The sequence below is a fragment of the Microcaecilia unicolor genome, chromosome 3 (assembly GCF_901765095.1).
Source record: "Microcaecilia unicolor chromosome 3, aMicUni1.1, whole genome shotgun sequence".
In the NCBI taxonomy this organism is placed as follows: domain Eukaryota; kingdom Metazoa; phylum Chordata; class Amphibia; order Gymnophiona; family Siphonopidae; genus Microcaecilia; species Microcaecilia unicolor.
In genome coordinates, this window is record NC_044033.1 from 506,376,335 (window position 1) to 506,629,757 (window position 253,423).

General features: G+C 45.0%; 2 protein-coding genes across 2 annotated transcripts; one reads left to right on the forward strand and one right to left on the reverse strand.

The window, feature by feature from the left end:
* Positions 1 to 36,876: 36,876 nt before the first annotated feature.
* LOC115467283 (akirin-2-like) lies at positions 36,877 to 76,456 on the forward strand. The gene is made up of 5 exons (XM_030199111.1): positions 36,877 to 37,398; positions 53,977 to 54,120; positions 65,045 to 65,215; positions 71,581 to 71,652; positions 75,768 to 76,456. Exons 1-5 carry the CDS (start codon positions 37,206 to 37,208, stop codon positions 75,776 to 75,778), a joined length of 591 nt encoding a protein of 196 aa, XP_030054971.1. The 5' UTR covers positions 36,877 to 37,205; the 3' UTR covers positions 75,779 to 76,456.
* Positions 76,457 to 110,066: 33,610 nt separating this feature from the next.
* ORC3 (origin recognition complex subunit 3) lies at positions 110,067 to 241,530 on the reverse strand. Its single transcript, XM_030195642.1, has 20 exons — positions 241,438 to 241,530; positions 232,390 to 232,444; positions 225,424 to 225,521; positions 221,100 to 221,244; positions 215,148 to 215,252; positions 210,590 to 210,747; positions 201,220 to 201,353; positions 194,226 to 194,385; positions 189,994 to 190,107; positions 184,551 to 184,684; positions 174,555 to 174,618; positions 168,508 to 168,624; positions 156,540 to 156,619; positions 147,171 to 147,304; positions 142,345 to 142,436; positions 136,935 to 137,032; positions 136,090 to 136,231; positions 123,489 to 123,605; positions 112,054 to 112,133; positions 110,067 to 110,487 (listed from the first exon to the last, which is right to left on the reverse strand). The coding sequence occupies exons 1-20, from the start codon at positions 241,474 to 241,476 to the stop codon at positions 110,382 to 110,384; spliced, it is 2,172 nt and encodes a 723-aa protein (XP_030051502.1). The 5' UTR covers positions 241,477 to 241,530; the 3' UTR covers positions 110,067 to 110,381.
* Positions 241,531 to 253,423: the final 11,893 nt, after the last annotated feature.

Consider the following 253,423-nt stretch of genomic DNA (forward strand, 5'->3'; position numbering starts at 1 on the left):
GAAGGAACCACTGGTGTGAGACAGATGGAAAAACATTGGGAACCCCAACTGCCAATATCATTAGTGGTCCAGCTGATATTAGGTGAGTGTTGTCGTAACCAGGGCAGGTCCAAAATAACAGGATGGATGGCCCGGGGAAGAACCAGAAGCTGAATGTCTTCCTTATGTAAAATCCCGACATGCATCTGCAACGGCAGAGTGACATGGGTAATAGAGTAGGGTAGAGTTAGTCCCTGAATGGAGGTCACTTGTAACGTTGGTTTACAGGCAATCATGGGAGTTCCTAGCTGGAATAGGAGACTGGCGTCAATAAAATTTCCTCCGGCCTCAGAATCAATCAAGCCACAGTGTTAATACAGAGTTCCTTCCAGCACAGGGAAATAGGGATGGAGACAAGATTATCCAGAAGAGGTGAAAAACGACCCAGGGCCACTCCCTTCAGTGACCCTGGGTCATGGCATTTCCCAGTTTATTCGGACAATATCTTAGGAAGTGGCCGGCCTGCCCACAGTAGAGGCAAACTTGATTGTCCCGACGGTGAGCCCTCTTCTTCTCAGAGAGGCAATGCCTCCTCGAGGACTCCAGAAGTAGAACTTGCCACACCTTTGGGAGAAGAAGGGTGCGGCGTCCGAGGAGATGGTCTCTGAGAGTGGCGCTGAGTAGAGCGTTCCAGTGACCTTTCTTGAAACCGTACGTCGATACGGATGCAGAGGGTGATCAGAGCATCCAAAGCATTCGGAAGTTCCCAGCCGGCCAGTTCATCTTTAATCCGGTCGCTGAGTCCTTGCCAGAAAATGGCCGTAAGGGCCTCTTGGTTCTGTCTTACCGCTGAAGCTAGGGTTCGAAAGCGAACGGCATAAGCACCAACAGAACAATTTCCTTGTTGAAGTCGTAGAAGTTCTGCAGCTGCAGAGGAGGGCCGTCCTGGCACATCGAAAATGAACCGGAAGCGGCGAAGAAATTCTCCAAGATCAGTGAGTAAAGGGTCCTGTTGCTCCCAAAGAGGAGAGGCCCAAGCCAAGGTGGATCCAGAGAGTAGGGAGATGATTTAGAAATCTGTAGAAAAGGCTGCTGGTTGCATTTCAAACAGCATGACATTGGTTGAGGAACCCTCGGCAAGCAGAAGGGGTGCAGTCGAACCGGGGAGGCTCAGGAAGCCACAACCCTGGAGTAGGTAACACGGATCTGGACGACGCAGCAGGAGGCTGTCGTTGGAATTGTTGACATCTGGGAACACACATCCTGTAGAACTCCAGACAGATGGTTTAGCTGGGCCTGTTGCTGCTGAAGAACCTGGGCCAACTCAGACAGGTCGGTTTTGTCCGGCGAACCCATGGCTTCAGCTTACTGTCAGACTTGTGAGTTCTTGTACAAAGAAGAACGCGGCTGAGCCCAGTACTTGGACCAGGTTCTGCTTGGCAGCCGGACAACCCTGGGTTTCACCTGCACTGACCGCCGTTCCCCAGAGGTTGAGCCCCTAGGTGCGGGCGGCCTGCAGGACTTATGAGACGGAGCTGGAAGCGGGGTGGTGAACGTATCGGCCAGGCGGGGAGCAGGTCAAGAGAGTAATCCAGGTACCATCAAAGCCAGTAAGGCAGGCAGCAGGCAAGAGATTAATCCAGGCACAGGCAAAGTCAAGAGGCAGGCAGCCGGTCAAGAGAGTAATCCAGGTACAGGCAAAGTCAGTAAGCAGGCAGCAGGCAAGAGAGTAATCCAGGCACAGGTAAAGTCAATAGGCAGGCAGCAGGCAAGAGAGTAATCCAGGTACAGGCAAAGTCAGCAACGAGGGACAAAGTAAAGAAGAAGCAAACTACTGAGCAAGTAACACCTACCAAAGTAGAAGCCGAAGCATGGAGTCCAGGAAGAGCTCAGCTGATAAAGTGCTGGCATCTGACATCAGCAGGGACCGACAGCGAGAAGGAGCACAGCCATAGGACAAGAGCAGGTGAAGGAGGAACCAGAAGACCAATAGGAGAGAAGCAAGGGAAGTCAGGCAGAGAGCAGGCCCAGGTGCCTGGAAGCAAAGCAATCAAGGAGCCTGGAAGCCAGGCAGAGAGAGAGCAGACCCAGGTGCATGGAAGCAAAGCAATCAAGGAGCCTGCAACCAGAGAAGAACTACAGACACATATCTCAGGGCTGTGCCAGTCAAGTATGCATGTCGACGGGTCCCCACACAGCCTGAGGACGCCGCTTGCGTTGAGGTAGGGGACATGACAATGACATTTAATGTGAGCAAATGCAAAGTGATGCATGTGGGAAAGATTAACCCAAATTATAGTTATGTAATGCAAGGTTCCATATTAGGAGTCATCGACCGGGAAAGGGATCTAGTTGTCATCATTGATAATACGTTGAAACCCTCTGCTCAGTGTGCGGCGGCCGCTAAGAAAGCAAATAGAATGTTAAGTATTATTAGGAAAGGAATAGAAAACAAAAATGAGGATGTTATAAAGCGTTTGTATTGCTCCATGGTGCAACCGCACCTCAAATATAGTGTGTAACTGGTCACCACATCACAATAAAGATATAGAGGAATTAGAAAAGGTACAGAGAAGGGCGATGAAAATGATAAAGGGGATGAGATGACTTTCCTATGAGGAAAGACTGAAGTGGCTAGGGCTTTTCAGCTTGGAGAAAAGACAGCTGAGGGGAGAAATGATAGAGCTCTACAAAATAATGAGTGGAGTGGAATAGGTAGATGTGAATCGCTTGTTTCCTCTTTCCAAAAATACTATGACTAGGGGGCACGCAATGAAGCTACAAGGTAGTAAATTTAAAACCAATCAGAGAAAATATTTCTTTACTCAATGTATAATTAAACTCTGGAATGCGTTGCCAGAGAATGTAATAAAACTGGTTAGCTTAGCGGAGTTTAAAAAAAGGTTTGCATGGCTTCTTAAATGGAAAGTCCATAGACCATTATTAAAATGGACTTGGGGAAAATCCACTGCTTATTTCTATAATAACAAAAAATGTGCACAGAGTGTATTAATGCAAATATAATAACCCTAAGGGCTATTAACTAAAGTGAGGAAGAGTCTCATATGTAATACACGATAGTATTTCTTTCACTCAACAGGTGAATCGCTTGTTCGTGTTCATATCTTAATCATTGACTCAGCCTCCACCATTCGAAGAGGCTCATTTTCAAAGCACTTAGCCTCCCAAAGTTCCATAGAAACCTATGGAACTTAGCCTCCCAAAGTGCTTTGAAAATATGCCTCTAAGTCTACTAACAAAAAAGGTATATAACTAGTGACTTGTACAAAATTCTTAATAATAGGGTAATGCACACTGCACTTATCTTAGGCAGGTTGGTGCGCTCTTAAACCCCGACAGGTCCCCGTTTCGTATTCACTTTGTCAAGGGGGAGTGCCACCAAATCTGTCAATAAAAGACAGAAAGAAAGTCAAGTCACCTGAAATCTGAAAAGAGCCCTCTTATTTTAACCTCTCTTGGTATTTGCATTTTTTCTCTATATTTGCTGATGGCTTACCCGATTACTGCCCCAGGCATCTGTGTGTGCTAGCTCATGCTGACAAACTAAAATGGCGACAGCATCTTTTTATTAACAGGAAACAGCTGATGAAATCAAGCTGGATCTCAGTGCGTACGAACATTGTAAGACTCTTAAAGGTGCATTAAGGTCCCCCAGATAAAATTCCTTTCTAAACCTGACTTAAGGAAAACATCTACAGCGAACCCTAGGAAAAATCAGAAGAAGCTACCCCATTGGATATATGTATTTAGCCCACCGGGTTCTATTGTGCCCAATGTGAAAATCCAAAACGTTTCACGCTGTAAGACTTTTCTATTGAAATCACCACCCCTCTTAAGGGGGGATACTTGATCACCATGCATTTTAAATCTTCTATAGTATGTTAGTAGACTTAGGATGGTGGAGGCTGAGTCAATGATTAAGATATGAACACGAACAAGCGATTCACCTGTTGAGTGAAAGAAATACTATCGTGTATTACATATGAGACTCTTCCTCACTTTAGTTAATAGCCCTTAGGGTTATTATATTTGCATTCATACACTCTGTGCACATTTCTTGTCATTGAACAGAGTGACAGTCCACAATTGTTTGACAGTATTTCTATAATAAGCAGCATAAAATGTATTGTACTGTTTTGGGATCTTGCCAAGTACTTGTGACCTGGCTGGTGATAAGTTTTCCTCGAATACGGGAAGTCTGCTGAAATCTTTGCTTTGAGCTAATGTTTTTAATGCTAATTTTATAGGTAATAATGATAAAACTAGTTTTAGGTTAAGAGTTCCAACACAGTGTTTGGGTAAATGCCTTTGTTAAGATAAACAGACTGTGTTGGAACTCTTAACTAATGCTAGTTTTATTACTATTACCCACAACACCGACAAGCTCATTGTCTGTAGCCACAGTTGTCTGAGGAAATAAAACCTTAGAAAGTGATCTAAGCATTATGGTTGCTTATGTGAGTAATAAGGCTTACATTTTCACTAGTGTAATTAAATATCAGAACTATATTTCTCATTATATCATCTTTGATTAATACAGTAACATGCAATGCATAATGTTAAAATGTGGTTCTTTCCTCAATTTCCTCGCTACTGATTTCCCTCACATTTGTTGGGGTCGATTGTGTTTTCTTGGTGTGTTCATACATCGCTTTGGCTCTACAGATTAAGGCAATTTTGATAAGCTTAAAAAACAATTAATAGATGTTATTTTGTAGGTTAACATATGTTAAGTTGATTTGGCGTGTACTACATTTAAGGAGCATTTTAAACAAATGAATGGTCACTAATAAATACACATCTCTGGTACACCCCAATCTGTGAACCTATCCAACCAGAAGCCTTGGTTTAATCTGATTGCCTACCATTCCATTATCAGTCTTCAAAGTGGCATACTATGAAATATATATTCCTATTAAAAACAGTACTATAATGATAAACAATTTAAAACAATTGTATTATAACTCAATCATAATAATTGAATCCCAACAAACCCCAAAATAAATAAATTTTTTCCTAATAATCTTACCTTGCCAAACAGGATAAGGTTGGTAAGACTATGAAGATGATGTCAATATTGTTTGTTTGTTTTTTGTAATTAGCATGTTGATGGAAGAATAGTTTCCTTAGACAGCAGAACAAATCATGAATACCAGTTGGTAGCTATAGAATTTTGTTTATTTATATACTAGCCGTTAAGCCCGTAAAAACGGGCGAGTATTGCAGCCCTACTCTCTCCCCTGGCCTCACCCCATCTACCGATCCTCCCCCCCATATTCAGCGACCCTCCTCTTTCCCTTGGCCTCCCCCCCTCCCCCTCCCCCCATGTCCAGCAACCCTCCTCTGTGCCATGCTCTCACCCCAAGTCCAGCAACCATGGCCTCTCCCCCTTGCCCTCCCCCCATGTCCAGCCACCCTCATCGCCGCTGCTCCCTCCCCCCTCCGTGCCGGGCCCCCTGCACTGACCTGACAGCGCCTCTCACCTCCGTGTGAAAGCGCTGCAGGCAGCAGCAGATCGCTCTGCTTCCACATGGAGGTGAGAGGCGCTGTCAGGTCAGTGCAGGGGGCCCAATACGGAGGAGGGAGGAAGCGGCAGCGGGGATGGGAGGGAGGGTGGAGGTTGTTTCGCGCGTTGTTCCTTTCCAGGCGGCAGCGTCAGCGTCCGACAATTCGACTCCGTTTCCCTCTCTGTTCCGCCCTCTGATGTCATGACGTCTTGACGCGAGGGCGGGACAGAGAGGGAAGTCTGTACTGCGCATTTGCAAGTGAGTACGGTCACTTGCCATTTATATGTTTGATGCTTTATACAATGCAATGCTGGTAGGAGCCTTTATCAGTGAAGATTTCACTTGTAGTTTATCATCTTTTTTGTGATGTGTTATTGTTTTCTAGGGGGCTATTTTGTCAAGGGTTATTTTCTGGGAGGGTCCATTTTGTCAAGGACTATTTTGTTAGGTGCTGATTTGTCAAGAGCTATTTTGTTACAAGACTGTTTTGTCTGGGCTTTTTTTGTCGGGGTTATTTTGTCAGGGCGCCCTGCTATTGAGACAGACATGGAGTGCAACTGCTTGCCCTGGGATTGGTAGCACGGAATGTTGTCAAGATTTGGGTTGGCCACTGTAGGAAACAGGATACTGGGCTAGATGGACCATTGGTCTGACCCAGTATGGCTACTCTTATGTTGTTATAAATATTAAGTCTGATTGTTAAGCACCTGATTCTCATAACATGATGTTTGTTTTAGTGGCCCTTTACTGGGTGAAATCATCTCTGCATGAATACAGGGAGTCCCTATAAGCAGCCCCTCCAAATGATATAATTTAGAACTTATTACTGCTCTAACCAATGAAAGCATGACTTCTCTGTGTACATCCAAGCGAGATCAAATAAAAATGCTACCAACAATAAAGAACAACAACGTGGTAGAGCAGCTCATAGGCTTTCTTGCTTTGTTTTAGGTAAGCGGGGATAATGGCTGCGTGGAGAAGAGGGAAGGAGAGATCACCCTAATTGGCTTCAGCTTTTTGACATCATGCCATCCCTTGTTCTCAATCTAACCTCCTTGGTAATGTGAAGTCCAGTCCCCTCACTCATGCCCCGATGATCAGAAGCACATGCAGGCGCTAGAGGCTGTTAGCGCCATTCTAGCGCCTGCGTTTGCTACCGCCCCATGATCAGAGCCCCTGAGCGGGTGAAACAATGCACTTGCAGGCTCTGAACGCAACTAGCATGCCCTAGGTTTTACTTCAGTAACTTGAAAAACAGTTCATAAACTTTTCAACTTGTGTCTGTACTTTTCAGGTCCTTTCAGATGGTCAGCACAGCATCAAACAATCTCCAAATCAGTGGTGTTCCTTGGCTACCACCAGGGGTGGATCGCCGCTGCGCACCCCCCCCTTCCAGGTGCAGTGTCATCTGTCCCATCCTCCCCGGGCGTAGCATGACAACCCCCCCCCCCCCCCGGGTGGAGGAGTGGCCTAGTGGTTAAGGTGGTGGACTTTGGTCCTGGGGAACTGAGGAACTGAGTTGGATTCCCACTTCAGGCACAGGCAGCTCCTTGTGACTCTGGGCAAGTCACTCTCCATTGCCCCATGTAAGCCGCATTGAGCCTGCCATGAGTGGGAAAGCGCGGGGTACAAATGTAACAAAAATAAAATAGATACTATTGGAGATTCTACATGGAATGTTGCTATTCCACTAGCAACATTCCATGGAGAAGGCTGCGCAGGCTTCTGTTTCTGTGAGTCTGACGTCCTGCACGTCAGACTCACAGAAGCAGAAGCCTGCGCGGCCACATTGGTGATCTGCAAGGGCCGACCTCTACATGGAATGTTGCTAGTGGAATAGCAACATTCCATGTAGAATCTCAAATAGTAGCAACAGTGGAGGAGTGGCCTAGTGGTTAGGGTGGTGGACTTTGGTACTGAGGAACTGAGTTCGATTCCCATTTCAGGCAGCTCCTTGTGACTCGGGGCAAGTCACTTCACCCTCCATTGCCCCATGTAAGCCGCATTGAGCCTGCCATGAGTGGGAAAGCGCGGGGTACAAATGTAACAAAAATAAAACAAAAAATAGCACCCCCCCCCCTGCGCATCACATCTAAGCCCTCCTTCTTTAAAAAGGGGTTAGATAGATTCCTAAAGGACAAGTCCATAGACCGCTATTAAATGGACTTGGAAAAATTCCGCATTTTTAGGTATAACTTGTCTGGAATGTTTTTACGTTTGGGGAGCGTGCCAGGTGCCCTTGACCTGGATTGGCCACTGTCGGTGACAGGATGCTGGGCTAGATGGACCTTTGGTCTTTCCCAGTATGGCACTACTTATGTACTTATGTACTTATGTACTTCTTACCCGCTGAGGTGCTGGGAACAGCCGCGCGGCTGTCGGCTCCGCTGGTTCTCTGTCCTGGAACAGGAGGTAACAGCAGAGAAAGCTGCTCCCTGCACCCCTCCTGCAGCGTGCACCCGGGGCAGACCGCCCCACCCTCAGTACGCCATTGCTCCAAATGATATCAGGGCATTCAAAATCACAGTTCAATTCCACCTTTAACCTCCTCTTATTTGCAAACCAGAACAAAGTACTTGGTAATCTTCCCGTAGACCTCTTACAGTTTCTCAGTAAACTCCACATGATTTTCAGTTCTCTCTCTCCCATCCCGGAACAGTGGTCATTCACATGTGCAATGAATGTCCTGCCAGAAGTGAGGCACCCCCGTTCCCAGGGATGTCTCTGTCCCCAAGCCCTTCTATTCTTTCCCAAGTCTGGAACACTCTGCAGGCACCCATTGTCCTGTGGCAGGGGCTCCAATCATTACTACTACTACTACTACTATTTAGCATTTCTATAGCGCTACAAGGCGTACGCAGCGCTGCACAAACATAGAAGAAAGACAGTCCCTGCTCAAAGAGCTTACAATCTAATAGACAAGAAATAAAGTAAGCAAATCAAATCAATTAATGTGTACAGGAAAGAGGAGAGGAGGGTAGGTGGAGGCGAGTGGTTACAAGTCATTACCCACTGTAAAATCCTCCTGCTTTGGTTCCCAGGACTTTAGTGCTCAGAATCTGGGCTGGGGTGGGCTACCAAAGACCAGAATTTTCTCCATTCAATCCCTTTTATTAACTCCTGGCTCTGCCCCCATGGGCTGACCGTTCCAAAACCACCCACCAGGCTGGCAATCCCAGCCCTCGGTTTAGTGAACGCCCTGAAAATCCTTCCTCCCACTACTCCAAGCAGGGGCATTTTCATGGTGGGGGGGTCCACATACATAAGTTCAAAAAGATTCAAGATTGATGACAAACGTTTCCACGTCAGAGTATGACAGTGTATATGAACGTCCCACCCCCACTCTGCCAAATTAAACAAATATATGTATATCATAATATTGTGCATTCCACAGTTCTACTTTCTTCTTATCCGCAAATTAAGCCATGCCAAGTTCAGACTAATGACTGATCTATATTAATTTGTTTACTTTTATATTCCGAGATGATCTGAAATTCCATTCGTCATACTGATTTGTATCAATTTCAGCTTGGGTAACTTGACTAATTTTAATTAATTTGGATGAACCGGCTCCATTGATTTCATTAATTTGGATTAGTATATTACAGAGTAACTATTTGATTTTAGAAGTTACCAGTATATATTTTAATTTTCTGTTTTTGAATCTAATTAGAACAGAGACTTCATGTTCCTTCTATAAATTAAGTTGTTCTGATGAGGAGTAATTACATTTCCTGGTAGAGCAGGATTAGTGATTACTGTCAGTAAGTGTCAGTGTAGAGACACTAGAAGCCTCAGGTTGTTCCTGTTAAAGGGGCCAATAGAAAGAGCTACCGCTTGCTCGGTAGCATGATTCCACAGGGTCTATGTGCATGTTACTGGCCGAGTAATTCAGTAATGGAGTGTGTGTGTGTTTAACTCATGTGGCATACATGGCCGCACGTTGCAGTAAAATGAATGCCTATGAGACCATTAAGTATGCCACAGCAATGCAGGAAAAGAAACAGTGACCTCAAGTGTGCAATTACCACCCAAATGTTTCCACCAGGTCCAGGGAAGTGTGGCCCAACCTGACCTCCCTGCCTCATTAACTTTCTACTATAGCAACCCAACCCAACCACCCTCTCTCCCAAATTAAAAAAAAACTTTTCATGGTGTGTAGTGGCAGCCCCCACCCCCCCCCCCCCCCCCCCCCCCCCCCGCCTTCTGAACTCTCCTGCCCTTCCCCAGCTTAATAACAAATGTAAAAGTTCCCCGATGTGTAGGGCACCTCCCACCCCCTTCCCAACTCAACCTGATTCAACCCGACCCCCTTTCCACTATTAAAAATAATATCCATGATATCTGTGGTACCCCCACCCCACATGACCCCCCTTCTCCCCCAACTAAAACATAAACAGGAGGAGTGGCCTAGTGGTTAGGGTGGTGGACTTTGGTCCTGGGGAACTGAGGAACTGAGTTTGATTCCCGGCACAGGCAACTCCTTGTGACTCTGGGCAAGTCACTTAACCCTCCATTGCCCGCCGCATTGTGCCATGAGTGGGAAAGCGCAGGGTACAAATGTAACAAAAAAATAAAAAAATAAAATAAACCCATTCCTCAGCGACCCTCCAGACCGGTCAAGACACGTGGGTTATGCACTCCTACCAGCAGAGGGAGACTGAGAAAACACTGAGCTTTGGATACTGTATATATAACCTGTGCAGTACACCCACTAGCCAGTATTTTCTCAGTCTCAGCAGAGGTAGAAGGACAGCCTGTGCAGTCTTCACTGGTCTGGTGAGGTAGTTTTCCTCATAGGAAGTAAGAATTGGGTTGGTTGTTCCAATTTGGTTAATTCTGTGTCTCCCTGTACGTGGATAAAAAAAAAAAAAAAGTGTGCTTCGGGGCCCTGGGTCCGGTGGGGCCCAGTGTTTCCCCTGGGGTGTTACACCTGTGTTGCGGGTCCCTCCCCCTAAGCTGCTCTCCATCTTTGAATAAGTGGCAGCTGTGTGCCTCGGCTGCTTTCTCTGTACTGGAGCCTTGAGTGCCTCACAATTTTCAGCTGCCAGCAGTGTTCTGGGCCTTTAAGAGCCTTTTATTATTTATTTAGTGCGGAACGGAAAGGGAGTTCAGTTCCCTGCACTAGACGGGAGAGCAGTGCGAAGTTGCTTAGCTGAGTATTTGGCGCGAAGCGGACTGTGTGTGTGTTTGATTATGACAGGCAAGCTGCTTCGATGCCGCGCCTGTTCGCGGCGGGGGTTAGAGACGGCGGGCGGTCAGTGTCGCCTCTGTGGTGAGCCTAAACAGCTGATTTCGGCTCCCCCCGTGTTGGCCGCGGAAGTTCCGACGGGTTCGCCGGTGTTGGTGACAGCGGGATCGCAGGCAGGCGCGATGTCGGCGGTTGCAGTTTCGGCGGGAACGGCCGCCATTTTGAATCAGGCGCGATCCGCGGATGCGCCGAGTGTGGGGCCAGCTTCCTCCGGTTTAGGGCAGAAAGTGCCCTCGGAGGGCTCAGGAAGTGTCGGTTTTCCTCCAGATTTTGTGTGGACCCTGTTCCAAGCCTGGAAGGCCGGGCCTCCTCAAGTGGAGGAGGGTCATGGCTCTATGCTAACTAAAAGACCAAGGTTGGAATGGTCAGAAGATGGGGACTGTTTGTCTCAGCTGGGTTCTGAAGACCCAATAGGTATTGAGGAGGAGGTAGAGGGGTTTGAAGACTCTCTAAACCTTATTGATGCCTTGCCTGGTGAGGACCCCTCTGTGGTCAGAATCTTCCATAGGGATGAGCTTGCGGAGCTCATAGACCAGGTCACGGTGACACTTAAGTTTGAGCCTGAGGTACCCGTGGGTGAATCGGGACAGGACCCTTTGGTAAAGGGTATTCACAGTAAGGCGCGGTCCTTTCCTATGAACAAGGACCTCCGGGAGATGATTTCCCAGGAGTGGAAGTCACCGGATGCTCCATGCAAAGTCTCTAAGGCAATGGCGCGGCTCTATCCTCTGCCTCAGCAGGATAAAGATTCCTTGAAGGCCCCTACGGTAGATGCAGTGGTTACAGCAGTGACTAGAGCGACGGCGATCCCGGTAGACGGCGGAGCCGCTCTCCGCGACCCCCAGGATAGGAGGGTTGACGCCTTCCTTAAGCGTAGTTTTGATTTGTCGGCGCTCGCGCTCCAGGCCTCGGTATGTGGGGGTCTGGTAGCACGAGCATGTTTTCGCTGGGCCGAGAAACTCCTGGATGAGTCAGTGGAGGTTGGGGCCTCCGGAGTTCAGGAATTAGCCAAGCTCGAGATGGGTTCGTCTTTCTTGTCGGATGCCCTTTATGATTTGTTGAGGGCGTCCGCCAAGAATATGGCTATGATAGTGGGAGCGCGTAGGGCCCTATGGCTGAGAGGCTGGGTCGCGGATGCGGCTTCTAAAGCGAAGTTGTGTTCTCTTCCCTTTAAGGGAACCATGCTCTTTGGAGAGGATTTGGACAATTTGGTGAAGGGCCTTAGTGATGCGAAGATTCCTCGCCTGCCGGATTTACGTCCCAAGTCGGGCACCAGGGGGGTGTCTGCTCGTGGTCGTTTTGCTGAGGCCCGTCGGTATAGGCCGGGACGGACTAGTGGGTCTTTTAGAGGACGGTTTTTTCAGCGCACCCAGTCCTTTCGAGGGAATCGTCGAGGAGGGCGTGACTTTGCCTCGAGAGGACAGTCTTCCGGACGGAATGTGCAATGAAGGTGTGCGGACCCAGGCTCTGGTACGAGTAGGGGCTCGGCTGAGTCGGTTTTACCAGAGCTGGGTCCAAATCACGTCCGATCAGTGGGTTCTCGAGGTGATTCGAGATGGGTATGCGCTGGAATTCGAAGAGTCGCCTCCCGAGAGGTTTCTGGAGTCCCCGTGTCATTCAAGAATCAAGAAAGCAGCAGTTCGGGACACATTGCGTCGCCTTCTTGCCCTGGGAGCAGTGGTTCCTGTTCCTCCCGCGCAGAGATGCTTAGGGTGCTATTCCATCTATTTTGTAGTACCAAAGAAGGAGGATGCCTGGCGTCCGGTATTGGATCTCAAGGTTCTCTCTTTTCGCATGGAGACGTTGCGGTCCGTTATTGTCGCGGTGCGGCAGGGAGAGTTCCTGACGTCGCTGGATTTGACGGAAGCTTATCTTCACATTCCCATTCGGACGGCGCATCAGCGTTTTCTGCGCTTTGCGGTCTTAGGAAAGCATTTTCAGTTTTGTGCTCTTCCCTTCGGGCTAGCAACAGCTCCCCGAACCTTCTCCAAGGTCATGGTAGTAGTGGCGGCGGCTTTGCGGAAACAGGGCGTTTTGGTGCACCCGTATCTGGACGATTGGTTGATTCGGGCCAAGTCTCGGTCGGAGAGCGAAGTGGCTACAGCGCGAGTGGTAGCCTTGCTGGAATCGCTTGGTTGGGTAGTGAACCACAGCAAGAGCCATCTCGTCCCATCCCAATCTCTCGAGTATCTAGGAGTGCGCTTCGAGACGCTCAACGGTCGAGTGGTGTTGCCGGTTCTTCGGATCCGCAAATTACAGGAGCAGATTCGTCACTTCCTGGCGGGGGACAGACCGACAGCGCGTGCTTACCTTCAGGTCTTGGGCATGATGGCAGCGACTATAGAGGTGGTTCCCTGGGCCAGAGCGCACATGCGGCAGTTGCAGTCGGCACTTCTCAGTCGGTGGTCTCCTCAATCGCAGGGGTTGGAGATGCGTTTGCTTCTGACTGCTCTTCCGCGTCTCAGCCTCCGTTGGTGGCTAGACGCTCGAAACCTAGTGAAGGGAATGCCACTGGAAGCTCCAGAATGGGTAATTCTCACCACGGATGCCAGCCTGTCAGGTTGGGGGGCTCATTGTCTCGGACAGGTGGCGCAGGGACGGTGGTCTCAGGAGGAAGCCCAGTGGTCCATCAACCGGTTGGAGACACGGGCCATTCGTGTGGCTCTTCAGTATTTACAGACGCTGCTTCAAGGCAAGGCGGTCAGAGTTCTCTGCGACAATGCCACGGCCGTAGCATACGTCAATCGGCAAGGGGGCACAAAGAGTCGCGCAGTCGCAGAGGAGGCAGCACAGTTGTGCCAGTGGGCGGAACTTCATCTTCAGGCCTTGTCGGCAGCTCATGTGGCCAGGGTGGACAACGTAGACGCCGATTATCTGAGCAGACATACTCTAGACCCCGGGGAATGGGCTCTTCATCGATCGGTTTTCAATCGCATTGTGTCGGTGTGGGGGATTCCGGTGATGGATCTCATGGCAACGGCGTGCAATGCGCAAGTGCGGCGGTTCTTCAGTCGCAGAAGAGACCCGCGGTCGGAAGGAATCGACGCCCTGCTGCTGCCGTGGCCTCAGGAGTTGCTGTACGTGTTCCCTCCGTGGCCGTTAGTGGGGAGAGTAGTTCAACGCATCGAACGGCACCCGGGTCGGGTGATTCTGATAGCTCCAAATTGGCCGCGTCGCCCGTGGTACGGAGATCTGGTGCGTCTGGCGGTGGCGGAGCCCCTGCCGTTGACAGAGACAGTGTTGTTGTGTCAAGGTCCCATCACTCTCCCAGATCCTGCTCAGTTCTCGCTTATGGCTTGGCTCTTGAAAGGAGCAAGTTGAGGAAGAAGGGTTTTTCTTCCAGAGTTGTTGCTACGATGTTGAGTTCCCGGAGGCAGTCCAATTCACTGGCGTACGTTCGAGTCTGGAGGCTTTTTGAGCACTGGTGCCTGGCTCGGGATTTGAGGGCGATACACGCTTCGGTCGCGGATGTGTTAGAATTTTTGCAGGATGGTCTGGACAAGGGGCTGGCCTTGTCTGCTTTGAAGGTTCAGGTGGCAGCCTTGTCTTGTTTTCGTGGCAAGGTTCAAGGTAGGTCACTGGCTTCGTCTCCGGATGTGATTCGATTTTTGAAGGGAGTGAAATTGCTTCGGCCTCCGCAACGCCGGCTGGTTCCTCCGTGGGATTTGAATCTGGTTTTGGAAGCGTTAATTCGGCCTCCGTTTGAGCCGTTGGCTTCGGCTACGGACAAGGATCTATCCTTAAAGACGGTGTTTTTGGTAGCCATTTCATCAGCGCGCAGAGTTTCGGAACTCCAGGCTTTGTCTTGTAGGACGCCCTTCTTGTCTTTTTCCAAGGAAAGGGTTTCTCTGCGACCGGTGCCCTCATTTTTGCCCAAGGTAGTGTCCGACTTTCATGTGAATCAGGTCATTTCTCTGCCAGTCTTGGGGAATCTAGCTGGAGACTCGGAACAGCGTCGACTGGCGAAGTTGGACGTGAAGCGAGTGTTGCGGTGTTATCTATCTAGAACTCGAGAGTTCAGAACATCTGATCGGCTGTTCGTTCTTTTTGGCGGTTCTAAAAAGGGAGCAGCTGCGTCCAAGGCAACGATAGCTCGGTGGTTGAAGGAGGCGATTGCGTCTGCTTACGTCTTGAAGGGTCGTACGGTACCTAAGGGTTTTTCGGCTCATTCCACCAGGGGAGTAGCAGCCTCTTGGGCGGAAAGTAGTATGCTTCCTCCTCTAGAGATTTGTCGGGCGGCAGTCTGGTCCTCTCTGCATTCGTTTGTTAAACATTATCGGATTGATGTTCATGCTAGAGAGGAGGCAGGTTTTGGGGCTGCTGTGTTGACCTCTGGCCTAAGGGGGTCCCACCCGTAGAGATTTACTGCTTTGGTACGTCCCACGCGTCTTGACCGGTCTGGAGGGTCGCTGAGGAAGGTGAAATTAGATCTTACCTGCTAATTTTCTTTCCTCTAGACCCTCCAGACCGGTCAAGGGCCCGCCCGGTGGTTTTCTGTAGGCCAGGAGGTAGACTTTAGTAATTGGATATCTCTTGGCAGCTGATGATTGTAGTTACATAATTCAGACTCTGGTTGTTTTCAGATGATTGTTAGTATGAGTCTGAATCAGGTGTGGTTGGATAGCCCACCGGTGGAAGCACAAGCAGAATTCAGTGAGTAAAACAGATAAAAAGAACATAAAGTTGTTCTGCCATTTGGCAATGTCCACGTACAGGGTTGATAGTTTTGGTTAGGGTTTTAGTTTCTCTGCTTTGTTACGGTTATACTGGCTAGTGGGTGTACTGCACAGGTTATATATATATACAGTATCCAAAGCTCAGTGTTTTCTCAGTCTCCCTCTGCTGGTAGGAGTGCATAACCCACGCGTCTTGACCGGTCTGGAGGGTCTAGAGGAAAGAAAATTAGCAGGTAAGATCTAATTTCACCTTCCCTGGTGTCTAGTGGCACTTCCCACCCACTCAACCCCTTCCTCGAATCCCCTGACTTCTCCTCAGGTTGTACCTTAAGGGATCAGGTTGTACCTTAAGGGAGGCAGGAGCAATGCCCCCTTGCTCTTCTTCAGACTCTGCCATCCTGGAAAGCAGCAGCATCCCAACCCATCTGGAGCATCCTGGGATGCACAAGGTGGAGGTCAATCTGCCATATAAGGAAATATATCTCTTATTTGGTAATTGGGTGGAGACTACCACATAGGGAAAAATTCCATTCTTATACGGCAGACTGGCTTCACCCAGTGCATCCTAGGATGGACCATGTGAGACTGGATGGTGCCATTTTCCAAATTATTGGCGCCGGAGGCAGAAGCAAATGGGCATCGCTTCTGCCTCTGTTAAGGTACAACCTGGGGAGGGGTTGGAAGGACCTGGGGAAGAGGTCAGGTGGGTGAGGAGTGCGCTTGACATCACGGAATGGGTTTTTGTTTTAGTCAGGGGGAGGGAACATAGCATAACATCCATCTGTTATTTTCCATTTATACCAGTTGGAGTTCAAAGTGGATTACATTCAGAGAATAGGGTATAATATCTAGGAAAATGCAATACACAGAATATCATAAAAACATAAATGTTCCATTCTAGCTAAAGGTAGAGAGGGTGGTAGACGCTTGGAATGCCCTCCTGCGGGAGGTGGTGGAGATGAAAACAGTAACGGAGTTCAAACATGCGTGGGATATGCATAGAGGAATCCTGTTGAGAAGGAATGGATCCTCAGAAGCTTAGCTGAAATTGGGTGGCGGAGCAGGTGGGGGGAAGAGGGGGTGGTGGTTGGGAGGCGAGGATAGGGGAGGGCAGACTTATACGGTCTGTACCAGAGCCGGTGATGGGAGGCGGGACTGGTGGTTGGGAGGCAGGAAATACTGCTGGGCAGACTTATATGGTCTGTGCCCTGAAAAGGACAGGTACAAATTCAAGGTAAGGTATACACATATGAGTTTGTCTTGGGCAGACTGGATGGACCATGCAGGTCTTTTTCTGCCGTCATCTACTATGTTACTATATTAGCCTATTATATTTTAGAAATAATATATTCACAAAACACAGCTTTTATAGCTCTTCTAAAGGAAGTGTAGTTAATCTCAGAGGTTATTTTTACTAGTTACAAATTCCATTCTTTAGCTGCCTGGTAAGGAAAGGATGAGGTAAGATGTTTAGTAGACTTAATGCCTCTGAAATCTGGAAAAAATCAGCTTGGATTGATTATGTATTGAATATTTCCTAGATGCATGGGAGGTGTAAACCAAATCATACATATAAGATTTATTTATTTATTTATTTATTTATTGTATTTGTATCCCACATTTTCCCACCTCTTTGCAGGCTCAATGTGGCTTACAATAATCGTGAATAGTGGAAATGTATCAGAAAATACACATTTAGTGTTACAGTAGGATCTTGGACAACATGATAAAGAAGAAACATCATCTATATAAATAATTCCCACCTCTGAAGCTCACTCCATGCAAGACTGAAGCCCCCCTGATTAAGCCTGCCCCTGAAGCCCCCCCCCCCTGTAGTGTTCGTAGAGTGCCCCGCCCTCAGCCCCGCCCACCCCAACATAATTCTCAACACCAACGTTCTGAAGCTCACTCCGTGGCTTCAGTGCAGGGACCAGGGTTCGTGGATTCGTAATGGTGAAGCCTTCCATCTCTGGCCCGCCCTCGCGTCACAACGTAATGACATCGAGGGCTGGCCCCGCCCTTGCGTTTAAATGTTATGACTTGGAGGCGGGTTATCAGACCACAGGACACCTCCTCCAACATTCCGAAGCTCACTGTGGCTTCGCTGAACTTCAAAACAGTCGCAGATAAAAACAAAACCGATTTTTTAAAAAACCACCGTTTTAAAGGTAACTTTTGCTGCTACACAATGCTGGCTCTCAGCGCCCGATGGAGGCAAGGAGGGACGCCCTACAACTGACAGGGAGAGGAGACGGGGCAGGGGGACCCTGGAACTTGGAGGGGGGCTGGAACTCGGAGGGAGGGAGGGAGGGCCTCCCTGGAAATGGGAGGGAGGGAGGTGGCCTGTGTAGAACTGGGAGGCAGGGAGGGAGGAAGGGAGGGAGGAAGGGGGGGCCACCCTGCAATTCTGAAGGAGGGAGCCCCCCTGGAACTGGAAGGGGGGCCACCCTGAAACTGGGGGACGGGGGGGCGGCCACCCTAGAACTGGGAGGGGGGACGGCCAACCTGGAACTGAGAGGGACGGGGGGATAAATACCCTGGGACTGGTAGGGAGGGGGGCCCCCTTGAACTGGAAGGGAGGGGGCCCCCTGGAACTGGAAGGAAGGGGGGCCCCTGGCACACACTGTCATTCTTACACACTCGCACCCAGTCTAACTCTGTCACACACTCAGACATTCACTCTCTCTGTATCACACACTCACTCTTGCACACAGTCTGTAAAATGTACACACTCCAACAAAATCCTTGCTAGCGCCCGTTTCCTTTGTGTCTGAAACGTGACTTTTTTTCCTAGTAGTAGTATAACAAGCAGATTTTGTAAGACCATTCTGAATATATGTGTTTGAGTTATGTATGTTCACATTGGTTGATTTTTGTGGTATGCCTTGTCCCCTGAATGATTTTATAAATCATGCAAAAGAGTTTAACTAAAACTCTAGCTTCCATAGGTAACTAGTGTGAAAGAATGTATAAAGGAGTCACCCTATCATCATACCTACTAAAAGAGTAGATTAATCTTAAAGAAGTATTTTGCACCATTTGTAGTGTTTTGAATTGCACAACCAATCTAAACCTATCTTGTTGCAAATAATTCCGGATTCGCTTTAACTTACGCAGTGTCCAGAACCAGCTTTTTATCAACAGGTTTACCTGGGGTTCTAACATTAAATTGCAATCATTTTATTCCAAGTATTTTCAAAGTTGATTCTAATTTTAAAATTGTATTGTCAACGTCAGTACAATTTTCCTTATTAATCTGCCCCTTTGACCCAATTAATAGGAATTTGGTCTTTTCCATGTTTAGATTTAAATGACTATCAGACATCTAATCATCAATACAGGAATGGAATTATAGTTGATGTAGATAAAAAATTTGAAAGTTGCAGACTCGAGCAGATCACCAAATGAAAACATTAAGACATTAAACAAAATGGGTTACAACAGAGAGCCCTGTGGTATGCTGCAGGTACTATGCCAATTTTCTGAAAACATGCCATTAATTTTTATACTATAAGATCCATTTGTAAAAAAAGCCCTTAAACCAGTGTAATACATTGAGGCATATTTTCAAAGCACTTAGCCTCCCAAAGTTCCATAGAAACCTATGGAACTTAGCCTCCCAAAGTGCTTTGAAAATATGCCTCATTGCCTGTTATTCCGATTCTATGTAAAGGACTAGATTCTATAAAAGTCGCCGAAAAATCCGGAGATAAAAAATAGTTGCAGAGCTTAATTCTATAAAGGCTGTGCACCATTTATAGAATTATGCTTAGCGGCAATTTCCACGCTGTTTACATAACCCACCTAAATTTCCTCGCCATTTACAGAATATGCCTAATCGGTTTCTGTGCTGTTTATAGAATCCACCTAAAATTTCCACGCCATTTATAGAATCACTAAAATATTGGTGCTGATCTTTCAGTGCAGTTCTGACCTGGTTTTACAGCCTGCCTCTCTGACACAGCACTAACAGACTACTCAACAATTACTGTGGATTCTTTTGGATTCGTATTAGGTAAATTAGACTTTTATTAGAGGTTCTAAAATACACAATGATTAAGATATATACAATGATTCAGCCATATAACTGAAAAAAACAATACCTATAAACAATCATTACATCACTGGTCCCTACATCCAAGCAATGCTAGGAATTTCTAGATCAGGAAAAGAAGCAATAATACACTATACATACATCATCACTGGTCCTTAATCTCTACATCCAGGCTCTTTGCATCAGCTGAGAGAAGCCCCTTTTTCAGCGAAGCCAGAGTCTCATGACCAGGAGTCTGGTTCTATGCAATGCGTCCATCCATAGATGGTTTCACTGTAAGAGCCCCCCCCCCCTTTTTATTAGGCTTAGAACTCATGTTCAGAGATAAGGAAAATTACAGAATGCTTGAGAATGTCTCTATTTAGGTAAACAAGCCATACTGTGGGAATGTGGTCACATGTTTCTCAGTCCAGGTGGCCAGTCTAAACGCGAAACAGACTCCACCTCTCCCTTCACATACCAAATTAACTAGAGCTGTGTCTTATCTTCTTCTACGTTCCAAATCATTTTAAACAATCATTTTAATGAGCGAGTGCACTGCCGGTCACTCAGATAGAGTTGAAAAGCAATCTCTAAAATCCTTTTTATTACAGGTGCTGATTTGATGTTGACGTGTAATGATGTCAAGACATCATGCATGCGAGGACAGTGAGTAAAATGGCATCTACGTCAGCAACCAAACTTCAGCTATGCTGACACCTTGCTGTTGGACAGGCTCTTCCTAAAGAAGGAAAAGCAGTACTTCAGCCTTCCAGGCCACAGGAGGAGATCATACCCGAGATACAGGAGGACATGGGAGCATTTGACAATATGGAAGAAAATCCTAGAGAAGGACTGCGGTCTGCTGCTAAGGGAATATCTGGGAATGGCATAGATATTGTGCCGTTCACGGAAGAAAGCATTTATAAACAGATTGAAAATCTGAAAGTGGGCAATGCTATAGGGCTGGATGAGATTTATCCCATGGTACTGAGGTTCCTCAGAGAAGTCCTGGCGGGACCTCTTAAATAGTGGCATACTGAGGGTGGGGCAGTGGGGGCAGTTTGCCCCGGGTGCACACTGCAGGGGGGTGCAGGGAGCAGCTGCATGGCTGTCGGCTCCGATGGTTCCCTGCTCCCTCTGATGTTACTTCCTGTTCCAGGGCAGGGAAACAGCAGAGCCAATACCCACAAGACAGCACCCAACACCCCCAAGAGGTAAGAGCAATGCGCCAGGGGAGTGATGCGCTGGGGGGGGGGGGGGAGTTGATGTGCCAGGGGGTGCGCAGCAGCGATCCGCCTTGGGTGGTAGCTGACCTAGGAACACCACTGCTCTTAAGGATTTATTCAATAGAACCATAACAGCCTTGATCCAGCTATGAAAAGATAGTGTTAAAAATTGTTACTGATTCTTACACAGACACCACAATGAATAAGCATGAGAATGCATGCACTACTTCCATTCTGTGCAAATCTAGTTCATGCATATTCAATGTGGGTATCCTGAAAACCTGACTGGCTAGGACTGAGTTGAGAACCCCTGCACTAGAGGATGAGAGAGGTAAAAATAATATATGGGTGGATGTACTTGCAGAGAAGAGAAAAATTAAAAAAGAAGCATTAAAAAAAAAAAAGATCAGTACCAGGCAGTTACAGAGAAGGAAGGGAAGAAGGGCAAGAAGATAGAGAAGAAATGGAAAGGCAAACCTGGAAAAGAATTTAGGAGAAGACCAACACAAAATGTGGATCAGATTGGGAGAAACCCAGTTAGAAGGTGCAACGTGCTGCAACGTCAGACTCAACTGGATTCAATCAGCTGCGTTACAGCATGGCCACGGAGGAGTCGGACAAAGAAGAAATATGAAGACTTCGGGTCGGCTGGCAGGGGTTGGGGTCCCCCGCTAGCGGAAGAAATATTTTTAAAGGCAGGAGGAAGCGGACCTCGACTGGCAGGGGTTGGGGCCCCCCGCCAGCAAAGGTAAGCAGCGGGGAGTGTTGACGGCGGGAGCGGGATGGAGAGAGTCGGTGGTGGTGGCGGCAGCGGGGGTTGGTGGTGCTGGGGGGGCTAAAATGTGCCCCCTCCCTCTGGCTCTGACACCGCCTACCGCTGGAGTCCAGATACGCCCCTGGTTCTATCACAGGAAAATCATATATTCCACCTGTTTAAACTTCCATCACTGGCTGAAAAACCTTCCACCTTCCAATTTATAGTAATATGAATAACTTCAGTTTTGTAATGTGTTAAAGCATTTCAAATGTATTTTTTACTTTATATAAAAACAACTGTTCTTATGATACTTAGCTTATGAGCGGATCAAATGTTGGCCAGCGTTTCGCAGTGTCAATGCTGCTGCCTCAGGAGGAAACAGACTTTTCTGGTGCGTGCTCCTTGGTTCATTCATGACACTGAGCACAATTGAAAGGTGGAAGGCTTTTCATCCAGGGGGTCTTTTACTAAGGCGCTCTGGCGTTTGTAGCACGCGCTAAAAATAGGTGTGCGCTCAACGCTAAAGACGCCAATGTATTCCTATGGGCATCTTTAATGTTTAGCATCCGCCTATTTTTAATGTACGCTAAAAACATCAGCGCACTTAAGTAAAAGACCCCCCCCAGGGATAGAAGTTTAAACAGGCGGAATATATGATCTTCCTGTGATAGAACTGAGGCTTTTGCTTCCTATCAGAATAGAGGTCTTGAGAACTATTGGCATACAATTTAAAATCATTATTTTAATTTTTAAGTCCCTGAACAATTAAGTTCTCTTAGCATTATCAACTTCTTTCAGAATATACTGTCCCCAGCACTCATTGAAGGGCATAATCGAACTGCGCCGGCTCTGCAAGGGGGCGGAGCCAACTGTATTTTCGAAATACAGTTGGGGCCGGCTAAATCGATCACCGGGTTTAGAGGAGATGGCCGGCTTAGTTTTTCAGCCATAATGGAAACCGGGCCTGGCCATCTCAAACCCGGCAAAATGCAAGGCATTTGGTCGAGGGAGGAGCCAGCATTTGTAATGCACTGGCCCCCCTCACATGCCAGGACACCAACCGGGCACCCTAGGGGGCACTTATAGAAATAAAAAAAAAATAGCTCCCAGGTGCATAGCTCCCTTACCTTGGGTACTGAGACCCCCAAATCCCTGCCAAACCCCACTCCCCACAACTCTACACCATTACCATAGCCCTAAGGGGTGAAGGGGGGCACCTACATGTGGGTACAGTGGGTTTTGGGGGGGTTTGGAGGGCTCAACATTAACCACCACAAGTGGAACAGGTAGGGGGGGATGGGCCTGGGTCCACAAGCCTGAAGTGCACTGCACCCACTAAAAACTGCTCCAAGGACCTGTCAGGGAGCTGGGTATGACATTTCAGGCTAGCATAGAGGCTGGCAAAAAAAAAATTTTTAACTTTTTTTTGGGTGGGAGGGGGTTGGTGACCACTGGGGGAGTAAGTGGAGGTCATCCCCTTTACCCTCCGGTGGTCATCTGGTCAATTGGGGCACTTGACCAAGTGCAGCCGGTGAAATGCTCATCTGAGCCGGCCATCTTTTTTCCATTATGGGGTGAAGCCGGCTATCTTGTAACCATGCCCCCGTTCCACCCCCACCCTGCTCCCACCCCACCTTCTGTACCCTCCCTTGAATGTTGGCCGGCTCCACAACGAAAAGCAGTTGGGGCCGGCTAAAATCGGCTTCAATTATACCGATTTGGCCGGGATCAGGAGATCGCCGGCCATCTCCCGATTTGTGTCGGAAGATGGCCGGCGATCTCTTTCGAAAATAAGCTCAATTGTGCTCAGCAAACACATTTTTACTAGATATTCCATCTTCTTGAATGTTTGCTTGGATTTTTATAGACATAAACCCCGAAATTCTGTAAATGATGCTTATAATTGTGTGTGCAAATTTGGCGTGCACCCAATTTGCATGCTCAATTCAATTGAATAATGAGCCAATTAGTATTGATAATTGGGTGCTTATAATCAATTATCTAATAAACAGACCAAAATTACATAAACATGTGGGGACTGATTGAATAACTAAAATAAGAAATGTCCCAAACGTCAATCTTTCCTCTAATTTTCATTCAATTCTATAATACAACGGAAATGAAAAAATATTTCCGATTATGTCTTTTTTTCTTTTCTTTTGGGGATCATCAGATATAATCGCAGCTCACACCATACAGAACAATAAGTTCATTTCTTAGATAAGTCAAAGGAAATGGTTGTGGTGCAAAATCCTCATTAGATCTCCCTTTAAAGTCTTTTTTGTGTAAATATAAATATAAATCATGTTGCATCGATTCAAAATTTAAGGCTTAATCTTAATAAACATTAACATGAAGTGCAAAATATGCAAATATGCAATGTATAAAACAGCTCAGCTCTTATCTTGAAAAAATAGCAGCAGTAGCAGCAATTCAGTTCACAGTATAATTGATATTTACACACTCATTTTTAGTACATGCAGCTCTGAACAAGGGGCACGGCCATGAGAGGGTCATGGGCGGATCAGGGGCGTTTCTAGAATTAATGCGCACGGTTATAGAATAAGGGGGATCAATGCCTAATTTAGACACCATGGTTTACTTGGTGTAAATCTTCACGTCTAAAGTTAGACGCTAAGCGTATTCTATAAACAGTGCCTAACGTTCGGTGCCATTTATGGAATAATGCTTAGCGCATTATTTTTTCAGCACTATTTGTAGACTTTGGTCCAAATGTTTTATGTCACAGGGGCAGTATTGTGGAATGCACTTCCCGAATATCTACACAGTATGACTAATTTTTCACAGTTTTGGAAATCACTAAAGGCCTTCCTGTTTGGTCAGGATTTAATTGAACACTTCTGAACCAGATTGGCTACTGAATTTATGTCTGTTTTGTGTATTTACATTTGTGATGATATGAGCTTGGTTTTAAAGTTATTTCTGTTTATTTTATGTATTATGTATGTTATGCTTGTACACCGCCTAGTGCGAAGGATAGAACAGTTTATAAATTGTGAAATAAATTAATAAAATTAATAAATAAATAAACCAACAACCACTCATCTATTAACACAATCCCACTCTAGCCTATGTCCCCTAGTCTAGCTACTTGACCTTCTATCTTCTATGCCTATCCACCTTTAATCAACAAACTCCATTGTGCCTATGTTATGTATGTATGTATTCAGTATTCATAAACCACCCTTCATTAGCAAAATAAATTAAACAAAATGGAGGCAGAACAACAATATTATTCAGAGATAACGATAAACCAAATGCAGTCTTAGGAAACCCACTGCTTATCTCTGGATATAACTACTACTACTAATCATTTCTATAGCGCTACTAGTCGTACTCAGCTCTTTACACATTATAGGTTAGATTCTATATATCATGCCTAAACAAATTGACAAAAAAAAAAATACACCTAGGTATATTCTATAAACCACGCCTAAATTTAGGCACAATTTATAGAATATGCCCATTTTCTGTGACTATATTTAGTTGTAGCCATTTACGTCAATGAAAACCTGGTGTAAAAGCTGCCGCCTAAATTACGCACAGAATGGAAAGCTCACAACCCGCCCATGGACACACCCCCTTTTCAGATCCACACAGGGGTGTGCTGGTAAATTTTTAACAACAGGCTCTTTCTCCGGATGTAGCCAGCTCTGCAGTTGGAAGGGCCAGGGGTGGCTGGGGGGGGGGGGGGGGGGGAGCAACACTTGCCTCTCTCTCCTCCCTCCCTTCGTGCAGGCATGCTAGGCATACCTTTGCTGGCAGCCAATAAATGGACTGCCACCACTCCCAACATCTTGCTCTGAGCAGCATGCTGAAACTTCTCACACATGCTGGAGAAGTCCCAGCCTGTTGCTCAGAGCTGGAAACAAGGAGTGGGGAGCAGCAGCAGTCTATTTACTTGGCTGGCAGGGCTCAGCATCCCCACCAGCAAAGTAAAAAAGAATTCAGCAGGGGGCCCAAGCCCACATTTTGGGAGCCAGTTGTTAAAGCAGCCATTGAAGGCCCTACTTTAACAACCGGCTCCCAAAATTCTTAAATTCTTAACAACCGGCTCTTGCGAGCCTGTGAGAGCCTGCTCCAGCACACCACTGGATCCACATCTTAGAATTTATGCACATTACTTCAGAGAACACGCTTTAAACATTTGAGCGTGAAAATTCTAATTAATGCCAATTAAAGTCAATAAAGTTCAATTATTAGTGCTGATTAACTTGTTAAGCTAATTAAGTTGTGCATGCAAATCCAGAATACGACCAGATTTGTGCACACAACTCAAGTCACTCTATATAGAATCCAAGGGTATATGCAGGTACTTTCTCTGTCCCTAGAGGGCTCACAATCTATGTTTTTGTACCTGGGGCAATGGAGGGTTAAGTGATTTGCTCAAGGTCACAAGGAGCTGCAGTGGGAATCAAACCTAGGTCACTAGGATCAAAGCCTGCTGCTTTAACCATGCCAACTGAATTTTTGATGTGTCTTCTTCAAGGAATAGATCTATCTGTTCTTACAGGTACCTGTGACCTGGATTAGCCACTGTTGGATGTTGAGCTTATGGACCTTTGCACATCTTGAGGTTGATATTTATGCTGACAGTGACAGGACTCTGGTATGGGGACTCAGACTCCAACTTCCTGGCTGTAAGTCTAGACCAGAGATCCTCATGCTCCTCTTCCCAAATTCTAGACTACTCACCCACTAAAAGTAGTTACTATGTGCATTAAATCGATAACGCACGTTGCATGATGTTCAGGGCCGTGCCAAGGGTCTGTGGCGCCCCCCTGCAGAAGATCAGTTGGCGCCCCCGCAGACGAACAGTTGGCGCGTGCGCAGCTCCTCCCACCCATGAAAATGATCGCTGCCCTCCCATCCACGCTCCTCTCTCCCCTGCCCTCCCGCTCCCATGTCCCAACTGCCCGCCCTCTTCTCCCCCCCCCCCCAAGATCCCTTTTAAATTTACCTCCGTCCGGCAGCGAAGGCGCAGCATCAGTGAAGGAGGCGGCGCTCCCGACGTCTCTACTAGTCTACCCTTCGCTCAATGTCCCCCCTTCTTCTGACGTAATTTCCTTGACGTCAGAAGAAGGCGGAACACTGAGCGAAAGGAAGACTAGTAGAGACGTCGGGAGCGCCACCTCCTTCACTGACGCTGCGCCTTCGCTGCTGGACGGAGGTAAATTTAAAAGGGATCTTGTTGGGGGGGAGAAGAGGGCGGGCAGTTGGGACATGGGAGCGGGAGGGCAAGGTAAGCATGGTGCGGCGGGGCACCCCCCAGAGGATGGCGCCCTCCTGCCGTGCTTACCTCGCTTACTGGGTTGGCACAGCCCTGATGATGTTTGTCTCTTAACATGCATTGAACAGCTATATCATGCATTTAAATTTCTGGGGTATACCCAATAATGAGATGCAAACCACACAAATGCATGAAAAACTTCATTATTAAGTAAATTAAATATAACAGCTTATACTGAACTTCACAAGCTGTGTTATTCTAGGAAACATAATACCAGCTTCAAATTAATGTGTGACCCAGTTCTCCTGGATGTCATAATTATAGGTGCCTGCATGTGGAGGCCGACTGAATTTAATTTTCAGCTTTGGCTTCGGCGCCAAAACCAACCTGAAATCCGCTCTCAGCCTTGCTTTGGTTTCAGCTGAAAATGCCAGAGCATTTTTGGCTGAAGCCAAAACTTTTTGTGTGCTATATTCTGTAGCTCTTCTCCTCCCGTCGAACCAAAGGAGTTCCCACTTCCTTCCTCCCTCTGTAGGGTGTAAGCAGTAAAGCAGTGTTTTACAGGACCTGACTGAGTGTGCACCTGTCCTCTAAAATCCAAATGCAGTGCCAAAGTTACAAGGAAACAAGAGACTTCTGTTTAAAGCTCCTGGCATGAACTATGTACAGACTTTGCTGTCCTTCCTTACTAATGCTTGCACCTCGGAAAGAAAGCTATGAAACAGCCACAATTGCTGAGGTGCCTTAGTCTCTTAGAAGCCTCAATTCCAAGAAACTCTACATAAAAAAAAAAGTGATAACAAGAGTGGCCTAGCCAATTACCTGTCACTATCTTATCGAGTTATTTGGAACATTACTGATAAAAGAATCCTATAAAAGACAGACATCTCCAGCTGGAAAAGGACCTTCTTCTACCTTTTCCCTATCAGCCAATCTCATCAGCTGCAGCCAATCTCATCAGCTGTCAACACTAATCAGCCTTGGAGCATGGTCAAGCACTGCCAGCTGTCCTGCCTGCATTCTGAGAAGGCTACAGACCCTGATCCCGTCTGCCAGTTGGGCCTTGTACACACTTGTGAAGAAACACCTATTTTTGTCTGTGTCTAGGGAAGAGCTTGTTAGTTCCATTCAATATTCAATTATCTTTCTGTCATTTTTGAAAAGAACTGATACTTTGCTATTCTGTGAGATTCTAGTTTATGTGTTCAGTTTAGTACAAGCATAGATAAAGGAGCTGAACTCAGAATTGCTTACAAGAGACGTGAATACATACATAAATAAATGCAAAGTGCTACCTTAACATAGCATCGCGTGTCTCTCTTCTACCACACCCTGTGGTGAGTATATGTACTACCCCTACACCTCCTCCCAAAACCAAAGAAGTCAGTCTCCCAGACTAGAGAGTTGCACAGGGACACAAATCTAACCTGTCTGTCCCTGCAGGAATCTAACCCATCCCCTCCCATCCCCACAGGAATCTAACGCTTCCCCGCCGCAAGTAATCTCCCTCATTCCCCTCATTCCCACCCCTGGCCCATCCAGGCCTGCCCCGCCCCATCCCTGCCCCTGCTGCACCCCCTCCACACAGCATTGCACCTTGCCGCACAGTCACCTTGACCCTGCCCAAGAAAGCCAAATACTATAAACACTGATAAAAGTAACATAAATGCATTTTCTTCCATACTCTGCTAAATAACTTTTTTTTTAAGATGCACATTTCCAAAAAAAGCAAACATCCATGAGCAACATGTCCCCCTTTCCTTTCCTTTCCCTCCCATCCATGACCAGCATGTTCTCCTCTTCTCTCCATCCCCTTCTATCCCGTGTGCTATTTCCCCTTCCCCATCTCCTTGCCAAAATTTTTTCCAGCTCCCTCCCCTTTTTACAGCCCCATCACTCCCACCCACTAACGCCCCCCCATACATCACTCCATCCATCCACAATCCCTTCCCCTCCCCTCCAGCCCTGGGTGTCCTCCCCAAACATAAAGAAACGCTGGCAGAGAGGATCAGCGGCAGCGGGCAAGAAAGAGTGGGGATCTTTCCTGACCATAAGAGGCTACTAGACCACCAGGATGTACTGAGGTACCTGCAGGGAGGGCACCCAGGGCTGGAGGGGAGGGGAGACTCTACTCGCCTAGCCTACACTTCCGCAGGATCCCTGCAGGACCCGGGTCCAGTCCCGTGGTACCTGCGGGATTCTGCAAACCCCGTTCTCGTGCAGCTCTCTATCCCAGACCCACCCATAGACCTACGTCACCACCCTGGTGGTCTAGTGGCCAGTCAGGGCAGGAGAGATCCCCAGTCTCACTCCTGCTTATGCTGTCTCCACAATCAAAATGGCTGCCATACATAGGCGGTCGGTGGCCCAACTGTTTGGGGAGGCTAAAGGGGGCGGGGTTAGGGGTGGAGCCAAGGGCGGAGCTTATATACATAATTGTCTGATAACACACAGAAAAAATAAATAAATAAAAATAAAATAATCACAATTAATACCTTTTATTACATTTAGATATTAGATATGTATCATATGTATCATATGTATCATATGAGAGCATTTTCCATCTCACAGATAGGCTGCAGAGAATACCTTCTCCTGCTTTAGACTTAGCCTGGCCTCAGAATGACATCCTATAGTATATCTCCTATCAAACTGAGCTCTCTTTTTCATCAAGCACTGCCATTTCCTCCCCTCACCCTCCCCACTGACAGTTTGAACTTCGTGGGTGTGGCTTGGATCTCTTTCAGGGAGAGAAAACTAACAACTTATAGCAGCAGCTTCAGAGAGCATTTTCCATCTCACAGATAGGCTGCAGAGAATACCTTCTCCTGCTTTAGACTTAGCCTGGCCTCAGAATGACATCCTATAGTATATCTCCTATCAAACTGAGCTCTCTTTTTCATCAAGCACTGCCATTTCCTCCCCTCACCCTCCCCTCTGACAGTTTGAACTTCGTGGGTGTGGCTTGGATCTCTTTCAGGGAGAGAAAACTAACAACTTATAGCAGCAGCTTCAGAGAGCATTTTCCATCTCACAGATAGGCTGCAGAGAATACCTTCTCCTGCTTCCACCCACCCTACCCCTCTACCCACCCACCCCTAGAGTGACATGTCTTATATAACCTCCCTATCAACCCACTCATTACTTTACCTCACCCATTTCTATTCTTCTATCACCTTCTCCCACTACTCCAACCAGAGTTACACCTAATCACACTGACCACCCTTCAACATCTTCTGTCCTTCTGTGACTGTTCTCTTGTGCTTGACTGCTTAAATATTTTAAATTTAAATGCTTTACTTTTTGTCTATTAGATTGTAAGCTCTTTGAGCAGGGACTGTCTTTCTTCTGTGTTTGTACAGCGCTGCGTACACTTTGTAGCGCTCTAGAAATGTTAAATAGTAGTAGTAGTAGTAATATGTCAAAGAATAAAGTGGTTGCTCAAAGCATATTCTAAGCACAATCACTGAACTGCAAAACACTATGCACAACTTTGTGCAAAAACACACTCAGAACCTTACTGTACCATAAATATTACACTAGGCAAAACCTAATACACCAATACACCACCCATACGGAAAATGCAGACCGTCAACAATATGAAACAAGGGATCATATCATCACAATTCTCATGTAGAGCCACAAAACACCCTAATTCATGTTTAATGTGGGATAAAATTCTATAAATAAGTAAATAAATATAAACTTTTAATGTTGAGCACCTGATTCTCAAAGTGGACATATTCCAAACACTATAATGAAAATAAAATGATCTTTTCTACCTTTGTTGTCTGGTGAGTTTTTCTGATCATGCTGGCCCAGTATGATTCTGCTGCTATCTGTCCTCAGTGCAGGTCAGGAAGTCATCCTCGTTAAATATATCCCTGGCAACCCAGGACACCTCCAGCCAACCCCCCTCCCCCGCTCTCCCAGCAGTAAGGTAAACAAACCATAAACCAATTTCTACAACTGGACAAGGCTTGAGGGCTTTCACTGCAGCTCCTGCTGTGAAGATGGAGGTAAATCAACAATTTAAACCCCTCAGAGCACAGCAGGGGAGGCTTAGCCTGTCCAAGCCTCTTATACCGGGCGCCTATGCTGCCATAGTAACATAGTAACATACATATATAGTAACATAGTAGATGACGGCAGAAAAAGACCTGCACGGTCCATCCAGTCTGCCCAACAAGATAAATATGTGCTACTTTTTGTGTATACCTTACCTTGATTTGTACCTGTCCTTTTCAGGGCACAGACCGTATAAGTCTGCCCAGCACTATCCCCGCCTCCCAACCACCAGTCCCGCCTCCCACCACCGGCTCTGGCACAGACCATATAAGTCTGCCCAGCACCATCCCCACCTCCCACCACCGGCTCTGGCACAGACCGTATAAGTCTGCCCAGCACCATCCCCGCCTCCCGCTGCCATAACTTTCAGCAGCAGTCTCGCAAGATTGCCACAGGAGGCCACGGCAGACATTTTAGGATTGGAGCTAGCATGGGTAGGAGTGACTGGGGATCACGTCTGCCCTGACTAGCTACTAGACCACCAGGGTAGTAAGGTAGGCTTACAGGTGGGTCTGAAGTGGGGGGCTTCTTTGGTTTCGGGCAGGAGGGAGGAAGGAAGTGTGAGCTCCTTCGATTCAGAAGGGGGATGGAAAAAGGAGGGAGTGGGGGTTGATTCCATTCATGGGCTGGGCTAGTTTCAGCTTTGGTTTCAGCAGTAACTGAGCAGTGAATTTTGGCCGCAGATTTGGTTTTGGTCATTCTGTATCAGCATGGTACAAAAAGAAGAATGGTAAAAGCTACAAAGCAACAAGGCATCCGTTTGGATACAGAAAGTGAAAGTGCCTTGTTGCTTTGTAGCTTTTACTATATGAGATGTGGGGTAAGGAATAATATATTGTAGAGGAATATATTTGAGTTATTCCCCAAGTTTTCCACGTCATCACTGTGACCCCTGACGCAGGTGCTAGTCACCGAAACACGGCCCGTGTCGGGTCTTTTTGTCAAGGCTCATTCATTAAAGAACTGTGTTCCATTTTTAAAGGCCCGTGGTGCTGTTTTCTTATTTGGACTTTAGTTTGTACTTCGTTCCCTCTCTTTTGTACTTTTATTCCCAACAATACTGGACCTGATGGAACTATAACTATGGCTTTGCAAGGACTTACCACCTTAGCCGATGAGCTTGCTGAGAATTCTGGTGTAGATACCACCTGGACAGGGTGGATGGACAATATGTTTGGGAAATGGAAAACTTTCATATTATCTGGTTTGACCACATTGATAATCGTTATTGTTGTATTTGTACTTCTCGGCTGTTGTGTAATACTCTATATAAGAAGCTTGGTGCAACAGCTAATTGAAACTGCTTTAAGTAAAAGAGAACCTATAGGACATGCATATGTACTTTATGAAAGACTACGCATTAATGCAGAAATTGAAAATGTTGGAGATAATGTGTAATTTCTTTGTGATATACTTTATTTTGCATTATTGTCTTCCTCTAGGATCATTTAGATGGTAAGATTTTGTAAGTAACATAAGGCCCGGGAAAGGTTGAAGAGGGGCAACTTACATCTATAACCACCTTTTCTTGTTACCTATAGCCCGATACCTGTAAAAAGGAGTTGACATTATGTGACTTAAACTCACAATCTCCCTAAGTTTAACATGCATTTGAAAAGGAACTTATTGCTCCTCTCTGGAATGGATGGGACTACAGCAAAGGTTCAAGAACAAATGAAGCCTTTACTCTCAAAGGCCTTCAAGGAGGGAAATGTAAATAACGAGCACAGGACATGCACCATGGAACAGGGCCAAAGGGCAAAAACTGATAAGTATGTGAACTAGAAACTCAGGATCTGATAAGACATTGCTGCGTGCAAGCAGGCATGGGAAAAGAGCAATTACAAGAAAATGTGGTTTAGCAACTTGAAGGGAAACAGATGGTGTTGAAAGAAAACAGAATGATCTCTGAGGAAGATAAATTGCTAAACCTATGTGAAGTGTTGTTTAAAATAAAAGTATATAAGCAGTTGAATCAGAACATTACTTTGGAGAGACAGTAACAGAAAATACCTATGTGTAGCAGCGCTGTTCTCCCATGAGAAACTATTGTATTTGTATTTTGGTAAGTAATAAAGATTGCTTTTCTCATACATGGCCTTCTTGGTCTTTTATCACTCCAAATTTAGAGTGGCTGGTACATAATGATTTTGGGGTGGTGGTAAAAAGACAAGCATTAATTTAAAACAACTCTCAAACAGGCTTGGCTGGAACAGGATTCAGGATTCTCAAACAGGATTCAGGATTCTCTAACAGGCTTGGCTGGAACAGGATTCTGGAATGGGCTTGGCTTGGCTGGAACCGGATTCTGGAACGGGTTTGGCTGGAACTGGATTCTGGAACGGGGTTGGCTTGGCTTGGCTGGAACTGGATTCTGGAATGGGCTTGGCTTGACTGGAACCGGATTCTGGAACAGGCTTGGCTTGGCTTGACTGGAAACGAATGTAATGCATGGACCTTCAGTGTTAAAATGTTGAACTATGCAGTTGGAGGCTGGTAAGGCATGTGAATGCTGTTTTGTATGTGGGGATCCAATCATGCGGTATATGTACTGTAGCTCTCACTAAGGGTCAAGAAAGTGTACAGAATGTCAAGATTTGGTTGTCCCTCTCAGAATGCTGTAGTGAGGTTATGCCTGTCTTTGAATCCATGTAACATATTTATGGGTGTCCTGCTATTATCCTATGATTTTAGCCCAAAACGTGAAACACTCTGACATAGGAGGGTTAGGGAAGCTAATCAGTATACTTTGTGTGCTTTAATTAGCAACAGACGGTGCCAGAGACGACTCCTTATTACCTCTTTCTCCTCAGTATTCACCATTTACACCATCCTCTACTGCCAAAACCTCAGGTACAGGAGTGGCAGACACCTTAATGCTCACATAATGCCATTATGACTTGGGTCCATGTGGCACTGTACTGATAAGGGTGTGTTAGAAACCTTAAATTGTGAGGCACTGATCCAGTATATGGGTACTTGCTTTTTGACGAATGGTGGGTGAGAGGTGTGTGTTTTGTAACAAATGTTTCACCTGTGTCCATTTATAGATCTGGCAAGAAGGAAGTTTAATTGCTTAATGAAGAATCAGTGCCATCTGGATGAAGCTAGAAAGATTTGCCACAGGTGGCCTAATCTTCCCAGGCCTAACTGAGGCTTCAAGGCCTACTCAGAATGTCAACTAAAGGCATCTGGGAGATGTTGCAAGCAGCCCTGACCTCCCCCTGGTCTGATCCCTGGTGATGTCACTGTGAGTAGATAGGATGTATCTCTACCTGATGAGATTAATTGACAGGATATCTTTGAGAACTGGGCCTTCAAAGGAACCCACACCTCTCTTGTAATCAGGAGACATCAGATCAAACACACATACCTTTGTGCCCTAAGTGCTGTAAACCTATTTCTAGATAATTTTGTGAGTTGTATTATTGTGCTACAAAATCTACTGCTCCAGAGAAGTGGACCCAAAGAAAGGAACCCAGATACAGATGAAAATCAAAGCTAACATCTGACCACTGGAGACCATAACTGACAAGCATCAGAATCCAGTCATACTATCCCATGCTTAGAACTGTGTGGAGCAGTGCTGGCAGTAGAGATAGCAGAGATGATACTAAGTGAAATGGACGTTCAAGTAGACATCTGTCACCAAAGTGCCATCAGTAATGTGGATTCAGAAATCATCAATAACAACTTATCGCCACCTGGGAATTTCAACATCAGATTCCTACAGACAACAATGGATTGCTTCTTCAGAGTCTTCACTGAACTAGTGATCTACATACCCCATGAAGAGACATAAACTCAGTGGACCTTTGTCCACTCCAGAGACTCAGAGACCTTTTCTATCTTTTATGTTGTCTGTCTCTCATTTCAGCTCCTGCAAGACTGCAAGAGAGAAGTCATCTTAGTGATAGAGACTTTGCAATAATCAAGGAGGAGTCAACCTTCAAGATCCAGCTTTATTGATGGGCTTTGCATGCTTATAATGTTGATTGGGGTTTGGTAAATTAAATAGTGGTATATCCAAGAACAGGCAGGAGTGTTCTCCACCCCCACCCTCCATTTGCATAGAGGCAGATGATAGGATATATAAATAAGACTACAAATCCCCGTAATAGGTTGTTTCAGAACACATGTTCAGTTCCCTATGAGGCATATTTTCAAAGCACTTTGGGAGGCTAAGTGCTTTGAAAATAAGCCTCCCTGTCTTATGGACTCTTTCTGTTGGCTTGCCTGGTTCTTTAAGCTTGCTGGGCAAGTTGCCCCCACTTTTTCTATCTATCTGGTCTGGAGAGTTAGTCTGCAGAATATCTCCTCTGTGGACTGGAACTGCCTATGCTGTATTCTGTTGTATGTTCCTTTCAAGCTATTGTGGCTCTATCAAGATTTCACCAGTGTAAAAGTATAAACAACATTAGTATTCAGTTTGTTGCTGCCATTCTCCCAGTCTCTTTTGCATGGAGAGAGAGCTGGTTGAGAACAGACTCCAGGTTTGTAAGTTTGTAAGGCAGAAGCTCTTGTCCAGCACATCTAAACTGTAAGTTATTTTTCTTTGATTACTGCATTAAAGAAGATTTTGGTTCAAGAGTTTTGAGTCTTCTCACAGTGATGCTCTATACTTTTGTTTAGACTGAATGCCAATCACAAAGTGAGAGGGCAGAACAATAATTAATTTTACGAAAGTGAACCAACCTGTTTATGCAGTAAGTACAGAGTGCACTATTCCTAGCGGACAGGACTGGCCAAACTCAACACAGTAAGCCACAACAGGTCATTATGACCACAAGAGATAGCTGTTCCATTTGACCATTTGGCTGGTTTTCATACTTTTTTCATACTTCTATATCAAGGTGTTTTAGCAGAAATTTAAACACACTTGTGTTAATTTAGTATATAATTTTATTCAACCTCCTATTGATAATGCCAGGGCTTTTTTTGAGGGGGTACTTGGGGGTACTGAGTACCGGCACCTTTTCCATTGTCTGCTAAAATTGACCCATGGACCCCAAGTTTTAATGAAAGAGCTCAGGCTTTACATACCAATTTAATCTTGTCATAGGTTTTGTGACTAGTTGTAGGGGGCCTGGCTATTATGGGGTGGGTCCCTCAGTTTTCACCCCACTCCTGAAGGCTGGCCTAGCTTTTGAGTACCAGCACCTTTTTTGCTAGGAAAAATGCACTGGATAATGCACTCTTTACATTTGAACATTAAAGCATATGTCGCTTTATTAGGAGACGACAATAAAAAGGTTGATTCTGTTTATCTCATCTGTATACAATCACCTTTTATATACATTGGTTTTTTGAGGTTAGATATAGATATCATTAATTTTCACATTTAGGTTATTTTGATCTTTTTTTATTTTAGCTGTACACCAGGTACATCCGCTTTAACGTAATCCCATTTGCTTAGAAGGTATGTTGGCTGTATAAACGATTTTCCATTTATGTATAAATATATATATATATATACATATATATTAATCTCTCTATAGATATGGATAACTCCTCCTTTGTAATTTTATATGCATATGATTTTATGTTTTTTATATTCTGTTCTGTCATTTGTATTATCATACATTTTTAATATATTAATTTTATGCTCACACATATAATTATTTTAAACACGTTATGACTGAATTTTCTGTTTTGTCTAAGAAGCCCTGATGAAGGCTTTGGGTGCTGAAACACGACCATGTAGGGTTCAATCTGTCAGAATTGGGAAATATTCAGTCTGGACTTTGGATGAATAAAATGACTTGGTGATCTACTTGAGAACTGTAGTTTGGCTTCTTCCACTCTTGTGGCTTGCTTGTTTCCTTCTGTGGAAGACATTTTTTTTCCTGGCTGTACAAACTCAACACAGTAACATAAAAAAAAAAAAAACCTTATGGAGGCATCTAGTTTTTCATCACTAGGAAACAGTGGGGATTTAAATTGGATTCCGGAAGTTCACTTGCACTTCGCTGCACCCCGGGACTTGAAGTCCCCGCTCCTACATCAACGATCTGAGGCCAGGTTTGAAGCCCTCGCCGAAGAAACTACAAGTCCCGCCGGGCGTCAGCCTTCAGGCGCATGCGCAACGGCAGCCAACGTCTTCTGAACCGCTACAGCGTTGTTATTGACGCCATATTGAAGAAAGCAGAGTCACAAAGCGACGGACGGAGAGAGAGTGGGTGACGCTTTGGCGTTCAGCCGTGAGGAAATCTCTCTTCATCCGCCGCCCAGGAGACGTCTCGGGCCGGGGCGCACACACCCTGCGAAGCTCCCGAGGGGCCCAGCCGCGTCGCATTCGCCAGGCGGAGCCTGAGTTTCGTCACAGCGCGAGCCGGGCTTTGGGGGGGGAGGCCTCGCTGCGGATTCGTGGATTGGGAGTGAAGCGCCGCCGGCTCCCCCCCTCCTGCTTCACCTTCGCTCACAGGCCGCCGCCATGGCTTGCGGTGCCACCCTGAAAAGGACTCTGGAGTTCGACCCGTTGCTGAGCCAGGCGTCCCCCAAGCGCCGGAGATGCGCGCCCCTGTCCGCACCCAGCGCCGCCGCCGGCCCTGCTTCCTCCCCGCAGCAGAAGAGCCTTCGCCTGGAGCCCTCGCCCTTCGGCGACGTGTCCTCGCGGCTCACAGCCGGTGGGTGGCGGGGGAGGGGGTTCTCCTAAGTTCCTGCTTGCAGGGAAATGTTTGGAGCCCGGTGTTGCGGCTCTCCCTCCTGTCTAGCTGCTTTTCAGCATCATTTTTTTTCTGTCAAGTAGAGGAGTGTGGTAGCCGTGTTAGTCCACTCTTAAGGTTATCAATAGAAATCAAACCAAATAAAACATGGAAAAGAAAATAAGATGATACCTTTTTTATTGGACATAACTTAATACATTTCTTGATTAGCTTTCGAAGGTTGCCCTTCGTCAGATCGGAAATCTGATCTGCCGATCTGACGAAGAAGGGCAACCTTCGAAAGCTAATCAAGAAATGTATTAAGTTATGTCCAATAAAAAAGGTATCATCTTATTTTCTTTTCCGTGTTTTATTTGGTTTGATTTCTATTTTTCTGTCAAGAGAGTGAGGCTGGGAGTGGGTTTGCAGCTTACTTTTAAATCGCCCTGACCATGCAGAGGGAATCCAGAATTCCCCATGTTGGGGGGGGGGGGGGGCCTGTCGCTGCTTCCTAGTTTTAGAGGGGATCTGAAATAAATTACTAAGAAATGTCGGAGTTGTCCAGCAAAACAACAAAACCTAAACCAAACGATGTAATTCTTCCGGGGGGGGGCGGGGGCAGGGGCTACATTTTAAACTAAACGAAAAGAGTAAGTTGGATATGGGTTTAAAATACATCAAAGCTGTTTTGCTATGAATGTCTGTCTTGTAAGTTAATAGCGAGCTTGAGCTTTGAGACAATGCGGAACTGTGCACAAAATGACTGTGGTTGAGGAATTTAAAAGAATGAGAGTGGCAGGGGAGGAGGAGGAGGAGGTGTGACTGAGACAGCTGTTTCCTGATTCAGCTCTAAGCGGCCTGCAAAGGCACCCTAGTTGTTTTGGAGATGTGGTTATTCTTTGTGTCTAGAAAACAAAAAAGATTGTTATAGCCATTTGCAAACTAAATTAGGAACAATCGGGCTGATTTTTATGATGTACGAGCACGGCAAAATTGTTATTTCAAGAATCCAAATAGATGCATTGGTGGGTATGTGTCCATTAGAAGGGTCCTTGCAGTGTGGGTCACTTTGTCACATTGCGCAAGATGTACATATAAGACGACAAATACATCATGGACTGACCTGGTGTTCATTATGATTAAGTTAATTAAATCGCACGGTTTTAAACTATGATCACTCACGTCTATGTTTTTATTAACATTCTTAATAATAATTCCATTTTAGCTAGTATCTTGGCAATAAATTGAACAATCCATACCTTGTAAAACTTGCTTCTAGCCACTTAAGTGTATACGAATCTAAGAACTAACATGAAGGGTCAGAGGTTCCATCAAATACATAATCTAGTTTCAGCAGCTGCCAGTCATATGGACCAAAGTACTTGCAGGCTCCAACAAAATACACAGTACTGCTTATTCTCAAGAATAAGTAGTAGCTTTCTCCAAATCTGCCTTGAATACGTTATGCCCACATGTAGGCAGTATGTTAGTATAATTCTCTAATTAAGGACTTATTATCAAAAAGGTTTTTATTTCACAAGTCCCAATAGTTTTCTCCCCACACTATAGTTTTAAGTCATGGTTTTCACGTATCATTCAAGCTGTTATCTTCATGCCTCAGTAGTGCTAAATTGCCAAACAATGGTTTTTATGGCAATTTAAACCAGCACTAAACTCTTCATCGGCCTTTATCCTTCATATTTGTAATCATTAAAACATTTTTAAATTTATCTTAATTCTGTTCGGACTGGGGGTTCAAAACTGTGCGACATGCATGTTTCGCCTCCCGGCTGTGTCAAGGACCTTTCCCTTACGCCGTACCAGCGCCAGCTCAACCAACTTTATTCAAGGAACTATTCCTTTCAAGAATAATTCCTTGAATAAAGTTGGTTGAGCTGGCGCTAGTAAGGGGGAGGTCCTTGACACAGCCGGGAGGCGAAACATGAATGTCGGACAGTTTTGAACCCCCAGTCCGAACAGAATTAAGATAAAATATGAAGGATAAAGGCTGACAGAGTTTAGTGCTGGTTTAAATTGCCATAAAAACATTGGCAATTTAGCACTACTGAGGCATGAAGATAACAGCTTGAATGATATGTGAAAACCATGACTTAAAACTATAGTGTGGGGAGAAAACTATTTGGACTTGTGGAAATAAAAACCTTTTTGAATAAGTTATGAGCATTTTCTTCCAGAATCCTCTCTGGCAACAAATTCCAGAGATTGATTGTGCACCAAGAGAAAAAAATTTCTCTGATTTTGTTTTAAATGTTCTTAGTTCATGGTGTGTCTCCTGTTCTTTGTACTACTTTAAACAGAATCAAACTTGTTTACCAGTTCAGTAATTTAGCTGTAGCTTTTTGTTTGAGAAATAGTTACCACTATACTCAAGGTGTGGCAAAAAACAAGGGGGCTCATTTTCAAAGCACTTAGACTTACAAAGGTTCTATAGGTTACTATGGAACTTTGTAAGTCTTAAGTGCTTTGAAAATGAGCCCCTATGTAACTTTAAGTCTTAAGTGCTTTGAAAATATTCCTCAAGGTGTTACCTGCTGTTTTTATTCTCTCTTTACTCCTAATAATTGTTTGCTTTTTGGCTGTCGCAGCATAACAGTGCGGTGTTTAAATGTATTTTCCTTGTTGACACTTGGATCCCTATTGTGTAGCTATAGTTTGGTTTATTCTTGGTGTGCATCACTTTGCACTTGTCTACACTAAATTTCATCTGCCAATTTTAATAATTTTGTTTAAATTTGATCACACTTGATTTCCCACATTTCCAGATCCCAGTATAGGTACCTCACCATTTACCTTTCTCTGTTGTCAGGTAGTTCCCCAATTCATTATAGAACATTGCTTCCTGTCACATGATTTTTAATTTCTTTGGGGAATCTCTGGTGGGAGATGATTTGGATTTTCAGAAGACATTCAATAACTGGGGCACCTTTATTCTTATGCCTTTAAAAAAATGTAACAGATTAAGGAGGCAGAACTTCCTTTAGCTAATTACATATTGACTCTTTCATGTTAAAAAAACATGTTTATGCTCAATGATTTTGTTTTCTTATAATAGTGTCTACCAGTGTGTCCACCACTGCCAGGCATCCTGATCGGAAGATACATTGATGTGTAGTACCATATCTCCACTTGTTATGGAGTAAAACCTGTTATGCAGCAAGGCCTACTCCCAGTCACATGTTACATATAGAATATGTAGCAAAACTGCTTCTAAATTACTGCATATATTGATTCCCTGCATTTGTTTTTCGCCCTTAACACTATTAACCTATTGTGCCTGGTCCTGATTTTCTTCTTGGCATCTGCGTTTTTCCTTATCATTGTTCCTTATTAAATTCTGCTCTTCATCCGTTGGACATGGGTCCTGTCTCCCCCCCCCCCCCCCCCCAATTCTCTGCTTTTATCTGTTGTGCTCTAGTTCCCATGATCTATGACTGAAATACACATGCTTAGGTAATGTATCCAAACCTGCTATAATATACTCGGAGCTCTTTTTTAGTTGGAAAAACATGAAATAAGGCTTTAAAAAAAAAAAAATTAACCCTACCCACCAGCAGATGGAGGTAGAGAAAACTGAAGTCAACCAGTGACATCACCAGCGATAATCTGTGGTGCTCTCGAAACAGGGGTTCTCAACCCAGTCTTCAGGACACATTTAGCCAGTCAGGGAAATAGGGGTTTTCAACCCAGTCTTCAGGACACATCTAGCCAGTCAGGTTTTCATGATATCCATAGTGAATATTTATAAGATAGGATTTGCATGCCCTACCTCTATTATATACAAATTTCTCTCATGCATATTCATTGTAGGTATCCTGAAAACATGACTAGCTAGGTGTGTCCCGAGGACTAGGTTGAGAACCCCAATCCCAGCTTTGGAACAATATAATATTTTTCTTTTCCTTTCACCAGGTGGTAAGTTGTACTGTGGTAATCTGTCCCAAGCCTAACTTCCCGCTCTGCTGGCCGTGGCTGCACAGCATGGTTGAGCTTAACAGCTGCTTCCAGGTCACGGTTTCAGGACTGTACCTGGTTGAGCTTAGCTCCACTTCCCCAAGTTGAACTCCTTAGTGCCTCTGGGCGAGGCTTTGACTTGGTCCCGAGGGATCTCAGCTGAGAGGTATAGTCCCCCATCCCCCACCCTGCTTGCTGTCACTCTCTGGGTGTGTCCCCCACGGGTTCTCCATCTCCTAGGTGCTTAAATACCCCCAAATTGCCCTGGGCAGCTCTATCTGTTTTAAGGAATAAGGATGATTTTTTTTTTTTTTTTTGCTGCAACTTCCTCCTTAAAAAAAAAAAAAAAGGCAGGGAAGCCCCGAACAGGGAAATCCCCTACTTTGCAGTTGAGAGAATTCCTTTAATTCCCCAGAGAGCCCAGGATGGAGCAGCATCCAGTTCCCCCAGGTTGAGGCAGGTTTGGGTGGCGTGTCAGGCCCATGCCTGCTGGACACGTGGCTGGAGATGCCTTCTGAGAAGCGCTGCTCTAAATGCAGGAACTGGCAGCGCAGCTGCCGTTTGTCTGCACACAATGTAATGGACTGTTTCTGACTTTGGAAAATGGCCGGGGGGGGGGTCCCCTCTGGAGTTGATGGTTCCTCCCACTGCACTCCCATTTTTGGTGGGAATGTCTACCATTTTGTCTCCCTTGGACCTGTCCCTTCTATATGTGACTCAGGGTAATGGGGAGGGCTACCTCCTTTACCTCCCTGGGTCTATTTAGGGAGGGGGTTCCCTGGAGCTCTTTTGCTACAGAGCTTGCAATCAGATGGGATCCCCTCCCCCCCCCCCCAAGTCGGCCCCAGTTTGGGTTCCAAGTGGCGTAGAAGGCCCTTTCTATGCTGCAAACTTTGGCTGCTATCCCTGTTGAGGGGTATCTGCTTCTGTTATGGCTCGCTGGGTCCCCTAAGCATTTGCTTTTCACAAGACTCTTAACCTGTACGATGATGATGGAATGGGAAAATACTCACCTTAGCGATGCCAGGACTCTAGATCACCTTTATACCTTTGCTCCAGTGGAGGCTGAAAGGTATTGGTCTTTTCCTATGGTTGATGCTGTGGTCAAGGTGGTCGCCAAGGTGATTGCTGTGCGGTCCAGGGCGACTTGGCTCTGAAGGAGCTCCATGACAGGAAAGAGGAACAGCAGCTCCGCCTGACTTTTTCTGTGGTGATGTCCAGTATTCAGGCTGCCATTTGTGGTGATTGTGGCAAGGACTGTGCTGTGATGGTTGCCACAGCTTTCAGTCCCCTAGCTGACTCGCCTGGAGTCAGGAACAGCTGTTTTGGCAGGTGTTCTATATAATCTGGTCTGCTTAGCTTCTTGATCAGTGGCCACTTGAGTGGTCGAATACCGATGGTTGTGGCTTCACCACTGGGTGGTGGATGCAGTGTCCAAAAAGTTGTTGTCAGCTGCCCTTTAGGGGGCGGTTGCTCTTTGTAGAAGACCTGGAGAAGCTGTTGAAGGATATGGGGAAGAAATGGGTTCTCTGTCCTGAGGTGCTGCAGAAAAGACTCTGTGCTCAACTGGTTCCAAGGGGCACGCTAGAGGGTAAAGGTGGTTTTGGTATTCCTGTCACTCTGCTCTGCTGGCATCTCCAGTGGAGCTTTTGGCTCCCTGCTCTACCCAATGAGGCTGCATCGGGCCCCTTGGCGCCAGGGGAGGCAGAGGCTGTCTTTCTTCCGGGTGGGCCCATATCACCTTGGATCAGTGGGTCCTCAAAGTGGTTGGTATGGGGTATTCTCTGGAGTTAATCTGTCCAGTGTCAGACTCCGTCATGGGCTCACCCTGCGGTTCAGCTCTGAAGCAACAGGCTGTCACATCCACTCTGCTGCTTATGTGCATTATCGAGGCAGTGGAGCCTATGCCTCTGGCAGAGCACTGCCAGGGATGGTACTGCATTTATTTTGTCATCCCGAAGAAAAGTGGCTCTTGCCATCCCATCTTGAACCTTAAATGGGCCAACACTTGCCCTGGTGTCAACATTTTAGGATGGGAGACATTGTGCTCAGTTTTAGCCTCAGTGCAGCCGAAGGAGTTCCTGACTTCCCTGGACCTCACGGAGGCTTATCTCCATACCTCTATTTTGGATCATCACAGGGAAATATCTGCGCTTCTGCTTTTTTGGGGCAAGCATTTTCATGTTCAGGTCTTATCTTTTGGCCTAGCTATGGTGCCACACATGTTTTTCTTGGTGGCAGCACATCTTCGGTGCCAGGGGTTTGAGTTCACTCATACATGGACAACTGGCTAATTCGGGCAGACTCAGCAGCAAAGGCCTGTCAGATCATTGATTGGGTCATCTACCTTTTGGTCCTTGTGGTGGGTCATGAATCGTCCTAAGACCTGGAGTACCTGGGAGTTCGCTTTGACATGTGCTGGGGAATGGTGTTTCTCCCAGAGGAGCAGGCAGAGAATCTGTGGGTGCAGATGCGCCGGTTATGAGCTGGTGTGGGACTACTTGCAGGTCTTGGGTTCCATAGTGGTGACTCTGGAGGTGATGCCTTAGATGAATGCTTATGCACCCTGTACAGTGGGCCCTGTTGTTCTGGTGGACTCCAGCCTCTCAGGACATCAGTCCTTCGCTTCTGCCCAGGGCCCTCAGTCTGGCCTGGTGGGACAGTCCAATGAACTTATTGAGGGGGGATGCAAGTCTCCTTAGCTGGGGAGCTCAGTCTGGGTTGAGTAGCACAGGGCACCTTGTCCAGCCAGGAGGCTTCCTGGTCCATCAGCCGCCTGGAGATTCATGCAGTCTGGTTGGCTCTGCTGGAGTTTCAGCTGCTCCTGGAAGGGAAAGTGGTAAGTGATGTCGGATAACACGACGGTGGTGGCAGGGCGGAACCTGGAGTCAGGCAGTGGCCCTGGAGGTGGCAAGCCTCTGCCACTGGGCAGAAGTGCATCTGCAGGCTCTTTTTGCAGTCCATCTTGTAGGCAAGGACAATATGCAAACAGACTTCCTCAGTCGCTGTCTTCTGGATCTGGGAGAGTGGGAGCCGGGGGGGGCAGGCCTCTCAGCTCATAGTGGACTGCTGGAGTCCGCCTCAATTTGACTTTATCGCCTTGTGAAACAATGCAAAGGCGGAGCGCTTCTCATGGGATAAATGCCCTGGTTCAGCCTTGGCTGGTGGTAGTGCTGCTCTGTGTTCTCTCTGTGGCTTCTGGGCTGAATGTTGTGCAGAATTGCACATCATCCTCATTTGGTCTTGCTGGTGGTGCTGGATTGGCTTCATAGGTGACCCTCTTCCTCTGCCCAGGAGTCGGGGGTCCTTTCGGCAGGGGCCAGTAGATATGGAAGATTTGGATCCTGTTTGGCTTATAGTGTGGATAGATTTTCTCTCGCAGGGATTGGTACCCTTCTGTGGTCCAGGAAGACCTCCACATTCATGGCTTATGTCAGAGTCTGGTGCGTTTTTGAGTCTTGGTGCAGGGAACAGGCCCTTCCCCCTTGGAGGGCCCAGGCTCCTGACATTTTGGAGTTCCTGCAGCAGGGCCTGGAGCAGGGGCTAGCCTTGAGTTCCCTGAGGGTCAAAGTGGCGGCGCTTTGCCTGGAATAGACTTCCTGAGCCCCTACGTCTTGCCCCATCCTTGACCATCTTTAAATCTAGATTGAAAGCCCACCTCTTTAACATTGCTTTTGACTCGTAACCACTTGTATCCAGTCGCCTCCACCTACAGTGGGGGAAATAAGTATTTGATCCCTTGCTGATTTTGTAAGTTTGCCCACTGACAAAGACATGAGCAGCCCATAATTGAAGGGTAGGTTATTGGTAACAGTGAGAGATAGCACATCACAAATTAAATCCGGAAAATCACATTGTGGAAAGTATATGAATTTATTTGCATTCTGCAGAGGGAAATAAGTATTTAATCCCTCTGGCAAACAAGACCTAATACTTGGTGGCAAAACCCTTGTTGGCAAGCACAGCGGTCAGACGTCTTCTGTAGTTGATGATGAGGTTTGCACACATGTCAGGAGGAATTTTGGTCCACTCCTCTTTGCAGATCATCTCTAAATCATTAAGAGTTCTGGGCTGTCGCTTGGCAACTCGCAGCTTCAGCTCCCTCCATAAGTTTTCAATGGGATTAAGGTCTGGTGACTGGCTAGGCCACTCCATGACCCTAATGTGCTTCTTCCTGAGCCACTCCTTTGTTGCCTTGGCTGTATGTTTTGGGTCATTGTCGTGCTGGAAGACCCAGCCACGACCCATTTTTAAGGCCCTGGCGGAGGGAAGGAGGTTGTCACTCAGAATTGTACGGTACATGGCCCCATCCATTCTCCCATTGATGCGGTGAAGTAGTCCTGTGCCCTTAGCAGAGAAACACCCCCAAAACATAACATTTCCACCTCCATGCTTGACAGTGGGGACGGTGTTCTTTGGGTCATAGGCAGCATTTCTCTTCCTCCAAACACGGCGAGTTGAGTTCATGCCAAAGAGCTCAATTTTTGTCTCATCTGACCACAGCACCTTCTCCCAATCACTCTCGGCATCATCCAGGTGTTCACTGGCAAACTTCAGACGGGCCGTCACATGTGCCTTCCGGAGCAGGGGGACCTTGCGGGCACTGCAGGATTGCAATCCGTTATGACGTAATGTGTTACCAATGGTTTTCGTGGTGACAGTGGTCCCAGCTGCCTTGAGATCATTGACAAGTTCCCCCCTTGTAGTTGTAGGCTGATTTCTAACCTTCCTCATGATCAAGGATACCCCACGAGGTGAGATTTTGCGTGGAGCCCCAGATCTTTGTCGATTGACAGTCATTTTGTACTTCTTCCATTTTCTTACTATGGCACCAACAGTTGTCTCCTTCTCGCCCAGCGTCTTACTGATGGTTTTGTAGCCCATTCCAGCCTTGTGCAGGTGTATGATCTTGTCCCTGACATCCTTAGACAGCTCCTTGCTCTTGGCCATTTTGTAGAGGTTAGAGTCTGACTGATTCACTGAGTCTGTGGACAGGTGTCTTTCATACAGGTGACCATTGCCGACAGCTGTCTGTCATGCAGGTAACGAGTTGATTTGGAGCATCTACCTGGTCTGTAGGGGCCAGATCTCTTACTGGTTGGTGGGGGATCAAATACTTATTTCCCTCTGCAGAATGCAAATAAATTCATATACTTTCCACAATGTGATTTTCCGGATTTAATTTGTGATGTGCTATCTCTCACTGTTACCAATAACCTACCCTTCAATTATGGGCTGCTCATGTCTTTGTCAGTGGGCAAACTTACAAAATCAGCAAGGGATCAAATACTTATTTCCCCCACTGTACCCTCCTCTCCTCATTTCTCTACACAATTGATTTGTTTGCTTTATTTTTTGTCTACTAGATTGCAAGCTCTTTGAGCAGGGACTATCTTTCTTCTATGTTTGTGCAGCGCTGCGTATGCTTTGTAGCGTTATAGAAATGCTAAATAGTAGTAGTAGCTTTCCAGCTTTCACGGGAAAGTGAAGGGCAGCTCTCTGGCATTGCATAGGGAAGTGGCTCATTTCCTAGCAGGAGTAGTGCCCTTTTCATCCTTCCCTTTATGGGACCTTAATTTGGTTCGCCAGGCATTTGTCGGGGGTGCCGTTCAAGCTTTTGCGCTCTACTTCCACGAAGGACCTCGCACTTAAGATGGTATTTCTGATGATCCTCTGCACAGAGTATCTTGAAAATTCAGGCCCCATCGTTCTGGGACCCTTATGGTGGTCTCTTCATGTGTGTTTGCTCTCCTTCATGGTGGGAGGTGGTGGTTCTCCTGAAGACCGGAGGCTCCATAAACTGGATGTCTGGAGGCTGCTTCTCTGGGTACTTGGAGGAAGCAAATGGATTTAATCTCCGATCACCTATTTGTGCTCTTTAATGGCCCTCAGAAGGGTCGGGGGCTTCCAAGGCGCTTATTGAGCCACCCATATCAGTATGGGTCGTCCGAAGCTTTAAGGAGTGAAGGTCCTTAAGGGCTCAGGTGGCATTTTGGGCGGAGCCCTGGGCTGTTGCATCTGAGGAGATTTGCATGGTGGTGACATGGTCTTTACGAAGCACTACTGGTTGGATGTTCTGGCCAGGGATGTTCACAGAGTGGTTATTTGGCAGGCCTTGTCTTGGTCTGCTTCGCTACATCTCGCTGGTTTAGAACAGTGTAAACTGATGGCTAAGAAAAGAGAAATTGTTTTATCTTGATGATTTCTTTTAAATCACACTGTTCTGAAATCCTGCCCTTGGAAGACCTTGGAATGGTTTTTGGGCATGCTCTGTTTCTTATTGGAAGTAGTTGAAGAGTAAGCTCCAGTTCTAATTGGCAGCCATATGGGGTTCCTGTTATATAGCTATTCCCTGGTATATGCAGGATAGTGAGTGCACTCAGTGTGGTGTTTTGCTTGCTTGCGTATTGCAGCTGCAGCGGTTGATGGGGCTGGGTGTGTTACAAAAAGGGACCTTCTGCTGCTTGGGTGGATGCATTCTGGATTATAGTAGGTGATGTCACTGGTTGAATTCAGTTTTCTCTACCTCCATCTGCTGGGTGGGAAAGAATAACACCCATTGGTTCAGAACAGTGACACTGACTAAAGAAAAAAAATTATCAGGATAGAGAATTTCTCCTTGGGCAAAGGGTCCTTTGTTCTCACATGGCAGAATTTATTTTCCATAGCGTCCCACAGATCAGTCCAGAGACTTGTGGGTTATGTCCCTCTACCAGCTCTGGATTGATTGACTCCTGGCCTGGTCTCCTGGGTCTAGTCAAGCTTCTGGGGTCTGAGGTGTCCTGGGACTTGGGTGCACACCTGGTGGTGCCAGGTCCCTCCCTTCCTCCGCCATTGCCCCCTCCTCCCTGCCTGACCGGGGTTTGTAGTTTTCACTCTCCTGACTTTAAAAAGTGTCTGAGGTTTCTTTTGCTCTGGCGTCCTCTCCGGCCTTTAAAAAAAAGAAGCTGTTTGAGCACTGTTAACTCCTCATACTGATTCTTCCAGCATAGCCAGCTGATGCCGGTTTGCAGTACTGGCTGAGGGGTGTGAGGACCGACTTGGCATGTGACTCCAATGATGGAGTCTCGGTTCACTCCTTGGGTAGGACTTCTCTACGGATTTCAGGAGGAGTGACCAAGGTTGCCTCAGCTCAATGTGTCTTAGTTTTTCTATTGCACGGTTACAACCTGGACTTCACTACAGATTTTTCTTGGAGTTTATGTGCAAGCTCAAACGCTAATATCTGGCATTTCTTGCCACCTTGCCAGCGGTTCTTCCTTTAGGCACAGTCCCCCAGTTGCAATTGGGGGAATGGGACGTTCCCTTTGCTTTGTAGTTCCAACCAGGGAGCTAGTAGTAGTTCAGTTTGGTGGGGAGAGTTTCTAGCTTCCCTGGACCACTAGGAAACGTACTTTCATATTCCCAGTGCTCCTTCCTGCCGAGGGATCTTACCGATTTATGAACATATCATTCAGCCTTTCCACGTTACCAAAGACATTTTTTCAGGGTCATGAGATAGAAATAATATAGACAAAAGTATATTTTCAATTTTTCCTGTAATGTAACTGAATTGTTTTTCATACCATTTTTGCATATCAAGGGTTTCTTGACAAATTGTTAACATTTGATAAAAATAAAATAATAAAAAAAAATCAGCTTTTAAGATAATCTTTCCTAAATATTGATCATTTTAAACTTGGTTTCCATAGCATCCCACAGATCAATCCAGAGACTGGTGGGTTATGTCCCTCTGCCAGCAGGTGGAGCTTGAGAACTTCTGAGGCTCTATATGTGGTCATGTGTCACCAGCCAAACCTCAGTATTCTCTCTATCTAGCAGGTGGGTGGTCATAACTCTGCAGCTCTGGATTTGGGCCTCCTCGCCCGTTCCCTCGGGATGGGTTGAGGGCTCGCTTTGGCTGAGCATGGATACCTGGTGGTGCCAGGTCCCTCCCTTTCTCCCCCCGTCCGCTGGTTCCTTACCCAGGATTTGTGAGTGAATCTCCTGTTTAAAAAAAAAAAAAAAAAGAGGAAATATCTCTTTAAGGGCACTTTGCCAGAATTAGGCACTCGCAGTAATCAGAAGTCTGCTTCCTTGTCATCAGCAGCAGATGAATCCATTACGAATGGGTTGTGTCCACCTACCAGCAGGGGGAAATAGAGAACACTGAAAACCATAGTGCCTCTAGGACGGCTAGCTCCATCTGCCTCTCAGGATTTCTCTATCTCCCAGGAGTCGGAGAGCAGAGCAGAGGGGCGCCTCGGGCTGAGGCTACCAGAGGAGCTCCGTTCCCCGTGGCTCCTAATTTGGAGACGGAAGCGGGAGATCAGGTTGAGTTTTTCTCCCCCGAGTTTGTGCTTATTTTACATAAAGCCTTCATGCTGAAAAGAGCTCTGCCGCAAGTGTCTGACACTGCATTGCTACCTGGTCCCCCTCCGACTGATGATGGCCCGGGGCTGCTGTCAGATGTGGATGCTCCTGAGCGTTGGATGCACGCTAAGCATAGAAGGGTAAATTCCCCGACGGAGAGTGGCGTGCACCCCCCCCCCCCCCCCCCCCCCCCCCCGGTGGTTGGGCTGTGGGGACTCAGGGATCTGGTAGGCCTTCATGGTCGGAAGAGCCAGAGGAAGGTGCCGTTTTGCCACTGGATCCCACTGCGGTTTGGATTTTCCACCGCGATGAACTGCCAGCACTTATCTCTGATGCCTTACAGGCCCTCTCTATTGATGGCCCTGTTCAAAGCGAGGCCTCCTCTGGTAATGCGAGCATGGCGAATACTTGGATGGTGCGGAGTCCCTCGCTGAGGTTGCACCGCGAATGGAGTCGGCCTTGTCATTTTTAGCTGACACCCTCTATGATCTGGTCAGAGCTTCGGCTAAACAGATGTCTGTGGCAGTGTCCGCCCGCCACCTTCTATGGCTATAGCATTGGGCGGCTGACATGGCCTCTAAGCAAAGGCTGGTGAAGTTGCCCTTTCGGGGCCTTCTGTTATTTGGAGAGGAGTTGGCGAAGATTGTTAAAGACCTGGGGGATACTAAACCCCAGTGGTTACCTGAGTATAGGCCGCGGCCTTCTTCCAAGGGTCAAGTGGTTCCCTCCTCCTCCAGACCTCGCTTCCGTGAAGCTAGAAGGTATCGCCCGGGGGGCTCTGCTGGGTTTACTCAACGTGCCCGCTTTCAGCAGAGGAACTCCTTTCGCTCGGACAAAAGCTCCGCAGCGGCAGGCTCAAGGCCAGGAGTTCAAGGCCGTCCTCCACAATGATGGGACGCCGGTCCACTCCTCTTTTACAGCTGTAGGAGGACGCCTTTCCCTCTTTCTCGAGGAGTGGACCAAGATTACCTCAGATCAGTGGGTCCTGGACCTGATCAGAGAAGGTTACCGACTGGAATTCGGTGCCCTGGTGATAGATGTGTTTGTGGAGTCCCGATGCGGCGCTGCCGTCAAACAGGCGGCGGTAGAGGAGACCTTACAAGTCTTGTTGCACCTTGGAGTGGTGATCCCCGTGCCTCCCGCCGAACACGGTTGCGGTCGTTACTCCATTTATTTTGTGGTGCCGCGAAAAGGCGGGTCTTTTCGGCCCATTCTCGACTTAAAGAAAGTGAATGAGTCACTAAGTGTGACATTTTCACATGGAAACCCTGCGCTCCGTCATTGCAGTGGTACAGCCAGGAGAATTCCTCATGTTTCTGGACCTAAAAGAAGCTTACTTGCACATTCCTATATGTCCCCCGCACCAACGGTTCCTCTGGTTTGTGATGTTGGGAAAAAATTTCCAGTTTTGGGCCTTGCCTTTTGGCCTCGCCACAGCTCCCCGAACCTTTTCCAAGGTAATGGTGGTAGTAGCAGCTGCTTTTCTCAGGCGAGAGGGTATCTGGGTTCACCCGTACCTCGACGACTGACTCATCAGAGCGGACTCTGCAGAAGAGAGTCGTCATGTAACAGCCAGAGTGGTCTCAGTACTGCAATCTCTGGGCTGGGTTGTCAATATACCCAAAAGTCACCTGACCCCCGTCTCAATCTCTAGAATATTTGGGAGTCCGGTTCGACACGGTCTCGGGGTTTGTCTTTCTACCCGACCAAAGGCGGTGCAAGCTTCAGAATCAGGGACTGGCTGTCAGAGTTCTGTTGGACAACACGACAGCAGTGGCCTACATAAATCGACAAGGCAGCACTCAGTGTCAAGCACTGGCTGCAGAGGCCGCTCAGATATGCCACTGGGCCAAGCTACATCTGTATCTTCTGTCAGCAGCTCATATAGCAGGTCAGAGCAACGTGCAAGCCGATTTTCTAAGCAGGTATTAAATCGACCCTGCGGAGTGGGAACTGGCAGACGAGTGTTCCTTCAGATCTGTGCCAAATGGGGAACGCTCGTAGCGGATCTTATGGCCTCAAGCACAAATGCCAAAGTCCCGTCCTTTTTCAGCAGACAGATCCTCGCTCGGCGGGGTTGGATGCCTTGGCTCAACCCTGGCCCCCGGGCCTCCTGTATGTGTTCCCTCCTTGGCCCTTAATAGGGCGGCGACTCCTGCGAATTCGGCTGCATCAAGGAGTGGTGATCCTCATTGCCCCGGATTGGCCCAGGCAGCCGTGGTATGCGGATGCTGGTGGAGGCTCCCCTTCCCTTGCCTCTGGTACCGAACCTGTTGACGCAGGGCCCGGTCACCATGGAGGATCCATGCCGCATTAGTCTTACGGCATGGCTGTTGAGAGGGCGCAATTGAGGGACAAGGGCTATTCTAACAAGGTCATCTCCACTTCCATTGCCTATGTTTGGATCTGGCGCCAGTTTGAGGCTTGGTGTGTTTCTAAAGCGATTACGCCCATGCGGACTTCTGTCTCGCCGATTCTTGACTTTTTGCAGGATGGTGTACACAAAGGCTTGGCCTACAATTCCCTGCATGTTCAAGTGGCGGCATGTTTTCGGGGGAAGGTCGCTGGCCCCTCCCTGGCTACGCACCCGGACATTGCACGGTTTCTTAGAGGGGTGCTTTGGCTCCGTCCTCCCGTGCGGGCTCCTTATCCGGCTTGGAACCTGGGGCTAGTATTAAAGGCTCTTCAGTGTTCGCCCTTCGAGCCGCTGAGGTGAGCTTCGGAGAAGGATGTGAGTCTTTTTGGTGGCCGTTACTTCAGCGAGATGGGTGTCTGAGCTCCAGGCGCTGTCCTGTCAAGACCCATTTCTGCAGTTCTCAGAGTCCGGAGTTACGGTACGTACAGTGCCTTCCTTCCTGCCTAAGGTGGTTCTAAACCAGCCTATTTATCTGCCCTCTTTTACTAGGGAGGAGTTTCCGGAATCTTTTCGGCAGTTGCACCTTCTGGATGTGCGCAGGGCTCTGTTGCAGTATCTGCAGATGTCTAATGCTTTCAGGACCTCTGATCACCTTTTTGTATTGTCAGGTCCTCGCAGAGGGTCTCCAGCATCTAAAGCCACTATAGCCCATTGGCTTAAGGAAGCTATTTTTTCTGCATATCTGCTATCTGGCCGGCCTCTGCCTGACGCCTTTAAGGCACATTCCACAAGAGCGATTTCCTCCTCTTGGGCTGAGACGGGAGCACTCTCTCTTCAAGAGTTATGTAGTGCAGCTACTTGGGCTTCTAAGCTCTCTTTTGCCTGTCATTACAGGCTGGATGTGGCTGCCAGGAGGGACACGCTTTTTGGAGCATAAGTGCTTGAGCGTGGTGTGACTTGTTCCCGCCCTATCTAGGGATTGCTTTGATACATCCCATTCGTAATGGATTCATCTGCTGCTGATGACAAGGAAGGGAAAATTAGGTTCTTACCTTGGTAATTTTCTAAGAACCTAATTTTCCCATTTGTTCTTTGTTGTAATTTGCGAGATATATTTCCTCTTCTACCACTGTCCTTAATTTGATCAATTGCAAAACAGTGTATTAAAAGGAATGATATTTCCTGGCAATGTTTAACAAACGTACTTCCAATTTCTCAGTTTTATATTATGTTTATGCTCAATCAATCTGGTTTTCAGCATTCTTTTAGTCTGACCAATATATTGTAACCCAGAGGGGCATTTAATCTTATAAATCACTGCTTTAGATAGACATGATGTAGAACATTTAATGTCAATCCGTTTCTATTGTATTCTCTCTCAAAACTTAAATGTTTCTTGAGTAACTTTGCATATTACATATTACCACATTTGACATGCCCAAAATTAGTATCCTTTTTTCAAAGTGCATATATATGAGTGACACAAGATCTGATAAATTAGTACCCCTAGAATAAGATATTAAACATTCAGACTCAGAAAAAAACCTCATGAGCTGCTGATGTTTTTCAGTGGGTCCTAACAACTTTACCTATTTTGGGAGAAAGTTTAGTGTACTTCAATATGCATGGTATTACCGAATCTTGAGAAACATGTTTAGCACTACCTGCTAAAAGATGTTCTCGATGATTGAAAAATGCACACTTATATGACTGATTAACAATCTTTTTAGGATAACCTCTTGTGTTGTAGAATTTGTATCCATTTAGGAGATTCTTTAATTCTTAAATCTTTGAAGAGGTGCAACATTTTAACATTGTAGTTTTGAGTTACAGAAAGGAAAAGCTTTGCAGACTTATGGATATTTTCATTCCGTTTCTAGAACAAATTCTGTACAGCATAAAGCAAGAACACAAGCGCATGCAGAAGAGGAAACATTTGGAAAGTACCTTCCAGCAGACGGATCCTTGCTGTTTAAGTGATGCACAGCCACATGCTTTTCTCCTTAGTGGACCAGCTGTGCCAAGTAAGAAATTAACAGATTTTCTAGTTAAATGACAGGTACATGTGACTCTATATTCAGTTTGGTATAACTGGGCTAGTTCCATATTTCAGTGGTTAGAGCATGAAGTACTAAAATCTGGAGAGTTCAGTTCTGACATCAGTGGAGAAGGTAAAATTAATATGACACTTCTAAGTAACTCATCTGGGGGCAAAAATTGGAAAGCAATGAGCACAAACACTTGTAGTTTTTTAAGTAGTAAAAGTTCAGGATTTGCAAGTCCGGATGTTTGAGTCAGACTTGGATATTTTGCATATCATGGAGATCTGGTTCAATTATTTCCATGAATGGGATAGTATGTGGAAAAAGAATATTCCAGAGCGTCCCACAGATCAATCCAGAGACTTGTGGGTTATGTCCCTCCGCCAGCAGGTGGAGATAGAGAGAACTGAGGTTTATTTGTTGCATTTGTATCCCACAATTTCCTACCTTTTTGTAGGCTTCAATGTGGCTTACAATACATCATGAATAGTGGAAATGAGAAGAGACTAAACAATTGGTATTACAGAAGGATTTTGGGTTACATGATAATGATAATGCATAGTAGTGAAATAGCAAGAAAGCATTATAAGACAGTTCTGGATACATGTGGGGTTTCACATGTTTTGATCTTTGTGATATGTTCACTATATATGGTCATGCATAGCCACCTAACCTCGGTATTCTCTCTATCTAGCTGCAGCTCTGAACTGATAGGCTCCTGCCCCCTCCCCCCGGGTCGAGTTGAGCTCTCTTTGGGTTGAGGTCTCCCTAGCTGCTGAGAAAAGGGTACACCTGGTGGTGGTGCCAGGTCCCTCCCTATACTCTCCCAAATGCCCCCTTTGGTGCTTGCCTTCTGGGTTTGTTTTCTGCTGTTCTCTCCTGCCTCAACAGCGTGTAAAAAAGCAAAACAAAAAAAGTTTCAACAGCCGGAACAGCTAGGATCTTGCAGTGCAGGAGCACTGGTAACCTTGCCATGGTTAGAGCGGTAAGGTTCTGCTTGGAACATTGTGAAGCGGTGGCGACTGTATTCAGGGGTGCGTTGAGGTGTCATGACAGCGCTGTCCGAGACACTGAAGCGCTGCTCCTGGTGTGGGAGCTGGAGAGCAGCGTTGGGTTCCAGTGCAGTGTGCGCGGAGGCCTCTCTGCCTTCAACCACCGGAGGGTCACGAGGATGCGGGAGAGGGTGTGCCTTTGGAGCCAGGTTTGGCTTTTGCCTCGGAAGTGTTAACTGAGGGGAATCTTCCACAGCCAGTGTTGATGGCTGCCTCCGACTGCTTTTTTGTGCCCTTTTTCAGGCACCATGCTTGCCTCTCCCTCGCGCACTGCAGTTCTGACGCCAGCACAGGCAGAGAGAGCACAGGATTATTTTTCGGGCTTCAGTGCTCAGGGATCACGGGCATGGAGGATACTCCATTCTCCCCTGAGTTGTGTTTAATGCACTAAGCATTCTCACTGAAGCAGCTGGGAGGGTCTCAGGCTCATGTTAGGGAACTCTGACCCTATCACTGCCGCTGTTGCCTAAACGGCCACAGGTGGAGCTCCTGCGGCTTCTGGAAGAGGCCTCTGTGGTCCCTGGGGACAAGGACCTGCTTTCTTGCGGGTCCCGTTGGGTCCTGTCAGACTCCCTGGAAGAGGGGGAGTTGCTGGGGGATGATGTCCCCCATGGCAGCGTGGCTGTTCTGCATGGAGGAGCTCACCTGCTCTCATTAGCCGGGTGCTAGAGGTGTTAAACATTTCCCCTCTGGACTCTTTGGAGGAAGCCGTTCCGCCCCGTCTTTATGTCAGGGTTTAAACAACCACCCAGGAGGACATCATGAGGCTATGAAGATCCTCATTGCGGCTCAGTGGGATACGCCAGATTCTGGGTTGCAGGGGAATCGGAGTCATTACAGTTGCCCACTGTGGACTCCTTAATAATGGCAGTTACTAAAAAGACCACCTTGCCTGTGGAGGGCAGCACGGCCCTGAAGGATCCCCAGGATCTGAAGCTGGAGTCATCCCTTAAAATGTCCTGTGCATGCAGGCTTCTGTATGCTGGTCTTATGCAGCCCGGGCATGCCTTTCTTGGGTTCAGAAGACAGCCTCTCCAGAGAATCTAGTCAACTCTTTACCTTCTCTAAATGCTGGTCTCGCGTATCTAGCGCATCCGTTGTACGATCTTCTTCAGACTTCTTCTGCTAAGAAAGTTTTGTTGGTAGTTATATCCTGCTGTTGGCTTTGGCTGTGGCATTGGGCATCCAACACGACGTCCAAGTGTCATTTGGCACACTTGGTGTTCAGAGGTAAGTTGTTGTTTGAAGACGACCTGCAGAAGATCGTGAAGGATCTTGTGGATGCTAAAGGGTGACGTTTGCCCGAAGATAAGCCTAAGCCTGATTTTCGTGCAGGACCCTCTCTGTTCCGGGAGGCAAGATGTTATTGCCCTGGCCATTCTGGTGCCTTTTTCAAAGCCTTGCTTCCAGGCTAAGCAACAGCCCTTTTGAGGGAATGTTGTTCAGACGACCCATCCAACAGCTTCCGCATGTCCCCAGTGATGGGACCCTGGCCCATCCCTCGCTTGCAGGGGGGGGGGGGGGGGGGCTATTGTCTCACTTCCTGGGAGAATGGGCCAGGTTAACTTCAGACGAATAGGTCTTGGAGGTTGTGCGAGACGGCCACTGGTGGAGTTGTTCCTAGAGTCTCATTGCAAAGCCATGACCAAAGTGGCAGCAGTCAGAGACTCCTGCGACTTTGCTGGACCTCGGAGTGATTGTGCCCTTTCCGGTAGCAGAACGCGGTAATCACTCATGTACTTCGTGGTACCAAAGAAGGGTGGGACATTTCGTCCTGTACTCAATCTAAAGGGCGTAAACAGGGTTCTGCGTGTCTGTCCCTGCGGTCAGTCACTGTGGCAGTGCAACCGGGAAGTTCCTGACATCGCTCGACCTCAAGGGGGCCTATTTGCATAGTTCTATTTGGTATCCTCACTGGCGCTTTCTCCGCTTTGCGGTGCTGGGCCAGCAATTTCAGTTTCGAGCCATGCCTTTTGGCCTGACTACAGCGCCCAAGACCTTCTCCAAGGTAATGGTGGTGGTTGCTCCATTCCACTGGAAGAAGGGAGTGCAGGTGCAACCGTATCTAGACAATTGGTTAATCTGAGTGCCCGCGTCTGAGGAGAGTGTGTGGGTGACGGAGCAGGTAGTCGGACTCCTGTGGTCGCTGGGGTGGATTATCAATCTGGACAAGTCACTTGAAGTTGTCAGTTTTTAGAATACCTGGGAGTGCTCTTCGATACCAGTGTGGGAATAGTCTCTCTCCCAGAGGCTTCACTTCTGAAGTTGCAGACCCAGAAGGAGAGGGTTCTGCACATTCCGGCTCCCAGAGCCAGTTTTGGGGTCTGTGGCGGCCACTTTGGATGTGATACCGTGGGCCAGGAGTCATATGCGGCCTCTCCAGTGGTGACTTCTCAGTCGGTGGCCTTCGTTGTCGGAGGACTACTTGGTATGCCTCCCTTAGTTGCTTCAGGCTCATCTGGCGTTGTTGGTGGTAGTGCCCGGAAGCTCTTTCAGTGGGAATGAACCCCCGATTTGGTGGTGGTGACAGATGCTGGTCTGTTTGGCTTGGGGGAGGGGCACATTACCTTGGCCAGATGGCACAGAGGACTTGGTCCCCGGTGGAAGCCTCTTGGTCAATCAGCCGTTTGGATGAGGGCAATCCGACTGGCACTTTGGGAGGGATGACCAGTATAAACTCTTTCGGACAATGCCGCAGCGGTGGCATATGTCAACAGACAGACACCAGGAGTGCCCCACTGGCCAGGGAAGCAGTGCCATTGTGCCTTTGGGTGGAGCAGTACGTGCCCCTAATCTCGGCAGCGCACATTGTGGGATCTTTGAATGTGGAGGCGGACTTTCTCAGTCGCCAGGCCATGGATCCGGGGAAAAGGGAGCTTTCGAGGCAGGCCTTTGCTCTCGGATAATGGAGCGCTGGGGGACTTCAGTGATCGATCTTATGGCTTGGGTGCCCAACTCAAAGGCGCCCTGTTTCTTCAGCTGGGCAGGGATCCCGGATCACTGGGCATTGATGTGCTTCTGCAGGCCTGGCCTCAGTCTCTATTCCTCCATGGGCCACATGGTGGAATGCATTGCGCGACATCCAGGGTGGGTGATTCTGGTGGCTTCAGACTGGCCCCGGCGCCCTTCGTATGCGGACATTATCCGCTTGTTGATCAACTGCCCCCATGACTTCCAGATTGCATGTGGCAGTACATAAGTAATGCCATACTGGGAAAAGACCAAGGGTCCATCGAGCCCAGCATCCTGTCCACGACAGCGGCCAATCCAGGCCAAGGGCACCTGGCAAGCTTCCCAAACATACAAACATTCTATACGTTATTCCTGGAATTTTGGATTTTTCCAAGTCCGTTTAGTAGCGGTTTATGGACTTGTCCTTTAGGAAACCGTCCAACCCCTTTTTAAACTCTGCTAAGCTAACCGCCTTCACCACTTTCTCCGGCAACGAATTCCAGAGTTTAATTACACGTTGGGTGAAGAAAAATTTTCTCCGATTTGTTTTAAATTTACTACACTGTAGTTTCATCGCGTGCCCCCTAGTCCTAGTATTTTTGGAAAGCGTGAACAGACGCTTCACATCCACCTGTTCCACTCCACTCATTATTTTATATACCTCTATCATGTCTCCCCTCAGCCGTCTCTTCTCCAAGCTGTATAGCCCTAGCCTCCTTAGTCTTTCTTCATAGGGAAGTCGTCCCATCCCTGCTATCATTTTAATCGCCCTTCTCTGCACCTTTTCCAATTCTACTATATCTTTCTTGAGATGCGGCGACCAGAATTGAACACAATACTCAAGGTGCGGTCGCACCATGGAGCGATACAACGGCATTATAACATCCTCACACCTGTTTTCCATACCTTTCCTAATAATACCCAACATTCTATTCGCTTTCTTAGCCGCAGCAGCACACTGAGCAGAAGGTTTCAGTGTGTTATCGACGACGACACCCAGATCCCTTTCTTGGTCCGTAACTCCTAACGTGGAACCTTGCATGACGTAGCTATAATTCGGGTTCTTTTTTCCCACATGCATCACCTTGCACTTGCTCACATTAAACATCATCTGCCATTTAGCCGCCCAGTCTCCCAGTCTCGTAAGGTCCTCTTGTAATTTTTCACAATCCTGTCACGATTTAACGACTTTGAATAACTTTGTGTCATCAGCAAATTTAATTACCTCGCTAGTTACTCCCATCTCTAAATCATTTATAAATATATTAAAAAGCAGCGGTCCTAGCACGGACCCCTGAGGAACCCCACTAACTACCCTTCTCCATTGTGAATACTGCCCATTTAACCCCACTCTCTGTTTCCTATCCTTCAACCAGTTTTTAATCCACAATAGGACATTTCCTCCTATCCCATGACCCTCCAATTTCCTCTGTAGCCTTTCATGAGGTACCTTGTCAAACGCCTTTTGAAAATCCAGATACACAATATCAACCGACTCCCCTTTGTCCACATGTTTGTTCACTCCTTCAAAGAATTGAAGTAAATTGGTCAGGCAAGATTTCCCCACACAAAAGCCATGCTGACTTGGTCTCAGTAATCCATGTCCTCGGATGTGCTCTGTAATTTTGTTTTTAATAATAGCCTCTACCATTTTCCCAGGCACCGACGTCAGACTCACCGGTCTATAATTTCCCGGATCTCCCCTGGAGCCTTTTTTAAAAATGGGCGTTACATTGGCCACCCTCCAATCTTCAGATACCACGCTCGATTTTAAGGATAAGTTGCATATCACTAGCAGTAGCTCCGCAAGCTCGTTTTTCAGTTCTATCAGTACTCTAGGATGAATACCATCCGGTCCAGGAGATTTGCTACTCTTCAGTTTGCCGAACTGCCCCATTACGTCCTCCAGGTTTACCGTGAAGTCAGTAAGTTTCTCCGACTCGTCCGCTTGAAATACCATTTCCGACACCGGTATCCCACCCAAATCTTCCTCGGTGAAGACCGAAGCAAAGAATTCATTCAGTCTCTCCCCTACGTCTTTGTCTTCCTTGATCACCCCTTTTACCCCTCGGTCATCCAGCGGTCCAACCGATTCTTTTGCCCGCTTCCTGCTTTTAATATACCGAAAAAATTTTTTACTATGTTTTTTTGCCTCTAATGCTATCTTTTTTTCATACTCCCTCTTGGCCTTCTTAATCTGCGCCTTGCATTTGTTTTGACACTCCTTATGCTGTTTCTTGTTATTTTCAGACGGTTCCTTCTTCTATTTTCTGAAGGCGTTTCTTTTAGCCCTAATAGCTTCCTTCACCTCACTTTTCAGTGTCCAATAGCTATGGAGGATCCTTCCCCTTTTGGTCTTACGGCTTGGTTCTTGAAAGGGCACGTTTGAGGAAAAAGGGTGATTACCACTGTGCTGCAGGCGCAGAAACGGTACACTTCGGCAGACTATGCTCATGTGTGGCGGACCTTTGAGTCCTGGTGTAAGGCTGTGGGCCTGTCTGCTTTCTCAGCGTCTATGTTGGCTATCCTCGCTTTTCTGCAGGATGGGTTGGATAAGCATTTTGTCTCTGAGTTCGTTGAAGGTACAGATAGAGGTGTTGGCCTGGACGCTTGCAGAGGTCCTCGTTGGCTGGTTCTCAAACTGCTGTGGAAGTGACAATATTAAGGTTTAAGTGGCTGTTCATAATGAACCTCAGAAGTTCTTTCTATCTCCATCTGCTGGCAGGGAGACATAACCCAAAAGTCTCTGGCGTGATCTGTTGGGACTAATCCTTCCTTGTCTGAGGCTGCATTGTTTTGAACATGTGGATGTTATCCCCTTTTATCCTCGGGTGGAGGTAGAGAAAAGGCCAGATTTTTTTTTCTAGTGAACTTGCTGTCCAGTATTTTTTTTTTTCTATCTCTAGCAACTGGTAGCTTGTAAAGGCTGGTTCCTGGCCTAGTTGCCCGCCCTGCTGACTAAGGCTTCAAAATGAGGTCAAGCCTAATGGCCACTCCGTTTACTCAGTCCCCAGATAGGGCCCCCGAGTGTTGGACTGACGCTAAACGTAGACGGGTAAATTCCCTGTCTGAGAGTGGCGTTCCTCCCTCCTCCCCCCCCCCGTGATCTAGCTGTGGGGCATCTACAGGATCTAGCAGGCCCTCATGGATCCAGACAAGGGTGCCTGTTTGCCACAGGACTTGGATGATCCTAAAGCAGTTCGGATTTTCCACCGCGACGAGCTGCCAGTGTTCATTTCTGACGCCTTACAGGCCCTTTCTATTGAAGATCCGGCCGAGGGCGATACCTCCTCTGTTAATCCTAGGATGGCTAGTACTAAGAAGCCTTCTCGGGCTTTTCCTGTGCATGACTATCCAAGAGCTTATTTCTGGTCAATGGTCTGACCCTGATGGGCCTTTGAAAGTGGCCAGGGCTATGGGTCAGCTTTACCTTCTGTGTGAGAATCACTTGGCCTCTTTTGGGATGCCTAAAGTGGATGCGTTGGTCATGGCCGTGACTAAAAAGACCACCCTTCCGGTGGAGGGAGTAGTCGCTTTGAAGGATATGCAGGACCGGCGGCTAGAGTCCGTGCTGAAGTGGTCCTTTGAAATCTCAGGCCTTTCCTTACAGGCTGCTATGTGCCGTTCCTATGCAGCCCGGGCCTGCCTTTCCTGGTTACAGCAGGCGGTGGATCAGCCCGAGGATGGTGCGGGGTCCCTCTCTGAGGTTGGCCAGCAGATGGAGTCTGTCCTGTCCTTTTTGGCTGATGCCCTTTATGATCTGGTCAGAGCTTTGGCTGAACAGATGTCTGTGGCGGTTTCAGCCCGCTTCCTTCTTTGGCTGCAGCATTGGGTGGCTGACATGGCCTCGAAACAAAGGCTGGTGAGGTTACCCTTTCGGGGCCTTCTGCTATTTGGAGAGGAATTGGAAAAGATTGTTAAAGACCTAGGGGACTCTAAATAAGTCCCAGCGGTTACCTGAGGATAGGCCGAGGCCTTCTTCCAAAAGTCCTGTTTTTCCCTCCTCTTCCAGGCCACGTTTCCGCGAAGCTCGCAGGTATCGCCCGAGGCGCTCTGCTGGGTTTTCTCAACGTGCCCATTTTCAGCAAACAAATTCCTTTCGCGTGGACAAATGTTCTGCGGCGGCCGGGCCTCGGCCAGGAGATCAGGCGCGTCCTCCACAATGATGGGACGCCGGTCCACTCGTCGATTCCTACAGTAGGATGGCATATTTCCCTCTTCCTCGAGGAGTGGACCAAGATTTCTTCGGATCAGTGGGTCCTGAACCTGATCAGAGAAGGTTACCGATTGGAATTCGGTGCCCCGGTGAGAGACGCATTTTTGGAGTCCCGATGCGGCGCTGCCATCAAACGGGCAGCGGTAGAGGAGACCTTGCAAGTCTTGCTGCAACTCGGAGCGGTGGTTCCGGTGCCTCCCGCTGAATGCGGCTGCGGTCACTACTCCATCTATTTCGTGGTGCCTCGAAAAGGCGGGTCTTTCAGACCGATCCTCGACTTACGCAGAGTCAACGAGGCCCTAAGAGTGCTACATTTTTGCATGGAAACCCTGTGCTCCGTCATTGCGGCGGTACAGCCAGGAGAGTTTCTTATGTCTCTGGACCTCAAGCGTATTTGCACATTCCTATTTGGCCTCCGCATCAGCCAGTTTCTCCGGTTTGCGGTTTTGGGCCAACATTTCCAGTTTCGGGCCTTGCCTTTCGGCCTAGCCACAGCTCCCCATACCTTTTCCAAGGTGATGGTAGTGGTAGCTGCTTTTCTCAGGCGAGAGGGTATCAGAGTTCACCCTTATCTCAACGACTGGCTTATCAGAGCGGATTCGGCAGACGAAAGCCGCTTTGCCACAACCAGAGTTGTTACAGTTCTGCAGACTCAGGGCTGGGTGGTCAGTATACACAAAAGTCACCTGACCCCCTCTGTCTCTCGAGTATTTGGGGGTCTGGTTCGACACTGCCTCGGGGTTCGTCTTTCTCCCTGACCACAGGCGATGCAAGCTTCAGAATTAGGTCCGTCTGCTCCTGCGGATGCCTCGTCCTCGAGCTTGGGACTTTGTCCAGCTCCTGGGGTTGGTGTCGGCCACCATGGAGGTGGTTCCATGGGCGAGAGCTCATATGAGGCCGCTGCAGATTGCTCTGCTCCAGCAATGGTCTCCGATTTCCCAGGAATACCAACGCAGGCTGACGTGGCTCCCTGCGGCCCGGCACAGTTTGGATTGGTGGCTCTCCGACAGGATCTTGCGACAGGGAATGCCGCTTGCGCTTCCTTCTTGGTGCCTGGTGATCACGGATGCCAGCCTTTCGGGTTGGGGAGCGCATTGCCAGGGAAGCTATGCTCAGGGTCAGTGGACACCCGTGGAAGCGTGGTGGTCCATCAATCGCTTGGAACTGAGAGCGATATTCCAGGCTGTCAGACAATATGATAGCGGTGGCCTACATCAATCGCCAAGGCGGCACTCAGTTGCAGGGCGGAGGCCGCTCAGATTTTCCACTGAGCCGAGCTCCACTTGCACCTGCTGTTGGCAGCGCACATAGCAGGTCAGAGCAACGCGCAGGCTGATTTCCTCAGCAGACATCAAATCGACCCGGCGGAATGGGAACTGGCAGAAGAAGGTTTTGTTCAGATTTGTGCCAAATGGGGGATGCCCGGATTGGATCTAATGGCGTCAAGTTCAAATGCCAAAGTCCCTCGCTTTTTCAGCAGAAGGAGAGATCCTCGCTCAGCGGGGTTGGATGCTGTGGCTCAACCCTGGCCTCCTGTAGGTGTTCCCTCCTTGGCGCTTGACAGGGCGAGTCCTCCTGCGGATTCGACAGCACCGCGGTTTGGTGATTCTCATCGCCCCAGATTGGCCAAGGCGCCCGTGGTACGCGGACCTCCGGCGGATGCTGGTGGAGTCTCCCTTTGCCTCTGGTACCGAACCTGTTGATGCAGGGTCCGGTGACCATGGAGAATCCCTGCGTTTGGTCTTATGGCCTGGCTCTTGAGAGGGCGCAATTGAGAGACAAAGGCTACTCTAGCAAGGTGATCTCTACTCTCTTGCAGGCCCACAAACGGTCTACCTCCGCAGCTTATGCTCGGATCTGGCGCAAGTTTGAGGCGTGGTGTGTTTCAAAGGCCATCACACCCACGCGGGCTACAGTCTTGCCGATACTGGACTTTTTGCAGGACGGCTTACAAAAAGGTCAGGCTTACAATTCCCTGCTGGTTCAAGTGGCAGCATTGACATGCTTTCGAGGGAAAGCCTCTGGCTTGTCCCTTGCTGCGCATCCGGACATTGTCCGATTTCTCAGAGGGGCGCTTCGGCTCCATCCTCCCGTGTGGTCGCCTCCAATATTAGAACGCTCACTGATCCTGTCAGAAAGCTGTAGAAGTTCTATAGTTAATGTTTAGATTAGACTGCATCTGATGTCACCTGTGCTGTGATTTCCATCTGCCTTCTGGGAACACGTGTTAGAAGTTAACAGCTTTTCTTTCTGTTGCAAGATATTTATTTATTTATTGCATTTGTATCCCACATTTTCCCACCTTTTTGCGGGCTCAGTGTGGCTTACAATAAGATATGAATAATGGAAATACATTTGTTACAACTTGGTTATGGATTACGTTGTACAGAGTTATGCGAGACATTCGAATATCATTAGGAATATAACAATGGGACATCAACATAGAAACATTGGAAGAAAACAATGGGAAGCTAAAAGGGCAGTGTTAGACACAAAGACATATGGTGTACATAGTTCCGTGAATAAATGTATGATTGACTGGATTACGGGATGAGGGATCAGAAGTGGATGTATGTTGCATTGATGAACAGTGAGTATGGACTCTGTGTTTTGGCTCTTTCCGTAATAGAACCAAATATATGGAAATATTGACCTGCAAATGAATTTTTATACCATTTGCTTGAAGGTACCTCATCTGCCTCATCACCAACACCGCCATCACCCCCACCCCCACTGAAAAAAGAGCAACCACTGTTTACTCTAAGACAAGTTGGAATGATATGTGAACGTTTGCTTAAAGAATGTGAACAGAGAGTCCGTGAAGAGTATGAAGAAATTCTGAGTACAAAACTTGCGGGTAGGTTCTGCTGTTTTATATCTGATCTACTGTTTTTTTTTTAAATATATCGATAAGAATGAGAGCCTAAAAACTATTCAGGTTGAAGAGAGAAGTGCATTCAAATGGGATGCAGGATTATTTAGGTATATATATTTAGGTATATCTTTGAGCAGGGACTGTCTTTCTTCTATGTTTGTGCAGCGCTGCGTACACCTTGTAGCGCTATAAAAATGCTAAATAGTAATAGTAGTAGTATCTACAGCACATCAAAAACATACTAAGTAAACTCCAGCATCTTAATGTATAATCAGACTCCTATCTTCCCGCAGGCAAAGGCATAGCATCTGTACTCAACCCACCCATATGGAATGCTGAAAGGTCAACAGTTTTAATACCCCCAAACTAGCTATGTAGATAACATCCCACAGCAAAACAGAACATCCACCCTCATAGAAGGCACATGTAAACAAGTACATCACAGTTTGGCCAATGCCACCATCCTGAGAATGCATACCCATGAAACACATCCAGGCAGTACCCTAGTATACCTCACCAGTATTAGCACTGGAGATGGAGGAGCATTGCCATATTTCCCCTTGAAAAAATTCACTTTAAAAGTTTCTAGATTTAATACAGAGAACAGTTTTCATAACCATGAGTGCTGTATCAACTGTTTTTAAAAAGCTAGATATTTAGAAATTAAGTGTAATGATTTCAGTTTGTGGGTGGTTTGTATTTTTTGTTTTAGATTATGTATGTTGAGTTGTTACCCACCTAGGATATAGGCGGGTTATAAATAAAAACACAAACATCATGAGATTCAAACATATGTTTGGAAGATTATGCTGTAAAAGTGGACCTACACCTGATACTGCCTTTGCTCTACAGCAGAGCTTCAGAAAACTGTGGGTTGGTACTCCAAATAAGGTCATAGAAGCCTACATTTGGGGTCATGACCTGGGTGGGCTCCTCCATAGCACACCATTGGCCAATGACACTGCACTGGGGATGGGTGCTTTCTATGACCGTATGAATGGGTTCATGGCCATAGAAAGTTTGGGCACTGTTCTGTAGCCTGCTTTTTTGTATCTGTTGTAGATCAGAAGGTGGTTCTAAGATTGTGCTAAAAGACTTCTAGATTTATCTGTATGATTACTTGATGTGGGCAATTACATCTCGGTGCCCAAAACACTAGAGTAAAGAGCGTAACAGAGCTTGATCAACAATTGGGAACCAGTTCAGGGACTGAAATAAGTGATGCACTGTGTTTATTTTATTGGGTGGTTCTGGATTACTTGTAAACTCAGTCTGAGTCTGACAAGGGAGGTCTGAAGGACTTGTCAGCCACTACTACTGCCAGCAGATTGAGGAGCTTAGAGGCTCCAGAATTCAACATACTTTCCACCAAGCTACTCACTCCATTTGAGCCTATAAACTGGTTCCCAAACTTCCTCTTGCTCAATCCTCCTCACCACCTACCTACCCATCCCTACCCCATTCAGTCACTAATCACTTCCACCATCTCCCCTACCCAGCCTTTCTGTTCCCTCTGGGAGTCAGAAGTTGGTTAGGAAAATGGGGGGAGCATAAAGGCTGGATAGGGGGAGATGGTGGAAGTGATTAGTGACTGCATGGAGTAGGGATGGGCAGGTGGTGAGGGGGGTTGAGCGAGAGGAAGATTGGGAGCCAGAAGTTGGCTGGGAAAACAATCTTCCTCTCTCTCTCTCTCTCAGCCCTCCTCACCACATACCCATCCCTATTCCATGCAGTCACTAATCACTTCCACCATCTCCTCTACCTAGCTTCTCTGCTCCCTGTTTTCCCAGCCAACTTCCTTTGCTAACCAGTTGCCCGTCCGTCTACTTACCAATTGCTTTCTCAGCCTGCCCTCCTGGCTAGCTAACCAGTCACCCCCTTCCTGATGTGAGTTAGCCATTCATTCCCTCCACCTTGCTGGCTTCTGTTGCTGCCCTTGACACTGATGTTCCTGCATGGCAGCCATTATATTAAATTCTTCCTTCCATCAGCCAGCAAGTGGTAGATGGAGATCAATCATTTGCAAGCTTCAGCCTTAATTCAGTAATACTTGTTGCCAGCAGATGGTGGTGGGCATACTGTGCAGTGATCCTGGACTGTTGTGCTCCTTGACAAATTAGAGAACTAGCTGAACAGTTGAATCTGAAGGGCAGGGATGGAATCCAGGTTCTAGAATGAGGGCCACAGGTTTGGGGATACCCAGAAGAGTCTGGGTCCCTCCCTCCTTCCTTGAAGCATCCCAAGGAAGATTTGTTGGTTACGGGGGAGTTTTTGTCACATCCTAGATCTAAGGGTCCTGAACAAAAAGTCAAAAGGTGTTTTCCCTGGGCACCCTTCTCCCCATGGCACTATGGATACAGCCATGGAACTCAGAACCTGCATATTCCTATGGTCAAAGGGCTGCTTTCATCATCTCTTGAATTTGGACCTGGAGCTTCAATACTTGCTGCCTGGGAAGAAAAATGTGCCTTTTTGTGTTGAAATGGACTACCAAATACTTGATACTCTGAGAGGCCATCAGAACTTTTCTGAAAATTCACCACCTAGCAGAGGAATAATAGCTGCCCTAGAAGAGAGGTGACTTGCCTGCTTGCCTCTTCTGGCATGGTTGTTATTAGCCAGTAGTCCAGATAACGAAGTTACACACCTGTTGCAGATGTTTTCTGAGGACATCAGGCCAAGTATTCTTACAGCTGGGTGATGTCATCTGACAGAGCCTGGTGCGGTTGCTGACTAGCAAGGTTAATGTAGATTTTTCTAGCTGCATCCCACTGTTGGTGCCTGCCCGCCTAATGTGCGAGCGCAGATCCCTCAGTCATATAGAATAGCTAAAGAATACAGCTCTAAGGGGAGGTGGTAGGGTATGTGACAATATTTGGCCTGCTGTCCTCAGAACACCTGCTACAGGTAGTAACTTTGCTTTCTCTGAGGACAAACAGGCCAGTTGTTTTCTCACAGCTGGGAAACCCTAGCTACCAGGCTCACTGAAAAACATCAATGCTAGGTTAATAGGGTCTCAAAACATTGAGGCCTCAATCAACTAACCTGAGATTATTTACATAATAGTTGTGAAGGTGCAGTCGAACTGAAGAAAACTGGGTTTGGTGGAGTTGGATTTTAGATACTGAACAAATTCTTTAGGGCTGCTTACCTGAACCAACTATTATGTTGAGGATAGAACTGTACCTTGGTGCTCTTTGGGGCATGGACATGGTCCTACTGAGCTGAGGCAGGTACAAACTGGTGTACCTTCTGATCCCTCCCTACTTTGAGAGATGTAAATATCCACCCGAGTCTTTCACTGGTTTCGTCAAAGAGATGGTTTCTGCCATCCCATTTAAGTTGGAGAAGGATTGCTAAATGTCTCGGGGCCAAAAGCTCTTTTCTTATCCACCAGACCATCCAGACAAATGGGTTATGCCCCTCTACCAGCAGATGGAGACCAATGCAGCAAGCCTCTACAGTTTCTTCCAGCTGATGGAAGATCGGCACAGGAGAAAACCATAGATAATCCGACACGGCAAAGAAATCCCAGTTGGAAAATCGGATACTCGTTTTAAGATAGGGTCCTGGTCTGTCCCTTGGTATTATGGGAAGGAAGGGATAGAAGTAAGTGAGAGGCTATATGGGGGCTTGGAGTTGGTCAGCTACCAGGCAAAGCTGGTCTGGTAAGAGATCAGAGGGGAGCTAGGAGCTGAAAGTCCAAGGGGAGGGGGGGGGGGGGTGGCAGAGCCTTGAGTGCAGGAGTTTGAAAGAGTGGTCTGGTGATCAATCAGCCAGTCATACTGAAAGTGGTGGTAGAAAAGCATCCTTGTAGTATACAATTCCAAGAGAAGCACAGTTCAAACTTTAGCTAGTGATGACATTAGAGCTCCTCCTGCTGTTGTAGCTGCCAGTAACTCCTGACAGAATTTGGCAAAGATCTGTTTGGAGATCAGGTAGAGAATCAAGCCAGGAGAGGCGATCAGCTGGGGAAAATTGCAGGTTCAAGTTGAAGCTGCCCATGCTGACAGTAGCAGTGAAGTGCTGCTCCCCCCCCTGTGGCAGTTGCCAAGACATTGACATCTCGAAGGGTGTTCTGGCAAGCTTTACCAGGGATCCAGGATCGGCACTGGAGGCAACCTGCAGCTGTAATCATTGGGGAGAAGCATGGGCTCAGGTTACAGCAGAAGTGTTGATATAGAAGTGTGCCTCCAGCTGCATCAGTGGCTGAAACAGCTCCTGGAAGAGCAGAGGTGCAGGCAAGAATTTAAGTAAAAGGCTTTCAACCCTGAGCTTGGAATGTTTGAGGGATATGGAGCAGCGGTCTGGGGAACCATATAATTTACCCAGGTTTTTGTGGAATAATGGCCATTTTGCATCCAGTTGAGAGAGCTCTAGCATCACTTGTTATCTGTACTTAACTCTGGTGGTAGTTATGGAGGGGAGGGGCTCTGGTCAGGAGGCCATGCCTCAGAAATAGGCTGGGTCCTTAGGAAATGGGGGAAATTTTTTCTGGGATACAAACTGTGGAGGCATGAGACTGGTGGCTGTCCATGTTGCTGCTTGAACGTTGATGGCAGGAATTCATCTGGATATACAGGATTTGAAAACCCAGTTGCTGGTTTGGTGGGGCTTCAAGTGTTGAAACTTCACCCACCTTGTGGGCCACCAAAGGGGCCTTGTGAGAAGGGAGTTCATTCTCTGTGAGAAGGTAGTGTCGCCATCAGTTGATATCAGATGGACCTTTTTTTTTTTCTGGAGAACTGCTATGCATTAGGTATACTAATGAACATTTCAAACGTGACTTCATGGCTCTGGCACAGAGGGTGAAGCAGTTAGGTGCACAGGTGGTGGTCTCGTCGATCTTTCTTTCCTGCTGAGGGTTAAGGCCAAATGAGGGAAGCTGCGTGGCTGGTGTCAACATCATTCCACAGGCCTCTGCAATCTTATTTAAGAAGCTCTTTGAGCAGGGACTGTCTGTCTTCTATGTTTGTGCAGCGCTGCGTACGCTTTGTAGCGCTATAGAAATGCTAAATAGTAGTAGTAGTAGAAGAAGCTTTTGGTAAGCCGAGGAAGAAGCTGTCCCAGTTATGTAAACTAGAGTTGTCTACAGTATTAGTTGAGAGAGAAGAGGAATGCTGGACAGCTGGAGGAGAGGGGTTGGAGTAGGAGAGATGCCTGCATGCACATGAAAATGACCTATGGATACAATGACCTGTTTTAACAAATCCATTTTAAAGTCTTTTATTTATGTGAGCTAAAACTCCCATTCCCCCTTTTGCATTTATATTGCTCTTTAATCTGTTGAAAAAGGCAAAAATATATTGTTTTAATGCAAAATTAAAGCTCCCTTGCATCATAATCAGGACCGCCACGTTTGGCGTAGCAAGTACCATAGTGGTTGACTGGAATTATTGTCTGTTCTTCTGAGAATCTGTTACCATAGACTCGCTATTGGTTCTGTACAGCTTAAGGCACTAAGGGATCCTTTTACAAAGGGCACACTAAAAATAAGCATGTGTTAAACACTAGATGCGCATATATGGGCGTGCCTAGCATTTAGCGTGTGCTAAAAATGCTACTGCACCTTTGTAAAAGACCCCTAAATAAAGCTGCCTGGGTAGAAAATCTGAACTGAAGGAGAGAGGTATCGCCAAACTGAACCATAATTTCCTGACTTTCTGCAGAATCTACTTCAGAAAGCTGGTGGTAATGGCCGTATTGTAATTTACTGTGCCAAAAGATTGTCTAGTATGTCATGACTGGAAAAAAGTCAAATGTATGTATATAAATTGTAAACTTGATCAAAAATTCATTCTACTTAAATTAGATTTAGCTCAGCCTTTCTAGGAGGTTGACAAGTTAAATTTGGATACAGTAAATATATTCTTGTCTCTGGGAACCTTTACAGTCTCTGAGGTAATAGTTATGTGGATTATTCAAGATCACAAGGAGCATCAATGGGATTTGAACCTGACTTCCATGATTATCAGCCTACTGCTCTAACCACAGTCTGAGAGAAATTGGTGATATAGCAAAATCTTACATGTTCAGGGATGTTTGGACAGAGCTGCCTCCTCATCCACCTTTGGACTTGAGCAGAATTGGAACTAATCCCTTTGTTAGCAATGGTATACGTTAGTTTTTTGGGGAGGTGGTATGTAATATGGCCTTTCTGGCATAATGTAACCCTTTTTTCTTCTAGATGCTGGATTTTGCTGGTGGAGGGGAAGAAATGTAGGAACAGAGGGGTGTCTTGAAATAATTTCATAATTAGGATGTGTCCCTACCAAAGAGTCCTATTTCCCTTATCTTTTTGAAGGAACCAATTTTGAATGAATTATCTTGACAATTTTTGTCCACAGAACAATATGATGCCTTTGTGAAGTTCACACATGATCAGATTATGCGACGATATGGAGAACAGCCTGCTAGCTGTAAGTATTTTAATTACTAGAAGTGCTAACATAAACAGGAATTGATATTTTTTTTACAAAATTAGCAATTCTTCCCTTTCCCTCTGGTAGCTTTATCCTGTTTCCTAATGGGAATGGCTCCTACTTGATATTTCTAAATCTGCTTTCTTTTAGCCCCACCAGACCATACCAGAACTTGTGGATATTGTCTCCATTGACCAGCAGGTGGCAAGAGCACCAAACAATTCCAAATTCTGTATTAAAACTCCAGCAGGTAGATGATGTGAGCTGCAGATTCTGGGCTGGTTGGTCAGGCCTGCTCCAGGTCCAGTTGGTCAACTGGCTCCCAGTAGATCAAGGGACCCTTATCTGTTTGGGGACATACATGAAACTCTCTAGGGTCCTCTGCCTTCTGTTCCTTTCCCTCTCCTCCTGCCTGTGGAGATAAGTAATCTGAAAGGATTGAAAAAATATATTAAAAGGGAAGAAGAGGTTATTACAAGGAGAGCTGGGGATTTTGAGAGAAGCAAATGGAAAGGAAATGTTATGCAGAAAGAGGACCAAGTGGACACATCACCACATCCTGAAAATCCATCCCCCCATTTCCATCTTCAGTTGAACTGAAGAACTGGTTTGTAGCCCTGGAGGTAGAGCTGAAAATATCTCAAGATCAGGATGAAAACAAAGCTCAAAAATGTCAAAGCTGCTAGATCTGTGGTTAATAAGAAGCGAAAGGTAGTGGTGGTTGGTGATTCTCTTCTGAGGGGTAGAGAGGCACCCATCTGTCGAGCAGACATGATGACCAGGGAGGTGTGCTGTCTGCTTGGTGCCAAGATTTGAGATGTATCAGAAAGTTTGCTGAGACTCCTCAAGCCTACTAACCACTATCCTATGCTTCTCAACCATGTTGGCACAAATGATACTGCTAGTTATCCTAATGAATGTTTCAAATGTGACTTCATGGCTCTGGCACAGAGGGTGAAGCAGTTAGTGCACAGGTGGTGGTCTCTTCGATCTTTCCTTCTGAGGGTTAAGGCCAAATGAGGGAAGCTACGTTGTTGGTGCCAACATGAGCATTTCAGGTTCTTAGACCATGGGATGATTTTCCAAGAGCTGCTGAGCAGAGATGGTGTTCATATATCAAGGAAAGGGTGAAGTGTCTTCTGTAACAGACTGGCTAATGTATTAAAGAGGGCTTTAAACTAAATTTGCTGGGGATGGCTGAGAAAAGTCTGTCATTAATAATCTTCAAGAATGTAAGACATCAAATACCTTTATAGAAATGGGGGGGGGGGGGGGGGGGGGGAAGAGGAATATCTGGAGAGCTTTGTGTACAATTGCCTGTAGTATGGGCAACAAATGTCTAGATCCAGAGGCTGAAATCGTAGAAGCCGACATTAGTGGCGGTCACAGAGACATGGTTCATAGAGAACAATGATTGGGATATAGTTATACCTGGCTATAATCTATTCAGGAAATAAAGGGTAGGAAAAAGGGGTGGAGTGGCATTATATGTTGTGACACAATTGCAACACATATGGTGTAAGTAAGAAGCACTGTGGGTTAATCTGAAAAGAGGGAATGGAAAATGTATTTACATCGGTGTGATATACAGGCTTCCTTCACAGTCAGAAAAAATGAAAAGATTTAACTGAAGACATTTCACCACATAGCTAGGAAAGGAATATTTCTATTGATTATGAAGTCTGAGTTGCTAGTACAAACTTTTTTTTTTTTTTTAAATAATTTAAATGTTTATCATATCCCCCATACTTAATCCCCTCCAGGGTATACATGCTTAGGTCCCTATATAGGGGCTCATTTTCAAAGCACTTAGCCTTCCAAAGTTCCATAGAAACCTATGGAACTTGGGCAGGCTAAGTGCTTTGAAAATATGCCTCTTTGTCTAATCTCATTTGTCTTTTGGTGCAGAGCTCGCACCATTTTGACTTTCTCTGAACCACCTCTTAGAGGCTATCCTTTCCCAGATACCATCTCCAAAGCTAAGTACAGTATTCTGAGGCCTCACTAACACTACTATTTTTTTTTGTTGAAAACTTCTTGGAGTTACCATTTATCGGCACCTAACACTTGAGAATCACGTGAAAAACACAACCAAAAAGGTGTTCCACTCAATGTGGAAATTAAAAAGAGTAAGACCATTCTTCCCAAGGACCGTCTTCCGTAATCTGGTACAATCATTAGTACTCAGTCATCTAGACTACTGCAACTCACTCTACGCTGGCTGCAAAGAGCAAATACTAAAAAAAAAAAAACTCCAAACAGCCCAGAACACGGAAAATCAAAATACGAAAGTGCAAAACCCCTACGAGAGAAACTACACTGGCTCCCACTCAAAGAACGCATCACGTTCAAAGTATGTACCCTAGTTCACAAAATCATCCATGGCGATGCCTCAGCCTACATGTCAGACCTGATAGACCCAGGAATGCTAAAAAATCATCTCGCACATTCCTTAATCTTCATTTCCACAATTGCAAAGGTCTAAAATACAAATTAATGCACGTATCAACCTTTTCCTATATGAGCACGCAATTCTGGACCGCGCTGCCATGCAACCTAAAAGCGATCTATGAACTGGCCAACTTCCGCAAACTACTGAAGACCCATCTCTTTGACAAGATATACTACAAAGATCAACACATGTGAAACTCCCCACATATATCCAGAAATGTTTAATATTGCCTTCTGTTATATTACTATCATATACTCCATTACCATGCAACCCCAAATCCTTCTGTAATACCAAATGTCTATTCTCTTCTTATTTCCACTATCCATGATGTATTGTAAGCCACGTTGAGCCTGCAAAGAGGTGGGAAAATGTGGGATACAAATGCAATCAAACATATAAATGGCGAGTGACCGTACTCGCAAATGCGCAGTAGAGACTTCCCTCTGTCCCGCCCCCGCGTCAATATGTGATGACGGGGGTGGGACAGAGAGGGAAACTGCGCGAAGGGGAGGGAGGGAACCGCCGACGTTGCTACCGCTCCCCGAACCCCCCACCGAGGTCGCTGCCACTGCTCCCCCCACCCGGAGTCGCTGCCGCTGCCCCCCCTCCACCCGGCCCGAGCACTGTCTTCGGTATTGAACTTACATCGCCGACACGCAGCACGCAGATCAGCTGAGCTCCCGTCGGCCTTCTTTCCCTGCCCGTGTCCCGCCCTCGCTGACATTACGTCATACGAGGGCGGGACATAGGCAGAGAAGGAAGGCCGACGGTAGCTCTGCTGATCTGCGTGCTGCGTTTTGGTGACGTAAGTTCAATAGCGAAGAGGGCCCTGGAGGGGTGGTGGCGGCGACTCCGGGGGGGGGGGGGGCTTTGGAAAAAACCCATACTAGCCCATTTTAACGGGCTCAATGGCTAGTAAATAAATCAAAGTATACAACATCAGTGCATGGCCTTGAGCTAATTTTTGATTTACCAATACAAAAAATTGGTTTGACCCAATTTGCTTCTGCCAAATGTTGTCTTAGATCCTGCAACACACTAGCTTGTAGACTTCATTATTGTTGTTTAGTATCTCTCTCTCTCTTTTTTTCCCCCCCCCCCCCCCCCCAACCACTGAAATAAGGCTTGCTGACTTGTAGTTCATCTAATGTCATCAATTAAATGGACCATAGCAGCCCTTCTCCAGTCTCATGTAACTACTCCAAAGAATTTTCCAGAAGGTGTTTTCTCTCCTTTTTTTTTTTTTTCATTTGTAATTTGTTGGAGTTAGATTAAAAACATTCAAGGTATATATTAGGACAATTGGGGGAATTTGGCCTTCTGAGTGATTGAAATTGTAGAGGGGGAAAGCTGGATTCTTACACCCTATGAACATAAGTGGTGAGAATAATGGCTAAGAAAAGTCCAGTGCTGTAGGGACCCTCTTTGTCTTATTGTAATGAGCTATTGTAGGGTTAATTTATATAAGAATCCATGACACAAAAACCCCCCACAAAACTTGGGCCTAAAATCACATTTCTGTGTAATTCTATTATGGTATTGGAAATCTCCTGTTGTATAAATATTTTTGTACATAATACATTGCATTGTTTGTCTTGCTTCCTAGGTTTTAGCACTTTCATACACTTTTATTCTAATATTTGTTTTCTTTTCTCCTCAGATGTATCATGAACTGTTATTTCTGCATTAGTGGGCTGCCCTTTCTCCCAGTCAATTGTTGCAAGGTGTCCCACTTAAGACTTGCAACAATACCATATTTCCTCTGCGACCACAGGTTCTTTCAAGCTTTTGTCAGTGGCAACCACTATGCAGCAACTGATTTTGGAGTGCTGTCTGATGTCTTTACCATCTGGATGTGGACCTACTGCTACCTATATTAATATACCAGTGGCCTCATTTGCTCTATCATTGAAATTTGGTTTCTGTTAATGTTTTAAACAAGAAAAGGATTAAACAAAAGGATTAAAGCTGGTGTTGTAGAACTTGCCCTTCACTGATGCCATAAATAAAACTGTAAAATCGCACAGAGTGCATTTCTGACTGAAGTTAGTGTGGTTTCGTAACTCAGCACAACAATGTATGTTACCACAGTAATGTAAGTTAGAATGTTAACTACAGGACGCTTTGAAGCAAATAGCCCAGAGAACTGCCTGTGAAGAGTAAAGGAGGGCAGTTCTGTATTCCAGGACTCTGGCATTAAGAATGGGTTTATGATTTGCAGTTTTTGTAGTTTTTATTTATTCTGTCTTTTAACATGTTTATTGCTTCATTTTTTTCAGTGTATTTTACAATGTTTTACTTCCCTTGTAGTACTGGAATTTAGTTGGAAAAATAAAATCTTTAATTTTAGTTGATGTGAATAGGATGTTCATTGTGTATAGTGTAAGAGATCTGTAAGTACCCTACTTAAACTCTTGAGCTGATATTTGTGCTGATAAAGTGCTGGAGGGAGAGTATACATTTGGAAAGGAAACTTCCATATCATCAAGCTGATCAATCCATAGACTGGTGGGTTGTGTCCATCTACCAGCAGGTGGAGATAGAGAGCAAACTTTTGCCTCCCTATATGTGGTCATGTGCTGCCGGAAACTCCTCAGTATGTTCTCTATCTCAGCAGGTGGTGGTCACACACAGCAGCAGCTCTGGCTAGGCCTCCAAGCCTAATTTTTAGGTTTTGTTGAGTGCCTGGGGTTGAGGGCTCTTTTGAGCAAGTGCAAACCTGGTGGTGCCAGGTCCCTCTTTTTCTCCCCCCTCCCGCTGGCTCCGTTAAAAAAAAAAAAAAAATTTTGAACGTCCTTAAAGGCGTTTATTTCGACGTTTATTTAAGCGTCTATTGCAGCTACTCACTGGGACACCAGGTCGTTACAACTCGGAGCGGACAGCAGGTAATTTTTACCTTTTTATAGCGGGCAGGGGGTTCCCCGATTCTTCTCCTCGTGGCATATGGCGTCGGAGGGCGAGGGCGCAAAGGGTCGCTCCCCGGGTCGCTTGAGCGCTTCTAGAGGGGATGCGGGGGTCTTCAAGCCTGATTCGCCCTTGTTGGGTGACAGTTTCGTGACCGATGAATGTCCCGGTCCTTCCTCCGGCGTGGCGGTTTTTCCCGCCATAAACGCCCATCCCCCGCTCCTCGCCTCCGCCATCTTGGCCGGCCACGCGGCTCGGACGGCTTCTTCTTGGGCCGCCCTTGAGGTTGGAGACATTAATGCCATGAACGCCCTTAATTTGGGCGACGGCACAGAAGCGGCTAAAGTTAAGAGCCGTTCTTCCCGCGCGGCTCCTTCGCGGAGTTTCGCGCCGGACGCCATTTTGGATGCGCAGCATGTCTCTCCCCCCGCTATTGCGAGCGCCGGTTGAGGGTGCGTCTAGGGCTGTTGCCCAGACTGCGGAAGTGCACAGTCTGGGGGGTTTCTCCCCCGAGTTTGTTTTGCTGCTGCATCAGGCCTTCCTCATGCACAACGCTGCCCCTGCTCCCTCGTCTGGTAAAGAGGTTGAGGTTCCCAGAGGTAAACGCCCTCGGGTTGATTCCCAGGCCTTGGAGGAATTTGTCTCCTCCGATGTAGATGAGGGCAGCGTGTCTGAGGTCTCCCAACGGTCCTTTGCGGATTCCTTGGAGGAGACGGATCCCCGCTCGGATGGAGCGGATGACCCCTCTGCAGCGCGGCTTTTTAGCCCAGAGGATTTGCCCAACCTGTTGTTACAGGCCATGGACACTTTGAAGATTTCCTCTCCGGAGGACGTCTCTCCCTCAGCCCCTGTTGGCTCTGCCATTATGCTGGGGACGAAGCGCCCGCCTAGAACCTTCCATGTGCATGATGCCATGCACACCTTAATTTCGGCTCAATGGGATGTCCCAGAAGCGAGCCTTAAAGTGGCTAGGGCTATGTCCCGCCTCTATCCTTTGGCTGTGAGTGAACGTGAGGCCTATCTGTGGCCTACCATGGATTCTTTAATCACTGCGGTGACTAAGAAAACGGCGTTGCCGGTGGAAGGTGGCACGGCCCTAAAGGACGCCCAAGACAGAAGATTGGAGGCGGCCTTAAGGTCGTCCTTTGAGGCGGCTGCTTTAAGTTTGCAGGCCTCAGTTTGCGGCTCCTATGTGGCCAGGGCGTGCCTGACTATGGTGCAGCGGGCTTCCCCCTCGGATCATTCCTTGAGGGCTGATTGGCCGGCCCTGGAATCGGGCTTAGCCTATTTGGCAGACTTGCTGTATGATGTCTTGAGGGCCTCAGCGAAAGGCATGGCTCAGACAATCTCTGCGCGGCGGTGGCTTTGGCTGAAACATTGGTCTGCTGACCACGCCTCTAAATCCCGCCTGGCTAGGTTGCCTTTTAAAGGCAAGCTGCTCTTTGGGGTCGAGCTGGACAAAATCGTGACCGATCTCGGCACGTCTAAGGGCAAGAAATTACCAGAGGTCAGGGCTCGGGCTAGTACTCGTCCCGGTACCTCCAGAGGACGGTTGCAGGAAGCCCGTCGGTACCGCCCGGGCAAGTCGGGCTCTGCCCCCTCTTCCTTCAAGAGGAATTTCTCCCCCAAGCAGCATTCCTTTCGCAGAGACCGCCGTCCCGGAGGTGCTCCCTCCGGTCCTCCCCCAGGGTCTCGTACCCAATGACGGGGTCTTGGTCCACGCCCCAGTGCAGATTGGAGGACGGCTGTCCTCGTTTCTGGGCGAGTGGACCACAATAACTTCAGACGCGTGGGTGCTGGAAGTCATCAGAGACGGCTACAAACTAGAGTTCTGCCGACCCTTAAAAGACGGGTTTGTACTCTCTCCCTGCAAGTCTCCGGTCAAAGCTGTGGCAGTGCAGCAGACCTTGGACAATCTGATCCGCCTGGGCGCGGTCGTTCCGGTGCCAGAAAGTCAGCTTGGCAAGGGACGTTACTCCATTTACTTTGTGGTACCAAAGAAAGGAGGTTCTGTCCGGCCTATCCTCGACCTCAAAGGGGTCAATCGGGCCTTGAAAGTGCGGCACTTTCGCATGGAGACTCTCCGCTCTGTTATAGCGGCAGTGAAGGCAGGAGAGTTCCTGGCATCCTTGGACATCAAGGAAGCGTACCTGCATATTCCCATCTGGCCTCCTCATCAACGCTTTCTGCGTTTTGCAGTCCTGGGACGACACTTCCAGTTCAGAGCCCTCCCTTTCGGGTTGGCTACTGCTCCGCGGACCTTTTCCAAAGTAATGGTGGTCATCGCGACCTTCCTACGAAAGGAAGGGGTACAAGTCCATCCTTATGTGGACGACTGGTTGATCCGAGCCCCCTCTTATGCAGAGTGCGGCAAAGCTGTGGACCGGGTAGTTGCTCTTTTGAGCTCCCTGGGATGGATCATCAACTGGGAGAAGAGCCAGCTGCGCCCGACTCAGTCCCTGGAGTACCTGGGAGTTCGATTCGACACCCAAGTGGGCAGAGTGTTCCTGCCAGACAATCGGATTGTCAAACTTCAGGCTCAGGTGGACCAGTTCCTAGTAGCCTCTCCACTTCGGGCTTGGGACTATGTGCAGCTGTTGGGCTCTATGACGGCCACGATGGAAGTTGTGCCCTGGGCCAGGGCTCATATGAGACCGCTTCATCACTCTTTGCTGCAGCGCTGGACTCCGATGTCGGAGGATTATGCTGTGCGCCTTCCCTTGGACCCAGCAGTGCGCAAGGCGCTGAGCTGGTGGATGCAGACAGACAAGTTGTCTGCGGGAATGCCTCTGGTGACCCCAGAGTGGATTGTCGTCACGACGGACGCCTCGTTGTCGGGCTGGGGAGCCCACTGCTTGGGAAGGACAGCGCAGGGGCTCTGGTCTCCTGCAGAGGCAAAGTGGTCTATCAACCTCCTGGAACTCAGAGCCATTCGGTTGGCGCTTTTGGAGTTCATCCCGGTACTGGTGTTGAAGCCTGTACGGGTCCTGTCGGACAATGCCACGGCTGTGGCCTATGTCAACCGCCAGGGAGGTACCAAGAGCGCCCCTCTAGCCAAGGAGGCTATGAATCTTTGCCAGTGGGCGGAAGTGAACCTGGAGCAGCTTTCAGCGGCCCACATTGCCGGAGTCATGAATGTCAAGGCGGACTTTCTCAGTCGCCATACCTTGGAGCCCGGAGAGTGGCAGCTATCTGCTCAGGCGTTCTTGGACATCACGAAGCGCTGGGGCCAGCCGAGCCTAGATCTGATGGCGTCATCGGCCAATTGCCAAGTGCCGCGCTTTTTCAGCAGAGGACGGGACCCTCGATCCCTGGGAGTAGATGCTCTTCTCCAACAGTGGCCGACACAAGAGCTTCTCTATGTGTTCCCGCCCTGGCCCATGTTGGGCAGGGTGCTAGACCGGGTGGCAAAGCATCCCGGCAGGGTAATCCTGGTGGGTCCGGATTGGCCCAGGCGTCCCTGGTATGCGGACTTGATCAGGCTCTCAGTCGACGATCCTCTGCGGCTGTCAGTGGAGCAGGGCCTGTTACATCAGGGTCCCGTGGTGATGGAGGATCCCTCCCCCTTTGGTCTTACGGCCTGGCTATTGAGCGGCAGCGTCTGAGGAAGAAGGGCTTCTCAGACAAGGTCATCGCCACTATGCTGAGAGCGAGGAAGCGCTCTACTTCTACTGCTTACGCCAGGGTTTGGCGTATCTTTGCAGCGTGGTGTGAAGCAGGCTCACTTTCTCCCTTCACTGCTCCAATTTCTTCAGTGTTGGCGTTCCTGCAAGAAGGTCTGGAGAAAGGCCTGTCGCTCAGTTCCCTTAAAGTCCAGGTAGCGGCTCTGGCTTGCTTCAGGGGCCGCCTGAAGGGTGCTTCCCTGGCTTCGCAGCCAGATGTGGTGCGCTTTCTCAAGGGAGTTAATCACCTGCGCCCTCCTCTGCACTCAGTGGTGCCTGCGTGGAATCTCAACGTGGTACTAAGAGCATTGCAGAAGCCGCCTTTTGAACCCTTGTCGAGGGCATCTCTGAAAGACCTGATGTTGAAAGCAGTCTTTTGGTGGCTATCACTTCAGCCAGAAGAGTTTCCGAGCTCCAGGCGCTCTCATGTCGAGAGCCTTTTCTGCAGTTCACTGAGGCAGGAGTGACTATTCGCACAGTGCCTTCCTTCCTGCCCAAGATTGTTTCTCGCTTCCATGTGAATCAGCAGCTCTGTCTCCCTTCCTTTCGTAGGGAGGACTACCCAGAGGAGTACTCTGCTCTTAAATATCTGGATGTGAGACGAGTCATCATCAGATACTTGGAAGTGACCAATGATTTCCGGAAATCGGATCATCTGTTTGTCCTGTTTGCAGGTCCTCGTAAGGGTCTGCAGGCTGCTAAGCCTACAGTGGCAAGATGGGTCAAGGAAGCCATTGCAGCGGCTTATGTGGCCGCGGGGAAGGTGCCGCCTATCCAGCTGAAGGCTCACTCCACGAGAGCTCAGGCGGCCTCGATGGCAGAGGCCGGATCCGTCTCCTTGGAAGAGATATGCAAGGCGGCAACTTGGGCTTCGGCTCATACATTCTCCAAGCATTACCGTTTGACTGTGGCTGCACGGGCGGAGGCCCGGTTTGGAGCTTCAGTGTTGAGGTCAGGGATTTCAATGTCCCGCCCTGGGTGAGTACTGCTTCGGTACATCCCACCAGTCTATGGATTGATCAGCTTGATGATATGGAAGGTAAAATTATGTATAATCATACCTGATAATTTTCTTTCCATTAATCATAGCTGATCAATCCATAGCCCCTCCCAGATATCTGTACTGTTTTTATTCTGGTTGCATTTCAGGTTCAAGTTTAGTCTTCAGTTACTTCAGAAAGACTTCGTGTTCAAGTTTTTTCACTTGGATTCTTCAAGAGTTAAGATGAGTTTGTGTTACAGTGAGCTGCTGCATTCCTCTCCCCTCCGTTTTACGGGGCTGGATTGAGACTTAAAATTCTGCCGGCACTCCCTCCCGCTTCGTGCGGCTGTAGGGCAGCTTTGTACCCCTCCTGCTTCGGCGGTGTTAGGGTCAGTCAGCTCCTCCCGCGGTTGCGGTTGCAGGATAAGCCAGATCCCCCCGCATCGGCGGGTGTGGTGTCCCTCCCCCGCTCCGCGGGGATGAGCTGGACGGATTCCCCTCCCCCACTTGTGTGGGGATGAGCTGGGTTAATTCCCCTCCCCCGTTTCGGCGGTGGTGAGCTGGGCAGAGTGTCCCTTCGTGGGTGTAATTCTCTAAGTGCTGAGTCCTGCGGATGGAGCTTTGATATCGACATACTGAGGAGTTTCCGGCAGCACATGACCACATATAGGGAGGCAAAAGTTTGCTCTCTATCTCCACCTGCTGGTAGATGGACACAACCCACCAGTCTATGGATTGATCAGCTATGATTAATGGAAAGAAAATTATCAGGTATGATTATACATAATTTTACCTTCTACAGAAGATTTGAGTATTTTATATAAATAGTAGGGAAGTATATCTAGGATACATTTTTGGTTGATGAAGCAAAACGGTCCGTGCAACAGATCTGAAATTTCATGTGGGCAAGTACCCGAGTAACTTTCTAGAATAAAGTCTAAGATGAGAGAAGCAAGCCTGCCTTGTGTATGCAAAAATTAATCTTACACGAGAATGTAAAGCACTTTTTATTTAGATGGGACAGAAGGCAACATCAGTGAGGTAATATCCTGTGTCATACTGTGTACAGAGTTTCTCAACTATTGATCTTTACAGCAGAGAGGGTCTGTTGTGACGTTTTTGCATATCCTGGCCTTTTGCACAAAAAGGGCTTTTCCTTAGCATCCCAGTTATACAAGTTTAAGTGCGACTGCGTTCCTTTTCTTAACCGCAGAATGAGGTAGAGAGCTGAGAGTTCAATGACATTACTAAAATGCAGGCTGCTACTATCCAATATTTTGAACAAAGACCTAGGGCTCTGCAGCCCCCAGCTAGCACATAAAGGTATCCACTGGGTAGTAGTCAGGCTTTGTCCCTACAGGGGCCTTGCCTGCCAGGATGTGGGTCCCTATCCTTGTCTCTACTCCCTTTTCCTCGCCAGGGGCTCTGTGAGATTCTGGGTAGCCTAAACCCTCCAAAAAGAGGGCTTCCTAGCTGATTTACTTCCCTGTTCAAGGAAATAAAACAATCACCTCAGTAGCCTAGGGGGACCTTAGGCAGGTGTGCACGGGCCTAGGTAGGCTGTCTGTGTGGTTGGGCATAGCAGCTGACAGACGCTGCTCTGCCTGCAGGAGCCGGGAGCTCAGCACAGTTGCAGGTTCCCTTTGCCTAGCTTGTGACAGACTGTTTCCTTCAACAGGGGGAGCCGAATTGGGAGCTGCTGGTCCTGCCTCTGACCAGCCGGCAGGTACCACGGTCCCAATAGGCTTGGTGTGAATACAAGCCATTTCCTTTCTGTTCCTGAGATCATGTGCAGCAGTCCCGCGGGGGGTTCCAGTGTGGTGGTCTTGTCAAGGAAACCTCCATGTGGGACAGTGCTGGGCCCTTTGGGGGGGGGGGGGGGCTTATATGGGGAAAAGCAGCTCAGAAGATTTGGGGCTGGGTGGAGCATAATAACTGAGGCAGCGTAGCTGTCTTTCTGCTGGAGCCAGATGTGGGGAACCCATTTCTGGAAGGCCTTACTTCCAAGTTTTATTCAAATTTGATATGCTGCACTCCATCTAGGTTGTTTACATTATAAGACTGAAAACAATAAAATTAATAGGACAGAGAACAGATGGGAAAAAAGGTAGGGGAAAATGGAGGTCATGGGGAGGAGGATAAAGGGACAATTGGGGGTAGATTCATCCACTACTGTGTACCAGTAGTAGCCCAAATTAATGGTGGTCACAGAATGCATCTGAAAAATGGTTTTCAGGCCTATTTTAAATGTAGTAAAGGAAGGAGATAGCAGGGGGCTGCACTTGCTTGTTAGATGGAACTATTATAGAGGGCATTCCATGTATGCACCACCCTCTCTGTGAAAAAAATACTTTCTGACATTACTCCTGCCCCCCCCCCCCCCCCCCCCTTAACCTCAATTCACGTCCCCTAGTTCTACCACCTTCCTGTCTCTGGAAAATGTTTGCTTGTGGATTAATACCTTTCAAATATTTGATCGTCTGTACCATGTCACCCCTGTTTCTCCTTTCCTCCAAGGTATACATGTTCAGGTCGGCAAGTCTCTCCTCGTACAGTTTGCAATATAAATCCCATACCATTTTTGTAGCTTTTCTTTGCACCGCTTCCAGTCTTTTTACATCTTTCGCAAGATACGGCCTCCCAACCTGAACACTGTACTCCAAGTGGAGTACTGTCAAAGACCTTAAACTGAAGTGTGTGGGTTGGATTTTTTTTTTTTTTCCACTGAGGGCAATCACCTCAGTACATAGTTTTAGAACTACACGCTTTATATTGTCAGGATCCATACTTGTTCTTTTCAGACCAGTGTGTCTCCATCTGCATAGTCCCGGCTTTTTTCCAAAGGTGATTTCCATGTTCCTTTTTTTTTTTTTTTCAAATTTATACATCAAACAAACTTGACAAGCTTGTAAAGAAAGTTCGGTTAGTTACAATAAAGCTAGATAGAACATAATTCTAATAGAGATAAAACAAGGAAAAAAGAAATAAAAACTTAACCACAAGTGGAGTCCATTATATTGGAGAAATTAAGAAAATAATTAAACATTATAAATCGGTTTCATCAGATTCACTATCAGTTTTCAATAGTTGTTCTATCTTTTTAGTTTTAGATGTTATAAAAGAAGAGAGTTGAATAGGATCATAATATACATATTTCAGTGACTGATAAGTGACCAAACATTAAATGGATATTTAAGAAAAAACGTAGCTCCAATTTTTTGTCTCTTGCTTCATCTGAAGAAATTTCTGATGTCATTTTTGCGTTTCCCTGGAGAAATCTGGAAAAACTCGAATTTTTAATCCTTTGAAGATTTTATCCTTATTTTTGAAAAACAACTTCAATATCCAAGTCTTGTCTGGAATTAGAGCTACTGTCACCACTAATGTAGTTGGTGTTATTTGATCTAATTCAGAAGTTTCCAGTAAAGCTGTAACATTAAGCTCTTGATTATCTCGATTATTCTGTATCTGCTGTTCCTCACTTTTCTTCACAGGGAGGTAAAAGACCTGGACAAATGGGAATATTCTCTTCCCCCATTTCCAAAATTTCTTTAAAGTATTTTTTTAATATCTCACGGGGATTGTTGAGGGAAATTGATGAAATGTAAATTATTGCTTCTAGAGCTGTTTTCCAGGAACTCTGTCTTTCTCCTGAGATTAACTAAATTGTTAAGCCATAGTCATTTGTAATGTCTGTGTTTGCTTCAATTCTTTCTCCTGTTTAACGATTTGTGCCTTAGCTGATTTCAAGTCATTTTCTATTTCATTTACTCTCCCATTCAATATAAGCATTTCTTCATTGATTTTCTTTATCTGGGGGCAATAACGCCTTCCCTAAGTCAGTGACCACAGACTATCTAGAGTCACAACAGAGGGCTTTTCAAAAAGATTTGTAAATGAAATGTTCAATACCTCAGTTTGTTGTGAAATCTTCACATCTTCAATCATCTCTCCTGTCTCCCCCACCGAAAAGTCTGCCAGTTGTGCAGTTGAAATGGAAGTCTGAGCACTTCTCAATTCCTCCGATAAAGTTGAAACTGCTTCCTCTCTTGCTTCACTTGGCAACACTTCGGTATCCAAGCTTACACACGCTGATATCGAAGAACTGCTTCCACATGGCTGTGGGGGAGGGACTCTATTGTTGGGACTTAATGAAACTTCCAGCCCAGATCTCTGCTGTGGGTCTCCAACTCCCGTTGGCTGAGATAGCAGGCCACTCACTGACGCAAATCTGGAGTTCTCTGTAGATATAGATCCATTGGACCTGAAACAGAGGGGGGTCTAAGCTTCTGGGAAGCTGCAGCCGCAGCTTTTCCCCATCTTTTCGGCATTAGAACCAAAATTTTATGATAAATCACAGGAGCTCTGTTTGCACACCTGATTCATTCGGTGGCCATCTTGGACTTGATTTCCATGTTCCATGTTTGCCTCCCTGCATTTGAGTACCAGGAAACAGGTGCTTACCTCAGAAAACCTCATAAGCTGGATATGCAGCAGCTATTCTGCTTCCAGGAAACAACTGATTTCCAGCTGGTTTCCTGGGCTGTGCAAGGGTCTGGTGGCTTGTAAGGCAACAATCAAATTTCAAGTTTATGAATTACTTAATATCCTGCCCATTGGCCAGACCGCCTGCATGGCTTATGAAATAATTCTAATAAAAGTAAAGATTTATTTATTTACTTATTGCACTTGTATCCCACATTTTCCCACCTATTTGCAGGCTCAATGTGGCTTACAGAGACCTGTTATGGCATTCCAGGGTAAAAGATACAATTGGTGTTACAAAAAGATTAAGGCTGAAAGGAAAGAGCTGAGCATCAGTTATAGAGAGAAGACTTTCCAAGTATGGGTGGGTGTTGAAGTGTTTTAATTAAGCTAGGGATTCTCGTGGTAGGCCTTGTTGAAGAGAGAGGTTTTCAGAGATTTGCGAAAGTTATTTCGTTGATTATTTTCATGTTTGTTGGTAGTGCATTCCACAGCTGTGTGCTCATGTAGGAAAAGCTAGATGCATGTTTTAGTCTGTATTTTAGTCCTTTACAGCTGGGGAAGTGCAGATTAAGAAATGTGCGGGCAGATCTTTTAGCATTTCTGGGAGGTAGGTCCACGAGGTCTAACATGTAGGCGAGGGCATCTCCGTAAATGATTTTATGCACAATTGTGCAGATCTTGAACGCGATCCATTCTTTAAGTGGGAGCCAGTGTAGTTTCTCTCTTAGGGGTTTTGCACTTTCATATTTTGTTTTTCCAAGTATGAGTCTGGCTGCAGTATTCTGGGCTGTTTGAAGTTTCTTGACAAGTTGTTCTTTGCAGCCAGCGTAGTGTGCGTTGCAATAGTCTAGGTGACTTAGTACCATTGACTGTACCAGGTTGTGAAAAATTTGTAGCCTTTCCTACTTAATCATAAAATCAAAGTAATAATATGTATGTATATATATGTATTGATTACATTTATATCCTGCATTTTCCCACCTAATGGTAGGTTCAATGTGGCTTACATGGAACAATGAGGAGGTTACAAGGTATCAAGTGAAGAAAAACAATTCAAAGAGAACGGGAGTTCAGATGCATTTCTCGTGGTGTTGGGCCTGATTAAGACTTTAGGAGTGTCACAGTGGCTTATATGTTGCATTGATTGAGAGTAGGGAAAGGGTCGATTAAGGTCATAATATAGTCAAAGGGATTAAGTCATTGACCAGGCTGGGTTACTGTTCCAGAGGACAGTAGGTACTTAGTTCGAAGGGTAGGTTGGGTTGTAGACTATGGTAGGTGTGTTCAATGTTCTGGTCCTGGTTGGTCTTTGTGAGCTTGTGATGTACTACAGCAATCAACTCCCCTCCAACTCCTGCCCCTTCTATCCTCAGCTGCAATGAAGTTGAAAGTAGGGAATGGGTGCTAAACACAGATACACTTTTTTTTACTTTGCCATATTCAAAATTCTCAAAACCAATTTCTCAATGAAGTTTGTCTAAATTCATAGTGTAAAATTTCTGTGACAAGTGTATAAGGACTTAAAAGGTGTATAAACTGATTTGCTACCCGGTCTTTTTTAAAAACCTTTTTCTGGGGAGTCACGTGATGCAGTTGGAGCGATAGCAACGTCTTGGTGCTGCTCCGCGGACCCCGCTCGCTCCCGGCGTCCTACAAACTGACTGACCTCAAAATATACTAACTTCGTCCCGTTAAAGTGTGGTGGAAGGTGCATGGACCCATTTCTCGTACCCATGCCGCTTGGAAGCACGAGGAAGAGCTCAAAAAACGAAAAAGAAAAGACCTTGGTAATGAGCGGCGAATCCAAGATGGCGGCCGCGTCGCCGCGAGGCGAGGCTGAATTTACCGCCAGACAGCTCTCACAACTAGTAGCGGCGGTGAGCACAGCGCTAGAGCCTCGATTCCTCACACTAGAGGGGAAGCTGGAGAAACTAGACAACCGATTGGGAGAAATCAATAGCAGAACTGCAGAGGTGGAAAGGAGAGTCTCTGAAATCGAAGAAACCTGGCAACAACATGAGCCAGAACTTTCCATCCTAAAAAAACGCCTGACCGCCCAAGAGGAGAAGTTGGATGAACTAGAAAATAGAGCCAGACGATGTAATCTTAGGCTGGTGGGTCTGCCTGAAACAATTCCTGATAAAAACCTAGGCACGCTGCTTGAAAGTTGGATCTCTAAAGAATTTGCTATCTCGGACAGCAGAGGTCCACTATGCATTGAAAGAGCACATAGGCTGGGGAAACCACGCCTAAATGGAGCTAAACCCAGAGTGGTAATTATAAAAATTCACAACTATATTCACAAAGAAGAAATCTTACAGGGATTCTGTCAGAAAAGAGATTCGCTTAACTACGCAGGTGCCCAGATCCGCATATTTCAAGACTACTCAGCCAGCATACAAGAAAGGAGAAGGAGAGGAAAGCCAAGATGGCGACGGTCTGAGGTGCGCGACCAGACGCGATCTGTCTCCTTCCTTGAAACGCGGCGGTTAGCGGTTTCTTACCTGATTCTCGTTATGGGAAAAAGGAGAGGCAAAGTCAGGGAGATTCCCTCTCTCCCTGGCGGGTCCAACCAGCTACGCCAAACGAAAATGGAGGAATTCAACATCGCACTGGGTCCTGGGAGAGTTTCTACTCCTTCCGATGAGGCTGGCGCTTCGACGCTGGTCGTCAGTGAAGACGGGGCTTCTCTGAGCCCTGTCGAACGTGCGGCGCCCCTGCAACCAGGAAGTGAACGTTTTCTTCAGAGCCCAGATGCCTCGGCCCGGAATGGAGATCGATGTGCACAGGGAGGGAGCCAGAAGGAGACGAATGAAGACCAAAGTGCTATTAGCACAGAAGTTCCAGTGATGTTACCATCTTTGACGCTGTCCTCACAGACAGTGAGTATCCTGGAGCTGGTTGCTAATGCACCACTCCCTGAGTTTAGTGCTGGGAAAATGGAAAAGCCAGCCGTAGTGACTTTAGAGTCACTATGGGATTTAACCTTTACTGCATATGCCTCCCTACAATCTTTGGTGGTTAAAAATGCGGGGACTATTAAAACTTTATCAGAGGCTGCATTATTACAAATGAAAAAGACTGACTCTCAAACCGAAGAAGTAAAATGTCTTACTGAAAGAACTTCTAAGATGGAACTTTTGGCTCAATCACTGATTAAAGAAAAGAATTTTACTTCACGACGGTTGGAATATCTTGAGAACCAGTCTAAAAGACTTAATTTAAGGTTAATAAATTTTCCTAGCTCTCCTCTGGTATCTCCAGTACAAATGGTAAAAAAATATCTTGTAGAAATACTGGGTATGTTGGACACTTCTCTTCCACCCATTACTCGTGCATTTTATTTACAAACTGACCCTAGGGTTTCAGAAAAATTTCCTCAAGAGGCTGGAGAGATGAATCTAACAGCCTTTTTGGAATCATCACTGGAGGTCATTACGAGGAGAGCAACGCTAATAGTTACCTTTGCTCTAGAGATTGATAGGGATGCAGTTTTGAGGCTCTCATTAAGACACTTGGATTCAAACTTTTTGGGGTCTAAAATAAGAATTTATCCTGACTTATCAAGAGAAACTCAAAAACGACGTAAAGCCTTTTTGGCTTTGCGTACAAGAATTTTGGCAATAGGAGCTAGTTTCCTGTTGAAATTCCCTTGTGTTTGTAGAATTGTATTTCAATCTAAACAATTTCAATTCTTTGATCCCAAACAGTTGGAGGAATTTGTAATAAGTAGGGAGGAGGTAAATGTCAAGGTGTAATCCTATATGTACACTGATTAACCGGAGCTGGTGGAACTACCCAAGTCGGGCGCACCATTGTAAACTGTGTTATTGATTTATTTCTTTTTAGGTTATTTGAATAATCTTTCCTCTTGGATCATTTCTTTAATTTGTGGTCGATATAAAGTTTGTAACTTGCGTTTAGAAATTATTTCTGTTGGATATTTCTATATAGTGTATTATCATTCATAAATGTGAAATTATGTTTGTTAAAAGTTTAATAAAATAATAAAAAAAAAAAAAAAAAGAAAGGAGAAGGAAATTTCACCCGGTGTGTACAACTTTGATTGAACAAAATACCAGGTTTATGCTGCTTTACCCTGCCACGCTAAAAATTATGGAAAACGGGAAGTGGATAACATTACATCAGAACACTCAGCACGGCAATACATTAACCAAGAGCTGAAAAGCCAGGAAACACCGGCTTGAACCAGTTTTGAGCACAAGGTGGTGAGCACACTCTGCAATTGATTGAAATGTCTTGATGGGACAAACAGCACTGTAAAGCCTTTCACATAGAGGTCATAGTTTATATGTTGTATTATTGCATTGTTGGACCTGGGGGTGAATGGGGAACCGGCATGCTGTGACTCTGCCTAGATGGGATTTTTCATCTCGGGGTCTAACTGGGAGCAAAGGGGGGGGGGATAAGGGGGTTAGACACAGGGAGGGAGGGAGGGAGGGGGTGGGTAAGGATGGGAGGGATGAGACAGGAGTGGAGTCATGTTATAAAATAGCGAAGAAGTTCTTAATAATGTTTATTCTCACAAATGGAGTGCTTGGGATAATAAACAATTTCCCACAAGGTGAACCACATACCCCCCGGGGGAGGCTGGGCTCCCGGAGGAATATTTTGATGTTATCTATAATAGTTTCAATGAAACACAGGGAAACTTAGTCGAACTGGTCTTAAGATATTATCATGGAATGTTTCAGGAGTCACATCACCTGTAAAACGATATAAAATACTAACACAGATAAAGAGACAAGGTATAGATATTGCATGCTTACAGGAAACAAAGTTATCTGACTCAGAACATAAAAAACTATGTCAGCGATGGGTGGGTGAAAGCCACTTCTCCTCTTCGGGTAATAGGAGGAGTGGGGTGGCAATACTTATTCGTAGGGGATTACCTTGCACAACAAAACTAATACATAGAGACACTGAGGGACGACTTGTACTCTTACAAATAAACTACCAAGGACAAAAGTTTTACATCTGTGCAATATATGCCCCAAACACCTATAGTTCAAATTTCTTCCAGTCCCTTATAACATTAGGACTGCAGTACAGTGATGCTCCCTGGATATGGGCGGGAGATTTCAATCAAGTACTAGACCCGAGTCTAGATAGATCCACACCTACAACTATTCCCGGGTCAGGTAAGGGGAAGGGGATACCAATGCTTTGTAAACACCTCCAATTAATTGATCCGTGGCGCACTCTCCACCCCACAACAAAAGACTATACACATCAGTCTAAAGTACATTCCTCCTGGTCCAGAATTGACTACATACTAATATCACAACCCTGGTTCTTTAAAGTCCAGAAAGCCACTATTGGCCCGATGGAAATATCAGACCATAGCATGATATGGGTGGAAATTAATATAGGTGGGGGGAGTGGAGGAAGCAATAACTGGAGATTCCCTACATATTTATACCAAGATAAACAACTGTTAGAACACATGCAAGAAAAATGGCAATTATATGAAGACACAAACTCGATATCATGTGATTCTCCTACAATATATTGGGAAGCCTCTAAGGCAGTTATGAGGGGAGAAATAATAGCATTTCAGTGTGCTAGGAAAAAACGCTTGGCAGCCGGAATACTACAACTAGAAACAACATATATAAAGGCCAAGAGGAAATACTTGGGTAACCCAACAACAATTAACAGAGACTCAATGTCTGCAGCCCTAGTAGCACTGAACTCCCTGATACATGAGCAAACAAAGAAACAGTTAATAGCGCGACGTTTGAATTTTCAAAGATTTGGGAACAAGTCTGGGAAATTATTGACAAGGGTGGCAAAAGCAACTACTACACAGCGATTTATCCCTTCGATTGAAAATGCCAAGGGAGACAAGTTTAATCAACTACAGGACATAGTAAACGCATTCCATGAGCACTTTACACAGATGTACACTTCCCAAAATAGGGTCCAAGGCCCTCTGACTAAAGATTACTTAGAGGATGCAAAAATGCCGCGATTGCCAGAGGAAGCCAGTCAAATACTATCTAAACCCCTACAAACACAAGAAGTATTCAAAGTAATAAAAAATTTGCAAATAGGGTCGGCACCAGGATTGGATGGCTTCTCCAATGAGTATTACAAAATGCTAACGCCACAACTATGTGGAGCGTTAACAGACTATTTAGAAGCTGTGGTTGCCAGGGGCACCTTTTCACCCAGAGAGAATGAGGCGTTGATCACCCTAATACCTAAACCAGGCAAACCTAAAGATCAAGTAGAATCCTATAGGCCCATCTCCCTCATTAACGTTGATGTAAAGATTCTATCCCGAATCTTAGCAAATAGACTGATGCACTACTTGCCAGTATTAATTGGAGAACACCAGGTGGGGTTTGTTAAGGGCCGTCAAGCAGTTCAACAGGTACGGAAAGCCCTATTGGCAGTGGCATATGGGCAAGCTACAGGAGACCCCCTCATATTGGTTAGCCTAGATGCAGCCAAAGCATTCGACAAAGTTAACTGGGACTATATGTTCCAAGTACTTGAATATACGGGCTTAGATGGCTGGTTTTTAAAAGCTACAAAAACACTGTACAAAAATACCACAGCACAACCACTAGTAAATGGTACCAGATCTAAGCCATTTGGAGTAGAGCGTGGTACTAGACAAGGATGTCCACTATCCCCTTTGCTGTTCCTCATATATTTAGAACCGCTATTGCGTACCATGCTTTTAGACCCAGACATACAGGGAGTTACGCTTCATGGGACACTAATTAAAATCCTGGCTTTTGCTGACGATATGCTTCTCACACTTACTCAACCAAAAACTTCAGTCCAACGCCTACTAGAAGTCATAGACGAATTTGGGTTCTACTCAGGATTGCAATTAAACTTGCAAAAATCACTGGCCCTTTCAGTACAAGAAACAGTGCAAGAGGAGTGGGAGGGTCCCTTTCCCTTTCAATGGGCCCGGGGCTCACTTAAATACCTAGGGATCAAGGTACCGAGGGATCTAACAAAGCTGTATAAGGAAAATATGGACCCCCTAATGAGGCATACAAGGGAGGCTCTACAGGGGTGGCAGGGCTTACCTTTGTCTTTGAGGGGAAGAATCACCATGTATAACATGTTTATTTTTCCCAAATGGACATATACCTTCCAGATGATTCCTGCTGTACTGGGATATAAAGAGGAGAGGTGGCTAAAAAAAACCCTCACAACATTTCTATGGCAAGGAAAACGCGCACGCATTGGATTACATAAACTTATGAGACCTTGCCTAAAAGGAGGGCTGGGGCTGCTTGACTTAAAACTTATTTCAATTGCTTGTAACCTGAGACATTTATCAGATTGGTTTCGTTCCAGAGAGTTTTTCTCCTGTACGAAAGTGGAAACCATGCTGATGGCCCCAATGGGATTTGCTTATTGGCTACATGCCCCTCCGGAGGCACTCCCAAACCTAGGCTCATATAGATTTCTATTGAACCCCCTGCGGAAAACATGGAAATGGTTGAGTAAAAAAAACAAATGGAATAATATGGTATCCCCATTACTACCCATTAAGGGTAACTCAGCATTCCCGGAGGGAGGGAATTCTGCGTTGTTTAGGAAATGGGAGATGTGTGGTATCAAATATCTATTCCAAGTAGTGTCGGAGACAGGGATTATTAAAACATTTCAGGCCCTGTGTACAGAATTTGGACTTGAACAAAAAGACTATTTTCAATATTTGCAACTTAAACACTATATACGAACGTTGCCGGCAATGGCTCTTACCCAACAAATATGGGAATCAATGAGTGAGATGCTGGGCCTGGAAGCACAATTAAAAGTGCCACTCAAATACTTTCATCATCATTTAAGAGATTTACAGGAAACACTTGACTACGCGCAGGTGTCACAACAATGGCATCAGGAGCTCCGATGGAAACCGGATCCAGAACAGATAAAACTGAGCTTAAAGGGTGTGTACAGTGTGACGGAGAATGTAACCTGGCAGGAAATGCATTACAAATTTCTCATGAGATTGTATATATCACCACACAGGGCCTACAAAGCGACTTTGAGAGCAACAGATGACTGCCCAAAATGTGGAACGGTGGGGGCATCTCTGGGACATATGTTCTGGTACTGCCCAAGGGTAAAGCCCTTCTGGATAAAACTTGGACAACAAGTATCACAAATGTGGAACATACATTGGCAACCAACACCGGGACAATTATTTGATGTCTATAAAATTTATGGCAAGCCACCAGAGAGACTTAAAGAGTTCTTGAAAAGAGTAATCTTGATGGGCAAACGTACCATATTACAACTATGGTTACAACCAGACCCACCCGAAATACCGCAATGGCGCGGTGCTATGATGCAATGCTGTATGTTGGAAAAAAAAAAAAGTGGGAGACTTAGCTTCAAAGAAGGGAGACCAGTTCTGTAAAACCTGGCTCCTGTTTTGGGATACCCTGACACCCGTTGTGAGAAGCAGGATATTGAATTGTTAAAAGAACTTGTAGCGGAATAGTTGAGGGTGGGAACGGAGAGGGGGGGGGAGGAGGGAGAAAATATATAAACTTGATGACATTTATATATGTATTGTTTGCATTATTTGATATGATATGTTCAGTGTTATCAATAAAATGATATGGAAAAAAAAAAAGCTTTTTCTGTCCTGATAACAGGTTTGCAGTCCTCACTTAGAGGGCTGGATGTCTGGTTTGATGATCTTTTGTCTGTTTTGATTGCTGATTATTATTTAATTACACCATTTTAGAAAAACTGAAGTCACTGAGTTTTTGGTATTCTCTCCCTCTTCCTCCACACCCCCCCCCCCCCCACCAAAAAAAGGCCAGAGCAGTACAGAACTTAAAAAAAAAATGCTGGTCCCAGAGGGTAGGTGAAGGCCCAAGGTTCCCACTTGCCCATTTCCTCTTTCCCTCACCCATGCCTGAGCATCCTCTCATATGTCCTTAATCCTGTGTCCTTGTGGCTGCAGCTTTGAGCCTTGGGCTGGCTTTGTTTAAAAAAAAAAAAAAAAAAAACATTTTGGCAGGAGCAGTAGCCAGAGCAGCACTTGATGGGGACTCTTGCTGTTTCAGAGAAAGGCCAGATGCAAAATGTGCACACCATTGCTGGACACATTGGGGGGGGGGGGGGGGGGATGAAATGTGCAGATGTATGACCTGAAGGCTTCAGCTGGTGGAGATGGTCAAACGTAGGGGGAAGCCTGTGTGTTTTTCCTGCTCACATAAGGCAACCTTCGTCCACCATTTGGTAATGGCAATAGGGAGAGAGAGCAGGTGAACAGGAACACTAGGTTACAGTGGAGCTGGTAGACCAGCAATTCTTACTTTGCTCATGAGGTCGGGGGCAGAGCATTGCCTCGGTGGCCATGGCTCCCTTGGGTACCTGGCTGTAGGAACTATGGCTGTTTTTTTTTTTGTGCTTATGTGTTGCCTTAAGATGAGAGCTAAGGAAAGGGGCGTTGTGGGGTACCTATCGGTTTTCCCTTCCCCCCACACCTTTGAGACCAGCATTCGGTGCTCTGGCTGCCATGGTTTTCTAGGGCCTCCCTGTCTGAGGACTAGAGGGTTAGGGGGCTTTGAGGATAGATTATGGTGGGTTCTGGCTGCTTCTAGGAGAGAGCCTGGCCCAGCTTTGTTTTCCTGGTATAGCTCTGGGGGCAGTCCTGACTGGATGGGTCTTATAGGGTAAAAGGGAAAAAAGGAAGAACTGTCCTGAGGCATGCCCGCAGTTGAGCTCTGGCCCAGGTGAGGTGTAAGGCCATAAGTCCTGATCAGTATTTTGGAATTGGCAGGCCAGCAGCCACTTTATTGCCCCTTGTGCTGTGATGGTTAGTTGAAGCATGTGGATCCCTTATTGCCAAGGAAATAGGGAAGTTTTTGGAGGCTACATATCTTTACTCAAGTCTTTAGCAGGTGCTCTCACCTACAGGTTGGAGGCCACCTTACCCTCCCCCTTTCCATCCTAAATGAAGAATTGGGGGAGGGGGGAACAGCCAGCTGAACCAGCTGTTCTCCCTACTCAAGTGGGACCTTACACTCTCATAAAGGCTAGTTAAATTGATTGTGAAAAATTGTTGCAGCTTAGGAGTACGCTCTGAAGGTTTCCCATAGGGAAACTGCAAGGTTGTAGCAGAATAAAAGAATATATCTTAATATTCTGGGTGCCTTCAGCAGCACCTTCAAATTCCATCAGGAGCCTTTCAATACCTCAAATCTGGCCCCCCTGAATGGAAATAGCTTCAGGTGGACCTTGGTAATGTTTGGGGTGTCAGTGGATTCCATAGTATTGGGCGGAAGAAAAACTGTTCCTTGGCACTTGGAGACAGTAGTACCTCAGCGGGGAGGCTCTTTAGAAGAGTTGGGAACCCTTACTACTAAGGTGTGATGTCTGTGTAGGTCTTGGATGGGCCTTGAAGTTAGTAATATGTAGGTGGCAAAAGAGCTGGGTGGGCTAGCTGGCAGGGTTCACATCAGGCTCTGCAACTTAAATAATATACTTTTATTTACAATCCAAACTTTTACTGACTTCTGCTCAGTCTGGGTTGAGGCACCAGTTCTTAATTTTACTTTGAACGTCATATTTTGGCTGGAGAAAGAAAATTTTATCTTCACATTACAAATAACTCTCATGCCCTGTGATTGGAGAGCTGGAGCTAAATTTACATCTAATCCCCTCTGCATTAAGTCTTCAAAGAAATTCACATAGAAGTGCTAAGTACAGCCATTTGTTTCTCTTGCTGGAAGCCTTTGTGCTCAGAGGCCTGGTCTGAATTTACAACTTTAAAAAGGTCTATTTTAGATTATTTAAAGCCTTAACCCAGCATTGCCAACTAGTAAGATTGCTGATACATAGGGTGAACTGCAGTGCCCTCTAACCAAAGAGAAGGCAAAAATGCAAGAGGTCAAACATCTACATAACAGTACTTAAAGATCACCTCATTGCCACACCAAAGCTACCTCCAGACCACACTAGGACTGGTGATTTCCAGATCAGTTTCAAAGCAATCCTTGGTGATCTATGATGCCATATATGAATAGCATCTTGGCATCCTAAAAATAAGTGAAAACTAGCTAGATGAAAGTGGGGGTTTAGCACTGGCTAAACTATACCCAACTGGTTTGAACATCTAACATCAACCAAGACCAGGAAGATGGGGTGGAGGGGTAACAGTCAATTTGGAATACAACCAAACTGCATGGAATATTCCATAGCATCCCTCTGGACCGGCCCAGAATGTGACTGATGGGTTGTGTACGCCTTCCAGCAGGTGGAGACAGAAAAAAACTGTGACTTTATGAGCCAATAAGAGCCCTTGGCAACCAGAGAAAGATCCAGTAATCTCAGGCTCCAGCAGGTGGAAGGTGGTGAGCCCTTCAGTCTCAGTCTTTTCTATACTTTTTTCTCTTGATTAGTTTTTAAGTGTTGGTATAATTTTCCTCTGTATCTTAATCTGGCTGCTCATGATTTAAAGAGCACCTCGTAACAACACATTATTTGTGCAAGAACTCCTAGACCTGATTACTCAAGTGACCCTGAATTACCCTAGGCTGGTGATCATGGGAGACGTCATTCTACACATCAAAACCCCAGATACCACCACAGCTGCCTTTCTGGAAACGATGACAGCACTAGGATTTACACAGGTGATCAATTCAACCCACAAAAAGGGTCACTTACTAGACCTGGTATTCTACAAAGGGGTGGATATCCCAGAATTCTGGGATAACAGTATTGAAATAACCCCCCCCCCCCCCATCATGCTCAGACCATTTTCTAATTAAATTCTCCCTAAGTGACCACCTGAAACAAATGACACCTCCCAGAGTTTGGAAGGAGATCAGAGACATAAAAAGCTGACCGCTGAGAATTTCCTAGAGGCCTTGGACTATCCGCATGTAGATGAAAAGACAACAGTGGCAGAACAAGTTGACATCTGGAATACACACCTAGCCAAGACCTTAGAGAAAACAGCACCACTAAAAAAAGGTCTTATGCCCCACTCACAAATGCTCACCTTGGTTTTCTCCAGCACTTTGGATTCTTAAACGCGAAGGACAAAAACTGGGAAGGAGATGGCGCAAATCTCACCTGGATGAAGACAGGCTAAACTGCAGGAAGCACATGGCAAAGTACCACCAAGCCTTAACAGCAACCAAAAACAGTATTTCTCGCAATGCATTGCACAGGCTTCCAATTCAACCAAGCAGCTGTTCAGTATATTAAACAGCCTACTGCAACCCCACAACAAAACCAGCCCGCCCAGTCTAAACTGAACTACAATGCCGTTTACTAAGCTGTGCGGCAATGCAGACACAGCCCATTCAAAGTGAATGGGCTGTCAGCATTATTACGTGTCTTAGTAAACAGGGGCATAAATGTTGAGCACCTGATTCTCAGAGCACAATGTCTGCTTTAGTGGCCCTTTACCAGGGGCAAAATATCTCTGCACAAATAAAACAATGCTAGGTTATCCCTATAACCAGCCCCTTCGAATGACACACTGATTACAGTTTATAACAAATTACTGCTCTATGAAAAGTTATTTCGTTATTATACTTCCTCTAAAAAAGGTTCCAGAGGAGATCCGGGAAATGAAAGACCGGTGAGTCTGACGTTGGTGCCAGGCAAAATGGTAGAGACTATTATAAAGAAAATTACAGAGCACATTCAAAAGCATGGACTAATGGGCCAAAGCCAACATGGATTTAGTGAAGGGAAGTCTTGCCTCACCAATCTACTACATTTCTTTGAAGGGGTGAACAAACATGTGGATAAATGTGAGCCGGTTGATATTGTGTATCTGGATTTTCAGAAGGCATTTGACAAAGTACCTCATGAAAGACTCCAGAGGAAATTGGAGAGTCATGGGATAAAAGGTAGGGTTCTATTGTGGATTAAAAATTGGGTAACAGATAGAAAACAGTAGGGTTAAATGGTCAGTATTCTCAATGGAGAAGGGTAGTTAGTGGGGTTCCCCAGGGGTCTGTGCTGGGACCACTGCTTTTTAACATATTTATACATGACCTAGAGATGGGAGTAACTAGTGAGGTAATTAAATTTGCTGATGACACAAAGTTATTCAAAGTTGTTAAATCGCAGGATTGTGAAAAATTACAAGAGGACCTTACGGGACTGGGTGTCTAGATGGCAGATGACGTTTAATGTGAGCAAGTGCAAAGTGATGCATATGGGAAAGTGGAACCCAAACTATAACTACGTCATGCAAGGTTCCACGTTAGGAGTCACGGATCGAGAAAGGGATCTAGGTGTCATCATTGATGTTACATTGAAATCTTCTGCTCAATGTGCTGCTGCGGCTAGGAAAGCAAATACAATGTTAGGTATTATTAGGAAAGGGATGGAAAACAAAAATGAGGATATTATGCTATTGTATTGCTCCATGGTGCGACCGCAGCTCGAGTATTGTGTTCAATTCTGGTTGCCGCACCTCAAAAAAGATATAGTGGAATTGGAAAAGGTGCAGAGAAGGGCGACAAAGATGATTCAGGGGATGGGATGACTTCCCTATGAGGAAAGGCTGAAGAGGCTGGGGTTCTTCAGATACTTGGAATGCCCTCCCACGGGAGGTGGTGGAGATGAAAACGTTAGCGGAATTCAAGCGTGCGTGGGATAAACATAAAGGAATCCTGTGCAGAAGGAATGGATCCTCAGAAGCTTAGCCGAGATTGGGAGGCGGGGCTGGTGTTTGGGTGGTGGGGCTAGTTCTGGGCAAGACTTCTACGGTCTGTGTCCTGAAAATGGCAGATACAACTCAAGGTAAGGTATACACAAGAAGTAGCACATATGAGTTTATCTTGTTGGGCAGACTAGATGGACCGTGCAAGTCTTTTTCTGCCGTCATCTACTATGTTACTATATATGTAAGATGAATGGAATGGGTTGATGTGGAGCGTCTGTTCACGCTTTCCAAAAATACTAGGACAAGGGGGCATGCGATGAAGCTGCAGTGTAGTAAATTTAAAATGAATTGGAGGAAGTTTTTCTTCACTCAACGCATGGTTAGACTCTGGAATTCATTACCTGATAAGGTGGTTGGGACGGTTGGCTTAGCAGAGTTTAAAAAATGGTTACACGGCTTCCTGGAGGAAAAGGACATAGAATGTTATTGAATGGATGTAGGAATAATCCACAATTTCTGGGATGGGCGGGACAAAATGCTTGTTCTTTTGGCCGCTGTCGGAGACAGGGTGCTGGTCTCCATAGACGCTTGGTCTGTCCCAGCATGGCGATGCTTATGTCTTATCCATATGCTGCAGAAGCTGGCATGTTTGAAAATATAAGTGGGATCAAGTAAAAAATGCTACCAGCAATAAAGAAGAACATTGATGCAGCAGCTCATTCCTTTGTTTTGAGTCTATGGGGAGACACTGACCTTATTGGCTTCAACTTTTGATGTTATCCCGTCTCCTGTTTAATTCAGCCTCCTTGCATTGGTGGCTTGGCGCAGCTGCTGGACCAGACCCACCCCCCAGTATCAGTTCCTGTTCTGGGGCAGAGCCGGCAGCCTGCACCAATAGAGAGACTAGCAGCAGCTTGGGTGAAAGCGGGAGGGAGGGAAGCAGCAGCAGCGGTGGCTTGGGGGGGGGGGGGGGGCAGAGAAGCAGCAGCAGCTTTGGCTTGAGTGAGAGCAGGAGGGAGGTTAGGAAGTCTCGATTTCGACAAATCAATGTGAATCGTGAATTGGAGAGCACTAGGTGGCAGTAGTCCACTTGACGTCAGCCTTTGAGGAGATTTGCAAGGCTGCAACGTGGTCTTCAGTCCACACATTCACATCCCACTCTTGTCAGGATCAGGATAGCTGACGCGACAGTCATTTTGGACAGGCAGTTATTCAGCATCTGTTCAGTGTTGAGAATCCAACTCCACCTTCCTAGGCTCTGTTTTATTCTGTACCGGACTGCACCTCCACAGCTACTATGTATGTAGTTTCAGCTTGATTGAAGGTTCATCGCGATGTTTCAAGACTCAATTATCCTAGCTTTCTTGTTTTCTGTGAATTCCCCAATGTGAGAACAGAAAGGCCTGCTTGTCCTCAGAGAAATCAAAGAGACTTATCCATAGTTGGTGTTCTTCATCAACAGCAGGCTGACTATTCTCACATACCCTCCCACTGCCCCTAGGAATATTTAAGCTCTGGAACTCTTTGCCAGAGGGGGTGGTAACAGTTGTTAGCGTATCTGGGTTTAAAAAAGGTTTGGACAAATTCCAGGAGGAAAAGTCCATAGTCTACTATTGAGACAAACATGGGAAGCAAATGCTTGCCCTGGGTGTTGTAGTATAGAGTGTTGCCACAATTTGGGTTTCTGCCAGGTACTTGTGATCTGGCTTGGCCACTGTTTGGAAAACAGGATACTGGGCTAGATGGACCATGTTGTCTTTAGGCTTCTTGCTTTTTCACCTGGCTGGAGGATCTGCGCTTATGTGTCAGAGGGGAAGGTACCAGCGCATGTGCAGTAGGGCACTACTAGAAACTTCTACACTTTAAGCTAGTCAGTATCCACACCAGGCTTTGTCAGGATGATGTCACCCAGATGTCAGAATATCCTCAAAGAATACCAGCTATAGGTATCTTTGCTTTACTTCCCCATGCTCAGTAGGCAGTGCTCCAACCCCCATGGCAGCTCAGAGTTGGTGTTAAAGTTTGTCAGGGCATTGGGAAGGAACAGGGAGACCCTTCAGCATGCATTTCCATGCACCTCCAGGTGCCCCCCTACCCCACATATAAGGGGCTGGAGGTCCAGTGGACCCATCCAGCCAGACACAGGGCCTGGAGTGGATCCCTTCCCACCCACCAAAACTATGCTGGACTAGGGGGACCCTCAGCATGGCCCCCCTCCCCTCATACCTTAAAGGAGGAGGGACTAACACTCCCCCCCTCCTCTCTAGGTGACACCTCAAAATGGCAGCACCCTACCCTACTCGGTGTATCCTGGGACGTGGTGAATGGGGTTTAACTTCCATATAAAGAAGAAACGCCTTTCGGCTTAAGCCCTGCCCACTGCATCCCAGGATGCACCAGGCACGGTGCTGCTATTTTGAGGTGGCCCTCAGAGAGGAGGGAGGGAGTTTTAGTCTCTAGTACTACTACTTTAAGGTATTTGGGGAGGGGGTCATACTGGACCACCAGGCTCTCTTCTAATGGTGGGAGGGGGGCCTGGAGGTCCACCCCACCACTGGGGCTTTAGGTTTGACAGGTTCTGGAGAAAAGCCCACACCTGTCAAACTTCTTCTGCAGGAGGATTGTGGCAGAGCGCATCCCCACTCCTAATCAGCCCACCAAAGTCCCCTATGATCAATGCTAATAATGAGGTGCCTATATTTGCATATTCTTAACTTTGCTTATAAGGTTGTCTTTCCCTGCACTGTTCCAGTAGTAATTTTACAGTGCTGTTCGGGAACAGTGTTGGGAACTAACCATTAGCATCACAAAGTCTTCTCACAATATGTCTTTGGGACTGGGGGGAACTCAGCCCTGCCTTATTTCTGTTTGTGCTTCCTTGGTGATTCACACTGCAATCCCTGTGCCTCTAGGGCCTTTTGAACTTTTTTCTTTAATCAGTTACTGAGGTTTGATTGATAAATACTGTGTTATATCAGCTGTCTGAAAGGAGCACTCTTGTAAAGGCTTCTTTCTCTAGTAAATAATTTTATCTACATATTTAAAGTATGAACCTACCTTTTTTTCCTGTTTGTATTGATAGAGATTCCCAACACTGAAGAAATTATATTATAAGGCACTAAGGAAAGGGCAGGCAGAGGCCAAAGAATTCCCCAATACTGAAAGCTTCCTGGGCAGGGCCTGGCCTAGTCTAGCAGGGTTTAAGGAAAGAAAATTAACATGTATGAATTCATGCTGCTAGACCAGTCCACAGACCAACAAGGTGTACAAAAGCAATACCTCACTGGCCAGAGAAGGCGAAAGCCTGAATCACAGCTCTACAGTTTCTGGCCAAACATCAACCTTGTAGTGTTTGACAAAGAAATGCAAGCAACAACCAAGTCACTGCCCTGCAAATGTCACAAGATGAGCCTAGTACATAGGATGTACTGAAAACCTGACTTGCTGGGGTGCCTCCAAGACCAGCTTTGGGAGCCACTGGCTAAAGCAAACAGGGTAAGAACCAAAGCTGCTGCTATCAAGCCTCAAGGACATAATTTTTTTTTTTAATCCTCTCACATTGTTATACTTTATATTTTTCTTTTTAGAAAAGTAAATTAAAGGTCACTACTACTCAAGTCTATAACGTTACTAGACATACACAGCCTTGTACGTATATGCAGCTAGCTGAACAGAAAATGCAAGATTGAGAAAACTGTATTGGCCTGAGCTCATGTGTCTCAACAACATGTCTCTTGTACATGTCAATACTGGTCTGTCAGTACTGAAACTTCCTTTAATTATTCAAAGCTACACAAGCACTTCTCCTTAAATAATGCCATTTCTTCTTAATACTTCCGTAATTCTAGGCCCAAATAGCCTCTATGTGAGAATTCACCAGATACATCTGTAATTAGCGGAAGCCTCTCCCAGAGTACTAGCATTATAGGACTTATGTTTTGTTTTTTTAATGGTAAATATTTTGGAAGAATGCGTCTTAAATAGGTTTTACTTGGCTTAAACTATTCACAGTATCTCTCCAGTTGCCTTTAAATAGGCCTCTGGTTAGTTACAATATAATTTCCATAAAGTTGACCACTTTTGAACTAGTATTCATAAAATTCCAATGGACTCTTGTCAACTGCTTTAACAGCAGAAAAACACTATTTGCTCAACACTTACTGTTCAAGAAATACCAAAGATAAATTAAAATTTTCAGTCTTTCCTTCTTTTATACTTCCACCATGCATATGTGCAGAATATTAAAAAACAAACTGTTCACTTACCTTCAATATACTAACTGAACTCACAAAACCAAAAGAAAAAAAAATCACACCTTAATCTCCAACCAACCCTGCTTATTCCCCAAAGTCCATAATTATCATGAGGTACCACTGTAATCTCCCACCTCTGGCATAATGTAAAACTTTTACTGCCACAGTAAACATCATGAGTTAAGCTTACAAATTTTCCCATGGGAAATTACAGACAAAAGAAATAATCTCTTTGGTACTTATTCTTACAATGTACTACTACAATTTATTAAATGAGAACAAGTATTTACTTCAGTATGGCAACTACATGCATTAATAGAGGAAAAGACAAAATTGAATATAAACAGCTGTGACCGGGAGACAAAAGAAATAGAAATTTTGCAAAAGGAAGAGCTATAAATATCCAGCATGGTAATACAACACTCTCCTTGCTACACAGGTATAAAATTTTGTACCAAGTTTTAAGTAATAGAGCATGATTGTTTTTGAAGTTTTTACAAAGACCTGCTGAAGACAACTTCCGACATTTAGCTTTCTTACTGCACCTGGCCAGCTGTTTCAGCTAAAAATTCTCCACATTTTGACTAGCTCAGTTTAAGGCAGCATTGCAAATTTTGCCAGCTTGTACTGAAAAATCAGACCCTTTAAATAAAAAGTGATCCATTCCGACTGTACCATCAAAAATGAAAAAGTTCAATGAACACACATAGCAAAGGAGTTTAAGGAATAGTTTTTCTTAGCATATAAAGTCTCTGTTACAGTTGCATAGGCTATTTTTTTCATCCTGATCTGGAATGCAGTACTCAAGCTTGGCGAGCGGCAACTGAGGAGAGAGAGCTTATGTTTATTTATATATAATGCTAATGGTGCATAAGATCATTCAACAGCTGTAGTGGCAAAGGACTCCTGATGCAGGCCAGGTGGCCTAAACACAGGCCCGTGTCATGTTGTGCCTAATTTTGATTAAAGCTGTGACAGCACCGTTACTGATTTTGTGTGGTTTCCGTAGTCTCCTTCACTGTGTTTGATCATCTGTGTTGGTTTGCAAGGATTTCTTCTTGTTTTGCTGTCTACAGTGGCATAGGTTAGCATTTAAGGGGGCTATTTTACAGTTAAAGTATCAGTATAAAGCACAGCTAATAGGCACAAGAAGCCTCAGTTTAGAAGCCAGAAGCTGTAAAAGAATTAATTGAATCGCTAGAGTGGAGGAGTGGCCTAGTGGTTAGGGTGGTGGCCTCTGGTCCTGGGGAACTGAGTTCGATTCCCACTCCAGGCATAGGCAGCTCCTTGTGACTCTGGGCAAGTCACTTAACCCTCCATTGCCCCAGGTACAAATAAGTACCTGTATATGTAAGCCGCATTGAGCCTGCCATGAGTGGGAAAGCGCGGTGCACAAATGTAACAAAAAAAAAAAAAAAACCTGAGGGGTAAAAGGGACACTCAGGGAAGACAAGGCCATAGGGGAGAGATTAAATGAATTCTTTGCTTCACTTATCACCGAGGAAGATGGGGAAGAGATACCAGTGCCAGAAGTGGTATTCCACGCTGATGCGTCAGAGAAACTGAAACAAATCTCTGTAAACCTGGAAGATGTAATGGGACAATTTGACAAATTTGAAGAGTAGAAAATGGCCTGTGTGATAGGAAATGTTATCCTTCGTATAAACTATAGACATATATGACACTATAACTCTTTAGTGCAAGTTAATGTACAGTCGTGAGGGTAATTACATACTCTTTTATCTATAGGTCCGAATCCTAATGTCCTAATACAAAACAGAACTGACACAGCATCCTACAGATATTATAAAAATAGCATATGGTTTATTTACATAGCAGCATAAACAGTGAAAGAAATGCAAGAACAATGATATGGTCTTATCTATAGTCAGACACGCAAACGTGCACACACGGAACCCTAAGAGAAGCTTCTAGTTCAGCCAGTGCTTAACCCAAGAACAATGACAGCACTTATATAACCTGAAGACTGCTCAGATGACCAGTAGGTGGCAAGAGTCTTGGCAGGTAGGAAAGGTGTTCCTCAGATAGGTCAGTTGGCGGAGCAGGGGCAGCACTTCAGATCAGACGGAATGCAGGGAGCCTTTTTCTCAGGTTTACAGCTGGATTGGTGACGTGCCCACAACACTGTCCCACTGGCACCATGTTGAAGGGCTTTTTAACCATGAGATCATTATTCAAGTAAACAAGGTGCTTTTTTTTGGATGTAAAGGAGCCTCGATGTCTGCAACCAGTGGTCTGTGAATTCCCCTTTCAGGTGATGTGATATGGTTGTTATTCTCGTCATCCAACGGCAGTAGAGTTGTTCTGACCCCGAGGTCACTGTTCCAGTTGATGCTCTTATTGCTCTGTTCTGAAGCCTTGGCCATATTTATCTGGGTCCCTCTATGTGCAAGCTAAGGCCTATGAAGCAAGAGGCCTTGGCAGTAAAAGATGAAGTTAGCCAAAGTCTGTATTTTAAGATCAGGTATTAATTCTATATAACTTTGTTATATAGTGGTATGTAGTGCTACATAAACTGCCCTACTGCCTTTTGCTCCTATACTTGGACTGGATGGTAAACCAAGAAGATTTTGAAATATTAAACTTGGAACGCCAAATGTTGCAAACCTACCATATAACACTAGAACTAATTCCTATAATTCAAACGTGAACCCTACCTAAAAATAGGCACAACTACAATTACGTAGGGGGCCTAGAAAGGGGATGGGATTTGATATACTGCCTTTCTGTGGTCACAAAGTGGTTTACATATTATATACAGGTTATTTTGTATCTGGGGCAATGGAGGGTTAAGTAGCTTGTCCAGAGTCACAAGGAGCTGCAGTGGGAATCAAACCCAGTTCCCAGGTACCTACACTAACCACTAGGCTGCTGCTCCTCCAACACCCATACATCTACTACTGGTAAAACACAAGTGGGACTGCTACAGAGTTTTATGTAAAAACTACATGCAAAACCCTCAACAAACACAGAAGAAGGGGTCACAAATTAGAAATAAGGCAAACACTGAATTGGAAACTCCAAGTAGTCAAATTAGGCATGTACCACAACATGGAAGAAATAAAAATAGAAATGCATTTTTGCTTATATTGAATAAAATACAAAGACATCTGTGATGCACATTTCCCAAAGCTCATATATTATTTTTTTCTATCTTTGTTTAGGCGTTTTATTTTTTTCAAGCTTATTGGTCCCAATTTATCTCTTCTGCTCTCTTTCTGGTGGGAGTTGTCGATTCTCTACTTTCCTCCTCTTCCATTCTCTCGCTTTATCCACTGCTGATATATTTTCTGTCTGCCTTACTCCAATTTCACCCTCTCACTTTTCAGTCCTCCATCTACATTTCAATCAGCTTTCCATCTCCTCCTTTCACCACCCATTTCTCTTCTAGTCACCTGTTCCTTTCTCTTTCACTCAGTCCCTATTACTAGACTTCTTCCCTTTGTACTCACCATCCCCTTTTCCTTGACAACCCCCATGGTCTCTCCTACATGGTTCCACTATGCCCAGCAGCTATCTCCCTGTCCCCTCCCACACCTGTAGCCCAACAATTCTCTGCCCCTTCTCCCTCTGCGCAAAAGTGCACCTTCCAGGTTCAATGGCTGGGAGGGAACAGTGGCAGCAGGAGACATGGATACACTAACCCCTAGGCCAGTGTTTCCCAAGTCCAGTCCTGGAGTACCCCATGCCAGTCAAGATTTGCATATAATGGAGGCAGTATATGCAAATCAAGTTTATGCATATTCATTGTGGATATCCTGAAAACCTGCCCCAGGCCAGTGGTTCCCAAACCTGGTCCTGGAGGCACCCCAGCCAGTCAGGTCTTTAGTACATCCACAATAAATATTCATGAGATTTGCATGCAGTGGAGGCAGTGCATGCAAATCTCTCTCATGAATATTCATTTGGGATATCTTGAAAAACCAGACTGGCTGGGGTGCCTGCAGGACCAGGTTTGGGAACCACTGGCCTAGGCAATGCTCCTTACCAGATTGCGAAGGCAACAAACTATACTTAATAGGCTTTCACTTCTGGTGGTTCTGCACACCAGAAGTGAAAGCCTGCTGCAAAGCATGGTTTTTTGCTGGCAACCCGGAGAAGGAGCGTGCTGTCTGGGTTAGTGGAGCTACGGCTGGTCTAGGTTTCCTGCTGCTGCTCTCCCCTCTAACACACCTGGTGTTCAACACAGCAGTTGAGAATCATTGTGCTAAGAGGATGAACAGTGTTAGTCTTATCCGTAGCCATTCAATTGCAGTGGGTGGTTAACAGGCATAGGGAGGAGATAGAGGATCACTGGGAATGAGAGGACTGGAATCAGGTTGCAACTGGTGTACGTAAAAGCTCTACTTCAGTAAATTATAGATCAACAATATTGTTGTTTTTTTTTACAACTTTTTTTTTTTTTTTGGTTACATTTGTACCCCGCGCTTTCCCACTCATGGCAGGCTCAATGCGGCTTACATGGGGCAATGGAGGGTTAAGTGACTTGCCCAGAGTCACAAGGAGCTGCCTGTGCCTGAAGTGGGAATCGAACTCAGTTCCTCAGGACCAAAGTCCACCACCCTAACCACTAGGCCACTCCTCCACTGTTGCTACTATTTGAGATTCTACATGGAATGTTGCTATTCCACTAGAAGTCGGCCCTTGCAGATCACCAATGTGGCCGCGCAGGCTTCTGCTTCTGTGAGTCTGACGTCCTGCAACAGAAGCCTGCGCAGCCTTCTACATGGAATGTTGCTAGTGGAATAGCAACATTCCACGTAGAATCTCCAATAGTAGCAACATTCCCTGTAGAATCTCCAATAGTAGCAACATTCCATGTAGAATCTCCAATAGTATCTATTTTATTTTTGTTACATTTGTACCCTGCGCTTTCCCACTCATGGCAGGCTCAATGCGGCTTACATGGGGCAATGGAGGGTTAAGTGACTTGCCCAGAGTCACAAGGAGCTGCCTGTGCCTGAAGTGGGAATCCAACTCAGTTCCTCAGGACCAAAGTCCACCACCCTAACCACTAGGCCACTCCTCCACTCCTGAGTCTGCTGCAACTGCACGCTGTGCTGGTCTTTGGGTCAGAGTAGTATTGGTGAGGGCGGGGACGGGCATGGTGTTAAACTCAAACAAGGGGTTGCCATGCTAGAGGGCTCTCAGGTCTACATGTTCTCCTTTATACTGGAGGATACGGGGTTAGAAAGGGAGTGATATTTTGTAGGACAGGTGATTCTGCCTAGGTAGAAACATACAGAGCTGCCTTCCATACAGGTGGAACTGTCAGAAGTTGGGTTTGTCTTGGAAATGGAGATGCTGGCAGGTGGGTGAAGATGAGAAGAGGAAGCAAAATGGAGATCAGTATTGGAAAGGAAGTGTGTGTGTGTGGTCAGGTGGGGGGAGCGGGGGGCTTGTTATATTGAAGTTGGTTAGGATGGCATTCTTACTTATAGGGGGGGGGGGGAGCAGGCAGGAGTGGTGCATATTGTTGTTGCAGATGGTACTTTGCTGTGATTTGCAATGCCAATAAAAATATGAATTAGGAAAAAAAAACATACACAATATTCATCAGCCAGGTAGGAGTCCAAACTGGAAAAGTTACAAAATTAATGTACAACAATTTGTGCTCTAACATAAGACCTGGTTTTGACCAGTTATGTTACTCTGCTATTTGAATGTGTGATCCCATGTTATTACAAAAAAATTCTGTTTTTAGATCATCATAAAAAATGCATTTTTTGGAATGTGCTATAAATTAGTTTTAAATAAGCCACATTTCACAGACTTGTTCTATTTTTCTCCCCTATTATGCATATGAATTTCATGCTTTTTTTTTTCCATCTGCATATTTTTATTGTCTTGATGGAACAGCTTCCTCCACAATCTCCATTTCAGTTTTCAGGCTATCCAGACTAAAGACTTTATACACATTCCTTGTTGATATCCTAAAAACCCACATAGCAATTAACCAAACTTTAAAAGCCAGTCAAAAACAAACCACAACACAGAAGCCTTAATTTATTAGAAAAAAATATTTAAGTTTTACAATACAGTATATACATGCTAATTTATCCTACCTTACCCACCTCTTATTTTGGTGGTACCTGATTTATACTTGGTTGCTCTGGAACATTAGTAAACAAATGCAAAGTCAGCTAAGGCAACTGGCTACTTTAAGCTGATGCACCAAAGGTCCAGGTGGGCAACATATTTTGATGCAGTCTAGTCTCAGTGATCCTAATTAGAGATAAAAGAGTGACTAGTGAATGGGCCCATCAGTACACAGTAAAAATTCACAGCAAGTGATATCTTGATTTCTAGGTTGGCCAGTTTAACAGCCTCCCCACGTCAGCCGTGCCACGTGATCTGTCTTCAGCTTGGTAGGTTTTATGAATCCAAGCAGCTCCAGCTCTGACACAGCTCTAATAAAACGAGCACTAGCAGCAATGGTAAAGGAAAAAAAATAAATAAAAGACTTTCCTTTTGTAAGTGATTGATTGATTGGTGAGAGAGGGTAGGTTGTTATTTAATCTTTCAGGCAGTTTCACAGTATCCAAAGAAAGAAAATGTGTTAATCAGCTGAACCTAATCATCATTTAAATGTGGTAACATAGTAAATGACGGCAGAAAAAGACCTGCACGGTCCATCCAGTCTGCCCAACAAGATAAACTCATATGTGCTACTTTTTGTGTATACCTTACCTTGATTTGTACCTGTCCTTTTCCGGGCACAGACCGTGTAAGTCTGCCCAGCACTGTCCCCGCCTCCCACCACCGGCTCTGGCACAGACCGTATAAGTCTGCCCAGCACTAGCCCCGCCTCCCGCTCTGCCACCCAATCTCGGCTAAGCTCCTTAGGATCCATTCCTTCTGAATAGGATTCCTTTATGTCTATCCCACGTGTATTTGAATTCTGTTACCGTTTTCATTTCCACCACCTCCCGCGGGAGGGCATTCCAAGCATCCACCACTCCGTGAAGAAATACTTCCTGACATTTTTCTTGAGTCTGCCCCCCTTCAATCTCGTTCTACCGCCTTCGCACCTCCGGAAAAGGTTCGTTTGCGGATTAATACTTTTCAAATATTTGAACGTCTGTATCATATCACCCCTGTTTCTCCTTTCTTCCAGATTATACATGTTCAGGTCATCAAGTCTCTCCTCATACGTCTTGTAACGCAAATCCCTTACCATTCTCGTAGCTTTTCTTTGCACCGCTTCAATTCTTTTTACATCCTTCGCAAGGTACGGCCTCCAAAACTGAACTGATGACTGAGTAACTAAGGGGGCAGTTACATTTTCACATGGGTGATACGGCTATTGGCTAACTTTGTTCCTTAAATAAATGCATAATAATTTAAAATGTGTTATGTGTTTATTCAAGTTCCCTTTGTCAAATATTACATTTTGTTTAAAGACCAGAAACCATTCAGTATGACAAGTATACAATAACAGGGGAAATCAGAAGAGGCAAGAACTTTTTTACATCACTGTAGAATATTGGCCTTCGTCAGTGACTAATACTTTGGCCAACAAATCGTTTTCATCCCTAAAGATAGGTATGCAGGAAATGAATGATAGATCTGACCTTTGTTACGCAGATTTATACTTTATAGGCAGAAGTGACCTCCTCGGTCATAAAGTTTCTTGAAATTTGTCAATATAGTGTTTTAGTGCACGTTCCATGCACAATGACACGTTAAGGCCACGCGAGTCAGCATTATTTATGTGCATTCATCTATCTAAAAATGTTTTCTTTTTCTCTTTGTTCAAATTTTTCAGTTGAAATTTCACAGGGTTAGTGTACACTGCTTAAGTTTTGACAAAGGTATTTTGCCTCTGGCTAGTATCATAGGTGGTGTTTATGCTGCATAAAAGAATGTGTGGTCACTTGATACTGTGCTTAAGTGTGCTTAATTTTTCTAATTTTATAACAAAAGTATGTTGTACAAGTGAACATATTAAAGTATTTTGTAAAAAAAAAAAAAAAAATCAGAAAGGATACTGAATAACTTCATCCACTTGACCAGAAGCCATTGAATCTGAGTCTGTTCTTTCTGCAGCCGTTATAACAGTTGTAAAAGCCTGAAAAGAGAGAACATGCTAAGTTGCAAACACGCACCACTTAGGAAAAAAAAAAGTGTTGGGTTTTCTGACTATAATGTGCAAATATGCTTTATTGCTAAAAAGGTCAACTTAATATAATACATTGTTGGGGGATGGGGGGGGGAAGAGAGAAAAGAAAACTATAATGCAAGTGCTTCAGGCATATCAGATAGCAGACTCTGCTTATGTTATATTCCTGGCAAAGTGGTATTGATTATGCTGTTTTCCACTTTATTATAGGTATAATTATTGCTAATAAAAATACATAAGTACATAATTATTGCCATACTGGGACAGATCAAAGGTCCATCAAGCCCAGCATCCTGTTTCCAACAGTGGCCAATCCCGGTCACACATACCTGGCAAGATCCCCAAAAAAGTACAAAACATTCTATACTGCTTATCCCAGAAATAGTGTGCTGCAGGTTTTGTGCTGACTTCACGTTATGCAATTAGAGACTGTGGTCCAAATGTTAGTATTACCACAATTCACAGATTCCTGTTCAACAAGCAGTGAAACTTTTCAAAGAAGCTGTTTTGTTTGTTTGCTTTTTTTTTTAATGAACATTTCTGGTAGCAAGTGTTGAAAAAAAGTAGAAAGAAAACGTATTCCAAACAACACATAAGCAAGACCAAATATTTCCACCATGTAAGCTGTGGTGTGGTGAGAAAGTAAAATACAATCAGATTTCAATAAAACTAATTAGAATTATCATTAATAGAGCCTCAGGATACAGAAACCCAGGAGAGTAGTCATGATAAAGGAAAGGAACCTAAGATGAAATGCATGACGGGGAGGAGGTAATACCATTTCCCCTTCCGGGTCTACTGACTTATAAATGCATCTGGAAGGTAGGCTTTTATTGCTGTGCTTTATTCCTTCAGTATAGTGTCTCTAGTATTACCTCCTTCCCATGGTGCTAAGTTAAAACGGTTATACAATCTCCCAATATGGGTCTACTAGGATTTCCAAGTGATCCAACATGGCAACTGACTAACCCAGCTTGGAATGTCCAATATTCTTATATTATATAAATTACTTGTGAAACCTTTTCTGGAATATTATGTCAATTCTGAAGAACGTATTTTGAAAGGACAGTGTACAGCCTAGAGCAAAAGCTACCACTGTGACACTATGAAACAAGAATTAAGGGTTTAAGTGTGTAAGGTAAAGAGAAAGAGGATAAAGACACTGCAACGTCTATAAAACCAGAGGGTTATAATATTTTTCGAGGAAAACATTCTGGAATAAGGGAATCATGACTAGTGGGCAACAGAATGAGGAGCAACTTTCTTCACAGAAAAAGCTGTGAATGCATGAAGAGAAAATTGTATCAGAATGCAAAACAAAACAACAACCACCCAAGAACAGGGAAACCACATTTTCCACTATATAGCTTCCCACTATTCCAGAACCTGTGAAACAGAGAACTGAAAACTGAGCTGAAACAGCTCCTCAGTATTTTCTCTCTCCAGCATTTTTCTGCCTCTGGTTGAGTGATTTCCTCTTGGTCCAGTTGGTCAACTGGTCCCCAAATGAGCTTTGCAGGTGGCTTGAGTCTGCAGAGTCATAACTAGAGGTCTTCAGATCCCTGTCTCTGGTGCCCTGTGAATTTACTTCTTCCCTCCCTCTTGTGGAGATCTCCTTTTCCAGCACAACCAACTTAAAAAAGAAAAAGGAAAGAGGATTACTGGAGAGCCTGGGTCAGAGTATCAGTCCTGATTATTTTTCTTCTGGGGTACGACTTGTGAAGATTGTGAGCTTGGGGGGAGCAGCCAGTAGTGGTAAATCCAACTAAAGTTTGATTCAGGACCACTTGGAGGGCTGCAAGTTCTATTTGGTGCAGGGAAGGGATCCTGACTCACCACTTGGGACTGCGTTGTGCTGCACTTGAGCCAGTTGAGGTGAATGGCAACTCCCACAGAGGCAGTTAAGTGGTTTTCATGCTGTAGGACTCACCAGCCGGCATCTGGGCATTGCAATGTGCAAAAGTCGGGAATCCTGTGGGACATGGGGGACATGGGGGAAATGGTCGGTGGCAGCACGTCTTTAGGCACAGAATCTGAATAAGTAGGGGACTTTGTGCTCTCCAGCAGGGCTGGTGCACAGTATGATTCAGGAAAATGCAGAAGCAGGTACCATTTTGTCAGGGCTGACTGGCAGTGAGGAATAGCCTGTCTGATCATGTGTGGAGCATAGCTGCCATTTTACAACCTCAGGGCCTGACAGAGTATTCAGCTGCATCAGGATCTTTGTTTTCTCTGGAGTTTATCTTACACCAGGCCTATTTACTGAAGCAGGAACACAGATACTGTAAAGTGCTTCAGTCTCTTGCCCCACTGCTCCTCCAGCTCCTAAAAGATCTCGTTTAGCCTAATCTGTCCACTTATGGAGGTCTCTCTGCTTCTCCCTCCTTACCTGATGTGGCCTCGGTCTATTCAGAGAAGCAATCATTGAAGGCAGTTAGAGGAGGGAGAGCTACTCCTAAGGAGGAGGATGATCCAAAAGTACTGAGGTTGTTTCAGAGGTTCTGGAAGCCAAATTCAGGCTCTTAGGTAGAAAGCTCAAAACCAGAACCTCTAGGGTAGCATTCTCCGAAGTGCTCCCCGTTCCACGTGCACGGCCCAAGAGACAGGCAGAGCTCTGGAGTCTCAATGCGTGAATGAGGCAATGGTGCAGGGAGGAGGATTTTTTTAAACTTGCCTTTCTTATGGGGTCAGGATTAATTGTGCTTACCTTTATCCCTTTCTCTCTGCCAGCTGCGTACAAAAACTTTCTCACTAACAGAGGACCGCTATTTTCCTGCCACACATGGCTGGGACCAGCTACCAATCACAGCTGTGATTGGTCACCGGAGCCTGTCTGGCCTCTTAAAAGGGCGATCCTGATTTGGAAACAAAGAGCCTCACTCCTTGCTTCCCAATGAGGATCGCCCTTTTAGGAGCCAGACAGGCTCCATGACCAATCACTGCTGAGCTCTGATTGGTAGCTTGCCCCAGCCATGTAGATTTCCTGGAACTCCATACAACTTTGTTTAAATATGTTGACATTAAGTGATGTCCCGGTGCTTGCCTGTGAACCTCCCATCTGCCCCGCGGCACCCCTGTGAGTTCGCTGCAGTGCACTGCGGTGCCGTGGCACACAGTTTGGGAAACACTGATTTAGGCATTATAGAATTGCCTTTTATGACTTTAAAGTAGCACAACAACAATAAAGGGTATGATACATACCTGTAGCAGTTGTTCTCCGAGGACAGCAGGCTGATTGTTCTCACGACTGGGTTGACGTCCGCGGCAGCCCCCACCAACCGGAAAAAGCTTCGCGGGACGGTCGGCACGCAGGGCACGCCCACCGCGCATGCGCGGCCGTCTTCCCGCCCGTGCGCGACCGCTCCCGCCAGTTGAATGACAAGCAATAAAGTATAAAACACAACTCCAAAGGGGAGGAGGGAGGGTAGGTGAGAACAATCAGCCTGCTGTCCTCGGAGAACAACTGCTACAGGTATGTATCATACCCTTTCTCCGAGGACAAGCAGGCTGCTTGTTCTCACGACTGGGGTATCCCTAGCTCTCAGGCTCACTCAAAACAAGAACCCAGGTCAATGGAACCTCGCAACGGCGAGGAAACAACAGAAATTGACCTACGAAGAACAACTAACTGAGAGTGCAGCCTGACCAGAATAAATTCGGGTCCTGGAGGGTGGAGTTGGATTACACCCCAAACAGATTCTGCAGCACCGACTGCCCGAACCGACTATCGCGTCGGGTATCCTGCTGGAGGCAGTAATGAGATGTGAATGTGTGGACAGATGACCACGTCGCAGCCTTGCAGATCTCTTCAATAGTGGCTGACTTCAAGTGGGCCACCGACGCTGCCATGGCTCTGACACTATGAGCCGTGACATGACCCTCAAGAGTCAGCCCAGCCTGGGCGTAAGTGAAGGAAATGCAATCTGCTAGCCAATTAGAGATGGTGCGTTTCCCGACAGCGACCCCTAGCCTGTTAGGGTCGAAAGAAATAAACAATTGGGCGGACTGTCTGTTGGGCTGTGTCCGCTCCAAGTAGAAGGCCAATGCTCTCTTGCAGTCCAATGTGTGCAACTGACGTTCAGCAGGGCGGGTATGCGGCCTGGGGAAGAATGTTGGCAAGACAATTGACTGGTTAAGATGGAACTCCGACACCACCTTCGGCAGGAACTTTGGGTGAGTGCGGAGCACTACTCTGTTGTGATGAAATTTAGTATATGGAGCATGAGCTACTAGGGCTTGAAGCTCACTGACCCTACGAGCTGAAGTAACTGCCACCAAGAAAATGACCTTCCAGGTCAAGTACTTCAGATGGCAGGTATTCAGTGGCTCAAAAGGAGGTTTCATCAGCTGGGTGAGGACGACGTTGAGATCCCATGACACAGTAGGAGGCTTGATAGGGGGCTTTGACAAAAGCAAGCCTCTCATGAATCGAACGACTAAAGGCTCTCCAGAGATGGCTTTACCTTCCACACGATAATGGTAAGCACTAATCGCACTAAGGTGATTCCTTACTGAGTTGGTCTTGAGGCCAGACTCTGATAAGTGCAGAAGGTATTCAAGCAGGTTCTGTGCAGGGCAAGAACGAGGTTCTAGGGCCATGCTCTCACACCACACGACAAACCTCCTCCACTTGAAAAAGTAACTCTTTTTAGTGGAATCCTTCCTAGAGGCAAGCAAGACCCGGGAGACACCCTCAGACAGACCCAACGCAGTGAAGTCTACGCCCTCAACATCCAGGCCGTGAGAGCCAGAGACTGAAGGTTGGGGTGCAGCAACGCTCCGTCGTTCTGCGAAATGAGAGTCGGAAAACACTCCAATCTCCACGGTTCTTCGGAGGACAACTCCAGAAGAAGAGGGAACCAGATCTGACGGGGCCAAAAGGGCGCTATCAGAATCATGGTGCCGCGGTCTTGCTTGAGCTTCAGTAAGGTCTTCCCCACCAAAGGTATGGGAGGATAAGCATACAGGAGGCCGGTCCCCCAATGAAGGAGAAAGGCATCTGACGCTAGCCTGCCGTGTGCCTGAAGTCTGGAACAGAACAGAGGCAGCTTGTGGTTGGTCTGAGAGGCGAAAAGGTCCACCGAGGGGGTGCCCCACGCTCGGAAGATCTTGCGTACCACTCTGGCATGGAGCGACCACTCGTGCGGTTGCATGACTCTGCTCAGTCTGTCGGCCAGACTGTTGTTTACGCCTGCCAGGTATGTGGCTTGGAGGAGCATGCCGAACCGACACGCCCAACGCCACATCCCGACGGCCTCCTGGCACAGGGGGCGAGATCCGGTGCCCCCCTGCTTGTTGACGTAATACATTGCAACCTGATTGTCTGTCCGAATTTGGATAATTTGACAGGACAGCCGATCTCTGAAAGCCTTCAGTGCGTTCCAGATCGCTCGGAGCTCCAGGAGGTTGATCTGCAGATCCTTTTCCTGGAGGGACCACAGACCCTGAGTGTGGAGCCCATCGACATGGGCTCCCCACCCCAGGCGAGATGCATCCGTCGTCAGCACTTTCGTGGGCTGCGGAATTTGGAATGGACGTCCCAGGGTCAAATTGGTCCGGATGGTCCACCAGAGCAGTGAAGTGCGACAACTGGTGGAGAGGCGGATGACATCTTCTAGATTCCCGGTGGCTTGGAACCACTGGGAAGCTAGGGTCCATTGAGCAGATCTCATGTGAAGACGAGCCATGGGAGTCACATGAACTGTGGAGGCCATATGACCCAGAAGTCTCAACATCTGCCGAGCTGTGATCTGCTGAGACGCTCTGGTCTGCGAAGCCAGGGCCAAGAGATTGGTGGCCCTCGCTTCGGGAAGGTAGGCCTGAGCTGTCTGGGAATTCAGCAGCGCTCCTATGAATTCCAGAGATTGAGCTGGCTGGAGATGGGACTTTGGGTAATTTATCACAAACCCCAGCAGCTCCAGAAGTTGAATAGTGCACTGCATGGACCGGAGGGCTCCTGCCTCCGAGGTGTTCTTGACCAGCCAATCGTCGAGATATGGGAACACGTGCACTCCCAGCTTGCGTAGGTAGGCCGCTACCACCACGAGGCACTTTGTAAACACTCGTGGGGCAGAGGCGAGCCCAAAGGGCAGCACACAATACTGAAAGTGCCGTGCGCCCAGGCGGAATCTGAGATACTGTCTGTGAGCTGGCAGTATCGGGATGTGAGTGTATGCGTCCTTTAAATCCAGGGAACATAGCCAATCGTTTTTCTGAATCATTGGCAGAAGGGTGCCCAAGGAAAGCATCCTGAACTTTTCTTTGACCAGGAATTTGTTCAGGCCTCTCAGGTCTAGGATGGGACGCATCCCCCCTGTTTTCTTTTCCACAAGGAAGTACCTGGAATAGAATCCCTGCCCTTCCTGCCCGGGTGGTACGGGCTCGACCGCATTGGCGCTGAGAAGGGCGGAGAGTTCCTCTGCAAGTACCTGCTTGTGATGGGAGCTGAAAGACTGAGCTCCTGGAGGACAATTTGGAGGCAGGGAGGCCAAATTCAGGGCGTATCCGCACCGCACTATTTGGAGAACCCACTGGTCGGAGGTTATGAGAGGCCACCTTTGGTGAAAAAATTTTAACCTCCCTCCGACCGGCAGATCGTCCGGTACGGACACTTGTAGGGCGGCTATGTTCCCGTGGATCCAGTCAAAAGCCCGTCCCCGGCTTTTGCTGTGGAGGCGCAGGGGGCTGCTTAGGCGCACGCTGTTGACGAGAACGAGCGCGCTGGGGCTGTCCCTGTGCCTGACGAGGCCTTCGGGCCGGCTGGTTGTACCTACGCTTTGCAAAAGAATAGGGTGCAGCCTGCCGTGCCCGGGAAAAACGCCCACCCGTGGGGGCGGGTGCTGAAGGCGCCCGGTGGGAGAGCTTGTCGAGAGCGGTTTCCCGCTGATGCAGTTGGTCCACCATCTGCTCGACCTTCTCACCGAAAATGTTATCCCCCCGGCAAGGGACGTCAGCCAGTCTCTGCTGGGTGCGGTTGTCCAGGTCAGAGGCACGCAGCCATGAGAGCCTGCGCATCACTATACCTTGGGCCGCAGCACGAGATGCCACGTCACAGGTGTCAAAAATCCCCCTGGACAGGAACTTTCTGCACGCCTTCAGCTGCCTGACCACCTCCTGATAAGGCCTGGACTGCTCCGGCGGGAGCTTATCGACCAGGTCCGCCAGCTGTTGCACATTGGTCCGCATGTGGATGCTCATATAGAGCAGGTAAGATTGGATGCGGGTCACGAGCATGGAGGACTGGTAGGCCTTCCTCCCAAATGAGTCCAGAGTGCGAGACTCCCGCCCCGGGGGCGCCGAGGCGGTATCCCTCGAACTCCGTGCCCTCTTGAGAGCAGAATCCACGACCGCTGAGTCATGGGGCAACTGGGGCCGCATGAGCTCTGGGTCAGAGTGGATCCTGTACTGGGACTCTGCTTTCTTGGGAATGGTGGGATTAGTTAATGGTCGCACCCAGTTCCGGAGCAGCGTCTCCTTCAGGACATTGTGCAGCGGTACCGTGGAGGACTCTCTAGGTGGTGATGGATAGTCGAGGACCTCGAGCATCTCGGCCCTCGGCTCTTCCACAGAGACCACGGGAAAGGGAATGCTTATAGACATATCCCGCACAAAGGAGGCAAAGGAGAGACTCTCAGGAGGTGAGAGCTTCCTCTCCGGTGACGGCGTGGGGTCCGAGGGAAGGCCCGTAGACTCCTCTGAGGAGAAATATCTCGGGTCCTCCTCTTCCCCCCACGAGTCCTCATCCTCGGTATCGGACATTAGCTCATGTAGCTGAGTCCGGTACCGGGCCCGGCTCGACGTCGAGGCACCGAGGCCTCGGTGTCGTCGAGCGGTGGACTCCCGCGCCGGCGGGGACGGAGCTCCCTCCATCGACGTCGACGGGGACTCCACCTGCGTGGCTGTCGAGACCGGCACCGCAAGCGGCGGCGGTGTCGACTGCCCCGGCGCCGGGCTAGAGCTCGCCGGCGCCACAGTCATCGGCGCCGAGGGCGCAAGCACCCCCGGCGCCGGCACAGCCTGGCGCATCAGCCCTTCCAGGAGCCCCGGAAGGATGGCTCTGAGGCACTCGTCCAGGCCCGCTGCCGAGAAAGGCGGTGGGGCCGGTAAGGGTGTCGGTGCCAGAAGCTGCTGGGGGCCAGGAGACGGCACCGAGGTGCCGGAACCCCGACGCGTCGGTACCTCCACCACCGACGGAGATCTCTCCTCTCTGTGATGACGCTTCGGCGTCGACTCCTCGTCAGGCACCGAGGGCTCCCGGTGACGGCGCTTCTTGTCCTTCTTCCGGTGCACGTCACCGGTGCCGGAGGGCATGGAGGAGGAGGAGGTCGATCCCCCTCGGTCTCGAGGTACCGGGTCCGACAGGGTTCGGTCCCGTGGCTCACGAGTTGAGGGAGTGACCGGGGCCGACTGCCCACGCGGTCTCTCTACCCCACTCTCGCCGGCGGACCGGCGGGCCGACGGGACCTGTTCTCCTGGGGTCGCTGCCATCGGTGCCGATGTCTCGGGCATCGATACCGGTACCGAAGAACCGGCCTTCGATACCGATGCCGTCGAGGTCGACGTCGAGGGGCCGGCGCAAGTTCCAAAAAGACGGTCCCGCAGAACTTGCCTCGCAACCTGAGTCCGTTTCCGGAGACCGAGACACAAAGCACACGACTTGAGATTGTGCTCCGGCCCGAGGCACTGGAGGCACCAAGCGTGGGTGTCGGTCTGCGAGATCGGCCGGCCGCAGCGACCACACTTTTTAAATCCACTCGGGACCTTCGAGGACATCGACGGAAAAATCGCGTCGGCGAAGTCAAAGTCGGCAATGGTGGCTAAAATCACACCACGAAAATTGAAACCGACCGAGCGGCCACTAGGCCGCAACGAGGCGTCCCCGCTAGAAAGCGAGGGAAAAGGGAGGAGCGCGTGCTCCACACGCGCAAAATTCTTTTTTTTTTTTTTTTTTTTTTTGGATAACAAAACGAAACGAAAGAAGAAGAGGCCGAAAAGGCCAAGAGCGACGACCCGCGTAAACGCGGTCGAAAATTCCGGCGGCTGAAACGAGAGAGTTGCAAAAACACGACTCTCTCAGTCGCGGAAAAAAAGTAACTGGCGGGAGCGGTCGCGCACGGGCGGGAAGACGGCCGCGCATGCGCGGTGGGCGTGCCCTGCGTGCCGACCGTCCCGCGAAGCTTTTTCCGGTTGGTGGGGGCTGCCGCGGACGTCAACCCAGTCGTGAGAACAAGCAGCCTGCTTGTCCTCGGAGAATTCTCATGTTTCTCTTCAGTTCACTACCTTGATGACATTTTGAGCACCTCCTATGCACTTCCCCTCAGATTCTAGGTATCACAAAATACAAAAATGGGATTCAAAGCTTTTATATTAAAAAAAAAAAATCTTGGGACGTAATCAAATCATTCTAGCTCAATTTCCCAAGAATTATAGTAAATTATAAATTAAAATTTTTTTTTTTTTTTGTGAATGTGCTTAGAGAACCCATATGACCTAAAAGTGAACAATTTCTCTTATTTTAAGGTCACTGAATCTATCATCACGCTTCCTCATTATTTAATAGCAGAGCATAAGTGTCCACAATTTACAGTTTTGTAAACACAGTCCAAAAAAAATCTTCTACCCCAAAAAAGGGGAACACTTATCTTTGAAGTTGAAACTGGGAAATCACTCCCATAACCATTCATCTTCTGTGACCAGATAAATACAGTGTCTTATTACGCCAAGTGATTAGATAGCTATTTTACAAAAAGTGCATGCACTGGTTTAAAAGGACAGTCGGCGTCCTAGTTCTCTCATGACGCCATTTTTGAGGCAAGCTTGTTCTTGCTCCCCATGTAAGCCTGTAGATTTTGATGTGAATCTTTTGATTAAGATGTATATATTAAGGGGATCTGAGGGTAGAGAGGGGGGGGGAGGGGGAAGAGATCAATGGGGAACCACAGGGGGATAAAGGAAGTTTGATAATGGAATGTATTTGTTTGATATAACAGAGGATTATTACATAGTTGACTTGTAGTAGTTTATGTAATTTTGTGGGAAAATCTCCTCTGAATTGTCATCAAAAATAATGTTGTAATACAAAGTGTAGGGAAAAGGGGGTAGAAGGGAAGTTAGGAGATAGGGGAGAAAATGTTAAAAAGTGAGGATTGTTGTTCAGTAAAGTGTTGGATTTATACAGCATGATGAGTTTGTGAAAAGTTCAGTGAAATATATTGTTTTGGAGTAACATGCTGAAATATCAATAAAAACTGTTTAAACATAAGATATATATATTAGTTAATGATTTTGGTTTGTTATTTAAGGTACCCCTTGAAGAAGCTATTATAGTGCAACCCAGATCCAAGTCAGGGTTGTATGGAGTAATAAGGCACTGTATTTATCTGGTCACAGAAGATGGTTATGGGAGTGATTTCCAGGTTTCAACTTCAAAGATAAGTGCTCCCCTTTTTTGGGGTAGAAGATTTTGTTTTGGACTGTGATTATAAAACTGTGAATTGTGGACACTTATGCTCTGCTATTAAATAAATGAGGAAGTACCGATGATAGATAACAGTGACCTTAACGTAAGAGAAATTATTCACTTATAGGTCACATGGGTTTTCTGAGCATATTCACAAAAGTTTTTTTTTAAATTTAGAATTTACTATGTTTCTTAGGAAACTTATTCTAGACAGATTTTAGATATGGCGCTGAGATCTTTGCTTTGCATGCAAATTAATTAGCTTACAAGCCAATTGCAATTCATTGATATCAATTATTGCAGTTAATTGGCAATAATTGAAATTTGCCTCTGCTTCTCCCCGCACCCTATTCATAACCTGTGCATATAAATCCTCTAGCACACAACTAAAAGGGGGCATAGCCGGGGAAACGGCAGAGGCGTTCCTAAAAGTTGCGCACGGGGTTATAGAATAACCCCATTTCTGTGCCAAAATTACCAGGATTGGGCGTTGCCATTTTCACGAGGTTTCAGCTGGCATAAATACCAGCGCCCTACTTTTGCCATGGAAATGGGTATTCTATTAATAGAACAGTACTCTGCATTGGAGCCGACTCTGTGGGTGCTTGAGCACCCCCAGTATTAAGAAAGTTCCTTGTATGTGTCCAGGGAGGGATTATTTTCATTGTGTTTAGCACCCCCAATAATTTTGAAAAGTTGGCTCCTATGGTACTCTGTGATTTTTTTCTAGCATCAAAATCTCAGTGCAATTTATAGAATGCCCCCCCTTCTTGGCTAGACAGATTTTCTAGTAAAGTACTGAATGAAGCAGAATTAAACAAATGACTATTTTCCTGCTTACATACCTCTAACCAGTCATAGAGGTTAATCAATCTTCCACATTCCAGATGGAGTTTATATGCAATGCATATATCAGGAGCCAAGTTGGAAATGATTCCACCATTGCTTTTTAGAACTTCATTCTGTTAAGGAAAATAAGTGTGGCGAAATTACAACATGGTATGTACCAGGGTACACATATAATTCATAGTATATGCAGCTGGTATATGTGGAGGGGCATAATTGAACGAAAACGTCTATCTCCATGGGCGTTTATCTCCGAGAACGGGTCCGTGAAGGGGCGGACCGAACCGTATTTTTGAAAAAAAATAGACGTCCATGTTTTATTCGACAATTTGTGAGCTGGGCATTTTTGTTTTTCAGTGATAATGGAAAATGAAAGCGCCCAGCTCAAAAACGAATAAATCCAAGGCATTTGTTCATGGGAGGGGCCAGGATTCGTAGTGCACTGGTCCCCCTCACATGCCAGGACACCAACCGGGCACCCTAGGGGGCACTTTTACAAAAACAAAAAAAAAAGGTAAAAGAGCTCCCAGGTGCATAGCATCCTTCCCTTGTGTGTTGAGCCCCCCAAATCCCCCTCAAAACCCACTGCCCACAAGTCTACACCATTACTATAGCCCTAAGGGGTGAAGGGGAGGCACCTACATGTGGGTACAGTGGGTTTGGGGGGGTTGGACGACTAAGCATTAAGCAGCACAATTGTAACAGGTGGGGGGGGGGGGGGTGGGCCTGGGTCCACCTGCCTGAAGTCCACTGCACCCCCTAACAACTGCTCCAGGGACCTGCATACTGCTGCCAGGGAGGTGGGTATGACATTTGAGGGTGAAAATAAAAAGTTGTGAAACATCATTTTTTGTGGTGGGAGGGGGTTAGTGACCACTGGGGGAGTCAGGGGAGGTCATCCCCGATTCCCTCTGGGGGTAATCTGGTCATTTAGGGCACTTTTTGGGGCCTTATTCGTGAAAAAAACAGGGTCCAGGAAAAGTGCCCTAAATTCTAGCTACAAACGCATACTTTTTTTCCATTATCGGCGAAAGGCGTCCATCTCTCCTCGGCCGATAACCACGCCCAAGTTCCACCTTCGCCACGCCTCCGACGCGCCCTCATCAACTTTGTACGCTTCCGCGATGGAGTGCAGTTGAAAACGTCCAAAATCGGCTTTCCATTATACCGATTTATTCGTTTTTGTGAGATAAATGTCTATCTCCCGATTTGGGTCGAAATCTAGGCGTTTTTCTCTTTCAATTATAAGGTGGATAACCAATACAGGAAAAAAAAGATTATTGCTATCTTTGATCTCCTATTAGGTGTTTCTCTGTGTTCTCAGTAATGATTAGGTCTATGTTGAACTGCTTCTTTAAGTGCTGAAGGTATGGACACTTTCATTGCCACTTGTGCTGTCACTCCCATATAACATCATTCATTTGAATGGAAGGCTCCCTTGCACAAATAAGATTTTCAGGATTGTCAATTATCTTTTTGTGTTTTTCTTCATCATGGTTCCCACGTTGAGGCAGGTTTCTCTGGATTTTGTCTAACCACTATTAGCTGTATGGTCTTCTGTGACTCCAGAGCTATTTGTACTTTTATGACTTCATGATTTAAGAATTTGCTGAAACATGATCAGGTTGGGCTTTGTAAAAGTCTACATTTTTGAAAACAATCTGACATCATCACCATGGACACAAGGATCGATACTGTCACCTATTCTGTTCAATATCTACCTCAAGCCACTAGCTGAGCTGATTCAATCAATGGACACTCAGTTTTACATGTGGAGTAGCCTAATGGTTAGTGCAGTGGCCTGAGAACCAGGTTCGATTCCCACTGCAGCTCCTTGTGGCTCTGGGCAAATCACTTAACCTGCCATTGCCCTAAGTACAAAATAAGTACCTGTATATAATATGTAAACCGCTTTGCTTGTCACCACAGAAATGTGATGTATCAAATCCCATCCCCTTTCAAACTGTATAATTGCATACACATGTAAAAAGTACATGCATGGAAAGTGTGAGCCTACTTTTACACAATCTGTGAATAGACAATCCCAAGGGCAGATGAGAGACAGGGTTGTATAAGAAAAACACGCACAAGTGTAGAGTAACTTTTATACTTTCTTTGGAGCTGGTGTAAATCTGTGCATTGAATTTGTGTGCTGTTGGTGCAGCATATGGGAGCCCTTTTACTTACACAGCCATCTATGTTACTTTTTGGACTTATCACATAGGTGTCCTGTCAAGCCTGGATTCTGCTAAAATAAATTCCAAAGCTTTTTCTCAGTGCTGTATTGGGCATATGAAACTCCTAAATAGTTTCCTCTTCTGTTCTTTCTCATATGGCTTCTATCAATGAGCCTCCCAGAACTTCCTGCATTTTTCCTTTTCTCAATTCCCTCTTAAGAACAGACTGGGCATTACAACTTTATTGTGACCTTACTTCCAGTGCTGCTCTTTAGTCTGCTTCAGAGGCATTTTCGTAAGAACAACACTTGAATCAACCTCTTATTGGGCAGTGCTCCCATCTCAAGAAAGTCAAAACAGCAGGAGCCTGAGCCAGGAACTGAACCCTTATCTGCTTGCCAGTGCAAATCATTAACACAGGAGGCATCTCCTCCATGACACCCTATCCATTGTTTGTGTAAAAACTACTGTCAAAGTTTCTCCTGGGAAAAATCTTGCCTAGTACATTTTAAAAGACTGAGGCCCAGATGCACAAAACCTAACGAGCCCACAACTTAACCAGTTTAAAACGCAAGTAGTTCACCCCGGGCATGCACTAAGGGCATTTTCCCTGCCACGGTATCAGGCAACAAAAACGGAATGCAAATGTTTGAAAAGCTATTATAATGAGCTGCACTACCGCTGCAGCCCGTTATAATGAGATGCACTACCGTTTTTCCGATTCCCTTACCGTAGGAACCCTAACGAGATGTCTGACCTCTTGTTAGGGCTCCTGTGAGGGAATCGGAAAGGAAAAGGGCCCCCCAAAAAAGGTAAAAAAGAAAAAAAAAAAGCAGGGAGCGCATGTGAGGGGCGTCCTTTAAGGACGTACTCTCCCTGCGCTTGTGAGAGACGTTTTTTTTTCGCAGTTTTTTGCTCTGCCGGCGCTCGTGTTTTTTTCCCCCCTTCTTGAGAGTCTTTGCCGCGCCACTTACACCTCCACAGCGAAAGTTTTCTATTTTCCTGGTTGCCGGAGAATCGGGACGTCCCTTTAGATTAGGCTCCTCTTCCTGGTCTCTTCAGCCAATCAGAGCGCGTTTCGCTGACAACAGCCAGCTAAGCCCGCTTTGATTGGCTGAAGAGACCAGGAAGAGGAGCCTAATCTAAAGGGACGTCCCGATTCTCCGACTCAGGTACCGAAGGACTAGAGAATGCAAGTGAGCTACAACGAGTAGCTCATTTGCATTCCCTATCGTTGATGCATTCCCGTTCCCTACCGATTCGCTATGGAATCGGTAGGGAACGGGAATTACCAATGTCTTTCATGCATCTGGGCCTGAGAAACTTTAAGTCAGCAATGTTAAAATGGGTCTACTTTTCAGATAATCAGATTATATTTGTTGCTCTGAACTGAATGCTTTAAGCCTTTTAAGAAAGAAATGTCATATATCATTTTCAATCTCTTTTTTTTAAGTGCAACTTCGCTAATATGCCCAAGTCTATACATACAAAGCAGGGAATTAAATACATGGCTGCTGCAAGGGTATTAGGTACCCTCATCAAACTTTCAGACTTGCCCCCCTCCCCAATCATGATCACTCCAACACTACCTATCCTAGTATAATCTGAGTTAACGAGCAATTTGAAAACTTCCCATTCTCCCTATTGGTAAAAGTACATAGTAACATAGTAACATAGTAGATGACGGCAGATAAAGACCTGCATGGTCCATCCAGTCTGCCCATGACAAACTCATATGTGTATACCTTACCTTGAATTTGTACCTGTCCTTTTCAGGGCACAGACCATATAAGTCTGCCCAGCAGTATTTCCCGCCTCCCAGCCACCAGTCCCGCCTCCCATCACCGGCTCTGGTACAGACCGTATAAGTCTGCCCACCCCTATCCTCGCCTCCCAACCACCACCCCCTCTTCCCCTCAACCTCCTCCTGTACGTAAGAACATAAGAATTGCCATACTGGGGTTGGACCAAAAGGTCCTCTAGCCAAGTATCTTGCTTCTAAAAATGGCCAAGCCAGGTTGCAAAGTACCTGGCAGAATCCCAAAAGTAGTAATATTCCATGCTACCTACCCTCAGGGATAAGCTGTGGCTATTCCCATTACTACCTTAATAACAGTTTTTATGGGCTTTACCTTCAGGAATTTGTCCAAACCTTTTTTAAAAAATCAGCTACTTTATCTGCCTTTACCACATCCTCTGGCAACAAGTTCTAAAGCTTAATTATGTGTTGAGTGAAAAAAAAATATTTTCTCCTATTTGTTGTAAAAGTATTACTGTGTAACTTCATGGTGTGTTCCTTGGTCTTTGTACTTTTTGAAAGAGTAAACAAATGATTCGCATGCACGCCACTCGCAATTTGGCAAATCTGTATCATATCCCCCCCTCCACAGTTGTCTCTTCTCTAAGCTTAAGAGCCCTAACCTCTTTAGTCTTTCCCCATATGAGATTCATTTAATTCCCTTTATCATTTTGGTTACCCTGCTCTGTACCTTTTTCTAATTCTGCTTTATTGTTCATGAGATGCAGCAACCATAATCACACACAATCCTCAAGTGCATCATGGAACAATACAGAGGTATTATGATATTCTTTGTTTCGTTTTCTATTCCTTTCCTAACATTCTGTTTGCTTGTGTGGCCACCACTGCACACTAAGCAGAAGAGACTGTGTAGCTTTCAGGACCTATTGTTTTATTTTGACTGCATGTGCTCTTTGGTGCTCTCCAGAACCTGATGTCCTAGACCAGTGATGGGCAACCTTTTGAGCTTGGTGTGTCAAAATTCGCCAAAAAACCGAGCATAACTCGGGTGGTGTGTCACTTCGAGAAAAATCACTGCTACTAGGACCGCCTCCGGGCCCCCCCCCCCCCACCCGAGATCGCCGGGGCCCCCCTCCACCCGCTACTGGGCCCGGAACTAACCTTAAAGCCTCCTTTCACGTCGCAGCAGCAGGGCAGACCTCTCCTCCTTCATTCTGTGCTCCGCCCTCGCGGACGTTACGTCAGGCGAGGGCAGGACACGGAAGGAAGGAGTGGCCTGCCCTGCTGCTGCGACGTGAAAGGAGGCTTTAAGGTTAGTTTCCGGGAGCGAGGAGGGAGGGCGGACCACACTGCGGCGGCGGCGCCGCATGTCATCGAAAATGGCTACACGTGTCATAGGTTTGCCATCAGGGTCCTAGACGAACTGCCTAATGGTTGAGTGGGTCCTGATTAAACCTGCTTCTGCTCTTTAGAATGAGTCATTGTTCCAACTCAGGTAATGCTCTTAGATTAAGGTAGCAAAGAAAGACTTTATGCCTATGTTATAAAGTTCAGAGAGAGCAAATTTGATTTCTGGTAAAACTAATGACACAGATATCTTGCTATTCAAAGAGTTGCATACCAGAGGCGTAGCCAGAGCTCGACAGGGGTGGGGGGGCACATTTTGGCCTGCCTTCCCATCGTCACCACTTCCGCCCCCCCCCCCCACTATCGTCCTCCTGCCACCACTGTGAAGGTACCATGGCTGGCGGGAGGTCCCCAACCCCCGCCAGCTAAAGTGTTTGTCCCGCACTGGTCTCACATTGTCTGGCACCCTGTCCTCTTTTCAGTCGCTGTGCATGCTCATTTTAATGAAACTGAGCATGTGCGAACATAGGGTATGATACATACCTGTAGCAGGTGTTCTCCGAGGACAGCAGGCTGATTGTTCTCACGACTGGGTGACGTCCGCGGCAGCCCCCACCAACCGGAAAGAAGCTTCGCGGGACGGTCGGCACGCAGGGCACGCCCACCGCGCATGCGCGGCCGTCTTCCCGCCCGTGCGCGACCGCTCCCGCCAGTTGAATGACTAGCAAAAGATGAAACACACAACTCCAAAGGGGAGGAGGGAGGGTAGGTGAGAACAATCAGCCTGCTGTCCTCGGAGAACACCTGCTACAGGTATGTATCATACCCTTTCTCCGAGGACAAGCAGGCTGCTTGTTCTCACGACTGGGGTATCCCTAGCTCTCAGGCTCACTCAAAACAAGAACCCAGGTCAATGGAACCTCGCAACGGCGAGGAAACAACAGAAATTGACCTACGAAGAACAACTAACTGAGAGTGCAGCCTGACCAGAATAAATTCGGGTCCTGGAGGGTGGAGTTGGATTTACACCCCAAACAGATTCTGCAGCACCGACTGCCCGAACCGACTGTCGCGTCGGGTATCCTGCTGGAGGCAGTAATGTGATGTGAATGTGTGGACAGATGACCACGTCGCAGCCTTGCAAATCTCTTCAATAGTGGCTGACTTCAAGTGGGCCACTGACGCTGCCATGGCTCTAACACTATGAGCCGTGACATGACCCTCAAGAGTCAGCCCAGCCTGGGCGTAAGTGAAGGAAATGCAATCTGCTAGCCAATTAGAGATGGTGCGTTTCCCGACAGCGACCCCTAGCCTGTTAGGGTCGAAAGAAACAAACAATTGGGCGGACTGTCTGTGGGGCTGTGTCCGCTCCAAGTAGAAGGCCAATGCTCTCTTGCAGTCCAATGTGTGCAACTGACGTTCAGCAGGGCGGGTATGCGGCCTGGGGAAGAATGTTGGCAAGACAATTGACTGGTTAAGATGGAACTCCGACACCACCTTCGGCAGGAACTTTGGGTGGGTGCGGAGCACTACTCTGTTGTGATGAAATTTGGTATATGGAGCATGAGCTACTAGGGCTTGAAGCTCACTGACCCTACGAGCTGAAGTAACTGCCACCAAGAAAATGACCTTCCAGGTCAAGTACTTCAGATGGCAGGTATTCAGTGGCTCAAAAGGAGGTTTCATCAGCTGGGTGAGGACGACGTTGAGATCCCATGACACAGTAGGAGGCTTGATAGGGGGCTTTGACAAAAGCAAGCCTCTCATGAATCGAACGACTAAAGGCTCTCCAGAGATGGCTTTACCTTCCACACGATAATGGTAAGCACTAATCGCACTAAGGTGATTCCTTACTGAGTTGGTCTTGAGGCCAGACTCTGATAAGTGCAGAAGGTATTCAAGCAGGTTCTGTGCAGGGCAAGAACGAGGTTCTAGGGCTTTGCTCTCACACCACACGACAAACCTCCTCCACTTGAAAAAGTAACTCTTTTTAGTGGAATCCTTCCTAGAGGCAAGTAAGACCCGGGAGACACCCTCAGACAGACCCAACGCAGTGAAGTCTACGCCCTCAACATCCAGGCCGTGAGAGCCAGAGACTGAAGGTTGGGGTGCAGTAACGCTCCGTCGTTCTGCAAAATGAGAGTCGGAAAACACTCCAATCTCCACGGTTCTTCTGAGGACAACTCCAGAAGAAGAGGGAACCAGATCTGACGGGGCCAAAAGGGCGCTATCAGAATCATGGTGCCGTGGTCTTGCTTGATCTTCAGTAAGGTCTTCCCCACCAAAGGTATGGGAGGATAAGCATACAGGAGGTCGGTCCCCCAATGGAGGAGAAAGGCATCCGACGCTAGCCTGCCGTGTGCCTGAAGTCTGGAACAGAACAGAGGCAGCTTGTGGTTGGTCTGAGAGGCGAAAAGGTCCACCGAGGGGGTGCCCCACGCTCGGAAGATCTTGCGTACCACTCTGGCATGGAGCGACCACTCGTGCGGTTGCATGACTCTGCTCAGTCTGTCGGCCAGACTGTTGTTTACGCCTGCCAGGTACGTGGCTTGGAGGAGCATGCCGAACCGACACGCCCAACGCCACATCCCGACGGCCTCCTGGCACAGGGGGCGAGATCCGGTGCCCCCCTGCTTGTTGACGTAATACATTGCAACCTGATTGTCTGTCCGAATTTGGATAATTTGGCAGGACAGCCGATCTCTGAAAGCCTTCAGTGCGTTCCAGATCGCTCGGAGCTCCAGGAGGTTGATCTGCAGATCCTTTTCCTGGAGGGACCACAGACCCTGGGTGTGAAGCCCATCGACATGGGCTCCCCACCCCAGGCGAGATGCATCCGTCGTCAGCACTTTCCCGGGCTGCGGAATTTGGAATGGACGTCCCAGGGTCAAATTGGTCCGGATGGTCCACCAGAGCAGTGAAGTGCGGCAACTGGTGGAGAGGCGGATGACATCTTCTAGATTCCCGGTGGCTTGGAACCACTGGGAAGCTAGGGTCCATTGAGCAGATCTCATGTGAAGACGAGCCATGGGAGTCACATGAACTGTGGAGGCCATATGACCCAGAAGTCTCAACATCTGCCGAGCTGTGATCTGCTGGGACGCTCTGGTCTGCGAAGCCAGGGCCAAGAGGTTGGTGGCCCTCGCTTCGGGAAGGTAGGCCTGAGCCGTCTGGGAATTCAGCAGCGCTCCTATGAATTCCAGAGACTGAGTTGGCTGGAGATGGGACTTTGGGTAATTTATCACAAACCCCAGCAGCTCCAGAAGTTGAATAGTGCACTGCATGGACCGGAGGGCTCCTGCCTCCGAGGTGTTCTTGACCAGCCAATCGTCGAGATATGGGAACACGTGCACTCCCAGCTTGCGTAGGTAGGCCGCTACCACCACGAGGCACTTGGTAAACACTCGTGGGGCAGAGGCGAGCCCAAAGGGCAGCACACAATACTGAAAGTGCCGTGCGCCCAGGCGGAATCTGAGATACTGTCTGTGAGCTGGCAGTATCGGTATGTGAGTATATGCGTCCTTTAAATCCAGGGAACATAGCCAATCGTTTTTCTGAATCATTGGCAGAAGGGTGCCCAAGGAAAGCATCCTGAACTTTTCTTTGACCAGGAATTTGTTCAGGCCTCTCAGGTCTAGGATGGGACGCATCCCCCCTGTTTTCTTTTCCACAAGGAAGTACCTGGAATAGAATCCCTGCCCTTCCTGCCCGGGTGGTACGGGCTCGACCGCATTGGCGCTGAGAAGGGCGGAGAGTTCCTCTGCAAGTACCTGCTTGTGATGGGAGCTGAAAGACTGAGCTCCCGGGGGACAATTTGGAGGCAGGGAGGCCAAATTCAGGGCGTATCCGCACCGCACTATTTGGAGAACCCACTGGTCGGAGGTTATGAGAGGCCACCTTTGGTGAAAGAATTTTAACCTCCCTCCGACCGGCAGATCGTCCGGTACGGACACTTGTAGGGCGGCTATGTTCCCGTGGATCCAGTCAAAAGCCCGTCCCCGGCTTTTGCTGTGGAGGCGCAGGGGGCTGCTTAGGCGCACGCTGTTGACGAGAACGAGCGCGCTGGGGCTGTCCCTGTGCCTGACGAGGCCTTCGGGCCGGCTGGTTGTACCTACGCTTCGCAAAAGAATAGGGTGCAGCCTGCCGGGCCCGGGAAAAACGTCCACCTGTAGAGGTGGATGCTGAAGACGCCCGGTGGGAGAGCTTGTCGAGAGCGGTTTCCCGCTGATGCAGTTGGTCCACCATCTGCTCGACCTTCTCACCGAAAATGTTATCCCCCCGGCAAGGGACGTCAGCCAGTCTCTGCTGGGTGCGGTTGTCCAGGTCAGAGGCACGTAGCCATGAGAGCCTGCGCATCACTATACCTTGGGCCGCAGCACGAGATGCCACGTCACAGGTGTCAAAAATACCCCTGGACAGGAACTTTCTGCACGCCTTCAGCTGCCTGACCACCTCCTGATAAGGCCTGGACTGCTCCGGCGGGAGCTTCTCGACCAGGTCCGCCAGCTGTTGCACATAGGTCCGCATGTGGATGCTCATATAGAGCAGGTATGACTGGATGCGGGTCACGAGCATGGAGGATTGGTAGGCCTTCCTCCCAAACGAGTCCAGAGTGCGAGACTCCCGCCCCGGGGGCGCCGAGGCGGTATCCCTCGAACTCCGTGCCCTCTTGAGAGCAGAATCCACGACCGCTGAGTCATGGGGCAATTGGGGCCGCATGAGCTCTGGGTCAGAGTGGATCCTGTACTGGGACTCTGCTTTCTTGGGAATGGTGGGGTTAGTTAATGGTCGCACCCAGTTCCGGAGCAGCGTCTCCTTCAGGACATTGTGCAGCGGCACCGTGGAGGACTCTCTAGGTGGTGATGGATAGTCGAGGACCTCGAGCATCTCGGCCCTCGGCTCTTCCACAGAGACCACGGGGAAGGGAATGCTGATAGACATATCCCGCACAAAGGAGGCAAAGGAGAGACTCTCAGGAGGTGAGAGCTTCCTCTCCGGTGAAGGCGTGGGGTCCGAGGGAAGGCCCGTAGACTCCTCTGAGGAGAAATATCTAGGGTCCTCCTCTTCCCCCCACGAGTCCTCATCCTCGGTATCGGACATTAGCTCATGTAGCTGAGTCCTGTACCGGGCCCGGCTCGACGTCGAGGCACCGAGGTCTCGGTGTCGTCGAGCGGTGGACTCCCACGCCGGCGGGGACGGAGCTCCCTCCATCGACGTCGACGGGGACTCCACCTGCGTGGCGGTCGAGACCGGCACCGCAAGCGGCGGCGGTGTCGACAGCCCCGGCGCCGGGCTAGAGCTCGCCGGCTCCACAGTCATCGGCGCCGAGGGCGCAAGCACCCCCGGCGCCGGCACAGCCTGGCGCATCAGCCCTTCCAGGATCCCCGGAAGGATGGCTCTGAGGCACTCGTCCAGGCCCGCTGCCGGGAAAGGCGGTGGGGCCGGTAAGGGTGTCGGTGCCGGAAGCTGCTGGGGGCCAGGAGACGGCACCGAGGTGCCGGAACCCCGACGCGTCGGTACCTCCACAACCGACGGAGACCTCTCCTCACGACGATGACGCTTCGGCGTCGTCTCCTCTCCGACATCGGGATGCACCGAAGGCGACCGGTGACGACGCTTCTTGCCGGAGGGCATGGAGGAGGAGGAGGTCGATCCCCCTCGGTCTCGAGGTACCGGGTCAGACAGGGTTCGGTCCCGCGGCCCACGAGCTGAGGGCGTGACCGGGGCCGACTGCCCACGCGGCCTCTCCCCACTCTCACCGGAGGACCGGCGGGCCGACGGGACCTGTTCTCCTGGGGTCGCTGCCATCGGTGCCGAAGTCTCGGGCATCGATACCGGTACCGAAGGGCCGGGCGTCGATACCGATGCCTTCGAGGTCGACGTCGAGGGGCCGGCGCAAGTTCCAAAAAGACGGTCCCGCAGAACTTGCCTCGCAACCTGAGTCCGTTTCCGGAGACCGAGACACAAAGAACACGACTTGAGATTGTGCTCCGGCCCGAGGCACTGGAGGCACCAAGCGTGGGTGTCGGTCTGCGAGATCGGCCGGCCGCAGCGACCACACTTTTTAAATCCACTCGGGACCTTCGAGGACATCGACGGAAAAATCGCGTCGGCGAAGTCAAAGTCGTCAATGGTGGCTAAAATCACACCACGAAAAACAAACGACCGAGCGGCCACTAGGCCGCAACGTGGCGTCCCCGCTGGAAGCGAGGGAAAAAAGGGAGCGCGTGGCCCACACGCGCAGGGTTTCTTTTTTTTTTTTTTTAAAAGGAAACCGGGCGGTAACTAAAACCGAAAAACAAAGTTAGAAAAAGCACGATCAGCGTAAACGCGATCGAACGATCCGGCGGCTGAACAGAGAGAGCGCAAAACACGACTCTCTCCAGGCGCGGAAAAAAAGGAACTGGCGGGAGCGGTCGCGCACGGGCGGGAAGACGGCCGCGCATGCGCGGTGGGCGTGCCCTGCGTGCCGACCGTCCCGCGAAGCTTCTTTCCGGTTGGTGGGGGCTGCCGCGGACGTCACCCAGTCGTGAGAACAAGCAGCCTGCTTGTCCTCGGAGAAGCTCAGTTTCATTAAAACGAGCGGGCACAGCGACTGAAAACAGGACAGGGTGCCAGGCATTGTGACACCAGCGCAGAACAAACGTTTTAGCTGGCGGGCTCCAGAGCCGATTTGGGGTGGCGGGCCCAGGCCTCCGTGTCCCCCCATAGCTACGTCACTGTTGCAAACGATAGGTAGAGCTGGCAGAAGGGAGCATTTGGTACTCACTCCACTAGCTCAGAATGATCTTAAGGATGAGCAAAAATTGTCTGTACAAGAATTCTTTATTTCTCTATTAGGTGCTAGTCATGATGTGCCATGTTATTATTATTATTACATTATAAAAAAGGCCTCATTACATAGCCTCAGTGGTGTAGGGGGGGGGGGGGGGTGGCGGTGGGGCGGTCCGCCCTGGGTGCACACCGCTGTAGGGGTGTCGGCTCCGCTGGTTCCCTGCTCACTCTGCCCCGGAACAGGTTACTTGCTGTTCCGGGGCAGAGAGAGCAGGGAACCAGCGGAGCCGACGCAGCTCCCAGCAACGTGCAGTCGAGGCAAATCGGCCCTACCACCCGTCCCTCGCCGCTTTGCAATGTAAGTACGCACTCCGGGGGGGGGGGGGGGGGGGGTGCGCAGCGGCGACCCGCCCCGGGTGTCAGCTGCCCTCGCTACGGCACTGCATAGCCTCCTCAAGATCAGTTTTATATACATATTCAAACAAGTGCTGAACAAAAAGCAAACACATCAAAATGGTAGCTAGATTTGCAGTATTTAGTTACCTTCAGGTAGCAGTAGGGGTTGTTTAAAGCCATATGAAGAGCAGTGCGTGGTGCAGCATTCAGGTGTCTACGGAGGGTACTGGCAGAACTGAAATATAGCACCTCATGTAAAGTCTTTGTCTCCGGAGGTACAAGGTAGTCCCTAAAATAGCAGAAGCCAGATCAACTCCATTAACTCATAGTAACATAGTAAGCGACGGCAGATAAAGACCTGAACGGTCCATCCAGTCTGCCCAACTGTTGCACTCATTATCAATTCATGATTAAATCAACAATGAATGAATGTGATATAAAATACTTGATCATGGTCTTTCTTTGGCATTTCTGGGACACAGACCATAGAAGTCCGTCTGGCCCTGTCCTTGCATGCTAAATTTTAATGTTGTTTTTTAGGGTTGATTATTGTTTTGATTAGGAGATACAGTTTTATTCATTTTATTAATTAGTTTTGTATTTATGTATGAGTCTGAACTATTGTTTTGTTATACCCAAGAGCGTTTTGAGTGAGACACACCTAATGTGGAGCGGAGGAGCAGTCTAATGGTTAGAGCAGTGAGCGGAGAACTTGACAAGCCAGGTTCAAATCCCACTGAAGCTACTTGGCCACTATGGCTTCAGGTACAAACAGACTAAGCCCTTTGGGGACAGGGAAATATCGGCTGTACCTGCATGTAATCCACTTTGAGCTACTACTCAAAAAGTATGATCTAAATCCAAACTCTTATGTGTACATAGCAACTGCATTCTAGTGTTAGAGGAAAACCGAAGAACAAGCTCTACATTCATCTCGATTTGCCACAGATTGCAGAGCTTCACACAGTATTCTTGAAAACGGAACTGCATACCTTACAAGGCTGTCTAAAAATTCCACCACTTCAAGACGCAACACTTCAAAGTTGTTTAACTTCTTAGATCTTCTCGACTCCTTCATCTCCAACAAAGTCTAAATAATCAGAAAGATACCGATCAAATAAAAATAACAGACATTCACTAAGGTTAAAGAATTTGTTAATTTTAGTCAATTTTTGTTGGCTAATATAAACATGCTTGATAGGAACGTATATAGCTGTATTTGTTCTTTTAGAAAGGGATCAATTCAAGGCAGTGTATTGCATATTGATAAGCCACCACGGACAAACAGACCTTATATGTGATAACCTGGATGCAAAAACCTCAAAAGACCGCATCTGCAGCACACAGCCAGGGCCGGTCTTAGCAAGTGCGGGGCCCTGTGTAGACCAATTTGGTGGGGCCCCATCCTAGCCCCGCTCCACTGATAAGATTATTCAATTTTTAGAAAATATCTAACACCAGCTCTGGCAGGATGTACATTTCAAATCTGACATATTCTACTCACAAAATAGAAAAATAAAATTCTTTTTTCTACTTTTTGTTGTGTGCTCATTTTATTTTTCAAGTCATGTTGGTCCCAGTCTCTGGTTTCTACATCCTTCTGTCTTCTCTTAACTCACTCACCAAGGTCTCATGTCCATTTGATATTTCTACTCTCTCTCCATGTCCAGTATCCATCTTCTTCCATCTCTGTACCTCTATCTTCCTCCATGTTTAGTATCTCCTTTTCTCTGTGTCCCTATATTTCTCTGTCCGGCTTCTCCCCTCTCTTTATTATTATTATTAACATTTATATAGCGCTACCAGACGCACGCAGCGCTGAACACCTGACACAGAGAGACAGTCCCTGCTCGATAGAGCTTACAATCTAAAAATACAGACAGACAAGACAATTAAGGACAAGGAAAGTACTGGGTGAGAAGGAACAAGGATAGGGGAATTGAGTAGTGGTTAGGAGCCAAAAGCAGTGGTGAAAAGGTGGGTTTTCAGCATAGATTTGAAAACAGGTAGAGATGGAGCTAGGCGTACAGGCTCAGGAAGTCCATTCCAGGCATAAGGTGCCGCGAGGGAAAAGGAACGAAGCCTGGAATTAGCAGTGGAGGAGAAGGGGGATGTCAAGAGAGATTTGTCCAGCGAGCGGAGTTTACGGGGAGGAATGTAGGGAGAGATGAGAGAGGAGAGGTAATGGGGGGCTGCAGAATGGATGCATTTGTCCCCAGTGCCAATATATCTCTACCCTCTCTGACCCTACCCCATCCAGCTTCTCTCCCTCTCCTTTCCAGCATCTGGTTTGGTTGCTTGATTCCCTGCCTGACCACCCCACCCTCCCTCCCTTACGCTGTAGGTTTAATATTTGTTCCCTTTTCCTTCATCTCCTTGATCTGGTATCTATGTTTCCCTTCCCTCCCTCCTTGTGCTGTACCAGCAGTTCTCTCCCTTCCCTCCAGTTCTCCTCCCCCTCTTCCTCCCACGTCCAGCAGCTCTCTCCCTTCCATCCAGATCCCCTCCTCCTCTTCCCCCCACATCCAACAGCTCTCTCCCTTCCACCCAGATCCCATCCTCCTCTTCCTCCAGCAGCTCTCTCCCTTCCATCGTCCCCTCCTCCTCTTCCTCCCATGTCCAGCAGCTCTCTCCCTTCCCTCCAGTCCCGTCTTCCTCTTCTTCCCTTGTCCAGCAGCTCTCTAGCCCCTTCCTCCTCTTCCTCCCATATCCAGCAGCTCTCTCCCTTCCCATCCAGATCCCCTCCTCCTCTTCCTCCCACATCCAACAGCTCTCTCCCTTCCACCCAGATCCCCTCCTCCTCTTCCTCCAGCAGCTCTCTCCCTTCCATCGTCCCCTCCTCCTCTTCCTCCCATGTCCAGCAGCTCTCTCCCTTCCCTCCAGTCCCCTCCTCCTCTTTCTCCCATGTCCAGCAGCTCTCTAGCCCCTTCCTTCTCTTCCTCCCATGTCCAGTAGCTCTCTCCCTTCCACCCAGATCCCATCCTCCTCTTCCTCCAGCAGCTCTCTCCCTTCCATCGTCCCCTCCTCCTCTTCCTCCCATGTCCAGCAGCTCCTCCCATCCATTCAGTCCCTTCTTTCTCTTCCTCCCTTGTCCAGCAGCTCTCCATCCCCTTCCTCCTCTTCCTCCCATATCCAGCAGCTCTCTCTCTTCCATCCAGATCCCCTCCTCCTCTTCCTCCCACATCCAACAGCTCTCTCCCTTCCACCCAGATCCCCTCCTCCTCTTCCTCCAGCAGCTCTCTCCCTTCCATCGTCCCCTCCTCCTCTTCCTCCCATGTCCAGCAGCTCTCTCCCTTCCCTCCAGTCCCCTCCTCCTCTTTCTCCCTTGTCCAGCAGCTCTCCATCCCCTTCCATGTTCAGCAGCTCTCTCCCTTCTATCCAGATCCCCTCCTCCTTTTCCTCCCACCTCCAGCAGCTCTCTCCCTTCCCAGTTCCCTCTAATCCCCTTCCTCCCACAAGTCCGACTCTGGCAAAACTATCCCCTCCCTTCCCTCCAGCCCTCCCCCCCCCCAAAGTCCAGCACTTATTTTTAGTTCTGTCTTCCAGGCCCGCCCATCCAACATCCTTCATTGCTGTCGCTGCCTTTTCTCCCGCGGCTCCGGATACGGCCGTCCATGAGGCAGCGATCAGCGTTGCCTGCCAGCGCCTGCCCTGAAATTGTGCTTCTCCCCAGGCTCCGCCCCACTTTTTTTCGCTCGTCGCGCAGCGCTGCCATTCACACAGGCAGCTCCGCTCCCCTCTGCCGCGTCCATCCGGCCTTACTAAACAGGAAGTGCATCAGAGACACCCCAATCAACATCCGGCATATTGAAGTCACCTATCAGTAGTACTTTCCCTTTCCTAGCTATCTTGCGGATGTCTTCAATTAAGTCCCTGTCCATTTCCTCCGACTGTGAGGGTGGTCTGTATATCACTCCGATATAGATACATTTTCCTTTCCCTCTTTCCAGTTTAACCCACAGTGCTTTTTCCATACCCCACATGTCCTGCAGTTCTGTCACTTGGATATAATCTTATTCTATCCTTCCTGAATAGATTATAGTCAGGTATAGCAACATCCCAGTCATGGTTCTCCGTGAACCACGTCTCCGTAACCGCCACTAAATCCAAGTCTGCTTCCATCATTGTAGCCTCAAGATCTAGAAGTTTGTTTCCCATACTACAGGCATTGGTATACAAGGCTCTCCAGATTTTACTCTTTTTATTCTCTTCTATAGAGGCATTAGATGTCCTACCTTCCTTGGGGTCAATTATGGCTTTGTGGCCTTTTATACCCATCCCCATCAATTTTAGTTTAAAGCCCTCTTTAGTACTTTAGCCAGCCTGTTGTTGAAGGCACTCCTTCCTTTCCTTGACAGATGGACACCATCACCGCTCAGTACCTCTTGGAAAATCATCTCATGGTCTATGAAATCAAAGCACTCTCGTCGGCACCAAACACGCAGCCACGCATTTATCTCCAAGATGCGAGCTTCTCTCGTTCGACCTTTACCTTCGACATGGAGGATTGATGAGAACACTGCCTGCGCACCTAGATGCATCATCCTCTGACTCAAAGCCACGAAGTCTCGTATGATATGTTCAGTAGGATATTTAGCTGTATCATTTGTGCCAATGTGGATGAGTAGCATAGGAGAGTGGTCTGTAGGCTTTATGAGTCTAGGCAATCTTTCCACAATATCGCAGGATAACATAAAACAGGAAAAACAAAACCCAACAACAACAACAACAAAAAACTTCTGCCCATATGTCAGGAGGATTTGGCACCTAGCCTTCAGGTTTTTATTAGATTTCCTTGTAAATATGTTGTGATTTACTATTATTACTAGTAAAAAAGGCCCGTTTCTGACACAAATGAAACGGGCGCTAGCAAGGTTTTCCTCATTTAGCAGTTGCCTGTGAGGTGCGATGCCCCCCCTCCCAGCACCATCCCACCCACGGCGATGCATCCGGCCGCAGCCATCTGACCCACCGTGCCCATCGCACCCACCTTCGCGTTGGTTTGGCGGTGGGGGACCCGGAACCTCGCCACCACAAGTCCTGTGTGCTGACTACGGCGTCATCGTCGGCGTTGGTAGCTGTGCAGGGCGGAGTTCTGTGCGTCTGACGTCATGCACGTGCAGGACGTCAGACGCACAGAAGCCCTGCCTCCACAGGCTAGGAACGCCGAAGATGACGCCGTAGTGAGCAGACAGGGCTTGTGCTGGCGGGGTTTTGGGTCCCCCGCCGGCAAAGCAACGCGAAGGTGGGTGTCTCAGGAGGGAGTTGTTGCGGGGGGGGGGGGGGGGTGCTGGAGGTCCTTGTGTTCAGCTGCAGCTTTAGGGGTGGGGGGGTCTACAAATCTGTGGGCGGGGCTTGTATTTTTTGAGGTTTGGTGCGCGGGGCGGGGGGTGTTGGATGTGGGAACAGTGGTCTCCGGAGTGATTTGCACTCCGGAGCTTTGGAGGTGCGTCCCCTTTCCGCGGGTGGGTTGGCAGGGGGAGGAGTACTCCTCCTCCCCTTGCGTGGGTGCGAACCGTTTGTTTAGTTTTTTTTTCCTGCCCTCGACGTCATGACGTTTGATGCGAGGGCGGGGCACGGGTCAGTGGGGTGGCTTCACCACCATGAATCCACGAACCGTTCTGGGAGACTGACTGACTTCAGTGACGTCAGTGTCCTCAGAACGTTGAGGTTGCTTTTTATTATAGTAGATTACTACAATTTTTTCTTCCATCAAAAAGGATAGCTCCTGGACCTTAATGGAGGAATGTGTTCATGATCCGTCTTTTGTTGCAAGCTGGCATTTAATTTGATGTAGTTTCATACTTTTTCATTTGAACTTGGCTTGATTCTATACATGGTGCCTGAAAAAAAAAAAACGTGCAGTAAAAAGATCCACCTAGGCATATTCTCTAAAGTATGCCTACATTTTATAGAACACACAGAGCGCCACGCAACCAAATATGGTTGCGTCCATTTAGACCATGTTTTACTTGGCATAAATCCCAACACCTATATTAGGCGCAGAGTGGGTGTATTCTACAATAATGTACACAGATTTTTAAACCTCCATTCCACACCCATAACCATGCTCCCTTTTCAGCTGTACGACTTGAAATTTACGTGCACCATGCCACAGAATACACTTAGTGAGTTGTGAACGTAAATCATAATTAATGCCAATTAGTGCTAATTGCTTAACATCCAACTGACAGCGCTGATTAGATAGTTAACCAATTAAGTTACACGCATTGCTATAGAATATGCTTCGATTTCCATGTGGAAATTAAGGCAAGATATAGAGCATTTGGGGGTTAATGACTGCAACCTAATAAATATAAGTTGTCCTTTAGTAGGGAATACTAAATAAAATGAAAACAATTTTTTTTGAAAAGAATCAGAAAAGAAGTCATTTTCCCTGACCTTCTGCAGATGATAAAGATTTGTTTTCTTCTGCAAGGCCTTCCTTGGTGAAGTATTCCCATCATTTAAATGCCCTTCTGAAGAAACAGAACCTGTATGTGTTAAATGACAGAGCAAAAAGATTAGACCTATCAGCTAACCCAAATCAGAAAGAACCCAGATCATCAGGAATGAGTCCCCAGACAACTGGCACATTGATTTCCATGGTCAGAGGGTCTCTGTACAATCCCTAGCTTTTATTTCCATCATAACCACAAAAACTTCCAAGACATCTTGATACAATGTGTAAAGTCTTCATCACTATCTGTGATATTTAAAAATTATTGGCATTCTCGGAATACACAGTTTTGTAAAACAGTAGATGCAGAAGGGAGTGACATCAGAAGCTATAGATCAAGCCACTTAATTCTCTTGGCCAAAAGGGAACTGGGCAGAGGAAGCAACAAGGCAGCAATAATCCTAATTTTATTGTTTAGTGCCCAGTAGAAATATTGGGGCTCATTTTCAAAACAAAAAAAGTCCAAAAAATGTCATAAGGGAAAGGGTTACCAATAGAAATCAAACAAAATAAAACATGGAAAAGAAAATAAGATGATACCTTTTTTAGTGGACATAACATAATACATTTCTTGATTAGCTTTCGAAGGTTGCCTTTCTTCGTCAGATCGGAAATAAGGGAAAGGGAAATGGGACTTGATATACCGCCTTTCTGTGGTATTTTGCAACTACATTCAAAGCGGTTTACATAGATTCAGGTACTTATTTTGTACCAGGGGCAATGGAGGGTTAAGTGACTTACCCAGAGTCACAAGGAGATGCAGTGGGAATCGAACTCAGTTCTCCAGGATCAGAGTCCACTGCACTAACCACTAGGCTACTCCTCCATAAGGTGGCAGAAGGATGTTTTTCTATCAAAAACGTCCAAGTTGCAATTCTCAACACCCCAATTTTAGACGTTTTTCTATAATAATGGAACAAAATGAAAACAACTAGGGCCAAAATTAAGTATTTGGCTAGACTTGTTTCAATTACAACTAAATGACCAAAAGGTGTCCTAAATGACCAAATGACCACTGGAGAGATTAAGGCATAAACCCCTGCCCACCCCCCTAAAGTTGTGAAAGAAACAGTATGTACCAGCCTCTATGACAGTTTCAAATGCAGGTCTCTGGAGTAGCCAAGTGGTTGGTGCAGTAGACTGTAGAGGAGGAGACCCAGGCTCATATCCCACTCTAACTAGTACACTTGTGGTGGAAAGTGTGAGCCCTCCAAAACCCACTAAAAACCTACTGTACCCATATACAGGTGACACCTGCAGGCATAAGGGCTATTGTAGTGGAAGAGTCAGGTAATTTGCTATAGAAATGATAAGTAGTAATAGTACTAGTTTTCAAAATCTGTACATTTGTATAGCAGGTTATTACTACTACTACTACTATTTAGCATTTCTATAGCGCTACAAGGCGTACGCAGCACTGCACAAACATAGAAGAAAGACAGTCCCTGCTCAAAGAGCTTACAATCTATCTATGGTACCACACCAAGTTATATGATGTCATTAATAGAGCTACTGTCACTACACTTCAAAGAGAAGCTGAAAGACCACTTAATTGTCCACTTCCCCAGTTGCAAAGGGGTGGTTTACAAATCAGCCCATACCACCGGCTTTCGTTACAACATGGCCAAATGGTGGAATGCATTGTTCAAAGACACACGATAAGACACTTCCTATGAAAGCTTTTGTAAAAAAATTGAAAACATTTTTATACAAGAAATGCCTGCTGATAGATGCGACTTAAAATGCCATGCAGCAAAACATCTCGATAATCACTACCTGACTACGTTTACCAACCCTCTCCTACCCCAGCCCTGTTAACTCACCTATGGATGTCATGCTCAATTCAATGAGCTACCTACCACCTACTAAGTCTCCTTCCATAATCACGATTCCATATATCTATCCGCTCACTGCCTATCTTGCATCCTTGTCCTGTATTTGTATATTTGCCTGCCCTTTTGTAAGCCACATCGAACTGAGTTCTCAACTTGATTGATTGTTGAGTATAAATCCAAGAAAAGGCATTTTGTAAACCTCTTCATGTACAGTCGCCCCTATCTGCTGATTTGCACTGATATTCCACACTGCAGCAGTGCAATCTCAGGGTGAAATCTCAGGGATCAGAGCAAGGGAACACGGAGCACCGTTATATGCTTGCGTTCAGTATGGTGGCTCTATTGGAAGTCCCCCAAGATATTCCTTGAAAAACATTTTGTCGCTTGAACAGAACTTTTAATAGGACTATACTGGGAAAGGTTCTGAATTATAGAATTCATTGCCATTAAATTTTAGGATTACTTCTGAATACCTTAAATTTTGACACCTACTTAAAACCTGGCTATTTCATAAATTCTTTTGGAGCATTTTTTAAAATTTAACCATTTGAAAGAGTAAGTTTGACTAGTTACACATTTTCTGGCATTCTTCAGTATATTGCTGGAATCCCTGTTTAGGTCTTGTTGCGGTGCTTCGTACTTTATATATTTTATTTCCATTCACTGTGATTGCTACTGTATTGATAATTGATGTATACATGTATTTTATTTTCTTATTGTACTCCGCCTAGAACTATTTTGGTTAAGTGGAATATAAATGTCAAAATTAAATTAAATTACAGCTGCTACTATTTCCTGTCCCTATACCAAAATCTGGAAAGCAAGTGTAGATTTCTGAATGGGAGGGAAATCCTATACAGAATTCCCCCAGGAGTATGGCTTTATAAGGAGAAGAATGTCTGTTTACCTGTCCCCGCCTACTAACTTAAACCACTGATCCAATCTCAATCAAATTTATATTGTAAAAATCGGAGTACCCCATGATCTCGAAAGCAATCTTATGATGTGTCCCGCAGCACCTTTAAAACTGCCTTGCCACAGGAATCGAAGATGGTTGCTGAATTTTAAACCAGGCAGCTTGACAAGTTTACTTTTCTATTTTTTCTTGAAAATGGGTAAAAGGAAGGACAGAAGCCAAGTGGACACCTTTCAATATGTTGAATGGATATATCCACTTGTCGAGCTGGGAATCCAGAAGCAGGATATGATGGTGGCCCATTTCAGTCTGTCATGACCAAAAAAGGGCATGTGAAGATCATGGAGTCCAAGGTTACTCTCAGCCCAAATCTTCCCTCTCAAGTGCAATGTTTGCTGGTACCAGTGCCCTCAGTGTTGATGGGCATGAATGCTGAAATGAGAGGGTAGATACAATCTACCAATTTGGCAAGGCTGAAGACCAATCAAGAGATGTGAGGAGACATCAGTGTTTTGGAGATGAACTGGCAGGACGAAGACGACAGTTGTGGCATCTGGTGCTGAGGCCAGTATGAAAGATACTACATTTTCTATGCTCCTTTCTAGTGAGACCTGCTTCTATTGCTTTTGACTTTACATGGGAAACTAAGTGGATCTAGAAAAACTTTTGTAACCGTATGATACTACTTTGGTGAATAAGGTTACCCAACTGGAAGCTAAAGTGGAGAAACATACTGTAGCATTGGGCACTGTTAAGTCCTGGGTTGACAAGTTTGAGCAATCAGTGGAAGTTGTACAAATGTTTCAGCCTAATGCCATTAAAGATCCTTTTTCTCTGTGACTCAGGGTGGAAGCCTTGGACAATATGATGCAGAGGGCTAGTCTCTGAATTCTTAATTTTCTTAAAGTACCTTCAATCTCTTTTTGGGAGATGTTCAAGATATATATATTGGAAATACTTATGGTGCTTTCAGATAAACTTCTCTTTCTAACTCAAACCTATTATTTGCCAGTAGGGATACATGGCTCTCAGATTCAGGGAGAAGATGGGTTCAAACTGACTTGCTGGAATTAGCAGCACTTTTGGAAACATGTGATACAGTGTCTGAGACCTCAGTAACTTTGTTAATTTCATTTGCTTTTTAGTAAGATAATGGCTATTTAACCTTTTCTTCAAAGACCATGATAAATTATTCTTAAATTGTAAAATTTGCATCTTCCCAGATATTTCTAGAGACTCAGAAAAGGAGAAAGCAATTTTTCCTTTTTACATTGGGAACATCCTTTTATTCTCAAATTTCCTAGCAAATGTATATCTGCTAAGTATATATATATTTTTAACCTTTCCAGTTTGGCTGTCTCCCTGTCTTAATTTATGCTCAATGTTTATGTTCAAGGCTCTAAGGTGAATATTTGCAGCCCTCCCATTTTTTTTTAATTATATCTATTAGCCACCTAGTTTTCCTTTGAATCTCCCTTTCTTATCTTGGAATCCTTACAATTTGAGGACTATAGCTATATTCAGTGGGTTTTTTCCCTTAATTAAAAAAAAAAATTTCTTTAGTTCAAAATCTATAAATAAAAGTTTTTAAAAATATTAACAAATTTTTTTTAAAACTGCCTTGCTATTAGTTAGCAATAACTACATATTAATTTCAATATGAAAGGAAACAAATCATAATGAAATATTGAAATATCTCCTTGTTTTATCTATTGTAGGTTGAACTGCTACTCTTACACAAGTAGCAAATCAAATTTCTGTTTATATTTTGTGCATAAACATTTTAGAGAATTTTACTGTCTGTATATGTTCTTGGTACAATTGTGTATGTGGAGTGCATTAAGAATAGGGAGGGTAGTATAGATAAGATTCCAGAAGAATCCATGGAGTACAAAAATCTCAATAGACATAACATGCAGGAAACCCCTAAATGCATCTAGTGAAAAGCTCACGTCTTTACATTATTGCATATGGATTTCTTGTTATTAGGCAAGCTGGCAGGATTTTAGACACTCACCTTCATGACCATGAAATCGGTCCAAAAATTCCTCCAGCTTCTTTAACGCTTTGCTAAGTTGCTTACAGGATGATGAATTCAAGATTTCCACACATTTTTGAAGTGCAGCCACTAGCTCATCTTTAGCCAACATCCTCAAAAGAAGAAATTCAAAACATAACTGCTAAACATTGAAAATACTTGAGAAAATAATGGCTGGGGAAAGCATATTGAGCATGGCTCATGGAACGCCTTCCTACCACTCTGTATGTGTGTAGGCATCTTTTATCTCTCTGTTGTGTCTTTTGACCTAGAGGGGAGAGGGAAGGGGGGCTTTGAATAGAGCAGTATCTAAACATTTTGTTAGTTTGAAAGGAATAATAAATCAAATCAAATGTGATACCATATCAAACCATTATGAGGCGTATTTTCAAAGCACTTAGACTTACAAAGTACCACAGTCCAAGTGCTTTGAAAATGAGCCCCTATATGTCACTGGCAATTTTCAAAGAATAGATTTTACAGTTTAACCAAAGGGTGCCACTGTCCCACATCAATAGATATTAGCTTGCAGAACACAACAACCATTAAGAAAGCCTTCTGATTCAGTCAGTAGTTTCACAGTAGAGCTGCAAAAAAAAAAAAAAAAAAAACCCAGAAAAGATTCAGTAGACTTTTTTGTCTCCTTGCAAGCTCTAGTCTCAGATATGCACAGGTGGGAGAAGAGGGAATTTATCTGAGACCTTCTAGAAACGGGAAATTTCCAGCCTGCCCTTAATCTATCCCAGTACTCCTCCAGAATTCTGAGGGAAAACAGGAGGGAAATGTCTGTCTTGCTTTCTGATGAGGAGATTTTGCCTTTTAGACGACTAATCTAGGAACACGAATTGCATGATGATTTCCTAGACTCCTAATGCAGGCCATAAAGGCCGAAATGCGAGTTGGGTCTCTCTGCTTTGCTTTACAAGAACTTTCCAATAAAGACTTTGTTTGGACACCATCTGCGAGAGGTTCCTTTCCTTTGTTCTACTGTATTGAGCTTGGTGCTTTCTCATTCACATAGAGCAATTTGCCTTCTGTTTGTGACTGTCATACACTTTTATTGAAATTTTATAACAAAGAACAGAAAACAGAAAATATACAGTAAACATATGTATCTCGCAAAAACTCAAAGGAGTCCACGGAGTATGTTACATACATATTAAAGTAAGAAATTACAATACGTGAATCATCATATTGTATATAAAGCCAAAACTAATTAAAACCTGTGAACTGAGACATAATATTAGAGTTAAACCTATAATAATCATAGGGATGTTACTAGTGGGTCAAAAAGCCCAAAGTAATAACACTATACTATTTAAAAGACCTGAAATGTCAATGTAAGCTAGAGAAATTGAATACAGGGGACCAAATTTTGTCAATTGTTCCTGCCCTATTTGAAAATTCAGCAGCCTTACATTCATACTTGTGAATCATCAGAACTGTTGACCACCAAAACGTGACATTTAACTAAGCAGTGTCAAATAGATAATCGTTCAACACTAGCAAAATATTCTGAATAATAGACTAGAGGACCAGAAAGTATGAATACAAGGGCATGCAAAAAGCACGTGCATTAAATCTCCTAGTTGGACATTACAATGCCAACATAAGTTAGCTGGGCTGAGGTTGGTTCTGTAAAATCTACTAGGTCCAAATAGCTTTGTGAAATACAAAATAAAGCGATTGCATTAAGCTAGTAGAAGCAGAGGGACGAATAACATGGGTAAAGAAATTGTTCCATGCCTGGATATCTCTAGTCCAGGAAGTATCTTCTAGCCATAATGAAGTGAAAGACTTCCCAAGAGGAAATTTCTTAGCTCGCAAGAGTTTATAAACAGGGAAATGGTATGACCTTGAATACTACCGATAAGACAGAATTTGAGCAGCTCAGAGGATGAAGGTAGTGATGAAAGCAAACTAAAAGTGAAAGGTATGCAAAGTTTCAATTGACGCCATGCATAGAATTCTGTACTAGTTAAATGGTATTTATGCATTAATTGAGAAAAAGCTAATGTGGAGTTGTTTTGTATAACGTGTGCAATAGTATATAGGTAGTTGATCAATTAGAATAGTGGCTTTGTTCCACAGAGGGGCAGAAAAAGAGAACCACCTATTTTCTGTGAAAGTGGACTCAAGAGTATATATAGCTTGTAAATAAAATGAAATGCATATCTGAATTATTAAGTGTCAGCCTTTCAGGGACAGGGGTGTGACAAACCCTGGGGGACTGCATGGTAGGGAAAGCATGTAGATCATGTCTCATGTGTGTCTCTCTGCAACAGGAAGAGTAGGGAAGAGGCAGTTTGGAAAGGGCAATTCCCTAACTGCTATGTTTCATTGTAGTAAAGTTTCTATGTATAGAAATGTATTGTCTTTATTTTTTTTTTTAGTTTTTCCCCCCCAATATTCATTTATTTGTATTAATTACAACTCAAATGCGAGATAATACTGAAATTGGTAATTAGAAACACTGAAATTATTAATATATGTCAAATAAATTGACTACAAGTGAAAAAACTAAACAAACTTTGTCCACAATATATAAGGAAATTTAGATCCAAGATGAAAACATGTAAAAAAAAAATCAAAGAAATATTAAACAACCTAAGTTAATGCAACCCATAAGGCTCTCCAGCCTATCACTACAGTGTGCTCCTGTGATATTTATCTCCTCTTTAGCTAACAAAAATTCTTCCAGTTGCTTAGGATCAAAGAATTGAAGCTGTTTAGCTTGAAATAATACAAAACATAAACAAGGAAATTTAAGTACAAAATTGACACCCAAGGCCAAAGTCCTTGGACGAAAGGCCAAAAAGGCCTTTCACCTTTTCTGTATTTCTCTAGAAAGATCAGGAAATATTCTAACTTTAGATCCCAGAAACTGTGTATCCAAATGTTGAAATGAAAGTCTCAATACCGCATCACGATCCATCGCCAAAGCAAAGGATATTACCATAGTAGTCCTCTGTGTAATCATTTCTAATGAAGACTCCAAAAAAGATGTTAGGTTCATACCATCTCCTGCTTGGCTTTGAAAATTCTCACCAACTGATTTTTTTAGAGGTTAGTAAGTACTGCGCCCGAGTTATTGGCGGCAGTGAGTCGCCCGACATTCCCAAAATTTCAATCATATACTTCCTTAACCATATCTATAGGCGCTATTAGAGGTGACGTGGGAAAATTGGTTAGTCTCAAATTAAGCCTCCTAGCTTGATTTTCCAAATATTCCAATCGACGGTAAGTGAAATTCTTATCTTTAATTGAGACTAATCCCAAAGATTCCAAGGTCTGAATTTTTGTTTCCAAACGTTTAACTTCAGTGGACTGTTGAGCAGCCACCTGTGCTTGAAGAAGGACAGCTTCAGACAAAACCTTTATATCACTAGTATTTTTAAATGTCAAAGTTTGTAAAGAGGAGTGCATATCAAATATTAAGTCCCAGAGTGAATCCACGTCACAACAGCAGGTTTCTTCAGAACCCCTAAAGATATACCAGGAGAGGGAGCATTACAAGTCTGGCTAAGAGTACTCACTATCCGCTGAGGCAAAACTTGGAAGCGGTGCAAAGAAAAGCTACGAGAATGGTATGGGATTTGCGTTCCAAGACGTATGAGCAGAGACTTGCTGACCTGAACATGTATACCCTGGAAGAAAGGAGGAACAGGGGTGATATGATACAGACGTTCAAATATTTGAAAGGTATTAATCCGCAAACAAATCTTTTCCGGAGATGGGAGGGCAGTAGAACTAGAGGACATGAAATGAGATTGAAGGGGGGCAGACTCAAAAAAGATGTCAGGAAGTATTTTTTCACGGAGAGGGTGGTGGATGCTTGGAATGCCCTCCCACGGGAGGTGGTGGAGATGAAAACGGTAATGGAATTCAAACATGCGTGGGATATGCATAAAGGAATCCTATGCAGTAGGAAGGGATCCTCAGAAGCTTAGCTGAAATTGGGTGGCGGAGAAGGTGGGGGAAGAGAGGTTGGTGGTTGGGAGGCGAGGATAGTAGAGGGCAGACTTATATGGTCTGTGCCAGAGCCGGTGATGGGAGGCGGGACTGGTGGTTGGGAGGCGGGAAATACTGCTGGGCAGACTTGTACGGTCTGTGCCCTGAAAAAGGCAGGTACAAATCAAGGTAAGGTATACACATATGAGTTTATCTTGTTGGGCAGACTGGATGGACCATGCAGGTCTTTTTCTGCCGTCATCTACTATGTTACTATGTTTGTGCTGCATTTTGAAATTCTTCCGAACTGGACTTCAAACTCTCACTCGCTGTAGGCTGGTTCCCTCCCTGCACACTCGGTGTTTCAACTTGAAGAGCTCCAAGGGCAGGACCTCCCAAAACAGCATTCTCTCCTGGTTGTGAGGGAGCCGCTCGCAAAACAGGGGTCAGAGAAGCCCCTTCGACACTGCTGGCTGACGCCGACGCGTCAGCTCCAATAGAAGGAGAGGAAGCCTGTATGGGTCTAGACGTTAACCCAAACCTTTCCAGAGTCGTCTGCTTCGAAAGCTGGGTCCTGGTGGGGGTCGAGGGAATCTCCCTCACCTTCCCTCTCCTTTTCCCCATAATCAGGGGAGTAGAGCTGCTTCGTACACCGAATCAAGATAAAGTCTGAGCGCGTCTGTTGCAATAAATCCTTATGGTCGCTTTGGAGTTTATCTCTCTGGATAGAGCTAGTCCTACCAATTTTGGAGATATTCACAAATGGCCCTACTTTTCAGCCTCTACTGACTTACAGAAATGATGCCCCCTCATCCTCCACAGGCTGTCCCTGTCTCTGAAATCTCTTGTCCCATCTGGCCCATTTTTGAAGTCTATTGGGCTCATTTTCGAAAGAGAAGGACGTCCATCTTTCGACACAAATCGGAAGATGGACGTCCTTCTAACAGAAACGTCCAAATTGGTACAATCGAAAGCCGATTTTGGATGTCCCCAACTGCACTCTATCGCAGGGACGGCCAAAGTTCAAGGGAGCGTGTCGGAGACAGGACTTTGGCGTGCCTAACACTTGCATGTCCTTGACCCATAATTGAAAAAAAGGACGTCCCTGACGAGCACTTGGACATTTTCACCTGGACCTGTTTTTCTTACGACTAAGGCACAAATAGGTGCCTGAAATGACCAGATGACCACTGCAGAGAATCGAGGATGACCTCTCGTTACTCCCCCAGTGGTCACTAACCTCCTCCCACCATCAAAAAACATCTTTAAATATATTTTGTGCCAGCCTCTATGCCAGGCTCAGATGTCATACTCAGGTCCATGACAGCAGTATGCAGGTCCCTGGAGCAGTTTTAGTGGGTGCAGTGCACTTCAGACAGGCGGACCCGGACCCAGCCCCAGCACCCCCCCCCCCCTCACCTGTTACGTTTGTGGAGGAAACAGCGAGCCCTCCAAAACCCACTGTATCCACATCTATTTTTTATTTTATTTATTTGTTGCATTTGTATCCCATATTTTCCCACCTATTTGCAGGCTCAATGTGGCTTACATAGTGCAGTATGGGCAGTCACCAATACCGGTATGAACAATTACAAAGTGAAGTTAAGACAGAATAATGATCAGAGTTGCTAGACATATTGGGGGTCAAGGGGAAGAGTAGGTTATGTCTAATATGAACATTTATATTGTTGTGTTGTGGGGTTAGGCATTTAGGTTGAGTCGTTTGAGTATGCCTTTTTGAACAGGTGCCCCCCTTCACCCGTAAGGGCTATGGTAGTGATGTACAGTTATGGGTAGTGGGTTTTGGGGGAGTTTTAGGGGGCTCAGCACACAAGGTAAGGGGGTACCTGGGAGCAATTTATGAAGTCCACTGCAGTGCCCCCTAGGGTGTCCGGTTGGTGTCCTGGCATGTCAGGGGGACCAATGCACTACAAATGATGGCTCCTCCCACGACCAAATGGCTTGCATTTGGTCGTTTCTGAGATGGATGTCCTTGGTTCCATTATCGCCGAAAATCAGAAATGACCAAGTCTAGGGACAACCAAATCTAGGGACAGGGACGCAATGAAGCTACAAAGTAGTACATTTAAAATGAATCAGATAAAATATTTCTTCACTCAATATGCAATTAAATTCTGGAATTGACAGAGAATGTAGTAAAAGCAGTTAGCTTAGGATTTAAAAAAGGTTTAGACAGTGAAATGTCCATAAGCCATTATTAAAATGGACTTGGGGAAAATCCACTGCTTATGAATAAGCAGCATAAAATGTATTGTAGTGTTTTGGGATCTTGCTAGGTACTTATGACCTGGATTGGTCACTGTTGAAAACAGGATGCTGGGCTTGATGGACCTTTGGTCTGTCCCAGTATGACAATACTTCTGTACTTACGGTTTTCAAGGGTGATGATGCGGAGGAACTGAAAGAAATCTCAGTGAACCTGGAGGATATACTGAGCCAAATTGACAATTAAGAAGTAGTAAATCACCAGGACCGGATGGAATACATCCAAGGGTACTCAAAGAACTCAAGCATGAAATTGCTGATCTGCTGTAATATGTAACCTGTCGTTAAAATCGTCCACAGTACCTGAAGATTGCCAATGTGACACTGATTTTAAACAGGGTTCCAGGGGTGATCCGGGACATTACAGACCAGTAAACCTGATGTCAGTGCCGGGCAAAATAGTAGAAACTATTATAAAGAATAAAATTACAGATGGACCATTGGTCTAACCCAGTATGGCTATTTTTATGCTCTTATGTTCACCCATTATGATTTCTAAATTTCTTCATTTTGTTCTAAAACTAATAAAATATTTGACACCCAGGTATATAAAACATACACTCAAAATGGTATACAATCTAACTAATAAAAATATAACCCTTATGATATATAACAAATATGTAATATGTAGAACATGTATAACATTATCTGTTCATTCCATCTTCCTTACGCCTACATCCTAACACTTAATTCCTTACGACTTGTTATTCTTTATATTGTTATGATGTAAGCCGCATTGAGCCTGCCATGTGTGGGAAAGCGCAGGGTACAAATGTAATAAATAAATAAATATAAAATTGATAAACAGGAGAAACATCTTTAAAATGCATAGAACATCCATGTATCAGTTGCTTAATGAGATGAAAATTGAGGGCCCTGTTTACTAAGCCACCCTGTAGGTGCGCTAGCATTTTTAGCATGCGTGCTAATGCTACAGACATCCATATATTGGGTGTCTCTAGCATTAGCGCGTGCTAAAAATGCTAGCGCACCTTAGTAAACAGGGTCCTACGTGTACATTTGTGAATCATTTAAAAAATGATAAATAATTTACAGAATACACATACCTAAAGGATTTTGAGCACATCTATGAACAACAAAAGGTTAATCCAAAATAGAAACGGAATTTAAAGATGTTTTTCACCTGTTTATAAATTTGATATTTTATAATATACATGATCTATATATATATTTTTTAATATATCATAAGGGTTATATTTTTATTAGATGTTCACCCTTTTAGATACCTATGTGTCAAACATTTGCATTAGTTTTAGAACCAAATTGAGACATTTTGAAATCATTATAATGGGTACTATATAGTTATGGTATATCAGTTTTTCTTATGGCTGCCTCCTCTTATAATTTGCATGCATGTGTGTTTTTATATTTATATATATGTTTTATTGATAATTGTTTTTATCTGTGGCTTTAGAAGTTTTTGACTCCTGATGCAGGCAATCATGTCGAAACACAGCACCGGCATCGTGTCAAGTCCTTCTCTTGTATACTTGAGTCCTTCTATTAAATATTTGTCATTTAGGGACCTATAGTAAGCCCTTGTAGGTTTATTCCTTTTTGTGATAATAAACATTGGTTGTTTCCAATATAAATTTTGGCGATTTGTTTTCCACAATAACATTCATCCATAACAAGCCTGTTGGTCCACCCCTACCTTTTTTAATCTTTCTTTTAAATCTCTAAACACTGGTTCTTGGACAGGTCCCTGGGGTACTCCATTTAATCTTAGCCTGTTTCCTATCTTTTAACTGTTTTATATATTTTTTTTTACTCCACAATGGGGCAATGCCTCCTATACCATGTTTTAAAATATTTTTCCCAAGAGTCTCTCATAAGAGCATTGTGAAATGTTTTAAAAAAATCTAGGCATACTGTCCACCTTATAATTGAAAGAGAAAAACGCCTAGATTTCGACCCAAATCGGGAGATAGACGTTTATCTCACAAAAACGAATAAATCGGTATAATGGAAAGCCGATTTTGGACGTTTTCAACTGCACTCCATCGCGGAAGCGTGCAAAGTTGACGGGGGCATGTCGGAGGCGTGGCGAAGGTGGAACTGGGGCGTGGTTATCAGCCGAGGAGAGATGGGCGCCTTTCGCCGATAATGGAAAAAAAGTATGCATTTGTAGCTAGAATTTAGGGCACTTTTCCTGGACCTTGTTTTTTCACGAATAAGGCCCCAAAAAGTGCCCTAAATGACCAGATTACCCCCAGAGGGAATCGGGGATGACCTCCCCTGACTCCCCCAGTGGTCACTAACCCCCTCCCACCACAAAAAATGATGTTTCACAACTTTTTATTTTCACCCTCAAATGTCATACCCACCTCCCTGGCAGCAGTATGCAGGTCCCTGGAGCAGTTGTTAGGGGGTGCAGTGGACTTCAGGCAGGTGGACCCAGGCCCATCCCCCCTACCTGTTACAATTGTGCTGCTTAATGCTTAGTCGTCCAACCCCCCCAAACCCACTGTACCCACATGTAGGTGCCTCCCTTCACCCCTTAGGGCTATAGTAATGGTGTAGACTTGTGGGCAGTGGGTTTTGAGGGGGATATGGGGGGGGGGGCTCAACACTCAAGGGAAGGGTGCTATGCACCTGGGAGCTCGTTTACCTTTTTTTTTGTTTTTGTAAAAGTGCCCCCTAGGGTGCCCGGTTGGTGTTCTGGCATGTGAGGGGGACCAGTGCACTACGAATCCTGGCCCCTCCCACGAACAAATGCCTTGGATTTATTCGTTTTTGAGCTGGGCGCTTTCATTTTCCATTATCACTGAAAAACAAAAACGCCCAGCTCACAAATTGTCGAATAAAACATGGACGTCTATTTTTTTCGAAAATACGGTTCGGTCCGCCCCTTCACGGACCCGTTCTCGGAGATAAACGTCCATGGAGATAGACGTTTTCATTCAATTATGCCCCTCTGTATCAACTAGTTCTCTTCCAAAAAACTTTAAACAATTCTAATTGTTACATGTTCAAGGATTTTGTTCTTTAACATCAGCTTCTACCATTTTGCCATCTAAACAAGATTTTCTAGTTCTACAATTCTTAGAAAAGAAGTGAGTAAACCACTGCTAATTATTAAATAGGTACCTAAGTAGCTGGAATGCTGACATGTACTCTTCAGATTCCCAGACATTCTTCTCCATACATGCGCAATGCAGCTCTCTGATCTGTGATTAAAGAACATGAAAACGGCTAAACTGAGATGCTTCATAAATAGGAACAATTAGGTACATTACTTACTGGTCTGCTGTCCATTTTGGGATACAACTGCATGGCACTGTTATTGAGCCTGGATATGGAATTCAGGGTACTTTCTAGTGTTTGTTTGCTGATGACCACAGCACAAGGTGAAATTAGTTCTTACCTGCTACTTTTCTTTCCTTGCGTCCCTCCAGACCAGTGCAGATGAGTGGTATGTACACGCCTACTAACAGGTGGAAATTGAGAACTAATGAGCTGTGACTTCAGCCAGTAGTTTACTAGTTTCAGCCAGTATTTCTATAACAGAGCACTGAGGAGTAAGACCTCCAAAATATGAGTTTGAAAGACAAGACTCGAAGTTAACAAGAACAAATTAACACAAGAAGGAAATCCCCAAAACATTTTGTAACAGAAAACACATCAAACTATGTACATGAAAACAGGCTTCTATTCTCCACACAGAAAAGTCGTCGTCGTCGATGATACGCTGAAACCTTCTGCTCAGTGTGCTGCTGCGGCTAGGAAAGCGAATAGAATGTTGGGTGTTATTAGGAAGGGTATGGAGTCCAGGTGTGCGGATGTTATAATGCCGTTGTATCGCTCCATGGTGCGACCGCACCTGGAGTATTGTGTTCAGTACTGGTCTCCGTATCTCAAAAAAGATATAGTAGAATTGGAAAAGGTACAGCGAAGGGCGACGAAAATGATAGTGGGGATGGGACGACTTTCCTATGAAGAGAGGCTGAGAAGGCTAGGGCTTTTCAGCTTGGAGAAGAGACGGCTGAGGGGAGATATGATAGAAGTGTATAAAATAATGAGTGGAATGGATCGGGTGGATGTGAAGCGACTGTTCACGCTATCCAAAAATACTAGGACTAGAGGGCATGAGTTGAAGCTACAGTGTGGTAAATTTAAAACGAATCGGAGAAAATTTTTCTTCACCCAACGTGTAATTAGACTCTGGAATTCATTGCCGGAGAACGTGGTACGGGCGGTTAGCTTGACGGAGTTTAAAAAGGGGTTAGATAGATTCCTAAAGGACAAATCCATAGACCGCTATTAAATGGACTGGAAAAATTCCTCATTTTTAGGTATAACTTGTCTGGAATGTTTTTACGTTTGGGGAGCGTGCCAGGTGCCCTTGACCTGGATTGGCCACTGTCGGTGACAGGATGCTGGGCTAGATGGACCTTTGGTCTTTCCCAGTATGGCACTACTTATGTACTTATGTACTTATGTAATGACTTGGAAGTGCAATCAGATATTCTAACTGGGTTCAGGACCTTCCTTATCATCCCTTCAGACTAGTGGGATGTATCAAAGCAGTAATCAATGAGGGCAGGACAAATGCAAAGCTGCAGAGAGCACATTAGATCAAAAAGCTGCCTCCTGGCTTACCTGAATATCCAAATGATAATGTCAAACAAATGAATGCAAGGAAGACTATGTAACTGTCCCGTCCGTGGCCGTGACAACCCTCAGACTTACCCTGTTTCTGGGAGTCAGTGTCTGTGCTGGCTTCTGCTTGTCTCTGTGTTTGTGTCTGTCTTAGGTTCTCTCTGGCTCTGTGTGCTGATTGCCCTACTGAACCTCACCTGTGTGGGCTATGCCTCTTCCAAGATGGCTGCCGCCTCTTCCTCCTTGCCAGTATCCAAGATGGCTCCCGCTGTTCCTTTCTATGGGATGACTGCTTTGTGTGTCAAGCCTCTGTTTGGTTGCAAGGTGATTGCTGCAGCTGTGGCTCTGGTGTTGATGAGCTTTATTAGTGACTTGGAGACTACAGTCCTGGCCTTTGCATCTCATCTAAAGGTCCTGCTGTATAGAGTGCTCTGTACACAGTTTCAGTGTTTGCTCTGAGTGAGTTTCTATGTTTGTGTATACTAGCTAGCTTAGGCACCGTGTGGCTTGTAGCCTGTGTATAGCTTTGCTAGTGTTCTATGTTTGTTCAGACTAGCTAGCTTAGGCACCGTGTGGCTTGTAGCCTGTGCATAGCTCTGCTAGTTCTCTGTGTTTGTTTCCAGTGCAGGACTAGTAGCTTAGGCACCGTCTGGCTTGTAGCCTGTGCATAGCTTTGCTAGTGCTCTGTGTTTGTTCCTAGTGTAGACTAGCCAGCTTAGGCACTGTCTGGCTTGTAGCCTGTGCATAGCTCTGCTAGTTCTCTGTGTTTGTTTCCAGTGCATGACTAGTAGCTTAGGCACCGTCTGGCTTGTAGCCTGTGCATAGCTTTGCTAGTGCTCTGTGTTTGTTCCTAGTGTAGACTAGCCAACTTAGGCACCATCTGGCTTGTAGCCTGTGCATAGCTCTGCTAGTTCTCTGTGTTGTTTCCAGTGATAGACTAGACAGCTTAGGCACCGTGTGGCTTGTAGCCTGTGCATAGCTCTGCTAGTTCACTGTGGCTGTTCCTAGTGTTAGACTAGCCGCCCTTGCTAGTCACTATCCCAAGCCTGTGTTTGTTCCTAGTGTTAGACTAGCCGCCCTTGCTAGTCACTATCCCAAGCCTGTGTTTGTTTCTAGTGTTAGACTAGCCGCCCTTGCTAGTCACTATCCCAAGCCTGTGTTTGTTCCTAGTGTTAGACTAGCCGCCCTTGCTAGTCACTATCCCAAGCCTGTGTTTGTTTCTAGTGTTAGACTAGCCGCCCTTGCTAGTCACTATCCCAAGCCTGTGTTTGTTCTTAGTGTTAGACTAGCCGCCCCTGCTAGTCACTATCCCAAGACTGTGTTTGTTCCTAGTGTTAGACTAGCCGCCCCTGCTAGTCACTATCCCAAGACTGTGTTTGTTCCTAGTGTTAGACTAGCCGCCCCTGCTAGTCACTATCCCAAGACTGTGTTTGTTCCTAGTGTTAGACTAGCCGCCCCTGCTAGTCACTATCCCAAGACTGTGTTTGTTCCTAGTGTTAGACTAGCCGCCCTTGCTAGTCACTATCCCAAGACTGTGTTTGTTCCTAGTGTTAGACTAGCCGCCCTTGCTAGTCACTATCCCAAGACTGTGTTTGTTCCTAGTGTTAGACTGGCCGCCCTTGCTAGTCCCGAGACTGTGATTGTTCCTAGTGACAGACTAGCCAGCTTAGGCACCGTGTGGCTTGTAGCCTGTGTAAAGCTTTGCTAGTGTTCTGTGTTGTTTCCAGTGCATGACTTGTTAGCTTGGGCACAGCTTAGTTGTTAGCTGGTGTCTAGCCCTCCAAGTCTCCTGAGTTTGCTCTGTTTATGTTCCTGTGTATGACTGGTTTGCCTAGGTATAGTGTTCCTATTAGCCTGGGTACAGTTTACTAGTCATTGTGTTGAAACCTGCCGACTGCCAGAACCCGGACAGTTCCTGCTTGTCTGCCTTGCCTTCGCCTAGGTGCTAGGGGGGCACCTCTGGATCTTCATTCCTGCTGTTCCTGTAAGCCCTACCGGCTGCCAGAACCTGAGGGTTCAACCCGAGGGGGAAGGCAGCCAAGTGTAGGTGAAGACTAGGTCCAGGGTGTCCCAGTTCCGCGGGTTCCGCTCCAGTGTATTCCAGTCCAGCGGGTTTCACTCCGGTATGTTCCAGTCCAGTGGGGCCACTCCAGTGTGTTCAGTCCAGCGGGCCCCACTCCAGTGCGCACCCGTCCGGTGCGTTCCAGTTCCGAGTGTTCCGGTGTAGAACTCCAGTCCGGAGTTCCGGTCCAGTTTTGTTTCCTCTCTACCTGGAGGGTGATTTTGCCTAAAGGACTCACAAACCCCGCGCTTCCGGGGAAGAAGCCTGAAGGTATGCCAAGGTCCTCGAGAGCGCGGCAAGCGCGAGAGACGCGACAGTAACGGCCCAACAAATCTCTTATGGAGGAATCAAAAAACTCTCCGTTCATGAGGTAGCTTATGATCTGGTGGAATGAGCTTTCAAGACTGGAGAAACAAGACGACCTTTAACAATGTAGGCTGAACCAATCACTTCTTTAATCCTCCATACAACTGAAGCTTTTGAGGATCTCCTCCCTGGACTCCTCCAAAAAGAACAAATAGAGCCCTACCAACAATTAAAGAATATAGACAATGTCTCTTCTTTTTCCAACCCTTCCTGAAAAACCAGAAGAGAAATGGATTGATTGAAATGGAAGGGAGAACCTTCCTTCAGAAGAAAAAAAGGGACAGGATGAATTATTATTTGTTGCTTGGAAAAGAAAAATATGGTTCTCTGCAAGATGAGGCTTGCAACTCCGAAATGGATCATGCTGAACAAATGACAACTAAGATTGTTTTTAGAGTAAGGTATTGTAAGGAGGCCTGCTTTAAAGGCTCGAAGGGAGCTTCCTGCAAAGTTGAAAAAACAGATTTAAATTCCAAGGAGGGACCACTGGACGAATTGGTGGTTTTAAGGGCTTCATTTCCTTCAGAAAATGTGCTACATCTGGATGCAAACCCATTTACTACCAACTGAACCCCTGTAACAGGCCAACGCCACCACTTGTACTTTCATGGAAACCAAAGCCAAACCTTTCTCCAGACAATCCTGAAGAAAATCCCAAACTTTGGATATGGAAAGTTCTTATGTTCAATTTTATTAGTTTCAAAGCAACACATCTAATCTTATAACAACCCAAAGAAGAATACAAAGAAGATAGGAACATGTTAGTATACTAACTACAGTATACTAACTACAACTGTAGATCACATATCCAACCAGACTCACCCCTTCCCCCATCTCTATAGCATTAGCACTAATTTCACAAATTATTCAATATCAAACTTCTTGCTGTTGATGATATGGATTGTTAAGTTCGGGTCCCAAACAGGAAGATACACTTTTCCTCTTTTCGCTTTAGTACCTGCCCCTCTTGCCTCCCAAATGGCCAGGTTATGAACACGAGCTCTTTAGGTCCAGAAGGATAGAGGTTCAGGGTTCAGCCACATTATACATTTTCCCCCCACCACTATTAATTTTTGTATTAACAAATTTCCATTCTTTCCCCACCACACCCATTCCAACTGACATATCAAGCAAACAAAGTTCTACAGATAACTGGACTCTGTTTTAGAAGATTGCTCAAGTAGAGTGCTATCTCAGACCAAAATTGCATTATAAAAATTGTTTTCTCCTCTAGCACATTTGACACAAAATGGTGTGGGGATCCTCCCTGCCTTGAACATTTGTAATTGTGTGAAATATGTCCAATGGAGAACACGTAATGAGCACTCTTGAATATCCACTCTATGGATCAGTCAGGGTATTCTTTTGATACAGAAAGCCACATTCCATTCTGTTAATAACTTCCCCAAATGTAACTCCCATCTGTCTTCACTATTGTGAATTCTTTCCTCCTCCCCTCCCCCCCAAATTCTGAATAACTTTAAAAAGACCTGAACTAGTCAGACTTTCCTCAGCTACTGAATAAAAAAAAAACTTCTTAACTTCTCTCCCAACTTCAATTTCAGGTCAAGGGATTGGATATAGTGTTTAAGTTGGTAAAAGATAAAACGATCCCCTCACCTCATTTCTACTCGCTGTCTAAAATCCTCTAAAGTCATCATAGTGCCTTCACAGGTAAGCATATGCTCTACCAAACTATAGCCCTGGTCCTCTCAGCTAATACAAATATTCCACCATACCTGGTGGAAATTGTATATTACCCCTTATTAGCAACTGGTCAGTTCCTACAGGGACACTACCCAACCAACGTACCAGTTTATGCCAAGTGTCTTTTAATAGTCTGAACAAAACACTCTTCCCTGATGAATATGGCAAAAGCCAATTGGGAACCTGAAAAAGGGACCAAATATTATATGGATTATACAGCATGTGTTCATACAGAGTAGGAGTATAGGCAGTGAAGTGCCTTGTAGCGCTATAGAAATGCTAAATAGTAGTAGTAGTATAATTATTAAGCTGTAACTTTGGCAGACCTAATCTCCCATATAAATATGACCACTGCCCCTTGGATTTTTTCCCTCCCCAACAAAATTTAACAAGCATCTGATCAACAAGAGATAGATCTATCTTTAATAGGCAGAGGGGCAACTGTCACTTTGTAAGGTCTAAAATAATTCTCACGTTAAGTGAGTGCAACAGCTTGGTAGAGTAAGGCAACTGAATTCCTAAGTATCTGAAGGACTGTTCTGTCCACTTCAATAGGAAATCTCCCCTCCAATAGTGTTTCACTGACCCTTCAGCTACCAGTGCCTATGATTTACAAAAATTTAACTTAAAACCAGCATAGTCCCCATATTCTGTAAAGGTTTCTAACAACTCCCCAAGGGAATTTTGAGGGTCAGTCAAATGAACCAACAGATCATCTGCCAAGGTTGCTATTTTAAATGTATCTCCCCTCGTTCCTTCTCTATTTCAATCTGGAGTAGGAACAATGTCTCATATTGGGGGGGGGGGGGGGGGGTCTAATGTCAAAATGAATAATAATGGGGATAATGGGCAACCCTGCTGGGTACCTCTATGTATATCAAAGTCCTTCGATACATTCTCCATTGACCCACACTCTAGCTCTCGGAGTAAAGTAAAGCACGTGAATACAAAATGCCCTTCAAACCTTTAGTGCTATAATACAGCATATATAAAGTCCCATTTGACTCTTTCAAATGCCTTTTTGGCATTGAAACTGATCAATAGAGAAGGGGTGCGAGTTCTTTCTCTGAGTTCCATGGATGTCAATATCTTTCTTATGTTTTTAACTGTGTATTTATCACGAACAAATCCCACTTTGGACTCATGAATTAATGAAGGAAGCCCACTGGCCATCACTTTTGCCAACAGTTTGGTTTCAAAATTCAACAATGATATAGAGAGGTAAGGCTCCAGGAGCAGTAGGTCTCTGCCTGGTTTGGAAAGATCTATAATTTGAGCCAAGTTTAACTCACCCGGCAGTCGTTGAGAGTCCAAGCAGGCTGTATACATGGTAGACAAAGATGGGAGTATATTCTCCCCTAGGGTTTTTATAGAACTCTGCCCAAAAGTCATCTGAGCCCAGAGCCTTCAGAAGAGGACTGTTCTATTGTCCAAGCTATTTCCAGGTTGCCTAAATACATTTTGCTCTGAAGCCCATCTTCTATGGGTTTATCATATAAATTGGCATCGTATTCCTTAAAGATTTGACAAATGTCCTTATCAGAATGTTTAATCCTCCCCTCCTTATCTGTAGGCCCCACTATTCTTCTAGGACCCTCATGAGAGGAAACCAGTCTAGCCAGGAGCGTTCCCCATTTATTACCGTACTTGTATAGCTGATACTTGTAATAAGTAAGATTTCTTAGCTTGTTGATGCAGCAGTTTATTCAAAGCAATCAGTAAAGTTAGCGTTGGTCTCATATTCTCTCATCTTCTGTACTTGCCTTTCTAAACGTATTATTTCCCTATCTCTAGATTTATTTTTAAAGCTAGAATCATTTATGATATCACCCCTAAGGGCTGCCTTTGCCGTTTCAAAAAAGAGTGGGATTGTGCGTATGGGCTGAGTGTGTACAACTATAATTCTGCTAGCATTTTAATATATATTTGCTAAACTTTTCATCTCTGTATAAATCTAGGGGAAATTTCCATGTAAACAACCCTTTTTAAAAATCTTTATTAACAACCCAATTCACCCATATCATTTCATGATCGGAGATCTCACAGGGACCTATTTCCAGCACCTGAACTGAGGACATTAAGGCGTTAGATATCAATATGTAATCTATGCAGCATTGTGTACCATGTGCTCGTGAGAGATGTAGAATCCTTTTCAAATGGATGTAAGATCCTCCAAATATCCAGGAGGTCCAATATCTGGCAAAGCTGAGGAAGCTCCTTATTTGGATTCAATTGTTCTTTTCTACAACAAGCTATTTTGTAAACTTAGGTAGAATTTACCATTGTAGCGACTGGGAGCATACATGCTACACAACACTTGTTGGCCTAAGATAAGTTGACAGATAACAAATCACCCCTCAGTATCTTCTTTGACTTTCTGTATTTGGGTTACCCTACCCTTGCACAACAATATTGCAACCCCTTTCTTTTCCCTCGCCACAGTGGCTATACAATCTCCCACTCACCAGGTTTTCAGCGTCTCAGGTTTGACAGTGGACAGGTGGGTCTCCTGTAAGAAAGTCCCATCTGCCCAGTGTCTTTGCAAAGATTAAGATTTTTTTGTGCTTTAATTGGAGAGGATATTCCCTCCCACATTCCAGAAAATTAACTGGACCATAGTGGTAGAGCATGGCCCAAATCATTCCCACTTCAAAATCTCCAAGGGAAGTTAGAGAGGGGCTGTCCCAGCCTCCGCCCCCCCACTGATTGAGAAGTCTCCCCACTTCAGCCAACAGCCTTGCAGAAAGAACCCCACACCTCTTATAGTACCAATGTTATAAAGTAAACTACTTTCCTATCCCTTCTCCTTCCCCATCTATGAAAAAAACCGAACAAACCAAAACTCTCCCACCTCATTCAGGATTCCCACCCTTCCTCACCATCCTATCCCCCTAACCCCCCTACTCCTCTGATCATCTTTCTTCCCCCTCCCATCCCCCAATATAATATTGCTTCACCTGTAAAAGGAACATGACTTCCAGTTGGCTCCCCTTCCCCCCTGGATATCCCCTACAAAACCTTACAAAAGCAAGTAGTATTTCCTCCCCCTGGATCTCTATCTCCTCATCTCAAAGTAGTTACAGAGTAAATATCTATCCACATCCAATTGGAAGCAGTCAAGAAACCACTCTCCATTAGAATCCACAGTCATCTCCAATGGAGATTGGGAAGTCCCTCGTTCCCCTTCTTGTTCAGATGACATGCCAACCTCTCCAGAAATCAAAATGTATTTGGCACATAATCCAGTTCTTCTCCCTCCTGTCTTTTATGTTGCGATAATGGATTAGACTTGAATAGTCCCCCTTGCTCCAAACATTTCTCCTTTGCCTTGGGAGGCAGACGGTGATCCCCTTGAGACAGCATTTCGATCCAGTTTGTGCCCACCATTGTCTTAGATAGTGGGGTCAAAGCTGGCCGACGAGTACCTCTTTCCAACTCAGACATAAATTTCTGTGCTTCTGTTGGAGGGTAAGGAGCTTTCGCCTGCCGTTAACTATCACCACTAGCTTTGCCGGATACCACATACTCACACACAGGGTTTGTAGTATCCGGCAAAGCTATAGGTATGCTCTATTTCCATCATGTACTGAAACAACTCTTTTCGCTTCCATAACGTCTCCAAACTGAAATCTGGAAAAACCTTGACCTCTGCACTGTCATATGAACAAACTAACTTGTCTCGCTCTCCTCAGCACTAGTGCCATCTCTTGGAATTGTAGAAGCTTTACCCACAAATGCCCTCGGGGAGGGGGCGCAACTAAGTGTCTGGCTATGGTCTCAGCTCTCTATGAGTGTTATGTCTGGGAATGTGAGCCCTTGTGCCCCGACTGAGCACGGCGAAGATGGACTGACACCGCACTCGGTCAGGCAGCCAGACAACCCCTAGCTTCACCTGGGAAGCGACCGCCGTTCTCCGGGAGTTGAGCCCCCAGGTGCAGGCGGCCACCAGGACTTCCGGAACCGGCGGGGTTGCACGGCCACTGACCCGACAGGCAGGGAGAGCAGACACTGTCCAGGAGCAAAGGAATCAGCAGCGCAGCGAATAGTCAGAGAAACAGTCCAAGGTCTAAGCAGGCAGCAACACAGCGCATAGTCAGGCAACAATCCAGGGTCTGGTACACAGGAATCACAGGAACAAAGAGCCGGCTGTAGAACACAGACATAGACCACAACCTCTAAGCACTAGAAGCCAAAGCAAGGAAGGACTGGCGGCAGGGCTTTAAATAGTGTAGGAATTAGGTTCAAACATGTGCAGCTGATCCAGGATGGCTGCCTCCATCAGAAGAGATGCCCTATGCCCAAATATGGGCTTCCTTCCTGAAGCTGTCCAACTCCAAGATGGCTGCCATAACCTGAGACGCCCATCTCCACGATGGCCTTCCTATCCTGGAGATACCACATCCAAGATGGCCGCCGCATCCTCGAATGCCCATACCCTGCGCAAGCAGGCTGCACCTCTGGAGGAGTGGAACAGAGTGTAACAATGCGCTCTCTCAATTTCAAACTTTTGGTAAAACTTCAGATTCCGGGGAATATGCTCTCAGCAAGTTTTGGATGTACGTCACAGGTTGGCTGCCCTCACGGCACCACCAAGATCCTCAATTTTGAACATCTACTCCTATTTTCCTGGGCTGGGGTGGGGGAAAGGGACCCAGGATACCAGTGTGTAACACCTCACAGCTAGGGACCGGTCTAAACAGCTCTAGTTTTATTTTGCAAGGGAACTTAAATTTTTCCAACCAGATCAAATGAGCTACACAGGATACACACCTATCACGTGCTGGAGGCTGAGAAAAACTGGCTAGAACTAGTCTGCACAGGATATCTTTATGCTGTCATCGTTCATTAGTTCTCAGTCTCCACCTGCTGGTAGGTGTGCACAAAGCACTCTTCTAGACTAGTCTGGAGGAATAATAAGAAATGGAATCAAACATCTGGATCTTGTGCGCTGCAGGAAGAATATCTGGAATACTTTCAAGAAAAGACATTGCAAGACAATGAACCCAACACCAAATCCAACTTACATTCAGTGTAAAAATTAGCAAAGACAAAAAGTGATAAAGAATAATTCTATATAGAGGAGAGAGGGAGAGCAGTTCAACTCCACTGTGCTACTGCCTTTAAAAGAAACATTATAAATACATAATCTATGAAGATCAACCTCAATAATGCATACACACAGGACCAAGCCACAGATTGGCTTTAAATAACAAAGGGAGAAGACAATGGCAACAGATTTAAAAAAAAAATGAATGTATCTACACATAGATAGATAAATAAATATAATATAATATATATTTATATATACACACACATTCACATCTGTGAGTGTGTGTGAAGATGATATGTATCTAGCGGAGTACAAACCTAAGAAACTGGAAATTTCCAGGAATTACAAATAATTAAAAATAATAACACAATCATCATAATACTTTAACAGACTGTACACAAAACTTCAAAATGAAAATATAATCAGATAATATCAATTCCCTTTACCCAATACATATCATTGAAAAAGAAAAGTTTTAACATTCTGTCTAAACAATTTAAAAGTAGGTGAGGAAGGTAAAAAAGGGAAAATCTCTTTAAAATTTTGCTGCCTGATATGAAACATGAAATAAAAAGGAAGACAATCCTCAAATCTCACAGAAAATAGCCCCAGAAAGTTGAGCTTGGGTTTTTGCCCTGAAAAAATACAACATGGCACTGATAAGTTCAATTTCATATTCCAAACAGGGAATAGTATTAAGACAGCAATGCACTGTGAAAGCATGGCATGAACTCCATCTACAAATCTCTTCTGAGGTTTATCATAGAATGATAACTGATCTCATTATCACTTTAACAGCAAAGGCTTCAAAATGCTCTTTTAGGGAAAATTCAGATCACATAAAAATAGTTTTCATATTGGCAAACAGCACTGAGTCACCCACTTACGAGCCTAATCAATCTTGCTGTCTACAGATACAAGTGACAATGCTGCACACATCTTGAACATGAATACTTTTTACATATGCATGCAATCATGCTATTTTACAAAACCATCTTTTCCATGTAAAACAGACCTTACATGTGAAAAAAGCTTTATAAAATCTACTATAAATCACTCCCCCCCCCCACCTATACACATATGACTATGTCTTGATTATAAGTTTAATATTAACAGCACTTTAGTATGGGACTGCTCATATCCAGTAAAACAGGGTGCCATAAAAATGTATCTGGATACTAGATTAATCGAATTAGGGGGTAAATGGTCACAATGAGGCGATTTGTTCTCTCTGTATTAATATTTTGCTAATAGAGCAACATATCACTTACCTGCTTCCCTAGGGGATACTTAGGAAGGCGACATGTAAACTCATGAAGGCACTTCAAAACTGGGACGTAATTTTCATGGTAAGCATGCAAGTCTTCAAGTAGTACCTTTACTACATCCTACGAAAAAGTCAAGATAATGCTTTAAACTACATTTTTATTATTAATATATACTGCAGATTCTACTTACTCTATACAGTGTACAATAAAATAAGTCCAATAAAACAAGATTAACATGACAGATACAAACTGAATAAAAATATGAAAAATACAAATAAATAAAAATGAATACAGCATTCAAAAAGTTAAAACTATAAATGTTCTGAATATTACAATAATAATATCTAGTAATAATCATCATAGTATGCGCTTAGACTCAAAGCAAAATACGATTTTAAACATTTCTTTTCCATAACAATGTACATTGCATCAAAGCATTTTAGTTGCTTATTAAGGTGCAGTAAAAGTTGGGCTTTTACCAACACCTTAATTTCCCACTGTAATGATTAACTAGTGGTATCTCAGTACCACGGGTTATTCACTCCTACAGTATATGGCAGTAAATAACAGTATATGAATAATGCAGCTTGTAATCAATCTCATAAGATGCGCTATTCATAGTTCCCTGGTGCACTTTTATGGAGTTCCTTGTAATTTTTGTTTTAAGTATGTAAATTTGTATTGTAAACCATTTAAGTCTTGAAAAATAAGTGGTATATAAAGTTTTAATAAACAAAGATACTCTTTAGGCTTTCACCACATCACCATTACACCATGCAAGCCATCGTTTGGCCTTCTTTTGAACATTTTTTTTAATGCATGAAATACACAGTTTCCAAACTGGTCTTTTTAAATAATGTTCTATCACAAATAATTCGAGCTAGAGAAGATACCTATATATCATACAACAATATAATCCTCTTCAGAGTGTAAACGGCTATACTTAGGCATTTAGATGCATACTTCATACTCAGTTCTTAACGGTTAATTGAAAAAATGGAGCCATTACAGTTGTGGAGGCTGTCAGATGTGTGACATCATGATATGCACAACAGAGTTTGTGGACCCTCAATCAGATAAAAGATTTATCCTACAATCTAGAACTTCATGTACCTCTAAATACGTTATACATTGTATTCAATGTCCATGTAGGAAACTATATATAGGACAGATGTCAAGGAAACGTGTAACTCGTTTGACAGAATGTAAAAATAATGTGAACTTCAAGAAAGCTGGTGCCCTTCCGGCAATGAACTGTGAACAAGAACATAGTTTTGAATCTCTACGGTGTATTGTTCTACAGCAATTGAAATTAAATGATAGAGGAGGTGACAATAAACGCCTCCTTGTCCAATTGGAACAAAAATGGATTTTTCATTTGTGGACACTACACCCAATAGGTTTGAACTCGCCGCATCTGACGTCCGCCTATAATTAGAGGCGCCATATTCCTGGCAGTTTCACTGGAGAGCTGCAGCTTTGAAGAGTTGAACCAGATGCCATTAACAGTGAAATGAAAAAGGCTGTTTATTATTAGTTTAAGTTGCAATGTAATTTTGAGTTAGTAACGTGATGCTTTGCATCTAACAGTGCGACCTGCCATGGACCTTGAGGAAGATCCAAAACTCTGGCCATAGTCAGCTGTGCAGAGCAGACAACATTGGGCATCGTGTTCAGATAAGTTTTGCTATATATTTTTGTGATTTAAGAAATAAATTAAATGATGGATAGAGGTTTTTTTTTTGTCAATGATGACAGCGAATAATCCTTGACAAAATAGGCTGTATGCCTTAATCATAAGGAGTCCTATTGAGGCTTTCTCTGCTTTTTTTTTTAATCATTTATTTATAATTTTTCATTTTACAAGGGTCACTTGCAAACAGTAATACAGAGATGTCTGCACATTAATACAAGATAAGAAGAAAACAATCCCAACTAGATATATGGATTATATACAATCATTCTCTTTCCTAGACCACAAAGTGAAGAAAAATAGGGAGAGTGAGATAAGACAAGGAGATCAATTAAACAGTAAACAGAAAAAAGAAAACATGGTATTAACCTGATTATCCCCAGATATTACTCATCTAATTCATTATTCCACATTGATCATCTGGTTGGCTTCTTCAAGACCAAATACGGTGTATAGTCAATTCATTTCATTGAAAACATACTTATTGTCCAGATTTTAGTTAGAAATAATACATCTGATTATATTCTCTGTCTTTTAAAAACCAGAAATTATTTAACAGTACATATACTTAAATCTCCAATTCAAATCCCATTGATCAAAGCAATCCCAGTTTTCACAGGCTTCACTCCTTTCGAAGTAATAATTAAGGAAATATTTCTGAGGAAAACTTTAGGACATACCTGGAACTCTGGGAAAAACAATAATCTCGACATTAATCATCCACCTTATCATTCAAAGTTTCTGGTCCATTATCATTTTCAGGATCATAACCACTTCTAGCTTGTGTAGAACTTCATTTATTATATCAATTTTTCACTCTCAAAGGGTTCAGTCACATTGTCCATGTAACTCTCCAATAAGATTATATCTGAAACAAAGTTATTTACTACCGCCGTCAGGTCCCGAAGCGCCTTCCAGATGGCATTCAATGTAACCTCCACGGAAGCCAAAAACTCCAAGGTGATTTCTCTTGAGGTGTTTAGGAGTGGTTCCGCCGATTCGGGTTCTGCTGTAAACGTCCTCCGTTTCAGCATATGCCTCTAACTCCCTCCTCCACTCCTTTGGACATAGTGGTTGAATAATTTGGGAGCAATGGAGTTGTTTTTCCAGGTCCAAGAGCGTCGACGCTCCTTCGCCGGCGCTAATCAAAGGACTCGCCAACCCTTTCATCTGTGGGCAGTTCGACGCGCAGCGGTCCCGCACTTGCTGCTCAGGGCTTCATTTTGAAAAATTTTTATAAAATGTTGCAGCATATCCATATATTCAGGGTGCTTTACCCACTCTGAGATCCTTAATTATGCACAGAATTTCTCTGGATGTATGTGGGTGCATCCGATCTTTCCCTATCTTATCAAGATACTGATGGTAACCCTATTCCTTGTAAATATTTTTCTACTTCTTCTTCCATTGCTAGAGATTCAAGAGTATATAATTTACCGTAAAGCTCCATAAACTTCTTCCTTATTTCTGCTAAATGATTTACATCCTGACTTTTGCTGCCTTTCATTTTAAGAATATGTTTTTAGAAAGGTCAGAGAGGGGAGGTATGATAGAAATATTTAAACACCTCCATGATATGAATGCACAAGAAGCAGGTCTTTTTTAATTGAAAGGATGTTCTGAGGTGACAAGGCATAGGATGAAGGGGATACAGTTTGCGGTAATCTAAGGAATATTTCTTTGCAGAAAGGATGGTGGATCTGTGGAACACCTTTCCCAGCAGAGGAGGTAGTGATACAGACTATCTGAATTTAAAAAAGTATAAGGCAAGCACAGAGAATCTCTAAGGGAAAGGACTGTAGAAGTTATTAGTTGGTATGGATGGTCAGACTGGGTAGACCTTAGGATCTTTATCTGCTATCATTTTCTATGAGCAAGGGCTCAACAGATCTGGGCTGTACTGAGACACCATAGTGCCTTGTGTGACTTGCCTGCTGGCACTTCCTATCTTGTATGTTTAGTCACCATTGATGAGAGGAGAAAGTGTGCTGCAAGCAATTTTTGTGCCCTCCATCTTCGTGCACTGTTTGCACAGCCTTTGACGCAGTGCTGACACAGAAGACACCTGGGCACCATGCACAGTGAATGTGACTTTGCAAGACTGAACTGTGTCTGCTGAAATGTTGGTGAATGGCATTTAGGATTTACCATTTACTTATTATCATTATTTGTTACATTTGTATCCCACATTTTCCCACCTTTTTGCAGGCTCAATGTGGCTTACATGTAACTGTTAATGGCGTTAACCGATTCTGGTCTGAACAAATACATGGTATGAACGAATACAAAGTGATACTGTTGTAGAATGAGGTGCATGTATGGTAAGTACAATTGGGGGAACTTAGAGAGGGAAGGGGGAAGAAAAGTAATGTCTGTTACGGTCTTTGGTTACATTGTGTTGCAAGTGTCCAGGTATTTTTATGTTGGGTCAGTGGGGTATGCTCTTCTGAACAGGTCTGTCTTTAGTGCTTTCCGAAAATTTAGGTGGTCCAGTGTAGTTTTTTTTTTTACTGCTTTTGGCAATGCGTTCCATAGTTGTGCGCTTAGGTAGGAAAAGCTGGATGCATAGGTGGATTTGTATTTGAGTCCTGTATGTAAATGTAAACTCAGAAGATCCTTATCACAAAACTTACTGAAGTTATTATGATTTTAGCTTCAAGGAGAGAAAAATCCCGGAAGTGTTCCAGAGATAAAACATATTTCCTGACAGTGTTCCTTATTCTGCCCCCATGGCAAAACAGAGTTCATTACTAAACCACTTCAAAAAAACCACGTATAGAGGAGCATGGTGAGGATGACCATTTTTTGAACACACTTTGTATTGCTGAACTAACATTACTAGCCTCCGACAATGTCTAAGAACAAGGTAGTTATCTACATTCCTGGGAGGTTTATCTGCCTGCATCTCAGAACTTCCAAGCAGTGACAGGTAAATATTCAACAGCAGACAATTTGGAGCTCTCCTACTGACAAACACAGAATATTGATAAGGCAAGGGTCTTTTTGTATTACTGTTGGTTGTGTTGTATCATCAATAAAAAACATATTATAAAAAAAAAAAAAAAAAGAAAGTGAGTGAGTGGATATCAAAAGAAAAATAACCACAGAGTGATATCATAAACAGTCAAAAGCCATCTAAAAAAGAACCTTCCCAAGCTAGAACTCAGCAGCTGTTATGAGCAGGAGCACAGAATCCAGCAACAGAAATTACAAATTAAATTGATCTCTACCCAGAGAGGTGAAGGTCAGGAAAAAGGATCCAGAGCCAGAGACTTCCACTATGGAAGGTACGAGTACAGAATGCAAAGGAAGTAGAAAGGCACAAAGGCTGACACTTGAAAGATAATAGAGACTGGAAAGGAGGGGGATAGGAGAGACCAAAAAGCTAAACATAGTACAGGTCTTTTATCTGTCGTCATTTACTATGTTACTAAAAGGAAAGGAAACGAGAGGCACAAAAATTAGTCCAGAATATTTGATGCAAAGGGAGTGGGGAAACAGCCTAAAGCCTGGCTTGAAGATTAGTCAGACAGCGCAACAGGGAAAATGCACAAAGAATATAACGGTAGAGAGTCATGAAAAATCCATAGGCTGACCCAGGGAAGAGGAGAGACACTGGAAGCATACAAGTTGGACCCTGGTGGACTTGAGGCAGAAGGACCAAGATGTGAAGACAAGCAGAAACAGAACACACTACAGTAGCTGTACTGGTCCTGAGAAACCTGGAGTCTTTGCAGGTTGTAATACCATTTAAAAGACCTAATCAAAAACATACTGTAATGCATGAACTTTTAATACCACAAAAGGTTCCTTCTTCAGATGTCAAAAATAAAACCCATCTGGCTTCAAAGGTTCATATACTAGAGAGCAGAAGTAGTAACCTCGGTCCTCAAGGGCCGCAACCCAGTCAGGTTTTCAGAATTTCCTCAATGAATATGCATGGGATCTATCTGAAGACAGTACATGCAAATCAATTTCATGCACATTCTTTGTGGAAATTCTGAAAACCCAACTGGTTTCTGGCCCTCGAGGACAGAGCTTGCCTACCCCTGTACTAGAGCATCATTTTTGTAGGGTCCATTATAACAAACCACAATTTAGAAAGGTTCTAAACCAAGTAAGAAAGATCGAACAGATCCATCCTTCTCACATTTATTTCTGTTCTAATATCTACATTTAATAAATTATGGCTTCTTAAATGCAAAAAAAAAACCTGCTTATTTTGCCATTACTACTAATTCTAAAGTTAAGGTTTCATTTCTGAAAGTATTGTAACATATCACCTGCCTCCCCTTTTGTAATATCACACAAAACTGGGGGGGGGGGGGGGGGGGGGGGGGGGGGAGGAGAATCTTACCTTTAAGAAGTTGTCACTAGTTAACAGTTTAACCTGATGATCAGAATTCTGAGTATCCACATAACTGTAAAAAAAAAAGGATAAACAAAACGCTGTCAAGGCTGGCAAAAACTCAAGATGCCATCTGCATCTGCTATAAAAATTAGCCAAGGAAGCACCACTGGGGTCAGACTAGGGGACTTGAGAAGCCACCATGACTGGGGTTGGGCCTGGGTAAAGAAGCTGCCGCTAGGCTTGGGATCACCTGTTAGACTTTAGAAGAAAAGGGGGAAGGAGAATGTTAAAAAAAAAAAAAAAGTGAATGTTAACAAAACTAGCTACAAATTTAAAAACAAAAAATAGTTATAAAGCATTTGTTTCCCCTGACTTCTAAACATTTGGGCCAACATGTAGTATTTTTAAAGATTTTTCCACCACTGTCGTATTTAGAGGGAACAACATTTGGTCTAGTTTACTGTATTCAGGACATTACTTCAATTTGAAAAAACAACTAAAAAGGAAAAAATGGTGAGGGAATATTAGAGCAGTAAATTATGAAAATGTGAATGGAGTGGTTTTTAAGCCTCACCTATGCTGATGTACATTTCGAATGAGCAGACTTTAAAAGCTGGCTATTCTGAAATTCAGAGTTAAATGGACTTTTTTTCCCCCCCCATGTGCTGAATCATTCTGCTTCTCTGAAACACCTTGTGAAACCTGTCAAATTCTATTCTCTAGGGACAGGCAGTTCTCTCCTTTCAGTAGAATTTATTTCCATACATTTGCTTTCATTCCATAACTGGAAAGCACATAATACTGGAATAATATAATACTAAAGGTTGCAATAAAAAAACAAAAACACAAAAGCTATATACCCCAACCAAATTAAATAACATTTTTTTTTGTTACATTTGTACCCCGCGCTTTCCCACTCATGGCAGGCTCAATGCGGCTTACATGGGGCAATGGAGGGTTAAGTGACTTGCCCAGAGTCACAAAGAGCTGCCTGTGCCTGAAGTGGGGAATCCAACTCAGTTCCTCAGTTCCCCAGGACCAAAGTCCACCACCCTAACCACTAGGCCACTCCTCCACTGTTGCTACTATTTGAGATTCTGCTATTCCACTAGCAACATTCCATGTAGAAGTCGGCCCTTGCAGATCACCAATGTGGCCGCGCAGGCTTCTGCTTCTGTGAGTCTGACGTCCTGCACATACGTGCAGGATATCAGACTCACAGAAACAGAAGCCTGCGCAGCCTTCTACATGGAATGTTGCTAGTGGAATAGCAACATTCCATATAGAATCTCCAATAGTAGCAACATTCCATGTAGAATCTCCAATAGTAGCAACATTCCATGTAGAATCTCCAAATAGTATCTATTTTGTTTTCGTTACATTTGTACCCCGCGCTTTCCCACTCATGGCAGGCTCAATGCGGCTTACATGGGGCAATGGAGGGTTAAGTGACTTGCCCAGAGTCACAAGGAGCTGCCTGTGCCTGAAGTGGGAATTGAACTCAGTTCCTCAGTTCCCCAGGACCAAAGTCCACCACCCTAACCACTAGGCCACTCCTCCACTCCACTCCACAAGAGCATAATTAATAACATGTATTTCTCCAAGGACAAGCAGGACACATGATTACCATAGATGGGTGACATCATCCAATGGAGCCTCGGTATGAATGCTGCCCAGCGATCTAATTTCTAGAAACTTTTGACAACCCGACTGAACATGCACTTACTTTCCTATCTGCCTCAAACCTGCAGGACCAGCCAGTCATCCTTTTTTTTCCATGGAGCATTTTTTTTTTGTGTCTGTGCTCTCCTCAGCGTGATTTTCTTTGGACTCCTGCTCTACCTTTTGCCACTTTTTTGGTGTGAGCAGCGTGGGACCACTCTCCCCTTTTCTTTAGCTCCCTTTTCACTTTTTCTTAGTTGCTTCAGCATTTCTAAGCTTCTTTTCTTTTTTTACAGCTCCACAGTCTGCTTAGGTCTGAGCTTCCCAGCCGGGACTTGGTTTTTCTTTCTCCTCTAAAAATTGAGAAATATGTGGGAGCAAGATGGCGCCTGAAAGGTGGTGCTAGGAGTCCCACTCCCTGGCTGCTGCTCTTAATTTTCTCCTTAATAGTTTTTCTCATGCTTATCATGGTAAAAAGGAAAAGGAAAGGGAAGGCATTCACTTACCCTGCAGTGCTGCGAGTCCCTTTGGCAACTAGACGGATAGATAAATTTGTTACTATCAGCGGAGAGATTTTCAGAGCTGTAGCCATGGATGCTACATTACGACCGGAAGAGCAGACTACTCCTGTGGATCCAGCACTTTAGTCTGGAGTACCATCTCCCACTGATGATGTAAGGAGAAATCCTGTTGCCAGCCCAACATTCGGAACTGCTGTTACAGTCATCTCTGCAGGAGTCGCTGGTTCAGAAGAAAGTTTGAGTGCTTATCTCTCTGGAAGTGAGAAGACTGAAGATTCGGTGCACCTCATCTTTGCGGTGGGGAAATCTAATGGCTGCTTTTCATGAAAATAGAGTCTGTGTACTCTGTAACGCCTGACTGAAGCACAATCTAACTAGCACTGTTTATTTAGGAGAGGTTGTGTAACAAGAATGGCAGCCTGTCATAGCAGAATATCAGAAAGGTGAAGATGGAAATGACAGACGCTAGGGCAGCTTAAAGTGCCGCTTAAAGAGTGGAATGCAAACTAGTGATAAGAAGAGCATTTCTGAAGGAATGAAACTAAGGAGTATTATTAAAAAGGGGATAGGGTGTAGAAGAAATTAACTGCAGTGTCAGCAGAAACTAGGAAGGTGGGAGGGAGTCAGCAGACGTTGAGATCTGCATGTATGCAATTAGAAGTGAAAGGAAGAAAGGTATAGAAACAGGGTTGAAGAAAGAGAAGATGGGAACAAATTGCCCACCAAGTGTGTCAAGGTTCAGCTTTCAGTAGCAAGATGTTTCCTTCTACAGGTCCACTTGGTTGAGCCTGTGCCACCAGGGGAAGAAGGGAAGAGATTCTATTCCAAGTACATCTTCGTGCCCAAGAAAACAGGGAGATTTATTTATTTGTTACATTTGTAGCTCACATTTTCCCACCTATTTGTAGGCTCAATGTGGCTTACATAGTACCGGAGAGGTGTTTGCAGACTCCGGTGTGAACAAATACAATGTGATGTTGTGGTAAGATAAAGTTCATGTAGTACAGCCACATTAGGAATCGTAGAGCGGATGAGTTGTGTTATGTTCTTTACATGCTTTAGTTTTCTTGTGTAGCCAAGTTTAGGTATTTAGGTTGGATCGGTAGGGTATGCCTTTTTAAATAGGGTGGTTTTTAGTATTTTCCGGAAGTTTAGGTGGTCGTACGAGGTTTTCAAGGCTTTTGGTAGCGCGTTCCACAGTTGTGTGCTTATGTAGGAAAAGCTGGATGCGTAGGTAGATTTGTATTTAAGTCCTTTACAGCTTGGGTAGTGTAGATTTAGATATGTTCGTGTTGATTCGGATGCGTTTCTGGTTGGCAAGTCGATTAAGTCTGTCATGTATCCAGGGGCTTCACCGTAGATAATTTTGTGAACCAGGGTGCAGATTTTGAAGGCAATGTGTTCTTTGATTGGGAACCAGCGTAATTTTTCGCGGAGGGGTTTTGCACTTTCAAATCGCGTTTTTCCAAATATAAGCCTAGCTGCCGTGTTTTGAGCTGTCTGAAGTTTCTTTAAGGTTTGTTCTTTGCATCCTGCATAGATTCCATTGCAGTAATCTAAGTGGCTTATTACCATTGATTGTATCAGGTTGCGAAAAGTTTCCCTCGGGAAGAATTGTTTCACGCGTTTGAGTTTCCACATTGAGTGGAACATTTTCTTTGTGGTGGATTTCACTTGACTCCAGTGTTAGGTTGTGGTCCATTATAACGCAGAGGATTTTCAGGCTGTCTGAAATAGGGAGGGTGTAATCTGGGGTGTCGATATTTGTGGGGTTGTCCTTGTTGTGTTGGGATGAGAGGATGAGACAATGTGTTTTTTACTTTATTGAGTTTTAATTGAAATGCATTTGCCCAAGAGTGCATGATGTTTAAGCTTAGCTTGATTTCGTTGGTGATTTCTGTCAGTCAAATTTTGTAGGGAATGTATATTATGACATCGTCTGCATAGATGAAAGGGTTAAGGCCTTGGTTGGATAGGGACTTGGCTAGTGGGGTCATCATTAAGTTGAAGAGGGTCGGTGATAGCGGTGATCCTTGTGGTACTCCACAGTCTGCTTTTCAAGGTGATGATGTTCTTGAGTTTGATTTTACTTGATATGTTCTTGTGGTTAGGAAACCCTTGATCCAGCTGACTACGTTTCCACCGATTCCCAACTTGTCTAGTAGTCTTATTAGTATGTTGTGGTTTACCATGTCGAATGCGCGCGACATGTCGAATTGGAGGAGGATGTTTTTGCCTGTTGCTATTTCCTGTTTGAATTTGGCTAGGAGGGTGAGTAGTACTATTTCAGTGATATGGAGGGGGAGAAAACCTGTGATTCGTGTAATATTGAGAATTTGCTTATATAATCTGTAAGTTGTTTGGTTACCATGCTTTCCATCAGTTTGACTACCAACGGGATAGACGCTACATGGTTTCCCTGGGCACCCTGCTTCCCATGATTCATGCAAACGAATGACCATGCTCTCTGAACTTAGAAGATGCTTACACCCACATACAGATATATCCCAGTCACAGGATGCATCTCAGATTTTGAGTATGGAAACACCATTACCAGTATCACATCCTGCCTTTTGTACTTGCATCCACTTCCAGAGTCTTTACAAAATGCCTCACAGTAGTTGCAGTGTCACTAAGCAGACTGGGAGTGCATGTGTTTTTCTACCTGAATAACTGGCTAATAAAAAGCACATTAACGGAAGGTGCTCAAGAATCAATGCGGTGAACTATTTGGGTGCTACAGCTACTAGGGTTTGTCATCAACTACCTAAAATCCCATCTTCCCCCATTTCCGCAATTGAAGTTTATTGGAATGCTGCTAGACATGGTTCAGGCTCGAGCCTTCCTGCCAGCTTCCAGGGCAGATATCATGATCACCATCAGTCATCGGAGCTAGCAGGTCACAGCTCAGCAGATATTGCAGTTGTTCAAATGATGTGCCTCCCATTTGAGAGAGGTCCAATGGACGTAGCTTCCCAGTGGTGTCAAGCCATGGAAAACCTAATGGACGTCATCACTGTCAGTCCAGAGCTCATGCAGGAAATCTAATGGATGTCATCACTGTCACTCATCATTGTTACTCCAGAGCTCATGGAGTCGGCTCCTGTGGTAGACAATTTGGGACAATTTGATGATGGGACTCAGATTCCAAATTCCTTTTCCTCACAAGATGCTGACAATAGATGTGACCAACATGGGCTGGTAGGAGGGGCTCATGTGGATGGGCTTCACATTCAAGGTCACTGGTCTGCCCAGGAGACTCAGCTCTACATCAAACTCCTGGAGCTGGGTTATTTGGAACGCTTTAAAGGCTTTCAGAAATCAGCTGATGCACCAAATTATCCTAATTCAAATGGACAATCAGGTTCTGATGTACCCGTGTCAACAAACAGGGAGGCATGGGATCATACCTCTTGTTTCAGGAACTGGTTGGGGATGGGATGGGAAGGGGACTTGATATACCGCCTTTCTGTGGTTTTTGCAATGGAAGGTTAAGTGACTTGCCCAGAGTCACAAGGAGCTGTAGTGGGACTCAAATCCAGTTCCCCAGGGTCAAAGTCCACTGCACTAACCACTAGGCTACTCCATCATTGGATGTGGTAGTGGGCATCCAGCAATGGCATAATGCCGCATTGGGCCTGCCGTGAGTGGGAAAGTGCGGGGTATAAATGTAACAAAAAATAAAAAAATAAATAAAAATAATGCTCAGGGCCACATACTTTGAAAGCAAAGACAATAGTCTGACAAACAGATTGAGCAGGTGATGCAACTGTACGAGTTGTCCACATGTGCACTGCCTGGAAGATCTTCTGAGCCTGGGGCACCTCCTTGGTGGATCTCTTTGCGACTCATCTCAACAACAAAGTCCCTCAGTTCTGCTCCAGACTGAGATCACACAGTATATTAGCATTGGATGCCTTTCTCCTCAATTGGGGGAAGGGGCTTCTATATGTGTATCCTCCTCCCATACCTCTAGCGGGGAAGATTTTGCTGAAACTCAAGCAGGACCAGGTAACTATGATCCTCACTGTACCTTCCTGGCCAAGGCACATATGGTTTCTTCTACTTCTGGAGTTAGTCTCAGCAGATCCATGGAGACTGGACTGTTTTCCTGAACGATCCATCCAGTATGCCCAACAGTCACACTCATCATCAATTCATGATTAAATCAAAATGAACGCGATATTATATACTTGACCACAGACTCTCTTCAGTGTTTCTGGGACATGGACAGTAGAAGTTCGCTCAGCTCTGTCCTTATGTTCCAACTACTGGAGATACCATCAAAGCCCACTCCAGCTTACCCGAATCAGTCTTGTCATATGCGGAACCCAGACTTTAAAATTCTGCCCAGCACTGTCCTCGGTTCCAGCTAATGAAGTTGCCGTTGAAGCCCTTTCCAGCCCATCCTAAACCGGATTGCCATATGCAGAACACAGACCTACAAAATCTGCCCAGCACCTTAGTTCTTCACAGCCAGAGTCACCAGCCAATCATCACTCAGACATCCACACACATGCAGCCATTTAAGGTTTTCGTTATACCATCCATTTTCTAACTAGAGATCTTTTCTGTTGCAACAATTCTGAAATTCTTACTCCGTTAATATGATTGCCATGATATTCTTATGCACCTTATCTGTTATCTATATTCTGATTTTCTTATTCCATCAATGTGATTGTCGTTGTATTATATTGTAAGCCACTTTGAGCCTGCAAATTGGTGGGAAAATGTGGGTTATAAATGCAGCAAATAAATAAATAAATCCCACACCAATTTGAATTCCATTACTATTTTTGTCTCTTACTGAAGGTGCGGAGGGAGAGGTAGGAAGAGAACTCATAACCACTTGTAACCTCCTCTCCTCCTTCCTGTACACGTTAATTGATTTGATTACTTTATTTTTTGTCTAATTAGATTGTAAGCTCTTTGAGCAGGGACTGTCTTTCTTCTATGTTTGTGCAGCGCTGCGTACGCTTTGTAGCGCTATAGAAGTGATAAATAGTAGTAGTAGTAGTCTCTTGTAACCAGAGCTAATATTGTGATGTCATAATGCCTCAGGCCACCAATAAGAGCCAACCTCAGTGATGTCACAATGGCTTGATTGTCCTATACTTGGCTTACTTTTATTACATAGCTCTTTGAGCAGGGACTGTCTTTCTTCTATGTTTGTGCAGCGCTGCGTACGCCTTGTAGCGCTATAGAAATGCTAAATAGTAGTAGTAGTAGTAGTCTATCACCTCCCATGGGAGGGAATTCCAGACATTGAACATCCTCTCTGTGAAAAAGAATTTCCTGAAATTACTCCTAAGTCTACCACCCCACAACCTCAGCTCATGTCCTCCAGTTTTACTGTTTCCCCTTCTCTGGTAAAGATTTGTGTCTATATTAATACCTTTCAAGTTTTTAAAAGTCTGTACCATATCTCCCTTGTCTCTTTTCTCTAGGATATATATATATATTAAGGTCTTTCAGTCTCTTCTCCTACATCTTATGGCACAAGCCCTGTATCATTTTTGTTGCCTTCCTCCAAACCGTTTCTAGTCTTTTCACATCCTTAGCAAGATATGGTCTCCAAAACTGAACATTACTCCAGGTGGGGCCTCACCAATGACTTGTACAGGGGTATCAACACATCCTTTCTTCTGCTGCTTACGCCTCTCTCGATGCAGCCTAGCATCCTTCTGGCTATGGCCACTACCTTCTCACACTGTTTTGTTGCTTAAAGAACCTCAGACACCATTACCCCAAGGATCCTCTCCCTGTCTGTGAATATCAGCCTCTCACCTCCTAGGATATACGGCTCCCTTGGATTTCTACTTCCCAAATGCATCACTCTGCACATCTTTGCATTAAATTTTAATTTCCAAACATTAGACCAGTTTTCTAACTTTTGCAGATTCCTTTTCATTTTTCCACTCCCTCCGGGGTGTCCACTCTATTACAAATCTTGGTATCATCCACAAAAAGGCAAACCTTATCTTTTAACCCTTCAGCAATGTCACTCACAAATATATTGAGCAGAAATTGGACCTAACACTGATCCTTGAGGCACTCCGCTACTCACATTTCCTGTCATCCAGTTTCTAATCCAGATCACCACTTTGGGTCCTAACTTCAACCTGTCGTTTAATTAAGAGTTCAAGTGTACAGCGCTGCGTACGTCTAGTAGCGCTTTAGAAATGATAAGTAGTAGTAGTAGAAGTAGCCTCCTATGAGGAACCGTGTCAAAAGCTTTGCTGAAATGTGTAACAATACCTGTAAGTAGCTGAGGACTATTGTTAATGATTGTTGGGTTGTCTATATATGAGAAGAAAACCCGGGGGGGTGGGGGGGACTATAAGTCTCACAGTGATTCAGCCAAGTACCACAATTAAAAATGTTCTCTATAAGGGGCAAGCAATGAGACAATTTGAAACAAAATACAGGTTTTGCTACAATCTTTCTCCTTTAAAACCAAATATTCCCAATATACATGGCATTTTCTTTAATGTAATCTCTAACTGCTAACTAAACCAAACTAAACTAAAGCTACTCTCTTATCTAGGATTGACAATGGAAAATAAACCTTGCAGAGTCAAAGTTAGGAAACTTGGCAAGAATTAATAAAGTGATAGAACAGAGACAGTTTGAAATGCCTATCCTAGGCAGAGGGATTTTTGTTTTTTTAAATCTAGGTTAGAAGACATTAAGAACATTAAGTATTGCCATACTGGGACAGACCAAAGGTCCATCAAGCCCAGCATCCTGTTTCCAACAGTGGCCAATCCAGGTTATAAGTACCTGGCAAGATCCCAAACAGCACAATACATTTTATGCCGCTTATCCTAGAAATACTGATCAAGTACTGCGGCAATATTCTACTATAGCTTAATCTGATATGTAATACAAAGGCTAGTAGAAAATCTGATGTGTGTTTATGTTGCGTCTTACCCCTGCGACTGTATGAGACTTTCCCTATTCAGAAATACCGCTGAGAAATATACCCAGCACTAAGACGCAACATATACACACATCAGATTTTCTATTAACCTTTGTATTACATATCCTAAAAATAAGCAGGGGATTTTCCCCAAGTCCATTTTAATAATGGCTTATGGACTTTTCTTTTAGGAAGCTATCCAAACTTTTTTAAAACTCTGCTAAGCTAACTGCTTTTACTATATTCTCTGGCAAAGAATTCCAGAGTTTAATTACATGTTGAGTGAAGAAATATTTTCTCTGATTCATTTTAAATTCATTACTTTGTAGCTTAATTGCGTGCCCCCTAGTCCTAGTATTTTTGGAAAGAATAAACAAGCGATTCACATCTACTCCACTCATTATTTTATAGACCTCTATCATATCTCCCTTCAGCCGTCTTTTCTCCAAGCTGAAGAACCCTAGCCACTTTAGCCTTTCCTCATAGGAAAGTTGTTCCATCCCCTTTATCATTTTCATCGTCCTTCTCTGTACCTTTTCCACTTTCACTATATCTTTCTTGCGATGCAGTAACCAGAATTGCACACGAGCACCACAACGCAATACAGATACACAGTCAGCACAATTTAACTAAGCAATTGAAGTCCAGAGAACAGATAGGTAGCTAAACCTATAGCCAGACAGTTGAGATATTATCTCTTGTAGACCCTGATGGTGCGTTAAATATTTGCTGGGCCCAGCTGCAGAGCCTTAGTCCCTAACATGGGAGAAAAAAAAAGTTTATTTTCAAAGCTGTGTTTTCCTTCTAGAGGCATATGATGCCATAAACTATATCAGTCCATGGTCAAGGAAAAGGTGTAATAGACTTCTGGCAAAAGAGCCCGCTGCTTCTACTTACCTCATGAATGACGACAGCTGTCGAATGTTCTCACACTGACTGTGTGACAAATTCCTGAGTCTTTTCTTTGCTATAGACAGGTGACAGCAAAGAACACTGAGTGCCTGGGAGTAGAAGTGCTCTACAACAGACAGCTGAGGAAAAGAAAAAAACAAGCATGCAGTCAAAGCAGGTGATGCAGACTGGAAAAATCACAGTTATTTTAGTAAAAGATATGATTGTGACCTAGGCTAACCTTTGGCATGACTATTTCCCCCCCTTTTTTTTCTCTTTGCATATTTTCTACTTTAAAGAGATTTTTTCCAGACCGGCACAAGAAAAACATGCTTTTCCTTATCAATAGTGGATAGAGTAGACACTGCTAGACAAAGCAGATCTCTTTCCTCCACTGAGAAAATATATCCATTTTACCTCCCATGGGAAAAACATACCCAATTTGTACACTGTGATGCTGTGAGTGAGGAATGAGGGCAGCCTTCAAAATAAACATGGAGGGGCATAATTGAACGAAAACGCCTATCTCCATGGGCGTTTATCTCCGAGAACGGGTCAGTGAAGGGGCGGACCGAACCGTATTTTCGAAAAAAATAGACGCCCATGTTTTATTCAACAATGTGTGAGCTGGGCGTTTTTGTTTTTCAGCGATAATAGAAAATGAAAGCGCCCAGCTCAAAAACGAATAAATCCAAGACATTTATTCGTGGGAGGGGCCAGGATTCGTAGTGCACTGGTCCCCCTCACATGCCAGGACATCAACCGGGCACCCTAGGGGGCACTTTTACAAAACAAAAAAAAAGGTCAAAGAGCTCCCAGGTGCATAGCACCCTTCCCTTGTGTGTTGAGCCCCCCAAATCCCCCTCAAAACCCACTGCCCACAAGTCTACACCATTACTATAGCCCTAAGGGTGAAGGGGGGCACCTACATGTGGGTACAGTGGGTTTGGGGGGGTTGGACGACTAATAAGCATTAAGCAGCACAATTGTAACAGGTAGGGGGGGATGGGCCTGGGTCCACCTGCCTGAAGTCCACTGCACCCCCTAACAACTCCTCCAGTGACCTGCATACTGCTGCCAGGGAGCTGGGTATGACATTTGAGGGTGAAAATAAAAATGTGTGAAACATCATTTTTTTTGTGGTGGGAGGGGGTTAGGTACCACTGGGGGAGTCGGGGGAGGTCATCCCCGATTCCCTCCAGTGGTCATCTGGTCATTTAGGGCACTTTTTGGGGCCTTATTCGTGAAAAAACAGGGTCCAGGAAAAGTGTCCTAAGTTCTAGCTAAAAACGCATACTTTTTTTCCATTATCGCTGAAATGCGCCCATCTTTGTTCGGCAGATAACCACGCCCCAGTTCCGCCTTCGCCACACCTCTGACACGCCCCCATAAACTTTGTCCGCATCCGCGACGGAGTGCAGTTGAAAACGCCCAAAAATCGGCTTTCGATTATACCGCTTTATTCGTTTTTGTGAGATAAACGTCCATCTCCCGATTTAGGTCGGAACTTGGGCGTTTTTCTCGTTCGATTATAAGCTGGATAGCCTGTTCTGCCCCCATTTGCATGGAGGCAGGCTGTCCCATTGTTTATATGTATATGTTGGACATTGTTTATATCAGATTGCATAGAGTGCTTGTGCCCTTGAAAGGCAGGACTACAAATCTTAAGTCATAGTAACATAGTAGATGACGGCAGAAAAAGACCTGCACGGTCCATCCACTCTGCCCAACAAGATAACTCATATGTGCTACTTTTTGTGTATACCCTACTTTGATTTGTACCTGTGTTCTTCAGGGCACAGACCGTATAAGTCTGCCCAGCACTATCCCCGCCTCCCAACCACCAGTCCCGCCTCCCACCACCGGCTCTGGCACAGACCGTATAAGTCTGCCCAGCACTATCCCTGCCTCCCAACCACCAGCCCCGCCTCCCGATCTTGACTAAGCTCCTGAGGATCCATTCCTTCTGCACAGGATTCCTTTATGTTTATCCCACGCATGTTTGAATACCGTTACCGTTTTCATTTCCACCACCTCCTGCGGGAGAGCATTCCAAGCATCCACTACTCGCTCCGTGAAAAAATACTTCCTAACATTTTTCTTGAGTCTTCCTGCAGTGCTCTGTAATAGGCTTTCCTGAGCACGTGTCTCAGTTGCCTATGCCTTATGGGACTTTTCCAATTGGCTGGCCCTTGTCCCTGTGTATGCTGAGCTGTGACCAGCCCCTTCTCTCTCCACTGGGGTTGAAAGTGTCTAAGCTGACTTCTTTACCTTGTTGCATACGCTCCCCTTCAAGCTACTGTAAAATAACCAACTTTTTTACCAGTTTAAAAGTATTCACCGCATCTACTCTCTCAGCTCAGTGCTGAGATCTCCTGGCTCCCCTTCTACACAGGGGGAGCTGATAGAGAACAGACTCCCAGTTCTGCAAGGCAGAGACTCTTGTTCAGCACATCTAAGTCAATTTCCTTTGTTTGAATTTGCATTAAAGAAGATTTTAGTTCATGAATTCTGAGACTTCACATTGATATTCATTGATACTCTGGTTAACTGCATGCTAATCTCCTGAGAAAGCCTACCAGGAGACAGAGCAGCACACAGACAGACAAGGTTGTGAAATAAGGCAAGCACTTTATTCAGTTAATCCTGAAGCCTGTTACTTCACAGGGTCAGGTAAAGTATCTTTAATTCTATGAAAAGTCTCATCGAGCCTGTGGCTGACAGTTCCCAAACCACGGTTTGTGGCATGTGACTACCATGCCCCAAACACAGTCTATAAGCTCTCTCTCTAGGTTTCCAGGTCTGGCCCCAGCCAGACCTCAGAACAAGGCTTCCAAGCATAGGCGTAGTTTGACTGTTTCATTTGGGGGGGCAAAGAATGGGCGGAGCATATTAGCATATCATTTGCATATATACATATGCAAATGAATATGCTAATGTGGAGGAAGGAATTGAATTTACAGGCAAAATATCACAGATGCACATTTCAAAAAGCTGACACATTTCAATTAATAAATTATGAATAAAATACTTTTATCTACCTTTGTTGTCTGATCATTTAGTTTTTCTATTCGCTTTGGTCCCAGTGTCTTCTGTTTTATTCAGTGTCTTCTTTCCAGTAGTGTCTTCTTTCCCCACCCCTCGCAGTCCCATCCATCTCTTGCTCCTTCCTTCTGCTCCCCACCCCTCGCAGTCCCATCCATCTCCTGCTCCTTCCCTCTGCTTCCCACCCCTCCCAGTCCCATCCATCTCCTGCTCCTTCCCTCTGCTTCCCACCCCTCCCAGTCCCATCCATCTCTTGCTCCTTCCCTCTGCTTCCCACCCCTCCCAGTCCCATCCATCTCCTGCTCCTTCCCTCTGCTTCCCACCCCTCCCAGTCCCATCCATCTCTTGCTCCTTCCCTCTGCTTCCCACCCCTCCCAGTCCCATTCATCTCCTGCTCCTTCCCTCTGCTTCCCACCCCTCCCAGTCCCATTCATCTCCTGCTCCTTCCCTCTGCTTCCCACCCCTCCCAGTCCCATCCCTCCCAGTCTCATCCATCTGTTGCTCCTTCCCTCTGCTTCCCACCCCTCCCAGTCCCATTCATCTCCTGCTCCTTCCCTCTGCTTCCCACCCCTCCCAGTCCCATTCATCTCCTGCTCCTTCCCTCTGCTCCCCACCCCTCCCAGTCCCATCCATCTCTTGCTCCTTCCCTCTGCTTCCCACCCCTCCCAGTCCCATTCATCTCCTGCTCCTTCCCTCTGCTTCCCACCCCTCCCAGTCCCATCCATCTGTTGCTCCTTCCCTCTGCTCCCCACCCCTCCCAGTCCCATCCCTCCAAGTCCCATTCATCTCCTGCTCCTTCCCTCTGCTTCCCACCCCTCCCAGTCCCATTCATCTCCTGCTCCTTCCCTCTGCTTCCCACCCCTCCCAGTCCCATTCATCTCCTGCTCCTTCCCTCTGCTCCCCACCCCTCCCAGTCCCATCCATCTGTTGCTCCTTCCCTCTGCTCCCCACCCCTCCCAGTCCCATTCATCTCCTGCTCCTTCCCTCTGCTTCCCACCCCTCCCAGTCCCATTCATCTCCTGCTCCTTCCCTCTGCTCCCCACCCCTCCCAGTCCCATCCATCTTCCCTCTGCTCCCCCCCCCCCCGCGAGGTCCAAGATGGTGACTCCGTTTACCCCCTCTCTTCCTCCCTCCCTCCCTCCGCCGCAGGCAACAGTCTTCAGCTTTTCCAGCGTTCCTGGCAGCGGTAGCTATGTACACGCTGCCTTCGGTCTGCCCCGGAAGCCTTCTCTTCAAGTTCCTGTTCCCACCTATGCGGGAACAGGAACTTGAAGAGAAGGCTTCAGGGCAGACCGAAGGCAGCGTGTACAACGCTACCGCTGCCAGGAACGCTGGAAAAGACTGCTGCCTGCGGCGGAGGGAGGGAGGGAGGAAGAGAGAGGGGTAGACGGACACGCTCCTCTCCGTCCGCTACTCCGCTTGGCTTCCCTGCCCTCTCTGTCTGCGTCCCGCCTTCCTCTGACGTCAGAGGAAGGCGGGACGCAGACAGAGAGAGCAGGGAAGCCAAGCGGACGGAGAGGAGCGCGTGCGTGCATGTGTTTTTTTTTTTTTTTTTAAACTAATGGTGCGGCGGCGCCTCATCGTCGTTTGGGGGGGGGCATTGCCCCCCCTCGCCCCCCCCAGTCTACGCCTATGCTTCCAAGTCTTCAAATCAAAAGGTTGGCTTACCGCAGACAGGTCACAGTAGCTAAATGTATGTCATAAAAGGCATATGCTGGTTCTTTAGTTCTTCCTTCCCTGGACCTACTTAACGCCATTCTGGCCCTGCCTTTTATACTTCCTGGTTCCTGTCCTTTTATTTAAATTTTCTAGTTTAATATGTATAAGGTCTGTTTTGACCTAGCAGCTTTTTATCCGATGCGGTGTTTTGTTTTGTCAAACTTAGCACAACCTTCTCGATCTGTAAATTTCTTTTCCTTCTCTACCATGAAGAGTAACGTAAGAAGGAAATGTATTGATTCATTGTTTTCTTATCAGGCAGCTAAGTTAGGTAAAGACACTTCTTCATTGATATTACAGGCATCAGATCAGGTAATAGCTCTCTCCTGCCCCCCCCCCCCCCCCCCCCCCCCAATGACCACTGTTCTGCATCTGACAGCACAACATTCAGCAGAAATGCAAACATGGCATTTAATCAGCAAATACTGATGCACTATTAGTGCCAAGCACCAAACACCTTAATGCCAGAGGTTGTAATGTTTAATGAAGCTCCATGTTGGTCGATATGAATTTGTAAGCTAAACCCTGTCACCCCCCCCCCCCCCCCACCCCATCACTTATAATACACTGTGACCTCTACAAAATTCATATAATCCTCCCTTTGGGAAAATCCTGAAACTGAGATCTAGGTCAAAACTAAAGCAGTCAACTTCAACCACCTGTGGTTTGAGACCTTTGGTCTTACCTGAAGCCCTTTGATGAAGTTCTGAACAGAAAAATCATGATACAAAAAGATGTTGGTGAGCACCTGCAACACTTTCCCACTCGGCCTGAAGGGAAACTGAGTTGTCAGAAGAAGCTGAAGGAAAACAGAGACACATTTAAGTTTTATTTTATCTCATCACTAAAATATTTCTCTAACTGATTTCTGTTAGCAAATGTAACACTAGTAAAATGACCTCTAAGGAGTATTCTTTGCAGGGCTTAATTTGTAGATAATAAAGGAAACTGAACTATGAAGCCTAGGGAAAGGACAAGCAAGGCAGAGGCAGGAGTAACACAAAAAAATTAGGCTGAATTAGACAGCAGAGTGTTCTGGTCCAGGCTCACCTCTTCCCTCTTCTCCCCTACATGATGTCTAGAAGGAAGAGGTTACAGCAGAACACCCCTGGAGTCACAAAAGAAGTGAAGGAACTGCATTCCAGGTCATGGCCCCAGAAATTAAGCTCTGATTCTTGGTGACACAGCCATGCCTATTTTTTTCATACTTATGCATGAATTGTGCACGTAACTGCATGTACTCAGTTAGTCTGTGTGCAGTGAAGCAATTGTGAAGCGCTGCGTACGACTGGTAGCGCTATAGAAGTGACATAGTAGTAGTAGTAGTGAAGCACTTCTGCCTTGTTTATTATCTGTGTGTCTGTGGGCACTTCTGCCTTGATTTCTTGTTGCTTTGTTCTTAGCATGTGTGCACTTCTGCTTCTGTTCTTCTCGGTCTGTTTGTATGCTAGGTTCAGCCTTCAGCCATGGTTCTGTTGTTTGTCTGTGTGGGTCAGCTTTGTGTCTTACCTAGTCTGCCTTGCTTGTTCTAGTCCCCTCTACCTTAGCTTCAGCCTTAGTTCTGTTGTTTGTCTTTGTGGGTCAGCTTTGTATCCTGCTTGTGTCTGCCCTGTTTGTCTTCAGCTCCAGTCCCCTTCCTGTTTGCTTTCAGCTTCTGTTCCTACCAAGCTTGTTTGAGTATCCTGAATCCGGCTGCAGTATCCTGAATCCTGTTCTTGTCAAGCTTGTTAGAAAATCCTGAATCCTGCTTGAGTATCCTGAATCCTGTTCCTGCTAAGCTTGCTTAAAAATCCTGAATCCTGCTTGAGTATCCTGAATCCTGTTCCTGCCACGTGTCTACTTTACAAATAGCTTGAATGAGCGATCAAAGTTGGTTTGGCCCCGAAGTGATGGACTCTGATAAGGCCTGGTGATTGCAAGCCTAATTGCTTATAACAGAAAATAGCCTGAAACCCAGGAGGAAAGTCTGTTTTGATATTTTTGTGCTTCTGGGTCTCTTGTGTATAGACACACCTGCATAGTGGTTAGGGTGGTGGACTTTGGTCCTGGGGAACTGAATTCAGTTCCCACTTCAGGCACAGGCAGCTCCTTGCGACTCTGGGCAAGTCACTTAACCCTCCATTGCCCCATGTAAGCCGCATTGAGCCTGCCAAGAGTGGGAAAGTGCGGGGTACAAATGTAACAAAACAAAACAAAAAAAAGAGATGTGTAGTTTAGTGTGGTTCCCTTTGAAGAATTACCTGATAGATCTAATAAGATATTACCAATCAAGATGCTCTGAAAGTTATTTAAGTGTTCACTTTTTCATAGGTAACCCAAGTTTAACCTAATTCTTCCCTTGTTTTTCCCTCCCAACCGATGCCAAACAATTCTGTCTAATCCAACTCCTTAATTAGTAAGTGGATTTGTATTACAAGATTGAACTGGGGTGGATGGGAAGTGGAGCAGGAAGGGAGAGAACTAGCACCTCAGAAAAGCTGTGACTAAGTTTTATTAGACTTGATCCTTGAACTAATGAAAAAAAGTCCAACAGCAGAAAAAAAAAATGTAACAACCTAAAACATAACCTAACATCTCAACCAGCAATATACAAATTTAAGAAAAAGAAATTAAGCTTGTGGCCATTGCAAAGGTGATTCCTTGCAAGACATGGACCATAGTTGGTAGTGGAGCCCAACACAAGGGAACCTTACAGACACAGGGTAGATATTACCATTGCATGATGGGGCTCATCCACCTATGGGCCGTCCCAGTCTATGTAAGGAATAGGCACCCAGTCTTAGAAACTGCTACATTGCAGATCAATCTATATATATAAAACTCACCCTCAATGTTCTATTGTCTGCTGACGTCACTGAAGCCAAGGTTCGTATGTTCGAAGCTCTGAAGCCACGAAAACCACAGTCTCTGGGCCCCACCCTCGCGTCAGCTCCAACGATCTACTCAGGCCACAAACTCCGGATTTCCACACTGTAGCTCTGCTCCGCCCTCGCGTCAAAACGCGATGACGTCGAGGGCGGGGCACGAAAACCGCCACCCACACAGAGCTACAACGGAAACAGCAGCGGTGCAAGCCACGAACCAGGTAAAACAGCGACGAGCCATGCAGCCATGAAACCCTTGCTAGCGCCCGTTTCATTGCGCTCAGAAACGGGCCTTTGTTTACTAGTGTTCAATAAATAAGTCAAAGCCAAAAACACAAAATTGGTTGTCACGGTCCCAGGCTTTAAACAAACAGTCACGAACTCTGGAACAACGTGAGCCCTTGGCCTACTGTTGTCGAGCAAAACCCCCCAAGCAGGACTGGACAGGATTCAGGATGCACTTGACTTGGCTGGAATCGGATTTGGGAACGGACTTGGCTTGGCTGGAACCGAATGCTGGAACGGACTTGGCTTGGCTGGAACAGGATTCAGGATACTGGAACCGGATTCAGGATGCTCAAACAAGCTTGGCAGGAACAGGATGCAGGATACTCAAGCAGGATTCAGGATTTTCAAACATATTTTACAGTCTGAAGTAAGATAAATTCCAGTAACAAGTGAACAAGCAAACGGAACTACACATACAGAATCAGAATGTGGAGGGTTAGGTCTCACAGAAAAGGAGGCAAACCAGTTATACCTGGAGGAGAGCTTTTGACTCGTAACCACTTGTAACCACTCGCCTCCACCTACCCTCCTCTCTTCCTTCCCGTTCACATTAATTGATTTGATTTGCTTACTTTATTTATTTTTTGTCTATTAGATTGTAAGCTCTTTGAGCAGGGACTGTCTTTCTTCTATGTTTGTGCAGCGCTGCGTATGCCTTGTAGTGCTATAGAAGTGATAAATAGTAGTAGTAGTAGTCTCTTGTAACCAGAGCTAATATTGTGATGTCATAATGCCTCAGGCCACCAATAAGAGCCAACCTCATCAGTGATGTCACAATGGCTTGATTGTCCTATACTTGGCTCACTTTTATTACATAGCTCTTTGAGCAGGGACTGTCTTTCTTCTATGTTTGTACAGCGCTGCGTATGCCTTGTAGCGCTATAGAAATGCTAAATAGTAGTAGTAGTAGTAGTAGTAGTAGACTCTGGGGCTGATGCAGAAAGCTACAGTGGGCAGAAGTGCGCGGTTAACGAGAGGAACAATGTAGAAATGGATTCAGTGTGGGAGTTAGCTCAAAGGGTAGACATCAGCATATTAAAATGAATTGTAACTAGGCCATTGGCTCTTTTGCCCCTATGAAGATTTTAAGGCCAGCGCAACCCAAGAAATTTATCACCAGGTACAAGGAAACAGAAAGGTGTGCTCACCCTCAGCACTGGGACAGAAAAGATTATGTAAGTTTTAGACAATTACTTAAAACAAATTTATTTCAAAAATATGGTAGGAATTGAAGTTAGTTTTTTTTTATCTGATTGTGTTGATGTTTAATTGTAATTGCTGGATTTGTCCAGCTTCTTTGTACGGAACTCATATTAAACTGCGAGGTACTGAGGTTTACAAAAATAAAGTGTTATGTTATGTCAGATATGGATAATCACATCTTGGGACTAAGGAGAAGTACAAAATACAATTGTGAGCTAAGTAGGGTAAAAGTTAACTTCTCTTTTCCATGTTGGAAATGTATCATTTTATGAATTTTAAATCAGATTGTATACTAACTGCATGCCAACTTGCATTTGTATAAATTAGTATATTACACACTTCTTGCCATGTACTACAAAATATGAAAAATATAATAGTTATTTCATCTGTGTGGACAGAGCTCCATGAATAAGTACATCAATTTATTATTATGAATGATTCTATAAATCACACAGCAGGGCTTGAAGTGGTCCTTTCTGACTTGGCAATCAGTCGAGCCTTTACTGACCAACAGACGCAGCTTTTCCTGCAAACCCAAGTACATACGTTGGAGAAGAGTTACCTTATCGATGACTGTGCCCAGGTGCTGCGTGCAGGAAACGGACTGGAAAAGCTCTATGCAGAGCAGAGAAGAAACAGAATGTGACAGCAGCCTGTGAATAATCATTGGAGAGGTGGCAATTCCAAACACAAGTATAAGTGGCAGCTCCCGAGTGTACAGGCTAGTTGAAGAAGAAAGAAAGAGAAAGAATTAACATTTTACAGGTCTACGGTGCCTGTAATTATTCTGCCTGTCCTACATAATAATCAAGTTTCTGGTACCACAATATAGTAATGGCCTCCTTTTGTCCTTAGAACAAACCCTTTTAGTACAGCACCTATGCTGGTGTCTGAAAGATGTCCAGGGATCTGAACAAGCAATTATAGATAACTTACATTTAGTTGTTCCTGTACCTAGACATCTAACAAAGCCTTACATTTATGATCAGGTAGTCCTGCTTTCTTCAACTCTTATCCATCACTCAATAGCAAAAACCATATGTTCATTCCATGTTCTATGAGCTCTAAAGCTTTCAGAGGTTGTAGCTACAGACACTCAAAGTGTAAAAATGTGGCAACATGTATTCTGCATTGTTCTTCATCCCAAAGCCTCATTTTCTTCCCCTTATGTTTAAAGTAACGTAGGCTTTATATACAATCTTATATTGATTTTCCTTTAATGCCGTATTCAGATTAAGCATTGTAAGCTCCTCAAACAAGCTAACAATTTAACAAACATTTTTTTCAGCCCCGTTTTCCCACATTGATGCAGAATGGCACAAATCTGCTTTTGTCGGTGGAAACTGAGCCCATATAGCTGTAAATTGAGCTTTTTAGAGGCCTCTCCCTAGGTATCCAAGGCCTCACCTTTTGGCCTCATTATCATGCTTACATTGCTTTATCTCTGAATCCCCCTTGCAACAGCTAGATACCTTCACCCTTCCTTATCAGTTAGAAACTGATGGAGACAAACATTCTTTTTTTCTGCGGACATGCATGTTAAGCTGGCCAGGCTCTGCTCACATGTACATATTTGACTGGTCAGGTTCTGCCTCGCCTGGGATGGGCACAGCAGGAGTATAACCTACTATGCACTGGTAACTTAGACGTGGGACTTCTTTGGAGCTTTTTTCCTTTCTTTGGCTTCTTGCCCTCATATTTCATCTCTATGCCCTGTGGAGATAAAGCTGCAAATCTCTGCAGGCCACACCCTTCGTTGCTCCCTCCCCGTACACAGGAGGTTAGACAGCCATGAATACCATCCATCTATAACCAGAAGCTGTGAGCTGTTTGATATGATGCCAGCAGAATAAAAGCATCTATCATATCCTATTTCCTGGGTGAATGTCTGAGGTTTTTTTTTTTTTTTAATTTATAGAAGTCTTTATTAAGCATTGTTAACACATAACAAAGCATATGCAGTTCAGTACAATACAATTTTGGACAAAGTATATTATAACTAACATGAAATACTAAACAAACAAGACATCGGGTACATTGTACGTGTCAGCTCTATATCTACTGTCAACTTGACTTCAAAAATTTTTTGGTTTTTACAGGTTACTTCCCTCCCCCCCGATCCCAAACCCACCCAACCTTCCTCAGTTCTCATATCTCCCCCTAAACCCCCACCCCACCAAACCCCCACCCCCTCTGCTCCCTCCATCACTCAACAATATATCCATCAACCAGAACATACATTCAAAAAAGGTGTCCATATCTTTTCCCATTTCAACAACATTCTCCTTTTAGCAGCCGTCAGTCTCTCCATCTCACAGATATAACGCACCCTGGTGATCCACCTTAGTAGAGAGGGGATCAGCGGCGACTTCCAGTTTTGAGCCAAGTTAAGTCGAGCTGCATGTAAGGCCCCCCTCACTAAAAACCATTGGTGAGATGACAAACCCTCCGGCCTCTGCCCCTGTAAAAAGACCAGAGGATGCCAATGCACAGATTTTCCCACCCACACCTGAAGACGTGACTGCACGCCTTTCCAATAGGCCTTTGCCTTAGGGCAGGACCACCAAATGTGTCCCATAGTCCCCACTTCACCGCATTGTCTCCAACATGTTTTTGGCACTGTAGGAAACATGTGATTCAGATGAGCCGGGGTAAGATACCATCTGTAAAACACTTTAATGGCATTCTCTTTCATATGCACAGCTAGTGATGATCGCAATATCCCTCTCTCCAATTTCAACCACTCCTCATCCGAGAGGACAAAGTGCAATTCCTGCTCCCACTTCCTCCTATGCACTAAGGAAGGATTTTGTCGCGCCGCCAGCACTCCATACAAATAAGTAATCATCCCACGCGTACTCCTAGGAGTCACACAGATTTCCTCCAACGAGTGCACCTCCCTCCTTAGGCACTTACCATATACAGGCCCCTTCAAGAAATGCTTCAACTGCAAGTAGCCGTAATGGTCACTAGGATTAAGTTTATAATCTTCCGTTAATGTCGCGAAAGGGATCAGATCCTCTCCAATATGGAGCTGCCCTAGCATATCCAGACCCATTTCTGCCCATCTGAGTTTGTAGTCTATGCACATTTGTCAACCAAAAATACAAAAGAACTCACAAGGTACAATCTAGATCACACACCTGTGCTAGTGTTTCTAAATATAGTATTTCTTTACTATCCCTCGCTATCTGATACAATTGGAACAATTTATTCAGCTGTGCTGGGACCTGAAAAAAATGGTTGTCCAACTTTGAAAAGAATCCCCTCCTCCCCACTAGGGGGCTTTCTACATTAATGAGATCCAGTAATGCCTAACTTGAAGGTATTGCAAGAATTGCTGGATTGGGATAGCCTATGTATACTTCAGGGGCGTATCTGCTATGGGGCCACAGGGGCCTGGCCCCCGCAGATTTGCCCCTGGACCCCCCTACCGACGACACTCTCAACCCCCCCTCCTCCTGCCGTCACTCCGCTGTCGCACCTCACCTCCCTTTGCTGGCGGGGGACCCCAACTCCCGCCAGCCGTCTCCGTCCTTCCTTCCTTCCTTTGTTTGGGGTTGGTGGTTTCTGACGTCCTGCACGCATGCACATACAACGTGCAGTGTGCAGGACGTCAGAAACCACCAAACCCAAACGAAGGAAAAAAGGAAGGACGGAGACTTCGGCTGGCGGGGGTTGGGGAAGAGATTTGTCCACCATCCATTGGAGAGAGAGTGCTGGAGAGCTCTGCCTATGCACTGTCTTTATATGGTGTGCATCACAGCTCTCATCTTTGTCTCCATCTGCTGGCTGGCAGACACAACCCATTAGTTCTGGCCAAGTCTGGTATAACAAAAAGAAACAGCCATTTTCCATAAATAAAACATGCCTCACAAATGAAAAATGTTTTATAAAATTACCTCCTAAATCTAGAGAACTGTAGCAGTGGAATCAATCCCAACAGAACCTCAAAAAGTGCTCTATCCCTCAATCCTTACTCTTTATTCCTACTCCATAAAACATGTTGGCATTTCAACACCACAGTGATTTTTTTTTTGACTGCATCACTGGTCAAATGTTCAATTTACACCTATATGTTAACTAATAGGCTATAGGATCTCAGGGATTTGTCACACTTTGAAGATAGTCATGATATTTTTCATGTCTTCAAAAAGATTTGAAGCAGTGTAAAGAAAAGCTACAAAAATGGTATGGGATTTCAAGATGTATGAGGAGAGACTTACTGACCTCAACACGTATACCCTGGAGGAAAGGAGAAACGGGATGATATGATACAGACGTTCAAATATTTAAAAGGTATTAATCCACAAAAAAACCTTTTAGAGGCAGGAAGTTGGTATAACTAAAGGACATGAATTGAGGTTGAATGGGGGCAGACTCAGGAATAATGTCAGGAAGTATTTTTTCATGGAGAAGGTGGTAGATACTTGGAACGCCCTCCCGCGGGAGGTGATGGAGAGGAATACGGTAATGTAATTTTTTTTTTTTTTGTTACATTTGTACCCCACGCTTTCCCACTCATGGCAGGCTCAATGCGGCTTACATGGGGCAATGGAGGGTTAAGTGACTTGCCCAGAGTCACAAGGAGCTGCCTGGGTGGGAATCGAACTCAGGTCCTCAGTTCCCCAGGACCAAAGTCCACCACCCTAACCACTAGGCCACTCCTCCACTCCAAGTCTGGTATAACAAAAAGAAACAGCCATTTTCCATAAATAAAACATGCCTCACAAATGAAAAATGTTTTATAAAATTACCTCCTAAATCTAGAGAACTGTAGCAGTGGAATCAATCCCAACAGAACCTCAAAAAGTGCTCTATCCCTCAATCCTTACTCTTTATTCCTACTCCATAAAACTGTGTGGGAAAAACACAAAAGGAATCCTGTTTAGAAGGAATGTATCCACAGTAGCTTAGCGGAGATTAGGTGGCAACACCTGTAATTGGGAAGCAAAGCCAGTGCTGGGCAGACTTCTACGGTCTGTGCCCTGAAAATGGCAACGACAAATCAAGGTCCGGTATAAAAAGCATCACATACAGTAAGTTGATCTTGTTGGGCAGACTGAATGGACTGAACAGATCTTTATCTGTCATCATCTACTATGTTACTATATTCATCCAAAATACTCAATGATACAATAAATTACTAAAGTCAAAACAGAAAAAAATAGAATATGAAGATGGAGAGCCTGTAATTGAAAATTATTAAACGTTTGTGATCATCTCTGGGAAAAGGTGACTAAAGCCACCAGAAACAAAAAAATGAGGTTTCAATGAATTCTGTGAGAGCAAACAATTTGTAATGCAAAAGTGCAAACCCTATCCTTTTATGTGAAAAAATAAAAAAAAGTTACTGAAGTTCAAACATGTAACTTTTTCAGACTGCTTATGGACCCATGATATGAAAAAAAAATCAGTCATCATTCTCAATATTTTGGATTTGCTACTTTTGTCACCTCTTCCCAGAGGCATCCCATATAACAATAAACAGAAAAGAAAGAGAGGATACACAGGGTTTAAAAAACTTGAAAGCACATTTCAGTGCTTCACGAATGAAACATTGGAGTTCAGAGAGTTTGCATTATTAAGCATTTTAGTTTTATAGAAGGATAACTTTGTTTTGTTGGTTCTCTTAACAAATTTTGTATTTTTTAGTCCACTATGGCAATTCCTCTCAATATTCTGAAACCTGAAAAGAGAACCAGATAGAAGATGACTCTGGCAAACATTCAGGCAAAGGAGGATTAGGACACTCCACTAACATAGTAGATAACAACAGATAAAGACCCATATGGTCCATCCAGTTTGTCCAACAAGATAAACTCATAGCATAAGGTATGATGTGATACTACACGTGCATACTTGTTCTTGGTTTGTCCTTGCCATTTTCAGGGCATAGACCGTAGAGGTCTCCTTGGCACTGGCCTTGTTCTCCAACTACTGAAGCTGTCATCAAAGCCCCACTCCAGCCCATTCAATTCTGTCCAGCCATATCAGGGCACAGACTGTAGAAGTGTGCCTGGCACTGGCCTCGTTCTCCAACTACTGAAGCTGAATCTGTCTAGCCATAATCAGGGCACAGACCGTAGCAGTCTGCACAGCACTGGCTTTGCTTCTCAGTTGCTGGTGTTGCCATCTAATCACCACTAAAGCTTGTTTGGTTCCATGCCTTCCATACAGGATTCCATTGTGTTAGCAATATTAATTATCGATGACATGACCAGGGGATGAGCAGAAAGGAGATAAGGTCAGTGGAGTACAAAGTGAACTCCTGGAGCATTTTAAAACAAGCGTGAGATTCCTCTTGCCGATTCTAAAAGAGATGGAGACCAGGCAAAACTGAAAGAGTGTAGAAGATCTTTAAGCATGAAAAACACTTTGGAGGTGGCCAGTAAACACAATATGGAAAATATTTGGATGAAAATAAATCCAATTGTCTTGCTGGCCTAAAACTAAACGGCTAATGGCAGTGGTGGTCAGTAAGCAGCAAAACAAAGCAGAGGTAGCAGAGGAGGAGAAGGTTCAAGATTAGCCAGAAACAGATTTATTGAGAACTGACCCAACTCAGCCAAGTTTTGGCACTCACGCCTTCGTCAGGGGTGGTCAATAAAAACTTCTTCTTGACACAAAAGTGGAACAATTCCACATATATCCAGTACAGCATCAAAACACATATGTGCTGGTTACTTAGCGCCGCAATACCAGTGTTTTGCTTCTGTTCTGTCATAGTGGTGGTCAGTAGCCAATATGTATATTCAGAGATGCTTGAATAAGTGTATCAATTTAAAAACCATGGAAAAAATTAAAACACTGTCACCACTAAATATTTCCTCCACTATGTAAATTTTACAGTGGAAAGGGCAGATGCCAGACAAAAATAACCTAAAGCAAACCAAACCACAGGATAAAGACCAAAAATACTTGGATCTCTGAGTGCTCTGGTATCCATGCATTTCTTTTAAAGAATGGTGGCAGGACTGCCTTCTATAAGACTATGTTCCACTACCTCTATTTTTGGGTGGACTGTCAAGATGATTTAGTTTTTAATTTTGTGCCATATGTTCCACAATGCTAGAGTGTTGATAAAGGTGGAATATGAAGTACAATAAATCAAGTTTAAAAAAACCTTAAGTCTATGACTAAGACAACGCAGATGGCAAAACTAAATTGTAGTATTCTGGGAGCTAAAAATCAGGAAAGTATATTTCTTATACATGTTTCATTTAGGCTAGATGTGGAAGCATCACTTGCAACACTCCAAAATGGAATAACATAGAAAAGCCCTCAAACTACTTGAAAGTATCCTTTGCATCTAAGTACTGTTCTTTCCGAACAAATAATCAACATCACAGTTCCTTTTACAAAAAACCTTTGCATCTCAAGATGCCTTTCAATCTGCTGGATAAGGAAGAATAACAGAAATTCCTCTAAGGTTGGATGTTCATTTCCCACCTTTTGATGGAAACTGGTGCCTAAACATGTCTTTACAGTAGCCACTGGATTGGTAGCACATTGTGTGAATGGAAACTCATGCTTCAGAGCATACAGCCAGATACCTGCTAATGGTGATGAAATCCTGCAAGACCTTAGGTGTGAAGCATTCCAAGTCCTTCAAGATCACCACAACAGGAGGCAATAGCAAGTGCTGAAAAGAGGAGGAAGTACGTTTCCTGCTTTGCGTCAGATTTGTCTTCAAATATAAAAAAGAAAACAACATTTTAAAAAAGAATTAATATAATTCTTACTGCTTTGAGCAAAATACTGTTCAGAAACTATTTTTCTACCCCCCCATGTTTTCCAGCATCCCATCTCTAGATGGAAAATCCTAAAACCAAAAGGTTTTGGAGAGATAAGTACATAAGTACATAAGTAGTGCCATACTGGGAAAGACCAAAGGTCCATCTAGCCCAGCATCCTGTCACCGACAGTGGCCAATCCAGGTCAAGGGCACCTGGCACGCTCCCCAAACGTAAAAACATTCCAGACAAGTTATACCTAAAAATGCGGAATTTTTCCAAGTCCATTTAATAGCGGTCTATGGACTTGTCCTTTAGGAATCTATCTAACCCCTTTTTAAACTCCGTCAAGCTAACCGCCCGTACCACGTTCTCCGGCAACGAATTCCAGAGTCTAATTACACGTTGGGTGAAGAAAAATTTTCTCCGATTCGTTTTAAATTTACCACACTGTAGCTTCAACTCATGCCCTCTAGTCCTAGTATTTTTGGATAGCGTGAACAGTCGCTTCACATCCACCCGATCCATTCCACTCATTATTTTATACACTTCTATCATATCTCCCCTCAGCCGTCTCTTCTCCAAGCTGAAAAGCCCTAGCCTTCTCAGCCTCTCTTCATAGGAAAGTCGTCCCATCCCCACTATCATTTTCGTCGCCCTTCGCTGTACCTTTTCCAATTCTACTATATCTTTTTTGAGATACGGAGACCAGTACTGAACACAATACTCCAGGTGCGGTCGCACCATGGAGCGATACAACGGCATTATAACATCCGCACACCTGGACTCCATACCCTTCCTAATAACACCCAACATTCTATTCGCTTTCCTAGCCGCAGCAGCACACTGAGCAGAAGGTTTCAGCGTATCATCGACGACGACACCCAGATCCCTTTCTTGATCCGTAACTCCTAACGCGGAACCTTGCAAGACGTAGCTATAATTCGGGTTCCTCTTACCCACATGCATCACTTTGCACTTGTCACTATATCACCAACCAGCCATCTAACAGTAAACATTCTCATTTATTTTTCTATTTTATATCTTTACTGGAGTATCCTACTTACAAATCTATTGACTATAAAGGGGGACATTTTATAAGGAGCTTGAGCATGTAGAACTGCATTTTAAGCTCTCAAGTAGGCGCTTATGAAATTGCTCAGTGGTAGATGTGCCGAAAAAGCAGGTACATAGAAACATAAGCACCTATTTTTATATGATCTACGCCTAGGCGTTTCTGGACGCGGAAATAGAACTCATGCACATATTTTATAATGTATGTTAATATACACCTACTCTTACTGACACAAACATATATACATGCCTCATACCAGGTATAAATGGGTGCAACTACTTTCTCTGGGATAATTTTATAGAAGCGCAAACGTGCAAACATTACCTTTTCAAAATATGTACCACATATCTGTCTTATGTACCTTGACAACCTAGATGCCCTGTTTTAAAAATTACTATCCAAAAAGGTAATTTTCAAAAACATTTCTGTAGCCAAAACAATGCTTTACCTGCAGAAATGGACTTTCATATAATTACCTATCTGTACATGGTACGTCCTGGGGAATAAAGTGATTGTGTATGCCATAATTTCTGCCATAATTGCCCAAAACTCCTCCATCAGACTCCCCCCCACAACCTCTTCTAATGTTCTCCAACTCTGCCTGGACTTCTTGACCCCACCCACCTACCCATGTGCCCCCTCCCCGATACTCCACCTGAACTTCCTGAAGCCCCATCACCCACTTCTAAAGGTAGGGCTCAGGCACCACCATTTTGAAATATGGCAGAGCTGGAGGCAGAAGTGGGCATTGCTCATGTTTTCAGAGATGAAAGGGAGAGGGAGTTGGGAAATCCAAAGTGTAGGCACAAAATAGGCCCTGAATATGGCACTATGAAACACTATGAACCTGACTGTCACAGACTTAGGCCAATGTCAGTTCTCATGCAGAGGCTTCTTCTTGAAGCAGGCCTCAGGTACACTGCCAACACATCAAGGCCGGAGCCAGGCAGAATAACTTTCAACAGCAGCCCTGTTTACAGAACTGGGGACTTCATGGTCAGAAGAAATCAGCTTGTTGCACCTACAGCCTGGGTGTTTGGTATGTAAGCATTTATAGGATGAATAACTCTTCTGGGCAAAGCTACCCAATGAGTAATTCCCAGGTTCCGTTTACAGGAGTCTGGCTAAACCAACTTCCTAGCTCTGTCCAGGGGTATATATTATAAAGGAACCTGGCTGTTCTGGGCCTACACCAGAACTTTTCTTCTGTTAGAGAGTATTCTTTGCAGCTAAGTACAACATTGAAAAGCCCCAGACTTGTTATTCTAGTCGGCATGACACTATACCACTAACCCATGAAAAAGGGTATAAAAATCCTTTCTAAAAATCACCATGTCAGCTGGCTATTGTCTAGTTCAGGTCAGGCAAGAGCTGATAAAATAAATCAGCTTTACTATTTCTCTTTGCCTGCTCTCTGTCTGTGGCACAGCGATTGTGATTAAACCACACAAAGGGAAGGGATCAGGGAGTGGGCACTTGGGCCAACTTGAGATGGGGTTATAAGAGAGATACAAGGGAGATATAAGGGGGCCATTATTGCACATTTTTTGTTGGAGGGGATGCAAGGGAGTGTGTGGGCAACCATAAATTTTTTTAAGGGAGTTGGGAGGGAGGGTAGGAGGTGCAAGGGAGCCACTTGGCTCACTACAGTTTTTTTTTAGGTGGGGGGGAGTGCAAAAGGGCCACCTTTTTGGGGGAGGGGAATTAGGTAAGCAATGGCACATTTCACTGCTCTCAAGGATAGCAGCATCCATGCAGCACACCAAATACCATTATGTACACCCCAAGAAATTAACAAGGACCTGGGGTTCCTAGCCATTATAAACCATAAAACTGTATGTCTCTGTTGATCACCCTCCCCTCACCTACCCACACCAATCCTGTTAGAATATCAATGATATGCTTTGATGTCCCCATGCATACCTCCGACCCACCCCCATCCTCCCACCCTGTCAGACTGTCATAATAATGCTTGAATGTTTTCACTTATATACACTGTCAGCTAGCACATGTGCTTATTTCCGATCTGACGAAGAAGGGCAACCTTCGAAAGCTAATCAAGAAATGTATTAAGTTATGTCCAATAAAAAAGGTATCATCTTATTTTCTTTTCCATGTTTTATTTGGTTTGATTTCTATAGATTCTACATGGAATGTTGCTATTCCACTAGCAACATTCCATGTAGAAGTCGGCCCTTGCGGATCACCAATGTGGCCGCGCAGGCTTCTGCTTCTGTGAGTCTGACGTCCTGCACGTACGTGCAGGACGTCAGACTCACAGAAACAGAAGCCTGCGCAGCCTTCTACATGGAAGGCTGCTAGTGGAATAGCAACATTCCATGTAGAATCTCCAATAGTAGCAACATTCCATGTAGAATCTCCAATGGTATCTATTTTACTGTCATAGTAATGCTTGAATGTTTTCACTTATATACACTGTCAGCTAGCACATTTGCTTATTTCCGATCTGAGGAAGAAGGGCAACCTTCGAAAGCTAATCAAGAAATGTATTAAGTTATGTACAATAAAAAAGGTATCATCTTATTTTCTTTTCCATGTTTTATTTTGTTTGATTTCTGTTGATAACCTTAAGAGTGGACTAACACAGCTACCACACTCCTCTACTTAAGAGAGATATAAAAATTATAGGGATATTTTACTAGCTTAGTTCGAGTTATCTGCAGCAGAGTCCATTTTATTCCTATGGGCCATGCTGCGGGTAACTCGAGCTAAGCTTTAGTAAAAGACCCCCTATATGATCTAATTACACACTTAACATGCAATTCCAGTACAATAATTTTTAAAATACAGTAAATTCATTTAGTGAAATTTTTGCAAAATAACTATGTCTTCAATGCATGCCTAAAAACATAATAATTGGACATAGATCTTTAGATAAGGCACTCCATATGTCTAGAACTTTACCCCAATTCCTAGTTGTAGTTAGGTACCATATTCTTGTATTTGGAATTGCAAGTTTCAGCTCATAGGAAGAGCACAAATTCTAGTGAAATATGGCTGAGAGATGAAAGAAATAAGATATCCTGGGCAAAGTCCATATAAAATTTTAAAAGTTACAGTCAGCATTCTAAACTTTACTCTGGCTTTTATTGGAAGCCTGTATAATTTGACAAGTATGGAATTGAGTGATCACTAGGCTCTTCCCCCTAAAATCATTTTTGCTGCTGCACTTGGAAGAATCTGTATCTTACAAATCAATCTTTATCGTAGGCCCTCAAAACCATATTAAAATAATCCATTTAAGTCAGGTCTAAAGCCTGTACAATCAATTGTAAAAGTTGAATCTCCAAAAACGGTTTGATAAAATGCATCATTTTGAGTTTAGAAAGCATCTTTTTTGTGACCTCCTTAACATGTTCCATTTTCACTCTAGAATCTAGAGCCACTCTAAAATATTAATCTACATTTTTAACAAAATCTGTCCCCCCAACAAGCTTAGGACAACTTCTCGGAAATTCATAGAATTCCCTCCCCCACCCAAAAGGCATTCGTTTTCAAAAGATTTATCTTTAATCAACTGGTATTCATTCACATATGTATCTTACCAAAAATAATGGTCACATACATATGTGTGTCCTCCAGTGATTTTCTTACTAGGAAAATAATCAATACACCATTGGCATAAGAATAATACATTAGACCATATGATTCAAAGACTTGGCCTAGTTAGAGTTTGAACAGAGTGATGAGCCTTTGGGGACTCCTCTTGCTTAGGCCAATTTTGTGATCATTGGTTTCTCCAAATTACCTAAAGCCTTCTATTCTCCAGAAATCCTGTAAACCAATTCAACACTACAATTTCTATCCCACTCAGTCGACTCAATAACATTCCATGTTCCACTAAGTCAAATGCTGCAGATAAGTCTAATTACATAACCAGTGTTTGTATTCCCTTATCCATTAACATTCTTAATTCAGTTAACATTGCAGTCAAAATTGTTTGTGCTGAACACAGCTCTAAAATATGATTTGTCTTTTGATACAGTATATCACATTTGATTAAAAGTTCTTATAATTATGTTACTACTATTGTTTTAACTACTACTACTACTACTACTTAACATTTCTAAAGCGCTACTAGGGTTACGCAGCGCTGTACAATTTAACATAAAAGGACAGGCCCTGCTCAGAGAGCTTACAATCTACTTTGATAAGTACAGGCAGCATGGGTTAATTTTGACCAGTTGCCAATCTGTGACGTTGAAATTAGTCCCTTTAAGCAAAGGTGTAAAAACTATCTTACCCATTTCTATTGGGTAGTCACCTTCAGACAATGATTCGATTCACAAATCTCATTACCCAATTACAGAGGTTTTCCGGCATTTATTTCAGAAAAATAGCAGGAAAGAATCCAAATACAAGTTCCGTTAGCAAACCTCTTTAAAAAGTCCTCACCATCTGCGCAGTCACTGGTGAAAAGGAATTCCCCATATTATCTGCGACAGAGATGAGCATATATTCTTTTGTAAAAGTCTCCCTCAGTGACCTCATATTTCATTTCTATTATGCTGTTTTCAGCCTAGCCAAACTCTAATATTGCTGGTTCATGCAATATACTTTCCCTGCACTTTTTCAGGAAAGAAATTTGCAAATTCACTGCTTTCAAATGAATATCTTGTTTATGCTCTGGCTAATCTTTGAGTCCCCTATATAAACAGTTCTTTTTAAATGTTACTACTGTCTAAACTTTTTAGAGTAACAACATTTCTTTTCCCACTCTAATCTGAAGTTTATATTCATCAATCTGCCTACGCCATTTCAATCTCGCTGCTTCCTCCTGTGTATTCTTGCTAAATTCTTTCTAATTTGCTACATTCTCTTTTCTTATCTAGTAGCCTGGATCAGTTTCAGATCCAGGAGTTTTTAATCTTCTTAATGATGCTAACCTGCATGGAGTGGCAGGTGCAGCTCTAGCTACCTTATTGGGCAGACTAGAGGGACCATGCAGGGCAGGTCTTTATCTGCCGTCATATACTAGGTTAATATATTTTATTCAATGCAACCTGCACTGAACCATCTAATATGTAACAATAGAGGCCGTGATCTAAATGCAGATAATCCACAATGCAGACCAGAGTAAAAGTAGAAATCCACTTTTTATTAAAATCAATTGCCCGATGTGACCACGTTTCCCCACCCAGAGGCCGCGTCAGGGGCTTATCATTCCTCTATAAAAATACACAAAAAATAAATAATAAAAAACATACTCATTAAATATCATCTTAAATTATTAATTACAATAAAAAACTAACCCAAAAACAAGTACAGACATAATTTGAGCACTTGGGAAGGAAATTATTATGACGCTTGAGCTGACTTGGCTTTTTATTTTATTTTTGTTACATTTGTATCCCGTGCTTTCCCACTCATGGCAGGCTCAATGCGGCTTACATGGGGCAATGGAGGGTTAAGTGACTTGCCTGTGCCTGAAGTGGGAATCCAACTCAGTTCCCCAGGACCAAAGTCCACCACCCTAACCACTAGGCCACTCCTCCACTGTTGCTACTATTTGAGATTCTACATGCAGATCACCAATGTGGCCGCGCAGGCTTCTACATGGAATGTTGCTAGTGCAGGTAAAAGAATGTACACTGTAGAACAAAGTTTCAAATGATGTATGTGCAAAGCCTTCCCTAACCCCCCCTCAGGACATGCTCAGTCTAGGTAAACTTATGCACACACAGGATGCCTAAATTTGCTCATGTTACAAACCAGGTAACAAAACAATCCTTTCCTCAAAATCAATGATCAGCTGCAAAGTCCATGAATATGGGAGAAAGACATCTCAAAAATCTATAGCAAATACTAAAGAAAATCAGATCACTGCAACAACCAATTAACAATAATAAGGATTACCATAGGCAGTATTATAGAAAAAATATTACATCAACTTATATTTCCAGTCCAGTTTTTTTTTTTTTAAACACCAAGACACTTTAAAATAGGGTTGTATAATCCAGTTAGGTTTTTCAGGATTTCCCCAATGAATAATGTACAAGATCTATTTGTATGCACTACCTCCACTGTATGTAAACAGATCTCATGCATATTTATTGGGGAAATCCTGAAAACCTTACCTGGCAAAGGCCAAGGTTGGACACTCCCACTTAAAAAGAAGAACTACAGAAGATTATTACAAAATAATGTACTAAAAGGATATTGCAGTGATTACCATAAGAAGCTTTGCTGTTGAGAAGTGTACGTGTTTTAATTTTAATGGGGTTCTACAATATTGAAATTCCTGCAGCAGTATTGTTGTCATGCTATACACAAATCACATCAGGGGCCTAGCCCCCACTCTTGTGGTGTAAATGGAACCAATCCAAAACACGATCTTAAAAAGCATAAAAATCCAGAGATTAAGCTTTAAAATAAACACAAAAAGAATGTAGAGCTTAAGTTCAACATATTTTTATTAAATTTTGAATTAGGTATTGCATATTATGGACTGTATTTTTATCATAAGCAGCTTTAGACAATACCTGGGGATCTGCAAGACCGGGTATTAATGCAATAGAAAACTCACTTTGCTGTGTTCAGTTTTAAAGGTTGTAGCTTGTTAAAGACATAAAGGGGGTAAGAAGGCACATAAATGCCAATATTTTAGGCACTTTGCATGATGCTTATTTTTACTAGAGGGTGCATATGGGCAGAGTTTGGGCATAGTGTCCACATACACACATAAATGATAAAACACCACAATTTTCTGTGTGTTTTTAGCCATTTACACTTGTATTTTATAAAGAAAAGCAGATGCCAGAAAGATGATGGGGCTCATTTTCTAAAGAGAAATACATCCAAAAATGGTCAAAGCAGTATTTGGCTGAATTTCTTTTCAAAATAAAAACGTCTAGGGCTATAACTTTAATGTTTTGAACTAGACCTGCTTTTAGAATGAGTAAGGCACAAAAAGGTGCCCTAAATGACCACTGGAGAGAATCAGGGTGACTGCCTCTTACTCCCCCAGTGGTCACTGACCCCATCCCACCCCCCAAAGATGTGAATACAAATAATACTTACCAGCCTCTACGACAGCTTCAGATGTTATATCCAGTTCTACTACAGCAGCAAGCAGGTCCCTGGAGTAGTGTAGTGGTCAGTGCAGTACACTGTGGAGATGGCAACCCAGGCCCATATTTCATTCTACTTGTCACACTTGTGGTGGAAGCTGTGAGCCATCCAAAATTCACCAAACACTTACTGTACCCACATATAGTAACATAGTAGGTGACGGCAGAAAAAGACCTGCACGGTCCATCCAGTCTGCCCAACAAGATAACTCATATGTGCTAATTTTGTGTATACCCTACTTTGATTTGTACCTGTGCTCTTCAGGGCACAGACCGTATAAGTCTGCCCAGCACTATCCCCGCCTCCCAACCACCAGCCCCTCCTCCCAACCACCGGCTCTGGCACAGACCGTAAAAGTCTGCCCAGCACTATCCTCACCTCCCAACCACCAGCCCTGCCTCCCAACCACCGGCTCTGGCACAGACCGTACAAGTCTGACCAGCACTATCCCTGCCTCCCAACCACCAGTCCCGCTTCCCACCACCGGCTCTGGCACAGACCGTATAAGTCTGCCCAGCACTATCCCCGCCTCCCAATCTTGACTGAGCTCCTGAGGATCCCTTCACCCATAAGGGCTATTGCAGTGATGTACAGTTGGGGGAGGTGGGTATTTGGAGGGCTCAGCAGACAAGATAAGGGGGTATTGTGGGATGTGTACCTGGGAGCTTTTATATGAAGTTCACAGTAGTGCCCCCTAGGGTGCCCCATTGATCTCCTGGGATGTCTATGTGGCCAGTCTACTAAGATTTCTGGCTCCTCCTACATCCCAATAGCTTGATTTTATGTGTTTTTCACTTGGACTTTGTCTTTTTTTTCGAAAATGGACTAAAATGATAAATGCACAGAGCACAAAGACATCTAGCATATGGCCATTAAAAAAAAAAAAGAAAGATAGATGTTTTGCTGTTTCAAAAATGGCTATACTTCTTATTCAGATTTGGAACGTTTAGCGCAAAACGTCCAAAGTCCGATTTAAGACATCATATCAAAAATGCCCCTCGATGTGTAGTATTATCAATGCACCTTTGTAACGCTGTGGTACCAGCCGCACAGAGAAGCCATGGGACACCGCATCCTTCCCTGGGAAACCTGAACCTGCTTCTCTTCGTCTGAATCTAGTTCCACATCTTCAAATTGTCCCATTAGTTGAACCAGAAGCTTCTGCAGCAGCTGTTTTATGCCTTAGAAAAAGAAAAATAGCAGTTTGGAAACTGATGGGATTCTATGTAGATTTTAAAATAATCTCTCTTTAATTTATTTTTCTCATGTGTTCCATTTTGTCCCCCTTGACTCTACCTATTCCCAGGCTGCCACTGAACTGGATAAACATGCATATCTGCATTGAGCTCCCTGGTGAAAATGTGATAGTAAAAGAATATACAAAATAATTTATCATGCACAGAAGTATAGAATATGACCTTACATAAGACCATCTACTCTGCCTGTTTAATTATTGTTGTACTATCACAGACTCTGGTTGCTTTGTCTTCAGTTCAGAGAACTGGATACAGATAGAGCAACTTCGAAACTTTGAGAGTCTATGTAAAACAGGTTGTACAACTGTGGCCCAATCCAGAGAATAGAATTCAACACACCATTGTTATTTATTAAAATTTAAAATTCAGATGTCATGGACTGAGCAGGAGTGGGAGGTGACTTCCGAGACTCTATTGAGCTAATTTTCGAAAGAGATCGCCGGCCATCTTCCAACACAAATCGGGAGATGGCCGGTAATCTCCTGATCCCGGCCAAATCAGTATAATCGAAAGCCGATTTTGGCCGGCGCCAACTGCTTTTCGTCGCGGAGCCGGCCAACCTTCAAGGGAGGGTACAGAAGGTAGGATGGGGGCGGGGAGGGGGCGTGGTTATGAGATGATCGGCTTCGCCCCATAATGGAAAAAAGATGGCCGGCTCAGACGAACATTTCGCCGGCTGCACTTGGTCCATTTATTTTTAGGACCAAGCCTCAAAAAAGTGCCCCAATTGACCCAGCTCCCTGACAGCAGTATGCGGGTCCCTGGAGCAGTATTTAGTGGGTGCAGTGCACTTCAGGCAGGTTGACCCAGGCACATCCCCCCCTACCTGTTACACTTGTGGTGATAAATGTTGAGTCCTCCAAAAAAAAACCAAAACCCACTGTACCCACATGTAGGTGCTCCCCTTCACCCCTTAGGGCTATGGTAGTGGTGTAGAGTTGTGGAGAGTGGGTTTTGGGGGGATTTGGGGGGCTCAGCACCCAAGGTAAGGGAGCTATGCACCTGGGAGCAATTTGTGAAGTCCACTGCAGTGCCCCCTAGGGTGCCCGGCTGGAGTCCTGGTATGTCAGGGGGGCCACTGCACTACAAATGCTGGCTCCTCCCACGACCAAATGCCTTGTATTTCGCCGGGTTTGAGATGGCCGGGCCCGGTTTCCATTATGGCTGAAAACCGAAGCCGGCGATCTCAACATTTGACCTAAATGTTGAGATTTAGCCAGCGCCAACCGTATTATCGAAGGAAAAGATGGCCGGTTATCTTTTTTGATAATACGGTTCGCTCCGCCCCGCCCCTTTACGGAGCTGGCCACATAGGCGGCCGGCCAGCTATTTGGCCAGCACCGTTCGATTATGCCCCTCTGTGTGTCCCAGTCCAGAAGACAGAATTCAACACATCACCATTATTTATTAAAATTTAATTTTCAGATGTCAGACAGAGCAGAAGTGAGTGTCTTGCTCTTAGGCCCTCATTGTCTCCCAGCGTCCCCCTCCCATCCCGATAACATTGAACTCCCATATTGAATAGAGAGGTAAAGGAAGATACACTGGAGAAGACTGCCACAAACTGAGATGGGGGGGGGGGGGGGGAGGAAAGAATGTTACCAAAAGCTCCAAGAAAGGAGAAGGGATATGCGCAGAACCCCAAAATAGCAGATCAGCATAGCATTCGACAAATTACGTCATGAAAAACTCCTGAGGAAATTAGAAAGTCACAGGATAAGAGGCAAATGTCCTTCTGTGGATTAAGAACTGGATAAAAGACACAAAACAGAGTATGGTTGAATCATGGTCAATATTCTCAATGGAGAAGGTTAATTTGTGGGAGTCCCCGGGTGTTTGTGCTGGGATCACTGCTTTTTAACATTTTTATAAGTGATCTGGAAATAGGTATAATGAATAAGGCGATTAAATTTGCTGATGACACAAAGTTATTCAAAGTTGTTAAATCGCAAGAGTATTGTGAAAAAATTACAAGAGGACCTTACATGACTGGGAAACTGGGCATAAAAATGGCAGATGACGTTTAATGTGAGCAAGTGATGCATGTGAGAAAGAGGAACCCTAACTATAGCTACGTGATGCAAGGTTCCACATTAGGAGTCACTGATCAGGAAAAGGATCTAGGTGTCATCGTTGATGATACGTTGAAGCCCTCAGCTCAGTGTATAGCGGCAGCTAAGAAAGCAAATAGAATGTTAGGTATTATTAGGAAAGGAATGGAAAACAAAAATGAGGATGTTATAATGCCTTTATATCACTCCATAGTACTGTGTGCAATTCTGGTCACTGCATCTCAAAAAAGATATAGTGGAATTAGAAAAGGTACAGAGAAGGGCGACAAAAATGATAAAGGGGATGGGACAGCTTCCCTATGAGGAAAGGCTAAAGCGGCAAGGGCTCTTCAGCTTGGAGAAGAGACGGCCGAGGGGAGATATGATAGAGGTCTATAAAATGAGTGGAGTGGAACGGGTAGACATGAATCACTTGTTTACTCTTTCCAAAAATACTAGGACCAGGGGGCATGCAATGAAGCTACAAAGTAGTAATTTTAAAACAAATCGGTGAAAATATTTCTTCACTCAGTGTGTAATTAAACTCTGGAATTCATTGCCAGAGAATGTTATAAAAACAGTTAGCTTAGCAGGGTTTAAAAAAGGTTTAGACAACTTCCTAAAAGAAAAGTCCATAAGCCATTATTAACATGGTCTTGGGGAAAATCCACTACTTATTTCTAGGATAAGCACCATAAAACGTATTCTACTGTTTTGGGATCTTGCCAGGTACTTGTGACCTGGATTGGCCACTGTTGGAAACAGGATACTGGGCTTGATAGACCTTCGTTCTCTCCCAGTATAGCAAACTCTTATGTTCTTATGTTTCATTGATTAAAATTGGCACAGTATATTTAACAGCCATACAAAAACAAAAAAACAGGCTGTATAGATAGCAGGTGCAAATATTTGATGAGAAACTTTGTATCATAATTATTTGGGAAAATATAGTTTGTTAATCAAACATATAAACGGCGAGTGACCGTACTCACTGCAAATGCGCAGTAGAGACTTCCCTCTCTGTCCCGCCCCCGCGTCAATACGTGATGACGGGGGGGGGGGGGGGGGGGGGGGGGGGGGGGGGACAGAGAGGGAAACTGCGCCGCCGACGTTGCTACCGCTCCCCCCCCCACTCGGAGTCGCCGCCGCCACCCCTCCACCCGGCCCGGGCCCTCTCTTCCCTTCTGAACTTACAGATCCATTCGCCGAACGCAGCAACGCACATCAGCTGAGCTGCAGTGAGCCCTTCCTTCTTTGCCTGTGGCCCCGCCCTCCTGTGACGTAACGCCAGCGAGGGCGGGACACACACAGGCAGAGAAGGAAGGGGCAGCTCAGCTGATGTGCGTTGCTGCGTTCGGCGAATGGATCTGTAAGTTCAGAAGGGAAGAGAGGGCCGGGGCCGGGTGGAGGGGTGGCGGCGGCGACGACTTCGCGGGGGGGGAGGGGAGTGGTGGTGACCGCGGGGGAGGAAAACCTCTATACCAGCCCGTTTTTACGGGCTCAACGGCTAGTTATTATATAAGTTGCCATTAGCATTCTGGAAGCTTGAAGAAAATAGTATAAAAATATCACACATTCCTAGGGAAGCTCACAATTTGATCCCAGCAATGTCTTAGTGAACAAAAAAAAAAAAACAAATGATAGGGTTTATGGGTAAAGGAAAGATAAGGGAGGGGCTAAACACGTGGCTTGGATATTTGCATATCTTGTACTTTCAGGACTTGATTGTTTTTCTGAGCTGACTGTATAAAGCTCTGTATAGCTTATATATACTTTAACTGCTTTTATTGTTCTCCTTTCATACAGTTCCATCAATGTACTAGGTTCTGTACAACTACTTAATGCTTTCCACGGCATTAGAAGTCATTATTGCAAACTCCCTGCTCAGGCAAGTTCTAAGCAGCACAACCCATCAACCTGGCTGGCAGGTGAAAATTCAGTTCATTGTTGGGACCTTTTCTGCAACCTGAAGATAAGCTGTTGCCTCCCTTCCTAAATTTATGTTTTGGTCACGACATTCTCTTTCTAATGGAACAATTTCCATTATCGTGCTACATTTTTCACACAGTATTAAATGCAAAATAGTCCTAGTCTGCTGAAACATTCAGTGCATAATTTGACTGGCTCTACTTCCCCCACCCCAAACACAAAACTGTGTTCTATGCAAGCATCTATTTCCATTTCTATCACAATAATAACGGCTGGACACCTATATTCATAATACTTGGAATGTAAACTATTTGTCTTTCTTTCGAAAGCTAGTCAGGGGCCTACCTGGGCATTCTTTTGACTGTAATGAGGCTACATATGGGGTAACACTCTCCTGGAGAATTTCTGAGAGACTCTTTAAGGTCACATCATGATCAGTGACATTTACGCCTAGAGAACAAAAAGACAGATATAATCAGAATAACAATCAGTACATAAAGAAGAAATTATATCTTACCTGATAATTTACTTCCTTAAGTCTCAGATCAGTCTACTTGTGGGTTATGTCCGTCGAACAACAGATGGAGACAGAACAGAACGTAATTGTTTGTGACGATCCCATAAGGGCACCATAAACAATTCCTCAGTATGATCTCTCCCTCTCCCCCTTCCACGATCTGTAAATTCTAGAAATTCATGCACTCACTTACAGGAGCCAAACATTGCAAAGCTGAATAAAGCAGTGATAAAATACAGCTTACCTCTGAACAGTTCAATAAAGGAGTGATAAAATACACCTTGCCACAGTCAAAGGAGAAGGAGGGTGTAGAGGGCAGTAATCCAGTCTGCCACAACAAATAGGAAAAACAAACTGTGCTCATGCTTGAAAGAGGGCAGAGGCACAGAGACTCATACCGGTAAAGTACGGACATCAGGGGGGGAAAAATACCTCTGAAGTGCCAGAAAATATAATAGAACAAACTCACCACACTGTCTTCTAAAGAAGACTTCAGTAGTTTGGGGGGGGGGGGGGGGAGGGGGAGAGAGGAAAGAGAGGATATGGCTCTCAAAGATATCCGAGATATACTACTACTACTACTATTTAGCATTTCTATAGCGCTACAAGGCATACGCAGCGCTGCACAAACATAGAAGAAAGACAGTCCCTGCTCAAAGAGCTATGTAATAAAAGTGAGCCAAGTATAGGACAATCAAGCCATTGTGACATCACTGATGAGGTTGGCTCTTATTGGTGGACTGAGGCATTATGACATCACAATATTAGCTCTGGTTACAAGAGACTACTAACCTACTATTTATCACTTCTATAGCACTACAAGGCATACGCAGCGCTGCACAAACATAGAAGAAAGACAGTCCCTGCTCAAAGAGCTTACAATCTAACAGACAAAAAATAAATAAAGTAAGCAAATCAAATCAATTAATGTGAACGGGAAAGAAGAGAGGAGGGTAGGTGGAGGCGAGTGGTTACGAGTCAAAAGCAATGTTAAAGAGGTGGGCTTTCAGTCTAGATTTAAAGGTGGCCAAGAATGGGGCAAGATGTAGGGGCTCAGGAAGTTTATTCCAGGCGTAGGATGCAGCGAGACAGAAGGCGCGAAGTCTGGAGTTGGCAGTAGTGGAGAAGGGAACAGATAAGAAGGATTTATCCATGGAGCGGACTGCACGGGAAGGGGTGTAGGGAAGGACGAGTGTGGAGAGATACTGGGGAGCAGCAGAGTGAGTACATTTATAGGTTAGTAGAAGAAGTTTGAACAGGATGCGAAAACGGATAGGGAGCCAGTGAAGGGTCTTGAGGAGAGGGGTAGTATGAGTAAAGGCTCCCTGGCGGAAGATGAGACGGGCAGCAGAGTTTTGAACTGACTGGAGAGGGGAGAGGTGACTAAGTGGGAGGCCAGCAAGAAGCAGATTGCAGTAGTCTAAACGAGAGGTGACAAGGGTGTGGATGAGGGTTTTGGTAGAGTGCTCGAAAAGAAAGGGGCGGATTTTACGGATGTTGTAAAGAAAGAAATGACAGGTCTTGGCAATCTGCTGGATATGAGCAGAGAAGGAGAGAGAAGAGTCAAAGATGACCCCCAAGGTTTCGAGCTGAGGAGACAGGGAGAATGAGAGAGCCATCAACAGAAATAGAAAACGGGGGGAAGCGGGGAGGTGGGTTTGGGGGGGAAAATGAGAAGCTCGGTTTTGGTCATATTTAATTTCAGGTGGCGTTGAGACATCCAGACAGCAATGTCAGACAAGCATGCTGAAACTCCATCTTTTTTTTTAAACAGGAGCTAGAGCCAAACAAAGCACCCTCATACTCAATTGAAACCAAGGTATGTTCAGAAGAATCTGCAGCCAAGCGGAGAACTCAAACTCCCCACGGGAAAACACAAGTGTAAGTGAGAGTGGGATGTTTGACCACGGAAATTCAAATCCTGGAGACAAGAATCTTAAAAAGCTTGTTTATTGATGAAAAGACTCGACACAACTGTTGTGTTTCGGCCGTCAGGCCTGCATCAGGAGTCTATAAAAACATACATATGCAAATAAAGAAAAATTAAGTAAAAACATAAACCATATATGATAAAAAACCACAGTAAAACAATAACATATGATAAAAAACAAAATCAAAAGATAAAATATGGGAATAACATCATTTGCTAAACATCAAAAAAATGTGTTCGCATATACAATGTTCTCATAGAGTGCTAAATACTGCAAGAACAATGCATGCAATAAAATACATATAAATAATGAATAGAATAGGGACTAGACGTACAAAGCATATGAATGAAATATTATATTGGAAGGATATGCTATAATGTGTATAGTTACGGGCGGTAAGCTTATAATGAAAACTGAGAATTTTTTCATAATTACATATTCGCATGTACAATATTCCCATGGAATGCTAATGTTGCATAAAACATTTGTGCAGTAAAATCTATATAAACACATGAATAAATGAAAAAGGGACTAGGCATACAGGACATGTGAATAAAATTGTATTAAGAGGATATCCTATAATAGTGTGCTAACATTTTTTGAAGACATAACCAAGGTATGAACAGGGTCAGGAGAAGAAGCCCAAGAGGGCACCCCTAACTCGACTGAAACACAGTAGAAATATTGGTTCAGAAAAAAATAATCCAAAACGTCACCTCCAAGCCAACTGGAGCTCAGAATAAAACTGGCTCAGAATAGAAAACCCTCTTGAAAAGTAATTATAGCTCAATTGGAAACCAGGTCAGGAGCTGCACAGTTAGTCCATCATCCATCCGTTTGGAGACACAGAAATACTTAGGAACTATGAGTGCATGGTGCCTTTATGGGATCACAAATAACTACTTTCTTCTCTGTTTCCACCCGCTAGTCAACAGACATAGCCCCCAGGTGGGCTGATCTTTTGGGATGATAAGGAAATAAAATGTTACAATCTCTGCTGATGAGGTACAATTAGGTTTGGCAGTACAATGAAGGATCAATGCATACCCATAACCCCAGTTTCCTGTGGCAGCTCAAAGGCAGATTCTGTGACAAGAGTTAGAATATTCTGCGACACAGTTTTTGACATACTGAGACAGTTCCATGGCACAATTGCATAGTAAACAATAATAACTTATTTTATATAATAAAAAATAAAGTCATTTTCCAGTCTTCTTTTATGTCTATAGAATTCATTTTTTTCTTTTAGGACTTATACAGCTGATCTTAGATATCAATGTGGGAGAGCAAAGGAAGATGAGATCTCAGGGGTATGAAAAAAGATGACTTGGAATATGTAATACAGGCAGGAGAAAATTTAAAGATTGATAAGGAATGGGAAAGAAGAGAAAGAGAAGGTTCTTGGAGTTCTGGAGACAGGATCGGGGGGAGGGAAGGTGGAGAAGAGAAGGGTATAGAAGGGGAGATCCCCCTTCCTCAACACTGGCCCTGCACCTTCTTGCCTCCCTATCCCCAATTCATCCTCAACTTCTCTACATACCGATTAGCTCTCTCTCTTTCTCCCCATTCCAGTTATCTTTTATCTCATCTCACTATCCCATGCCAATATATATCCATTCTCTGTAGACCCTCTTTTACATCCTTCCAAATCCCTCAGCCCTTCTTTCACAGTCCATAAGAACATAAGAATAGTCATACTGGGTCAGACCAATAGTCCATCCAGCCCAGAATCCTGTTTCCAACAAAGGTCAATCCAGGTCACAAGTACCTGGCAGAAACCCAAATAGTAGCAACATTTCATGCTACAAATCCCAGGGTAAGCAGTGGCTTCCCCCATGTGTACCTCCATAGGAGACTACAAACCAATAGTCTGAAAATGTCCTAAAAAGATCCAATAAAGCATAAATACCTCAGTTTAGGAAACACTGTCCCAAATAGTTTTTTTTCACTTGTGGCTCTATTGTGAGAGTGGAGTCTAAAATGACCCCTAAAATCCTAAGGAGTTCTTTTACTAAGGTGCGCTAACAGATTTAGTGAGTGCTAAATAAAAAGTCCAAAGGAATATAATGGGTTTATCATCATTAGCACGAGCTAAATCCATTAGTGTACCTTAGTAAAAGGACCCCTAAATGTCTTATCAACGTGTTTCTCACAAAAGCGTTAAAACCATGTAAATCAAACAAACAAAAAAAAAAGTATAAGTTTGATATTTGCCCAGAGAAAAGCATTTTGAGAGCGGGCGTTTTTGAGGGGGGGTTCATGGGCATGAGTTGGCCGGTGTAATGCGATGTATGTTTGTTTGTTTTTTAAATAATGGCTAGCAAAATGATTTCCTGAATCAGACCTGCTTTAAAAGCGACTAGCTCAAGATCAAACTTGTCTTTGGACCGATTTTTGATTTTGCTGAGTTGGAGAGTGGAGATGTGGAATTGTTCGTTTGTGAAAAAGAGTGGAGAGTTGCCGAGTGTAATGATTAAAAATAGAACAGACTCAACTGATTTTCACGAACATAGATGTCATTTAGAGGCATATTTTCAACGCACTTAGACTTACAAAGTTACACAGTAACCTATGGAACTTTGTAAGTCTAAGTGCTTTGAAAATGAGCCCCTATAGGCTCTTAACAATATGAGCACTAGACAAATTTACATGACTATCTGAAAGATTTTGTTTGATAATGAATTGATTTGCACTTTTCTGAGCACTGACAGGCCAGCTGGGACCCATGACCTACACAGCTAAAGGCTCAAACTTCATCTTTCTGTATTATTGCTGAGAGCTGTAAATGCTGTGAATACAAGGTCATGCTGAACCAGCGAGCACTCTTCCCCCCTCCCTGACAGAGTCGGTGCCACTGAGACTACTTCACAAGGTTTGAAGAGGAAGAAATGTTGAGGACTTAGATAACACTATAATAAACATGGGTGCTAGGGAAATCCCTGTAACAAAATGACTACTATAATTTTCAGTAAAAGGAACCTTGGAATTAGATTGTGTGTTCCATTTTATGTAAACAATACAGTAAGACAGAAATTAGCTGAATAACACAGAAATCAGCTGAAATTGCAAGTTGGGAGGGGGATTGATGCCCAATCCACTGTATATAAGGCACTGTTGTGTTGTATCTAGTCAGAGGGGTGAGATGATTAACTGAATGACTATCACAGTGGTCTCTCTCTCCCTCTCGTAACAAATTGCTAAGGCCTGCTTTCTTTGCCATTTGTTACTTTACTTTGCCCAATTACTTTGTCTGATTGCCTTGCCTGATTACTTTGTCTAATTGCTCTATTGCCTGATTGCTTTGTTATTATCTATAATAAAGACTATCCCCTTGGAAGGAACATAGAAAAGACAAAAAGGACAGAAGCCATCACAGTATCTTGGGGTGGATGTAAGGAGATAGAAACTCTGTTGCCTCACCTGTCCAAATTGTATATTTCTTATGGTAAGTAGATATATCAGAGAAATAATTCCCACATAATTACAGCCCTCACTGATACCAGGTTGTCAGAGGGGGCCATGTAAGAACAAACTCCACTATAAACAATATTTATTCTTTCCCCACATTTGATAAGGGTGTTATTCCCTGATGATTGTTGGTAGTTACATTGTTTGGCAAATTTGCAATAATCAGACTGCATGTCTGTCTGGTGCAAACCAATATCCTCCCTTCTTGTGTTTCTACACACTATAATCAGAAGTTATATTGCAGGGGTCAGGAAAGAAATGTCTTTGTACTAATGGAACTATCAACTTTGGGTTTCTACGAGACTTAACATTTGTCCAATCAGAACTATAAGAAATCAGGACACAAAGAACCGACAGCTTGATTTCAATTCAAACACGTACCCAGGACCAGTGCGGCAGCAGGGATCTCACTGGATGTTGTGCGACAGTTCCACTCATTCTTCTCTCTTTGGAATTCCGATTGAGATTTTCTCAAAAACTCTATCAGACTATCAAATAATTTTTTATTCAATTCTTCTTGTAGTTGCTGAAATAAAAAGAAATAAAAGCTTTAGAAAACATGTATAAAGGAATCCAGTCCCTGTTTTACCTCTACTAAACTAAAACCATACTCTCTGGGCAGACTGAGTCAGTCATGGTTTTGCTGCATTGCTGAAGCCCAGGGGTTGTCAGCCCAGTCCTCAACAACCTCTTAGTCAGCATGGCTTTCTGGATGTACATGCAAGAGATATATTTGTATCCAGAGGCAGCGTGCACCTCTTTCTTATGCATATTCATTCTGGAAATCCTGCAAATCAGACTGGCTAAGGGGTACTTGCAGACTGAATGGGAAAACCTTGGCTTAGTCTTTCCAGGTGGCATGGCTCTTGAAAGCCTAATCAGCAGCCTTGCTCACCTATTCCCAGGGCTAATAAAAGAGTACTGGGAACCCTAGGTGAATCTTCAGCTATATAGCCCCCCTCAAATAGATTTCAGACCTGAGCTTGACCAATTGCCTCCAAGATTTTGATAATTAAACTCAATACCCCTTCCACACCAACCCTGTAAAAATGCATAATTGGACCTACTTTTAATGTTAACTACTACTACTACTTGACATTTCTAAAGCGCTACTAGGGTTACGCAGCGCTGTACAATTTAACATAGAAGGACAGTCCCTGCTCAAAGAGCTTACAATCTAAAGGACAAGTGAACAGTCAGTCAAGTAGGGGCGTCTAGATTTCCTGAAGGGTATAAAGGTTAGGTGCCGAAAGCAACATTGAGGAGGTGGGCTTTGAGTAAGGATTTGAAGATGGGTAGGGAGGGGGCCTGGCATAAGGGCTCAGGAAGTTTATTCCAAGCATAGGGTGAGGCGAGGCAGAATGGGTGGAGCCTGGAGTTGGCGGTGGTGGAGAGGGGTTCAGAGAGGAGGGATTTGTCCTATGAGCGGAGGTTTCGGGCGGGAACGTAAGGGGAGATGAGGGTAGAGAGGTAATGAGGGGCTGCAGACTGAGTGCATTTGTAGGTAAGAAGGAGAAGCTTGAACTGTATGCGGTATCTGATCGGAAGCCAGTGAAGTGATCCATATGTAGGTCTTATCAAATGTATGACAAAAGAACGTCATTAGCATTTCAGTTTTTCAACTTTCATCCTCCCATTTTCAAACCTCCTCTTTCTCGTCTCCCTCTCCACTCCCCACCCCCCACCAAGTAGATGCCATGCTACATAATCTTGGTTGCCCAGCCTTTGGTTCTTAGGCTGTCCATTACATGCCATTGGCCTCAGTGCTCATAAAGGTCAGGGCACAGATATACAAGAGATATAAACACATGGGGCCAGTGTGCATGCATTTCTTATCTGAACTGAGCAAGCACCTAAGACACCAATCACAAGTGTACAAACATATCATATTCCCCTCCCCTCCTCCCAGCCCCACTCCTGAGATCAGTGCCATCTTAATCTTAAGCATGCATGTAATTCAGAATCACACTCAGGGGCCTAGTTCCAAGAGACAGGATTTAGAATCCCCCTGTACTGTGCAAAATATAAAGATACCAGATGTCAGTGACGTGTAAAATGACCTAATGTAATTTCTATTTTCTGCATTAATGGCCATTAGCATGCTACCATTAAAAAAAAAAAAAGCAACAACAAAAAAATACCATGTGAGCACTTACCACCACCCATTTTATAGGCGGTAAGGGATAATCGCTATCTGGGCACTAACCAGAGTACAGCAATGTAGCTGTGGTAACTGGTTTGTACAGACACACCCTCCCCCCTCCCTCAAAAAAATAATCTTTTAGTGGGCACTTAGAGCACACAGATTTGGCAGTTACCGCAGGACGCCTGAGCGCATCCTGATTTACGCCATTTTAAGCTACGTTAGGCACATGTTTGTACCTAACGCAGCTTAGTAAAAGTGCTCCTAAGAGAACAGCACACTTAAATGTGAATTACCATCAGCTTCTATATTCAAAAGCCAGCAAACATAAAACACGTTTTTAGGTGCAGTTTTTCATAGTGTATGAAACTGATTACTTGAAATTCAGGAAGGGTTTGAAAACCTGGTTATTTGGCAAATATCTACATTAATCTTCACTTTTGTTCATTTTTACATAGTGTATTGTAATTGCTATACTGAGCAAAGTTATTCTGTGTTTTTTATTTCCACTTTAAGTGTACATCGTTTTGAGCTATTATCAACTCTGGAATTTAGGTTTGAGGACAAACATGAGCTCTGTGGCTGGCCTAAGTGTTTGCACCTGAATTCTAAGCATGCATTTTACCTATTACATTGGTGTTCTATAAAGGAAAGTAGATTTAAGTGCCAAGATATTTTCAAACATAGCTGTGTTAGCCATAGTTAGCAATTCCACCAATAGGTTTGTTCAACTCCATATGCCCCAATTCCATTAAATTCTCAGTTGTGTTGATTCTTTTTGAGGAGTTGCAGCCGTGACAAGGCCCTGTTTCTCACACTAAAGCAAATATGATTTACTAGTAAAAAAAGGCCCGTTTCTGAGACCAATGAAACGGACGCTAGCAAGGTTTTCAGCGGAGTGTGTATGTGTGAGAGTGACTGTGTGAGAGAGAGAGACGGAGTGAATGTGCGAGTGTGGGTGTGTGTGACATAGTTTGAGGCTGTATTTATGAGAGTGTATGTGTGTGAGAAAGAATGAGAGTGTGCAGCAGGGGCCCCCCCTCCGTCAAGGTGTTTTGGAAAAGAAGCAGGAGATCCCAAGGGGTCACGTTGTGACGCAAGGGCGGGGCAGACACTCATGGAGAAAAAGCGATCTACACCATGACTCATTTAGAATGTTGGGAAACTTGAGGCTTCATTAGAATGTTGGAGATGCTTTTTATATAGAGAGATTAGGCTGTTCTTAACCAGCAGCACACTCCAGACTGACTGCTCCTTGCTGTCAAATCACACTGCTTACTGTAATTGGTGTGTGTGCAACTGACTAAAGCTTTCTACTTTTAAAAGGTCAATATTTATACATAGGGGTCCTCTACGTATTTGTCCGATTTCTTGATCCCTGATAAGTTAATAGCTCTTCCTCCCCTATCTTGTACATGGCGTGGGCGGAGTTATGTCATCACTCCCAGCGACACCACCAAAAGGAATGGGCGTTTAGGGGGAGTTACGATGGCACGTCCAGTGATGTTATCCAAAGGGATGGGGTTAGGCAGAGAGTCGGCAGGGCTTGGACGGATCCTTGTTTCTGATTGGCTGACAACCCGGCAGTGGGTATAGACACATGTAAAAATCTATTATGCAAATTGGATTCAACAAAAGTGGTGAAACTTACTGCTTACCAATTCAAAGAAAATCTTCTATGAAACAGCATTTTTCTTAGCTTTGCCAAGTCTTATCTTTTTAGAAACAGACCCAGGAACATACTTTGGATTCCTTTAAATGATCTCATAATCCCTTCTGCTTTCTGAAAAATTTACATTATCCTGCTTTCAGTCCTTTGTACAGCAACTCTCATATCTGTCACTCCATGTAATGCTTCCTGTTTGTCACTGATCAACTGCTTCTCAACCATTTGAGAGACTACCTAGAACAATGCACATGGCTCCAAAGCACCAAAACTCATCACTGGAAAAGAATTAGGGGTATGATTAGATTATGCGTTATCATTTAAAAAAAAAGAAATGTTCTTCTGTAGCAAGTACTTCTTTTGGAAGCTTAAGGTTACTCTGATGCATTTGTTCATTATTAGATCAGAAAATACCTATCTGTTCTGTTACACGCTTGTCCATTCTGGACACACACACATATACATACACACAAACCATCATGCTATCCACTTTTTGAAAACAAAATTACATAAGTTACCATTTTAAATAGATTTGTTTGGTTTTTAATGCATTATGGTTGGGGTTCAGTTATTTGAAGAATATATTAATTATGGACCATCAAGAGGGCTTCATTCATCACAACAAGATCTCCTTACCATCGTGAGTGGTATAATACTACAATTAGCTAATAGACGGGCATCTGGTGTGATGGGACTTAGGTTGTGGTATTTGTTTCCATTAGAATTACTTCAATTCTAATCCTTTTCAACGTTCCAGAAACATTTGAAAACGTTTTTTTTGGGAATTTTTTATGTTATTGAGCAAGTAAGATTTTAATTTTTTTTCTTTGTAATTCACTTCCAGCTAACTGGTGATGCAACCCATTAAGTATAATAATGTAGAACAAAGCACTAACCTCTGCCTCCAATTTCATCTCTCGCCACAGCGACTGGCAGGTGTCAAACCGAACGATGCCATCTTCCAAACCTTTCAGGCCAGCGTTAAAATAATCAGCTACAAAGAAAAAGGACATGTGATTTGTTTCTTCTTTCTTTTTTAATTTGGCTAGGACTATGGGGCTGATTTTCAAAAGAGAAAAACGTTTAAAAAGTGGCATAAATCGGCATTTGGAGGTTTGCTTGGCAAAATGCTCAAATCACTATTTTCGAAACCCATTTTTTAAACGCTTTGGTATGTAGCTCATCAGCAGTGCGTTCAAAGCACAAGGGGGCATGCTGGGGGCAGGATAGGGGTGTTTCTAAGACTTATACATTTTTAATAAATTACAAAAAATCAGGAAGATTTTACAATTGTTTCTGTGGTTTGGTATTCACCTTTAAGGGTTGCAGGCTTGGGAGGGTTTAAGAAAGTTGCTGTCACTTTAAGGGAAGCTGTTTCCAGCTGGTAAATGTTAAGGCCAGAGCTTCATTAATTCAGGTACTTAAGGAGCACGGGGAGCCTGACTTCAGATGCTCTCCAAGGAGTGAGGAAGGACTCCAGAGGCGATCCCACCCGGGGGATTTATGATGCCTGAAAATTGGTTTAAAAGATTAGTATTGTGAGTTATTTTGTTTTAATATATTGAGTTTGTTTGAAGCATTGTGAGTGTATACTTTACCCTGTAAGTGTGGGTTGTTTGTAAAAGAGTGTGTTTTTATTTTTAGTTTCCCTTTCTGATGAAGACTTTTGAAACTCGGCCAGAGTTAAAGGGAGCAGTTATTTTGATGGCAAGATTGGAATGGATGAATGATATGTGATTTTAATGAAGCACAAGCACGAGCACAATATACCCCAAGGGAAGTGAAATAATTATGTGAATATGTGTGTATATCGCATTGTGGGTTGGTTTGTGTAAGATATGTGGGGGAAGAGAAATCAGGGTGTCATGAATTAACATATTCCTCCTTTAGGTTTAAACAAACGGTGAACTCTATGTTTTATTATCCATGTATTAGAAAGGTTTGAGCTCAAGTCTAACAATATTTAATGTGAATAGTCCATGACTTATACATATGTATTATAGATATACGCATACATTGGTGAGTAAGATCTACTTGGGCGCAGCTGTATGTACATACACAAATATTAGGAGGTGGAACATCATATGTGCAATGATGGTTCCATTGTGACACCACCACATATTCCTCTTGGGGATATAATGGGTGTAAACGGTATGGTCTGAGCACATTTAAAACAATTTAAAACAGTTTAGCAGTTTTTTAAAGTGCATACATATATATATATATATAAAAAGATAAATTATTCTAAACCCAAGTTTACTATAGTGAGTTATACATTTTTCAGCCATACTCAAGGTTGCCAGATGGGAAAAATTTTCCCAGCCCAAAATCAGCCTAAAACCCGCCCAAAATCAAACCCCGCCTCCCATGTCACAAACCCCGCCTCCCGCGTCACAAACCTCGCCTCTCGCGTCACAAACCCCGCCTCCCGTGTCACAAACCTCGCCTCTCGCGTCACAAACCCCGCCTCCTGCGTCACCCCTGACGTCGTTAACCCCGTCCCTGACGTCGACACGCCCCTGAAAAGCTTCTATTGGACCAAATTGGACCAATAGAAGCCCAGGGAAAGCTTCTATTGGACCAAATTGGACCAATAGAAGCCCCGGAAAAAAAAAAGCACACAGCGGCCACAGAGAACAGCCCAAACCCGCACCTGCCAAAATATTGCCGCAACTGCTGCAAGAGAAGCCGCCCAGTGTTGCGGGAAGACCGCAACCCTGGCAACTCCGGCCATACTGGAACAAAACAAAAATGTTCTGGGCTACAATTTAAAAATTTTGGTCTAGACCTGTTTTTATCACAACAAAGTCAGGAAAAGGTGCTGCAAATGACCAGATGACTACTGGAGGAATTAAGGCAAGACCCTCCCTTACTCCCCCAGTGGTCACTGCCCCATTCCGCCCCCTACAAATGTGGAAGAAACTACACATACCAGCCTCTATGAAAGCCTCAGATGCTCAGCCACTCCTATTAGAGCAGTAAGCAAGTCTCTGGAGTAGCCCAGTGGTCAGTGCAGTATCACTGTAGAGAAGGGGGACCAGGCCCATATCCCACTCTGTTACACTTGTAGTGGAAAGTGTGAGCCCTCCAAAACCTACTGTATCCACATATAGGTGGCACCTGCAGCCATAAGGGCTAGTGTAGTGGTGTCCAGTTGAGTACAGTAGTTTAGTCTACAGTTTATTATAGGTTTTGGTGGGCTGCCCATACAATGTAAGAGAGTAACGGTGAGACGAATACCTGGGAGCTTCTATGTGAACTCCACTGCAATGCCCCCTAGGGTGCTCCACAGTTCTACTGTGATGTCTGTGTGGCCAGTCTACTAAGAAAGCTGACTCCTCCTACATCCTCATGACTTGATTTTGTGCATTTTTCACTTAGACATTTTTTTAAAATAGTCCATAAAGATAAACATAGTAAATGACGGCAGAAAAAGACCTGCACGGTCCATCCAGTCTGCCCAATAAGATAAACTCTCATGTGCTACTTTTTGTGTATACCTTACCTTGATTTGTACCCGTCCTTTTCAGGGCACAGACCGTGTAAGTCTGCCCAGCACTGTCCCCGCCTCCCACCACCGGCTCTGGCACAGACCGTATAAGTCTGCCCAGCGCTATCCCCGCCTCCTGCCACCGGCTCTGCCACCCAATCTCGGCTAAGCTCCTAAACGCACCAAGTACAGCAATGTCTTGAAAAAGGTCATTTTGAAACAAACATTTTTCTTTTTCGAAAATCGTTATATTCCACACTTGAATTTTAGACTTTTTGAGCAAAATGTCCAAAGTCAGATTTAAGCATCATATCGAAAATGCCCCTCTATGTATCTTTGTCTGTCAAAAAAAAAAAAAAAATGGTAGACAGATCCTCCTGGGTGTCGAACAACAAGGAGTTTATCCTGGATCTGGCTGTTGGTTCTTCAGGGACATGCGACGACTTCACATACTACTACTACCTGCACCTCTCTCCCTCTATCCTGTAGATCCTCCTCCTGCCCTCCATTCACCCCCACCCACATGGTTCCATCACCTCTCTCCTCACAAAACGCTAGAAAGAAGCAGCCTCAGGTCTCAGCGCCAGCCCGTTACCAAGAGTTTAGCGCCACACAGACTCTCGGCGGCAGCTGTTAGACCAAGGGAAGGCACGAGGGAGGAGCTGGGTACAGGCTTAGAGTGTGCAGGCACCGCCAGGGGATTGGTAATGCACAGCCCAACCAGGGATCCGATCCGGAGGCAGGCACAGCACCTGACTAGGGGGCCTGGGCCCATGAGGCCCCACACCGTAGCTACGCCCCTGCCCTATAGTGTTATTTAAGCAACATTCTTATTGGGGTGGGTGGAAGGGAGGTGGGTAGCAAATAGGGCTGCATTTTGATTAAAAATGTTTTAATTGTGATTGTTCGAGTTAAAGTTTAAAATCATGATTAATTTTGCAATTAAAGGCCCAACATTAGAAGCAAGAAGAGAAAATGAACAATACTGTATTTATTAATCATAAGAACAGCAACTAGGGAACACATTCAACATATATCCACACATTGTCTTACTGTTTGAGCCAATCACTGAGCTACACAAAGTTATTAATGTTGTCTGGTGAAAGAGCTGAACTTTTTTTTGTTAGTGATTACATGTCCTGATAACGAAAATAAGCTCTCAACAGACAGCCGTTGTTGGTGTTCTTAAGTATTTCATAGCCAGTCCTGCAGTGACTGATGTGACACTTGAAGTGTCTTCCCCTACTGAAGTGAGCATAACTCTTGATCTATATGAGGTTCAGCAATATAATAGTCAACTGCCTTGTTGACAGATGTGGCTCAGTGTTACGTCTGTGCTCACCTCGCCCTCTGGTGGCCAGAACCGGTGACTATCACCCGTTCCAGACTTTAGCCCAGATCAGTCCGGATCTTCCAGGCTGCCGGATTTGTCTGTCTTGTTTGACCCTGCACAGCTCCCGTAGTGGCCTGGTGACTGCTGCAGCTGAGCCTCAGTTGCTGCTGGGCTTATTAGCCATTTGGAGACTCTCTGCCTTTGCATCGTCTAAGGCCCTGGTATGTTGGTGCTTGTTGCACTTCAGCCTGAGTTTGTTTCCTTGTTCTAGTTTCTTGCCTGAAGTTCTTGCCTGTTTCTAGTTAGTCTATGTTTAGTTTAGGGTTTGCTTGTTTCTTAGTCTTGCTCCTTGTTTGTAGTTCTTTGTGTAGTGCTTAGGTTTCTGTGTTGTCTGTCTTCAGTGGCTGCTTACAGCTTTTAGTTCGTTCCCTTGTTTGTCAGTGTCTGTTTCCTGCTTTTGTAGCTGCTTGCAGCTTCCAGTTTCTGTCCCCTAGCTTGTCCATTCCCTGCCTTGTGTTGTCTATTCTGTGAGTCCTAGCCCAGTTTCCTGCCTTGCTGCCCATGTTTATTCCTATTCCCTCTGACCCTCTGTCCCTGTGCTGCCTAGCTGTTATCCAGTCCTGCCCTGTCCTATAAGTCCTGCCGGCCGCCAGCAGCCAGGGGCTCAACTCCTGGTGAAAGGTGGCCATGTGCAGGTGAAGCCTAGCTCTTTATCAGACTTCTGCCCTGCCTCTGGGGTGGGGTGGTTTTGCCTGCCGCTGCCGCTCCTCGGCAGTGGCCCAAGGGCTCACAACCTAGTTTCCAGCTTTGAGAACGTGATACTCAGTAACGGCTTATCAGTAGAATCTGATGAATATTCTGGATATAAGCAGACCTTTCTTGGATGTCGTTTCAATTCCAGTATTCGTTCCACCCCCATGACACTAGACTCCATACCTCTTTCCAGACTTTACCTCACTGCTTCTTTGGCATACACTTGAGGAGTCTGAAGCGGGGTCCAACACAGCTGCAATGTTCAGACGGGACTAGTCTTATCTGTTGGCCTCTTAGATCAGTACTAAAAGCTTCTTTGGAGAGATCACATATACTGAATCATCATCAGATGCCCCTCTGATGCAACTTGGGCTGAATGCTGCAAAGGGAAGACTCTAGGCCAGCTGCTGGCAGTGTATATGAATCACTACCACTGCTGAGGGAAAGATGCCTTTGAAGGAAGGCTGGCAGAGGTGGGGTTTTGAGAGAGGGAGAGATAACCAACCTGGAATCAGGGGGAGGGCAACAGAGACCAAGCAGTGCATTTAATTTTACTAGCTGTGATTTTTTTTTTAAATCACAATAAATGCATTAATCACAGTGTGAACTATGATTAATATGCAGCCCTAGAATTAAGATAAAGTCGTATTTCACTGTTCAAGATTATGTTGTTGTTATAATATGTTGTCTTTAAAGTGCAACCAATAAAGAATAAATATAAAAACACAAAAATTAAATAACCAGGTGAGACAAAACAGTGGGTTTTAAGCCTGTAAACTGTATTTCACTAGTTTGGCCAGCAGGTGGTGCATGTTTAAACAAGCTGTTACAGAGAAATGACTGTTTTTTCCTAAGATGCAGTATACTTTGAAAACTTATTGTTCTGGGCTCTAATTGGCCCAGGAGCTCAATTCATCTAGGATGGAAGTAAAATCCGACTGGCTCAATATGTCCTCCTTTTTCTGGAGCCATATGGTAACCCTATGAACATTCCAGGTACTATTTAGATATTTGTCACGAAATGCCTAGTCACCCGCCTGGGGCTACCCTGTGGCCACTTAGAGGGTCTATACCCAGCACAGCTCAGGTCCGCCTGCACCTGCTACTCATGAGCTACACTAGCACCCTCCTCCCACCAACTGGGTCACAACCGCCTCTGGGTGAGCCTCCAGCTCTCAAATTATCCTCAGTGATTCCTAGGTTACTGGGACCCCAAACAAACCACCAGGATTCTTAGTCCAGACAAGCAGAGGCAATAAACTAAAATGTTTATCACAAAAATATTGACCACTGAACCATAAAAACAGATGGAACAAAAACAGCACATAGGTAACTGAATATGGATCAATTATAAAACTATCTAAACATTTAGTCACTATCTGGATAGTGCCTGGAGAGTTCAGGTAATATAGCTGCTCATAGGTTATCAAATATAACTGTTCACAAGGCCTCGCAAAGAGCTCTTTCTCTCTTTTCTCCCTGGATAAGACTGGAGCAAAAGCCAGTACATCCTAGATGAATTGAACTCCTGGGCCAATCAGAGCCCAGAACAGCAAGTTGTAAAAATAGTTGGTCACATCACTTCAGGTTACTTCTTATCTGTGTTAACTAAAGAGGGCACAGTCATTTCTCTGTAACAGCTTTGAACATAAACATGCACCACCTGCTGGCCAAACTAGAGAAATATACTTCAAGAAATAATCAATACAGTTTACAGGTTTAAAACCCACTCTTTTGTCACAATAGTAAACAAATGTTTAGTTAGTTTTATAATTGATCCATATTCAGTTACTTGTTACTGTTTGCTGATTGCACCTTTTCTGTTCATTGCTCTAATTTTTCATGACAAAAACCTCTGCTTGTCTGAACCAACTAAAAATCCTGGTGGTTTGTGTGTTGGGTCTGTGAGCGCTTTCTAGGAACTGTGGGACCACTGGGAGTGTGGCCCCAGTAGTCTAGGAATCACTGGGGAGATTCGTCCAGAGGGGGTTGTGACCTAGTCGGTGGGAGGAGGTTGCTAGGGTTGAGTACAAGTGGCAGGTGCAGGCAGACCTGAGCTGTGATGGAGATAGACCCTCTTAAGTGGCCGCAGGGTAGCCCCAGGCGGGTGACTAGGTGTTCCATGAGACCAGGCTTTTACCTATTTCCTGAAATCCATCACATTTTCAATTATTCTCAAATGGGGTAATAAATTACATTCTATTTTTACTTGGGCATTTTAAATTGAAAACATGACTTGATGGGTTTTACGGATGCGTACAGTAATATGGTTCAAGATACACTGACCTGTTGTTAGCGACTTCTTTCTCTTTTTGTTGCTTGGTTTAAACACAAAGCAGCCCTAGGAATGAATTAAAAAAATTGCAAAATTTAAAGCTGCTGTTTACACAATAAAAAAAAAAAGATTAATGATGCAAATAAGCGAAGATACTTACCTGTAGCAGGTATTTTCCAAGGACAGCAGGACATATACAGTGGGGGAAATAAGTATTTGATCCCTTGCTGATTTTGTAAGTTTGCCCACTGACAAAGACATGAGCAGCCCATAATTGAAGGGTAGGTTATTGGTAACAGTGAGAGATAGCACATCACAAATTAAATCCGGAAAATCACATTGTGGAAAGTATATGAATTTATTTGCATTCTGCAGAGGGAAATAAGTATTTAATCCCTCTGGCAAACAAGACCTAATACTTGGTGGCAAAACCCTTGTTGGCAAGCACAGCGGTCAGACGTCTTCTGTAGTTGATGATGAGGTTTGCACACATGTCAGGAGGAATTTTGGTCCACTCCTCTTTGCAGATCATCTCTAAATCATTAAGAGTTCTGGGCTGTCGCTTGGCAACTCGCAGCTTCAGCTCCCTCCATAAGTTTTCAATGGGATTAAGGTCTGGTGACTGGCTAGGCCACTCCATGACCCTAATGTGCTTCTTCCTGAGCCACTCCTTTGTTGCCTTGGCTGTATGTTTTGGGTCATTGTCATGCTGGAAGACCCAGCCACGACCCATTTTTAAGGCCCTGGCGGAGGGAAGGAGGTTGTCACTCAGAATTGTACGGTACATGGCCCCATCCATTCTCCCATTGATGCGGTGAAGTAGTCCTGTGCCCTTAGCAGAGAAACACCCCCAAAACATAACATTTCCACCTCCATGCTTGACAGTGGGGACGGTGTTCTTTGGGTCATAGGCAGCATTTCTCTTCCTCCAAACACGGCGAGTTGAGTTCATGCCAAAGAGCTCAATTTTTGTCTCATCTGACCACAGCACCTTCTCCCAATCACTCTCGGCATCATCCAGGTGTTCACTGGCAAACTTCAGACGGGCCGTCACATGTGCCTTCCGGAGCAGGGGGACCTTGCGGGCACTGCAGGATTGCAATCCGTTATGTCGTAATGTGTTACCAATGGTTTTCGTGGTGACAGTGGTCCCAGCTGCCTTGAGATCATTGACAAGTTCCCCCCTTGTAGTTGTAGGCTGATTTCTAACCTTCCTCATGATCAAGGATACCCCACGAGGTGAGATTTTGCGTGGAGCCCCAGATCTTTGTCGATTGACAGTCATTTTGTACTTCTTCCATTTTCTTACTATGGCACCAACAGTTGTCTCCTTCTCGCCCAGCGTCTTACTGATGGTTTTGTAGCCCATTCCAGCCTTGTGCAGGTGTATGATCTTGTCCCTGACATCCTTAGACAGCTCCTTGCTCTTGGCCATTTTGTAGAGGTTAGAGTCTGACTGATTCACTGAGTCTGTGGACAGGTGTCTTTCATACAGGTGACCATTGCCGACAGCTGTCTGTCATGCAGGTAACGAGTTGATTTGGAGCATCTACCTGGTCTGTAGGGGCCAGATCTCTTACTGGTTGGTGGGGGATCAAATACTTATTTCCCTCTGCAGAATGCAAATAAATTCATATACTTTCCACAATGTGATTTTCCGGATTTAATTTGTGATGTGCTATCTCTCACTGTTACCAATAACCTACCCTTCAATTATGGGCTGCTCATGTCTTTGTCAGTGGGCAAACTTACAAAATCAGCAAGGGATCAAATACTTATTTCCCCCACTGTATTCTCATATTTGGGTAACGCGGTCTGCGTTGCCCGGTACAGAGCTTGTAACAAGCTTTTCAGAGTACGAGTGCCTTCCCGCCTGCTGAGAGAGCACGGGAACAACAGTACAATACTATAGCATACTACAGAAAGGAGACAAATCCAAGGGGAGGTGGGAGGCTATTTGAGAATGAATGGCCTGCTGTCCTCGGAAAATACCCGCTACAGGTAAGTATCTTCACTTTCGCAGAGGATAAGCATATGTAGTTTCTTAAGAACCTCCCAGCTAGTTGCCCAGAAACAAAACCATGTGCAGAGATGCCAAGGGTGAACCATTCCAAAAAGTGAGATTCACCACTTCAAGGAGTGATATTGAAGGCCAAAGAGTGAGATTTTTCAGATGGTACATCCAGGGTATAAATCTAGAATGATTTAAGTGTAGTATTGCTTTGCAAATTATATTGGATTGTCTTTGGAATCTCTGAAAGAATACAAAGTGGGGAACAATTCAGGTAATTTTTTTCAGCTGAAAATTGTCTTCCATCCAGTAGTTAAATGTATGTACTGTATATTATCATCAGAGCTAAGAGCTTTGGTTCAAAGCCTGACTTTGGTTCAGGATCTAAAATGAGAGAAAACCTTACAGGCCCATGACTCTAACCCGAACTCCAGTGTGACTGCAGAACTCATGAGCTGTTGTGACACTCTCATGCAGCAGAATGAGGAATGGGCGTAGGTGGAAAAACAGAGTAACATGGTTTAGCAACATGGTGGTCACAGATGTTTTAGTGAAAAATCGAACAAGAGAACTCCTCAGGAAGATGACTTAGTCTTCCAGGAAGAGCTAGTCCATTATTAGCTCTTCCAGTAAATACTAACCACATTATTATAATAGCCAATATGTAAGCTGCATTGAGCTTGCTTTCAGTGGGAAAGTGCGGGATACAAATATAATAAATAAATAAACTATAATATTAGCATATGGTAATATTAACATATGGGATTATTGTCAGATTACCTATGTATGACCCGTTATGTTAATGAACGTATATAAGTGATTGTATTTCCTACTTCTTTGGAGACAGTCACAGCCAGTACCTTTGTGCAAGCAGGACTGCTCTCCCATGAGAAACTAATCAATTGTTTCTGCATTGGCAAGTAATAAAAGAATGGTTTTTCTTATAAGGAATAAATCCTATTGCTTTCTCATACCTACGTAGCCTTGGTTTATTTATTCCACCTATTGGGGGGTGGCTGGTCCATACTACTCTACGAAGGGGATAAATAAACCTAAAAAAATTCAGTACATCAGTTTCAGAGCACATGTACTTGAAGTAGAGAGAGTTGCACGGGGACAGAAATGTGACCCATCTCCGCCCTTCCCCGCCGGAATCAAACCCGTCCCCGCTCATCCCTGCCAGAATCTAACCCGTCCCCACGAGTAATCTCCTCCATCCCTGCCCATCCCCGTGAGTGATCTCCTCCATCCCCGCACAAAAAGGAAGTATAAAGTACTGAGTGGAGTGGACAGGGGGCACACAATGCAGAGTAATACATTTAAAACGAATCAGAGAAAATATTTCTTCACTCATTAATATACTGAAATTTAGAAAAAGGGCAATAAATACATAAAACAATCTGAAGTTTTTTCCACACTAAAACAGAAAGAATTATTGGCCACCCAAACAGCACAATGCCCTCAACAAAAGAAACAAGTGGGTATGCTAATGCCTTAGCTGCAGTAAAACAGCTCACAAACAGCCAGTTCTCACCATGAGAGAAATAAACTGCCTATATATATAAAAAATAAAAGTAGTCAGCTGAGCTCACCTCTGTGCAGTTCTCTTATTTCTTTTTTTTTGTTACATTTGTACCCCACGCTTTCCCACTCATGGCAGGCTCAATGCGGCAGGCAATGGAGGGTTAAGTGACTTGCCCAGAGTCACAAGGAGCTGCCTGTGCCGGGAATCGAACTCAGTTCCTCAGTTCCCCAGGACCAAAGTCCACCACCCTAACCACTAGGCCTCTCCTAGGTCTGGAAGTGCCTGGAAGACTCACTACATACAACTTGAGCAAATCTCCTGCACGTGTTGAACTTGAGTTGAGACAAAGAGAGAACCAGGTGAAAACGTGCAAGTGCTCGTCAGGGACATCCTTTTTTTTTAAGATTATGGATGAAGGACGTCTAAGTGATAGGCGCTCAAGTCCCACCTTCGCTATGCCTCCAACACCCCCTTGAAATTTGACCATCCCTGCGATGGAGCTGTTAAGGATGCCCAAAATGAATGTTTCTCTGAGAAGGACATCCATGCGCCTTTGCTATGCCCGACTCCCCCCCTTGAAATCTGGCCATCCCTGCGATGGAGCAGTTAAGGATGCCCAAAATGGATGTTTCTCCGAGAAGCACATCCATGCGCCTTTGCTATGTCCGACTCCCCCCTTGAAATTTGGCCGTCCCTGCGACGGGGCAGTTGAGAGCGCCCTTCTTTTCTCACTGGCGGAGAGCTTGGTGTCTCCGCTCACTAAAAGAAGAAGGGGCGATTGGCGAACCAGCACTGCAGCATGATTGATGCGATAGGGGCACAGATCAGCAGAAAAGCAGCGGCTCTCACAAAGGTATGTGCGGCCGTCCCCACGGGAATTCCGCCAGAACATCCTCCATCCCCACGGGATTCCCGCATGTCTATTTCTGTCCCGCGGCACTCCCACTGACGCGGAGGGGATTCCCGCAGGACTCCTGCGGACTCCGCGGGATCCCCGCAAACCCCGTTCCCGTGCAGACCTCTAACTTGAAGTAAAGGGAAAAGGGACAGGGGAAACAGTAGGCAGAAAGGTGTGCTCAGATTTCTTCCTACTGGTTGAATCACTTGGTTTACTTCTCTAAAGCTTTCGTCTCACGAAAGCAGTGATCAAGATTAGTGCACCAATACCGAAGCTCTGATGAGAAACAGGGCTCAAAGAGTGCAAGAGTGAGAAAGCTTTCAAATGAGTGTGACGCACTCCTAATGAGCGAGACTTGGCATTTCTGCATGTGTGATGAGCAACTTGTGTCAGCAGCACACAAGTGTTCTGGTATAGAATTATTCTTACTTTGCCTGACTACTTATATTCAGGTCCAAGATTCTCAGAAGCAAATTAAAGACATATATTCATCTTGGTGAACAAATTTTTAGCTGAATATAGTAGTACTAGTAAAAAAGCCCCGTTTCTGATGCAAATGAAACGGGGGCTAGCAAGGTTTTCTTCTGTGTGCATGTGGGAGTGTGTGTGTCTCTGCCCTCTTTCCCTTCCCCTGTGCTGTCTGTCCCCTCCCCCCTCGGAGTCGAGTCCTTCAGTGTTGTTTCCTGCTGTGCTGTGTTTGTGTTACAGAGATAGTGAGGGCTTCTGCCCTCTCTCCCCTCCCCCCTCTGAGTCCTTCACTGTTACAGAGAGAGCGATTTGATTTCGTGCTTTGCTGTGTTTTCCTTCACTGTTTGTGTTACAGAGAGAGCGAGGGCGGGGCAGACACTCATGGGGAAACCGGATATCTCTCCCCCTTCACACTTCCGGCTGGAGGCTTCATTTAGAACGTTGGTGGTGCCTTTTATATATAGAGATTGTGTTGACATTGTAAGTAGTGTACTATGCCATACTTTGTATTATTTGAATATTTTTACTGCTATAATTGTCTACTGCTTATGTTTGTTAGATTTATTCTTACTGTACACCACCTTGAATGAATTCTTTCAAAAAGATGGTAAATAAATCCTAATAAATATATTTTCTGCTAACATATAGATTGTGTTCTATAGCTAGACAGTTTCCAGATTTAAATACATGCAATTACAAACTAGCAATGTTAGACTGCATAACCAGTAGCCAAGTTACAGAGAACAACAATGGATATATCAAAGGTCTCAGCTCCAAGACACAGTCAACTGTAAACTTACATCCGAGATCCTTCTAAGGAATTGTTTAGAATCTTAAATTGGTGTGGTAGCTGTTAGTCCACTTTTAAAAGTAATAAATAGAAATAAAGCAAAACGAACATAAAGAGACATGTTTAGTCCAATAAAAAGGTATCATTTATATATTATTACCTTAAAATCACAAAAGTAATTTTTAGATTTCCAATTATCTTACCTAAAATAAACATTCTCACCTATACAGCATGTCTATCCTCAGCATGAGCAGCATCTCCCAGCCCTTAAAAAAAGCAACAACTCTACCTATAAAAAGGCAACACTATTACTCTTGCAGCATGCTGGATCCTCTGTGCATCTGCCGATTACCATCTTAACGGAAAGAGGTAAAAGACGGATCCCTTCCAGACCCCAGTCTGTGGGATGAATACTGAAGCAGGCTCAACTCCAGGCTGGGGTCTGGCAAAACTCTGTACATAAGTATTGCCATACTGGGACAGACCAAATGTCCATCAAGCCCAGTGGCCAATCCAGGTCACAAATACCAGGCAAGATCCCAAAAAAGTACAAAATATTTTATGCTGCTTATCCCTGAAATAGTGGATTTTCCCCAAGTCCAATTTAATAATGGCCTATGGATTTTTCCTTTAAGAAGCCTTCCAAATCTTTTTAAAACTCTGCTAAGCTAACCGCCTTTACCACATTCTCTGGCAACAAATTCCAGAGTTTAATTACATGTTGAGTGAAGAAACCTTTTCTCCAATTCGTATTAAATTTACTACTTTGTAGCTTCATCGCATGTCCCCTAGTCCTAGAATTTTTGGAAAGCGTAAACAGACGCTTCACATCTACCAGTTCCACTCCATTCACGATTTTATAGACCTGCAGCGGACTTTGATCCTGGGGAACTGGGTTCGATTCCCACTGCAGCTCCTTGTGACTGTGGGCAAGTCACTTAACCCTCCATTGCCCCAGGTACAAAATAAGTACCTGTATATATGTAATCCGCTTTGAATGTAGTTGCAAAATACCACAGAAAGGCGATATATCAAGTCCCATTTCCCTTTCCACTATATCTTTTTTGAGATGCAGCGACCAGAATTGAGCATAATATTCGAGATGCGGTCGCACCATGGAGTGATTCAAAGGCATTATAACGTCCTCAGTTTTGTTTTCCATTCCTTTCCTAATAATACCTAACATTCTATTTGCTTTCTTAGCCGCAGCAGCACACTGAGCAGAAGGTTTCAACTTATCATCAACAATGACACCTAGATCCCTTTCTTGGTCCGTGACTCCTAAGGTGGAACCTTGCATGACGTAGCTATAATTCGGGTTCCTCTTTCCCACAAGCATCACTTTGCACTTGCTCACATTAAACGTCATCTGCCATTTAGGTGCCCAGTCTCGTAAGGTCCTCTTGTAATTTTTCCCAATCCTCTCACGATTTAATGACTTTGAATAACTTTATCTCACCAGCAAATTTAATTACCTCACTAGTTACTCCCATCTCTAGGTCATTTATGCATGCTGTGATTTCGGAGGCACTCAACTGTATAAAGTTTTGTTTCTAATTTGGGGGCTGAAGAGCCTGGCTTTAATTAGCCCAAGTACTTTGCGCCATGACAAGAGTCCAGTTTTTAAGAAAGGGAAATGGGACTTGATATACCGCCTTTCAGTGGTATTTTGCACCTACATTCAAAGTGGTTTACATATATACAGGTACTTATGTTGTACCTGGGGCAATGTAGGGTTAAGTGACTTGCCCACAGTCACAAGGAGCTGCAGTGGGAATCAAACCCAGTTCCCCAGGATCAAAGTCCGCTGCACTAACCACTAGGCTACTCCTAGGGAGGGGGCCGGGGGGGTGCCTGCAATAAACGCAGTTGGTTTGTTGGTAGCATTTTTATTTGATCTTGCTGTGTACATCCATATGCTGTACACATGCCATTGCCTGCTTGTACAGCATATGGGATGTATACAAATAAAGGAAATATTGTTTTTTCATCAGAGTAGTGCTTGGTTTTAAATTGAAAATCATTGTGTCATTTTGAGGAGATGGTTATAAGGATTCCCTAATGATTATGATGTGTATGACCGCATTAATATTCATATTGGGCTATATTTGGGCTGGTTTCAGGCAACTTTTGGGATGGAAAACTTTTCGCTATCCAGCAACACATATTGCGAGAAACCAGCAGATAGAAAAATCTGTTATTCGTACCACCAAATCGGAAACTGAACAGAGACAATATGGAGTAGCACCAAAACCTTGAAACGTTCCTTGCAGTTTGTCTTCCCAAGTTTATAATTTACTTTATTTTTTTAAAGCACCATTTTTTTTTACTTTAAACTAAAATCCCTAAAAGACAAGACTCAAAAAAAGTAGAGGATTGTGAGAGCTTTACAAGAACAACGCCTACCCACACCCATCCTGTTAGAACATCAATGAAATGCTTTGATGTCCCCATGCATACCTCCTACCCACCCCCACCCTGTCAGACTGTCAAAGTAAAGCTTGGATGTTTCACTTATATACTAGCTGTTGAGCCTGTAAAAACGGGCTAGTAAAGGAAGGGGGGGGGGTTGAAAGCCCCCCCCCCCCCCCCCGGAGTCCCCTCCGCCGCCCGCCTCCCCGGAGTCCCCTCTGCCACCCCTCCACCCGGGCCGGGTAGCTGGCTTCACTATTCAAACCGCCGGAACGCAGCACACAGCTCATCTGAGCTGCCGTCGGCCTTCCTTCATTCTTCTCTGCTTGTGTTCCGCCCTCGTGCGACGGGACACAGGCAGGTAAGGAAGGCCAACGGCAGCTCAGATGAGCTGTGTGCTGCGTTCCGGCGGTTTGAATAGTGAAGCCAGGTACCCAGGTGGAGGGTGGGTGGCGGCGGCGACTCCGGGTGAGTGGGGGGAGCGGCAACCCTGGGGGGGGGGGGGAAAAGCGGTGGCGACGGCAGTTCCCTCACTCGCAGGTGCGCAGGTTCCCTCTCTGTCACGTCCCCGTCATCACGTATTGACGTGGGGGCGGGACAGAGAGGGTCTCTACTGCGCATTTGCGAGTGAGTACGCCTCTTGCCATTTATATGTTTGATACTATCTGCTACCACATTTGCTTATTTCCGATCTGACCAAGAAGAGCGACCTTCGAAAGCTAATCAAGAAATGTATTAAGTTATGGCCAATAAAAAAAGGTATCTTAATTTCTTTTCCGTGTTTTATTTTGTTTCTTGGGCAGACTGGATGGACGGTGCAAGTCTTTTTCTGCCGTCATCTACTATGTTACTATGTATTGATAACCTTTAAGAGTGGACTAACACGGCTGACCACAGCTCTCTACTCACGAACAACGAGAAAGAGATTAATAACCACACGCTCAACACCACTCACCTTCGAGACGGATGAGGTACAACCCGCGTCGTCCCTCATGGCTGTCAGAATCCTCTACCGTCCCTCACTACTACTACTACTATTACTCGCTCAGGCCTCTTCAGTCCAATCGGACGGCGTACGAAAGAAGCCGCGCGGCGGGCGGATTGGAGGAGAACTGCTTCCGGGGGAAAGGTCGTCCAACCTAGCAGCAGGCAGCAGCTAAAGGCTCTGGGAAGTGGGAAGGAAGGCGAACTGTTGTTTTTGTTGCTTGATGTTGTTTTTGAGTGGCTGGGTTGATTGTTAATCCTTCGCGCACCCCCTTCTCCCCGTTTTTTTTTTGTTATTTTTATTATGTATTTTTTTAAATACTTAAGTTTTTGGTGTTCTTCTCTCACTGCGGTAACCCTCAGTTGTCAGTGACTCGGGGAAGTAAGGGTCATGGCGTGCTTCTTTCGCCAGTCTATAGCTGCTCAGGTAGGAATGGATGCATTTTGCCATGTGCCCATTCTACCTAGGAAGGAGGCGGTGGCTAGAGAGACCGGGGAGCTTCTGAATAGTAGCAGCAGCAGCAGTAGCCTAGAGTTTGGAATGAGGGTTATTTATTTATTTTATTGCATTGTATCCCACATTCATTTCCCCACCTTTTTGTAAGCTCAATGTGGCTTACAATACATCATGAATAGTGGAAATATATATAAGATTTGAGAAACGTCAGTTGTTGGAGAGCAGGAGGAGTGGGCAGGCAAGCAAGCAAAATTGAAACTTGGAGATCGAGATATGAGTTGAGATTATGAGGAGGGTCAAACAAGAATGGTATGGGATGCTCAGAGCATAGGAGCTGACTCTGGGAGTGCTTGAGCACCCACAATATTGAGAAAATGTCCCTGTTTGTGTCCAAGGAAGAGTTATTGCCACTGGGCTCTTAGCACCCCCAGTAATTTTGAAAAGTTGTCTTCTATGGCTCAGAGGGTCATCATGAAGGGGGGAAATGCTGTATTTTAAAAGGCAAAAAGAAGGTGTGTAAGTATCAGTGATTGGTGTTGGCAGAAGTAGGCTGAGAAGGGGTAGTAGCTGATGGTGGAGCCAAAAAGAGGGCTGCTGAGTGGCAAGTTGGTGGGCACCAAGGATCAGTAGCTGGAACTGGGGAGAGGCCCAAAAGAAAGTTGCTGTGGTTGCAGAGGGACCTTGAGAGAAAGTGCTTGTTGAAGTTCAAGGTGGGGAAGGGGAGCAGCGATAGGAAGTCCCATTGTATTTTAGAGTTTTGACAGGTGAGCCCTGATAAAATGTTTAAAGCACTTGAACTGTAGAGGAAATGTAGTTCTGAGGTTTAAGACACATATATTTTGGCACACATCCTGTAATGGCAGAAAAGACCCATCATTAAATTTGCAACCTGTCTGTAAAAATCTGCCACTGTACCTGAGGACTGGAGTGTAGCTAATGTGATGATGGTTATTAAAATGCAATCCTATAGAGTGAAGCATTAAATGTATCCTTTGCCAAAAATGTACCGAGCTACAGTTACACTCTATGTGACTTGCCTTCACCAGTGGAGCATCTACTTTTGTTTCTTATAGTACCCGTGTGTAACAGTAATTGCCTTCTAAACTTAATAACTGGTTGCACCACCTTTATCAGCAATAATTGCAACCAAACATATCCTATAATTTGATAATAGTCTTTTACATTGCTGTTGAGGAATCTTGGCCCATTGTTTTTTGCAGAACTTCTTTAATTCAGACAGATCTGTAGGTTTTCATACTTGTACTGCTTATGTTAGATCATTCTACAGTATCTCTGTAGATTCAAGTCATGACTTTGACTAGACCAATCCAAAACTTTAACTTTGTTTCTTCTCCGAGGACAAGTAGGCCATATTCTCACATGTGGCTGACATCATTCATGTCACCTGATACAGAGTGCTTTTAAACTAGATTTGATTTTAAGAGCATTCGCTAGTGTTCTCACTACGCATGCATGAGTGCCCCTCCCCTGTCACAAGAGCGCAGGAGCAGCATTCTCTCCATCTGCTGTGAGGAGAGAATGCTTTCCTCACAGCTTCTGGTGTGTGACTTGAGTTTTTTGACCATTTTTGTGCCTCCTCTGTGGGGGGGGGTTTGCCTCATTTTTGCTTTTTTCTTTTTTTTCTTTTTCAGAAATTTCTCTCTCCCTAGGTTTTTCCCCACTGAAGTTTCCTTTTATTTTGGCGCGCTTGGTAGGCCCTCTATTTTTTTTTCTGGTCCTTGCCCCTTTTTTCAGTCATCATTGAGCTGTTTGATTTGGCTATAGCTGTTTTCCCTTCCATGTTATCGAAGTTTCCCAATGTCTTTAAGCGCTGTGCTTGATGCAATAGGATTATCTCTGGCAAGAACATTCCCCTGCAAGCTGTATTCTTTGCGTATGCAGAAAAGAACCTGGCTGTCCAGAGAGGCTCAGAGACAAACGTTTTGGAGTCCGGTCCAAATTGTCAGCATCAACATTGACGCTTGAATTTGCATCAGGTGCATTGGTCCCTATAGCTGTGAGACCCATGTCCAACACTGGTAGTGAATGTGCATCGAGTAGGTCTCCACCTGCCTCGATGCCGGCCATTTTGCAAGGCCCCCGGGACCAGTCAACATCAGACCCAACCTTGATGTGTGCAGATTCGACCTTGTCACCAAGGAGTGTCAATGCTCGGCATCGGATGAAAGCCAAGAAGTGCAAACTTCAGTCCCCCTTGATGCACGGTGCCAGGAGCACCGGGGCACCAACGGATCCGGTCCCCAAGAAGCATTGGCACTGGGAGGACCACTCTTCCTCCATCATGGACGAGGGTCTCCATGAAACCAAGACAAGGCACCCACACAGACCCCAACAGTTTAGCAGGCTGCCTATGATCCGACGCCTCAGCCTTTTCTGATGTCGGACCTCGATGAGCACATCCAGGCCATGCTCCATGATCGTTTGAGGCTACTGCAACAGAGTGTATTGGCATCTGGGGTGCTTGCACTACCCATGCCTCCTCTTGCGGCCCCACAGGTGCTACTTGCAGTATTGGTGTCGACAGCTGCCCGGGCTGGCACCCCTCAACACTGATGGAGGAAGCTTTGCCAAAGTCAGGGGTGGAGCCCACACCTTGACACCCTTCCAGGCAGAGACATGGTTCTTCTATCTCGAGGAAGGCTTGGTCAGCCGTCCCATGAGGAGTTCTGTGCTGACACTGACAAGGAGCGCTCGTGGACATCTGATGAGGACCCTAAGTAGCTCTCAGAGGAGGAGTCTGATGGTATCCCACCATACCCTCCAGAGGAAGTTTTCCAATTGAGAGCCTTTCCTTCCCTGCTTATGTCAGAGAAATGGAGGCTTCCATTCCAATTCGGTTGGTGGATGGATGAGCCCAGGACTGAGATGTTCGAGGTCCTGGAATATACTCTCCTCTTAGAGAGGTTGTGATAATCCCATTTCACAAGATCCTGCGAGACATTCATCTGAAGAACTGGGAGCGCCTCTATTGTTCCTTGTCCTCCCCCCACCCCCCCCCAAAAAAAAAAAATTTACACTATGCTAGATCCATTGTTCTCCTAGGTTTGATAGGCTGCAGTTGCCTCTTCATTCCCTGGTGGTAGAATCTGCACTCAAGAGCCAGGAATTCTAGGGATTTTGCTTCGGTGCCCTCAGGCAGAGCAGCTCCAAACCGAGGACCTCTTTTGGGCAGAAGATGTATCGGCCTCTATGCTCATCTCCCGCATACAATCTTATCAGCTCTATGCAAGCCTTTACTTGTGGAACTTGGTGCGCAGTATGTCTGATTTGGCAGACTCCCACCGGAGCAGGCTGAATCTCTTTGCCAGCTGGCCAAGCAGTAGAAGGCATGTCATATGTTTTTGGCCAGGGGGGCTTAACAGTACTTCTGATGTGGCATCCAGAATCTCTGCCAAGAGTATAATGATGAGCAGACTCTCATGGCTGCGTATCTCTGTCTTGGATCCCACGGTGCCTGATGCATGTGATGTTGCTACTAATTGAATTTCTGCTAGGTACTTGTGACCTGGGTTGGCTACTATTGGAAGCAGGATATTGGGCTAGATGGACCATTGGTCCGACCCAGTATGGCTATTCTATGTCCAGCAGAGATTGATGGATGCCATGTGCCATAGAGAGAACCTTTTTAAAGAGAAGGTGGAGGAGGTCGCTGACCTCATAAAGTTAGCATACTGCTACCATTGATACTCTCTCCCGCCAGGTGCCTTCTGCACCCTCCTCAGGAGGTTTTCAGGTAGGATGAAAGAGCTCCCTATTACTCAGGGGCCTACGTGCGCTCCTTCTTGCTACTCTCAACTGCTGCAGCCCCAGCACATTCGTCCTCAACAGTGTGCACCTAATGCCCAGCAGGCTCCCCAATCAAAACAGGGGATGAGTTTTTGTATGGCTGCTGCAGAGCATAGCCACCACAACAGTGACCATACCGGACGACCTACCGGAGGAGGGGGGGGGGGGGCTTAAGTGTTTTTCTAAGAAAGGTGGTCCCTTGTAACCTCCGACCGGTGGGTTCTTCAAATTGTCCATCTCTTTTTACTCTCTTCATTGGCATCAAAGACTACCAAATCATCCTCTGAGAGCATGTTTGTTCATCTCTCAGCACAGAGAAATACTTGCAGAGGAACTTTCACCTTTCTAAAGGCCCACGCAGTCAAACCTGTTCCACACAGGAGAAGAAGGGAAAAGATTCTATTTCGGGTAACTTCCTTGTCCCAAATAAACATGGGGGAGGGGGGTGCTTCCCATCCTAGACCTAAGGGCCCTGAACAAATTCCTGGTCAAATAAAAGATAGGGTTTCCCTGGGCACCCTTCTCCCCATGATTCAGGCTCAGGATTGGCTATGCTGTTTGTACTTAAAGGATGCCTACACTCCTATCCTGTTACTTTCAGGTCACAGGAAGTATCTTGGGTTTTGGGTGGAAACACATCACTTCCAGTATCATGTGTTGCCATTTGGACCCGCGCCAGCTCTCAGGGTTTCACCAAATGTCTAGCAGTATTCACAGTATTACTACACAGACTGGGAGTCCAGCAGCCAACGAGTCACAGTTCAGAAGATATCGAGGGTTGCTAGACTACATGGTCTCCACGGTGCATGTCACACCCATGGCACATCTTCACATGAGAACTGCCAATGGACTGTGGCTTCCCAGTGGTGTCAGGCCTCTGGAAACCTTGCAGATGTCATCTGAGGGACTGCAGTTGGTTCAGTCCCTCTTCTGGTGGACAATTCAATCCAATTTGACAGTGGACTTCTGTTCCAAATTGCTCAGCCCCAGAAGGTGCTGACGGGATACAACCTGCCTGGGGTGGGGGGGGGGGGGCTCACCTGGATGGGCTTCACACCCAGGGTGCTTGGTTGACTCAGGAAGCAGATCTTGAGATCAACCTCCTGGAGCTTCGGACAATCTGGAAGCTGTTTAATCAAACTGTATTCATTCAAACAGAAAATCAGGTTGTAGTGTATCACAAGTACCTGTCAGAAACCCAAATCATTGGCAACGTTCCATGCTACCAATCCCAGGGCAAGCAGTTGTTTCCCCATGTCTGTCTTATTAGAAGACTATGGACTTTTCCTCCAGGAACTTGTCCAAACCTTTTTTAAACCCAGATACTCTAACCCTGTTACCACATCCTCCAGCAAAGGTTCCAGAGCTTAACTATTCGTTGAGTGAAAAAAATATATTCTCCTATTTGTTTTAAAAGTATTCTATGTAACTTCCTTGAGTGTCCCCTAGTCTTTGTACTTTAGGAATGAGTAAAAAATTAATTACTTCTACTACACCACTCAGGATTTTGTAGACTTCAGTCATATCTGCCTCATCCATCTCTTTTCCAAGCTGAAGAGCCCTAACCTCTTTAGCCTTTCCTCGTGCGAGAGTTGTTCCATCCCGACTGAGCAGGGTTAATGTAACCGCATGAGTGGTCGTTCAGCATGAGCATTACCTACAAACTATTCTGGAGTGGAACACCCCCCCTTGGTGGATCTCTTTGCTACTGCCTTCAGTCATGAGGTCCCTTAGTACTCTTCCCTGGTACAAATAAGTACCTGAATATACTATGTAAACCGCTTTGAATGTAGTTGCAAAAAACACAGAAAGGCGGTATATCAAGTCCCATATCCCTTCCTTCTCCATAGGAGGAAAGACCTTCTGTATGTGTACCTCCCATACCCTCTCATGAGGAAGAGTTTACCGCGGAACCATAATTCTGATTGTCCCCTATTGGCCCAGGCAGATCTGGTTTCCCTTTTCTGGAGTTATCCTCTGAAGAACCTTGGAGATTGGATTGTTTTCACACATCACACAGAACAAGGGATCTCTTTTCCATTCAACCATCAGTCCTTGGCCCTCACAGCCTGGATGTTGAGAGCTTAAGATTTGCTTCCTTGCATCTGCTTGAGGGTGTCTCCAAACTCTTGCTGGCTTCCAGGAAACATTCCACTTAGAGCTGTTACTCTTTCAAATGGAGGAGGTTTGCCATCTGGTGTGAGGGCAGGGCCCTAGATCCTATTTCTTGACCTACACAGACCCTGCTTGCATACCTTCTACACTTTCTGAGTTTAGTCTTAAGACCACTCTGTAAGGGTTCACTTCAGTGCAATTAGTGCTTACCATCACCATGTAGAAAGTAAGCCCATCTCAGGACAAGCTCTTGTTCACCTCATGAGAGGTTTGCTTTTGACAAAGCCCCCTGTCAAACTTCCACCTGTCGGTAGAACAACCACACTAGGTGGAGGCTTTGCTGGATACTTTTTTGAGACTGCATGCAAGTGATTTAACAAGTATACCTTGGATTCTTTTTTGTGTAGAATTATATTGCTATACATTCACTTCCAGACTCCTGTGGCAGGAACCTAGAGCACCGAAACACAGGTGCTGTGTCAAGTCTTTTGCTGTGCTTTCAATAAACACCATTGAATTGGACTGACACATTTCCATTGTGGTTTTTGGAATTGCCAACTCTTCAAACTGCCACCTGTGTCGTGGGACCTCAATATTGTCCTTACCAGTTGACGAAAGCTCCTTTTGAGCCTCGTTTCCTGACATCTGAAGTACTTGACCTGGAAGGTCTTTTTCTTGGTGGCTGTTACTTCAACTCGCAGAGTCAGTAAGCTTCAGGCCCCAGTGGTGGATCCATTTTGCACTAAACTTCATCATAATAGAGTAGTTCTCCACATGCACCCCAAGTTCCTGCCTAAGGTTGTGTTGGAGTTCTATCTAAACCAGTCACTTGTTCTTCCAACATTCTTTCCCATAACTAATGCCCATCCTGTAAAACGCACACTGCACACCTTGGACTGCAAGCAAACATTGGCCTATTATTTGGAGTAGACTAGGCCCCACAGACAGTTCACTCAGCTTTTGTTTCTTTTGATCCTAACTGGTTGGGGGTTGCCATCGGGAAAGGCAATCCGCCAGCCAATTAGAAATTGTGCATTTCTTTCACTTACACTCATGCTGGGCTGACTCTTGAGGGTCATGTCAAGGCTCATTACTTCAGATCTATGGTGGCGTCGGTAGGCCACTTGGGACCAGCCTCCATAGCAGAAATTTGCGAGGCTGCGATGTGGTCTTCAGTCCACCTATTCACATCTCACTATTCAGCAGGATACCCGACGCGATAGTCGGTTTGGACAGACAATTCTGCAGAATTTGTTTGGTGTCTAGAATCCAACTCAACACTTCTGTTCCAGGCTGCACTCTCACACAGTATGTATGTAGTTTTCAGGTTAATCAATATTTTGATGTTTGTTGTGTGTTGAGCCTGGTAGCTAGGGATTCCCACATGTGAGAATATGGCTTCTTGTCCTCAGAGAAAGCAAAGATATTTACCTGTAGCAGGTATTCTCAAGGACAGCAGGCCATGTATTCTCACATACCCTCCCTCCTCCCCTTGGAGTTGTTTTTCATTGCTATACTGTTCGTCTCGTGGCAGGCAGGAAGGCACTCTGACATGTGCGGTGGGGACACTAGCACGTGCTCTTAAGTCAAATATGCTTTAAAAGTGCTCCGCATCGGGTGGCATGGATGGCTTCACCCACATGCAAGAATAATGGCTGCTACCCTCAGAGAATACCTGCTACATTGAAGTATCTTCGCTTTCTCAACCATTCAATGCTTTTATACTTTGGTTCATTGTCTTCCAGCATAACCCAATTATGCTTCAGCATACAGAAAGATTAGAGAACATTGTCCTTAATTTTCTGGTGTAGAATTCATTTTTTTCCTTCAATAATGGGAAAGTTTTCAAGTCCTGAGGCAGTAGCGCATCCCCATGTCGTTACAGTACCACTACCATGTTGATTGTTGGTATGATGTTCCTCACTGTGGAATGCTCTATTTGCTTGACACCAGACATAATATGACCTTTCTAACCCAAAGAGTTCAATTTTTTTTACTCCTTTGTCCATAGAACATTATCGAAAAGGCTTGGGGGTCATTCAGGTGTTTTTACAAATGTGAAGTGAGTATTGATGTTACTTTTAGAAAGCAGTGGTTTTCACCTTGCTACTCCCATGAGTCCCATTTTTACCTAGTCTCCTCCGTATCGTGGAATCATGAACACCAACCTTAGCCGAACTAGAGAGGCCTGCAGTTCTTTGGATGATGTTCTGGGAAGTTTTGAGACTTTCCGGATGAGTTGTCAAGAGTAATTTTGGCAGGCCGGATTCCCTGGGAGGATTCACCACTGTTCTAAGTCTTCACCATTTGGAGATCATGGCTGTTACTGTGGTTCAGTGGCATTCCAGAGCTTTAGAAATGGCTTTGTTAAAATATTTCAGTCAAAAAGGGGTTACAATTTTTTTTTTCATCTCTTGTAGCATTCTTGTGGAAACTTTGTGCTATCTACTTCACCTTCATGATAAAGTTCTATATAATGAGGTTTACAGTTCCGGCTGCAATCAAGCCTGGCTGTGTTCAATCATTTGAATCTAGTTATTAATTAACATTTTTAAATTGGTTGATTAAGGAGGCAATTACTTTTTCACATGGGTGGTATGGGCACTGGATAACTTAGTTCCTTAAATTAAATAACTTAGAAATAGTGGTGTTTACTCAGTTTCCCTTTGTCTAAGTTACATTGTCTTTAATGATTAGAAACAATTCAGTGTGACATATGTGCAATAATAGGGAAATCGTTTGGGGTGGGGGGAGCAAAACGTTCTCAACGCTGTATCTTCATCAGTATTATGGTATAGTATAGGGAAATTTTGGTTAAACAAGAAGAGACTCTTAATGAAGCTTCATCATAACTTAAGTTTTTATGTTTATTGTAAATCTAGGTTTCAAGAGTTCTGAATCTACCACCAGAACAACTCATAAAATCAATATCGGCAGTTGCTGTCTACAAAAAGCGGTACTGTTTCTTAATTTTATGTTCTACAATATATTGATATCCATTACAGAAAACCATGCTTGAAATACTGTACTTTACAGCACTTAGGGCCGGATTCTGTATATGGCATTTAAAACGAATAACATGCTTCTACAATAAGATGTGGTTCATAGAATGACACATAGGCTGGGGGGAACGTGCGTACATTTAGGTGCGGCCATTTACGCCACTGAAAACCTAGTGTAAACGCCTGCGCATAAATGTACACGCATGTCTCCAAATTCTATAACGTGCGTAGATTTGATTGACCTTTCTAATCCAAAGGATGGCCATGCCGATGGTCATGCCTCCTTTTCAGCTACATCCATTGGAATTTACGCAGACCTCTTTTTTAGAATATGCCTAAAAAGCATGTGTAAATTCCACTTATTTCCCATTAGTGATGATGATTGTTTGTTACATAAGTATTGCCATACTGGGAAAGACCAAAGGTCCATCGAGCCCAGCATCCTGTTTCCAACAGTGGCCAATCCAGGTCACAAATACCCGGCAAGATCCCAAAAATGTACAAAACATTTTATACTGCTTTTCCCAGAAATAGTGGATTTTCCCCAAGTCCATTTAATAATTGTCTATGGACTTTTCCTTTTTTAAACTCCTTTAAACTCCGCTAAGCTAACCGCCTTTACCACATTCTGTGGCAACGAATTCCAGAGTTTAATTACACGTTGAGTAAAGAAATATTTTCTCCGATTCGTTTTAAATTTACTACATTGTAGCTTCATTGCATGCCCCCTAGTCCTAGTATTTTTGGAAAGAATGAACAGACACTTCATCTATCCGTTCAATGCCATCATTATTTATAGACCTATATCATATCTCCCCTCAGCCACCTTTTCTCCAAGCTGAAGAGCCCTAGCCGCTTTAGCCTTTCCTCATAGGGAAGTCGTCCCATCCGCTTTATCATTTTCGTTGCCCTTTTCTGCACCTTTTCTAATTCCACTATATATTTTTTGAGATGCAGCTACCAGAATTGAACACAATATTCAAGGTGCGATCGTACCATGGAGCGATACAAAGGCATTATAACATCCTCATTTTGTTTTCCATTCCTTTTCATAAACACCTAACATTCTATTTGCTTTCTTAGCGCCGCAGTAGCACATGAGCAGAAGGTTTCAACGTATCATCAACGACAACACCTAGATCCCTTTCTTGGTCGGTGACTCCTAACGTGGAACCTTGCATGACATAGCTATAATTCGGGTTCCTGTTTCCCACATGCATCACTTTGCATTTGCTCACATTAAACGTCATCTGCCATTTAGACGCCCAATCTCACAGTCTCATAAGGTCCACTTGTAATTTTCTAATTGACTCGCTACTCAATTGAGTAGCACATATAAATTGGCCATGTACTACTCACCGTGCCCTATATAGAACCTGGCCCTTAATATATTTAATATTCAATATTTTGTTTCTTGCTGAACATGTATTGTCCTGCAGTGTTACGCCTTTCCGTCTCCTTTTCCGGAGACGGGAAGGCGGTAGAACTAGAGGACATGAATTGAGGTTGAAGGGGGGCAGACTCAGGACTAATGTCAGGAAGTATTTTTTCACAGAGAGGGTGGTGGATATGTGGAATGCCCTCCTGCGGGAGGTGGTGGAGATGAAAACAGTAATGGCATTCAAACATGCGTGGGATAAACACAAAGGAATCCTGTTTAGTAGGAATGGTTCCGGGAAGCGGAGATTTGGTGGCAAAGCCGGTAATTGGGAAACAACCTTGAATAGTTTTGTGTCATCTGCAAATTTAATCACTTCACTTGTTCCGATTTCCAGATAATTTATAAATATGTTAAATAGCACCAGTCCAGTATAGATCCCCCTGCAGCACTCCACCCTCTTTCATTGAGAAAAATGGCCATTTAACCTTGTCTTCTATTTTCTATCCAGTAACCTTTTCCTTATCCACAGAAGGACATGCCTTTTATCCCATGACTTTTTAATTTTCTCAGGTATCTTTCATGAGGAACTTATCAATAGCTTTCTGAAATTCTAGATACACTTCATCAATCGTCTCACCTGTATGCACAAGTTTATTCACGCCTTCAAGGAAATGAAGCAAATTAGTGAAGCAAGATTTCCTTGGCTGAACCCATGCTGACTCTGTTCCATTAAACCATATTGGTGTGTGTTCCGTTATTTTATTCTTTAATAGTTTCCACTATTTTGCCCGGAACTGAAGTCAGGCTTACCGATTTATAATTTCCTGGACCCCTGGAACCTTTTTAAAAATCAGTGTTACATTGGCCACCCTCCAATCTTCAGGTACCACGGACGATTGTAACAGCAGATCAGCAGTTAAATGTTTGAGTTCTTTCAATTCTCAGGGGTGTATACCAACCAGTCCAGGTGTTTATCACTCACTTGTCAGTTTGGCTGAGTACATACAGGTTCACCAAGATTTCTTTTAGTTTTATTTTTTTATTTTTGTTACATTTGTGCCCCACGCTTTCCCATCATTGCAGGCTCAATGCGGCAGGCAAGGAAGGTTTAAGGACTTGCCAGAGTCACAAGGAGCTGCCTGTGCCAGGAATCGAACTCAGTTCCCCAAGACCAAAGTCACCACCCTAATCACTA

Coding starts and splice junctions, on each gene's coding strand:
- LOC115467283 (XM_030199111.1), top strand. CDS start 37,206: ATGGCTTGCGGTGCCACCCTGAAAAGGACTCTGGAGTTCGACCCGTTG. Junction 37,399..53,976: donor GTCCTCGCGGCTCACAGCCG/GTGGGTGGCGGG, acceptor TTCCGTTTCTAG/AACAAATTCTGTACAGCATA. Junction 54,121..65,044: donor TAGTGGACCAGCTGTGCCAA/GTAAGAAATTAA, acceptor ATTTGCTTGAAG/GTACCTCATCTGCCTCATCA.
- ORC3 (XM_030195642.1), bottom strand. CDS start 241,476: ATGAGGGACGACGCGGGTTGTACCTCATCCGTCTCGAAG. Junction 225,522..232,389: donor AAAGAAGTCGCTAACAACAG/GTCAGTGTATCT, acceptor TTTTCTTTGTAG/CTGATTATTTTAACGCTGGC. Junction 168,625..174,554: donor CTAGTGACAACTTCTTAAAG/GTAAGATTCTCC, acceptor ACTTTTTCGTAG/GATGTAGTAAAGGTACTACT.